The sequence below is a fragment of the Eptesicus fuscus genome, chromosome 6, assembly GCF_027574615.1.
Source record: "Eptesicus fuscus isolate TK198812 chromosome 6, DD_ASM_mEF_20220401, whole genome shotgun sequence".
Taxonomy (NCBI): Eukaryota; Metazoa; Chordata; class Mammalia; order Chiroptera; family Vespertilionidae; genus Eptesicus; species Eptesicus fuscus.
This window is the reverse complement of record NC_072478.1, coordinates 20,644,648-20,923,140: the sequence shown is the minus strand read 5'-3', so window position 1 is coordinate 20,923,140 and position 278,493 is coordinate 20,644,648. Positions and strand designations below refer to the sequence as shown.

General features: G+C 53.6%; 11 protein-coding genes, 1 long non-coding RNA gene and 3 other non-coding genes across 24 annotated transcripts in view; 9 read left to right on the top strand and 6 right to left on the bottom strand.

The window, feature by feature from the left end:
• The window catches only part of DDX39A (DExD-box helicase 39A), a 7,643-nt gene extending 1,406 nt beyond the window's left edge, over positions 1-6,237 (top strand). For 3 of the 5 annotated variants that reach the window (XM_008157969.3, XM_054717369.1, XM_054717370.1), the window contains 10 exons: positions 2,368-2,579; positions 2,677-2,804; positions 3,375-3,467; positions 3,831-4,014; positions 4,686-4,804; positions 5,146-5,277; positions 5,371-5,480; positions 5,583-5,727; positions 5,854-6,001; positions 6,087-6,237. In XM_008157969.3, coding sequence (XP_008156191.1) covers positions 2,372-2,579; positions 2,677-2,804; positions 3,375-3,467; positions 3,831-4,014; positions 4,686-4,804; positions 5,146-5,277; positions 5,371-5,480; positions 5,583-5,727; positions 5,854-6,001; positions 6,087-6,103 — 1,284 coding nt within the window. In that variant the 5' untranslated portion in view covers positions 2,368-2,371 and the 3' untranslated portion in view covers positions 6,104-6,237. Of the gene's footprint in view, positions 1-261; positions 356-570; positions 741-2,367; positions 2,580-2,676; positions 2,805-3,374; positions 3,468-3,830; positions 4,015-4,685; positions 4,805-5,145; positions 5,278-5,370; positions 5,481-5,582; positions 5,728-5,853; positions 6,002-6,086 lie in introns of those variants that run through there. The other 2 variants (XM_028134589.2, XM_054717368.1) reach the window with 2 other exon arrangements.
• A 145-nt stretch (positions 6,238-6,382) lies between these two features.
• On the bottom strand, positions 6,383-26,401 carry ADGRE5 (adhesion G protein-coupled receptor E5). Of its 2 annotated transcripts, XM_054717366.1 has the most exons (23): positions 26,328-26,401; positions 23,090-23,140; positions 22,790-22,915; positions 22,141-22,299; positions 18,178-18,306; positions 17,468-17,614; positions 16,522-16,668; positions 15,570-15,716; positions 14,624-14,770; positions 13,679-13,825; positions 13,102-13,148; positions 12,933-13,010; positions 11,085-11,259; positions 10,897-11,004; positions 10,459-10,682; positions 9,190-9,366; positions 8,269-8,460; positions 7,812-8,038; positions 7,626-7,692; positions 7,407-7,498; positions 7,161-7,329; positions 6,973-7,071; positions 6,383-6,889 (listed from the first exon to the last, which is right to left on the bottom strand). In XM_054717366.1, the coding sequence occupies exons 1-23, from the start codon at positions 26,365-26,367 to the stop codon at positions 6,860-6,862; spliced, it is 2,925 nt and encodes a 974-aa protein (XP_054573341.1). In that variant the 5' UTR covers positions 26,368-26,401; the 3' UTR covers positions 6,383-6,859. The 2 variants fall into 2 exon arrangements, with proteins under 2 accessions (XP_054573341.1, XP_054573342.1); XM_054717367.1 differs by lacking the exon at positions 18,178-18,306.
• Positions 26,402-74,682: 48,281 nt separating this feature from the next.
• LOC114228480 (U6 spliceosomal RNA) lies at positions 74,683-74,789 on the top strand. The gene has a single exon (XR_003614621.2). It is a non-coding gene; the product is annotated as a U6 spliceosomal RNA (small nuclear RNA).
• Positions 74,790-144,382: 69,593 nt separating this feature from the next.
• ADGRL1 (adhesion G protein-coupled receptor L1) lies at positions 144,383-186,295 on the top strand. The gene is made up of 23 exons (XM_008157902.3): positions 144,383-144,753; positions 157,277-157,441; positions 160,818-161,031; positions 165,186-165,295; positions 172,125-172,925; positions 173,774-174,088; positions 174,829-174,932; positions 175,224-175,409; positions 175,705-175,743; positions 175,940-176,123; positions 176,276-176,398; positions 176,837-177,051; positions 177,340-177,510; positions 177,956-178,165; positions 178,254-178,474; positions 178,618-178,684; positions 179,083-179,174; positions 179,715-179,883; positions 181,152-181,280; positions 181,465-181,561; positions 181,653-181,781; positions 181,955-181,972; positions 182,475-186,295. The coding sequence occupies exons 2-23, from the start codon at positions 157,372-157,374 to the stop codon at positions 183,215-183,217; spliced, it is 4,407 nt and encodes a 1,468-aa protein (XP_008156124.1). The 5' UTR covers positions 144,383-144,753; positions 157,277-157,371; the 3' UTR covers positions 183,218-186,295.
• Positions 163,748-163,850, bottom strand: LOC114228478 (U6 spliceosomal RNA). The gene has a single exon (XR_003614619.2). It is a non-coding gene; the product is annotated as a U6 spliceosomal RNA (small nuclear RNA).
• On the bottom strand, positions 172,123-172,196 carry MIR9307 (microRNA mir-9307). The gene has a single exon (NR_129050.2). It is a non-coding gene; the product is annotated as a microRNA mir-9307 (primary transcript).
• Positions 178,068-202,572, bottom strand: LOC129149401 (uncharacterized). The gene is made up of 3 exons (XR_008556302.1): positions 202,013-202,572; positions 179,763-179,870; positions 178,068-178,135 (listed from the first exon to the last, which is right to left on the bottom strand). It is a non-coding gene; the product is annotated as an uncharacterized LOC129149401 (long non-coding RNA).
• Positions 202,573-202,895: 323 nt separating this feature from the next.
• ASF1B (anti-silencing function 1B histone chaperone) lies at positions 202,896-209,827 on the top strand. Its single transcript, XM_008157903.3, has 4 exons — positions 202,896-203,086; positions 208,066-208,181; positions 208,627-208,803; positions 209,152-209,827. Exons 1-4 carry the CDS (start codon positions 202,978-202,980, stop codon positions 209,356-209,358), a joined length of 609 nt encoding a protein of 202 aa, XP_008156125.1. The 5' UTR covers positions 202,896-202,977; the 3' UTR covers positions 209,359-209,827.
• Positions 209,828-212,059: 2,232 nt separating this feature from the next.
• On the top strand, positions 212,060-228,516 carry PRKACA (protein kinase cAMP-activated catalytic subunit alpha). Of its 2 annotated transcripts, none has more exons than XM_054717364.1 (10): positions 212,060-212,306; positions 219,984-220,045; positions 220,498-220,626; positions 222,043-222,141; positions 223,060-223,142; positions 224,190-224,316; positions 224,411-224,506; positions 224,607-224,729; positions 226,700-226,864; positions 227,768-228,516. In XM_054717364.1, exons 1-10 carry the CDS (start codon positions 212,261-212,263, stop codon positions 227,891-227,893), a joined length of 1,056 nt encoding a protein of 351 aa, XP_054573339.1. In that variant the 5' UTR covers positions 212,060-212,260; the 3' UTR covers positions 227,894-228,516. The 2 variants fall into 2 exon arrangements, with proteins under 2 accessions (XP_054573339.1, XP_008156126.1); XM_008157904.3 differs by lacking the exon at positions 212,060-212,306 and adding an exon at positions 215,703-215,727.
• SMIM46 (small integral membrane protein 46) lies at positions 217,376-217,528 on the top strand. Its single transcript, XM_054717365.1, has one exon. The coding sequence runs from the start codon at positions 217,376-217,378 to the stop codon at positions 217,526-217,528; it is 153 nt and encodes a 50-aa protein (XP_054573340.1).
• A 1,429-nt stretch (positions 228,517-229,945) lies between the features above and the next one.
• SAMD1 (sterile alpha motif domain containing 1) lies at positions 229,946-233,641 on the top strand. Of its 4 annotated transcripts, none has more exons than XM_054717361.1 (6): positions 229,946-229,985; positions 230,355-231,460; positions 231,867-232,161; positions 232,252-232,348; positions 232,445-232,556; positions 232,649-233,640. In XM_054717361.1, the coding sequence occupies exons 2-6, from the start codon at positions 230,510-230,512 to the stop codon at positions 232,805-232,807; spliced, it is 1,614 nt and encodes a 537-aa protein (XP_054573336.1). In that variant the 5' UTR covers positions 229,946-229,985; positions 230,355-230,509; the 3' UTR covers positions 232,808-233,640. The 4 variants fall into 4 exon arrangements, with proteins under 4 accessions (XP_054573336.1, XP_054573337.1, XP_054573335.1 ...); XM_054717362.1 differs by lacking the exon at positions 229,946-229,985 and adding an exon at positions 230,099-230,223 and having other exon boundaries at positions 231,867-232,008; positions 232,649-233,641; XM_054717360.1 differs by lacking the exon at positions 229,946-229,985 and adding an exon at positions 230,099-230,223.
• Positions 233,642-235,308: 1,667 nt separating this feature from the next.
• C6H19orf67 (chromosome 6 C19orf67 homolog) lies at positions 235,309-238,213 on the top strand. Its single transcript, XM_008157972.3, has 6 exons — positions 235,309-235,770; positions 236,435-236,579; positions 236,699-236,799; positions 236,884-237,069; positions 237,425-237,559; positions 237,998-238,213. The coding sequence occupies exons 1-6, from the start codon at positions 235,433-235,435 to the stop codon at positions 238,170-238,172; spliced, it is 1,080 nt and encodes a 359-aa protein (XP_008156194.2). The 5' UTR covers positions 235,309-235,432; the 3' UTR covers positions 238,173-238,213.
• A 3,653-nt stretch (positions 238,214-241,866) lies between these two features.
• On the bottom strand, positions 241,867-244,180 carry MISP3 (MISP family member 3). The gene is made up of 3 exons (XM_008157906.3): positions 243,022-244,180; positions 242,456-242,529; positions 241,867-242,240 (listed from the first exon to the last, which is right to left on the bottom strand). The coding sequence occupies exons 1-3, from the start codon at positions 243,587-243,589 to the stop codon at positions 242,223-242,225; spliced, it is 660 nt and encodes a 219-aa protein (XP_008156128.1). The 5' UTR covers positions 243,590-244,180; the 3' UTR covers positions 241,867-242,222.
• Positions 244,181-250,926: 6,746 nt separating this feature from the next.
• On the top strand, positions 250,927-260,819 carry PALM3 (paralemmin 3). Its single transcript, XM_054716852.1, has 9 exons — positions 250,927-250,967; positions 253,440-253,488; positions 254,573-254,653; positions 255,218-255,357; positions 255,511-255,595; positions 258,481-258,526; positions 258,641-259,576; positions 259,676-259,901; positions 260,067-260,819. The coding sequence occupies exons 1-9, from the start codon at positions 250,927-250,929 to the stop codon at positions 260,587-260,589; spliced, it is 2,127 nt and encodes a 708-aa protein (XP_054572827.1). The 3' UTR covers positions 260,590-260,819.
• A 589-nt stretch (positions 260,820-261,408) lies between these two features.
• On the bottom strand, positions 261,409-277,948 carry IL27RA (interleukin 27 receptor subunit alpha). The gene is given in 15 exon segments (XM_054717358.1): positions 261,409-261,520; positions 261,523-261,681; positions 261,805-261,898; positions 262,050-262,143; positions 262,516-262,641; positions 265,233-265,391; positions 265,464-265,565; positions 267,029-267,217; positions 267,314-267,497; positions 269,198-269,271; positions 269,373-269,532; positions 271,596-271,753; positions 271,838-271,995; positions 277,210-277,327; positions 277,784-277,948. Coding segments are annotated over 15 exon segments (1,881 nt in total). The 5' UTR covers positions 277,860-277,948; the 3' UTR covers positions 261,409-261,490.
• Positions 277,949-278,493: the final 545 nt, after the last annotated feature.

The window sequence follows — 278,493 nt, the reverse complement described above, 5'->3', positions numbered from 1 at the left end:
TCCCCTAAAGGCTCTGGTGCTTAGGGGACGGAACATTTCTTCTGTTCTCCCTGCTACCTGGGAAACGACCCCTTCCAGTCCTCAGGGCTGGTATCAGACGACTTTTTTCAAGAGGCATATAAAAATACATGTTCATTTTAGCCTCTAAACTGAGGCCTTGATTTTAGTTCCATCTACTTAGCCATTACTGTTGAGTGCTTACTTGATGTATGCCAAGGCTCTTGGCTGAGGGGCTGGCATGAGTTGAGGGGTGCTTTTTAGATTGGAGCCAGCAGGAAATGCCTTTCTGGAGCAACATGCCTGAGGGAAGTGGAACTCGTGGCCATTCCAGGCAGCAGGACCAACAAGTGCAAAGGTGTGAGGCCCAGCAGCTAAGGCCAGTGAGGGCGGGCAACGGGCAAGATGAGGTCTGACCACAGAGGGGATCAGGTGTAGGGCCTGGTAGGATGGTGAGAACTCCTTTTGAGTCTTACTCTGAACACAGTGGGAGCTTGTGAAGGGTTTTGAGCAGGAGTGACCTTCTCTGACTTCGCTTCTGTAGGCTCCTTTTAGCTGCTGTGGGAGAGTGGACGGAGGATCATGGGGGATGGAAAACAGGGAGACCACTTAGGGGTCTGTTGACATAATTTAGGTACCCAGATTCCCATCAACTGACAGTGGATAAATTGGTACTGGGTTTCTGTACGATGGAATATTCAGACATGAAAAAGAATGCAATACTGATTCATGCTACAACCTGGGTAAGTCTTGAAAACATGCTGCATGAAAGAAGCCAGATAAAAGGACCACATATTATATGGTTCAGTTATGTGAAATGTCCAAAATAGGCATATTCATAGAAGAGAAAGACTAGTGGTTGCCAAAGGGGTTGTGGGCATACGATGATAGCTAAAGTGTTTGTTCTAGGTGGTGAAATATTCTAAAACTGTGGTGGTGATTGTATGTATCTATGATTACACTAAAAACCATTGAATTGTACACTTTAAAGGGTATAGCATGTGGATATCTCAAAGCTGTTCTAATTTTAAAAAGAAAGGTAATGGCAACTTGGGACCTGCAAGGTAGCAGGGGTGAGAACTGGCCTGGTTGTTAGGGATTTGTTACGGATGGGACAAGAATGTGAGAGAGAATGGAATCGCCTTTTCTGAGATGGACACAACCTGTGGGAGAAATGGAGGGTTTTTGCTCTGGGCATTTTGAGTTCAACTTACGAAGGGAAATGTGGAAGAGGTGGCTGGTAACTGAGGTTGGAGTTGAGGAGAGTCATTGCTGTTAGAGACACAAGTTTGAGAGGCCTCGGCACAGAGGTGGTGAAAACCCTGGACCACAGAGTCATGGAGAGGATGAGGACAGGATGGCCATAAACTGGGCCTAGGACCCTCTGCACCCAGCTCAGAGAGAGGGCCTCCTTCAGTACTTCTACTCCTTAGATTGGAGGCTGGGGTGGGGCAGGAGTGACAAGAGACAGTGTTGTCAGGTTTGGGTCCCTGTACCACATCTCAGCACCCAGTGGGTGCTCTGTACGTTTTGGATTAAATAAAGCCAGGATGTGAGCTAGCTTTGATTTAATTCCACTTACCATCTCAGCTTAATTTTTATTGGCCCAGGCCCAATGGGAGGCCTTTTCATGAGAGCACTTAATTATTCCCCAGTGCAGACCACAGAGCAGGAGGAGCTAGGGCTGGAGAGCTGGGGCTGGGCAGATGCTGCTCTCACAAACTCAGGTCTCTGCAGGCTGGGTAGATTCCCTTTGAGTTGATTGCAATTGATAGGGACAGGGTTCCTTTAGGCTGGGTAGGCTCAGGCAGTTCATTAGAACTGAGACCAGAATGCTGAGAAGGAAGCATTGGTGCAAAGATCTGGGAGAAGCTCATTCTGGTGGCATCTGTGGGCTATAAAAGCTTGGGATAGGGACTGCAGTCTGAGCAGCCAAGCAAGGCTGGGTGATTTGAAAGGGTGGCATGGAATGAGGTTGACGGGCCAAGGAGGAGGGTTGTGAGGGTCGTGGGGAGGAATTGGAATACCACTCTGAGCAAGTGAAGCCTTTGTGGAGGTCTATCTGGCAGGGAGAGCTGAGGGTTTGGAGATGGTTAGAGATGTGGCCACAACAGGCTGAAGCTGGGCGATGCTGCACAGATGGAGCTGATGGGTTGTGCTGCTGGAGTCGGTGTGGGGAAATGATGTCCTGTCTCAGCTTCATTAGCCGGTGGCTTTCCAGGCCAGCCCCTAAGATAGGACCCCAATGCATTGTCCTTGCACCTGTGTGAACAGCCTGCAGCTGCTGTGTAGCCTTCTCCCTGTCTGGTGGGTTTTCCTGCATGCATCTCAGTTGCTTCCCTGGGCCCTCCCTCCCTCTTCTGTTTTCAGGATTATGGCGGAACAGGATGTGGAAAATGAGCTTCTGGATTATGAGGAAGATGAAGAGCCCCAGGCTCCTACAGAGAGCACCCCAGTGCCCCCCAAGAAAGATGTCAAGGGGTCCTACGTTTCCATCCACAGCTCTGGCTTCCGGGACTTTCTGCTGAAGCCTGAGCTCCTGAGGGCCATAGTGGACTGTGGCTTTGAGCATCCCTCTGAGGGTACGCCTCCCTGTTCCTCCCCACCACACCCTCTGCTGACAGCCCACACAGAGGGAGAATCCAGTTTCCAATCACTCATGGGCTCTTTTTCCTTCAGTTCAGCACGAGTGTATTCCCCAAGCCATCCTGGGCATGGATGTCCTGTGCCAGGCCAAGTCTGGAATGGGCAAGACTGCAGTCTTCGTGCTGGCCACCCTACAGCAGATCGAGCCCGTCAATGGACAGGTGGGTGGGCGCCCTCCCTCCCAGGCTTAAGTTATGTAAAGTAACGTAGACTACGACTCCTTGTGTTAAGAATTCCTGTTTCCACATTCTTTTTGTGGGCTTTTAAAATGAAGCACAGTACTTAGTTTTACAAAATCCCCCCAAAAATAATAAGCCAAGAAAAAAACTGGGAAGTGCCCACAGTTTTACCATCCAGAGACGTGGTTGTTATTTTGCATGTACTTTCTAAATTGTCCCTATTACACTGCACACAGCTTCGTTGCTGCTGTAGTTGCTGACAGGCCTTAGCTGTCTTCTCATGCCATGAAAATGGTGTTCCACTCTCTTGGGGGCTAATTGAAGTGAATACCAGTGTTCTGTTTTTGTCACGTTGGGGCAACATCCATGTGCTGCTGCATGTGGGTACACGAGCCTTGGTTTCCTTAGGGCACATGGTGAAGGAGGGAGGTTTAGTGGGGGGTCATGATGTGGTTGCAGAAGACCCCAGTGTAGCTAGAGAGCCAGTGTGGGCTCTAGCTGGGGAGCATTTAGGGTGCTGCCTTGAGTGAGTCTCTCTTGCCTTCCCAACAGGTGACCGTCCTGGTCATGTGCCACACTCGGGAGCTGGCCTTTCAGATCAGCAAGGAGTATGAGCGCTTCTCCAAGTACATGCCCAGTGTCAAGGTGAGCCCCCTTGAGCCGGGCCTGGCGCCATATGGGCCTCTACAGCCTGGCTGGCCTCAGCTCTGGCCCAGCCAGCATTTACCAAGCTTGGCTGCAGCAGCTGCCTTTGAGGTTTGCGGTGGTTTATGCTCCTTAAAAGCCTGATGAATTATGCATGGCCCCAGAGGCCTGCGCAGGTCCCAGCCCTGGGCTGCTTTGCAGTGGAGCTGTGCCCAGGCTCTCAGGCTTCCCCAGGCTTGGGGAATTGAGGTCTGCTGCGACCTGCGTTGGCAGAGCCATGGGCTGGGGGGCTGGCAGCTTGGAATAGGGTGCGAGGCTTCAGCCCTTAGATGGGCACAAGTGACATTCTCTCCACCTGCATAGGTGTCCGTGTTCTTCGGGGGTCTTTCCATCAAGAAGGATGAAGAGGTGTTGAAGAAGAACTGTCCCCATGTCGTGGTGGGGACTCCAGGTCGCATCTTGGCACTCGTGCGGAACAGGAGCCTCAACCTGAGAAACGTGAAGCACTTCGTGCTGGATGAGTGTGACAAGATGCTGGAGCAGCTGGGTGAGTGTCCTGCGGGTCTGGGGGGGCTGCCAGCCGCACCTTCGCCCTCACAGCCCTCCAGATTTCAGAGCCAGGTGGACCCTGACAGGCCATGCCCGAGGGATTTCCCAGAGTGGGGTCACGTGGGTGGCCGGCTGGTCTCCTGTAAGCGATTTTAGGGCAAGTTCTTGTTTTGACCTAATGTGACCTGCTCTTCTGACCCCAAGCTGAGTGGGACCACAGGGCCTAATGAACCACTGTCCGACACACATAAATGTTAGCCTTAGGCTTGCCATAGCCTCATCTCCTGCCGGGTTAGCTCTAGACCCCCTGCCTGCCTTCAGTGAGCCCTGACAGGGCCAGTCAGAGATGGGGCTTGTGTCCTGGGAGGCAGCTGCAGCTCTCACCCCAGCAGCTGTCTCTGCCTCAGGCTCCCTTCCCTGAAGCATGGCTGGAGGTGCCCTGGCACGGCTGCTCCGCTCTGGCAGCGTGTAAGTGGACTGCAGCTCCTCTTGGGCCTGCGCTCACCCCAAGACCAGCCCACAGGCATTGGGGTCTCACCCCTCCCTCCACTCCTTGCTCACACCACCCTCATCTTGGTGCCAGGTTGGGAGGGGCAGGGACTGGTCTCGGGTGGAGGTCAAGGTCTGGCAGGCACTCATGCCCACCTGTTTCTTGCCCTCCCCACCCAGACATGCGGCGGGATGTACAGGAGATCTTCCGCCTGACGCCACACGAGAAGCAGTGCATGATGTTCAGTGCCACCCTGAGCAAGGAGATCCGGCCCGTCTGCAGGAAGTTCATGCAAGATGTGAGTAAGCCAAGACCTCGGTGCAGCAGCTTTGGCCCTCCTGGGTCCTGAGGCCCAGGCTGCTGCTGCGGCACGTCACCCATGCTGCCCTCACAGCACAGCAATGCTGGAGGCTTGTGGAGCCCTTCTTCCCTCCTCGCTGTCTTGTCGGATTGGGAGCTGAGCTTGGTCCACACCTGAATCAGACCAGAGCTTAGATCCAGCTGTTGGGAGAGAAAGTTCACTGGGTACAGCAGCCTCTCTGGGAAGCATCGCAGCATGGAGTCGTTCCTGGAAGGTTCTGGGCAAGCGGGTGCCCAGAAGTAAGCCCTGCCCGCCCCTTCCTGCTCCCCTCCCCTCAGCCCATGGAGGTGTTTGTGGACGACGAGACCAAGCTCACGCTGCATGGACTGCAGCAGTACTATGTCAAGCTCAAAGACAGCGAAAAGAACCGTAAACTCTTCGACCTCCTGGACGTGCTAGAGTTTAACCAGGTGACACTGCTGTTGCCCTTTGAGGGGTTCTGGACCTTTGGAAGGACAGTGCATGGGGACTGTGGCCCTGACTCTGCTGCCTTCCTCCGGCAGGTGGTGATCTTCGTGAAGTCGGTGCAGCGCTGCATGGCCCTGGCCCAGCTGCTTGTGGAGCAGAACTTCCCGGCCATCGCCATCCATAGGGGAATGGCCCAGGAGGAGCGGTGAGTGTGTGCCACCATGAAGGCCTGAGGTGGGACCCTCAGAGGGAGTGCTACTCAGGAACCTTGTACCTGATGGCCACCTCTTGCTTCTCCTGCACCCAGCCTATCACGCTATCAGCAGTTCAAGGACTTTCAGCGGCGGATCCTGGTGGCCACCAATCTCTTTGGCCGAGGGATGGACATTGAGCGAGTCAACATCGTCTTCAATTATGACATGCCTGAGGACTCGGATACCTACCTCCACCGGGTGAGTGGCCCCACGGAGGTGTCACCTCCCTGATGGCCCCTTCCTGGAGTGGGGACCTTGCCTGGCTTGTCCTCAGATCCCCAGGTTGTGTCTCTGCCTGACCCGAGTTCCTATATCTCCCTGCAGGTGGCCCGTGCGGGTCGCTTTGGCACCAAAGGCCTGGCTATCACTTTTGTGTCTGATGAGAATGATGCCAAAATCCTCAACGATGTTCAGGATAGGTTTGAAGTAAATGTGGCGGAGCTTCCTGAAGAAATTGACATCTCCACATACAGTAAGTGGCTCGGGCAAGAGGGTTATGCTGGGGTCCCGGGGGCCTCTCCTCCCCTCTCACTGGCCTCCGCACGTTTGTCTTACAGTTGAGCAGAGCCGGTAACCACACACCTGACATCCCGGAGCCACCCTGCTTCCCACGTGCTGCTTCCAGTCCTCTTCCTAGGCGACAGTGGGGCTATCTTTTTACTGTTCAAAAACTGTAGATTTGTGTAAGAATAAATTTTTATTATGGAAGCCTGGCTGCCGCCCATTTGTTTCTTACTGGTCTCTTCACATTTCACAGACGTGGGCCTGGTCAGGGAGCCCCCAGCCAGCAAAGCCACCTCCTGTACTAGCATCTTCAATGTCAACATTGAAAACTTTATACAGACTTTTTAAAAAAAAACATTACACAACATCCACGACCTTCAGAACAGTGAGAACCCTCTGTCCGGGAGGCAGACTGGCCTCTGTACCGTGAGCTGAAGGGGCCCTGCCCTTCTCCCATCCTTGACCTCAGTCTTAGCTTAACAGGAAAATAGAACCCCAGCACGCTGGCCTCTTGTTTTGTAGCAAAGACAGGTGAGTGGGAGGCCAGGAGCCTTGTCTGTCCAGGTGTTGGGTACCAGGGCAAGGGGCTGCCGCCCTGTCCAGCTCCTGCCTACCCTGGGGTGCAGCAGAGGCAGCCAGAAGCAGGTCCATCAGGTCCGACTCCACCCTGTGTTCCTGGGTTTGGCGCCAGAGAACAAGTGTTGAAGCCCCTTCTCTGGGGCAGGAGATGGGAGGGAGCAGGGTGGTAGGAGAGGAGGGACAGTCTTCAGTATGTGCAAAAGCTGCTGAGGCCACAGGAGCTGCTGGCCTGGCCAGAACCTCGTAGTCACATGCCAGACTCGGATGGCCTGAGGACCTGGAGAGAGGAACCCAGTGAGGATTGAATCTGGCCCAAGGCTGCCCTCTGGCCCTGCACCCCACACCAGGGTTGGCCCTTACCCTCGTCTGGTTGTGGCTGGAGCTGGATGTCGACGTGGCAAAGTCCGAGTACTTATTCCCAGTGACCATGCGGGCCCACTTCTGGTACTCCTCCCTCACCTGCAAGGCCCAAGGTGCCAGGTCAGGGGAGGCAGCCCCAGGAAGTAGGGGGAGGGGAGTGGACCCCCACGGCTTGACCCACGGCCCACCTTTTTGTTGAGCAGGCAGTGCAGCAGGAAGAGGAAGAAGCCCTGCAAGCAGTTGAGGATGGTGAAGGCATAGGCCAGCACCTGGCTCCTCGGGTTGAAGAGGAACAGGCCGAAGACCCATGTGCAGCCCAACACCAAGAGCTGTGCGATGGCTGTGATGGTCAGCACCCTGGGGGAGAAGGGAAGCTGCAGCAGGGGACACCCCACACATCCCCTCTCTCCCTGTCGGCCCCTGCCCTCCCTCACCTGGCCTTCTTTAATTTCTTCATGTCTGGGTTGATCTCAGAGAACTTCTGAGTGAGCTTCCAGACAGTTATCATGAAGATGACAGCATTGCACTGGGCGGGGAGCAGAGTTTGGATTAGGGGTGATCCTTGGAGCTCACAGGGAGAGAGCTGGCCTAGTGGGCTCACTGAGGAGCCACGTGACACAGGCCTTAAGGGTGGAGTGTGGGGGGTGAGTTACCAAAATGATGAATGTCACAGGTCCCAGGAAGCTCCAGAGGAAGCCGTGCTCGGGGTTCAGCCAGCAGCTGGATGAGAAGGGAGGGGTCTGGTCAGGAGCCTGAGGGGATTGGGGCACCAGGGCTGTGGCCCCAAACACCCCTGGCCAGCCCCCAGCCCTCCTGTGGCCTTACGACTCCCTACTCACTAGATTTTGCGGCCGTAGCCCTCGGGCTTGGAGGCCGCAGAGATGGCCACGATGAGGAAGGGAACGCCATAGCCGATCAGGTAGAGCCAGGGCTTGCTCAGGCCCTGACCCTGGAAAACACGCACCACGAGGAAGTAGAGCTCCATGCCCTCTAGGCTCATCCAGCAGAAGGCAGCCAGGAAGCAGTAGTGCAGCAGCCCGGCCACCAGGCGGCAGCGCAGCTCCACCTGCGGGGTGGGGGCGGGGCAACTTCAGCGTGGGCTGCGGGACCAGTTCCCCGCCAAAGCCCTCGTGGTGGGCGGGGTCACGGCTAGGGGCGGGGTGGTGGGCGGGATCCGGGCGAGGCCAGGTGGTGCTCAAGCTGGTGCATGGGCTGGGCTATTCCGACCTGGAAGACCTGGAACCGAGCTAGCCTAGCTTCCAGGTGAGTTGGGCACTCTGTGGGGAGGGGCCTCACCTGGTCTCCTTCGTTCTCTATGCCCGCCAGAAATATGGCAGAGCCCAGGAAGAGGCATATGCAGAGGTGCAGGTGCACAGTGGTGCGTGAGCCCTGGATGGGCCGCACTAGCAGGAAGGTGAGGATGCACAGCAGCAGGCAGACCAGCGACAGTGCCAGTCCCACTTTGGTGATCAGAGCCAGTTTCACGTCCTAGATGCAGGATGGAATGGGAGGGGTTTGATCAGCACCCTGAGGCCTTCTGCCCTCCTTGTGGGACCTGCCTGGCCTCAGGACTCAGATCAGGCTGATTACCTCCCCACCTCTTCTGCCTTCAAGATCTGAGCAAGCCTGCTGTGTCTCTGTCATCCTAAATACGCCCCCCAACAAACACACATACACATCCATGGGTGCAGCAAGGATCCCAACTATGCCCCCAGACTGCTCTCTGGGAAAGGTCCCCAGTGAAGCTTTGACTGTCACATCCTTTTCCAACACTGATGGGTCCCCTTCTCTGATCTCATCTCTTGCCCTTTCCACACCTGGACACACCTATCAGCTCACAAATCCTACATTTTAGCACTTTCTGGGCCTTTGCCTGGACCCCCAACCTCCCCTACTCTGCCTGGCCCATTCCGGTTACCCACATGGCCGTTTATCTGTGGATCACCTGAGGCCACATACAGAAAGTTGTGCTCCAGCTTTTAGCGATATTTAACAACTAGGTCAACTGGATCGGGGTGGACAGAGGTAAGCTAGCTGGAGTAGGGCCTCCCGTCAGGCCACATTTAGTGGCTGGGTCATGGGGGCTTGTCTGTGGGACCACCTGGGCTGTGCAACCGTACATAACCTGTTGGGCCACACCATCAACCAGCTGCTCATCTCACCCTAAGCCCACCTTGCCATCTCTGGGCTTTTGAGGGTAGCCCTTGGGCTGCTCACCTCCACGTCATAGTGGGCCATGAGGACGGCAAAACTGCTCAGGTGGCTGCATTCGCAGATGATGCTGTTATTCCTGCTGCCCAGCTTCTTGCAGCCTGTGGTGGACCAGTACCCACCACTGTCGTTACCCTTCCAGAAGGCACAGATTAGCTCCTCCCGTGAGCTGGGCGTCGCCGGCTGTGGGCAGGTGGGGGTGGTCAGAGATGTTAGCCTAGAGTCCACTCTTGGGGTCTGAGCTTGGGTTGGGTCTGAGGAAGCTGCTTTTTGTTGACAAGTATTTACTGAGCACCTACTGTGTGTGCCAGGCCAGGGCACAGCAGTGAACAGGACAAACACAAATCCCTATCCTTGGGGGGTTGATATGCTCATTGGTGAGACAGGCAGTAAGTAATAAACCTAATATATAAGTAATAAACTAGATAGTGTTTTAGAAGGTGGTAGGTGCTATTAAGAAATAAAGAAAGAAACAGGATAGGAGAAAGATAGGGCCTGACTGATTACAGATTGTAGTCTATATATATATAAAAGCCTAAGTGACCATCACAACCAAATGGACAACCAAACAGGCTGCGTGGGGCGACCAAGTCAGCAGGGGGATTAGTGAGGGGCGACCAAACGACTGAGCAGCAGGCTGCGTGGGGCAACCAGGCCAGCAGGGAGGGCAGTAAGGGGTGACCGGCATGGGGGCAGTTAGGGTGATCAGGCTGGCGGGGGGGGGGGGGCAGTTAGGGGCAACCAGGCCAGTTGGGCAGTTGGGGGCAACCAGGCTGGCAGGGGGGGGAGTTGGGGATGAACAGGCCAGCAGTGGGGGGCAGTTAGGGGCAACCAGACAGGCAGGCATGTGAGCAGTTAGGAGCCAGTGGTCCCAGATTGTGAGAGGGATGTCCGACTGCCGGTTTAGGCCCGATCCTCGACATTTGAATATCCCCTGAGGGGTCCCGGATTGGAGAGAGTGCAGGCTGGGCTGAGGGGACACCCCCCTTGCGTGAATTTCGTGCACCGGGCCTCCAGTTTTAAATAAGGAGGTCAGAGAGAGCCTAATAGAGAAGGTGGCATTTGAACCAAGACTAGAAACAGGTAAAGGACTGAGTCATGTGAGGGAAAGGTATTTGAACCCGAGAGGACAGCAAGTGCAAAGGCCCTGAGGTACATTTAAGGAAGTAGCAGAATGGGCAGAGGTGGAGAAATGAAGACTGCAGAAGGGCCACCATGACCTTGGCTATTGGATGAACAGTAGAGCTGATCCCACCACCCCACCCAAGGACTCACATGGTGGGAGAAGGCGAAGGTGACAGGAGGGTCTAGTTTCTCCGTGTTCTTGTTGCTCAGAAAGACCGTGTTGACAGTGGAGAGGATCGTGGAGTGATGAACTTTCACAGAACTTTCATATGCGTCTTCCAGCTTGTCTTTCTTCTCAGTGTCCAGCTCCATGGAGGCATTTTCCAGCAGTTTCTGCATTGCTCGGCTGGAGAATACGCCTGCCACAGTGGGGCCTGGGGAACAGACATGCTGGCCACCTTCTCCTGCCTCCCTCCCTCCGTCCCTCCCAAGACGTCTAAATTAGGCTTGGCCAGTCCGCCATGATGCCTGGAGTCCCTCACGATGGCTTGGTTTCCAATTGTTACGTAATTGGAACCTCACCCCTAGCCATATCCCAGCTCTTTCTTCCCTCTCCCTCAGGTGCCCCCTCCGGCTACCTGCTGTTACCTGAGTCCCCGACTCCAGCTGCCTGAGTCCAGTTCAGCTTCATTCGTGCATGGGTCTGGCCCAGGGTGACGGTTTCATTCAATTGCTCCCCGATCATCAGGGACAGCTCTGAGGGGAAAAGGGCAGTGACTGCGGGATCCAGATGCAGGATGGGGCCAGGGCTGGGGCAGGGCAGGAAGAGGCCTCACCTGTGTCTGAAGAGGGATTGTAGGTGAAGGAGCGTGCAGGCAAGGTCTTGGCCAGGGTCCTCAGGACTTCTTCAAGGTACGAAAGCAGGTGGGTGGCCATGCGGTACCGGTCAGGCAGGGCCAGGTCCTCCAGGTCCCCAGGGGCTTCCAGCTCTTTCAATGAATCGATGAATTTCTGGGGGTGATGGGTGACAGCTGCTGGGTCCCTGCACCACAGGGACCGCCCAAAGGACCCTGATATCACTCCCTCACTAGGGAACACACTGGAGAACCCCCCAGGTTGCCCGGGGGACAGACACAGGGGAATCGTCTAGGTACTGCAGTAGCCAGAAGACAGGGGTGAGTATATGCCTGTATGGCACTTAGCATTTATTAGCCACTGACTTTCTGCCAGGTCCTCTCCTAAGTCTGCACTGTCCAGAACAGTCACCTCGAGTCGCGTGTGACACCACATTGAAATGGCAATATTTTGAATCTATTGGGTTAAATGGGATCTTCACATTAAATTTCACTTGTTTACTTTTACATTTTTAATTCTTTTTAAAAAATCCTCACCCAAGGATGTGTTTTTATTGATTTGAGAGAGAAAGGAAGGGGGAGAGGGAGAGAAACATCTATGTGAGAGAGAAACATCAATTGGTTGCCTCTCGTACACACCCCAACCGGGAATTGAACCCGCAGCCTTTTGGGGTAGAGAACAATGCTGCAACCAATTGAGGCACCTGGCCAAGGCTAGTTTTCATTTTTTTTTAAATATATTTTTATTGATTTCAGAGAGGAAGGGAGAGATAGAAACATCAATGATGAGAGAGAATCACTGGTCGGTTGCCTCCTGCATGCCGCCCCGCCCCCCCCCACCCCCCCCCCACCCCGCCACACACACACACTGGGGATAAGCCCGCAACCTGGGCACGTGCCCTTGATTTGAGTCGAACCCGGGGCCCTTCAGTCCACAGGCTGGTGCTCTATCCTTTGAGCCAAACCAGCTAGGGTTATTTTTACTTTTCTTTTTCTTTTTTTTTTTTTAAATAAAGCTACTGGAAACATTTAAATGACATAAGGGGCTCATATACACTGAGTGGCCACATTATTATGATCTCTGAATGCATAATGATCTGGCCACTCAGTGTATATCCAATATAATAAAAGGCTAATATGCAAATTGTCCCCTCAACCAGGAGTTCGACCCACAGGCAGGCCAGCCAACCGCCCATGTCCCCTCCCCCTGGCCAGGCTGACCGGACCCCACCCATGCACGAATTCATGCACCGGGCCTCTAACACACACACACACACTGAGTGGGCACTGTTCTTTGAGAACTATTCTCTTCGTTCATTTAAACCTTCACAACCACTGTATAAAGCAGGAGACGGGGACCCTGAGGTCATGGCAGTAAGTGTGTGGGGGATTTGAACCTTTGTGACTCTGCTCCAGAGCCAAAATTCCCATTCGCTCCGTTCTGTAGCCATTCTATCACTCTCGAGTGTGAGTGTGTGTGCGAGGGCCCTGCTCCAGGCACCGGGGGACCCAGGAATGGCGGAGTGTATGTACATCCATTTGTGCAAGAGGTGTATACAGGGTGTCCTCAAAAATGTATACACACGTTAACAGCTGGTAGCTCAATTTTGAAAATGAAATATACTTTAATCAACACTGCCTTTATAATTGTTCAGGGTGTGTCCATACACTTTTGGGGGACACGCTCTAGATGGTGTGTGTGTAGTGCACATACAGCCACAGGAGTTTCTCTGATTAGAGGCCCCTGCTTGGGCGCTCTCCACTCACAGTGAAGCATCCTCCAGCCACCCCCACACTCTCCTGGGCTTTCCCCCCGGGTCATGTTCTTACCTTGATGGTATCCTGGGCCGAGGCAGACTTGAAGTCTCTGCTCAGTTCCTGGACTTTTTCAAAGAAGTTGGAGATACTCTGGGGAGAGAGGAGACAAGGGGTCAGAAAGCCTCACGAGGGGAAATTAAGTGGAGGGACCTTGCCTTCTGGTCCCGCTGGAGTCACTCACCTGGCTCTTGATTCCAGGGGGCGGGGTCCATGTGGGGAAGGAGATCTCTGCAGGGGACAGAACAGCAGTCCATTAGGGTGTGTATGTGTGTGTGTGTGTGTGTGTGTGTTTGGTGTGTTGGAGGCAGGGTCTAGGGTCAGGCCCTACTTTCACACTGAGTAGTCCTTTGTTTATTCAGGAGTCTGGGCCCCTCTCCCCTCTGTGCCCACCCCCTTTTCATGTTCAGTCCCCCTCCCCCCATGCCTTGGCTGGAGGTGATGACCCCTGCTGACTGCACATCCCTGAGTGGCAGACGCAGAGGTTACAGGAAGTGGGCAGAGGCCTGACACACAGCAGGTAAGGCCCACACAGAGGTACAGGTTGTGAGCTATTAGGTACCTTTGTCCCAGTTAGTAATTAGCTGCTGCTCAGGGTTCCCCAGAAGCCTTCCCCTTGATACCCCAGCTCCTTCCGCAGGACCCCAGATCTCTTCCCATTTAGTCTCAAAGAATGGAAGCCTGGCCAGCAGGTGCCCCCAGCATTCATTGTGCTGGGTTCGTGCGGCTGCCCGTGAACATGTGGGATCTGAACTCCGAACCTTCACAGACGGTGTTGTTTGGGCCATTGGGGGACCCAGGAACCGGCTTCCAGCCAGGGCGGCAGTGGCACTCATAGCTGCCCACTTTGTTGAGGCATTGGGTGGTTTTGTGGCAGGGGTTTTGCCCCCAGGTGCATTCATTCACATCTGAGGACAAAGCCAGAGCGTCAGACCCTCCCTCCACTCCTTGGTCGCATCCTTCCTGCCCCTTCACTCAAATCCCTTAGCAGTTCACACCGAGGACACCCCACTACACCCCGCTTACCAGGACCTAGCCTGACAGGATACAAACTTGTGGTGACATTTTCCACTGTCAAAGCACCATAAGCTCAGAGCGCCCTGCAAGGTGGACAGGGCAGGGCTGTGTGTGCAAGTGCCATCCCAAAGCTGTGCCCCCACCTGTGGGGCAGGATGGACAGGGGGAGGACCTGTGATGGACTTCTAACTAGGGAGGCTGCCACTCTGAGAGCTCCACGTGCTGACGCTGTGGGCTGTGGGCTGTGGCACCACTGCGCCCAGAGCTGCACTCTTGCCCTTAGTGAACAGAATCTGAGCCCTAGCCGGTTTGGTTCAGTGGATAGAGCATTGGCCTGTGGACTGAAAGGTCCCAGGTTCGATTCTGCTTAAGGACACACATGCCCAGGTTGCGGGTTCTATCCTCAGTAGGGGGTATGCAGGAGGCAGCTGATTAATGATTCTTTCATTGATGTTTCTATCTCTCTCTCTCCCTCTCTCTTTCTAAAAAAAAAAAAAAAGAGAGAGAGAGAACAGAATCTGAGCTCAGCCCTGCCTGGCCCAGGTGCCCTCTCCTCACTGCCTGCCCTGGCACACACCATTGCTGGAAGTGCTGCCCCTTCTCTGCCAAAGCGCCTTATGGCAGCTTCCTTTCAGATGGCTCAGCCTGTAAAGAAGATGTGGTTCATTTATGGGATCTGAACTCCGAACCTTCACAGCCGGTGTTGTCTGGGCCATTGGGGGACGCAGGAACCGGCTTCCAGCCAGACCTGCAGCGGCACTCATAGCTGCCCTCGGTGTTGTGGCATTCGGTCGAATTGTGGCAGGAGTGTTGCCCCGAGGAACATTCATCCACATCTGAGGACAAAGCCAGAGCATCAGGCCCTCCCTCCACTCCTTGGTCGCATCCTTCCTGCCCCTTCACTCAAATCCCTTAGCAGTTCACACCGAGGACACCCCACTACACCCCGCTTACCAGGACCTAGCCTGACAGGATACAAACTTGTGGTGACATTTTCCACTGTCAAAGCACCATAAGCTCAGAGCGCCCTGCAAGGTGGACAGGGCAGGGCTGTGTGTGCAAGTGCCATCCCAAAGCTGTGCCCCCACCTGTGGGGCAGGATGGACAGGGGGAGGACCTGTGATGGACCTCTAACCAGGGAGGCTGCCACTCTGAGGGCTCCACGTGCTGACGCTGTGGGCTGTGGGCTGTGGCACCGCTGCGCCCAGAGCTGCACTCTTGCCCTTAGTGAACAGAATCTGAGCCCTAGCCGGTTTGGTTCAGTGGATAGAGCATTGGCCTGTGGACTGAAAGGTCCCAGGTTCGATTCTGCTTAAGGACACACATGCCCAGGTTGCGGGTTCTATCCTCAGTAGGGGGTATGCAGGAGGCAGCTGATTAATGATTCTTTCATTGATGTTTCTATCTCTCTCTCTCCCTCTCTCTTTCTAAAAAAAAAAAAGAGAGAGAGAGAGAGAACAGAATCTGAGCTCAGCCCTGCCCGGCCCAGGTGCCTCTCCTCACTGCCTGCCCTGGCACACACCATTGCTGGAAGTGCTGCCCCTTCTCTGCCAAAGCGCCTTATGGCAGCTTCCTTTCAGATGGCTCAGCCAAGTAAAGAAGATGTGGTTCATTTATGGGATCTGAACTCCAAACCTTCACAGACGGTGTTGTTTGGGCCATTGGGGGACCCAGGAACCAGCTTCCAGCCAGGGCGGCAGCGGCACTCATAGCTGCCCACTTTGTTGAGGCATTGGGTGGTTTTGTGGCAGGGGTTTTGCTCCCAGGTGCATTCATTCACATCTGAGGACAAAGCCAGAGCGTCAGACCCTCCCTCCACTCCTTGGTCGCATCCTTCCTGCCCCTTCACTCAAATCCCTTAGCAGTTCACACCGAGGACACCCCACTACACCCCGCTTACCAGGACCTAGCCTGACAGGATACAAACTTGTGGTGACATTTTCCACTGTCAAAGCACCATAAGCTCAGAGCGCCCTGCAAGGTGGACAGGGCAGGGCTGTGTGTACAAGTGCCATCCCAAAGCTGTGCCCCCACCTGTGGGGCAGGATGGACAGGGGGAGGACCTGTGATGGACTTCTAACTAGGGAGGCTGCCACTCTGAGGGCTCCACGTGCTGACGCTGTGGGCTGTGGGCTGTGGCACCGCTGCGCCCAGAGCTGCACTCTTGCCCTTAGTGAACAGAATCTGAGCCCTAGCCGGTTTGGTTCAGTGGATAGAGCATTGGCCTGTGGACTGAAAGGTCCCAGGTTCGATTCTGCTTAAGGACACACATGCCCAGGTTGCGGGTTCTATCCTCAGTAGGGGGTATGCAGGAGGCAGCTGATTAATGATTCTTTCATTGATGTTTCTATCTCTCTCTCTCCCTCTCTCTTTCTAAAAAAAAAAAAAAAAGAGAGAGAGAGAGAGAGAACAGAATCTGAGCTCAGCCCTGCCCGGCCCAGGTGCCTCTCCTCACTGCCTGCCCTGGCACACACCATTGCTGGAAGTGCTGCCCCTTCTCTGCCAAAGCGCCTTATGGCAGCTTCCTTTCAGATGGCTCAGCCAAGTAAAGAAGATGTGGATTATTTAAGGGATCTGAACTCCGAACCTTCACAGACGGTGTTGTTTGGGCCATTGGGGGACCCAGGAACCGGCTTCCAGCCAGGGCGGCAGCGGCACTCATAGCTGCCCTTGGTGTTGCGGCATTCGGTCGAATTGTGGCAGGAGTGTTGCCCCGAGGAACATTCATCCACATCTGAGGACAAAGCCAGAGCATCAGGCCCTCCCTCCACTCCTTGGTCGCATCCTTCCTGCCCCTTCACTCAAATCCCTTAGCAGTTCACACCAAGGACACCCCACTACACCCCGCTTACCAGGACCTAGCCTGACAGGATACAAACTTGTGGTGACATTTTCCACTGTCAAAGCACCATAAGCTCAGAGCGCCCTGCAAGGTGGACAGGGCAGGGCTGTGTGTACAAGTGCCATCCCAAAGCTGTGCCCCCACCTGTGGGCAGGATGGACTGGGGAGGACCTGTGATGGACCTCTAACCAGGGAGGCTGCCACTCTGAGAGCTCCACGTGCTGACGCTGTGGGCTGTGGGCTGTGGCACCGCTGCGCCCAGAGCTGCACTCTTGCCCTTAGTGAACAGAATCTGAGCCCTAGCCGGTTTGGTTCAGTGGATAGAGCATTGGCCTGTGGACTGAAAGGTCCCAGGTTCGATTCTGCTTAAGGACACACATGCCCAGGTTGCGGGTTCTATCCTCAGTAGGGGGTATGCAGGAGGCAGCTGATTAATGATTCTTTCATTGATGTTTCTATCTCTCTCTCTCCCTCTCTCTTTCTAAAAAAAAAAAAAAAGAGAGAGAGAGAGAACAGAATCTGAGCTCAGCCCTGCCTGGCCCAGGTGCCCTCTCCTCACTGCCTGCCCTGGCACACACCATTGCTGGAAGTGCTGCCCCTTCTCTGCCAAAGCGCCTTATGGCAGCTTCCTTTCAGATGGCTCAGCCAAGTAAAGAAGATGTGGATTATTTAAGGGATCTGAACTCCGAACCTTCACAGACGGTGTTGTTTGGTCCATTGGGGGACCCAGGAACCGGCTTCCAGCCAGGGCGGCAGTGGCACTCATAGCTGCCCACTTTGTTGAGGCAGTGGGTGGTTTTGTGGCAGGGGTTTTGCCCCCAGGTGCATTCATTCACATCTGAGGACAAAGCCAGAGCGTCAGACCCTCCCTCCACTCCCTGCACCCACTTCTCATTGCCTGAGGATCCCACCGTTAGTACACATGCCACCTCCTGGTGACCTTCAACTTCACCCTCAAAGCACATTACAGTGGTCGCCCTACAAGATGGAAATGACAGGAACTATAGTCTCCAGTTTATAGGTGGCAAATCCAGGAGGGGAACTGAGTCACAGGGACTAGATTTCTTGACCAAGGACTCCTGCCTACTCCCTCCTGGGCCCCGGCCCTGGTTCCCTTCTGGGAACCAGAAGTCACACCTCCCTCTGCTGCATGTGACAGATGAGGAAAGGGAAGGGTCGGGGGTGCTCACAGGGGCTCCACAAGGAAACCCCAGGCCCAGAAGGCCCTGCCACCGCCCTGCTCTGTGGTAGGACTTTGCGGGGAGGCTAATCCTTAGGCGAATCTCAGGCCTTGGCAGGGAACCTGAGGATCTTCTCCTGCCTCCTGGGGCTGCGGACCTGCGTCGCTCCTTCCCCAGCTCCATCCAGTCCAGCCTCACAGCGTCCTCCCGGGGCCTCTACCTTTGCACTGCTTCCGGTCCTCCGGGTTGAGCTCAAATCCTGGTGGGCACGTGCAGATGTAGCTGCCATGGGTGTTGACACATTTGCTGCGGCTTTTACAGATTCCAGGGTTCAGACATTCGTCCATGTCTGCAAGGGGAAGGAGAGGGTGGTGGATGCCTGCAGCCATGAGCAGCCTCAAGCCTGGGAGTCAGCCACGTTTCCTGCCATGGAAGCGTCTGGAAGGCCCCACTGCCTCCTGCCAGGCAAGTGGTGCCTTTTCTAATTCATATGGAGGTGTCCTGTGGGTAAGCATGGTGGCCTGTTATCCAGTAGATGTTCTGTTCTCCAGATGTGGCCAGAAGCGGCCCAAGTCCTCCCTCTGACTCCCAATACCACCACCTCCTCTCCGGGCAGCTCCCAGCTAGGGCAGGGACAGCACGGCCACCTGGGTCCCAGCCTGAGGACTTGGGCAAAGGCCAGGCTGGGCCTCCCTGGAACCAAGTGCGGGAGAAGTGCTGCGGGCCTGAGCAGGCTCGTTTCGGCGGCCTTGGTCCTGGCTCCCCCCGGGGGGCTGTTGGCTGAGCTCTCCTTGAATCCTGGTGACTCTGCTGAGACAGCGCTCTCCCATCCACACGACTCCTGAGACTCCAGCCCATGGAGATGGACCGAGAACCATCCCTGAGCCTGACTCCTCGTGGACAAGGCTTTTAGGCCGGGGCCCAGAATGTGAAAATGATGCCAGACAGGCCAGGGCCACCTGGACAGCGGGTGCCAGGCCATGAGGGCAGTGAGGCTCACAGGGCAGGGTTTTTGCCCCGAGGTGCATTCATTCACATCTGAGGACAAAGCCAGAGCGTCAGGCCCTCCCCAAACCCACTTTTCATCGCCATGCAGCCTTGGGGTGGGAAGGTGCCCCTTCTGATCCCCCTGAAGGCATCCCCTGGACTGGCAGGGAGTGATGAGAGTCCACATGTGAACAAGGCCAGTGTGGGCCAGTGGTGGGTGCCTGGAGCAGGCGCAGGGGCTGATGGGTGAAGAGTGGCAGGTGTATCTGTCATCTGGCTCCTTGTTCTCCCACCAGGGACACAGACTTGTGGGCCTTGCCAAGAGGGGCTCAACCTCCGTCTTCTGTCCCCCAGTGGCACCTGGGTGGACCTCCTTGGGAGAGGACTGAGCCTGGGGCAATGGTCCCCGATGACACCCTCTCTTGTCACCTGGTCCAGGTGGGAGCCTCTTCCTTCACCCAACTCCCAGAGCTTAGGGCCGGGTCGGGAGGTTGACGTCACCCAGCCCACCCCCGACATGTAACCCATCTGGATCCTGGTCATCCAGCTGCCCACAGTCCTGAGAATGGAAGTTACTGGGGAGGGTCAGGGTGGGCGCTTGCTTGGGGGAGTAGATGGAGGCTGAGCGGCTGAGAATTGGGGTCAGGGTCTCAGGAGGCAGCTTCTCCAGCTGGGGCTGTGGGCCAGAGGTGATTTTCTTGAGGGGGGGTCCCTGGGCCATCACGGCCTGGGGAGTCTGGGAGGGCCTGGCATGGCTGCCCCTGTGTGGGCTCCGGTGGCATCAGGTTCCATCCCAGCAGGCACTGGCGGTGGGGAAGAGGGCGATATTGCTCTGGAATGCACTGCGCATTGAGCTCTTGTATCTTGACTGCCACGCTCATTTGCTTTATGCAATAAGACGCCAGGTGAGCAGGCTCCGAACTTCTGGAATGGCCTCTGCAGAGGGTTCTGAGCCTTGCGGTCCAGAGAGGGTTGGGAGACCAGGTAGGTGCCTGGGATGGCCCTTTGATGTCCGGAGAAAGAGGGGTGAGCAGCCGAGGAAGGGGCCCAGGTCTCCTGCTCCAAGCTGACCCCGTGGGCCATGACGCGGGCAGACAGGTCCTCAGGTGCGGCAAAGGCTGGAAGGCTGCGGCGGGCAGGTGCGCAGACGGCCCGGCGGAACCCATCACAAAGGTAGGACCTCAGGCGGCGGGTGCTGATCCAAACTCCACAGGCAGCTCTCTCCCTGAGGCGCCTCCTCTGCCACCTCACTCTTGTTCGGCCACGTCTCTGCCCAGCAGCTCTGGCCCTGCCTCTCAGCCTGGCCTGTTCCTGGCACAGCCACACCCCTCAGGGCCCACAAGCACCACCCGTGTGCAGGGCTTGGCGTCGAGCAGGCACGCTGAGTGGGGCCCGTGACCACCGCTGCGGTTGTGCAGGCGGCTCACTGCACAAGGGGGTCCAGCCACGGAGGCAACTGGGGCTAAACACCAGCTCACTCTCCTTCCCCAAACACACTTGTTCCCCTTGTTGGAGAGTGGGAATTTTTGAGCATTCCAGAGAGGCCATGGACTATGCCCCAGATAGAGTTGTCAGTGCTGACACCAGGCCAGGCCTTGAGATAGGGTCTCATGGCCCCTTCCCAGCACGTAGCCTTCTTTCACAGAACACTGTCAGCTTTCTGAAGAACAGGATGACCCTGTGAATAACATGGTCGTCATTGGCATGATCCTGACGTTGCTTGGGAAAAACTGTTTTGTCTTGGGTTACTTGTTCTGCAAAAACCGGATGTGGTTAATGTGCTTAAAAGCGGTCCTACACAAAGGGTCGCTGCTGCTCTCTGGTCTCCCTGTGTGGAGAATGGCAGAGCAGTCGCCGGGTCGCCTGGCCGCCCGGCTAATAAAGGCTCCCTAAATTTTAATTTGGTCTGGGCTCCAGTGGTCATTCACTCGCATCCGCTCCACAACACCCCTGGAGACAAGGGACATGTTTCCAATTCACATGCAGGCTGCGCCGAGGCCCCCGTGGGCCCGCAGTGCCGTGGATGGAGCCCACCCGCTGGGCTCCAGGCAGGTGCAGGTGCCCCTCCCCTCCCACCAGGAGGCTCTGCCACCTCCCTCCTCGCGCAGGGCGGGCCTGCGGACGCAGCTCAGAGCCCCCAGGATCCCCAGCTCGGCCTCCTCCTCCCCTCTCTGTATTCTCACTAACCCCCTCTCTCTGGGTGAGTCCTGGCTTCTGCCTGAACATCGCTGGCTCCATCTGCCCCTGCGGATGCCCGAAGCCCCTTCCCTGCCCAGCGGCTCTCCCTGGAAAGGGGGCAGAGCCTGGCGATGCATGGAGGCCTGGCTCCTCCTGGGTCCCTGGTGAGGGGATGGGCCGGGCCAGCTGTTCTGAGTAGCCACCCGGGGTACCTCCCCTGGGATGTCCAACCCGGAGAGGGTGTGTGAGATCAGAATGAGTGTAGTCTAAAAACCCAACAGCCACCACTGTGTGTGCTCTATGATCTCATGTACTTTCCCAGCAATTCTGCGAGGTAAGCACCATTGTCACTCCCTTTTACAGATGGGTAAACCGAGGCACAGAGAGGCGAAGAATGTGTCCAAGGTCATACAATTAACAAAAGGAAAAGCTTCTTTTGTTTTTATCTGTAAAAGATAAGCGCTAGCCGAAACCGGTTTGGCTCAGTGGATGGAGCGTCGGCCTGCAGACTGAAAGGTCCCAGGTTCGATTCCGGTCAAGGGCATGTACCTTGGTTGCGGGCACATCCCCAGTAGGAGGTGTGCAGGTGGCAGCTGATTGATGTTTCTCTCTCATCGATGTTTCTAACTATCTCTCTCCCTTCCTCTCTGTAAAAAATCAATAAAATATATTTTTTAAAAAAGATAATCTCTCTCTCTCTCTCTCTCTCTCTCTCTCTATCTCTTACACAAAACCACAATAATATTATCACATCTTGCACATTATCAATGATTTCTGAATAAGTGTCCTGGCTGGTGCTGCATACACAGCTGTCAAAGTGCAAAACCAGGACTTGGGTCCTGGCTCTCATGCCACCCCGCCTCTCTGTGCTAGTGGGACAGGCACAGGCACACTTGTCCCCACTCAGACCTGGGGCTGCACCCATATCCAGGGCCCGGCACCCTGTATGCTGCAGGAATGGCTCTGGTGACTCCAAACCTCATGGTCAAGGAGATGGAAAATGCAGGGTCATTCTTACCTTTACACGTGTTCTCACTCGCATTACTGAACTTTGTTGCCCCAGAACCAGGACTATATCCTGGGCTGCATGTGCAGTAGTAGCCCCCCTTCGTGTTGTGGCAGTCTGCGCTTCTTCCACAGGCAGTCCCTGGCCTGCCTTGTTCACATTCGTTAATGTCTGCAACAAAACCGGATAAAGGGTCACCTCCCAAAGCCATGAGTGCCCTCAGGGCAGAGAGCCTGGTCCCATACCCAGCATGGAGCCTGATGCTCAATCAGTGTCTTTTAGGAAATATTTAGACTCAGGCAACACTGCTGTGGCTGGAGCAAGCCATTCCTGAAACCCACTAAGTCTGCTCTGCTCTGCTCAGCTTTCTGTCTGTCACCTGGATTTGGATCCAGGAGCAAGTGCTGAAGTGGTGGGTGGGTGGAAGCTCCGCATCCCCCTCCCCAGTCCTGGAAGGGTAAACTGAGGCACAGATTCCAGGCTCCTAGAGACCCAGCTCCTCCCTCTGTATGAAGCCATGTTTATTCACTTCTCATTTTCCACCTTCATATCTTTTTCTTTCTCTTTTCTCTGTCCTTCATGATGGTCTGAGAACAAAGGCTGAGGCCACCAACCACCATTCCCTCTCCATGTAGCCCTCCACCACCCCAAGCCTCTGTACCTTCACAAGTCTCCCCGGGGTTGACGTTGATCTCCCCAGATGAAGATTGGAATCCTGGGTTACAGCGACAGGCAGTGCCACCGACACATGAGGAGTCTGGAGGGCACTTCGGGGGACAGGCAGAGGCTGTGGGACAGAGACCATGGTCAGAAGATGAGGCTGAGCCAGAGGCTGGGGAGGAGTGTTGGGAGGGGCAACCCTGAGCTTCCCCTGCAACAGGCCTTTCTCCTGCCTGGGCTGAGAGGTGCAGGTGGGGGATGGGACTCTGGCTGTGGACGGAGTTACTCCCAGCAGACTCACCCCTGGTGCTCTGGGGTCCATCTTCCAACAGAATCAGCAAGACACACAGCGCTGGAACAGAGAGATGGGGGTCAGGGGGGCACAGGACAGGGAAGGGGGACACATCTGAGGGAAGGGGCTGCTCACCCCTCCCAGGCTCGGGCTCTGTCCATTACTCAAGGAGAGAGTGGCAGGTGGCACCTCCCTGGCCTCCAATGCCCCTGGCCAGAGGGTCTGCACCCATCCCCTGAGGGGGGCTTTCAGGAACTGAAGGATGGGGAGGGGCCTAGCCTGGCAGGGGTCTTGGCTTCTGCTGACCTGTGGGCAACAGTTCAGGAGACATACTGGAGCCAGGTGGCCTTGGTTCTACTCCCAGACCTTGGTCAGGTGCCTCAGTGCCTCAGTTTCCCCTTCTGTAGAATGGGGATGAAGAGGGGGCCCTTTCCTAGAGTGTGAGAGTTAAGCACACAGTACTGCCTGGTGTGTCAGAGTGCTTACTGCCGTCATTTCTTTATGTAACAATGAAGGGGTTGGGCCAGGTGTCCTCTCAGATCTCCCAAATCCAAGGTGCTCCGGCCCACACCCTTCCTCAGGGACACAGGTGCAAGCACACTGCACCCACATCTGTCAGCCACAACGACCAGCTTGGGACCCAGTGGTGACATTTCACCCCCTGGCTCCCTGCACACAGGACGATGCTGGGGGCTCATGTTAGGGGTTCCCCAATCCTGCTCTTCCTGCTGCTCAGAGGCACCCTATCCCAGGGCATGTCCTGGGGGTTCTCTCTAAGGCAGCAGAGATGAGGACCCATACATCAGAGAGACAGACAAGGAGACAGAGATAGTAGAAAATAAAGAGGAGGGGGGGAGAGAGAGAGAGAGAGAGAGAGAGAGAGAGAGAGAAGGTACTAGAGACTTAGAGGAGAAAGAGGTGGAGAAAAAAATGAAGAGATGAGAGAGAGAGAGAAACAGAAAACACAGGACTGGAGAGAGAAGCAGAGAGGCAGAGTTAAGAAGACAGTGATCTAGAGAGATGGACAGAGAAATAGGGAATTCCTAGAAAGGGAGACGCGGATGCCAGAGATTAGACAGAGAGACACAGAGAGATAGGGAGATTGAGAATCAGATAGAGAAACAGAAGGGGAAGGGAGGGAGGGAAGGAGAGATGGAGGGCGGGCAGGGCCTGGGCTGCAGGTGGGGTGTGGGGAGGGCTTGAGGGATCCATCCAGTCCCTGCTGGTCTAGAGATGCTGGGGAGGCAGCCCAGACCCAGATAATCCAGGGAGACCAGATGGGGGCAGCGGGTGGAGGGATGGGGGCCAGGGAGACAGGGCAGAAGTGAGTCACTTCCTGGACCAAAAAAAGGGATAACTCATGGCTCCTAGTCCCCCATGGAGGGGCTCCCAGGGGAATTTTGGGGTCTGTCAGTGTGAGCACAACTTGAGGAGCTGTGGAGGGTGCAGACTGGAGGGTCCCCTGAGCACTCAGTCCCAATGTCCAATCTTGATACCCCTCAGGCCAGCAGAGGGCAAAGACCCCCACACCCTCCTAGAGGCCCGCGCAGATGCGGTAAACTCAGGCTGGACTTCCTGTCTTCCTCCTCTGTGGCCACAGGGTTTGGTTAGTTCTCCCTTTGGTGGAAACCCACTTCCTCTTTGTAGGACAGACCACAAAATGACCGTCCCTGCCAGGGCAGGTCCTGGGCCGATTCGTCCCCAGCTCCCAAAGCCCCAGTAGCAATTTCCATGCTCACAACTGCCCTAGCAGACAGAGGCTCTGTTTATGTCCACTCTGCAGATGGACAAACTGAGGCTCAGAGCCCAGGAAAGGCTTATGGAGAATCTGGTGAAGAGGGGGCTGGGGAAGATGGAAGTGAGGGGTCAAGTTCCCCAGACCCTGCAGGGAGGGGGTTCTTTGTGCTGAGCTGGGCTTTCCTGCCCCACCACAGAGGCTGCTGGGCCAGACCCCCACCTGGGGCCCAGGAAGTCCCCCAAACAGGAGCCTGGAGAGGGGTGGCTGGTCGCCTGCTCCCAGTCCCATCTGGGTTGCATTCCCCTAGCTGAGCCCTGGGCAGTCAGATTCCTGCCTGGGGCCCCTGTGGCAGGGGTGGGGCAGTCATTCTGTCCTGGCTCCTCCTGCTAAGGATCCCCCCCCCACAGCCCATCACCCAGACCCTCCAGTGAAATAATAATAATAGTAACATTAACAACAACAACAACAATAATGTTTACTTAATTCTTACTGTGAACCAGGACTCACTCAACCCTTAACACAAGCCTGTAAAGTGGAGACCAGTCTTGCTCTGCCCCATTTCACAGACCTGGAAAGTGAGGATCAGGGGCTCTGTGACTTGGCCCCCTGACACATCGCCCCCTGCAGGTGAGCTCCACAGGGACTGGGCAAATTTACTAAAAATCATCTAATTGTAATCATGCAACAGGCCAATTACATGCTGTGTAAATTACACCTCACCTTGATAAAAACAACAACAACAACAACAAAAAACCAGCTCACGCCTGGCACCCTGGGCCTGCACAGGGAGCCCCATCCCTGTGGCCCGGGGAAGTTCTGAGTGGCACCCCAAATGTCATTTCTTAACTCTCTTTGTTGCCCGGTTGCCCAGGCAACGAGCTGCCCTGATAACCTGATAACCCTTAGAGCCACCCTGGGTGGGGCGGGAAGGGAGGCCAGGGGGAAGTCACAGCAGAGCTCAGGTTCAACCCACAGCAGCAAAGCCTTCAACGCACAGCTGAGTCCCAGCTGGGTCTGGGGGAGCATAAGAGGGGGGTCTCTGGGCTTCCCCTGCCACACGATGGAGATGTGTGGGCGTCACCCCATTGTGGAAGGGTCCCCCCTTAGCTCCCTAGCCCCCTCTCTGCCCTCTGTTAAGAGTGACTTCCTGAGGGGGTCACAGCACTCACTCGCCCCCTCTCTTCCACCGGCTCCAGTTTCCCCTCTTAGGGAGCAGCTTCCCAAGTGGAAGGAGCTCGGAGATCCCTCCGGGGGTGGGAACAGACCCTTAGAGCACCCGGGGGGTTCCTGCCCGGGCGTGGGGGTACCCGGGCACTGCCAGCTGCTCTCTCATGTGCTGTGGCTCCCGCCTAACCATGTGGCTTCCTCCATGTCAGGCCCCAGAGCTGCCAGCGGTGCCTCCTATTTCTCCTCGGTGGGGGTGGTGTGGGGAGACTGGGAAATGGAGGCACCAAAGGGGTGCTACCAGGGGCTCCCTAACCCCTCCCAGAGGGGTCCCCAAATTCTTACCGTGTAGGACGTGAAGGGCGCTGAGGCGGGGGCCTCCCATGGTGACCTGAGCTGCCAGCAGGGGAAGTGGAGGTTGGGGCAGTCCCGAGTCCCCGGGCCGGGCAGCGGCGCCTTTATAAAGTGTGTGGGCGGGACCCACTGCCCAGGCCCCGCCCTGCAACTGGCGGGGCAGCTGGAAGCCAACGGGAAAGTGCAGTGAAAACCCAGACCCGGGGCAAAAGCTCCCCCCCCCCCCCCCCCGCCCCCCACTCTGAGGTGTCACCTGCTCTCAGATCCTTTGCCTGCAGCTCCACCGTTTGAATTTCTGTCAAACACCCTGAGCCCTGGGGCTCTCGGCACTCATCCCAGGCAAATGGGGCCGTGCGGGCTGGGTGGGGGAGTCTTGCCCAGAGGACTGTTTAGCTTCGGGAGGGGCCATCGCCATGTCAGAAACCCCTCGGCGCTTTATGTTGGGGACTCCCCTGTGCTCATGGCCTTGGCATGTCCTAGTCTCCAAAGCCAGCCCCTGAGCTAACAGTGCCCCCCCCCCCCCCCATTTTTCAGAGGAGGAAACTGAGGCACAGAGAGTTCAGAGTCCATTAGGAGCTGTAGGCGTGTGAAGTGCCCTCATGGATGCCAGGCGGACACCAAGAAAAGCCAGTCAGACACCGGGGCCACCATGCTGGAGACAGCCTTTCCGGGCGAGGTTCCCCCTGGTGGGAAACTTGCATTTGAGGGGAGTGTGGGCATCACGTTAACCCACAGAGAATCACATGATAGGAAAGCTGTTTCCTTTTTGAATAAGTCACATGACTGGCTTGTCTCTGGGGCCATCTAGCAGTTTTTAAAATATGCTTTTATTTATAAAGCGCTTACTCCAGGCCGGGCCTGACTGCAGGTGCCGTGTCCATTTCAACCCGGTGACTCTGTGAGGCAGGTGCGGCTCTGCTCCCCATTTACAGGTGAGGGGGAGCTGAGGCACAGCTAACTAGTAGCTCAGCAGAGACCCAGGGCAGGAGAATGGGTATTAATGTGTCTTTAACACCACAGTGGCCCTGAGGTTTATCCAGCTAGCGACCGCGGTGTTACGTTCCTTGTGTTATTATTATTTTTTAAATATATTTTATTGATTTTTGACAGAGAGGAAGGGAGAGGGGAGAGAGTTAGAAACATCGATGAGAGAGAAATATCAATCAGCTGCCTCTTGCACACCTCCTATTGGGGATGTGCCCGCAACCAAGGTACATGCCCTTGACCGGAATCGAACCTGAACCTGGGACCCTTTAGTCTGCAGGCCGACGCTCTATCCACTGAGCCAAACCGGTTAGGGCCCTTGTGTTATTATTTTAAGTTTAGGGAGTCCCAGAGCAACCAAAAGGGTTTGCCAGTGATAACATCAATATGCTGTTTCCTTTTTAAATGAACAATTCAAGGATGCAAAAGTGTAGAAAAAATAAAGAAAATATGAAGTCCATCATAGTTTGAAAGGGGAAGATTGTGGTCCTGGAAAAATAAGGTCACCCATGGCTGAGGGCAGAGAGGCGACATCCCAGGGACAGGAGCACCCCCATCCCTAGAACTAACCCTTCCTACCCACTGCCATTCCTTTGACCTGAACGGGGTCCCACCAGGGAGTCTGAGGGGCCTGGGGGAGGGAAGTGAACACTGGAGGAGGCTGAGAGGGGAGAGGGCCAGCCTTGGGGGCGGGGGCCGCGGAGCCTGGGCCCCAGGGCAGTCCCCCACACTGTCCACAGGATCATTCATTGCTTCGCCTGCTCCTCCCCTGGGATGTGCCTTGGGCCCTTGGAGCAGGTCTAACCTGTCTGGAACTCAGTCTTCCTGTCTGATGAATGGGAATACAATGCCTGCCACTGGCCTCACGCAGCAGGGTGGGGAAGAACTGGGGTAACCTACTGGAAATGCATTGAGATGTTTGCTGCAAGCTTGGGGGAGGCCCGAAGAGGAACATCCCCGCCACCACCACTATAACTGGGCCTGTCAGCAAGCCCGATGGCTCTGACTTCAACTAGACCCCAAATCCTCCCACTTCTCCTCATTGGCCCCACCCCGGTGTAGCCCCATCATTTCCCACGTTGGTGCCCTGGCTGCTGTCCCCACACTTGTCCCCCTCTCTGTGGACCAAGGGTGCCTAGGACCGCCTGAGTCAGGCACCTCCCTCCTCTGCTCAAGAACCCTCTATGGCTCCCACTTCACTCGGCATAAACTTCTAATGGTGCAGAAGGCCCCGCAAGCTCTGCCCTGTCACCTCACCTCCCTGCCCTCAGCTCCCTCCTCAGCCCCCTTAGTCACTCAGATACCGGTTTTTCCTGGTAGAAAACCCCAGGCACATCCGACCTCTGTGTCTGACCTTTGCAAGGGCAGTTATCTCTGCCTGAAGCACCTGGCCCTGATAACTTCCTGTCCTTCATGTCTTTGCTCAAACATTCCCTGACCTACCTCCCAAGTCTGGTACGTAATCCTCCCCCATTCCTCAGCAACCCCGATTGCTCCCTACTTTCCCCATTGTCTGTAGCACCTCATCAGACCCCATCATGGAACTTACCTGCTTCCCTGTTTACTGTCTGCCCTCCCCGCCCCCCCATAGACCATGAACCCCGAGGGCAGGACTTTGACCCCTTTGTGTCTCTGCACTGTGCAGGTTCCAGTGACTGATCCCACCCCTGCTGCTGCCCCCCATGAAGGAAACCCCCTCGGGCTTCCTGATCTGGCCCCACTGGAGTGTCCACGTTACTCCCCCTCCTTCCTTGAAGTTCCAGCCCCGCTGACCTATCTGGCAGCCCCTCGGACAACCTGTGACCTCTGTTCCACAAGGTGTGAGGCAGGGACACGGGTCCCCATTTGTCAGACGTGAAATGGGCACCTGGGGGCTTGGGCCACTGGCCCGAGATTCCTCAGCTGGGAAGTGGCTGAGCGGGATTATCTAACCAATAACGATAAGAGTATTATTCTATTCTATTATTATTTTCATTATCACAGCTGCAACAGGAGCAATTGTCATGGTGGGTGACAGCAGTCACCCGGCACCTCCTACATGCCTGGCCCTCTTCTAAGCACTTCACAGGGATTGAACTCACCTATCTTCCCAGGAGCCCTAGGAGGCAGGTGCTGTGCTTTGCATTAGACAGATGGGGAAACCGAGGCACAAAGTGGTGAAATGACTTGCACAGTCACAGGGCACTCCCCCTCCCCACGTCCCATCTCACATCAGAGGTCCTGGGCAAACCTGTCTCTTCCACTTTTGGACCATGTGGCCTCAGGCTGGTTAAGTGTCCTCTCTGGGCCTCAGTTTCTCCGTCTGTGAAATGGTCGGAACCTCGGCGAGCACGGGTGAGGGTCCTGGGGGAGTGAACAAGTTGCAGGGGCTCAGGGTGGATGTGCTGTCAACCCCAGCACATCCAGCAGTTAGGATGGCCGTCTTCTCTGCAATGCCCTCCGCTGTGCGGAAGACGAGGGCACCTCAATGCCCTGCCCCCCTTCTTGTGCCACCAGCTCATGCCCAGCACCCTTCCAAGCCCCAGGAGAGGCGGGGGTCAGATGGGGTCCGGATAGAGGGGGGCATAACAGGAAGCCCCCTGCCTGGGACACAATGGCAGAGGAAGGGGCCGGCCAGCCCCACACGGATGAGCCCAGCTGCTGGCTCCAGGAGGGCGGCACAGCTATTGTGAGGCCAGACAGCTGTCCCCAAGCAGGAAGCCCAGAGAGTGAGGAAAGAGGGTGGGGGGCTGCGGGCCAGCCCTGACCCCAGACCCAGGGTCAGGCGGGACCATGGACCCTTTGTCTCCTCCTACGGGCTGGACACCTAGGTTCCCCCCAGGCCAGGCTTTCAGAGGCCATTTGACCAGATTGGTGGCACCCTGCCCAGCCCCAGCGGGCATTCTCCTGAGCCCTGACCCCCACCCAGCCCAGCCCAGCCCAGCCCAGGGAGTATGGAGGCAGCGCTGAGCAGGCCATACTTATAGTTCCCTGGCACTGCTGAGTGAACTCCTAAATATAGAAGCTGAGCTATTTGGGGCCTTGGCCTGGGGCAGCGTGGAGGCGGGGGCACCGCACGTGTGCGTCCCTGGCCTGGGTCCCCAAGATTTGCCTGGGCCTCTCAGTTCCTGGGGCTGGGGCTGGGGGAACCAGGGGGGCAGGGTGGACAGTATGTCTGCTTGAATGGGGATACAGACCTGGTGGCGGAGCCCAAAGCGATGAGGGAAGAAGCAAGAGGCTGTGATGCCTTAGAGCAGCGATTTTCAACCCTTTTCTTTCTTTTTTGTTTTTCCCACGCCCCTCAACCTTTTTCATCTCATGGCACACTTAAACTAATTACTAAAATCCTTCAGCACACCAAAACTATATGTTATATATTTTTTGCTGATCTGACCAAAAAAAAAAAAGTATAATTTTGATTCATTCACACCGGATGGCTATTGTGTTGGCTGTTGTCATTTTTTATTTGACAGTCTAAGGGAAAAGAGGTCGGTGCTCCTGACTAAATAGTCAGGTAGCGCGTGTTTTAAAAATCCTTGCAGCACACCCGTTAAAAATCTTGAAAATCGCTGCCTTAGCGGGACGCGGTTCTGAGGGCCAGAGGAAGAGAGTGAATTTGTGGCTGGGGTCCCAGCACCCACTTCCTTGGCCCCCTTCACCCCAAGCTCCTACTGTGGAAGGAAATGGGGGTTGAGCTTTCACACCTGAGTGTTCTCTGCTTCTAGGAAATGAAGGCCTCAGGAAGCTGCAGGGACACCCCCAAACCCCAAACAAACCCCAGCTCCTAGCAACCCACTTCCCCATCAACACTGAGCTCACTGGGGGCTGGGCTGGGGGCTGTGACATGGGCAGGGGGTGGGGTTTGGTTATAAATAGCAGGTTTATAAGCAGCTGCCAAGACAGCCAGGCAGGGCTCCCCCGGGTGAAGCGCAGAGGGCGCCGCATGGGGCATCTGGACCTCAGAGTGTCCCTAGCTTCACCCCGGCCCAGCGACCGCCAAGATTTGGGGAAGTAAGAGCCCACTGAAGGGCGAGTTATCTAAAAGAGGCAACACCAATGATCCTTAAGGCAGCCCTGGAACACGATGGCCATTCAGACTTTGATGGAGCCTTAATGCTCCCTCAGCCACTGGGTAGAGTGGATTGGAATATTACACAACAGTGAAAAAGAACCCCAGGCAGGCATCGAGCTGGCTGGGTCTCAGCAACATACTCCTTTCTCGGTTCTAAACACTGAGTGACCTGCAGACATCTTAATTTGCTTGATGGATTTTGTAGTTGAATCTTTTTTTTTTTTCAGCTTTCCTGAGGTACAATGGACAAAATTGAAATATATTTAAAAGATATGACCTATGATTTGGTTGTAGTAGAATCTTGAGTAAAAATAGAAGTCCCCAGAGCCCCATACAAAAGCCACCTTTGCCATACAGCTCAGTCACGGAGAAAATGAAACAAGATGAGGTGTAAAAAAACAGAGAAATGAAAAATGAGCGAGAGAATACGAAACAGAATTTGGGGTGGTGGAGGGAGACAGCTGGGACGTCTCCCAGTTCTTGGTGGGGGGCTGATGGGAGGGCCTTATAGGGTTAAACAAACAAAGTAAAATTAATAAAGCAGATCACGGGTGGACTGACAGTCGCGGGGAATTATGTCTAGTTGATTCTGTGAATCTAAGACCCTGTAAAACTCTCTTTGGAGCTTTTAAAATCTTTTAAGTCTCTAATGAGAAGTGGTTAGAGGAAGAAGAGGAAAGAGAGATGGAAAGAGGTGGCCAGGGTGTGGGTGGCCAGAGGGGGTGGCCCAGCTGGGGAAGGGGACCAGCTGGGGGAGGGTGTGAGGGAGGGGAGCAGTGGAGGAACTGCCAGCGGCCAACAGGAAGCTGTGCAGTGCTGGGAACACTCAGTGCTGTTTTGGTGTCTTTCTCGAAGCTCGCAGCCTCTTCCCCATTCTGCAAGGGCTCCTGGGAGTGGCGGGCTGGGGGCCCACAGTGCCCCGTGACGATGGGCTCCTGCTTCCCAGGGACCCCGCAGGGGGGTCCCAGAATGTGGGCCGGGGGCGGGGGGAAGGAAGGGGTTTAGGCTGAGTGCCCAGGTCAACCTCTCTCCATGCCTCAGTTTCCCCAGCTGGACCCCCCATCACTCGTTTTAGGGGTCTTGGGCAATGGTGCTGATGGTCATGACCAGTCTCAGAAAGAAGGGGTGTATTCTGAGAGCCAGGGGCTTCACTAAGAGTAAACCCATCCCCAGCACTCTGTCCGATCGGGGTCTCCCTTCACCAGCTGTGGAAAAACAGTTTGGCACTTCCTCAAAAGTTAAACAGAGGCCCTGGCTGGTGTGGCTCAGTTTGTTGAGTGACATCCCATGTACCAAGAGGTCGATGGTTCTATCCTGGTCACGGCATATGTGAGGGTTGTGGGCTTAATCCCTGAAGGAGGGATTAAGCAATCCCATGCAGAAGGCAACCGATGGATGTTTCTTTCTCCCGCTCCCTCTCTTCTAAACTCAATTTTAAAAACATTAACAATGTTGCTATCTTGCCCCTTGCCGGTGTGACTCAGCAGTTGAGCGTCCTTCGACCTATGAACCAGGAGGTCATGGTTCGATTCCTGGTCAGGGCACATGCCCAGGTTGTGGGCTCAATCCCCAGTGTGGGGAGGGCAGGAGGCAGCCAATCAAGGATTCTCTCGTATCATTGATGTTTCTCTCTCTCTCTCTCTCTCTCTCTCTCTCTCTCTCTCTCTCTCTCGGTCCTTTCCTCTCTGAAATCAATAAAAATATATTTTTTAAAAAAGTTAAACAGAGTTCCCCTATGACCTAGTAACTCCACTCTTAGGTAAATACCTGACAGAATTGAGAGCAAGGACTCCAACCTGTACACCCACGTTCATTGCAGCGAGATTCCCAATCGCCAAAAGATGGAAACAAACCAGAGTCCATTGACACATGAGTGGATGAACAAAATGTGATCCATCCACACAAAGGAATAGTATTCAGCCACAAAAAGGAATGAAGTTCTGATAGAGGTGGTGGGCACCCAGCATGTAAATGTGTTGAATGCCACTGGATTGTTCACTTTTATTTTTATTTATTTTTTTAAAATATATTTTATTGATTTTTTACAGAGAGAAAGGGAGAGGGAGAGAGAGTTAGAAACATCAATGAGAGAGACATCGATCAGCTACCTCCTGCACACCCCCCTACTGGCGATGTGCCTGCAACCAAGATACATGCCCTTGACCGGAATCGAACCTGGGACCCTTCAGTCTGCAGGCCGATGCTCTATCCACTGAGCCAAACTGGTTAGGGCTGGATTGTTCACTTTTAAATGGCCCATTTCACCCGGCTGGTGTGGCCCAGTGGCTGAGTGTCGACCTATGAACCAGGAGGTCACGTTTAAGTCCCAGTCAGGGCACATGCCCGGGTTGCTGGCATGATCCCCAGTGGGGGGCGTGTAGTAGGCAACCAACTGATGATTCTCTCTCATCATTGATGTTTCTGTCTCTCTCTTCCTCTCCCTTCCTCTCTGAAATCAATAAAAATAGCCTATATAATAAAAGCCTAATATGCAAATTGTCCCTTGTTCTTTCCTCCTCCTCCTCCTCCTCCTCCTCCTCCTCCTCCTCTCTCCTCCTCTTCTCCTTCTTCTTCTTCTTCTTCTTCAAAATATATTTTTATTGATTTCAGAGAGGAAGGGAGAAAGAGATAGAAACATCAATGATGAGAGAGAATCATTGATCAGCTATCTCCTGCACGTTCCCGCTAGGGATCAAGCCTGCAACCTGAGCATATGCTCTTGATCAGAATCGAACCCGGGACCCTTCAGTTTGCAGGCCAACGCACTAGCCACTGAGCCAAACTGGCTAGGGCTCTTTGTGTGTTTTTTTTTTTTTGTTTTTTTTTTTTACACAAAGAGCAGGCTCTTTGAGCCATGGCTGGAATGGAGGCTCAGGCTTGGGCTCCCAGGGACCTAGGGGTGCAGGCACAGCCCTGAGACTAGCGATCCTCTACATTTTGCTCCTGGGTGCCTCACTCTCCTCACCCTGGTCCCAACTCCGAGCCTTCAGCAGGCAGTAACATTAACCAAATTTCATATCACCCTCACCTGCCCCCACCAATGTTGGGTGGTTGTTGTTTTTTCTTTCTTTTGCTGCTTTCCACTTATGGAGATGGCCCTGGGCTCCTTTTATGACCGTGGAATAAGATTCCTTTCACATTAATTCATTTAAGAATAGGAAAAAACGGGAAAGCAAGTTGATTGAAGGAGCAATCTGTGTTTGGTGGGGAGAGGGATGCGCGATGTTTGCGAGCTGCCAATCAACTGCAGGAGGCAAGGTCAGGGCGCACCGGGTTGCGTGTGCAGGCGTGACCCCCTCGGGAGCGGGGAGGGAAGAGGGCGCCTCTGGAAAGGCCGCGGAGGGGCTTTTTCCGAGGTCATTTCCTGTTGGCACCTCCGTATCTGGGGGGCGGGGGAGGGCGGGGGTGTCACGGGATTTTCGTGGCCGCTGATGTGGGTCTTGGCGCCCAGAGACGAAGTTCCGTGGCGATGCCTCTGTGGAGGTGCCTGCGCCACGCTTGCCTCTTCCCCGCACGCAGCGCCGTCTGACTCCGGAACCTCCAGCCCGCCCGGGGCCCACGAGGCCCCGGCATTGGCAGAGACAGTACCCACTGGTGCCCACGCCGAGCTTTCCCTGAAACAGAGTTTGTTCAGATCCCTAGACAGATGGCCAAGAAGCACGTGAAAACGTGCTCTGTGTCACTAATCACCAGTGAAAGGCAGATCCAAACCACAATGAGATACTGTCACCGGAACCCACGCTGGGCCGCTTGCCCCCACGAAAACCAAACTGGTTAGACAGATGCTGGTGAAAAAGAAAAGAGTTTTATCATTATTTTTTAAAATATGTTTTTACTGATTTCAGAGAGGAAGGGGGAGGGAGACAGAGATAGAAACATCAATGATGAGAGAGAATCATGATTGGGCTGCCTCCTGCGTGCCCCACACTGGGGATCAAGCCCACAACCCGGGCCTGTGCCCTTGACCGGAATCGAACCTGGGACCCTTCAGTCTACAAGCCAACGCTCTATCCACTGAGCCAAACCGACTAGGGTAGAAAAGAGTTTTATTCAAGTGCTGGTCACCTGAGGAGATGGAAGGACTCTGGTCACAAAGCCGAGCTCCTCATTTCAGTGCCTACAGAGGTTTTTATGAGGAGGGAGAGGCCAGGCGGAGCAGAGGAATCAGGGGGAGGGGTGGGAAAGGTCTCTACTGCCCTGCCAGCGAGGTCCATTCCAATGAGGACCCTGAAACCCGCCAAGTGGTGGGCTGGTGTGCACCACCCTGGTCCCTGTCATCCTGGCTCTGCGTCATCCTGGTTCTAGGGTTGAAGGTCAGCAAGTCTCCTGGAACTGGGATGACTGAAGGTGGGAGTCTGTATCTTCTGAAGTTAGTTCCTAGGATTCTTTTTTAAAAAATATTTTTTATTTACCTCAGAGAGGAATGGAGAGGGAGAGACAGAAACATCAAATGATGAGAGAAAATCATTGATAGGCTGCCCCCTGCACGCCCCCTACTGGGGATCGAGCCCACAACCCGGGCATGTGCCCCTGACCGGAATCGAACCCAGGACCTTTCAGTCCGCAGACTGACGCTCTATCCACTGAGCCAAACTGGCTAGGGCAGTTCCTAGGATTCTTATACAAACATGCTGTTTATTTACAAGCTACATATTAATTAGAGTCAGTATTTCCAGAAACAACGTCAAAACCATGGTGAGGTAGGTCACAATTCCCACTGTTACCACATCACCTCACTTTTATGAGGACGGCTGCTATAAACAATCAGACAGAAAATCACAAGTGCTGGCGAGGATGTGAAGAAACGGGAGCCCTTGTGCACCGTTGCTGGGAAAGTAAAATGGGACCTCTGCTGTAGAAACTGCATGGTAGTTCCTTAAAAACGTAAACTTAGAATTCGCATGTGATCCAGCAACTCCACTTTTGGGTGTACACCCGAAAGAATTGAAAGCGGGGACTCAAAGAGATACTTGAACACCCCTGTCCATAGCAGCATTACTCACACTAGCTAAAAAGTGGAAGCAGCCCAACTTTCCACTGATGGGTGAATGAATAAACAAAATGTGGTGTATGTGTACAACGGAATGTTATTCTGCCTTAAAAGGGAAGGAAAGTCTGACACGTGCCCCAACGTGGATAAACCCCGAGGACATTATGCTGAGTGAAAGAAGTCAGTCACAAAAGGACAAATACTGCATGATTTCACTCAAAGGACAAACGTGAAGTAATCAGACGCATAGAAACAGAAAACGAAATGGTGGTTGCCAGGCGTGGGAGGGGGGCACGGGGCGTTAGTGGTTCGTGGGTGTAGAGTTTCAGTTTTGCAAGATGAAACATTCTGGAGGTTGGTTGCACAACAATGGAAAGGTACTTAACACTATTGTACTGCACACTTAAAGATGTTTTAAATGTGTTTTTTACCCCTTAAAGTTTTTTTTTTTAAAGGAAGGAAATTCCGACACATGCTACGACATGGATGACCTTTGAGGACTTTATGCTGGGTGAAAGAAACCGGTCATAGAGGGACAAATACTGTATGACTCCACTTTTATGAGGTCCCTAGAGGAGTCAGACTCATTGAGACCGGAAGTAGAATGGTGAGTGCCAGGGATTGGGGGAGGAGGAGGAGAAGTTAGTATTTAATGGGGACAGAGTTCTGGTTTGTGAAGATGAGCAAGTTCTGGAAATGGATGGTGGTGATGGTTGCACGACAATGCTACTGAACTGTCCACTTCAAAAAGGGTTAAGAGGCCTGGCCGGCATGGCTCAGTGGTTGAGCGTTGACTTATGAACCAGGAGGTCACAGTTCGATTCCCGGTTGCTGTCTGGATCCCCAGTGTGGGTCCTGCAGGAGGCAGCCGATGAATGATTCTCTCTCATCATTGATGTTTCTCTTTCTCCCTTTCCCTTCCTCTCTGAAATCAATAAAAAAATTTTTTAAAAAATGGTTAAGCCAAAACCGGCTTGGCTCAGTGGATAGAGCGTCGGTCTGCGGACTGAAAGGTCCCAGGTTTGATTCCGGTCAAGGGCATGTACATTGGTTGCGGGCACATCCCCGGTAGGGGGTGTGCAGGAGGCAGCTGGTCGATGTTTCTCTCTCATCGATGTTTCTAGCTCTCTATCCCTCTCCCTTCCTCTCTGCAAAAAATCAATAAAATATATTTTTTTAAAAAATGGTTAAGATGGTAAATTTTATGTTACATATATTTCACCATATTAAAAAATAAAATCCAGGTCAGAGGATTAAAAGGGGACACACACTGTTTTCTTTTCCTTTTTGCCTAGACAGTAGCCAGGTGAGAAGGAAAATCTCTGATGCTTTAAAGCCCTAAGATTTGGGGTTTGCTTGTTACTAGAGCAGAACTGAGCCCACCCTGACTCAGATGTTGCAGCTGACACCTGAGTCCTCTTTGTGTGTGCTGATGCCCTCAATTGCGGGAAGCCGCCCATTGTCTTCACTATCAGAGAGGTGTGGACAGGGCTCAAGGAAGGCTGGTGACCCTTAAAGCTCTGGCAAAGGTCAGAGCTATGCACCCACTGTTTAGTCCAGACAATGGTAGCTGAAGCAACTTCCCCCACCCGACAGTCAGGTAAATCCTTACTGATAGGCTATCACCGAGCTATGACTGGAATTGCCTGCCTAAGGGCGATGGGTGTATCCCAGACCTGAATAAAAGGAATGGCAAGTCCAGAGCAAAGCAGAGTCCTTCCTCGGGCTTCCGCCTGGGTCACAATTTGCAAATTGTTATCTTGTCTTGTCTCTTTCATTTGCGCACGGCCTCCTCCAGAGCCCTAACCCAAACCCTGAACCTGAACCCTGAACCACATGGGACGTGGGACACTCCCACTCAGTGGTGAATCCCAGGACTGGGAATATGATGAGAAGTAAGGCACTTGCCTTGGGAGCAAAATTTAAGGGGCACCAAGGAACTCAATAGTCAAGATGACTATTATTCGAGTGCAGTGTTTTAAAAAATCAAAATTAATGCAAAACATGCATGATGATTGAAATAGCAAAATGTTAAATTAAGACAGGATCTGTCAAGCAATGTGCCGAGACATTGTAGAACAGAGGCCCAGGGAACAATCAATCTTTGCTCCTCATTCGTCTCACCGTAGTCCCTGCTCTGGTGAACTCCCATGACGTTCTGCCTGGGGACTTTCTATGGCCCCTGGGGCCCCAGGTCAGAATGGATAGGGAGTTAGCATCCCTGGGAATGACCCTCCATCACTTTTGGTGGATCAGCACCCCAACTTCCTCACTCCTCAACGGTGTGTCCTACGCACTCTCAGAGGTCCCTGGAGGGACGGAGCCCCAGGTGCCCACCACGGAAATGTGCTCATTCAAACTCCGAATTTGCTGCCTACACCTCACTTCCCTTCTCCACTCATGCTTTCTAAGATCCCCTTCTTATAAAGCACCTGCACGCAATCCTTGTCTCAGATTCTGCGGTCGGGGAGGCCAGCCCAAGACAGATGTATTTCAACCCAATCTCTGGCCAAATCAGCTGCATTGGTGATGTATTGTTGTGCAACAAATGGCCCCAAACATAAGTGCTGAAAATAACCGTTATGATCTCAGTTTTTGTGGGTCAGGAGTGAGGTGTGGCTTCTCTGGGTTCTTTGCTTCAGAGTCTCTGATGGGCCGCAGAGTCAGCTGAGGGCTTGATGAGAGAGGGTGCACTCCCAAGCGCATGCAGGTGTTGTTGGCAGGACTCAGTTCCTCAATGGCTGTGGAGGAGGCAGCTCTCAGCTCCTCACCACATGGACCTCTCTCCACAGGCAACCTAATCTTGAAAGTCAGCCCTAGCCGGTTTGGCTCAGTGGCTAGAGCGTCAGCCTGCAGACTGAAGGGTCCCGGGTTCGATTCTGGTCAAGGGCACATGGCCGGGTTGCAGGCTCGATCCTCAGTAGGGGGTGTGTAGGAGGCAGCCGATCAATGATTCTCACTCATCATTGATGTTTCTCTCTCTCCCTCTCCCGTCCTCTCTGAAGTCAATAAAAAAATTATTATTAAAAAAAAAAAGTGACACTCATCACCTTGGTCTTACTCTACTGTTAGAAGTGAGTCATGAGGCCATGCCTGCACTCAAGAGGAGGGCATTACACACAGATACCAGGAGGCAGGGATCCTGAGGGCTGTCTTGGAGTCTGTCCGCTAATTTCCCTTTCTCAGTGCATGGTTCCATTACCAGCCCACGTCCCAAGTGGAGTGTCATTCTTCTGCTTAAGGTATTCTTTTTTTTTTTTTTTAACTTAAAATTTTTTTTATTAATTTTAGAGTGGAAGGGAGGAGAAATAGAAACATCAATGTTGAGAGAGAATCATTGATCGGCTGCCTCTTACACGCCTCCTACTGGAGATCCAGTCCACAACCTGGGCAAGTGTCCTGACTGGGAATCAAACTGTGACCTCCTGGTTCATAGGTTGATGCTCAACCTGGCTGGGCAAGGCATTCTAACCTTGCTCCAAATGGCTCATCTAATCTCACCTCCTTCCTTTATTCTTGTGTTGGCCTTCCTTTTCTTCTTGGAAGCTCAGTCCCACCTCAGGACCTTTGCACTTGCTGTTCCCTCTGCTGAGAACTCTCTTCCCCCAGAGGTCTGCATGGCTCCTCCTTCAGGGTCTTTCACAGGCTGCTGTCCAGGTGTTGGCTGGGGCTGCAGTCTCATCCGAAGGCTGGATCAGGGAAGCATCCCACTTCCTTGCAGTTTTAGCTTTAACATGAACTCCATAGTCCTGTCCAGTGTGGCTCAGTTGGTTGGGCATCAGCTCGATTCCAGGTCAGGGCACGTACCCAGATTTTAGGCTCAATCCCCGGTAGGGGGCGTGTAGGAGGCAGCCGATGGATGTTTCTCTCCCTCTTCTTCCTCTCTCTCTCAAAATCAATAAAAAATCTTAAAAACCAAAACCGAAAAAAACTTTAGCTCCTTAAATATGCATTCCTGTTCCACTATTTAGTCCTGCCTAATAAAAATTTAACTCAGTGCTGGTCAGTGTGGCTCAGTGGTTGAGTGTTGACCCATGAACCAGGAGGTCACCAGTTCAATTCCCAGTCAGGGCACATGTCCGGGTCGTGGGCTTGATCCCTAGTAAGAGGTGTGAGGGGTGGGGGCAGCCAATCCATGTTTCTCTCGCATCAATGTTTTTATCTCTCTATTGCTCTCCTCCCTTCCGCTCTCTCCAAAATCAATAAAGACATATACAAGTATATTAAAAAAAAAAAAAAGTTAACTCAGCGGGTTTGGGGTGCTCCAATCCTGCACCTTCCCAAGGAAGGCCTGTCTGCCTGATGCCCTGGCCTTGCTCCTGGGAGGTCATCTTTAAGGCCCTGGAGTGTCCCGCCTGATAAGAGTGTCTTTGTACCTCAGACCTTAGACCTCGTCAGAGAGTCATGCTCACAATGTGATTCATGGTGGAGGCATTGGGCCACCGATATGATCAGCTTGTCCTCTGAAGGGGCTGAGGTCAGCCACCCGAGTGGTCAGCCAGGCCCACGTGATAAACTCCAGTAAAATCCCTGGACACCAAGGCTCAGGTGAGTCTTTGAAATACTCCATGCAGGTTGTCCCACATCGTGGCTGAGTGAGTTGAGAGCTGGGACTGCACTGCAAGGGGACAGCTGGAAGCTCATGCCTGAGTCCCACCCATGTGCTCTGTCCTTTTCTGATTTTTTAAAAACACATATGTACACTGAGTGGCCAGATTATTATGATCTCTGAACGCATAATAATCTGGCCACTCAGTGTATATCCTATATAATAAAAGGCTAATATGCAAATTGCCCCCTCGACCAGGAGTTCGAACAGCAGGCAGGCCGGCCAACCGCTCATGTCCCCTCCCCCTGGACAGGCTGGCCGGACCCCACCCATGCACGAATTCATGCACCGGGCCTCTAATACACACACACACACACACACACACACACACACACACACACACACTGAGTGGCCAGATTATTATGCGTTCAGAGATCATAATAATCTGGCCACTCAGTGTATTTTATTTCAGAGAGGAAGGGAGAGGGAGAGAGAGATAGAAACATCAGTGATGAGAGAGAATCATCCATCAGCTACCTGTGCACCCCCCCCCCCCCACTGGGGATCGAGCCCACAACCCGGGCATGTGCCCTTGACTGGAATTGAACCCAGGACCCTTTAGTCGGCAGACCGACGCTCTATCTATCCACTGAGCCAGACCAGCGAGGGTGGCCCTTTGCGGATTTTAATCAGTATCCTTTCCCTGTAATAAACTGTGACCTGGAGTATAACGGCTTTTCTAGGTTACGGGAGTCGGAGTGATTCATTCACTCCTGACCCAAGCCCCCATCCCCCAACCACCCTCTTTTGAGATCTTCATCGTCCTGTCACTGAATGTTATGTTCTTGCTCAGTTGCTATTTCCTGTCTCTCTCCTCTGGACTGAACGGAACGGAAGGCTGGAACTCTGTCTGCGGCTCTCCTGAGAGCAGAAGACCAGAGTGGTCAGGGGTCCGGTCTAGCTCTGCCACAGTCTGGCGGTGTGGCCCTGGGTGAGCAACCTCACCTGTCTGTGCTCTAGTTCCCCTGTCTGTAAAACAGGAACGGGAACAGGAGTTCCTCTTTCACAGGCCATCGGGAGAGGGATGGGCTGCTTTGTTAAGGCCCAGAAAGGCCTCTATAAGCACTAGCCTCCAAGCGCTGCTCACTCTCCAGTAGCTGGAGCTCAGCTGAGGACAAATGAGTTAAGACAGCCCCTCTGAGGCCTTTGACATGGAGAGACAGGAAGCAACCAGAGAAGCCCAGATGGTGGAGAGGAGAAGTGCCAGAGACGGTTGGACATCCGCCCTGTGGCTCTGGCCCCACACAGGCCGGCCAGGGCTATTTGGGACTGCCCGGGAGCCAGGCCCGGGAGCCACTGGGAAGGAGGTCCCGGGGAGTGGCAGAGCTGGATAGCCAGGGAGAGGGTGGCGAAAACCTAAATCCCACGGTCAGGGCTCCTAGGAGGAAATGTGTGGGAAGGCTGGGGATAAGGGGGGTCAGAGCAGCTGGAGCCCTGGCTGTGGGCGAGCACTGGAGGGCCCCAAAGAAAGGCTGTGCTGGTGGCCGTCTGTCTGGCCTGGCCTGGCCTGGGAGGATGCCGCCCTCCTGCTGGGTGCCCTGGAGATGCTGCTGGGCTTCTGGATACAGCCCTACCCACCCCCGAGGGAGGAATGTCCCCCTCCCCACCCCTGCTTCCAGCCTCTTCCACATAAGGCTTTCGTGGGTGCTCATGCCACATGAGTTCAGGACAAAGGAATCAGAAGCACATGGTCTGAGTCTCCAGGGAGCAGTCGTTCCAGAAACAAGACTGGAAGGAAGAGAACAGAGCCAGAGGGGAGTACTGGGGTGTGGACTTGAGAGGCAACGGGAGGAGGTGCCTGGCTCTGAGCAGGCTCCGCCCCTCAGGATACCCACACCGCCAGAGCTCTCACATCAGGACCACACCTTGGCTGGGGATGAGGCCAGGGTGGACCCTCTGCCTCTCTGGGCCTCAGTGTCCTTCCTAGTGGCCCCAGCGCTCAGGTCAAAATACTAGAGGCATCCATGTCTCTCTCTGTCTTTGTCCCTCTCCACCCCCTACCCCCACATCAGCAAACTCTGAGGGCTCTACTTTGAAAATTCATCCTAGCCCTAGCCTGTTTTGCTCAGTGGATAGAGCGTCAGCCTGCAGACTGAAGGGTCCCAGGTTCGATTCTGGCCAAGGGCACATGCCCAGGTTGTGGGCTCAATCCCCAGTAGGGGGCATGCAGGAGGAAGCTGATCAATGATTCTCTCTCATCATTGATGTTTCTATCTCTCTCCCTACCTCTCTGAAATCAATAAATATAAATATATATATATATATTTAAAAATCCATCCTAAACATATTTCAAAAAATATGTTTTATTGATTTTAGAACAAGCATGTCAAACCCGTGGCCCACAATGAATATTTTTGTGGCCCAGCAATAAAACGCTATGTAAGAAATGTTTCAATAAAAATTTTGTAACTTAATTTTTACAGTATTCTGTTACACATAATTATTAATAACGAACTACAACGTTCACTAATGACTGATCACTATAATCGTGTTGCATTCATTTCCCTTATGCGCCTTATGCGCAGGCGCACCATTTCTCTCCACTAATACCAGCAGCGAATATTTTAGCAGCCGATTGCCACATCATTAGTCTCGTAGTGACTTGTTTGATGTGCACAACAGGAAATATTTCGCTTTTGGAGAAGGAGAAAAATAGGTTTACTTGCATTACGCTTACTAATTTGTGCAGTTTTTCGGTGTCTGGTATGCTAATGTTCAAGAAAAAATATTAATTTTTATTAAAATGTTCTATTACTTTGTGTTAACGATTACTCATTTATTTCAGCCCTTTGTATTCAGCATGTCTCTATCGAAAGAAACCTATGTTTCTATGAAAATTGAAGCTTTTGTGTGTTTTTTTCGGCCCACAGAAACTTAAACCTTGTTTATCTGGCCTGTGTTAGCCTTCGAGTTTGACAAACTTGTCTTAGAGGAACGGAGAGGGAGATAGAAACATCAATGATGAGAGAGAATCACCGATTGGCTGTCTCCTGCACGCCCCCTACTGGAGATCGAGCCCGAAACCCAGGCATGTGCCCTGACTGGGAATCGAACCGTAACCTCCTGGTTCATGGGTCAACACTCAACCACTGAGCCACATCTTTTCACCTCCTCCATGACCCCACCCTGGACCAGCCCCGTTATCCCCCACTTGGACCAGTGTAGTCACCTCTGCCTTGATCTCTCAGCCCCCAGTCCACCTCCCCTAGAGGCTGTTCCCCAACAGTGGCCAGAGGACAACCTCTGCTCAAGAACGCTTCTCCCACCTCACTCAAAACTAAAGTTGAAGTCCTCCTCGGGACCCACAAGGCTCTGCGTGTCCTGCCCTGGCCCTCCCTGCCTTATCTCCATCTACTGTCCCCTCGCTATTTCCTCCAGCCCGCTGGCTTCCTACTGATCCTGGCATACCCCCCCCCCCCCCCCGCCCCCGCCCCGCCTCTGCACTTGTGGTTTCCTTTGCCGGGTTCCCTCCTCCCCTAGATCTCTACAGGGCTCTCTGCTCGCCTCCCTCAGGTCTTTACTCAAATGTCACCTCCTCAGACAGCCTTCCCTCCTCCCCTGACTCCTGACTAAAAACTGCACCCTCCTGGGCCTACTTTCTTTTTCTTTTCTTTTTTTTAAATATACTGTATTTTTGTATTGCTTTCAGAGAGGAAGGGAGAGATAGAAGTTGAAGTGATAGCAGTCGTCCTTTCCTTGTTCTAATCTCAGTGGGGAAATCTTCCGTTATTTCACAATGAAGTTGGATATTCGCTGCGGGTTTTTTGGTACCTACCTCCTATCAGAGTTTAGAAGTTCCCGTCTACCTTACTTGAAGAGTTTTAAACACGAATGGACGTGGCACTGCATTACTGAATTGTGGGAGCTCTTTATATGTGGTGGATACAAGACCTTTATCAGATTTGTGATTTGCACAAATTCCCCCCTGGTCTGTGGCTTGTCTTTCTGTTTTCCTGATGTCTTTCCAAGAGCACAAGTTTTCATTTTGATTGTGCTTTGGTGACAAACCTAGGAAATCCTCGCCTAAGTCCAGGTTACAAAGATCTCCTTGTATGTTTTCTCCTCGGAGTTTTATAGTTTTAGGTTTTACATTTAGTTACTTTTTGTGTAGGATGTGAAGTAAGGTCTATGTTCTTTTTTCTTTCTCTCTCTCTCTCTCTCTCTCTCTCTCTCTCTCTCTCTTTCTTTCTTTCTTCTTTCGCATGCGTCCTGTCCGTAGGGAAATTTGGAGGGAGGTTATTACTGTTTCTGGTAGAGGTAACAGTTGGCTCCCGGCTGTAGTTCTCCCGCCGTGGCCAGGGCAGGGCTGCAGGAGAGAAAACCATAGGAGCCTGTCCAAACAGGACGTTGCCCAACCCTCGGGGCTGAAATCCAACCTCCAGGGTCCTTATCAGCACTTCCATCATCGCAGCTCTGGCCTCAGGGCCCCCACCCCAACCCTTCCCCTTCCTATGCTCAGCAGGACGGAGCTGGGTGCCAGCCAGGCCCCAGCCCACTCTGTTCCTTCTCCAAGGGGCAGCCCCTGCCTCTGCAGCCTTTCCCGCCGGGGTTTGGGGTCTGGGCTCTGGGTGACCCAGCTTCTCATTTTTGCTCCATCCCCCACTAGATCAGGCCTCCCCCTGTGCCCTGAGCCACACCTGTTCCCACCAACTTAGAAAGGAAGTGCAGAGAGCAAACATTCGCAGCCGCCCTGCCCAAGTGTGTCCTGGATTGGAGTAGGGCTGGGGGCTCCTTGTCTCCTGGGGTGGCAGGGGGGGGGGGGGGGGGGGAAGGTGCAACCCAGGTGGCCTGTCCTCCCAGCCCCTCACCCCACCTGCTTCTCTTCCCATGGATGGTAGGAAAAGGCAACAAACCAAACCACAGATGGCAGAGCTGCGGAGACCACAGGGACTAGAGGCCCAGCCTGTGGCTAAGGACAGCTCGCTTGGAGGCCACATCTAGTGGTTTATATGTAAAATTTCTCTCTGTGTAGATGTTTTGTTGTCTGACCATCAGTCTGACCTTCTATTCTTCCTGTGAACACCTGAATCGGGTCAGACCCCATCTCTCCTCTGCTCAGAACCCTCTGTGACCCCCACCTCACCCGGGGAAGACCCAAAGTCCTCCCCAAGGCCCATAGGCCCTGCACAATTTGCCCCGTCACCTCTGTGCCTCACCTCCCCCTCTCCCCCTCATTCCCTGCCCCCAGCCACCAGCCTCCTCACCGCTCCCCAAACACACCAGCCACAGCCTAGCCTCAGAGCCTTTGCACTGACTGTTCCCTGTGCTTAGAATGCCCTTTCCCAGATATTTTCATTCTTTTGGCTTCGAGTCTTGGCTCAGATACCACCTCCTATTTAAAATCTCAGCTCCTGCCCTGGCTGGTTTTGCTCAGTGGTTACAGCGTCGGCATGTGGAGAGAAGAGTTGTGGGTACAATTCCAGGTCAAGGAATTCCCCAGCCCATGTAGGGATGCATGTGGGAGGCAACCAATCGATGTTTCTCTCTCTTTCTCCCCCCCCCCCCGCCCCCTTGTCCACTCTTTCTAGAAATCAATGGAAAAAATATCCTCGAGTGAGGATTAAAATAATAATAATAATTAATAATAATAATAAATTAAAAAATAAAATCTCTGCTCCCTTCCCCAGCCATCCCTATCCTTCCCCCTGCTTTAATCTTCCGTACAGCGTGTCACCTTCTAATATCACTGTAATTCACATCATTATCTAGAGTGTCAGCCCCACAGGAACTACTGTATCCCCAGCACCCAGACCAGGGCCAGCCACACAGTGGAGCTTACTAAACATTGGTTGAATGAATTGACTCCCCTCCCTTCCACCCTTTGTCCTTTAGGTGGCTGCTGCGACCTCCAGCACCAGGAGTGGTCACATGACCCAGGCCTGGCCAATGGGCACATTCCGTCCTTTCTGGCCACAGTGACTGGTTCCTAAATGACATGGGACGCCAGTGTGTCCAATGAGAGGTAGCCCCGATGTTTTTGCCAGAATTGTTGGCCAAGTGGCTTTCTTGTTTTCCTCTGGAGTTTCTGACAAAACAGAAGCCAGGGATTGCTAAAGTCTTTTCATCCCCGTGGGAGGTGGCTGCCTGGGCATGAGGCTCCCCCACGGGGAGGGGAGAGGTTACTGTGTTCGACCCCTGCATCCAGCGATGTGGAGAGTCCACATGAAACAATACATTCTTTTTTCCTTTCTTAGTCAGTTTGGGTTTGGATTTTTAACTGCAGCTAAAATAGACCTGACCAATTCCCCCCTCCTTCCTTCTCTCCCTCTCCCTTCTTCCTTTCCTCCTTCCTCTCTTCCCTTCCAACACTAACTTAATCCTATCCCATCCTGGCCTGAACCATCATCCCCTGACACACAGCCAAACCAAAACTGTACTGTTTACCTTCCTGCCAAACAGCCCTCCTCCCATCACCCCTCCAGGGTCTCTTCAGGCCTACCCCCCCTCTCCCCAGGCCTACCTCCCCCATGCCTGGCCTGTGGGAAGCTTCCAAATGTGAGTGTGAATCCCAGCTCTCCCACTAGAGGGCTCTGAGCCCGCCATATGTGACTCCACCTCTCTGGGACCCTGTTGTTTTTTTCTTTCTTTCTCTTTTAAATATATTTTTATTGATTTCAGAGAGGAAGGGAGAGGGAGAGAGAGATAGAAACATGAGGACAGAGAATCATTCATCGGCTGCCTCCTACACACCCCCTGCTGGGGATCAAGCCTACAACTTGGGCTTGTGCTTTGACCTGGAATCATCGAACCTGTGACCTCCTGGTTCATAGGTCAATGCTCAACCACTGGGCTGGGCCCCAGTTTCTCCATCTGTAAAATGGGAGCATAAGATCCTGACCCCCAGTTCCCAGGTCTGCCTCCTCTCTACCTCTTCTGACAGTAGCCCCCTGAGCTTCACGCTTGCCTGCCCTGCCTGCTCACTGTCATCAAGCTCTGCTCATGACCCCTGAGTCCATCATGTGACCTACAGAAGCAGGTCTCACTACATCTCGGCCTCCGGGACTACCTCAGTTAGGGTGCAGGACCCCGAGGGCACTGTTGACTTCACCCCCATTTCACAGATGAGGAAAGGAGCACCGGGTCACTCCGCCAGGATCTAAACGAGGCTGTGTTTCCTCAGAGGGCTAATGCATGATAGGGTGGAGAACTCCCAGGGAGGACTGGTTCCTGGGGAGACACTATAGTCAGAGCTTTGTGGAGGTGACCTTTTAGGGCCAGAGCTCCCCAGACTCCGCACCATTTAGGGGAAGAAAGCCAGGCAGGGGGAACTGCAAGGGTAAAGGGCCTGAGGTGGGAACCAGAAAAGGGGTGAGGAGTGCCCCGGCCAGCGGGGTCTTCTAACGGGGGTACCGAGGCGGCGCACCTAAGAGAATGAGAGACAGACAAGGGACGCAAAGAATGGAGGCAAGACAAAGGGGTTTCTGATCAAGCCTCGAAACTTTATTTTTACAGCGTTCCTTATATGTGATTTCTAGAAGGGTGGATGCCTAGGAGGGGTGGGGGCTGACCTAGATAATCGGACTATAGATAAAGGGTGTGGCAGTTGAAGGACGGCTACAGAAGGAATGCTTTGTCCTCAGGCAAGAGGAAGTGGGCCTAGTTTCAGTAACTTACTGAAGTAAGGTCAGAGTTAATCCTTCGACCAACTCTTGGCTCCTGACAGAGGAGGACAGCAGGGGCGAGATCAGGACCCAATACTGGCATTGTTATGTCGGGCAGAGGGCACCAGGAGGACCTGGGTGGCTGGAGGGGCTGCGTGAGCTCCCACTGAGGGCTGTCACCTTGGAACTCAACAGGGCCTCCTCTCTGTGAAGACAGCTATTCTTGGCTTGCCTGATTCATTTCGGCTTTGGCCCCATTTAACAGATGGGGAAACGGAGGCTCCATACAGCCCCTCCTAGGTCAGAATCATCAGCTTTTCTAGGACTTGCTGCTCCCTCCACCACCACCCCCCCCCCCCGCCGCCCCAAGTAAAACGGGATCTTAGGAGCCCTGGGCCCAACTGGGGGGTCACTTTGAAACCGGACAACAAATGGGTCCCGGCTGCCTGTCACTACTTGAGCCAAGTAAGCAGAGACAGGGGTGAATCACGTATGAGCGTCTATCCAATAATGCCGGCGGTTTGGGAGAGCAGCAGGTCAGCCACACCCTCCCCGCCTAAGCCAGCTGCTTATATGGGGCAGGACGAAGATTCCATGGGGAAGGACGAAGATTCCCTGGGGAAGGATGAAGATTCCATGGGGCAGGACGAAGATTCCATGGGGAAGGACGAAGATTCCCTGGGGAAGGATGAAGATTCCATGGGGCAGGACGAAGATTCCATGGGGAAGGACGAAGATTCCATGGGGAAGGACGAAGATTCCATGGGGCAGGACGAAGATTCCATGGGGAAGGACGAAGATTCCCTGGGGAAGGATGAAGATTCCATGGGGCAGGACGAAGATTCCATGGGGCAGGACGAAGATTCCATGGGGAAGGACGAAGATTCCCTGGGGAAGGATGAAGATTCCATGGGGAAGGACGAAGATTCCATGGGGAAGCAGGCAAAAAGAATAAGAAAGGGCCCTGACCGGTTTGGCTCAGTGGATAGAGCGTCGGCCTGCGGACTGAAAGGTCCCAGGTTCGATTCCAATCAAGGGCACGTACCTGGGTTGCGGACACATCCCCAGTAGGAGGTGTGCAGGAGGAGGCAGCTGATTGATGTTTTTCTCTCATCGATGTTTCTAACTCTCTCTCTCTCTCCCTTCCTCTCTGTAAAAAATCAATAAAATATATTTAAAAAAAAAAAAAAAAGAGAGAGAGAGAATAAGAAAGGATATGCAGCCCTGGCTGGTTTGGCTCAGTGGATAGAGCGTGGGCCTTCGGACTGAAAGATCCCAGGTTCGATTCCAGTCAAGGGCACATGCCTGGGATGCGGGCTCGATTCCCAGTAAGGGACATGTAGAAGACAGCCGACCAATGATTCTCTGTCATCATTGATGTTTCTATCTCTCTCTCCCTTTCCCTTCCTCTCTGAAATCAATAAAAATATTTAAAAGGAAAGGATATGCAAAATGAAATAAAAGCAGATATTACAAGAAGGGAAAGTAGGCAAAAGGAATCCAAATGGGTATAATGGTTACAGATTACAGGCAATGCATGCTGGGGGCTTGCAGAGAGCGGGTGCCTCCGAGACGCCATTGTTTCGGCTTCGAGGCGGTTAATCTTTCCATGATATGAGGCAGTTCTCAGGTAAGGAAGATGGAGGAGCATTTCCAGGTTAACTCCCAGGTCCCGGGGGTACAACTCCCAGCCAGGTTAGAAAGTGCTTTCTTTCATCAGAGCAAAGCAATAACAGTTAACAGAGCATGATTAATGGTTTTTATAACTATTCCATTTCTCCTTCCCTCCCCTAACTACTCGGGGTCCTTAAAGCCAGCCCTGAGCCGCCTCATCCTGGAAGTCTTGCTGCCCCCCAAGTGAAACAGGATCTTAGGAGCCCTGGCCAGAGATCTCCCTCCTCTGAATTCAGCCCTTGCCTGTGTTAGGCCCAGAAAGTGGGGTTTTTGCAGGCAGACCGGTGGTTCGGGGTCTTCTTGACTCTGCCTGGCCTACCCCACACCTCCGTGCCGGGAAACTGAGAAGATGGGGATGGGAGACTTTTAGGAGGGGAAATATTTTGGTTCTCAGAAGGCTCAAGAATTGCCTGATTCCCAGCAGATTAGGAGTAATTAACCCTTCGAGAGGCAGTAATTAAGTCTGTGCCTCTAAAACCATAATTAGAAGCTCCAGGAGGCCCCACACCCTCCCCGAGAGCCAGGCAGTCCCCAAAGCTGAGGCCGCAGGGACTGGGGACAGGGCTCCGTTCCCGCTCAGGGCTGAGGCAGATCCACAGGTCCCTCAGGTCCCCTCCCTGAAGGCAGGGTCCCAGGGAACAGCATTCCTGGGGCCTGAGCACATCGCCCCACAGTCCCCTTTGGGGTTGCCAGACCACACCAGGGGACTTGGCTCTTGTGGGGATGAGGGCGGCGGGGACTGGGCTGGGTTGGGGTCTGGGACGTGGGGCTGGTAACAACCCTTGAGGGCTTCTCTCTCTGGCCAGAGGCAGCTGAAGCAGAGACCCAGCCTCGAATGAGGTGAGGACACCAGGGACACAGGGTGCCCTGGGAGAGGCCCCCCACTCACCTTATCCAGAGCAGGTGCCCCTGCCACACCCCTCTGTTTATGGTCTCCTTTGAAACACTTGTCTCTCCCTCCTCCCCTCCCTTCCCCCCCCCCGCCCCGCCCCCAGCAGTGGCTCCTCCTCGCCTGTCTTCCCCAGACTGTGAACTCCAGAAGGGCAGGGAGGTTTCCCTGCTGTGTTCCTCTTGTGTCTTCTGAACCCAGAACAGAGCCTGGTACACAGTAGGTGTTCAGTTAAATGTTTGCTGGAAGTGGTGGGGGATACACGGACCAGGTTATCACGAAAAGAGCGGCTGGGAAAAGGGCAAGGGAATTATTTCGTAGGTGTGGGCTGTATGGTATACTGATGCGTCCCCCCACCTCCGCCCCCAGGCCCCCCAGGAGAAGTGAAATGCCCTCAGCGACCGACTTTCTCAGGAATCGCACGCACCTCCCGCCAGTGGCCCACAGGTGGCGCTCGTTCCTCGCGCTGCAGCGGCGGGAAGCAGAGGTGGAAAAACCCAAGCGTTGGGAGGTGGGGGTTCCCAGGTTCCCCACTCCAGATTTAGCTCCCTCCCCTTTCTGCCTCTGGGGGTCAGCCCCGAATGTGGACGCCAGACCCTGGAACCCTGCCTCGGATCCCAGCTCCTGAGGTCTGAGAGGCACAGGGATGGAAGCTGAGGATGGAGGGGAGCTGAGGGTTCCGCCGCTCTGCCCCACACAAGCCCCTGCTCCTCACAAAACTAGTGAAGTGGCTGGAGCCTGAGGAAGGGGCGGGGGAGGGAGGAAAGCTCCTACTATGCGCATGTCCCGCCTTTATAGCTAGGCAGGGTGCAGGGTCCTTATGTCCCCTCTCTGAGTCTGTTTTCCTCCTCTGTAAAGTGGGTTTAGTGGTCATACTTGTGGAATAGTGAATAGGTAAATCCCCATTTTACAGATGGGGAAACTGAGGCTCAGGGAGGCTACATGGTGAGCCCAGCTTCACAGACCCAAAATAATGCTAAGACTGGGGTTGGAGCCCCAGATTGTCCACCTCCAGGGACAGCCAGTTTAAAAACATTTAAAGGTGGATCTTTTAGTTACCCACATCCCTCTGGAGAGCTAGACTTCTGTGCCTCCTTACTCAGCCCCCAGACGGCATGCGTGCCCTTCGTCCCACTGCCTCTGCGTCCGCGCACTTGCTTGGGGGTGGGTGGCATCTGGGTTTCTGGCTGGGTCCTGGCACACACGTCCCCTCTCTGAGCCCGTTTCCTCCTCTGTAAAGTGGGTTTGGTGGTCGTTAAGGATCTCCCCAGCGGGCTGTGAGGACTGAAGGAGTTAGAGCCTGGCACCCACGGGCGGCAGCCAGATGGGTGGGTCCCCTCCGGTGGCCTGCACATCCTGGCGGGAAACACGCAGGGCTTGAGTGTCTCCGCTCCCTTCCCTGTGCGAGGGCCTGGCGCCGCGTGTACCTGAGGTCTGAGGCCACCTGGGAACCCCACTGTGCGTCTGTGTTCGAGGGGCTGCCCTCAGCTGCTTCCCCGTGGAGGTCAGCGCGTGTGCCAGGGTGTCCCGGCAGCCGGTTCCCGTAGACCAGGGCTCACCGCCTCGGCACTGCACGGGTACCCGGTCGCTCTCTGCTGCGGGGGCTGTGCTGGGCCCTGTAGGGTGTTGAGCAGCATCCCCGGCCTCCGCACACTGGATGCGAGGAACACCCCCGTGGCTCAGCTGCGACAGCCCCACAGTCTGCAGACTTTGCCCAGCGCAGTCCGAGGGGCCAGATCGCCCGCGTTGAAACCCGCTGCCGAACACCCTTCGGTTTGGCACGCACTGGCCAGGGCACGCTGGCGAGCTTCTGCCCTGGGTGCCTGGGCGTGCATTCCTCCAGCAGCCGAGCCAGACACGAGGCGCGCAGGGCACCTGGCTCATCTGGGAGGCGGGCGGTCGGGATGTGAATGTGCGTGTCCCCCTCAAATTCTTACGCTGAATCCCTACCCCCAACGTAACAGTGTGAGGAAGCGGGGCCTCTGGGAGCTGGTGAGGTCATGAGGGATCAGTCCCCCATCAAAGGGAACCCAGAGGGCTCCCGAGTCCCTTCCGCCTGTGAGGACACGGCAAGCAGGCGGCCATCTACGAACTTGGAAGTGGGCCCGCACCACAAACCTGCCGTGACCTTGGACTTCCAGCCCCCACATCTTTCAGAAATAAATGTCTGTTGTTCATAAGCCACCCAGTCTATGGTATTTTTGCTGTAGCAGCCAAAGCTGACGAAGACAGGAGATGTTCGCGGGGAACCCGGGGAGGGGGCGGGCAGGGAGACAGGCTGGGTCCCTGGGGGCCCCCTGGGAGTCCGTGTGGCCCCTGCACCGGCCAGGAGAGGAGGCCAGGTACTTACCCACTGCGGCCCTCCCACCTCCGGCCAAGGGCTGCTCCTGGTTCGTTCCTGACCCCTGACTCCTGGCCGTGTGCACTGCTGTGCTGGGGGCCCAGAGGGCTGGCTTTGCAGCGTCTGTGCCAGAGGAGGTGTGGGGGTGGGGGGGTGGCCGTTCCTGGGTGTCTCCGGGCTGTCTGAACACGACTGTCGGAGCCCACCCCGGGTTCTGCAGCCGGCTGTGTGTGCACGGAGTGTGCCAGTGTGTGTTTATCTGCCATGCGTGTGTTTGCGTCTGTATTTATCTGGCGCGAGTGTGCTGTCTTTGTTTTCCCTTCTGCTCCGTCTCCGAGAATGTGGGGGAAACTTCTGTTTTTAATCAGGGGCCGGGGAACTGTCTCGTCTTCGTCGCCACGGTAGCAACGGTGCTAATAGGCTGGTGGGGAATGACCTTTCTGGGCCTTCCATGACCTTGGGCTGGAGGCGCCTTGTCCTGGGAAGTAGGTGCCCTGAATGCAAAGAGGGAAACTGAGGCACATGGCTGCAGGAGGCCCCTTGGTCGGCAGCCAGGGAAAGGGAGTTAACGTCTCCTGGAAAATAATGCTGTGTAAAGCATTTTACATGCATAAAAGCTTGGTGAAGCGTCTTACACATAGAAGACAATAAATTCTCACCCCCGTTTACAGATGAGAAAACTGAGTCTGGAGCGAGTTGCAGGGGGGACCCAGAGCTCCTGTGAGGCTGGAAGCTGTCAGGTCTCCAAGGCTTGACTCCTTGTTCCTTCAAATGTCAACCACTCGGAGGCTACTTGGTCCTCCTCTGTGCCTCAGTTTCCCCTTCTGGTCATCGTGAGTCCTTCCCTGCTAGCCAGCCTGAGGGAGGCTGAATAATCCATGGTGCCTGGCAAGGTGCCAGCTTTCTCACACTTCCCTTCCTCCCTTGCTCCAGGCCCAGGGGCCTGGCTGGCTCTGTGATCACAGATGTTAATTAGTGTTAATTAATAACTCCTGTGGGGGTGGGGGCGTGGCCTGTGGATCCCCAAGCTCTGAAAGACCAAGAGGCTGGCTTGGGTCCCTGGTGTGTGGTGGCTGGAGCCTGGGGACGGGCAGGGGCAGGCACCGAGATCAGGGCCCATGGATGGCACCACCTGGAAGGCCTTCACGGTCAGGGTGGCTCCCGGGCCCAAACCCGGAAGGCCGAGACCCAGGCCTGTGTCTTCCTGTGGCTTCAGAACCTCATCTGGGCTGGAGGGAACCCTCACCCCATTATCTGGGAGATGGAGCCTGCGACCCCCGAAAGGTCACATGTCCGGCTCAGATCCCCATCCTGCCACCTCTGTGACCTGAGCTATGTTGCGTGCCCTCTCCTGGCCTCGGTCTCTCCATCTATGACGTGAGGGTAATGTCCATCTTGCAGGGTTGTCGTAAAATATTAACAGTCTGTGCATTTCATGGGACGTACACCCTGTCCCCAGGGAAGTCAGTAACCAGTAGCCACAGCCGTGACGAAAGGCCGCTGCGGCCAGCTCTGCTGCTTGCCAACCGAGTGACCTGGAAATAAGCATTCAGTGTCCTGGGTATCAGTTTTCTCATCTGTAAAATGGGGCTAACCCAGTATGAACTTCATGGGGTTGTTGTAAAAATTAAATAAAACATACCCCTAAAATGCGTAGGACAGCGCTGGGCATGTTGTATGTGCACATATAACACTAAACCCAGGGCGGAAAGAAACGGCTGTGATTGGGCTAAAGCTTAGAGGTGTGGGAGTCCCGGTAGGAGAATGCCCCATCCTAACAGAAACGCCCCAAGAGTTTATCTCAACCGTGGGCTGGAGCTGCCCAATGAGGCTGCAGGCTAGCAGCGTCTGTTCCAGGGAGACCTGCAGAAGCTTTCTTAGCCCATCCCGAACCCCGAAGCCTGAGGGGCTGGGAGATCCAGGATGCAGCTGATCCGGGAGGTGAGCCCCGGAAACATGGGCAGGGGAGCGAGGAGGGGAAGGGAGGGTGTTGGGTGGAGGAGAGCTCATGAGTGAGTCTCCACAGCGGGCTCAGTGCTGCTGGCGAATGCTGAGACAGAACAGAACACACCTCCCGAGTTTTCCCAGGGGGCGAGGGAGCTGGGGTACTTATCCACCGCCCCCCCCCCGTGTGCCCACCCCCACCCCATCAGTCACCGGGCCAGGGCTGCTCCCGCAGTGGGTTTGCTCTCCGGCACTTCCTGTCCACCCTGGGGCTGGTCCCAGCGGCGAGGGGCCGGTTGCTGGAAGCCATGGGGTCATGGTGCCCAGGAGTGCCATGAGGATATGGGTGGGCACTGACGTTCTGGGGACGACGATAAACAGAATAAGGAAGTCCCAGGGCATGTTTGAAGGGGCGCCTGTCGGAGAAAAATAGGGAGATTAGAATAGGGCAGAGCTAAGGCGCCGGGGCTGTGGGTGAAGGTTGCTAACACCTCTCAGCACCCAGTAGGCAACTAATAAATGTTCTGTGCTTCTCTCTAATCCTCGGAGACAGCGAGAGAGGGAAGCCAGTGTGAAATAGATGCCTGGGCCGGGCGGGAGGGAGGGAGGGAGGGAGGGAGGGAGGGAGGGAGAGGCGGTAATGATGTGAAAAGTAATCGGCCCTTCTCTCTGGGAGGCGGTGAAACTCTAATTAGAATGAAAATGTGGTTTAATGAGGATGAAAACGGTAATTGTGCCGGGCAGCTCAGTCCCTGCTGCCGCTTTCCCAGGGGGCCCCTTCTGGGTCTCTGAGGGGTTGGGGCAGAGGCATGGGTAAGAAGGACTTGGGGCTGGGGAGGGTACTGTTGGGCCTCAGTTTCCCTCCAGAGGGTCCTCCCAGATGCCCTGAGAGCCCCACAAGCGCCCCTGGGCTGGTTCCAGGTGCCCAGGGCCCTGCTTTTCCATCCCAATACCTTGTCCTCAACAATAATACAGCAAGCAGTGGAATCGAAACAGTGATGTTGTTTATTGAACACCTACTATGTACCAGGCACTGTTTCAGCCCCTTTACAGATGCTAAATCATGCGATTGTTAAAATCATCTCCATTTTACAGATGGCAAAACTGAGGTACAAAGAAACCATGGGCCCTGATAGGAATATATTAAAGAGTGAATGAGAGAAAGGTAGGCTCAAGTAGCCAGGTGCCTCCCTCTTTCCTTAACCAGGTGGGTGCTGGGGCACTAAGGGGTTGCCAGCCATCAAGGCCAGGGGACCCCTCCTGCCTGTCTCCATGCGCACAGAGGAGGGGGGCGTGGCTTTTAGGTATGGATAGGTGTGGCTGCTTTTACCAGCCCCTCTGAACCCAAAGAAAGCAGAGGCTGAGCCTTTGCAATGGGCTGCAAACTGGAACACAGAGCTGGGGCTGCTGACTCCCAGGCCTGGGCTTCCTTGCCATGGGCGGCTGAAGGGTTTTTCAGTGTTGGTCTGGATAAGGCTGAGGTTTATAAAATCTCAGTCTCCACTTTTCCTTATGGAAGCACCACCAATAAACTGCAGCCTACAGTGAAGACTCACCAGAACAGACACATTCGCAGATGGGCAATAAAAGCAGGCCTTTCTGGCCTTTCAAAGTGGTCCCTGATAGAGAAAGATTAGATTCTTTGCCACATCTATGGCAGACAAAACAGTGAGTCTTAATATACAAAGAGCACTTACAAATCAATAAGAAAAAGACGTGACAAGTGTGAAATTGGCACAGGGCATGAATAGGAGGTTTACACAAGAATGATAAGAAGTCCACAAACTTCTGCAAAGATGCTCAATCCTGCCGTTCATCAGCTAAAGAATCTCTTTGGCTTGTCAAGCTCACCACTAGCATGTGTGAAGTCCTGGGGATGCACAAGCACACCCGTGCTCTCTTATGGGCGTGCAAACTGATACAACCTTCCTGGGGGGCAGTCTAGATATCTGTGTTAAACATTTAAGTGAGTGGCCCTGACCCGTTTGGCTCAGTGGATAGAGCGTCGGCCTGCGTACTGAAGGGTTCCAGGTTCGATTCCGGTCAAGGGCATGTACCTTGGTTGCGGGCACATCCCCAGTAGGGGGCGTGCAGGAGGCAGCTGATCAATGTTTCTAACTCTCCCTCTCCCTTCCTCTCTGTAAAAAATCAATAAAATATGTATTTAAAAAAACATTTAAGTGTGTGTACTTAAATCCGTCTTTAGGAATATGCGAAGATCTATTAAAGAGTAATTCAGGGTGGCTAAGAGCCCCGAAATCAGACAGCTGGGGTTCAAATCTTGGCTCTACCACCTGCAAGCTGTGACGTGACTTGATGTCAGGAGCCTCCATTTTCTTGCCCATACAATGGGTGTGTCCATGGGACTCCACCAGGCAATGTGTGTGAAATGCGTAGCTAGCCTCTTGCCAAGCACGTCATAGCTGCTGTCATCATCGTTACGAGAGCCTTTAAGGAAAGCTGGAGAACGGTGGAAGAGTCTGAGTCTAGGGTTGACACAGTGGAAAATGAAAATGATAAAACCTATATTTACTGACACTGTGTAACCTCTGTGACATTTCAATTAAGGAACAAAAAGAAAACAGATTTCAAACATCACAGGTAGCCACATACGTCAAGCATTTTGATCAAGAATCAAAGAAGCAATGTTTTACCGTGCCATGTAGTTGGCCCAGATTCGGAGCAGAAACAAAAGTTTCATGAAATGATATTTACCCTTTGTCTGTGCAGTGGGTTCTGATGTTTTCTGTTTGCTTTTGTTCCGTGTTTGAAAAGCAGACCGTTCTCACAAGGACAGTATTTTTTCTCTCTTTGAGGTTCTGGTTGATGTCACCTGGACCCCTACGAAAAGCTGGTGTCTAGACAGTGACTAAGAAAAGGGTGGGGGCACAGGGGAAAGTGATCCTTCCAACCCACTGGCTTCATTGCACCCCTATTAGTGGGTATGTATGTGTGAACTCATGTGTACACGTGTGCACGTGTGCTTGTATGTGTGTATGCATGTGTATGCCAGGGCTGGGACAAGGATAAGGTGAGTGAACAAAATGTAAGGGGTGTTATCAACATGGATTAAATCATCAAGATACATATTTTAATGCATTTTTTTTAAAAAAATGAAGATATGGAAAATCCCATTTTCTGCCCCTCGTATGTGTCATCTTACGACCAGAGTAAAACCCAGAAAGCCACTTTCATTACGGAAAGAAGGACACAGGGCAGTGGTGCCTCCTCCGGGAAGCCCACCAGGAAGGGCGGAAGGGGAGAATCCTTGAATTTACTGACCATGAAGAATCGCTGACATTCACCGAGCATTTCACGTGGGCCGGGGACGCTGCCCAATGTTTTCAACGTGTCGTGTCCTGTTCTTGGTCCACGGCCGCACTCAGGGCAGGTGAACGGTGCTAACCCAGTGGTCGGCAAACTCATCAGTCAACAGAGCCAAATATCAACAGTACAACGATTGAAATTTCTTTTGAGAGCCAAATTTTTTAAACTTCTTCTAATGCCACTTCTTCAAAATAGACTATCCCAGGCCGTGGTATTTTGTGGAAGAGCCACACTCAAGGGGCCAAAGAGCCCCATGTGGCTCGCGAGCCACGGTTTGCCGACCACTGTGCTAAACAAATAGCTGTTGAATGAACGAGTGAATAAAGGAATGGCCCCTTGCCTGACCCAGGGCGTCAGGACCACTGTGGCCCTCCTTTGCCTCTCCCTCTACCTACCGCACCCTTCTTGGTAGCCCCCACGTGGCCAGCTCCTTCTCATCACCCAGACTCCAGTTCAAGTCACCTCCTCCAAGGAGCCCTCTCTACCGTCCTGTCTACACCAACCCATCCGCCCATTTTAATTCTCGAAATAGCACGCTTCTTGTTTTTATTGTTCATCTCCCTGCTGAGGACAGACCTCCCTTCTTTTATTCGTCGCTGTATCCCCACTCCTTGCACTCAGCACCTGGCCCATCGTAAGTGTTCACTAAATAGTTGCTGAATAAGTGAATGACTCTCCTCCCGTTACAAATGAGGAGGTTGAAGCACAGAGGGTGAACGTGACCCACCTGCCAGGGTCACTGCGATGTTTAGGTGGTGGGACCAGGGTTTGGAGCCTTGTCCTTCTGATGCCATCTAACCTGTGTCATCAACCAGACAGCTGTCCTCTCCCCCGGATGGCACCAGGCCCCGTGCCTGATGCTCTCACGTGCCCTCTGGGTCCCCGAGGCCATTGCAATGGGACCGGCTGCCAGAAGAGGCCCTGGGGGTTAGGGAAACAATGCATTCAGGTTGTTGAGCACCTCCTATATGGCACTAAGAGGACCTCAGAGAGGCTGTGCCCTGTGCTAGCATTCCACAGCTGACACACAGGACATGGCCTATACTGGGGGTCAAATTACTGCCCCAAATGATATGACCAAGTCCTAACCCCTAGAACATGTGAGTGTGCAGTTATTTGGAAATAGGTATTTGCAGATGTAAGTAAGTTAAGAACCTCCACATAAAAGCATCTTGGATTATACAAGGGGGACCCCAATGCACCGACTAGTGTCGTTAAAAGAGACAGAAAAGCCCGGCCAGCGTGGCTCAGTGGTTGAGCGTCGACCTATGAACCAGGAGGTCACGGTTCGATTCCCGGTCAGGGCACATGCCCGGGTTGCAGGTTCGAACCCCAGTGTGGGGCGTGCAGGAGGCATGATCAATGATTCTCTCTCTTCATTGATGTTTCTATCTCTCTCTCCCTCTCCCTCAAATAAAAATATATTTAAAGAGAGAGAGAGAGAGGGGAGGGAGGAGGAGAAGACACAAGAAGAGAAAGGTGCCATGTGAAGATGAAGGCAGAGATTGGGGTGGTTCAGCCCCAGCTAAGGAATGACAGGAGCCCCCAGAAGCTGGAAGAGGAGGGAAGGATCCGCCCCTGGAGCCTTTGGAAGGAGCCGGCCCTGCACACACCTTGATCTCAGACTGCTGGCCTCCAGCGCGGTGAGGATACATTCCTGTTGTGCTAAGCCCCCCAGTTTGTGGTCATTTGTTAGAGCAGCCACAAGAGACAAATAAATCCATTCTCCCACATTTCCGCACAAATGTTGCCAAATGTGCAGAAAAGTTGAAAAAAGTTGTCCAGTGAACACCCACTCTTACACCTACCACCTAGAGTCTAGTTGACATTTGGCTCCATTTGTCACTATCTATCTTTTTATCCATCTATCCACCCACCTGATTAAGACATTAAAAAAAAAATTAAGAACTTTTTAGAGCAGTGTTAGGTTCACAGCAAAATTGAGTGTAAGGTACCGAGATTTCCCATCGACCCCCTGCCCCCACACGGCAGGCCTCCTCCATTATCAACATTCCCACTAGACTGTGGCACTTGTTAGAATGGAGGAACCTGCACTGACACATCATCACCCCCAAAGCCCATGGTTTACATGACAGTTCACGCTGGCATGGCACGTTCTAGGGGCTTCGACAAATATAGGATGACATGCATCCGCCGTCACAGCCTCATGCAGAGTATTTTCACTGCCCTGAACATTTTCTGTGCCCTACTTATTCCTCCCTTGCTTCTCCCAACCCCTGATCTTTTTTACTGTCTTTTTAGGTTTGCCTTTTCCAGAATGTCATCGAGTTGGAAACATCCAGTATGTAGGTAGTCTTTTCCCATCGGCTTCTTTCACTTGGTAACACGCATTTAGGTTTCTCCCGAGTGTCTGTCTCTTCATGGCTTGACAGCTCATTTCTTTATGTGTATAATTTTTATATATCTTTATTGATTTTAGAGAGAGAGGAAGGGAGAGGGAGAGAGAGAGAGAAACATCCACGAGAAAAAAAAACACCACATCATCAATTGGCTGCCTCCCGCACGCCCCGCACTGGGGATCGAGCTCTCAATCCAAGTATGTGTGCTGACTGGGGAATTGAACCAGTGACTTCCTGGTTCGTGGGTGGACGCTCAACCACTGAGCCACACCAGCTGGGCAATAGTTCATTTCTTTTTAGCACTGAATGATACTCCATTGTCTGGATTTTTCGCAGTTTATTTATTCACCCGCGGAAGAAACATCCACCTAATTTTTTAATGTATTTCAAGGTAAGACCCTGTGTCCTCTCCATTTATTTAATCACAGTAGCCAAATGGATCTTTTAATGGTCAGAACACGCTCCTGCCCTACTCAAAACCTTTATGGATTCCCCATCGCACCCCAGTGACAATCACACTGCACCCCTGGCACCCCCCTGACCCCCCACCATCCTCCGGACCGACGTTGGTCTGCACTGTCAGTATTGGTTACATGTGCCTACTGAGCCCCTGAAAATGACGGGTACAAATTGAGATATGCTCCAAGTGAAAACACCAGATTTCGAAGACTCAGTTCTGATAAAAAGAAGGTAAAAATCTCATTTATCATAGTATTTTGGCTATATTGGGTTAAATGAAATACACGGTTACAATTCATTACATCTACTCCTTTTCTACCTTTTTAATGCTGCTACTGGAAATTTTAAATTACACACGTGTCCACATTTGTGGCTTCATCATATTTTTGTTGATCAGCGCTCGCCTAGGATGTTCACTCTAAGTGAACGGATGTCTTAGTCATTCAATAAGTATTTGTAGAATGAATGAATGAATGAATGAATGAACGAACGAACCCAAGCTGAATGGCACCAAAGAGGTGCCTCTTGAATGGGGGGAAAGTGGACGCAGACAGGCCCCCATCACAGTGCAGACCCCAGGCATAGCTGGCTGGTTCCCCCCGCCCCCCTAAGCCCCCCAGCCCCTGGGACAAGTTCAAGTCTCAGTGGCTGGGACTTCCGGGGATGGAGAAGGAGGGACGCGTGGGGAGGGGGACCAGAGCTAGGAGGGAAGCTGCGTGGGAGCAGGCTCCACCCACCCGGCCCGGGTCCCCTCCGGGGCTGGGCTGGCGGGAAGGGGCCGGGCTGCCGGGCAGGCGGGACGGAGTCGGGGTGTCTGCTATCGACCAGCCCGGGCGGCGGCAGAGAAGCTTTCAGACCCACCAGCGCGTCCCCGCGGGGGGACAGAGGTCGGGCTTCCCCCGCCCCTACATGGGGGAGGACACGGGACTTCCTCTCAGCCCCGTATCCCGCCAGCAGCAAGGCCTGCGGCCTCTGATCTGGAACAGAGTCCTGCAGGCCCCTCAAACCACGGTCATCAGGTGGGGGGTGGGGGTGCGGGACCACTTTCCGGGGAGCCCGCTTGAGATCCTTTACCCCCAGCGAGGTCCAGGCCTGAGCGCCTTCTATGCGCGCGCAGCCCTGGGCCCCGCCCCATCAGAGGGGGGAACAGGTCCACCGGAGGCCCCAGACGAGTCCCACCCCTTTGGTCCCCACCCCCAGCTACTATCACCTGATGTCCATCACCGGGGAGACTTTCCTGCGAACAGAATCACAAGGGCGCCCTCTTTTGTCTGGGTCTTCTCAGCACCGAGCTCCCTGAATGTATCAGGGGGTTCCTGTGTCAGCATGTCTCCCTTTTTTTTTTTTTTTTTTTAATATATTTTATTGATTTTTCACAGAGAGGAAGGGAGAGGGATAGAGAGCTAGAAACATCGATGAGAGAGAGACATCGACCAGCTGCCTCCTGCACACCCCCTCACCGGGGGATGTGCCCGCAACCAATGTACATGCCCTTGACCGGAATCGAAACCGGGACCCTCCAGTCCGCAGACCGACGCTCTATCCACTGAGCCAAACCGGTTTCGGCGCATGTCTCCCTTTTGATTGCTGCAGAGTACTCCATGGCCGGAACGGACCTCCGTTTGTTCCTCCCGTCTCCTGTGGGGAGACACTTGGGCTGCTTCCAGTGTTTGGGCGATAACAAATCAAGCCGCGATGGACATTTTCCAAAGGATCTTTACGCCAACATGTTTTCATTTCTCTTGGGTACAGTACCCACGAATGGAATTGCTGGGCTGTGTGATAAACGTGTAACTGCACAAAACAAACAAACAAACCTGGCAAACTGTTTGATGCTCCAACCTGCCGCGGAGGAGAGTGGCAGTGTCTGCACATCCCACCAGCACTCGGTGCGGTGCGGTCAGCCTCTGCTTTGGCCATGGTGGTGGCCTATAGCCTGGGCCACCTGCCTGCCATCACCGCCCGCGTGAACCCCACCTCTGTCTGCCTTCCCCACAGTTCGTTCTCCCCTCAGGAACCAGAAACATGCTTTGTCTTTACTGTTTCCGTGCTTATTGTAGGAAAATCTCATACAGGTGCAAAAGCAGAGAGAAGAACGTGAAGTCCACACGGTGCCGTCACCCAACTCTGAGGACAATCCACATTTTACCCATCTTGTTTCATCTCTCACCTCCCAGGTTTTTATGAATGGACTGTTCAAAGGCAAATCCCAGGTGCCATTTTACTTCTGTTAGCATCATAGGGATCTTCTCAAAACGTAAATCAGATGACATCATGCCTGCCTTGAAATTAACCAGTGGTTTCTCACTGATCTTAGAAAAAAAATTCAGCCCGGCTGGTGTGGCTCAATGGTTGAGTGTCATCCCATGACCCAGGAGGTCACGGTTCGATTCCTGGTTCAGGCACATGCCTGGGTTGCTGGCTGCAGGCATGGTTCCCGGTAGGGGGCGCACAGGAGGCAGCCAATCAATGATTCTCTCTCATCATTGATGTTTCTATCTCTCTCTCTCTCTCTCCTTCCTCTCTGAAATTAATAATATATCTATATATATAGAATCCTAATATGCAAATAGACCAAACGGCAGAACAACCGGTCGCTATGACGTGCACTGACCACCAGGGGGTGGGGGTGGAACATGGCAGTGTCACCGCAGTGTGATGCTGGAGCAGGTGAGTGGGGGTGCCAGACCAAGATGGCGTGCCGGTTGCTGCCATGGGCTGAGCCTCTGGTGGTTATTGAAAATTCTTTGCTCCGGCTCTGCAGTCCCATCCAGCACTCACACCTGCTGCCAGTGCCAGCCCCACTCGCACCCACTGCCGGCACTGGAGCCGCTGCTCACACCCGCTGCTGGTGCCCTGTGCCAGCCCCAATTGCTCGTGCTGTCAGTGGGTGCCAGTGGCAGCTGCTGGTCCTGATCGCCCCTCAGGGTTTCTCCACCTCCCCCTGCTCCTGAGGGGCAACTGGGGCAGCAACTACCACTTGCACCTGGCCCCAATGGCACCGCGCTGTCAGTGGGTGCAAGGGGGGGCCGGTGCCATCAGCACGTAGGAGTGGCAGTGGTGGGAGCGGGGCTGCCAGCAGACAGGCAGACAGGGGGCCGTGGAAAGAGGGACTGGGCGGTGGGCACGAAGGATGGGCCGAGACCCACCCCTCTGCCCGTCGCAGCTTCACGGCCCACAGTTCCTTTCAAGGTGTACAAATTTGTGCACTGGGCCCCTAGAGTGTGTGTGTGTGTGTGTGTGTGTGTGTGTGTGTGTGTGTGTATAAAATCCCTGGCCAAGTAGCTCAGTTGGTAAAAGCATTGTCCATGGTAAAAGATAGTGTTGTGGGTTCAATCCCCAGTCAGGGCACATATGAGAAGCAACCAAGAAATCATTAAATATACTAAGAAAAAACAATTTCTTCCCATGGCCCTCAGGACTGGCTGCTGGCCTCTCTGCCATGTCTACTGCTTCCCCATCTTCAGTCCCTGCTTCAATCACATTGTTCTGACCACACGCCAAGCTTGTTCCTGCCTCAGGACCTTTGCACATGCTGTTTCCTCTGCCTGGGATGCTCTTCCTCCAGATAGCTGCACGGTTCCTCCAGTAGGTAGCATCTAAGATGCTTTTAACGGTCCATGCCTCTTGATCCTCATGCCCTGTATAATTGCCTCCCTTCGAGTGTGGGCTGGACCACTCACTTCTAACCAATAAGTCATGGCAAAAGCGATGGGATGTCATTTCCAAGATTAGGTTCTAAGACCGTGACTTCTGCGCTGCTGACCTCTCCCTCTTGCTAGCACTCGCTCCTATCCTCCTGCTTGCTCACTCGAATGAAGCCAGTGGCCATCACATAAGCTGTCCTTTGGAGAGATCTACGTGGCAAAGAACTAAGAGTGGCCTTCAGTCCACAGCCAGCAAGGAACTGACTTCTGCCAGCAGTCGCGTGTGTGAGCTTGAAAGTGGCTCCTCTCGCCCTAACCTGTTTGGCTCAGTGGATAGAGCGTCGGCCTGGGGACTAAAGGGTCCCAGGTTCGATTCCGGTCAAGGGCATGTACCTTGGTTGCGGGCACATCCCCAGCAGGGGGTGTGCAGGAGGCAGCTGATCGATGTTTCTAACTCTCTATCCCTCTCCTTTGCTCTCTGTAAAAAAAAAAAAAAAAAAAAAAAAAATCAATAAAATATATATTAAAAAAGAAAAGAAAGAAAAGAAAAGAAAAGAAAGTGGCTCCTCTCCAGCTGAGCCTTTCGGTGACCCCAGGGGCAGCCTCGGGTGCAGCCTCATGAGACACGCTGAGCCAGAGGACCAGCTCAGCCGCACCCAGATTCCTGACCCACAGACACGTGAGACCCTCCGTGTTGCTGTTTTAAGCCACGAGATGTGGGAGTCATTTGTTATGCAGCAACAGAAAACAAATACAGCTCCCTCACCTCCTTCAGCTCTTCGCTCAAAAGTCACCTTCTCTAAGAAGCCTTCCCTGGCCACCAATTAAAACTGCGCCTCCATCATCAGCCATCCCGTTCTCTTTCCCAGCTTTATTTTCCTGGCAGGACTTAGACTCTACCTTATTGAATGACTTCAATGCCTGCTTCTCCTCACTGGAACAGGGAGGGCAGGGGCCTCTGTTTTGTTCATTGCTGGATCCTTAGTCTTTTATTTATTTATTTTTAAATTATTATTTTCAAATATATATTTTTATGTATTTCAGAAAGGAAGGGAGAGGGAGAGAGGGATAGGACAATCAATGATGAGAGAGAATAATTGATCGGCTGCCTCCTGCACCCGCCCTACTGGGGATCGAGCCCGAAACCCAGGCATGTGCCCTGACCAGGAATCGAATCGGGGATCCTTCAGTCCACAGGCCGATGCTCTATCCACTGAGCCAAACCAGCTAGGGCTGGATCCTTAGTCTTTTAGAACACTGGAAGGCACATATTCACTGGATTTAAAGCAACATACAATACTAGAGGCCCAGTGCACAAAATTCGAGCACTGGTAGGGTCCCTAGCGTCTGGTGGCAGCCCGCCAGGTACTCCCTGCCTTCCCCGGCTGGCCCAGCCTCCTGCTCAAACTCCCGGAAGAATTCCCAGTCGAGGGGACAATTTGCATACTACGCTTTTATTATATCGGATTGAACCAGTAATCCTACACACATACTTCTGGGTGTATACCCCCAAAATTGAAAACATGGTCTCAAAGAGATATTTGTACACCCATGCTCAGAGTAGCATTATTCACAAAAGCTAAAACGTGGAAGCAGCCCAGTGTCCATCTACCGATGACTGGATAAACCGAATGTGGTGTATATGTACAATGGAATATTCTTCAGCCTAAAAAGGAAGGAAATTCTGTAATCTGCTGCAACATGGATGAACCTTGAGGACATTATACTGAGTGAAATAAGCCAGTCACCAAGTACTGTGGGATCCCACTTACTTGAGGTCCCTAGAGGAGTCAAATTCATAGAGACAGAAAGGAGAATGGAAAAAGAAAAAAAAAAAAGAAAGTAGAATGGTGGTTGTCAGAGGCTGAGGGCGGGGAGGGGGACTTAATGTTTAATGGGGACAGAGTTTCAGATGTACAAGATGGAAAGAGGTCTGGGGATGGATGGTGGTGGCGGCTGCACAACAATGTGAGTGTATTTAATACCACTGAGCTGCGCACTTAAAAAATGGCTAAGGGGATGGGAGTGGCCGGGGAGAGGTCAATGGGGAAAAGGGAGACATATGTAATACTTTCAACAATAAATAATTTAAATTAAAAAATAAAAAATAAAACACCAAAAAAAAAAAAAAAAAAAAAAGGTTAAGTTGGGCCCTGATCAGTGTGGCTCAGCAGTTGGAGCGTCGACCCGAACACGGAAGGGTCCCGGGTTCTATTGCCTATCCAGGGTTCATGCCTGGGTTGCAGGTTCGATCCCAGCCCCCTCGGGGCATGTGTGGGAGGCAACCAATTGATGTGTCTCTCTCATATTGATGTTTCTCTCTCCCTCTCTCTCTCTCTCTCTCTCTCTCTCTCTCTATCTCTCTCTCTCTCTCTCTCTCTCCCCTTCCACTCTCTAAAGGATAAAAAAAAATCAATGGAAAAATATTCTTGGGTGAGGATCAATAAAAAGGAAGGGTTAAGATGGTCAACGTGCCCTAACCGGTTTGGCTCAGTGGATAGAGCATCAGCCTTCGGACTCAAGGGTCCCAGGTTCAATTCCGGTCAAGGGCATGTACCTTGGTTGTGGGCACATTCCCAGTGGGGGGTGTGCAGGAGGCAGCTGATCGATGTTTCTCTCTCATCGATGTTTCTAACTTTCTATCCCTCTCCCTTCCTCTCTGTAAAAAATCAATAAAATATGTTTTTTTAAAAAAAGATGGTCAACGTTATGGTATGTGTATTTTAACACAATAAAAAAAATAGATGCACTTACTGTGTGATCCTGTACCCCAGGGGAGGAACTTGGCTGCCAGCTTCAGGTTTTGCAGTCAGATATCTGAGTGCCCTCCCCCGCCCCCCAACCATTGAGCTGAGCTGTGTGGATTCCATTCCTACCCACCCATCCCCTTCAGATGTTTTTCACATCTTCTGTCATCGTGGGAATTTCTCAGAGACGGGAAGAAGCCTTCCTGCCCAAATATGGAACCAGAAAGCACTCATTTATGTCCTAGTGAGGGTGGAGGACTTGGCTTGGGCCCATCCACTGGGGCTCCCTTTCCCTTCGGCAGCTGCCTCTGGCCAGCCTTGATGGGCCGGGATCCACGAACCCCTGTTAGGAGGGTTATTAGCCCTGGGGACCCTGTTCTGGGAGAATCACACCCTGGAGGGGCCTTTGACAGACCTCTTCCCACTCCCCATCCCTGCATGTATCAGACACGCAGGGCTCACCAGACCTCTCACCCTTTATTTACAGGCAAATAGGAGACCCAGCCCAGGCTCACGGAGGGTCTGGGTGCCCATCCACCACTGAGTACCTCGAAGTCTGACTGTTGCTGGGTGTTCTTCTATTCACCCTGTTATGGACTGAGTTGTGTCCCTGCAAAATTCCTATGTTGAAGCCCTGACCCCCAATGTGATGATATTTGAAGCCTTTAGGGAGGTAATTAAGGTTAAATGAGGTTATAGGGTGGGTCCCTGACCCCATAGAATTGGTGTCCTTGTAAGAAGAGGAAGAGACACCAGAGATCTCTCTCTCCCTGCACAGAGAGAAGGTAGCCGTTTGCAAGGCAGGTGAAGAGCCCTCACCAGGAGCCCAAACTGCCAGCACCTTGATGTTGAACTTCCAGCCTCCAGAACTGAGGAATAAATGTCTGTTGTTTATTAGCCATTTGGTCTATGATATTCTGTGATGGCTGCCGAATTAACTGACAGAGAAGTAACAGCTTCTTGCTCCTGGCAGCCCTCGGGTACATTTCCCCCCTTTACCCCCACTGATTTTTTTTGATGAAGCCCACACGGTCATTTAGGCTTCCTCCATTACCCATTTTGGGTACATCACCCGCCTCCCATCACTGGTCTCAACCTTAGCCTCACCCTGGGATGACCTGGGGAGCTTTCACAGTGCTGACCCCTGACCTCACCGCCAAGGAGTCTGGGTTGTAATTGGGTGGGGCTGGCTTTGGGGAGTTTCCAACCGCTGCCAGGTGATTCTAACATGCAGACAGGGTGAGGAACCACTCGCCTGGAGCAGTGTTTCTCAGGGGGGCGATGCTGCCCCTCCACCCAGGGACACGTGGCAATGTCTGGAGACACGCTTGCTTGTCTCAACTTGGGCCAAGGATGCGACCAACATCTAAACATCCTACAGTGCCCAGGACAGGAGCCTGCCACCAAGAATGAATCCTCACCCAAGAATGGCCCGGCCTCACATGGAAGGACAGTAAGTCCCCACTTAACATCATCGGTAGGTTCTTGGAACTTTGGTGAAACGACATATAATAAAACCAATTTTACCAGAGACGAATTGATATAAACAAGAGTTGAGTTCCTGTGACAGCTCATCAATGTTATAATGGAACTAGAGGCCCGGTGCACGAAATTCATGCACTAGAGGGTCCCTCAGCCTGGCCTGCGCCCTCTTGCAGTCCGGGAGCCCTCGGGAGATGTCTGACTGAGGACATCCTTAGCGCTGCTGCAGAGGCGGGAGAGGCTCCTGCCACCACCGCTGTGCTTGCCAACTGTGAGCCCAGCTTCTGGCTGAGCAGCACTCCCCCTGTGGGAGCGCACTGACCACCAGGTGACAGAGCCTACATTGAGCGTCTGCCCCCTGGTGGTCAGTGCGTGTCATAGCAACTGGTCATTCCACCGTTCAGTCAATTTGCATATTAGCCTTTTATTATATAGGATTATATAGGATGATGTTGAATGAAATGATGTTATCAGAGGCCCTACTATATCACCCAAGTCAAAAACCCCTCTGTAGAGGCCCACGTACCAAGTATATCCTCCGTGAAGGTGCACAGCACCCTGTCCAGGGTCGGGCCTATTCTGTGCCCATTTTGCAGGGGGGAAAACTAAGGCTCCGAGGGGGAAGTGACTCTCCACGCTCAGATGGCACAGCTGGGTGCTCACACTGCTCTTTAGCATGCAAAGCAGGAAAAAGGGCCCCCCATTTACTGGGGAGAAGAAGCCATGTGGGAGGAGTAAAGCCCATTGGTGAAGCAAGCAGAGCCGGCAGCCAGTCCCAGGCTCTCTGGCTCTGTGCCTTCAGGCACGTCACCTCCCCTGGCCTCAGTGTCCCCATTCATAAAACGGGGATATGGCAGTCATACCTGTCTGGGTGGCCACTGCACGGGGCTCATAGAGAGCGGGCAGCTTAGGGAGCAAGGTCCACAGGAGGGTGGGATGGGATCCCTCAGAACAGGTGGGAAAGACTCAGTAATTACCTGGGGGAAGAGCATGGCGGACAGAGGGAACAGAGTGCAACAGCCCTGGAATGGAAGGACCGAAGAGAGCGGGCTCCACCTTCCTTCTTCCCCTCCCTTTGGCCTGAGCCAAAAATTGGGAGAGCCAATTGCAGTCCCGGAGATGACACCCAGTGGTGTACTTGAGCCAGATCAAACTGGCTCACAAGAACCAATTATGCCTATCTCTTCCTAGCTCAGGGCTCAGCGACATTCACTTTCCCTGCTTGAAATTGGCCACAGTGGGAGAATTTACACCACGGAAATTGGAAACCACTACCAATCAGGTCCCTCGCCCCAGTTGGTTAACCAGCACGCTGTAGCTCACACCCATCTGGACACCCCCTCACAGTCCATCTTAGTCCGTTTGGGCTGCTCTAACGAAACGTCATACACTGGGGCTTTTTAACAATAAACATTTACTTCTCACAGTTCTGGTGGTCTGGTGAGAGCTCCCTTCCTAGTTTATAAATAGCCATCTTCTCTCTGTGTCCTCACCTGGTAAGGGCACTAATGCCCTTGATGAGGGCTTCATCCTCATGACCTACTCACACCCCGAAGGCCCCATATCCTAACACCATCAACTTGGGGGGTAGGATTTCAACCTATAAAACTTGGGGAAACACATTCCGTGTGCAGCACCCTCTCACCTCCTCGGTGACATCACTTTCACAGCTTGAAATTGATCAAGGCAGGAGAATTTACATTACAAACCTCAGTTGGTTTATACCATTGCTTGCACCCTGAGGGTGGCCTCTCGCAGCTGATATCTTCCCACCCATCTTTCGGGACAGACCAAACCCCCTGCCCTCAGGAGGGGCAAGGCAAGAGGCCAGTCTGGAGGAGGAGGCAGATGAGAAGCAAACTTCACGACAGGGGCTGACAGCAGGGTCGGGAGAAAGTGAGGGCCAGGGGCTGCTATTTTATTTTATTTTATATTACTATTTTTTAATCCTCACCTGAGAATATTTTTCCACTGATTTTTAGAGAGAGTGGAAGAGAGAGAAAGACAGAGAGAAATATCGTTGTGAGAGAAACACATCAATTGGTTGCCTCCCACACGCCCCGCCACCAGGGCCCAAGCTGGGGAGGAGCCTGCAACCAAGGTACATGCCCTTGACCGGAATTGAACCCGGGACCCTTCGGTCCGCAGGCCGATGCCCTATCCACTGAGCCACGCCTCCTAGGGTGAGGGGGCTGCTATTTAGACTGAGGGGGAGAGAAAGCCCCTCTCTGCCCTCTGTGCAGACCTGAGTATCTTCGTACCCCCACCCCTTCCCCACAGCCACTTGAGTGCCATTCTGTCTTTTCAAGCCCCAACCATTCCTGCCACCCCTTCCCTCTCCTCCCGCCCCCTGAGTCCTTCAGGCCCTTGCTCAGCGGCCCCGAGTCTGTCCTGCCCCCTGGAATTTTCCCTGCGCAGGAATTTCTTCGCTCCTGCTCATTTCTGCCCTTTGAACTCCCTTTCACCCGAGCTCGGCCTCGTGGCCTGCTCGGCAAGCCTCTGGGCTCTTGTTCAAATGGACGCACATGGGGTGACCCGGAGGTCACCCCGTCCCTTTGGGAGCTCATGGTCTACAGCTCACTCTGTCCACACCCAACCTCACCGCCACTAAGGGGGCTCCTTAGGCTGGTGGCAGCCCCCACCCCACCACTGGGCAGACCCAAGGCGTGTGTGCCCGGCATGAGGATGGGCTGGGGAGGGCACCAAGTGCACATCCTACGGTCCAGCTTCCTCGCTCCGCCCTGCCTCAGTTTCCCCATCTGCTCACCAAACCTCTCCCGGAGGAGGTTCTGGAGAAGAATTTCCAGACACGCAAGGTTAAGGCAAAGCCACCTCTCCTGTGCGCCTTCCCATGCCAGCACGTGCCTAGGCCAGTGGTCGGCAAACTCATTAGTCAACAGAGCCAAATATCAACAGTACTACGATTGAAATTTCTTCTGAGAGCCAAATTTTTTTAAACTTAAACTTCTTCTAACGCCACTTCTTCAAAATAGACTCGCCCAGGCCGTGGTATTTTGTGGAAGAGCCACACTCAAGGGGCCAAAGAGCCGCATGTGGCTCGCGAGCCGCAGTTTGCCGACCACGGGCCTAGGTGATCAGGAAATTCTAGATCTTTCTCAGACCAACACTCGGCGCAAACTGGGCCCCCAAATGATGGCGATTCCTGCTGAGCCTGAAATGGGACAGTTTTCATCCTTCTAGCACGTGGGGACCCCCCCCCCCAAATCGAGACACCCAGCTGAGCACCATCCCCTGCCAGGCCCTCCCTGCCCCCCCACCCCAAATCCAGAAGCTGGAGTCAGAAGCCACGTCCTCTGACTATAGATCCTGGCGGGGAGGGGGGCTGGCACATTTTAAAAGCTCATTAAGGCCTGACTTCTTTTTATAGATGAGGTTTTCTGCGTCTTTCCTTTCCTCCACCCCCTCCGCCCCTCCCTGCTTTCCCAACGCGTATTTATTTGAGTTAGAAAAATAATGAGGTCCCCGAGGTCGTACACAACACATCGGATCTCTAATCAAAGTATTGCTGTGGAATTAAACGTGGATAGAAACCTGTGTGTGCCGGCGCAGGAGCCGCGGCCGTGGGCACAGGGCACGCTCGCCCGTTGCCACCCAGCCCCACCACACTGGCTGCTGGGGAGCGATGTAATTAGCTATTTTCCAGAAAAGTCTCTGGGGTGGAGAACAGAATGGAAATGCCCACGGTCCTCCCCAGCGGGGGGCTGCGGGATGGGGTGCAGCCCACTCAGCAGGCATCCTGGGGTGGTGAGGGCTGGATCCCACCCGGCTGGATCGACCAGGGTGGGGCTCGGGAGCACCTGGTGGGGAGGCCAGATTGGGTATAAAGGACAAAAAAAACCAGCAGAGAAGAGACCCCCCCCAGGGTGTACCCAGCCTGAGGGGCCAATGGACCCCACTATTTAAACCCCAGTGTGTCCCCCCCCCGTACCCCGGAATTCCTGTCCCCCGAGAACCTCAGCAATAAGGTCTTTGCAGATGAAATCAGGTAAGGATCTCCGAAGCTCTGAGCACTGGGCCCTTCATCCAACCATCGGTGTCTTTATAAGAGAAATGAGATTTGGACACGGAGAGACACAGGGAGGGGGAGGCCCATGAGGACGGAGGCAGAGACTGCAGGGAGGTGGCCATGAGCCGAGGAACATCTCCGGCCACCAGCAGCTGAAAGAGACCCAGAAGGATCCGCAGGAGCAAGATACAGAAGACACCTTGATCTTGGACTTCCGACCCCCAGACCCATGAGAGGATATATTTCCGTTATTTTAAGGCCCCCAGTTTGTGGCCGCCTGTTACAGCAGCCTCAGGAAGCCCCTGTCTCTACCACCCTCTGGGCACCTGCCTCACCTGGAATTAAATGCAGACTCCTGGCTGTGGCCCTGCCTCCCTAGGCCTTCTTGTCCACGGTTCTCCCTCTTGACCGGTGGTCAGATGAACACCTGCCTCTCGGCCTTTGCCTGTGCTGTTCCACCTGCCTGCAGCTCTTCCCAGCATCCACTCCCTGGAACCTCAGCCTACAGACCAGGCCTTCCCTCTGTCCTGCCCCACCCGGCGTGATTTTTCTGTATATCCCTATCACAGCGCCACACCCAGGCCCCAGTTCGTTTAGTGTCTGTCTCTCCAGGACATCCGCCCCAGGAGGGCAAGGATTTTTTCCTCAGCCACCCTGGTGCCCAGAACAGGGTCACACTTATGGGAGGCGCTCGATCAAAAGTGCAAAACGAATCAGTGAATGAACAACGACAAAGTCCGCCACTCTCATCCCTCCCGGCCTCTCCCGGCTCTCGCCTTGCCCTGGAGCGCTGGGGTTGGGGGGTTCTGGTTTCAGAAGGGTGGCGGTTCCTCTAAATTTGGCCAGTCCTAAGGCAGAGGGATTGCAGGGCCTTCCGGTCGGTGAAGAGCAGAGGGCCCCGGGCCTGCCCCGCCCCCTCCCCTCCCACCCGGCCTCCCTGGCCTGCCTGGGCCAGAGCAGTGCAGCTGTTGACATTTACAGAGTTTTGGGGGGTTGGGGGGACCACAGGAGTCTGCAGAGCTGGTGTGTGTGTGTGTGTGTGCATGTGTGCGAGAATGTGTAACTGTGTGAGAGTTTGTATAAATGTGTGTGTGTGATTGTGTGAGAACTGGGATGTGTGAGTTTTTGCACATTTGACCTAGTGCCTGCTGCGTGTCAGACCCTGTGCTGGGCACCCGGGGCACGGGGGTGAAAGAGATGAAAATCCCTGCCTGGTGCTCGCTTAGGCAGCACAGACACTGAAATTGGACCGACGCAGAGAAAGATTAGCATGGCCCTGCACAAGGATGACACGCAGGTTTGTGAAGCGGTCCGTGTAAAACAAAACCCTGCCTGCGTGGGGCTGGCGTCACGGAGAGACAGACACTGAACAAGCCCGTGTGCGTGCGTGTGTGTGTGTGTGTGTGTGTGTGTGTGTATGTGTGTGCACCTGTGCGTGTGAAGTAGCAATAAGTGTGAAGGGGTGGGAGTGAGTGGTGGTGTGAGAACCTGAGGTTGTGCGAGTGTGTGGATGTGTGAGTGTGTGAGAATTGGAGGGGGTTGTGCATGACTGCGTGAGGGTGAGATTGATTGTGTGAAGGTGAGAGTGTGTGGATGTGTAGGAGTGTGTGAGGATGCCAGAGTACCTGATTGTGTGAGAATTTGGGAATGTGAGTGGATGAGAATTGAGGGTGTGTGACTGTGAGGATGTGTGACTGTGTGAGAATTTGAGGATGTGAGTGTATGGGTGTGAGAATGTGTAGCTGTATGAGAATTTGTGTGAATGGGTGTGACTGGGAATTTGAGGGGGGAGGAGGAGTGTGAGGATATGCCTGTGTGTGAGTGCATGCTGGGGGCCCGGCGACCTGTTTGCTCAGGGCATACAGGGACCCTGGGCCTCCCTCCCTCAATGGTGCACATCACTCCATCCCTGCCCCCTCCTTCCCTCATTTACCCTTCTCCTCGGGGTTCCTTCTTTCCTCCTCTCTTCAATTTTTTTTTTTTTTTGGACTTTGACTTCTCATTTGAGGTTCTGGGCCCTGTCTCCCCATCCCCTGTCTTTCTCCCCCCGAACCCCTAAGGAGGGTCAGAAGGGCGGGGAGGCAGGGCCACCACCTCCGAGTCTTCTGCACCCAGGAGGTCTCGGACCCCCCAGTTGTGCAGGGGAGGCCCAGGGCGGCCCTGGGACCAAGGAGGTGGGAGGAGGGAGACGGGAAGGACGGGGCGGGGGAGGCGGGGGAGGCGGGGAGGCTGTGCAGCTGGGGCCTGGCCAGGCTGCCCCGCCCAGAGGAAAGGGAAGGGGCACTGGAAACTGACCCTCTGCCTGGCGGTTGCTGTCACCTGGGGGAGCTACAGAACGTCTCCTGTCCTGGCGAGCCCCGTTCCCCCCCCCCCCCCCCCCCCCCCCGCCCTGCACCACCAGCTGGAAGTACAGGGTGGGAGGCAGAGATGGGCAGGGTTCCCAGCCTCCACACCATTGACATTGGGGACCCGATCATCCTCTGGGCGGGGCCCCTGTGTGCACTGTGGTGTGTGGAGCAGCAGCCCTGAACTCCACCCACCAGATGCCAGGAGCTCCCTCTCTCCCAAATGCCTTCCAGACATGGCCAGTGTGCCCAGGGTGGGCAGGATCGCCCCTGTGACAGCACGTGGGCTTGGGGGACCATAATGCAAACCCTGTACTGTCTCCCGGGGCCCCCCAAAGCTCTGGGTTTGGGCGGGGGGAAGCTTTCTGTTTGCTTCATGCTCCTCAAAAGCCCCCAGGGCAACAGAAGGAACGTGGGCCAGGCTCGGAGGGGAGAGAGCCCAGGTTGACAAGAAACGGGGGTGGGAGCCCCCTCAGCTGCGCTCAGCCCCGGCTGGCTCCGGAGGCAGCGGTTTCCACCTGCCTTCTCAGCAGCTCTGCCCCAAGGCGGCAGATTAAGAATCAATTAAGAGCGGGAAGGAGGATTTGCCAGGCGGAGGCGGGAGAGCTGGGGGCACTGGGCCGCAGGATGGATGGGGTGACTGGCAGGGGCTGGGGGCTCAGTCGGCACAGCCCCCCACCCCCGGGCAGTGAGGGGGCTGGGGGCTCCCTGAGACTGCAGTCTGGAGAGCGGGTGAAACAAGGCCCGTTTGATGGGTTGTTGTGAAGACTTAAATGTGTACAGATCTTAGGTGAACAAAAATTCATCTTATTTGATTCAGCAAACACTTATCTGTCACCTGGCGCTAGGTAAGTCTGTGCTAAATAAACACAAAATGAGCGTTGGAGCTAAGCTCCACCTCCAGCGAAATGTGGCAGATGGCCACGTGGAGACACTGCTGGGCCCACCCAGATCCGGGTCTTCCACCTGCTCCAGGTATTGGCTGCCCAGGGCTCCCACCTACCTTTTCTCTGGAGAATGTCGTCTGCTCACCGGAGTCCCCTTCTCTAGAGATGCGCGGGGGGGGGGGGCGGTCCCCTCCCCCAGGTGCAGCCCACAGCCAATGGCTGTCTGATACCAGGGTGAGGAAGGCCAGCCCCCAGGCCTCTAGTTGGGACAACTGTCTGATGCAATGCACCCTCCAGGGCTCCCCAGGGATCAGGCTGAACGCTCACCTGGCCGAGCCCCTCCCTCTGCCCATTCTGCTTCCCTTTCTCTCTGTGTCAAGAGTCCTGGCCCCCAAATCACAGGCCTCTGAGTCCCTGTTGTGCTTCTAGGTAGGTGCTATGGACTGAATGTTTGTGGTCCCTCCAAGTTTATATACAGATGCCCATCGACTTACCCCGGGGTTAGGTCCTAATTAAACCCAGCGTAAGCTGAAAATACCCTAAGTCAAAAGTGCATTTAAGCCCTAGCCGGTTTGGCTCAGTGGATAGAGGGTCAGCCTGCGGACTGAAGGGTCCCAGGTTCGATTCTGGTGAAGGTCATGTACCTTGGTTGCGGGCACATGCCCAGTAGGGGGTGTGCAGCAGGCAGCTGATTGATGTTTCTCTCTCATGGATGTTTCTAACTCTCTATCCTTCTCCCTTCCTCTCTGTAAAAAATCAATAAAAAATATATATTTTTTAAAATGCATTTAATACACCTAAACCTACCAAGATCATAACTTAGCCAGCCTTAAAGGTGTTCAGGACACTTACACTGAGTTTCATCTCAAGGCGTTTTGCGGAAATGATGGAAAATGAAAACACAAAACACGGGGACCAAAAGATCCTGGCCACGCAGTACACGGCAGAGGATCGGTTGTTCACCCTCGTGATGGCGTGGCGGGCTGGGTGCGGCAGTTCTGCCAGCCTGGGGGAAGATCACCATTCAAAATTCGAAGTACAGTGTCTATCGAATACGGTATCACTTTCGCACTATCCTAAAGTTGAAAAATCCAAAGTCAACCCACTGAAGTCAGAAACATCTGTATTAAAGTCCTAATGCCCAGTGTGATGGCATGAGGAGATGGGGTCTTTTTGGGGGGTGATTAGGTTTATATGAGGCCATAAAGGGGGAGGTCCATATGGGATTAGTGTCCTTATCTTAGTGTTCCTATTGGAAGAGGAAGAGACCAGCTCTCTCTCCTTCTCCCTTTCTTTCTCCTTCCCCCTCCCCCCCCTCCCCCTCTCCCTCCTCCCTCTCCCCCTCTCCCTCTCCCTCCCTCTCTCCCTCTCCCTCCCTCTCCCCCTCTCCTTCCCCCTCTCCCTCTCTCCTTATCCCTCTCCCTTTCCCTCTCCCTTTTCTCTCTCCCTCCTCCTCTCCATCTCCCTTTCCCTCCTCCTCCCCCTCTCCCTTCCACTCATCCTATCCCTCTCCCTCCCTCCTCATCCCTCTCCCTCTTCCTCCACTTCTCCCCCCTTCCCTTCCCCTCTCTTTCCCTGCCCCTCTTTCCCTCTCTCTGCCAAGTGAGGACACAGTGAGAAAACAGCCATCTGCAAGCCAGGAAGAGAGCCCTCACCGGCAACTGAACGTGCCAGCACCTCGATCTTGGACTTCCAGCCTCTGGAATTGTGAGAAATAAGTGTCAGGTGTTTAAGCCGCTCAGCCTGCAGTATTTTGTTATAGCAGCCCCATCGGACTTAGACGGAAGGGAACCTAACCTAAGACAGTCGCCTTAGTAAAGCCCGCTATGCACACCAGTTCGAATGTGGTGTCAAAAACTGAATCCCATCCCCTACAAGCTCCAAGCTGACTTCCTTCTGCCCTCACAATTCCAAATCTTACTTCAATTTTTAAAAATCATTTTTCCATTGATTTTTAGAGAGAGTGGAAGGAAGGGAGACAGGGAGAGAAACATCGATGTGAGAGAAACACATCGATTGGTTGCCTCCTGAGCATGCCCTGACCAGGGCTCGGGCCGGGGAGGAGCCTGCCACCGAGGTACCTGCCCTTGACCGGAATCGAACCCGGGACCCTTAGGTCCGCAGGCCGACGCTCTATTCACTGAGCCAAACCGGCTAGGGGCCAACTCCTATTTCGGTCTAATCACATCATGTTTCTGTTCCCTAACTCTTATCTCTCCGAATTCCCCTTGCCCTCTTCAGCCAAGATGATCCTTTTCGATTTGTAGTTATTTGCCTGATCAATAATATATTCACATGTTCAAAAAGCATTAAGTACACCAAGAGGTGTTCTCTGAAAGCTCTCCCTTCTTGCCCTAGTCCCCCAGTTTGCAAACCCCCAGCAGACGCCCGCCATTTTCACAATCAGGTGGATCTTGTCACATTGTCTTTATGCAAATACTGGCAAAATGTGAATTTATGTTCCTACTTTTCTGCCCCCTTTTTACAGGAAAAAATAGTGGATGTTACATTCCATTCTACCCAGAAAAATCTCTTTAAAGAATAAATAAGGTCACGGGTCTCCTGCCCAAAATCCTCCTACGCTTTGACCTGGGCATGTTGGGCGGGGCCGTTCTTGAGGACGTGTGCCCTGTTGTCCTAGTGCAGGGGGTTGTGTGTCCTGCTCCCACATCCTAGTGCCATTAGCAGCCCCAGCCATTGTGACAACACCAAACTCTTTTTATTTTATTTATTTATTTATTTATTTTTTTAAAAATATTTTTATTGATTTCAGAGAGGAAGGGAGAGGGAGAGGGAGAGATAGAAACACCAATGATGAGAGAGAACCATTGATAGGCAGCTTCCTGCACGCCCCACACTGGGGATCGAGCCTGTAACCCAGGCACGTGCCCTTCACCGGAATCGAACCCAGGGCTCTTCAGTCTGCAGGCCGACGCTCTATCCACTGAGCCAAACCAGCTAGGGCACCAAACTCTTTTAAAAATATATATATATTTTTTATTAATTTCAGAGAGAGGGGGAGAGAGAGATAGAAACATCAATGATGAGAGAGAACCATTGATCAGCTGCCTCTTGCACTCACCCCACTGAAGATCAAGCCTGCCACCCAGCCATGTGCCCTGACCAGGAATCAAACCATGATCTCCTGGTTCATAGGTTGATGCTCAACCCCTGAGCCACACCGGCCGGGCTGCCCCAAACTGTTGCACAATCCCACCCCTTGCCCAGAGGGGGTGTCTCTCCCCTTGAGACCCACTCAGCCCTTTCCAACCTCTCTCTGGCCCCACCTCCCTCGTGCTCCCTCCACTCTGGCCACACCAGCTTCCTCACTGTTTTCTGAACAGCCGGCCCTGCTCCCACCCAGAGCCTTTTCCCAGGCCACTCCCTCTCCTTGGAATTCTCTTCCCCAAGACTCATTGGCTCGCTGCTTTCCAGTCTTTGCTCCAATGTCACCGCTTGAGAGAGGGCTTCTCTCACTATACATTTAAATAAGTTCCCTCACCTGTCCTTACCTATTGCTACTTTGATGAATTACAGCAAATGCAGTGGCTTCAAACGACATTTATTACCTCACAGGCAGGTCCTGTGGGCCAGGAATAGGAGAGCGGCTTAACGGAGTGGTTCTGGCTGGGGTTCTGTCATGCTGGTGGGGACGGCAGTCGCCTGAAGGCTGGACTGGGGCTGGAGGAGCCTCTCTCACATGGCTGTAGGCGGGAGGCCTCGTTCCTTTCTGTGTGCGCCTCTTAAAAGGGCTGCTTGCGTGTCCTCACAACATGGCGGCTGGCTTCCCCAGACAAGTGATCTGAGAGCGAGAGAGAGAGAGAGAGAGAGAGAGAGAGAGAGAGAGAGAGGCTGAAGCTCTGCCACATCCAGTCACGTGTGTCACATGCGACTCATTAGACGATGGTCCCTCAGCCAGCCCACACTCAAAAGGGGGGTGGATGGGGCTCCATCTCTTGAAAGAAACAATATCAAAGAATTTGAATATATTTTAAATTTTATTTTATTAAAATGTTTATTGAGCCCAGCCGGTGTGGCTCAGTGGTTGAGAGTCAACCTATGAACCAGGAGGTCATGGCTTGATTCCCGGTCAGGGCACATGCCTGGGTTGCTGGCTCCATCCCCAGTGAGGTTTGTGCAGGAGGCAGCCGATCAATGATTCTCTCTCATCATTGATGTTTCTATCTCTCTCTCCCTCTCCCTTCCTCTCTGAAATCAATAAAATTTTTAAGTGTTTAATGAGATATAATTGACATATAACACTGCATTACTTTTAGGTGTACAGCGTAATGATTTTATATACAGACTGTTCCCAACTACAAGGGTTCAACTTATAATTTTTCTATAATGTGATGGTGTGAAAGTGATATGTATTCAATAGAAACCAGCTAGGCTAAGCTATGATGTTTGCTAGGCTAAATGCATTTCCAACTAAAGATATTTTCAACTTATGAGTTTATCAGGATGTAACTCCATCCTAAGCCAAGGATCATCTGTGTGTGTATCTACATATATAAAGGCCTAAGTGACCGTCCAACTGTCCAACTGGTAGCTATGACGTGCAATGACCACCAGGGGCAGATGCTCAATGCAGGAGCTGCCGAGCTGCGGTGACTCGGCAGCTGTGGTTCTCGGGTGACGCACCCGGAACCAGAGAGGAGGGAGCCTGATTCTGGGGTGCGTCACCCGAGAACCACCCTCTAGTAACCTGGTACCCCTCGGGGGATGTCGGAGAGCTGGTTTCAGCCCAATCCCCGAAGGCCAGGCCGAGGGACCCCACCTGTGCACAAATCCATGCACCGGGCCTCTAGTCTACACTAATAAAAGAGAAAGATGCAAATTGACCATATCTTCATGACACCCACCAGCCAATTAGGAGTGAATATGCAAATTAACCCAACAAAGATGGTGGGTTAATTGGAATATGTAGGCGTTCCACAGTGCCTCAGCTGCTCTGGGCTTCTGGGCAGTGTGGGAAGGCAGACAGGTGGCTCCGGGCTGGAGCAAAGGCGGTGCCAGCAGCTAGGGGAAGGAAAGCCCATTCTTGCATGGATCTTCATGCATCGGGCCTCTAGTATATATATAATGAAAATGAGAACCACAGTAAGTCTAGTTAACATCCATCACCACACAGAGTTATAATTCTTTTCCTTGCGGTGAGAACTGTTAAGGTCTACTCTCTTAGCAACTTTCAAATATCCAATGCAGCATCATTAACTACAGTCACCATGCTGTACATCCCATCCCCAGGACTTATTTCTCTTCTATCTGGAAGCTTGTACCTTTTGACCGCCTTCACTCATGAGCAAAATGGGTGTGGGTGGGCATATTGTAAAGCCACCACACCCTGCTGTGTTTTCCTTCTCTTTTCCTATGGCCACCTGAAATGATGAATCACTCATTTCCTCATTTGTGGGCTCCCTCCTTCACTGCTAGAATGTAAGGTCCCCACGAGCAGAACGTCTCTCTGTCCCCAGCACAGAGCAGCTGCTTAATAACTAGGTTTTACTTTGAGTTCCTCCGAAGCAGAGCCTGAGATGAGGATTCGAAAGCAAGTCGTTTATCTAGGAGGTGACCCCAGGAAACACCAGTCGGGCACAGGGACAGATGGAAGACAGCTGACAATGTGTCATCAAGCCAGTGGCCACTGTGGGCCACTGTAGCTCAGTCACACTGGGGGCCTCTGGGGGGGCAGTGTAGGACACTGTCGAGGGGTGAGGGAGGTGGCCCACGTGTCCACCAACTCCTGTCAGGTTGAGAGGTGCTCCCCAGGGATGGGGGTCATTCCCTGGCGCTTCCAGCTGCCGCGTTGGGCAGAGAAGCCATCAGACGCTTTGGAGAAAGGCCTCCGGCCAGGACAGCAGCAGCTGATGGCAGCAGGAGCTGCTGAAACGGGTGAGGCCAGAAGGATATGAATTGGGCATCAAGACCTTTTTGCTACAAACCATTAGTCGCATCACTGAATTAAAATGTTTCCATGTTGCCCACAGCCTCAAGGACAGAATTCACTTCTGAGCTGGCACATAAGACCACTGCGACCCAGCCTGACGTCCTCGCGACATCAGGGGTGACAAACTGGACCGTCTACCGAAGTCCCTGGGCAGGAAAGGGGAAAGCCAGCCAAGGGTGAGGAAGATGTGGCTCCTGGACTTACTTCGTTTTCCTTTTTTAAAGTGAGATGTGAGTGTGACTAGGTCTTGCCCTGTCACCGGGAAAGATGGCAAAATGGTGACAGGCCTTGCCCATAGTGTTGGGAGACAACAGGCAGTGGTGGGCGGAGAACTGGAAAGCAGGCTCCGTGACGCTCTGGTCCGTTACTGCCTGTGCGAATGCAGGCCCAGGCTTACCAGGTTTTCTGGTGTTTCTTGTTTGTTTGTTTTTTTCTAGAAAAGCCTAGATTTTAATGCAAAATCCTTAACTATATCTCAATCCAGATATTTCTTAAAACAAATCACCCGTGGGCTGATTTTAATCAGTTCTCACCCTCCTTGTTACCCTTAAAGCACGTTACAGCTTCAAGAAACTGATACAGCCTTTAAAAACCCACAGCCGTGCCCAGCTGGGTGTGGCTCAGCGATTGAGCGTCGACCCAGGAACCAAGAGGTCACCGATTCCATTCCAGATCAGGGCATGTGCCCAGGTTGCGGGCTCGATCCCCAGTGAGAGGTGTGCAGGAAGCAGCCAATCAATGATTCTCTCTCATCATTGATGTTTCTATCTCTCTCCCTCTCCCTTCATCCCTGAAATTGATAAAAAAAAAAATATTTTTAAAAGATCCCAAGCATTGCCCTGGCTGGTTTGCTCAGTAGTTAGAGCATCAGTCGGCCAACTGAAGGATCCTGGGTTTGATTCCGGTCAAGGGCTCAATCCCTGGCCCAGTCGGGGCATGTGCAGGAGGCAACCAATTGATGTGTCTCTCTTATATCGGTGTTTCTCTCTCTCTGTCTCTCTCCCTCCCTTTCACACTCTTTCTCAAAAAAAAAAAAAAAAAAAAGTCAATGGAAAAAAATATCCTTGGGTGAGGATTAACAACAACAAAATCCCAAGCCTTTGCAATGGTTTTCTTTCTGCCTGGCCCGCTTTCCCACTCTTTTGGAAAACTCCTATCCATCCTGCAAAACTCTAATCAGACATTACCCAAAAACAGACTCCCCTGGAACTCCCATTGGGCATTTTCTTCGTTTGTTGAGCAGATTTATTTGTTTCTCCCCACTACCCCCAATCTGTGAGCACTGTGGGTACCATCTGTGCGGGTCTTGTTCAGCTCTGTGTCCTCAAGGTTCAGAGATTAGCAAGACACAGCACAAATAGAGCTGTTTGAAAGATGCCATTGCTTTATCTATATCCAATGGTATAGAGAGTGGTGTGTAAACTGGCTCTTAATTAAAAATAAAAAAGGCCCTGATTTGTAGCATCTGCCAATTTCCATAGTGTAAATACTCCCACCATGGTGGAGTTCAAGATAGCAATATTACCTCACAGGCTACCAATGTGACGTCACTGAGCTGGGAAGAGATGTGTCCAGCGGGAGCCAGCTCCAGCGCAGCACTGCCTGCATCTCCACCTCCCTCCTAGCGACCACGTCCCCTCTTGCCTCAGTGACAAAATAGAAGCCCCTTCCCATCTTTCTCCTCAAAACAGCCATACCCATCTTTGGTGTTTTTTAAATCTTTTTTACTGGAACATAACATACCGCAAGGTGTGTATATCATAAGCATACAACTCCATGAATTGAGAGAACCATGGATACTCCCCTGGCACCGGCAACAGGTAAAAAATAGAAGATTACCAGCCCCTACTCCCCCCCAGCCAGAAATCCCTTTCCCATCCTACCCCCTTGACCAATTTCTTTAAAAAAAAAAATGTTTTTATTGATTTTTTTTCACAGAGAGGAAGGGAGAAAGGAATAGAAACATCAGCCGGTGTGGCTCAGTGATTAGTGTCGACCTATGACCAGGAGGTCAGGGTTTGATTCCCAGTCAAGGGCACATACCTGGGTTGCAGGTTCATTCCCTGGCCCTGGTTGGGGTTGGGTGTGTGCAGGAGGCAACCAAACGATGAGTCTCTCCTGCATGGACCTCTCTCTCTCTCTCTCTCTCTCTCGCGCGCTCTCTCTCTCTCTCTCCCCCCCTTCCCCCTTCCTTCACACTTTCTCTAAAAATCAATAGAAAAAAATACCCTTCAATGAAGATTAACAGCAACAACAACAAACAGCAGCAACATCAATGATGAGAGAGAACCATTGATTGGCTGCCTCTGGGACGCCCCCTACTGGGAATGGAGCCTGCAACCCGGGCATGTGCCCTTGGCCAGGAAGTAGGTTCCATTGTGACCCCTAATGTATAGATGAGAAACTGAGGTACAGAAAGCGTCAGCCACCTATCCACAGTCACACAGGAACTGAGGAAGCTAGAATTCTAACCCAGCCCAGCTGCTGTCAGAACCCACCCTGACCTTCCACAGTAACCTCCCAGAAGGTGCAACTCAAGGCAAAGACTCTTCCCACTTCCCCATCCTGGCCCTGAGGTCCCTCGCCTACAGTGAATTTCCTGGTCTTATGCAGGGTGCGGCCGCACCCCCAGCCTTGTCCTCCCTGTTGCCTCAGAGAATACTCAGATGTGGGTTGACCTGCTACTCTTCTTCTAAGAGGAGCCCACCCTGAGAGGATACAGGAGGGGCTTGGTGCATAATAAACTCTCAATAATGTCTGACCTTATTATTATCACTGATGGTGCTAGGGCACTGGTTGAGCCAGACGGGCTGGGTTGAAAGCCCATCACCACTATTTATTTATTTATTTATTTATTTATTTATTTATTTATTTAAAATATCTTTTTATTGATTTCAGAGAGGAAGGGAGAGGGATAGAGAGATAGAAACATCAATGATGAGAGAGAACCATCGATTGGCTGCCTCCGGCACGCCCCCTACTGGGGATCGAGCCCACAACCCGGGCATGTGCCTTTGGCCAGAATTGAACCCAAGATCCTTCAGTCCACAGGCCGACGCTCTATCCACTGAGCCAAACGATCTAGGGCTCCACCACTTACTAGCAGTGTGACCTTGGGTAAGTTCCTTCACCTCTCTGTGCTGTAGTTTCCCCATCCATAAAATGGGGATAACCATGCTATCTGTTCCATAGGGTTATTGCAAGAATTAAGATATAAAATGCTCCACAGTGCCTGCCACTAATGTTAGGGGTTTTTTGTTTTTGTTTTTGTGTTAATCCTCACTGAGGATGTTTTTCCATTGATGTTTAGAGAGAGAGACAGAGAGAACCATCCATGTGAGAGAAACACATTGATTGGTTGCCTCCTGCATGCGCCCCAACCAGGGCCGGGGCCGGGGAGGAACCTGAAACCCAGGTATGTGCCCTTGACCGGAATCAAACCCGGGACCCTTCAGTCTGCAGGCCGACGCTCTATCCACTGAGCAACACCAGCCAGGGCTAATGTTAGGTTTTACAATTGTCCTAACCCTGTCTCCTATTCAATCTCATCTCCTAGGTCCCCAGGCCCGGCAACAGCTGGTTCTGACTGGGGCCTCGCCAGGCTGCCCATTACCTGGGAGACTCCCCTGCCTTCCCCCTCCCTGGCTCCCAGCCACCCCTACCCTGAGCCTGGGTTCCAGCGCCGTCTCCTTTCTTCTGCTTTGCCCCTGAGCCCCAGGGTGACCAGAACCCCAGCCTCGTGGGACAAGTTTCTAGCACTTTCCCCTTTTTAAGAGATTGACTGCAATTTCTATAATAACATCACATTAGCTAGAAATTAATGTCCTCATTAAGACAGCAATTAGGCACATTAGTGCCGCAATAAAAGAGAAGCTTATGAAATAATTGCTGGTTCCAAAATGCCTTTAATTTAGTATTTTATATTGCACCGTGTTATTAATTTTTTCCCTCGGCAGAAGATAATAAGAGAAACGTTTGAATTGTGGGGAGGTTTAGAATAAAGGATTTTTTAAGGAAAGCCATGTTGATACCTAGAGACAGGCGATCTCTCTTCTCCCCAAAGCTGCAACCATTCCCGGGTCCATCGGATGACGGGGGCGATGGAGGTGGGCAGGGGCCGAGCTGCGTCCTGGGACTTGCCGACAAAACTGGAATCTTTGATTTCAGAAGCACGAGGTTCATGAAACAGGTTCCATGTCTCTTTGCCCTGAACGACAAATACCTGTTCAGTTCATATTTTTTCCAATGGCTCCACCTCCTGAATTCAAATTTATGTATGTATGTGTGTATGTATGTATGTATTTTGTTAGTACTCACCTGAGGATATTTTTTCCATTGATTTTTAGTGAGAGTGGAAGGCAGGGAGGGAGGAAAGGAGCGAGAGAGAGAGAGAGAGAAATATTCATGTAAGAGAGATTCATCGATTGGTTGCCTCCTGCACACGCCTGATCATGGCTGGGGTATGAACCAACAACCCAGGTATGTGCCCTTGACCGAGAATCAAACCCACGACCCTTCCACCCTTCTAATGTGCAGGTTGATGCTCTATCCACTGAGCCACACCAGCCAGGGCCTGAATTAAAATTTTTTTAATATATTTTTATTGATTTCAGACAGGAAGGGAAAGGAAGATCGAGATAGAAACATCAATGTTGAGAGGGAATCACTGTTTGGCTGCCTCCTGCACGCCCCCAACTGGGGACCGAGCCTGCAACCCGGGCATGTGCCCTTGACCGGAATCAAACCTGGGACCCTTGAGTCCGCAGGCCAACGCTCTATCCACTGAGCTAAATCGGCCAGGGCATTAATTAAAATTTATTTAGCAAATGTTCCCTTGGGACCTGGTGATTCCGTCATGAGGGTCACAGGCTGGTGGAAAATGCAGGTGTATAGATGTGAAAATGCACTGCTAGATCGGAAATAGCGCTATTTTGCAGCTGGTAATGAAGTCATGGATTTGAGACATCATCACCATGGATGGGGAAGTCATTAGGGGAAAGGCAGATGAGGAGTGTATCTGTGGAGGGTTCTTCTGACCCCTTCTGAAGCCCTGGGTCGCCCTTAACACCCCTCAATGTGGCCCAGTTGGACAGCAGGTGGGAGCATCAGATGGTACCCAGCACAACCAGGTCTCCTAACCCCACATCTAGAACCTTCTCTAGCTTTTAGAGCTGTCTTAGAATGGGTTCCCCTGAGACAGGAATTTGAGGGCAAGTAGTTTATGTGGGCGGGGCCCCAGGAAGCACCTGGGAAGGGAGACCTGGAAGGAAAAGAGACCATTTCAGGAAGTGGTAACTGACATACCAACAATAATCAGAGGAAGAGGCTGAGGAGGGGGCTGGCGGGTGGCATCGCTGTGTGAGCGAGGGAGGGCCTCTCAGAGGATCGGACACATGAACAGAGACCTCAGGAGGCCAGGGGGACCCATGCGAAGGTCTCGGGAAGAGGGTTCCCGGCAGGGGAAAAAGCAGGTACAAAGGCCCAGAGGTGGGAACAGGCTTGGAAAGGATGAGGATCAGCCAGGAGGCTGGTGAGGCTGAGCGGAGGTGAGAGAGGGAGAGAGCGGAGGGGATGCACTCAGAGAAATATCAGGAAGGAAGGAACGAGGAAGGGTGCATAAGGAAGTGAAGGAGATGGTAACCAGACCAGTTATCAGTTACTGATTGCCCATGATGCTGCATAACAAACAGCCCCAAATGCAGTGGCTTACACCATCACCAGTAACAATGGCTCTGCCAGCTGTGAGCCAAAGGCAGTTCTTGTGGTCTTGGTTGGGCTCATTCCTGAGTCTGTGGTCAGCTGTGGGTCCAGGAAACACACTCTGTTCACCCAGGTTGGACTCTCCACATGTGTGGGGCTCGGCTGGCTGCCGGCTGATCTAGGATGGCCTCAGCTGGGCGGACAGGGTTCTCCTCCATGACCCTGGCTAGCCCGGGATTTGGTCACTTGAACAGAGGCAAGGTTTCCAGACAGCGAACAGAACCGTGGAGCACCACCTCCGGAGGCCCAGATTCGGAACCGCCCTGGCAATTCCGCTGCACCCAAATGGCCAAAATGGGTCCAACAAATCCAGTCCAGACCTGGCCCGTTTTGCTCAGTGGTTGGAGCGCTGGCCCTCGGACTGAAGGATCCTGGGTTTGATTTTGGTCGGAGGCGCATACCTCGGTTGCAGGCTCCATCCCCAGCCCCTGTGCAGGAGGCAACCATTGATGTGTCTCTCTCACATTGAAGTTTCTCTCTCTCTGTCTCTTCCCCTCCCCTCCTTTCCACTCTCTCTAAAAAATAAATCAATGGAAAAATATCCTCGGGTGAGGATTAACAACAACAAAAAAAATCCAGCCCAGCCGAAACCGGTTTGGCTCAGTGGATAGAGCATCGGCCTGTGGACTGAAAGGTCCCAGGTTCGATTCTGGTCAAGGACATGTACCTTGGTTGTGGGCACATCCCCAGTAGGAGGTGTGCAGGAGGCAGCTGATTGATGTTTCTCTATCACCAATGTTTCTAACTCTCTATCCCTCTCCCTTCCTCTCTGTAAAAAATCAATAAAATAAAATAAAATAAAATAAAATAAAATAAAATCCAGCCCAGATTCCTTCACAGGGGAAGGGGAAACAGGCCCCACCCCCAGTGGGAGGAGCTACCCAGTCCTGCTCCCAGCCCAGGCCCCTCGAGAAGTTCTTCCTGCCCATGTTTGCTCTCTCTAAGGTATAAGCTTGTGTTGCTCAAAACCCCAAATTCCTGACAAGACTCCCCTTTCTCCTCTGCTTTGGGGTGTGACCAGAACTTACCTTTTTGTTGAAGTCAGTGGCTCTCCTAGTGGTGACCGGAGAGCTGGTGTCAGCTTGGCAGGGCAGAGATTAATGGTGGGGTGCACCTGAGCAGAGGAGAAATGGGCACTCTTTTTTTAAAAAAAAAAATATATTTTTATTGATTTCAGAGAGGGAAGGAGAGAGAGAGATAGAAACATCAATGATGAAAGAGAATCCTTGATCAGTTGCCTTCTGCACGCCCCACACTGGGGATCGAGCCTGCAACTCGGGCATGTGCTCTGACCGGAACCGAACCGTGACCTCCTGGTTCATAGGTGGATGCTCAACCACTGAGCCATGCCGGCCTGGCTGAAACGGACACTCTTGCACTCACTCAGTGCCTCTTGCACAGTGTCCAACCTGCCCAACCATACCAGCCCCACCTGATTAGGGGACTGCAGAGGAAAAGAAGGGGAAAGGGGTTCCATCAGGAACCAGGGTCCATGCCTGCGGAAGGACCTAGGAGGGGGCCATGGGCCAGCCAGGTACCCAGACAGCCCACCGGACCTGGGAACTGAGGCAGGACCAAGCCCTGTGGGGGAAGGGGGGGTCAGGAGAGGAGGAGAAAGGTCCCAGCAGAACTGACCCAGTTGCCTTCCCCATCCCCTCACACACACACACACCCCCATCCTGTATCCCAAGAAAATAAAGTGCAGCTGGGTTCTTGGTTACCATGGCAACTGCCACAAAAAATTGGGGGGAACACCCTGGGGACATGAAGAAGCAATTTGCTCTCAGCTCTGGGAGGCGGGGGGGCGAGGGGAGAATGGGGGATCAGAATCTCCTGGGGAGGAAAAAGCAAGAGAGCTGGGCCAGGGTGGGTGATGTCCCCGCCTGGAGCCGTCCATGGCCTCAGCAGCCATCTGAAGGGAGAGAGGGAGGCAACTCTGGCTTTGGATTGGGGTGGGGGGGGAGGGGAAGGGGAGGGCTGTTCCCAATCTAAGCCCCCACTTCCAAGGCCCACCAGGCAGCCACCGGCTCCCCACCCAGGGTCTGGGGTGGGGGCTTCGTCTTCTTCCTTCCTTCCTTCCTTCCTTCCTTCCTTCCTTCCTTCCTTCCTTCCTTCCTTCCTTCCTTCCTTCCTTCCTTCCTTCCTTCCTTCCTTCCTTTCTTTCTTTCTTTCTTTCTTTCTTTCTTTCTTTCTTTCTTTCTTTCTTTCTGTGTTAATTTCAAGTTCCACCTAGGGGACAGCACAGGCCTGACACTCATCAAATTCCCCAAACCCAGGAAGGGGTCCAACCTCACTGCCCAGCCCCTCCCCACCCCCTTCAGGCTGTGGTGGAAAGTGTGGGGAGGAGGGCAAATTTAACCCCCAAAGGGACCTGCAGCCTTTCCACACGCCCGTCCATCTAGTTTCCCTGAACCCCCAGGAAAGCAGAGAGAGCACCGTGCGGTGGCAGCTGGTTTTTTTTTTTTTTTTAATCTGTTAATAAAACGCAAGTGAATCAAATCCGCTCTGAGGGAAAAGGGGGGAGGGGGCGGCGAGGCAGGGGCCGTGGTGTTTGCAGAAGTTGGAAATTTAATAAGAAGGAAAAATAAAAATAGCCACTGTGCTGGAGAGGCAGAGAGAGGGTTGAGAGAAGCAGGGTGTGTGGGACTCCAGGCTGGGAAAAGGCTGGTGCACAGGGGGGCCAGGGTGAGGGGCTGGGAAGGCGAGGGCCTCCAGAATCTGGGGGGGCGGGGGGCAAGGGAGGCACAGCCGAGGCAACAGGAAGGGGGGGGCTTGGGGCACCACCCGGAGTGGCCCAATGCCCTGACCAATTTTCCGCAGGGTGAGCAGGGCACAGAGGTGAGGGGCTGGCCGACTGAACGCCGGAGTGCGAGGTGCACAGCGCCCCCCACCCCCGCCGCCTGAGCTACTCAGGGGACACGTCCAGGCAGGGCTGCCAGGAACAGGCTGCTCACTGCGCAGGAGAGCTGGACGGGAGCCAGAGCAAGAGCTGGTGTCATCCCGCCCCTCACCACCCCTGCATCTGCCCGGAGGAAGGGGTGCCTTTTAAAGAGCCTCACAAAAGAGGGGAACCTGGCCCAGCCTTCCGGCCCCGTGGTTGAGCGTCCACCTATGAACCAGGAGGTCACGGCTTGATTCCCAGTCAGGGCACAGGCCTGGGTTGTGGGCTCGATCCCCAGGGCGGGGCGTGCAGGAGGCAGCTGATCAATGATTCTCCCTCATCATGGATGTTTCTCTCTCTCTCTCCCTTCCTCTCTGAAACCAATAAAAATATATTAAAAAGAAAAAGCGGACCTAACCCGAATGTCTGCCAACAGATGAACAGATAAAGGCAGTCCGTCTGTCCAGTGGAATATCCTTCAGGCATAAAAAGGAACAATGTCTGCACACGCTGTGATGCGGATGAAACTAGAGAGCGTGCTGAGTGAAGGGAGCCAGAAACAAAAGGACAGACTTCGTGCGATTCCACTTACAGGGAGTGTCCGGAACTGGTAAACCCGCAGAGAAAAGAGATTGGTGGTGCCAGCGGCTAGGAGGAAGGTGAGAATTGGGGGGTACAGGTAGTTTCCTTTGGAAAATTCTGGAACTTCAGAGAGAGATGGTGGTTGTACAACATTGACTAAGATACTAAATGTCACTGGATCGTATGCTTTTAAATGGTTGATTTGACATGAGGTGAATTTTACTTCAATCAGGAAGAGAAAGGGCCACAGGAAGATGGTGGAGAAGCAGCTAGGACCCTGCCCACGGCCAATGACACCCCCCGCAGCCCCAGAAAACCCAGGATTGTGCAGGCTCAGGCCAGGGCCTGCCTTGGGGGCCCTCTGGGAGTGGCTGAATGGAATTCATTCATTCACTCACTCAACAAATATTTACTGAGTGTCCATTTCATGGGACAGGAAACAAATAAACCCCTGCCACTGGGGCTGGCACTCGGTAGGGAGACAGACAGTACAGGAGGTGATGGTGCATGCTACAGGGAGAAATAAAACCGGGGTGCGTGGGGGTAGGCAGGGGGACTGCATGTACCTTTAACAAGTGACCTCACCGAGGAGGGGACATTTGAGCACAGCCCTGAAGCAGGCAAAGAGGAGTCAGTCACACGGGTGTCTGCGGGAAGCTCATTCCAGGCAGCGGGAACAGCCAGTGCAAAGTGCTAAGCCTTGTTACCTGGAAGTAACACAGGAGAGGGGCATGAGAACGCTATACATTAGCTAAAGCCCAACAGGGAGAAGTCAGGGGCCTGCTCCGTGCTGTCGGACTCGGAACTTGGCCGCCCGGAGATGCAGGCCGACCCCGAGGAGCCTCCAAAGAAAATTCCTGCAAAGACTGGGGAATCGCGACTCACCCGGACCTTAGCGCTTACCCACACCATAACGGGAAACACACCACAGAATGTACCTGGTGAACGGTGACGTGAATCCCAACATGACTTTCCACTCTCCGCTTCCCCCATACCAGCAGAGTGCCATAGAAACCACAAACAGAATAAGCTTAACCTCTGGAGGTGGCTGGGGTCTCTCTTCCTTCTCTTGTTAGGAGAGTCCCGCACGCTGTCTGTGGAGTGGCTTTCCTGGCTTACCCTCTCTGCTCAATAAACTTTCTTCCACTTTATTCATTCATTCATTCATTCGTTTGTTTATTTGTTAGTCCTCACCCGAGGACATTTTTCCATTGATTTTTAGAGAGAGTGGAAGGGAGGGGGAGAGACAGGGAGAGAGAAACATCGATGAGAGACACACATGAATTGGTTGCCTCCCGCATGCGTCCCAACCAGGGCAGGGGATTGAGCCTGCAACTGAGGAACATGTCCTTGACCAGAATCGATCCCACGACCCTTTAGTCTGCGCCCGAAGCTCTATCCACTGAGCAAACCCGGCTAGGGCTATTTATTTTTAAAAAACATATTTTTTATTGATTTTAGGAAGGAAGGGAGAGGTGAGAGAGAGATAGAAATATCAATGATGAGAGGGAATCATTGATCGGCTGCCTTCTGCATGCCCCACACTGGGAATCGAGCCCGCAACCCGGGCCTGTGCCCTGACCCTGAATCGAACCGTGATCTCCGTTTCATAGGTCAGTGCTCAACCACGGAGCCATGCCGGCCGGGCATTGCTTCCACTTTAAACTCTACGCTGGCTCATATATGAATTCCTTCCTGTGCGAAGCCAAGAGCCCTCTTGGCTCAGGACTCCAGTCCCCACTAGGAACTCACCCCGCCGGCATCAAAAGGAGCCTGCTGCCCTAACCGGTTAGGCTCAGTGGATAGAGCATCCGCCTGCGGACTGAAGGGTCCCAGGTTCGATTCCGGTCAAGGGCATGTACCTTGGTTGCAGGCACATCCCCAGTAGGGGGTGTGCAGGAGGCAGCTGATCGATGTTCTAACTCTCTATCCCTCTCCCTTCCTCTCTGTAAAAAATCAATAAAATATATTAAAAAAAAAAAAAAGGAGCCCGCTGAGATGACCCCCAATCTGTGCCAAGACAAGGACAGCAGTGACAGCAGCAAACATAGACAGGACTGTGTGCCAGATACAGCCACCCCAGTCACTCCTGTAAGCCTCACAAAGAACTGCAGTGACGTCGAAAATGTAATTAACTCCATTTTACAGAGGGGGAAACTGAGACCCGGCGTGCTGGACTCTCTTGGATTTGAACAGAGCACAGCAGTCTGCGGTCCAGGCAGGTGAAGTCTGTGAACTTCTTCCAAAGCCCCCCCCTTGACAGGGCCCCCAGGCCTCCCGGCCTGCGCCGGAGCTGCCTCTGGTCCAGGGGCTCCCGGAGGGGAGGAGCTTGGCCAAGGGTCCCCAGCTCCAGGGAGTCAGCATTGGCAGATGATTGATGGTTTAATATCTTGCGCTGCAACCCGGGCCCCTCCTCCCCCACAGCCCAGCGGGCAGCCCCCAAGGAGAGGAGAGGTGGGGTAATTCAGTTAACAGAAAGAGAAGAAAAATTCCAGAGAAGCGCAGACCAGGGAGCTGGTTTTCCTGGACTCAGGTGGGAAGGAGGAGGTAGACCCCCAATTCCGTTGGGGGTCAGGGGGCTAGCAGCCCTCAGCCCCTCTCCAGTTCCACCTGACATTCTGTCTTGAAAATGGAAATGTGATGAGTGAAAGGTCACAAGCAGGATCAAGGCCTCCGAGGAGACGGCAGCATGTGGCCTGCACAGGTCGGATGGAGGCTGGAGGGACATGGAGGGAGGTGGGAGCTGGGGGATATTTGTACCCAGGTGAGAAATCTTGGGTCATCCTTGTCTCTCGCTCCCTCCTGTTAGGGTCGCCAAAGGAGGAATGCACGAGGCCAAAGGGGTAAAGAATTATGAATTTACTAGAGGCCCGATGCACGAAATTCGTGTAAGAGTAGGCCTTTCTTCCCCCGGCTGCTGGCACCAAGCTTCCCTCTGGCACCTGGGACCCAGGCTTCCCTCATAGCCCCAGCTTCATCCGGAAGGTCGTCCGGAAGGATGTCCGGTCTAATTAGCATATTACCCTTTTATTATTATAGATTAGGTCATCTGGATACCCAGATGGGCTGAGCTCCAACATGGTGCCAGCACCCAAAGACAGGGAGTCAGAGGTTTTTAAAGGACTCTAGGTGGGCTTTTTCTGGGAGGAGAATTCTCTGTGCAGGTGCAGATTCTGGGAAACTCCACAGGGGAGAGATATGGTCTAAGCAAGTGGAATGTCCACTGTGAAATGGCCTAAAGGTCAGTAACCAGGGGAGAGGGTATCGATTCAATTATTTGATCAGAACTAACACCCTATCTCTTCAAGTCTCTCCCTTCCCTCTAACCCCCCCCCTTGTTCTCTCTCTCTCTCTCTTTCCCAAACCTCCCAAACCTCAGACTTCCTTTCTCCAGGCCTTTATGGACCCCCACCTAGTCCAGTGCAGTAGCCTCACCTAGTCCAGTGCAGTAGGTCCCCAGCTCCACCCTTGCCTCCCTAAAGTATATTCCCTCCATAGCCCTCAGATGGCGCCAGTGAGCACCACAGCCTGGTCTCCCAAGCCTCTCTACTCAGAACACCCAAGGCTTCCACCTTGGATTAGTTTTCTGTTGCTGCCATCACTAATTCCCACAAATTTAGCAGCTTAAACAACATGCATGTGTCACCTCAGGTTCTGGTTTGGATCTCACTAAGATCCAGGTGTCAGCAGAATGCGAGGCTCTAGGGAAGGATGGTCACCTGCTCATTCAGGTGTTGGCGGAATTCAACTCCTGTCTTCAGCTCTTCCCGCGGTGCCCCTCCCTCATCTCCCTCCAGCCTCCTCAAAGTTTCTCAGGCACAGCCAGCGAGTTCCAGCTCCTGGGCCTTTGCATATGCTTTTCCGTCGCCAGGAAATATCTGCCTCAGGCATTTGCATGACTTGCTGTCCCCCCCACCCCCCTCCTTTTTTGTTTAATTCCAGGTTGTCAATGTCTCTTTTTTTTTTTTAATGTTTTTTTTTAAAATTGATTTCAGGGAGAAAGGGAGAGGGAAAGAGAGACAGAAACATCAATGATGAGAGAGAATCATTGATTGGCTGCCTCCTGCACGGCCCCCACTGGGGATTGAGCCCACAACCTGGGCATGTGCCCTTGACTGAAATCGAACCCAGGACCCTTCAGTCCACAGGCCAATGCTCTAGCCACTGAGCCAAACCAGCTAGGGCTTGCTGTCCCTCTTCACCCAGGTTTCTGCTTGGGGTATGGACTGTCTCCCAATATCCCCTTTCCTTATCTTTTGTTGCAAGTAAATTATTTTTTTTTGTGGTAAGATACACATAACCTAAAATTTACCATGGTAACAATTTTACAGTCTGCAACTCAGTAGCACTCATCACGATATTGTGCAACTATCACCGCTCTCTAGTTCCAGAACTTTTCCATCACTGTCAATGGAAACCCCATATTGGTTTAGCAGTCACTCCCCATTTTCCCCCACTCCCTGCTTTCCTCCTCTTTTGTATTAATAGAACACCTCCATTTTAAAGCTGGACACAAGGTCATCCAGGAAGAAGACTACATTTCCCAGCCTTCCTTGAAGGCTATGCCATGTGACTACATTTTGACCAATAGCATGTGAGCAGCAGTGAAGAGGCGGAGCAGAGCCTCCCCTACTTCCCTTCCCACTGGCCAGAGGGTGGACCTGATGGGGAGTCCACTCTAAAGATGGTAGAACTGAAGACAGAAAGAGCCTGTGCCCCCACCACAGTGTAGCCAACCATCCCAGCCCTGGACCATTTACACCCAGACGATGGAGTGAGCGCTCAATAAAGTTATCTCTTGTTTGAGCCACTGTCATGTTGGGTTTCTATTCCAGCAGCCAAAGTGATATTGTAACTAGCACACCACATGGTAATGGAATCTAAATTACGTGGCATTTACCTTAGCAGGTAGGCAGCTGGCGAGGGCTCCGATAGGACAGTCTGGGAAGCTGGTGGCCCCTATTATGCAAGGACAGAGGATTGATGGTTTAGTACCTTGTGCTGCAACCCGGGCCCCTCCTCCCCCACAACATTGACGAAGCCCGATGCTATGGACTGAATGTGTGTGTCCCGCAAATTCACACGTTGAAACCCAATCCTCAATGGGATGGTATTAGGAGGTGGGGCCTTTGGTGGGGTCATTAGGTCATGAGGGTGACGCCTTCAGGAAGGGGATCAGTGCCCTTATAAAAGAGACGACAGAGAGCTCCCTGGCGCCTTCCAACGCATGAGGCCACCATGAGGAGACGGCTGTCTCTGAACCAGGAAGTGGGTTCTCACCAGACACTGAATCTGCCTGCATCTTGATCTTGGACTTGCAGCCTCCTGAACTGAGAAATACATGCCTGTCGTTCATGAGCCACCCAGTCTGTGGTATTCTGTTACAGCAGCCTGAACAGACTCAGCTGCCATCTGTGAGATCCCTGAAGACAGCCTGCCACTCCTGGGTGGATGGCTTTGTGCAATGCAGGCCGGGGCTGTTTATGTGAGTCAGGAATGACCTCCTGTGTCTCTTAAGCCACTGTAATGTTTCCCTCAATAGCCACACCCGTTCCGTTTTCAAGTTCAGCTTGCGAGCCCCGGTGACAAGTTCAAACTGCCTTTTCCAAATAGCAAATGTTTGGACAGTGAGGGATATCTGCATTTGGGGAGTCTTGTGGTCACAGCAGCCTGACGTTTGTCTGAACGAATATCCACAAAAGAAAAACCCATCTTTCATCGACTACTGTGGGGATTTAGTGAGGGACATAGGAAGCACCTAGCCTGTGCCTGGCGCATAGTAGGTGCTCAATAAATGCTCATTGTTTCCATCACCATCTCTGGTTCGGGAAAGTGACGTCCCTTCCCAGACTGTGGGGGAGCTTCTTTCACATCTTTTGTTTCCAGACAAGAAGCAGCTCCCGTGGGGCAGGCCCTTTCCCGACTGCTGGCTCACTGTCTCCCCCGCCCCTGTCCCCCCCCCACCACCCCCCCGCGCCCGCCTTCCTGCCTCCCTGCTTCATTCATTCCCTACAACTTGCCCAGGTCCCTCCCTTCCTTAAACACCCCCTCCACTGACCCCACACACACTGCCCGCAGCAGGGCTGGGACCAAGTTCCTCACAAAACTCTTTTATGACCGTTTTCTGACTGCTAAGTGGTTAAAAATATCCACTCCGCCCAGACAATTTTGCTAAGCTGGTGTCAGGGGGAGAAAGGGAGACACGGGAGAGCTCGCAAATGAAGCAAATTGCTGAAAATCGGATTTTTACTGTCTTATCTGGGAGCCACACGAGAGGAGATGAGATTGCAGTGCTGCTGGAACTTTCTCACATCCCTGAGTCGGGGCAAGACAGTGGGGGAGGCATGTGGAGAGAAGACAGGGAAGGAGAACAGAAGGGAAGACAGGCTCACGAGGGAGGGAGCTGGAAGCGACAGGGAGGGGGGAAATGAACAGGAAGAAAGGGCCACGGCCACGTGAGCAATTAGGGGCTTGGATTTGAACGTCATGACCCCGGCCAGGGGCACCCACGAGGGCTGTACCTCTGTCAAAGCCCCGTTACCCGTGGCGTCCAATTTTAATTGCCCAGCAAGCTCATGGAAGAGGTAGGAGACACTCACCCATTTTACTGTTGAGAAAACGGAAGCTTCGAGGAAGGAAGCCTTTGCTGGAGATAACGCTAACCTCCCAGCCATGGGAATGACCAAATGAGCGTCTGGAACGGGGGTGGTACCTTTTTCTGTACGGGATCAGAGAGCAAATATTTTCGGCTTCTCAGGCCACATGTTCTCTGTTGCAATGACCCAAGTCTGCCATTGCACGGTGAAAGCAGCCAGAGGCAATATGTAAAGGAATGGGTGTCTGTGTGCCAATAAAACTACACTGAGTGGCCAGATTATTATGATCTCTGAACATATAATAACCTGCCCACTCAGTGTGTGTGTGTGTGCGCGCGCGCGCACGCGTGTATCCTACCTTATAAAAGAGAAATATGCAAATTGACCGCACCTTCGCTATGCCCACAGCCAATCAGAGCGAACAAGATGGCGGTTAATTTGCATATGCAGGCGCTGAGTGGCCTGGGTCCAGGAAACATCCTCCGGACCCAGGCCGCTCCTAACCTGTAGGCCCGTGCTTAGGTCCTGAGTGGCAGGGCTCCCAGAACGCCCCCTGGCCACTCAAAGCCTATGGGTGTAGGCGTCAAGCCACCTGGCTGGGCGGGAACATCCCCGCGTTGCTATAGTGATGCGGGGATGTTCCCACCCTGCCCCCAGCAGCTTGCAAAGGCTCCCGCCCGAAGCGGCGGTTTGGGGCCATGCCCCCAGCCAGGCGCCCTCCACAGGGGGATGGCTGCTGGCCTCAGGGGTGTGCAGAGACCCCGGCGGCCACCACCGGGTGGCAGGGACATGCCCCTAGCCCAGTGGACACAACCCAGGGGCTGCATGAGCTGTAGAGGATACACCTTTTTAAAAAATTTTTTTACTGATTTTTTTACAGAGAAGAGGGGAGAGGGATAGACAGTTGGAAATATCAATGAGAGAGAAACATCCATTAGCTGCCTCCTGCACACTCCCCACTGGAGATGTGCCTCCAACCAAGGTACATGCCCTTAACAGGAATCACACCTGGGACCCTTCAGTTTGCAGGCGCAAGGTCTATCCACTGAGCCAAACCAGTTTGAGAGTAAATACCTTTTCTGACAACTCATTGGCTAAGCTCCCTGTAGGCCACCACTAGCAGTGTTCTTGGTAATTTGGGTTATAAGAATCCAAGAAGGTGATCTAGGGTTTTTCCACCACACTCTTTTTTTTTTTTTTTAATATATTTTTATTTATTTCAGAGAGGAATGGAGAGGGAGAGAGAGAGATAGAAACATCAATGATGAGAGAGAATCATTATAGGCTGCCTCCTGCACTCCCCCTACTGGGGATCGAGCCCACAACTGGGGCATGTGCCCTTGACTAGAATCGAACCTGGGACCCTTCAGGTCCCTTGAGGGGTCCCAGATTGGAAAGACTGCAGGCTGGGCTGAGGGCCCGGTGCATGAATTCGTGCATGGGTCTGGCCAGCCTGGCCAGGGGGAGGGGACATGGGCGATTGGCCGGCCTGCCTGCTGGTTAAACTCCTGGTTGAGGGGACAATTTGCATATTAGCCTTTTATTATATAGGCTATACACTGAGTGGCCAGATTATTATGCGTTCAGAGAGCATAATAATCTGGCCTCTGAGTGTATTTACAAAACCAAAGTGGCTCCCAGGATTTGGCCCCAGGGGCCTTAGTTTGCCAGCCTCTGGTCTAGAACTAACTATATTGCCCAATATGGTAGCCACTAGCCACACGTGGCTATTTACATTTAAATTCATTGGAAGTAAACAAAATTAAACACCCAGGCGCTCAGTGGCACTAGCCACATTTCAAGAGCTCAGTGGCTGCCTGGTGGCCGTGCACTGGGGCTACTCTGTTAGACGGCCCAGAACGTGACCATTGCCCTCATCACAGAAAGTCCTGTTGTCCTGCTGCTCTAAATTGTTTGTCTCTAGTTCGTGCTTTCTAGGGGTCAAAGTTAAAGGGGTGATTTGTGGGGGGGGGGCTTTCATTTATTCGGTCAACAAACATTGGTCCGTACTGTCTGGGTGCCAGACCCTGGTGTTGGTGCTCAGGGCGGAAAGGAGCCTGAGAAAGACTCATTCCTGGCCTATTCATGGCCGTACTGTCTCTCTGCGATGCTCCTCCACCCACATCTGTTTGTCTTGCTCCGATTTCCTTTCAGGTTTCTGCTCCTGTGCTTCCTCCTCCAGGAAGCTTTCCTGGACCACCCCAACAGGAGAGCGCCCCTTCCTGGTGCTCCTTACCCTGCCTGATTCTTCATCACAGCTCTCCCCGGCCCTCTGATGTACATCCATTATTTGCTTACGCGTTTCCACCTCCTCCACCAGAATTCAAAGTCCGTTAGGACAGGGATTTGTTCTGCTTTCTCTTGGACAGAGAAGGTGGCTGTGAGCCCAGGCTTTGAAGCAGATTTGCATACTGCCCTTCCCTCTTGGAGGCTGGGTGATGCTCCACAAGATGCGTGGGCTTTCTGTACCTCTGTTTCTTCACCTGTAAAATGGGACTAATTATGGTATACTGAATGGTGGCCCCCCAAATACATGTTCATGTCCCAATACTTGCACCCTGTGAATGTGGCCATTTTTAGAAAAGGGGTCTTTGCGGATGTAATGAGGTTAAGGATGAGGTCATTGTGGGTGACCTCAGTGGGCTCCAAATCCGATGACAAGTATCCTTTTTAAAAAAATGTTTTACTGAGCCAAAACCGGTTTGGCTCAGTGGATAGAGCGTCAGCCTGCGGACTCAAGGGTCCCAGGTTCGATTCCGGTCAAGGGTATGTACCTTGGTTGCGGGCACATCCCCAGTAGGGGGTGTGCAAGAGGCAGCTGATCGATGTTTCTAACTCTATTCCTCTCTGTAAAAAATCAATAAAATATATTTTAAAAAAAATGTTTTACTGGGAGGTTGGATAGGGGCTGGGAGGAGGGGGGAAGGGGGAAAACATGAGAGATATCTGTAAAACTATCAACAATAAAAATATATTTAAAATAAAATAAAGTGTTCAATAAAAAATTTTACATTGGTTTTTGAAGAGAAAGGTAGGGAGCGATAGGGAGAGATATTTATTGTTCCACTTATTTATTTTTTTAAAAATATATTTTTATTGAGTTTATTTATTTCAGACAGGAAGGGAGAGGGAGAGAGAGATAGAAACATCAATGATGAGAGAGAATCATTGATTGGCTGCCTCCTGCACGCCCCACACTGGGGATCGAGCCCACAACCCGGGCATATGCCCTGACCAGAAATCGAACCCGTGACCTCCAGGTTCATAGATCGACACTCAACCACTGAGCCACACCGGCCGGGCTGTTCCACTTATGTATGCACTCATTGGTTAATTCTTTTTTTTTAAAGGATCAGTAAGGTGTGTGTGTGTTTTTAAAAATATGTTTTTATTGATTTGAGAGAGAGAGGAGAAGAGAGGGAGAGAGAGATAGAAACATCAACATTGACTGGGGACCTCTTGGTGCATGGGACGACGCTCAATCCACTGAGCAACACAGCTGGGCTGGTTAATCCTTGCACGTGCCCTGATGGGGAATCAAACTCGCAACCTTGGTGCAACCTTGCTGTATCGGAACGACGCTCTAACCATCTCAGCTACCCAGCCAGGGTAACATGTACCCTTTTGAGAGTAAAGCAATGACACGATCCAGCCCAGAAGTGACACATTAGTTCTGCCCCACATTCCTTTGCCAGAACACATCACGTGGCCCCACTTAATTACAAGGGGGCAGGAATATGATTCTGCCCAGAAAGGGGAGACACAGAGGTATTTGGAAAACAGTGGTCATCACTCGACCATGTGGCCATGAAGGGGTGGTCTGGAGGGAGGAGCAGAGCTCCAGGTCTAACATTTAGGGACTGGGTAGAGAATGAACCTATAAAGGAAGCTGTAAGGTTATGGCTGGGGGAGCTCAAATACTGTTTTATGCATCAGGCTGGTGGCTGCTACAGGCAGAGGACAGGCTATCCTAGACAAGGGCAGGAACTGAGAGATGAGAGCAGTCACACGACTAAGCTGGATCATCCCTCTAGGAGCCCGATATTCCTTCCTCCCTGGAATCCCATCTCATTAGTTAGGCTCAGCCGAGGACAGAAGCCACTCTAGGTATTTCAATAGGAGGGGATTGAATGCAGGCAACCAGTGCCTGCAAACCGATTGAGGGGCCTGGAGGGAGGCCTACCAGCATCCAAAAAGGTAGCGCGGGCTGGAACCTTGGAGAATAACTGCCGATGATCTCACTGATTGCTCTCAACAGCAGAGTGGGAGATTTGCAGGGTGATGGCCGGAGGGTGTCAGTTGCCAGGGCGGGCCTGAGTTCCTGCTTGCCACTGAGAGGAGGGGTGAAGCTCGTTTCTCTTCCACCTGACCAGTCCCTCCTGAATGTCTCCCAGTTGTGAACTCCACCCTGCAGCCCTGCTGACAGGTGCTCCTCAGACATGCAGTTGTCAGACTTCCAGGCCCCGAGACAGAGTGGAGAGAGAGAAGTGCAGCGTTGCTAGCAGATAATCCCGCGCACCCGAAAAGGTGAATCACGGAGGTGGTGGCCAGAGGGTTTGGGGCCTGGTGACCTGCTGGCCAGGAGGAGTTGGAAGTGATCCTGGTCCATGGTGGATCCCCACTCCAGAGTCCAAGGCAGTTCCCTGTTTCATGAAGTCATTGCTTCCCAGGCAGCTCTGGGATGGTGTTCCTCCCTACAAAGCAACAGAAGTTAGGTGACAAAGTTGAGCCTTGGTGACGAAAGAGATGTTTAAAAGTAAGAATGGAGCCCTAGCCGATTTGGCTCAGTGGATAGAGCATTGACCTGCGGACTCAAGGGTCCCAGGTTCGATTCTGGTCAAGGGCATGTACCTTGGTTGTGGGCACATACCCAGTAGGGAGTATGCAGAAGGCAGCTGATCGATGTTTCTCTCTCATCGATGTTTCTAACTCTATCCCTCTCCCTTCCTCTCTGTAAAAAATTAATTATATATATTAGTTGCGAACTGAAAGGTCCCAGGTTTGATTCCGGTCAAAGGCACATGCCCCGGGTTGTGGGCTCAATCCCCATTGAGGGGCTTGCAGGAGGCAGTTGATCAATGATTCTCTCTCATCATTAATGTTTCTATCTCTCTCTTCCTTCCTCTCTAAAATCAATAAAAAATAAAAAAAGTAAGAATGGAGTATGATGCAATGGTCAAAAGAAATGAACTATCAAGCTGCGAGAAGACACAGAGGAACCGTAAATGCATGAGTGAAAGACGCCAAGTCTGAAAAAGCTGCAGACTGCACGATTCCCGCTCTATGGGAAAAGCAAAAACCACCGAGAACTGTTGCCAGGGGGTCTCTCGGAGGTACGGAAAGGTGGAGCACAGGGATGTTAGGGCGGTGAGAATATTCTGTAGGATCCTGTGATGGTGGGTCAGTGAAATCTTGCAATTGTCAAAACCCATGGGTCATGCAACACCATGAGCCAGCTCTAATGTCAACTGCAGACTTTAGTTAGTAGTACGGTGTCGATATTGGTTCATCTGGTTTAACAAATGTACCACACTAATGCAAGATATTAATAACAGGAGAAATGGGGGATACATGGAAGCTGTCTGTACAATTTTTCTGTAAATATAAAACTGCTCGAAAATGTAAAATCCATCGATTAGAAAGAAAAAAAACACCCTAGATGGTTTGGCTCAGTGGATAGAACGTCGGCCTGAAGGGCTCTGGGTTCGATTCTAATCAAGGGCACATACCTTGGTTGCAGGCTCCTCCCCTGCCTGGGTCCTGGTCAGGGCTCATGCAGGAGGCAACCAATCGATGTGTTTCTCTCACATCGATATTTCTCTCTGTCTTTCCCTCTTTCTTCCACTCTCTCTAAAAGTCAATGGAGCCAAAACCGGTTTGACTCAGTGGATAGAGCGTCAGCCTGAGGACTGAAAGGTCCCAGGTTCGATTCTGGTCAAGGGCACGTACCTTGGTTGTGGGCACATCCCCAGTGGGGGTCGTGCAGGAGGCAGCTGAGCGATGTTTCTAACTCTCTATCCCTCTCCCTTCCTCTCTGTAAAAAATCAATAAAATATATATATTTTAAAAAGTCAATGGAAAAATATCATCGGGTGAGGATTTTTTTAAAAGGAAATAAAAGAAAGAAAGAAAAAAACAACAACAAGTAAAGAGTGGCTTTTGGGGGCTGGATCATGCTCCAATCTGCAGGTTCTCTGCTAAACAGAGAGAGCTGATTGAGCTGCCATGGACGCACTAAGCACTGAGCGTACAGTCCCTATGCTGGCAGCCGTGAACGTCTCCCTTTGGGCAGACCTGGAAACTAGCCTGGCCTGCTTGCCCTGTCAACCTCGGGGGTCTCTCTCCAGGATCCGGGCTCCCTTGCCAAGGATTCTCTTGGTCTTTCTTAGATTAGTAAGAAAACTGGGTCTCAGTTTTACTATTTGTAAGTGGGGATATAATACGTCGTAGTCAGGATAGCCTAGGTTATGCTACATAACAAATAAGCCCAGATTGTAGAGCTAGAGGATTTTGTGTTTCTAGATTCCAGACATGCTGCTTGTCAGCAATCTGGAAGATGAGACTTTCAAAAGGCAGTTATGACACAGCAAGCCCAAGTTTGCAGCTGGCCACTGTGGTGAGGATGAATCTCTGAGTGTCCACCACAGAAGCAGCAAACACGTGTTTGCAAAAAACAGCCCCCTGCCCCTTGCCCGAAGCCAAAAAGGAGACAGGACAGTTCCAAACCCAGCCTCTCCCAGCATCCACTCTCCCAATCCCAGAGCCAAGCCCTTCTTTTCTCTCCTCCCTGCAACACATTCCTTCAGAGCTGGAAGTTAATAAACTCATCACTGAAGAGCAGCGAACAAGTCTGCAGAGGTTTTAATTACAGCAGAAAATTGGCCCAATTGGTATTTAATGTCGACTAAGTGTCGAGTTAACTGGTCAGGGCAGGAGGAGCTGAGGTTTGCATGGAGGTGTCCTGAGCCTTGCCTGCCTGCTTTTCCCTGGGAGCCTCTGAGAGCCTGTGAGGGGGCCGGGGTGTGTGGGGGGGTGGGCAGGGGGTGAGGGGAGTGTGGTTCTGGCTCTCTGGGGCCTGCAGAGGAACCTCAGAGACCCCGGAAGAGGAAAGGAAGCGACCTGAGGTGAAGAGGAGAAAAGGTATTTCTGACACCTCAGCTCAGGGCTCTGCTCTCCGGCCTCAGGCTTTTTCCTCCTTGTGACAAACAGTTGGTATCTCGTAGGCAGCAGTGGAGGAAGGGGTTCAGGTAAGGAGGGTTCAGGTAAGGAGAGTGTGGGAGGAGCTGCGAATGGGGTGGAGATCCGCTACAGTGGGAAGGAAGGATTGAGCCCTCCAGAGAGGCTGGGGGAGGAGGAAGCTCCCTGGTCCTCTGTCCAGCCTCAGGGCTCTCTCCCCAGGGAGCTGGAGGAGGGGAATTTCCCTGGAGAGCCGGTGCCTAGGAGAGAAAGAAAGGAAAAGCCCCTAACAATTGGAGACAGGATAGCAGAAGCCAACCCCACCCAGAATCCACTGCTGTTTATTATTTTCCATACATTCCAGGCCCGCCAGGGCGACCACGTCCTGCCCAGAGGACAGTTCGTTATGTATTTATTTACTTTTGTTAGGACAACTCAGCAAAAGAACATTCCCGTTTATTGTTGGACAACATTGTTTCAGACACACATCAAACAGGCCAAAAAATAAAATAAACACCAACCTCATAGACAAAAAAAAGGGGGGGTGGAGGAAGAAATCTTTTTGACTTGTTCAAATCCGGATTAAAACTTTGAACTGTTTAAAAAAAAAAGAAAGAAACCTTTTTATCTTTGGCCTTTTTAACCATCTCATACAAACCAACTACTTATAGCACAGCTAAGTACATACACAAAAAGTTACTGGAATGCTCGGAATAAAATTGTTTTCTTGTTGGTTGTTTTTGCTTTTTTACACAGTTTTTTTTTTTTTTTTTCTCCTTTGAGAGTATAATGGACATGGTCTCACCACAAGTAAAGTCAGAAGTGGATGCTCCAAAGGCTGGTTTGGTCACCCCAAGATCATTAAAAATGGCTGACCCCTAACAATATGTACAAAAAACATAACATGTAAATAAAAAATACAAATATTCCCTTTTGAAGTGCTTTTAAGAGAAAAAGCAGGGCCTTGGAAGTTTGGATTCTTTTTCCCTCCCCTGTTGCAAATTCACGTTGTGGTTTTGGTTGGGTGGTGGCGAGTGCGTGTCACCTGCAGGTGGCGCTGCCGAGGTGGGCGGGAGGGCAGGCGGGAGGGAAAGGTAACGACGTTCAGATTGTGAGACGGGAAGTGGAGGGTGAATAGGTCACGGAGGCCTTTTTTTAAAAACAAAGTTTAACTTTTCCTTTTTTGCTGTCTGGTCATCCCCAGAGGACAGTTTAGAAATAAGAGCAGAGACTCCTCCGTCGGACTGCCTGGATTCTAACTCTGCCGTCACTTACTAGCTGCGTGACCGAAGGTAAGCGACTTGCGCTGTCTGTCTCAGTTTTGTCATCTGTAAAATGGGGGTGTAATTTCCAATGGTTAGACTAGGCTAGGCGAGGCAGCAGAAAAAGGAAACCCAACATCTCAGCAGCTTAAAATCGTAGGTTTACTTCTCACTCATGCTTCGTGTCTGTTTTGGGTCATTGGAGGGAGCTCTCCTCAGCCACTGCTGGAGCAATCACATTCTGGAACATTCTGGAACATGGCTGATTGTCGTGGCAGGAAGAAGGAAGGGCTTTGGAAGGTCTCACACAGGCAATTAAATGCTCTAACGTGGGGGGCGGGGGCGACACGTGTCCGTTCCACTGACAGCTCATTGGTTAGAACTGGTCACAGGACCTCACTTAGAACATGGGGGCAGGAGGCACAGTCCTTGGCCACCAGAGCGGATGGCCTCCAACTGAGTGAGTTACTGAGTGTGAAGTGCTCAGGACTGTACCTGGCACATCAGGAGTGCTCTGTACCCATCCCCGAATCCGTGCCTCCTCGGGAAGAGTGATCTCCCCAGGTGCCTGATGTGTCTCTGCTACTGGCTGAGCAGGACCAAGGTGGACCAGGGGCCGGGGGCCTGGAAAGTGAGCGCCAGGTGGGAGGCACAGTGGAGTCACACTTCTGTCAGACCCTGACCTCCGACAGGACCACACTGCTCCAGCGTGCATTCTGGAGAGGGAGATTGTGAGGGCTGATCAAACCCTTGAATCCATACCCCCTCCCTGGGAACTGACCTTTAGGCCACTTCACAGTGGACATTCCACTTGCTTAGACCACATTCCACTTGCCAAGACCATTATCTCCCCCCTCCGGAGTTTCCCAGAACCCGGACCTGCACAGAGAATTCTCCGCCCAGAAAAAGCCCGCCCAGAGTCCTTTAAAAACCTCTGACTCCCCGTCTTTGGGGGGCTGGCACCATGCTGGGGCTCAGCCCATCTGGGTTTCCATATGATCTAATAAATTCATCATTCTCCACCCCTTTTGGCCTCGTGTGTTCCTCCTTCGGCGACCCTAACAGAGATGTGAGCTAGAGCCTGCCCAGATCCTACATCCCTGGACCAACAGGCACCCTGCCCCACAGAGACCCACCCCACACCCAGGCTGCCCAGGCCACATGGGCCAGAGCAAGTGCTCATGTCAGCTCCAGCCTGAAGCCCCAGACCTCCTGAGGGCAGGAGCCCAACACCCCCCCTCAATGTCTCTCCTGTGTCTCCTGGTTGACGTCCTTTTCTCTTGGCTGTGAGGAGCGCTCACCCAAAGCCAGACTCTGTTCTTGACCCAAACAGAGGAGGTAACAGGTAAGGAAACAGGATCTGAGAGGCAGTCACAGGCTCAGGGTCTCCCAGACTTACAGCCAGGCTGCTCTGTCTTCAGAACTTTCAAAAATGTCACCCAGCTGCGTCTATGAGGCCTCTGCACCGCCCCTGTTAGCTCCCCACGTGTTCCACCAGCCTCCGGCAGCCTCCCTCCTCTACCCTGCTGAGCCTCCCTCCTCCACCCAGCCCGCAGGAGCACAGCAACCCTGCTGAGCCTGGTTTCACCTTCACCCAAACGGAGCTCACTTCAAAGGAGGGCGCAGAGGCCTGGCAGACACCAAGGGAACCCCTGAAAGATCCACATCGCTAGGCAAAAAAAAAAAAAAAAGGCCCCAAAGCACTGGTAACTCCAGTTAAAGCCCCCGTGGCCGCAGCCTGTAATTGCCCCAGCAGAGCCCAGTCGGGCGCAGGCCAGGCGGCTCCTCCGGCAGCTCTGGCTTCTTTAAGGAGAACAGGAAAGCAACGCAAGCTTGCCGCCCCCCAAATCCTCTCCAGCGGTGGGGCCACGGCTGGCCTGGAGGGGCCGTTCATGGGGTCCGGAGCCACAGTGGTGGATTCTCAGGCAGGGGAGAGAAATGGGTGGTGTCCTGGTGCCCTGGCAGGCAGAGGGGAAGCAGTGCCAACTGCCCTTCCCAGGGGGACGTCCCCCATGTACCTCTGTTCAGGAGTGTGTGTAGGGGGGGCGGGGGGGGGTTGAGAAGTCCCCAGAGCACCCCAGCTTCCCAGCCTCTTTCCCTGAGAGCTAAGCCCAGCCGGAGGCCTTCCAGCCCTTAAAGGGCAGGAAATGGGAGTTAAGGAGGATTTAGAGACCCGCCCACCTGCTGAGAGATTAGCTGAGATCAATAGACGGAGGGCTGGCGAAGATCCTCTCTGAGGGGCTCGTTAACCGTGACCCGGAGAGGTGATTAACAGGCTTGTTGGGGTTGTGCCAGGCCCCCTACCCCCGTCGAATACGAGGCAGCCCCTCGAAAGCTGGGACTGGGGTCCTGGCTCCGGTCTTACTCCTCCTGCGGGTCCAAAATCTGGGTCCTTTTTCCAGCTACTCCTGGGGGAGCATTATAATAGCCATTATCATGTATTGAGTGCTTGCTGTGTGCCTGTGATAGTACAACGCTTTAAATAGTTTGTGAGCCCTGGCCCCTTAGCTCGCTCAGTTGGTCGGAGCCTCATCATCCCCCATACCTCCCCTCATCATCCCCCATACCTCCCCTCATCATCCCCCATACCTCCCCTCATCATCCCCCATACCTCCCCTCATCATCCCCCATACCTCCCCTCATCATCCCCCATACCTCCCCTCATCATCCCCCATACCTCCCTCATCATCCCCCATACCTCCCTCATCATCCCCCATACCTCCCCTCATCATCCCCCATACCTCCCCTCATCATCCCCCATCCCTCCCCTCATCATCCCCCATACCTCCCCTCATCATCCCCCATACCTCCCCTCATCATCCCCCATACCCCCCTAAGGAAGCATGGGTTGGTTGTCCTCCCTGCTTGCCTGATCACCCACAACTGCCCTCCTCTGCCAGCCCCCTCTCAAAAAAAATGTCCTCCACTGCAGGCTTGGTCCCCTCAACTGCCCTCCTCTCCCTCCCCCTCTCAAAAAAAATTGTTAAGTAGTTCCATGAGCTATCATCCCAATTCCAGAAGGCAGGTTGCTATCAAGTCACTTTGCAGATGAAGAAACTGAGGCACGGGGAAATGAGATTGTGCAAGTTCATTCCATTAGTAAAATGATGATTCTGGGATTCAAAGCCAGGCATTTGCCCTAACTGGTTTGGCTCAGTGGATAGAGCGTCGACTTGCGGACTGAAGGGTCCCAGGTTCGATTCCGGTCAAGGGCATGTACCTTGGTTGCGGGCACATCCCCAGTAGGAAGTGTGCAGGAGGCAGCTGATCGATGTTTCTCTCTCATCGATGTTTCTAACTCTCTATCCCTCTCCCTTCCTCTCTGTAAAAAATCAATAAAATATATATTAAAAAAAAAAAAAAAAGCCAGGCATTTGGGTTCAGAGCTTGGGCCCCTAACAGTTTCTTTTCCCTGCCAACCTTCCACCTAACGCCACTGTATTGTTCCCCATTTTTCTGGCACCTCGAACCATCTGGAACCATCTGAGCATCCAAACGCAGGGAAAACTCTATGCACCAAACACAAAGTCCCAGCAGGTGTGGAAGCTCCAGGAAGGTGGGGATCCCAGGGGATCCCATTTGTCTTGAGAAGCAAGCATTAGGTCTGGCAGGTGGTGGGTGGCCAAAATATTTGTGCGGAGCCCTGGCCTGTGTGGCGCCCTTGGCTGAGTGTCCTACCATGCACCGAGAGGTCACCAGTTCAACTCCTGGTCAGGGCACATGCCCAGGTTGCGGCTTGATCTCCAGTAGAGGGCGTGCAGGAGGCAGCCAATCGATGTATCTCTCTCACATGGATGTTTTTCTCTGTCTCTCTCCCCTTTCCTCTCTCTCTAAAAATCAATAAAAGCATATCCTTGAGTGAGGATTAAAAAAAGAGAGAAAAAAAAAGGGGGGGGTGTTAACCTAGATGCACAGAAACAACGGACAGGGTGGACAGGGCTTGCTTACAGCAAAGATAAACCTTTTACTAAAAAGTTATATGCCTGCGTGTGACTACCCACTGTGACCTGCCCAGTTAGGAATTTATGATCAAATCGCCCTGTGAGGTTACTTTCCATAGAATGCCTTTTTTCTGTGTCCACAGTATAAACACCTATAAAGATCAATAGTGATTTTCTTAAGGCTGGCAACGTGGGAGAACGCTACGGCCTCCTGGTACACACTGAGCGTGTTTCCTGCCGGTAATAAGAAACAAAAAGCTCAATATTTATTTATTTTAAGTGTTATTTATTGATTTGAGAGAAGAGAGAGAGAGAGAGAGAGAAACATCGATTTGTTGTTCCACCTATTTATGCACTAACTGGTTGATTCTTGTATGTGCCCTGACCGAGGATCAAACCTGCAACCTTGGTGCATCAGGATGACCCTCTAACTGAGCTACCTGGCCAGGATCAAAAAGCTAAATATTTAAAACGTCTCCCTAAACGGAGGTAAGAGTAAACGCTCAAGAGGAAGAACCCCTTTGGGTCAGGGTCCCCCTGGGAAGCAGACGGCGATGTAAGTCGGTGACCTGAGGTCTGTTACAAAGATGAGGGAGGCTTCGGGAATGGCTTCGCATGGGGCCCCGCGAGGGTGGGAGCTGAGCCACCCGTGGGAGCTGTGGCCCTGGTCAGGCACAAGTGACCAGCTTGCAGGACGGGTTTGGAGCCGACCCCACTCCCTCTCGTCTTTCATCTCGTACCAGCGCCTCCTGCCAGCTGAACCCACTGGAAGCCAGAGGAGCAGGGAGCGCCCGTCCGTCCAGCACCCTGAGCCAGGTGGGCGAGGGTGAAAGTGGATCGTGAAGGCCACATAGCAGCGATCGTGTCCTACCATCCTTACCTTAGCATTCAGATCCAGCCAGCTCTTCCACGGGCGGGGCGTATCCCACCTTCTGGAGAAGTTTTTGTTCTGCACAAGGTGGTACAGACGAGGACTTTAGCAACAATGAAATATTGGCCCTAATCGAAGGTTTAGCCACAGGGAACAAGTCAAATGAATTATGCCTCATACCATGGAAAACGAGACTTCCCTCCCCTGCCCCCCCCCCAAAAAAAAGGAAGAAAAAATGGTAAAGTGGAAAAAGCACCAAAATCTAGTGTGATTGTAGTAGGTTGAATTGTATCCCCGCAAAAGGTATGTCCAAGCCCTAACCCCCGGAACCTGTAAATGTGATGTTATTTGGAAATAGGTCTTTGTGATATAATTAGTTAAGGAATCAAGACAAGATCATCCTGGATTTTAAGGTGGGCCCTGAATCCAATGACTGGCATCCTTATAAGAGAAAGGAGAATACGATTTGGATACACAAGGAAGAAGGTCAAATGCCAGGAGCCACCAGACGCTGGGAGAGGCAGGAAGGACCCTCCCCTGGAGCCTTTGGAAGGAGTGTGGCCCTGCTGACGCCTGGATCTCGGACGTCTGGCCTCCAGAACGGTGAGAGAACACGTTTCTGTTGTTTAAGACATCCAGCTTGTGGTCATTTGTTACAGCAGCCACAGGAAACTAATCCTATCTAATACAAGAGTAATATGCAAATTAACCATCACTCTGCGACAAAAACGGGGCGCCCATAGCCACAAGATGGCGGCGCCCAGTCCTCTCAGGCCTGCTGGAGTCCCCCAGTCCCAGGGAGGGCTGCCACTGAGAGTTGGCAGCATAAACGGCCTGGAGGAATGCTGCCCAGAGGCCCTCCTGACCCTTTATAAAAAACAAAAATACACTCCCCACGGAGCGATCCCCTCCCAGCGGCAGCCTGGGGTGTCAGCCTGGGAGGCTCCCGCACCCCCACAGAGCGATTCCCTCCCAGCGGCAACCACAGGTGTCAGCCTGGGAGGTGCCTGCACCCCCACGGAGCGATCCTCTCCCAGCGGCATCATGGGGTGTCAGCCTCGAAAGCGCCTACGCCCCCATGGAGTGATCTCCCCCCACACACACCTATAGCCTCAGGGTCTCAGCCTCAGAAGCGCCTGCGACCGGGTGAGTGATCCTGCCCCACTGGCAGCCTAGGGGAGTCCACCTTGGAACTTCCCTTGCCCCCAGCCAAGTGATTAGAGATGGGGGGGGGGTGTAATCTCGGCGACGTTGCCCAGCAAACCTCTCCCATTGGGATTGGGCCTAAACAGGCAGTCGGACATCCCCCAAGGGGTCCCAGATTGGAGCAGGTGCAGGTTGGGCTGAGGGACACCCCCCAGTGCACGAATTTCATGCACTGGACACTGGACCTCTAGTCTATATATATAAAAGCCTAAGCAACTGACTGACCCACCGACTGGTTGCTATGATGCGCACAGACCACCAGGGGACAGGCGCTCAATGCACAGGATCAGGCTCCCTCCTGTCTGGATCGGGCCAGCAGGGATAGGGCCGAAATGGCTATCTGACATCCCTCGAGGGGTCCCGGATTGCGAGGGGGCACAGGCCAGGCCGAGGGACCCCACTAGTACATGAATTCGTGCACTGGGCCTCTAGTACAGTGATAAAAGCACTGGGCGCTGGTGGATATACCTCAACTCTCTAACCTGGTGGGGACAAGTCAGGTGCACAATCCATACCCAGAGTCCCCCAGAGGTCTTCAGCCGGACTGAGCCCACAGGAGTCACCTGCTCATTGTTTCCACCCCCACCCCCCGTCGGCTTCCTCCCTTCCCTGGTGTATTAATTATACAATCCTGCTCAACAAATTACCCCAGACACAGTGGCTTAAAACAGTGATCACATATTATCTCTCATGTTTCTGTGATCAGGAGTGCTGACAGGGCACAGGGAAACCGCTGGTTCATGCCCCCCAGTGTCTGAGACCTCAGCTGGGAGACTTGAAGGCTGGGGCTGGAGTCACTCCTTGCGTGACTGAGGACCTCGCTGGGACTGTGGGCTGGGAAACCCACATGCAGCTCCGTTGATGGTCTGGGTGTCCTTGACTGGGTTTCAAGTGCAAGAATTAAGAGAAAGTGAGAAGGAGGGACGGAGGGAGGGAGGGCGGGACCAGGTGGGAGGTATCTCATTCTTTAGGACCCGGTGTCTAGAAATCTCAGAATCACTGCCTTTGTACTCCATTGGTTGGGACAGTCCAGGCCCCGCCTGGACTGGAGGGGCAGAGAGCGCAGACCCCGCCTCTCCTGGGAGGTCATTAGCATACTGTAAGAAGAGCCTGTGGGGGGGGATAAATTTGAGGGGTGGCATCTTTGAAAATCACAACCTGCGGTTCCTCCTTCACTTCCTTGCTCCCCACAGCTGTTTCCTGGGACCACCTCCCACACCAGGGTCTTTGCAGAAACCCAAACTATCACACAAAGCAATACTATATTTATATGGGCGGGTATAGGTGTCTGTAAGTTCAGAAAAAGATCTTAAAGATAAACCCCAGACAGACAACAGTGCATCCGTTCTCTAGCAAGAGAGCTAGAATGGGGGGGGGGGGGGGAGGAGGTTTGTCTGTAATATCTGGATTTTTATTTTTGGCCCCAAGGAGGGATTTCCTGCATCCCCTGTGGAAAATAAAAGAGGCAGGATAAGGAAGCCATTGGACTTTTGGGGACACTAGCCCCAAAGCATCTGTGACTCTCTTAACACACACAGGAAGCAGGAAGAGAGGAGGCAGAGGGCGGCCCCAGGCAGCCCATCTGCACGCAGGGAAAGCCGCCAGCCCATTTTACAGCTGAGCTGAGGGCTTGGGTCGTTCTGGGTGACTGCAGAACACCCTCACTTAGGCGGGCACTCGAGTCTCACTTACATAACCTACGAAATGGGTATGATCATGACTATCCCACAAAGCTGTGAGGGTAACATCCATTCTTCCACATAACGTATGGGTGATTGTCAGGGGACCTGGCACATAACAACAAGAATAGATGTACTGTGCATGCGGCGACTATATGCCAGAAATGGTTGTAAGAGCTTTGTGTGTGTTAACCCACCTACCTCCTCACTGTAACACTGTGAAGGGGAGACTGTCGTTGCCCCGGTTTTGTAAACGAGGAAGCAAAGGTTGGGCAGTAAGCCAAGGCCACACCGTGAGGCTGCCAGGCTTCTCCCTTTCCTTCCGACTCCGAAAGCAGTGCTCTCTCTACCCGGCTCCCATACCTCCCGTGGGGAAAACGAATGAATAAATGAGACACGTCGGAGCTGGAGAAAGACTGTTTTCTGGGTCTTTTCTGGGACCTAGAAAGGCTGGTACAACCCTGGAAGCCGGTACCCTCCCCGCCCCTTCCCTCTCCTTAACCACCTTCAGGGTTCCACTTTGACCCTCCTCTCTAAACCCAAGGGTTCGGAGCAAAGCTGGGGAAGGGGGTTCCCATTTCCCTTGTACGGGGGGAAAGCTCCCCCCCACCCCCACCTGCAGAGAGCAGCAGCTTCCTGGGGGCCTTGCAGCCCTGTTGCTATGGCAACCAGACTCAGGAGCAGTTTCTGGTGAAGAAGTTGGCTCTGCCCACAGCTTGGAGGGGAGGAACACTGGGGTAGGAAGGAGACGTCAAGAACACACCTTTGCCCTCAAACTAGACTGCCCACACTCCGAGGCCTGGGAGATGGGAGGCCCAAGTCACCCCAAGGACAGGGGGAGGACTCTTCCCACCTGGGGACCTCCCTTCTGAATCTGGGGCAGCTTTTCACATTTTCCAACTTGTGTCCACCCTGAAAGACTGCCTAGAAACCTCTGAGGAGGGAGGTGTCAGGATTCTCAGAGTAGGGTCACACACAGCTCTAGGGGACATGTCCTTTTCTCTGCCTTTTCTTTCTTTGAATGAGATATAATTTGCATACGATAAAGCACACAGTCTTAAGTTTTAGCTCGATGACTTTTTACATATGTATATGCCTGCGTATCGATCACCCAGGTTGAGAGAATTTATCCATCCCTCCAGAAAGTTCCTTCGTGCCCTTTCCTAGAAGACAATAGCCCCCAATCTGGCTTTGTCTTCATAGATTAGTTTTGCCTGTCCTTGAACTTCCTGTAAAAGGAACCGTATCTCATTTCCTCTTCTGTATCTGGTGTCTCCCACAGTACAGTAAACCTGTGGGCATACTTGAAGTTGCAAGTATCATTAGCCTGTCCTTTTTCTTTGTTATGTAATATTCCTGGAATATTTTGCTGTGGGGATATTTTGCTTTATTCTATCGTTGATGGATATTTGAATTGCTTGCAGTGATTGGTTTTTGTGAATAAAGCTGCTCTGAACATTCTTGTGTCTTTGGGAGCATAAGTTCACGTATCTGTTGGGTGAATACTCAGGAGTAGAATTGCTTGGTCACAGGGCAGGCATGTGTGTAGTTTTAGGAGATAGCTCAGGTTTTCCAAAGCAGCTGTATCATTTTACATCCCCACCAGCTGTATATGAACGTTCCAGTTGCCCCACATCCTTGCCAACACTTGAACCCTAGGTCTTTTTCATTTTAATTATTCTGGGGGATGTGTGGTGGTAGCTCCTTGTGGCTGTATTTGCATTTCTCTGATGACTGATGATGTTGAGCATCTTCTTGCGTGCTCATTGGTCACTTTGATATTTCTGTTGTTGTTAACAGTTCCAGTCACCTATCATTTTATGAATCTGGTTATATGTCTTTTCCTTACTGACTGTAGGAGCTCTTTCTATGGTCTGGATATGAGTCCTTTGTCAAGTGGACATCTTGCAAATATCTTCCTTTTTGCGGAATATTTCTTACTCCACGTTCTCTCTCCAGGTCCTGGTCTGGGAGAGGCCACAAAAGCAAATCGCCACGGATGATGCTTTTCCAGTTCCATCTTCATGAAGAAGGCGGATGCCCTGGTTTATTGAATCCTGTGACATGCCAAGACTTTATATCATTATATCCTTAGATAGTTACAACATTTTTATGTATTTAATTCACTTATTCAACACACATTTGAAAATCTAATAGAAGACAGATATTCTGGGACACACTGAGAACAAGAGTCAAGGTCTAAAAATAGATTGTAGCCTTCGCCTGTTTGGCTCAGTGGATAGAGCATCAGCCTGCGGACTGAAGGGTCCCAGGTTTGATTCTGGTCAAGGGCACATGCCTGGGTTGTGGGTTTGATCCCCAGTAGGGGGCGTGCAGGAGGCAGCCCATCAATGATTCTCTCTCAGCTTTGATGGTTCTATCTCTTTCTCCCTCTCCTTTCCTCTCTGAAATAAATAAAAGTGTTTTTAAAAATAGATTGTAACCTGGCCCTGTTGCTCAGTGGTTAGAGCATCGGCCTGTGCACCGAAGGGGTTTGATTCCCTGTCAAGGCCATGTCCCTGCGTTGCAGGTTCCTTCTCTGCGAAGGAGGCAACCAACCAATGTGTCTCTTTCACATGGAGGTTTCTCTCTCTCCCTCCTGCCTTGCCTCCCTTCTACTCTCTAAAAAAAAAAAAAGCAATGGAAAGAGTACCCTTGGTTGAGGATTAACAAAATAAATAAAATTAAAATATAAAGATTGTATTCCGGTTGAAAGGTGGTGGATGGAGAGCAACTGGTCAGGAGGGCCCCTTGGAGGAGGTGACGTGGAACTGGGGCTGAAGGAGGAGCTGGAGCCAGCCGTGTGCGGTCTTAGGGGAGGGTGTTCTGGGGGGTGGCAACAGCTAGTGCAAAGGCTCCATGTAGCTGGAGTGGAGTAAGTATGGGGAGAGGGATCCAGAAGAATCTGAGGGAGTCATTTGGATTGACTCTAAAGTCATGTGGATGTATTGCAGCATTCTGAATAGAAGGACAACATAAATGCATGATGCGCCATGATGCCATGAGAGGGGCAGGTTTGGGGGGAGGGCAGCGCAGGGGGGGGTACCCAGAAGTGAGAAGAAGTAAGCAAATTCAGGTTCTATCTGAAGAGCTATCTTCAGTAGAGGGAACTGAGTCTCAGAGAGGTCAAGTGACTTGCCCAAGGTCACACAGCTAGAAAATGGGGAAAAGGCCAGAAAACCCAATTCTGACCTTTCAAATACACAGACAGTGTCAGGCTGTGGGTGGCGTGACCTCGGAAAACCTAGAGATGTGGGAATCCAGGGTGTGGGGGGGGAGTGATAGGAGGAGGGGGCCCCCCCGCAGACCCAGAAAATCCATCTGTCCTTCTGGGGGTCATTAGTGGTGGGCCACAGGGCCGGCAAGTAGCAAGCTGCAAACTGAACCGAGTCCCGGCAGGATGTACGGGCGATGTCCCCAACCGGCCTGGGCCCCTCCACCCAGCAGGACCCATTCAGAGAGGGCAGCGGCCTTGGGCCCTCAGGGGAGGCCAGCAGCCCTGGCTGGTCCCGGAACATGGGCGCGGGGTGGAGGGTGCCGGGGAGCGCTGCCAGCCCCATTAGCACCACCTTCATTATCCCAGATTTATGTGTGTGCGATTCGCACCCCCCTCTCGGAATCGCTCCAGCATCTCCCCTGGCTGCGAACTCGACTTCGCCGGAAACAGCCGCGGAGCCGCCTGCCGCCGGGCCATTAGCACGCGGGGAGGAGGGTGTGGGAGGAGGGAGCAGTCGGCAGGGAAGAGTGGGGGGCGGGGGTGGGGAGAGAAGGGGGGCGGGGAGGGCGGGAGCTGGGAAGGATGGAAGTGGGTTGGGAGGAAAGGGAGAGACTAGGCGGGGGCGGGAGGGGGGGGGGGCGCGGCGACGGGACGGACTGGAACCCCAGAAGGCTTGGCCGCGGGGAGCGGACGAGGGGCTGCCCGGGGTCTCCGGTCTCCTGCGCCCTTGCAGGCCGTTGCCCAGGCGGATGGGGAACTCCGCCGGGCGCCTTCGGTCCAGGAGTTACTAGAAAGCCCGGCGCGCGAACCCCTCCTTCTGGGAACCGGCGCCCAGGCCCGGAGCCCGGCCCACCTGCGGGGCTGCCCCCGCCCAGGGATGCGGCGGGGGGACCTGGGGGTGTCGGCGGGGACGGGTCCGGTCCTGGAGCCAGGACAACCCTCCCCCGGGTACCTCCCTTCCCCACCCCCCAGCCTGGCCCACCCTGCTGCTCCTGGGGGCGGGGGGCGCGAGAGAGGCCCCTGCGTCGCGAGGGAAATCAATGCAGCGTTAATGTTCGACTTGTAGGCGAGGGCGGGGACGCTTCATAAAAAATGCATTGTTTCGGGGCGCTCGCAGCTCCCTCCCCGGCATCCTGCAAGATGGCAGCCCCGGCGAGGGCGGGAGCCCAGCCCGCGGCCGGGAGAGGGTGCACGGGGAAGGGCCCCCCCCTCTCCAGCTGGGGAAGGTGGGGAGAGAGGCCAGGAGGGAGGGAGGAAGGAAGGGGAGAGGGAGGGCGGGCGGAGGGGGCTGGGAGGGTGATGGGGAGGCGGGATCCAGTCAGAGGGAGGAGGGCTGGCTGGAGGGGGAGGCGGAGAGGGGGTGACTGGCTGGGAGCCGGGAGGAGGTGGCACCGAGGAGGGAGGAGAGAGGAGAGCAGGCCGGGTGCTGGGGAGGGGGGGCTGGGAGAGGTGAGGAGGAGGGAAGGCAGGGGGCCAGGAGGGGAAGCAGTCTGGGGTGAGATGGGAAAGGGAAGGAGTGGGGAAAGGAGAAGGGGGAGAAAAAGGCAGAGAGGGCAGCCTGGACAGGAGGGAAGGGAAGCCTATCCCCCTCCCCCCCCCTCAGGTGGCCGCAGGCTCCACCCGCTTCCAGCGGGGCTCCCCGGCTGCCTCTCAGTTGCTTGCACCCTCCCCGGTGGAGAGGAAACAAGGAGCCCCAGCCCCTGACATAGAGTCGGCTGCACCCCAATGGCCTGGCTCCCGACCTTCTTTCCCAACCCGGCACCAACCGCCCCCCCCCCCCCCCCCAAGTCTGTTGGGCAGAGTGACAGCCTCCTCCTTCCTTCCCTTCGCTTCTGTCAGCCCTTCCCCCCCCCCCCACCACCACCCCAGGCCCGCCAGCCACCACCTGGTGGCCCAGCTGCCCTGCCCAGGGCCTGGCAGGGGACAAGCCCCTCACCCCAGGCCTCCAGGGTTGACCCCGAAGAGCCCCCTTTCCTTAGCACGGACAACGCTTGGCTACATCTGCATCCTGTCCTACCTTCTGGAGAGGAATATTGAGGCTCCTGTGCGGGGAAACTGAGGCAGAGGAGAGCTGAGAACGCAATATGGGTCTCCTTACCCCACCGGTTTCCCACCCTTGGGCCCCCCTCCGCCTTGCCTACTCCCTCATCCTCTCTCCTGATAAAAGTTTCAAGACACACTCCCCCCAACTCCCAACCTTTCTGCTTCTCCACAGGGGAGCTCCCAAAAGCCTGAAATATCTTTAAATTAGGAAAAAGAGCTAAGCCGCCAGGGCCCTTTGGTCTGTGAAAGGAGGAGCAGAGGCCACCGGGCCCCCACCCGCCTTTACTCTGGTTTTGCATTTGAAGTCCAGACATCCGAGGCTCCCGCTGGACCGCTGCCGGGCCTGCCCCGCCAGCCCCCGCTGCTTCCCTTTCAGTGGCCCCGTGCCCCCTGCCAGGTGTGCCAAAATTAGGAAGGCTCCCTTCCCCGACTCTTTTCATCCCCCCGGGGCCGCTGGGGGCTCCGAGGCGCTAATGAAGCTCCTGCTGCGGCCTTCCCTGTGGGCAGAGCCGGCCTGGGAAGCCAGGCTGCAGAGGCGGGACCAGGCCTGGAAATCTGCCCTCGAAGAACCGTCCCGGGAAACGTGCTCACGGGCCGTGCTCAGTGAGGGTCTGCTTGCAGCACCGGCCTGCTCTCCTCCGGTCTCCTCCAATCCCGCAGGGCTCTGGTGACATAACCGCCTCCAGGCAGCCCTCCCAGCTTGCCCGCACTTGCTCCCTATTGTTTCCCTTGGGTTTGGGCAATGAGGTCAGGCTGCTAGGGTTCACATCCTGGAATCACCCGTTTCTGGTTGTGCCTCCGGGGTAGTTCAGGTAACCTCTCAGAGCCTCAGTTTCCCTACCTATCAATTATGAAAACCTGTCATAAGACTTCTTTAAAAAATATATTTTATTGATTTTTTTTTTTTTTTTTGAAGAGAGGAAGGGAGAGTGATAGAGAGTTAGAAACATTGATTCAGCTGCCTCCTGCACACCCCCTACTGGGGATGTGCCTGCAACCAAGGTACATGCCCTTGACCGCAATCGAACCTGGGACCTTTTAGTCCGCAGGCTGACGGCTCTATCCACTGAGCCAAACCGGTTAGGGCAGTCATAAGACTTTAATGACACACAAAGGAGGTCGTACGTGCTAAGTGGGTCCAACCACACCAGCCCCTCACTGAGCCCCAAACACACCAGGCATGCTCCCACCTCCAGGCTGCCTGTTCCTCCTAGATATCCTCAAAGCTCCAGCCTCCCTCCCTGCTCATAGGTCGCCTCCTCAGAAGGGACTTCCCTGGTCACTTCGCCATCACCACGTTGTTTACCCATCACCTGTTTCATCACCACCTGACATTGGATTGCTTACCTGAGTTCCTGCTCCGGAACCTGAGGGCCTAGGTCCAAATTCTGACTTCTCAGCTATTGGCTGTGTGACCATGGGCATGTTCTTAAATTCTCTGAGCCTCAGTTCCCTCATTTGTAAAATGGGGCTTGTAATATCTACCTCACAGCTGTTGGGATGAATAAGTGACTTAGTGACTGAAAAGCCCTCAGAATGGTGCCTGGACCACACCAGGTGCTATTCCCAGAACTAATATTGTTGGTATTATTTTGGGCACCCTCTCTGCTCCTCCCCCTTAATTAGAATGAATGCCCTCCTGAGGGCTAATACTTCAGGGTCAGCATTCACTTTATTCACTGCTGCATCTTCCATGCTCAAATGGGCTGGCACACAGTAGATGCTCAATAAATATTTGATAAACGAATGACTACATGAGGCTCTACTGGGCCTGTCTGAGCCTCAGTTTTCTCACCTGTAAAATGGGATAATAGCCTGTGCTGCACAGATGCGGAGGATTCCACGAGATAAAAGCGTCTAGGGATGGCTGCGTGTCACACTTCTGACCAGAGCAGAAGTCAGCTGGGGGAGCTCAGGGGAGGGTGGGCACCAAGCCTCCGTTGCTTCGTCTATAAAGTGGTAGTAAGAACAGCGACATGCTGTGGTGAGGATCACAGAAGTGACCTAGAGGGAAATTGAGGTAACCAGGGTGTTAGGGTGGCCGAAGGAGGAATGCATGAGACCAAAAGGGGTGAAAAATTATAAATTTATTAGATCATATGGAAACCCAGATGGGCTGAGCCCCAATATGGCGCCAGCCCCCAAAGACAGGGAGTCAGAGGTTTTTAAAGGACTCTGGGCGGAGAATTCTCTGTGCAGGTGCAGATTCCCGGAAACTCCCGAGGGGAGAGATAATGGTCTTAGCAAGTGGAATGTGGTCTAAGCAAGTGGAATGTCCACTGTGAAGTGGCCTAAAGGTCAGTTCCCAGGGGAGGGGGTATGGATTCGATTCTTTGATCAGACCTAACACAGGGGAATCTGGCTGGTGCTGGCCCTGCTGCCATCAAGCTCCTGACCTCCAGCAACCCCTGGTGCTGAACTCCTCATACTTGCAGCCCAGTGCAGTCCCAAATGGTGACATTACATTTCCCGGAATCGCTAAAAGCGAGCAGGACAGAGTGGCTGTTCATTGATTTTTTAAAAAAAATTATTATTATTATTATTATTATTATTATTATTATTTAGTTTACAGAATATGGATTGAGGCTCAGGCACTGCAACATAAAACACTGGGAGAATCACCCTGGTCCATTAGCTCAGTTGGTTAGACTCAGTGGTCGGCAAACTCATTAGTCAACAGAGCCAAATATCAACAGTACAACGATTGAAATTTCTTTTGAGACCCAAATTTTTTAAACTTAAACTTCTAACGCCACTTCTTCAAAATAGACTCGCCCAGGCCACGGTATTTTATGGAAGAGCCACACTCAAGGGGCCAAAGAGCCGCATGTGGCTCGCGAGCCGCAGTTTGCCGACCCGGGTTAGAGCATAGTCCCAATACCCCAAGGTTGTGGGTTCTATTCCCCAGTTAGGGTACACACAAAAAGCAACCGATGAATGCATAAACAAGTGGATGTTTCTCTCTTCCTCCCTCTTTCTCGCTCTCTTAAAAAAAAAAAAAATCAATGTAAAAATTTGAGAGGAAACAAAGGCGGGGGGTGGGGGGGAGTGTTGGAGTGTTGATGCATTTGACCGGCCCCCCGCATAGCCCAGGAAGTGGCAACGTAAGACTGTCCATCAGGGAGAAAGAGCGTTAAGGGTGAATTGTGTCCCTCTGAAAAAGGTGTTGCGATCCTAACCCCCAATACCCCAGAATGTGACCTTATTTGGAAATAGGATCGTTGCCTGTGTGTTTAGTTAGGATGAGATCACGTCAGAGTAGGCTGAGGCCCTCATCCAGCATGACTGGATTATGCATTTATTCTAAGAAAAGGGGCACAGATGCAGACACACGAGGGGAGGACGCCACGTGACAAGGGAGACAGGTCGGAGTGATGCGACTACAGGTCCAGGGACAGCAAGGATGGCAGGCAGCCTCCAGACACTGGGAGGAAGTGTGACCCCGCTGACCCCTCGATTTCAGAATTCTGGCCTCCGGCCCTGGCCGGTGTGGCTCAGTGGATAGAGCGTCAGCCTGCGGCGGACTGAAGGGTCCCGGGTTCCATTCTGGTCAAGGGCACATGCCCAGGTTGTGGGCTCGATCCCCAGTAGGGGGCGTGCAGGAGGCAGCCCATCAATTCTTCTCTCTCATCATTGATGTTTCTATCTCTCTCTCCCCCTCCCTTTCTCTCTGAAATCAATAATATATATATATATTATTGATATATATATATATATCAATATATATATATATTAAAGAGAGAATTCTGGCCTCCAGACTTGTGAGAGAGTACGTTTCTGTTGTTTGAAGCCCCCCAGTTTGTGGGACTTTGTTACAGCAGCCACAGGAAACTCATACAGGAGGTTCAGAGGCAGGGAGACACAGAGCAAATGACTCACACAGGCTTTGCCTTCGGCTGCACGGCTCCAGGACTTCATATGGGTAGCACCCTCGGCAGGCCCAGGGCACAGAGGTGAGCAAGGAGGGTCCTGTTTTTGCGAGTCCCCTTTTCCACCTGCGGAAGCCTCCCAAGCCTGCCAGAATCTCCCCAGGTGGAATGAATGCATCGCAGGTGCCCACAGCGCAGGTTTAGGTGGCTGCTGTCACGAATGTAGATTTAAGGTTCTGGATGCCCTTGTCTTCCCAGGTAGACTGGCACCTCCCCGAAGGCAGGGAATAGCCCTTTCATTGGTGCCAGACAGAACTACCTTATGGACAAAGCCAAGGGGTGTAAATCCACTTAGGTCTCTGAAATGCCCAGCCGGTCCAAAGCGAGAGAATTCACACATGGGAGACACGAGCTGAATCTCAATGAAAGGCCTGGCGCTGGGGTTGAAACTGCCTGGGTTGAAATTCCAGCCCCACTTGGGACTGTCTGAGTCATCCTCAGGCAAGCAGCTTTATTGCTCTGTGCCTCGGTTTCCCTGATTGTAAAATGGGGACAATGGCAGTACTGCCTGATAAGATCATTTCAAGTATTAAGTCTTTAATCCATTTCGAGTTCATTTTTGTTGAGTGGTATAAGGCGGAGGTCTAGTTTTATTCTTTTGCATGTGAATATCCAATTTCCCCAACACTATTTATTTATTTATTTATTTATTTATTTATTGTATTAATTCCCTCTCCCCCCCCTTTTTTAATTGATTTCAGAGTGAGGGAGGGAGAGGAAGAGAGAGAAACATCCATGAGAGAGCTGCCTCCTGCACACCCCTTACTGGGGATCGAGCCTGCAAACTGGGCATGGTGCCCTGACCAGGAATCGAACCGTGACCTCCTGGTTCATAGGTCAACGCTTAACCAATGAGCCAGGCAATTTTTTTCCCTTTTAATCCTCACCCAAGTATATGTTTTTATTGATTTTTAGAGAGAGAGGAAGGGAGAGTGAGAGAGAGAAATACCAATCGACCTCCTTCCCCACATGCCCCAAGCAGGGATTGAACCTGCAATCTAGCTATGTGCCCTGACTAGGAATCAAACCTAAACTTCTGGTGAATGGAATGACGCTCCAACCAGCTGAGCCAGCCTGCCCCAATACCATTTATTGGAGAGATTGCGTTCTCTCCATTGAATCTTCTTGGCTTCCTTGTCAAATATTAGTTGACCAGCTATGCATGGGTTTATCACTGGGCTCTCTTTGGTCTATATGTCTGTTTTAATGCCAGTACCATACTGTTTTGGTTACTATAGCTTTGTAATATAGTTTGAAATCAGAGAATTTGTTCTTCTTTCTCAGGATTGCTCTGTCATTTTAAAGATTAAATGAGATCATGTCTGTCAGGTACTCAGAAGTCAGCAGCATACAGTAAATGCTTAATAGGTGTTGGCTCCACGCATGGCGGGCAGCGCTGGCTGAGTATGAAGGAAGACACGAGGCCAGGGAGCTGCCTCCAGAGGCCCAACCACCTTCTGTTATATCATTCCTCTCCTTAAGCAGGTGCTGGAGGGAAAGTTAGGAGAGAGACCCCATCTAGCCTACCTTGACACCTGAATTCGCTCTACCATTATTGAGCACCTACTGTGTGCCAGGGTCTGTTTTATGATTTGAAAGCCCTCCCTGGCTGTGGAGAACCATCTTGATGGAGTCTAGCAGGGAGGAGAGACCCTGGCTTTAATGAAAGTGAGAGACCAGGCTAGCTGGGCTGTGGCATTGCAGGTGGGGAAAGGCGTGTGGATTCAGGATAGATTTGGAATTGGAGTTGACAGGTTTAATAACGGACTGGATGTGAGGAGTGAGAGAAAGAGGGAGTCTAGAGTGACTGAGTAGATGGTTTACCCATCACTGTCTGTGTGCCTTCCCTGCTACGTCTCACGGCACTCAGCGTTTCCAGGTATCTATTGCCCCGTAGCAAAGTACCCCAAAACCCATTGGCTTAAAGCAATACACATTTATTATTTCACAGTTTCTGTGGGTCAGGAATCCAGGTGTGGCCTCAGCTGGGTGCCTCTGGCTCCGGGTCTCTCACAGGCTGCAACCAGGATGGTGGCTGGGGCCCTGGTCATCATGCTTCCAGTCTCCAGCTGTGGCAGGATTCAGCTGTTGGTCCGAGGCTTCCTTCACTCTTTGCCACATGGGACTCTCCCCAGGGCAGCTCCCAACACAACACAGCAGCTGGCTTCCCTCAGAGTGAGCGAGAGGCGGAGCGAGAGGGCGAGAGGGCGAGAGGGCGATCAAGGTGGAAGCCGGTCTTTTGTAACCTAATCTCGGAGGTGCCATCCCATCACCTTTGCCACATCCTGTTGGCGAGAAGAAAGTCGTGGCGTCCCACCCAAGCCCAATGGGGAGGGGATCACACAAGGGTGGGGTCATTTGGGGCCATTTAGAGGCTGCCACCTCACCATGCACATCAACCCACTGCCAGTACCTGCCACGCTTTGCCTGGTGGGTCTCTGGTTACAGAGGCAGCTCAGGCCGGTGCGGGGCCAGCCAGGTGTTCCGGAGAATCCACTCCCCCTGCTAGCACACCTCAACCAATGCAGGCTGGGAGTTGGTGGACAAATACCCCAGCACTCTCACTCCTGGCACGCGATGACTCTGAGGTTCGTGTCCCAGTGGTCTCCACGAGGATGAACCCTAGATGTCCCAGGATAACCTCTCAAGATGAACGCGCTCTTTACTGAGCGCCCTGCCTCCCCTCCCCTCTTCCCTGCCAGTGCTTCCCGTAACTGTCTCCCAGGTAAACCATGCGTACTCCAATCAGAGTGTCTTCTGCAACTGTGTTGGTTTCTTAGGGCTGCTACAATGAACGACCACAGACTGGGTGGCTTAAAACGACAGGAGTGTAGTGTCTCAGTCTGGAGGTTACAAGTCCAAAATCAAGGTGTTTGCAGGGCCTGCTCCCCCTGAGGGCTCCAGGGGAGAATCCTTCCTTGAGGCAGTTCTTGGCATTCCTTGGCTTGTAGCTGCATTGCTCCCGTCTCTGCCTCCATCTTCTTTTGTGCGTGTCCTCCTCCTCTTAGAAGGTCACATGTCATTGAATTTAGGGCCCACCCTAGAGCCCGCATGCCAGCATCTCAAGATCCTTAGCTAATGACCTCCACAAAGACCCTATCTATATATGTAAAAGCCAAGCAACCAGAACGATGGAACAACCAGAATGACCAGTCACTATGACACGCACTGCGGCAGCCAACCAGCCTGATCGGAGCCCGATCAGCCCCCACATCCGCCTGTGGCCCCTCCCCCCACCAGTTTGGCCCAATGGGCCCCCATCAGGGCAGGCCGGCCAGACCCCACCTTGTGTATGAATCCATGCACCAGGCCTCTAGTTTCCTAATAAGGTTGCGTCTGAGATTCCAAGTGAACATGAATTTGCATGAGCATCTTCCCACCCACTATACCAATGGGTCTTGGAGGCTGAGAAATGACCATGGGATTTGGCCGGATGGAGCCCTCTCCCTGGCTGGGCAGGGACAAGAGAGGAGGGACAACTCAGGATGGTTTTGCTGGGAAAGGAAGTGTATTTGCTTCCTGCTGCTGCTGTAACAGCCACAAACTGAGTGGCTTAAAATAAACAGAAAACAAAATCAAAGCAAGACAAAAAGCCACACGGAAATGTATTCTCTCACAGTTCTGGAAGCCGGAAGTCCGAAATCAGCGTCGCTGGGCCAAAGTCAATGTGGCCACCTGGACACTCGGGGAGGATCCTTCTCGCCTCTTCCAGCTTTCGGTGGTTCTTGGCTTTCTACATCCCTCCGATCTCTGCCTCCATCTTCACGTGGCCTTCCCCCCATGTCTCTCTGTGTCTCCCTTTCTCTTCTAAGGACGCTTGTCCATGGACTTAGAGCTCATCCTAATCCGAGATGATCTCAAGATTTTTAATTTACAGCCCTGGCTGGTATGGCTCAGTTGGCTGAGCGTCGTCCGTGTGCTGAGAGATCACTGGTTTGATTCCAGGGCAGGGCACATACCCAGGTTATGAGTTTGATGCCCAGTTGAGGTGCGTGTGGGAGGCAGCCATCTCACATCCATGTTTCTCTCTCTCTCCCTCTCACTTCCACTCTCTAAAATCAATAAAAACATATTTAACAAAAAAAGATTTTAAATGTACTAACACCTACAATGACCCTTTTTTTCAAATAAAGTAATATTCACAGGTTCCAGCAGTTAGGATGTAGATATATCTTTTATTTTTTTTGGGGGGTGTCACTATTCAGCCCTCTATAGGGAGGATAGGAACAAGGTTGAGTCTGGGGAGAGAGGGGGGAGGTGACCTTGACAAACCACATGACCTCCTGGAGCTGCTGTTTCTGAATCACTGGCCTTGAGACTAAAGGGCTGAATGTGCAGGGACAGTCATGGCCATGTCCCAATAGGGGAGACGCAGGGTGAAAGCTGCCTCCTGACCCCCATGTCTGGCCGCTGACCAAGGTGCAAAACGTACGCCATTCCTCGTCACTCTAACTGGCCTCATCTACATTGCACACATGACCTTTCTTTCTTTTTTTTAAAAAAAATATTTTTTATTGATTTCAGAGAAGGGAAAGGGAGAGAGAGATAGAAACATCAATGATGAGAGAGAATCACTGATTGGTTGCCTCCTGCATGCCCCACACTGGGGATCAAGCCCTCAATCCAGGCATGTGCCCTGACCAAGGATCGAACCCGTGACCTCCTGGTTCATAGATCGATGTTCAACCACTGAGCCACACCGGCCGGGTGAACACATGATGCTTCTTCAAGGTCTGAGGCTGTAGCAAATCCTTTCAAGCCTCCACACGTTACCTAGGAAGTTCCCTCCTCCAAATGGCCTTCCCTCCCGCCACTCTGTCCACCTGTCACTTAAGTTTCAGCTTGAGGGTCTCTTCCAGGGAGGGGGGCTCTATTATACCAAGACCCCTGTTATCTGTTCCCTGCACCCCCCACCCTCTTCTGAACAGTTGCCATGATTGTAATTACATAGTTTTGCACAATTATTTTGTAATGTCACTCTCCCCCCCTTCTGGAATGTGGCCTGTGAGGCCACTGTGTCCCCTTGCACCTAGCTCAGGGATGGCACATAGTAGGTCCTCAATAAACGTATCCAGGAGCTACCTGAATGAATCCCTTTGTCCAGGTGAGGGGGTGCACTCGGCGTCTGAACAGCATCACCCAGCCAGACAGATCACTTGGTGTCTCAGCAGGATGTTCCAGAATCTTCTCTGAGGTGAAAGGGGGATAGCGCGCGCGCACACACACACACACACACACACACTCACACACTCACATACACACACACTCACACACACTCACATACACACACACTCACATACACACACTCACACACACTCACACACACACACTCACATACACACACACTCACATACACACACACTCACATACACACTCACACACTCACACACACACACACACTCACATACACACACACTCACATACACACTCACATACACACACACACACATATACACACACTCACACACACATACACAAACTCACATACACACACACTCACATACACACACACACTCACACACACACACACACAATCACACTCACACACACTCACACACACTCACATACACACACACTCACATACATACACACTCACATACACACACTCACACACACATACACACACACTCACATACACACACACTCACATACACACACACTCACATACACACACACTCACATACACACACACTCACACACACACACAAACACACACTCACATACACACACTCACATACACACACACGCACACACACACACACGCGCGCGCGCGCGCACACACACACACACACACACACTCACACACAGCAAGCCCCATGTCCCTGATTTCTTGACAGACTATTTTCCTCCCCGGGCAGAAAACGAGCCATTATTAAAACAACACACTGCCCGGCGGGGAAAGCCCATTTGCAGCAGTTCATATCCTGTCACTGAGGAGATGGAGGAGAAGGTGGGGTGTGAGCACGGGGGAAGAATCACGATCATCCATCGGAGGGAGAACAGATGGGTGCGTTTTCTTCCCGCCCCTCCCTGTGCAGGCTCTGAGTCAGGAATCCATGTCAGCCGTGGGCTTGTTCTGGATGGTGTGATGGGGGTGAGTCTGGGAGAAGGAGGCCGAGCCAAGAGGCTGGGTCCCAGGGGAGGAGGGGCAGTCTGGGCCCACCTCGGACCGCGATCCCACTGCCCACCTGCTCTGCCTCCTGGGCTGGGGGGCTGCCTGCCTTGAGCCCATTCACCTTGTTTTCGGTTTTACATTTCTAAAAATCACCACCTGGGTTTTCCTCTCCCTTTATTTTCTCCCTCATCCATTGTCCCCTTCCCTGAAGGCAGGACTGTGTGCTGTCCCGGACCCTCTGCGTGGAACACACAGCAGTTGCTCAAATATTCACAAACGTGGGCTGACCACACTGCCCCGAGCATCACGCCCTGACTTTACAAGCACCGCCCACCCTCCCTTCCAGGCTGTGGGCACCCTGACAGGGGCTGTTTCGGCCCTCCCGCCCCCAGCGAAAGCCTGATCCACAGCCAGCTTGGGGCGGGGGAGAGACGAGCCCGACTGAGTCATCCGGCTGTTTCAAAGCCATCCCTGGCTTCTCTCCGTCAAGGCTGAAACCTATTAGCGTAGCTCCAATGGCCCTTCCCCATCTAGGCTCAAAGCTGTCCAGTTTCACCCCCTGAATCCCCCCCACCACACACACCTGCCCTGGCCCCAGGCACCTCCCAGTCAGACCCACTGACCCACTAGGTGAGTGGTCCCCTCTCACCCATGATGCTTTTCTCTGAACATCCCTGTTCCCGCACCTGGATGCCCTGCCCCCTCCACGTCCACCTTCTGAGCCTGGAGACTCCACACCTTTGCCCCGTTCCCTGCATCCGTCAGAGGTCACAGGTCCCGCCACCCACACAGCCTGTATGTCTCCAGGTTCTGACAACTGCTTCCTCCCCTTGCCCCTCAGACCTGGGGGTGCTGACGGCTCCGCATTTCCACCAGCCCCCCGCGTGGCGTTATTCCCTACATGTGTCTACACTTTGAAAACGCGTCCCCTCACCGACCTGCTCAGTTGACCCATTTTGTTTTTTTGTTGTTGTTTTTTTAAAATATATATTTTATTGATTTTTTACAGAGAGGGAGGGAGAGAGATAGTTAGAAACATCGATGAGAGAGAAACATTGATCAGCTGCCTCCTGCATGCCCCCCCAATGGGGATGTGCCTGCAACCAAGGTACCTGCCCTTGACCGGAATCGAACCTGGGACCCTTCAGTCCGCAGGCTGACGCTCTATCCACTGAGCCAAACCGGTTTCGGCGAGTTGACCCATTTTGGTTGTCTGCTTCCTGCTAGGATGCTGACTGACAGCACCTCTGACTCCGGGAGCCCACCTGGAGAGGGGACAATGGTAGGACCTGCCTCTAGGACGGATGTGAGGATTGAAAGAGTTAATTGTGTACCAGGAAAGGGCTGAGTGTAACGATTGCCCCTCCCCACACCTTCTTGTGCCTCTGACACAGGAGCTGAAGGCTCCGTGCGCCGCTGCAGACACAGTTGGCCTTTCTGACTTGGCTGTTCTGTGTCCGTAGGACCTGCTGTGCCCTGTAGGTTGTGGGGGTGCTCAGGGCTCAGCTCTACGCCGTCACCTCCACTGGAGAGTCCCAGGCAGCCTTCCACCCCTGCCTGTCGCCGTCCCCGGAGCGCGCTCCTCCATGAAGGATGCTCCCAGCACACTGAAGTGGTCCATGTGTGTTTCCTTCCCCAACACACGCCGAGCCCCGGCAGGGACCCCATGAGTGTGCGTGGAATTGAATATCAGGGCCCGGGTTGGGCTCCTAGGGCTGCTGGGAAAAGGGACCACAGACCGGGCTGCTTAATACCAGGAGGTGACACTCGTAGCTCTGGAGGCGAGAAGTTGGTATCAAGGTGTCCGCAGGGCTGTGCTCCCTCCAAAGACCCTCGGGAGGGGCCTCCCTGCCTCCCCGGCAGCTGGTGGTCCTTGGCTTGTGGCTGCGTCGCTCCAAGCTCTGCCTCCCTCCTCCCGTGACCCTCCCCTCGGCCTTCTCCCCTTCTTTCCTCTTGTAAGCACACCTGGCATTGGATCTAGGGCCCACCCGAATCCAGGACCATTTCATTGCAAGATCCTTAACTTAATTCCACCCGCCAAGACCCTTTTCCCAAATCAGGTCACAGTCCCAGGTTCTGGGTGGACCTATCTCGTGGGCATCCACCATTCAGCCCCTGCAGGCCCCACAGCTCTCTCTCTCTCTCTCTTTTTTTATTAATATATTTTTTACAGAGAGGAAGGGAGAGGGATAGAGAGCCAGAAACATCGATGAGAGAGAAACATCGACCAGCTGCCTCCTGCACACCCCCTACCGGGGATGTGCCTGCAACCAAGGTACATGCCCTTGACCTGGAATCGAACCTGGGACATTTCAGTCCGCAGGCCGACGCTCTATCCACTGAGCCAAACCGGTTTCGGCCCCACAGCTCTCTTGAGCCTTCGCTTTCTTTCCTTCTCTCTTCATTCGCCCGGTTTTTGAAGCCAGTGGAGCCCAGACCCAGGACACCCACCCCTGCCCCCTTTGCGGGGGAGGTCTCCCTGCCCGGAGCGGAGGCACGGGCCCCGTGCCATCCGATGGTTGTTTCTAACGCAGGCCAAGCCCGCAGGAAGCCTGCTCCTCTGTGGGCTGCCAAGGAGCCGGGGTGAGCCCCCCACCTCCCCCAGGCGCGCAGAGAACACCCGGCAGGCACCACCGGGCCGGCCTCTGTGCCGGGCTGGGCTGAGCGGCTGTCATTTCTCTTCCAGCCGTCAGAGCCCGCAGTCCCTTCCACAGTTCGAAGGCTGGCCTCCGACCTGCCAGGCGATTTCTTTCCGGGGCTGACAGGTTGGGTTAAGAGGGAGCACTCCCCGGAGCCCAGGCATACTTTTCCCGTCTCCACGTGGCTTCAGCCCTTTCCTCACAGAGAAGGCTCACAGCTCCTGCTTCTCTGGAAGGTGGCGCCTCCCCTTCCCATCGTCCCCCTTCCATTGTAAAATGGCCACGCTGGCCCAGGACGTATTTTGTTTCGATCTTTAAAAAAAAAAATTTTTTTTTTTTCTTGAAGAGGTAAAATTCACCTAAAGGACACAATTCGCTGTGTTTTTGCATATTCTAGTGTTGGGCAACTATCACCGTACCTAATTCCAGCACGTTCTCATCACCCCAAAGGAAACCCCGGCCCCATTAGCAGTCACTCTCCATTACCCCCTCCATTACCGCCCCCCTCCCCCCCAGCCCCTGGCAACCACTGATGTGCTTTCTGTCTCTATGGAGTTGCCTGTTCTAGACATTTTGTATAAATGGAGTCATACAATCTGGGCCTTTGTGTCTGGCTTCTTTCACTCAGCATAATGTTGTCGAGGGCCATCCATGTTGCAGGGTTAACCCTTTCGCTGTAAAGCACATCCCTCTCAGGAGCACAGGTCTGTGCGTTTAAAACATATGTTGCACCCTTGTCACCAGCACCTAGCTTACGATACAGAAAATTCTAGTCTTTGGAAGCTCTTAGGGTTCCTTTACACTGAGAGGTATGCCCCCAAAAGTGTCTCGTTCCCAGTGGTCCTCACCTGAAGGTGATAGTGCCACCGCCCCCCCCCCCCCCCACACACACACGGGACATTTGTCACAACCGTAGAGATGCTACTGGCATCTAGTAAGGAGAGTCCAGCCCTGCCTGGTGTGGATCATTGGCTAGAGTGTCAGCCTGCGAACTGAAGGGTCCCAGGTTCGATTCTTCTCAAGAGCTCATGCCCGGGTTGTGGGCTCGATCCACAGAGGGTCGTGCAGGAGGCAGCCCATCAATGATTCTCTCTCATCATTCATGTTTCTAGCTCTCTCTCCCTCTCCCTCTCTGAAATCAATAAACATATATTTAAATATTCATTAAAAAATAAAAAAAGTCCAGGCATGCTGTTCAGCATCTCCAATGCACAGGATGCCCCCCTCCCACCACAAAGAATCATCCAGCCCCAAAGTGAAAAGTGCCACCATTAGGGAACCTCAGGCTCCCCTGATTCACTCCATAGATTACTCCTGCCTGCCCCTGAATGCCATAGAAACATGTCACAGGACCCCGCTGTTCGTTGTTCTCTGTCTTACACTTTTGCTCAACATTGTCTTGAGAGTCACTCACACTGCATGTATGCGTTGTTTATTCCTTTTCATTGCTGCATGGTATTCCACGGTCTGGCTATATCCCAATTTGTTTTCCTTTTGCCAGGTGAGGGCCACAGGGTGGTGACCAACATCTGGCGATGATGAACCAACTGCTGTGAACATTGTGCATGTGTGTTTTGGTGGATAAACGGGAATGGAACTGCTAGGGTGGAGCAATGGAACATTAGTAGATCGATTTTTGTGCTCAAGGAACTTTGCACAAAAACCCCCGACTTCCCTTAAAGAACCATTCTGGCAACTCCGAGCCTGACTTCCCACGCGGTAGCCCTCAGCTGGAGCTGCGTAGTAGCAAGCGGCTGCCAGCTTAAAAGGAGGTTGTGTCTGCAGCTCCCCACAGCTGCCTCCCTCCATTCTCACAGCCTCACACCTGCCTCATTGCTGCATTTTTTAAACTTTTTTTCCATGTATTTTTATTGATTTTTTTAAACATTGATTAAGGTATTACATATGTGTCCATATCCTCCATTGCCCCCCCCACCCTACTCCCGTACATGCCCTCACCCCCCTGTTGTCTGTGTCCATTGGTTAGGCCTATATGCATGCATACAAGTCCTCTGGTTGATCTCTCCCCTTTACACCCACCGTCCCCTACCTTCCCTCTGAGGTTTGAGCATCTGATCGATGCTTCTCTGTCTCTGAATCTGTTTTTGCTCATCAGTTTATGTTGTTCATTATAATCCGCAAATGAGTGAGATCATGTGATATTTATCTTTCTCTTATTTCACTTAGCATAATGCTCTCCAGCTCCATCCATGCTGTTGCAAATGGTAAGAGTTCTTTCTTTTTTTACAGCAGCATAGTATTCCATTGTGTAGATGTACCACAGTTTTCTAATCCACTCATCTGCAGATGGGCACTTAGGCTGTTTCCAAATCTTAGCTATGGTGAATTGTGCTGCTATGAACATCGGGGTGCATATATCCTTTCTGATTGGTGTTTCTAGTTTCTTGGGATATGTTCCTAGAAGTGGGATCACTGGGTCAAATGGGAGTTCCATTTTCAGTTTTTTGAGGGAACTCCATACTGTTCTCCCCAGTGGCTGCACCAGTCTGCATTCCCACCAGCAGTGCATCATTTCTGCATTTTTGTCTCCTAGCTGCCATTCGGCTTTGCAGCCCCAGTCCTGGGCCCATGCCAGGTCAGGAATCACTTTCTACCTTCCTGTGGCCATGGCCTTGGCCTCCATGGACTCTCTCCTTTCTTCTCAACAACCTTCCCAATTCTATTCTATTTCAGAGCCTTTAGGCCTGGCAGGCGTTTTCAGGTTGCTGCAGGCCCTGCCCCTCCCTATTGCCTTGCTGTCTGGACCCTGCTGTCATTTTTCTTGGCGAAAGACATCCTCAGAACTTCCTCTCTGCCCAGACCACCAAGGCCTCCTATCTTCGGCGTCCTGCTCTCTCTTACAGGTCACTTCCTCAGGGCAGGCTTCTCTGAGCCCCCTGGCCAGGAAAGGGCCCCCAGCTATACTCCCCCACAGGCCCCCCCCCCCCCCCGTCGGCCAACCCTCATATTGTGTTGAGGAGTCCTTGACCACGTCCCTTTGCCCGCCACCTAACTCAATGTACAGCGAATACTGGCCCTGGGGTATAGCATGAAGGAGAGAGAGGGAGAGACCTCATGTCAGGCTGAATAAACCACTTACCTGGCCATCCCTTCTGCAGAAGCAAACTGGGCTCCTAGGATGAGCTTGGCCTGCACACCACACTCCTCGGAAACTGGCCCAACGGGGAAGGCCAGAGAGGTCCGAGTGTGTCCCCCGCACCCTTACTGCCAAAGTCCATACCAGCCAAGGCTGGCAAAGTGCAGGGCCCTTTCCCTAGGGTCCTTAACTCCCCCAGGCCAGGCCTACCCCCCAACATCCCAGCTATGCCCATGCTCTGTCCAAGTGTCTCCCAGTCAAGGCCCCTTCCCCTCAGGGACTCCCCCAGACTCCTCACCTGCGCACCTGTCTTACCTCCCCCAGCTTTGCCCCGGGTGTTTTCCTCTGAATCCGGCTCCCTGCCAACCTCCTCAGATCTCCCCTCCTCACCCCTCCTTCTCTCCCAATCACTCAGCTGACCTTCTCCTCACCTTCTCAGACCTCTAACGTCTCCAGGGCTTTCTCTCTCCTCCCTTTCAGCAGCTCCCACTTCAGACGCGCTCAGCCCTCTCCCTTCACCCCCACTTCTCTCCCTCACCCTACAACGTCTCCATCTCTGTGCTCTTCACCCTGCTTCCCCGGTCCCACGGCCGGCCGCGCCTCCGCGCACCTGGGGGGAAGGGACAGGGCCTCCTCACCTGGCGGCCGCAGAGCAGCGGGGCAGCGGCCCCTAGCGGCCTGGGGGAGAAGCGCAGCCTGAATGCGCTCCCCTCTCAGTGCCGAACTGGGAACAGCCCGCCATGCCTGCCTGCTGCTCAGGCTGGACCAGGACTGCTTCCAGGATTCTCGCTTTCTTCCACTCGCCTGCATTGTCCTGAGCACCTACTAGGTGCCAGGAGCAGTTCTAGGTGCTGAGAATACAGCAGTGAACAAGAAACAAAAAATCCTGGCCTGGGGGAGTTGATGTTCCAGTGAGAGAGACAAACGAAACAAAAATAGGTAAGGTGGAAAAATGCTACAGGAGGGAATAAAGGGGAGAGGAGAGCCAAGGAGTGAGCTGGTGGTGTGTTTGCAGTTTTTCCCCCAGGTCTTTTAATTTTTATTTATTTATTTTTATAATATATTTTTATTGATTTCAGTGAGGAAGGGAGAGGGGGAGAGATAGAAACATCAATGATGAGAGAGAATCATTGATTGGCTGCGTCCTTCACGTCCCCGACTAGGGATTGAGCCCACAATCTGGGCATGTGCCCTTGCCCGGAATTGAACCCGGGACCCTTCAGTCCGCAAACAGGCCGATGCTCTATCCATTGAGCCAAACCAGCTAGGGCTATTTGCAGTTTTTAATAGAGAGGTGAGGTTTGAGCAGTCCTGGTGAAGGGGGCGGGGCGGGGAGATGCAAAGCTTAAGGGATCCTGTTGGTTCTGCCTCTAGTAAATGCTTTAAATCTGGAGCCTCCTGCTCCAGACCTCCATCACCTCTCACCTGAATTGGCCATGGCGGCCACCTCCCCAGTCTCCTGTATCCCTCTCAAATTCCTTGTAATTTGGATTCAGTTGAGGTAAAATTCCCATAACATAAAACTAACCACTCACCATTTTAAAGTGAACAATTCAGTGGCATTTAATACAATCACAGTGTTGGGTAACCACCACCTCTATTTAGCCCGAAGGCAGTTTCATCATCTCAAAGGGAAACTCCATCCGTAGCGCGGTCACTCCCCATCCTTCCCCTGGCAACCAGCACTCTGCTTTCCTCCTCGGTGGATTCCAGACATTTCACAGAAATGGAATCATACAATATCTAGCCTTTTATGTCTGACTTTTTCCACTCAGCTTCATGTTTTCAAGGATCATCATGTTTTGTGTGTCAGAACTTCCTTCCCTTTTATGGCCGGATAATATTCCCTTGCATGGACATACAGCTTTTCGTTTATCTGTTCATCCATTGATGGACATTGGGTTGTTCCCATCTCCTAGCTTTTGTAAATAACAAAATGTTGCTGGGAACATTAGTGGGCAAGTATCTATTGGAGTACCTGTTTTCAATCCTTTTGGGCATATAACTAAGAGTGGAATTGCTAGGTCCTATGGTAATTCTGTGTTGTACTTACTGAGGAGCCTCTCCTATAACCTTTTCAACATGTAAATAAGATCATGTCACCTCCCACCCGCTCAAACCTCCCCCTGGGGTCCCTCATCACTGAAAATCTAACCCAGACCCTCTCCATGACATCTGAGGCTGTGCGTGGTGGCCCCACCTCAAATAGTTCTGCCTGTTCTGACCTCAGGGACTTTGCACTTACTGTTCCCTCTTCTTGTATCACACATGATGGTCCTCTCCGCTCAAATGCCTCCTCCTCAGAGAGGTCCCCCTCCAATCCTATCCCCCCCCCCCCCCATCACCTTAGCCCAGCGATGGGCAACCTTTGGAGCTTGGTGTGTCAAACTTCGCCAAAAAACTGAGCATAACTCGGGTAGTGTGTCACTTTGAGGAAAAAAATTATTTCGCAAATGTTTCATCCTCAGGAGCAGCAAATGTTTCACCCTCGGCATGCGGCCGCCTTAGCGGCCGCGTGTCATCAGAAATGGCTACGCGTGTCAGTGCTGACACGCGTGTCATAGGTTCGCCATCACTGCCTTAGCCTAAATCATACTCATCCACATCCCGCCTCATGACTCTTCATGGTTTTTTCCTTCATAACATCGATCACATTCTGAGATGTTCTTCTTGTCACTAAGAAATCATATGTTTCCCAAATGAAGTGTGAGCTGCAGGACAGTGACTTTGTGTCTCTTGTTCACTGTCACACCTGTGGCCTGGAACCAGGGTCAGGATCAGGGTGAGGCCCAAAACTCAACCATTAAGATAAATCATGTTTTAATGCAAGATTTTTGAAAAATAAAAATCCATGCCAAAAAAAAAAAAAAATCCACGATGAACAAAATGTCAAAGTCTTCAATAAAAAGACAGCATCAGTATTCCCGGCTTTTCCTTCCCAACATGGTTGCGCACGGCACTCTTACTGATCCTGTGTTTATTTTAAAAGTTGGTTATTTTGGTCACCATGGATTTTTGGCATGGTTTTGGATTTTTTAAAATATTGCATTGCAATACTATTTCTCTTAATTACTGAAAATTGTTGGCATCCTCTTACGTTTGTAGCCCAGAAAGTGCCTCACTCCCCTCACTCTAACGCCAGCCCTGGCTAGGGCCTGGCACCCAGAGGTGTTTGAGGGTGAATCGATGAGTAGGGGGGAAGCTGGGGGCCAGACAACCGCCAATCCCATGGCCCCTCTTGCTCCCTGCGTGGCCAGCAGTGGCTCCAAGTGGCCAAGTCCCCGGGTCGCACAGGCTTGGCTCAGAACCTGGCTGTATTTTAACTGCTGGGGAGAGTTAGGAAGCCTCCGTTTCTTCTCCTGTAACCTGGGGAGAAAGTACCCGCCTCGTAGGGTCAGCATAAAGAGTAAATGAGACTGACAGTGTTAACTCAGCTACCTGGGCCTCTCCTAGTCACCGCAGCCACCTCCACTTGAACATCTACCGAACCAACGGAACTCCTGGATCTGACTAACCTCCAACCCCCTTCCTCCCCCCACCCCCCCACACACTCCATGGTCTCCATCCTTCCAGGTGCTCCGGCCCCAGCTTTGCCTCTTCCCCTTATATCCGACTTCCAATCTATCTGCTCCACCTTCAGAATACACCCGGGACCCACCCCCTGCTCGCCTGCCTTGTCTCTGCCCTGGTCTCCCAGCCTCTGCCCTTGACCTCCACACTCTGTTCCCCCGCAGTGGCCAGAGGGTGCCTGTGAACACCCGAGTTGGGACAGAATACTCCTTGGCTCAAGAGCCCTCCATGGTCCCCACCTCACTCAGAGCAAAAGCCCAAGTCCTCCCCTAGCACACCGGCCCCACCCCCTCCCTATGCGCACCCTCTCCAGCTGCACAGGCCCTCATGGCACCTTGGAACACCCAGTGCGTCTCTGCCTCAGGACCTTTGCAGGCGATGTTCCCTCTGCCTGGAACGCCCTTCCTCCAGGCACCCCCCCCCCCCACACACACACACTCCTTTCTCATCATCACCTCAGGCCTTTATCCAAGTACTACCTTCTCAGAGAGGCCTTCCCGGACCTCCCCTATCTAAAGTGCAGCCATCACCATGCCCTCCTGTCTTCCTTCTTTCATTTTCTCCCGTGGTACTTATCATCTGACATTCTGTATCTTTCATTTGTCTGGTTTCGTACCTGCCTTCCTGATTAGGATGTCAGTCCCATGAACAGAGAATCTTTGTCCGCCGTGTTCACCTCTGTGTTCCTATACCCGGAACAGCGCTTGGCGCACAGTAGGTGCTCACTCAACGTTTGTTGACTGACTGGTCTCCCCGCTTCCCAAAGACGGCAGTTGGAATGAATCCTTCCCCCCTATCCTCCCAGCCCAATGCTGAGACCTCTTGATCTTGCTTTTCATTCAGATGAGGGTGTAGAGCAGGATGGGGCTCAGGCATTGCCTAAGGTGGGGGTACAGGGAGCCTCCAAGAGAGCCAGTGACACACAGAACCACACTGGCCCACCCCTCAAGATTCGGACAGGTCTGCCATCCATTCCCTAGCTCCCTACGCACTTTCCAGAGCGAATTGCACCGTGCCTTCTGTGTCTACCTCACCCGCTAGGAGAGTGCCCTTGAGAGGGCTCCCAGTCTTGTTTGTGGGGCCCTAGGTCATCAACACTCAGCACTGCCCCATGTAAGGTGCACTCTGTGAGGAAGAAACGTAAGGAGTGAACACTTGAACTGGATGATGAAATGACTGGGCGATGCATCGTGTGTGTGTGTGTGTGTGTGTGTGTGTGTGTGTGTGTACACGCGCGCTTGTTCTGAGGAAAAAAAACCCCACACAACCGGCTGAGATGGTGGAGGCCTGGGCGTTGTACTGGTTCCCCTGAGTCCAAAGCGTGTTTCTTCTATTCCCCCCACCCTCCCACCGCCCCCAGGGCACCCTCACCCCCCACCCCTTGCAGAACATTAAGAGCCTGAGGTAACCTGGACCGTGGGAACCAGGGAGCTCCGCCTGAGGCAAAGGATTGGGAGCAATGGGGAGGGGGAGGGTGGAGCCCAGCACCCGGGAGGGTCCGTGAAGGGGACGGGATGGTCAGTGCCGGGGACCAGGCAGTGGGGTGAACACTTGGAGGGCACAGCGAGAGCCAGAGGCACAGGTGAGCAGAGTGGTGTCTGAGGTCGGGGTATCAGAGGTGCTAGGTGCACAGCATATAGGGGCCCCAAGACACGGGGGATTGGATCGTGGGATGTCCTAGGAGCGGAACATCCTGGTTGTGGGGACACGGGGTGCACAGAAGGTGGACGGGACATGGGTATCCAAAGGCTCATGGGTATCGAGGCACTCTAGCCGCGAGAGTCCGGAGACACAAGGTAGGGTGCGCCCTGGAACATAGGGAACAGGGCGCCGGGGGCACGGGTACCAACCCGCGCGGTGAGGGGCACGGGGCGCCCGGGCGACTGCGCGCGCAAGGACGCGCTAGTTCCAGGAGCCCAGCTGCTGGCGAGGCTTCCACTGCGGCTGCGCAGCCAAGGGTCTGGGCGCAGGGGTGCCGGCTCTTTCGCACCCCAGCTTCTCCCCATCCTTCGGCTCCTGTGCCCCTGGCCCACGAAGTCAGAGACCGTGATGGAATGGAGGCTGGCGCACCGATCCCAGTCGCGACCAGGGGTGCTAGGAGAAAGAGGAGGGGCTGGGAGGGGGTCCTGGCCGGGATTTTTCCAAATTGAGCCAGGGGTTCCTTAAAGCATGCCACCTCTTTCCCTCACATAAATAACGGCCACCCCTTCTCGCAGCCTTCTAGGCAAGCTCATAGGTTCCTGGGGTCCGCATGGGGAGGTGGATGGGCTAAGTAGGGACGGAAGGTGGGAGGATGGGATGGTGGGGGGAGGCTTGGAGCCAGAGGAAGCTGGAGGCGCCCAGTCCCCCACCCCGCCCCCTTTCAATCCTGCTGGGTTTATGGGAAGCTGGCTGTCTGGATGTGGGTGGGTGTCCTGGTTGCCCCTGAAGCACTGTCTCACTCCCCAGCATCCTGAGGCCTTTCATGGGTCCTTACCAGGTGCTGTTGATAGATCTCCAAGTGGGAAATTGAGGCGCCCCAACCTACCCCCATAATCGATAGATTTGCTGCCAAACACAGACGGATGGGATCATTTCCGCACGCATCAACCTCTGCTTCATTCCCATTTGGTCCCTCAGATTCAGCTGTCTGGCCTGGCCACCCAGAATCAAGGCCAGAGCTTTGGAGCCAAGGAGGGGGGGATGGGGTGGCCCATCTACACCCTCCACCTCGAAGTTTGGGGCACAATTGTGACCCAGGTTCCAGGCTGTTCCTAAAAGAGGGTGGAGGGTGGGCGTTTGCCACAGGGGTTACCCCTGGTCACCCAGCCAGCCTGCGAGTCTAGTGGCTCTGCCTTTCCCTCCGTTCAGCTACCAGGGCATGTTTCTCGGAAGGGATTCTTACAGGCCAGGTTAATACACTTAGGCTTCCTTAGATACTCATAGTTCCCAAGCAATTCTGCCCCAAATGGTGTGTATTTGCTACCCAACCCCTCCCACTGCCTTTTCCACACTCTCCCTATTCCTCACCTATTATGCAGAACCAAGCTTGGCTGACAATGCATTCTCTTCTCCGGAGACAGACCGGGTTTGTCCCCCTCCCCATCCTTAGCGCACCCCCTTCCTCTATAATTCAAATCTGGATTTGTCTGCGGGACTCCTCACACCCCATTAATGGACACTCTGTGTCCGCCAAGATTCAGCCCTTACTTTGGACTTTACTATTTAGGCTTCACTTGGATGGACTCCCTTCCCCAAGGATCAAAGCCAGGTATTTGCTCCTCCCCATCCATCAGTCTTCAGAGTTGCACCCATCTTTCATAAAATGGAGCCAGCAGCCAGACTTCCAGGTCTGTCTCCCCAGATCCTCACCGGATCTTATTGCTCAGGACTTTTGGCTACTCCCCTCTCCAGGACTCTTCTCCCTTCTACTTTCCTCCCAGCCCCCACCGTGCACTGAGTTGTCTATTCTGCTGAAGTGTCTATTTTTGGCCTGGGTCCCGGTTTTATAGCCCCCACTCTGAGTCTTGGCAGTCACTGCTATGGCTCCGGGGATCCAAGCCAGATCGGACTGGAAAGGGGGTGCGGGGCTCCCTCTGCAGCCTCAGCCTGAAACCTGCCCCTCGCCTCACTCAGCCAGATGCCTAGGACCCCGCCAGTTCCTCGCCTTACTTCTACAAGTCCAGTAGCTGCAGTGTAGTTGCTAGGCTGTGTAAATCCGTACCGGGTTTTTGCTCTTGCCAAGAACCTAAAATTCACTTTTTTTTCTCTCGTCATTAGGCTCCCTACCCCCAAAATCAGACGTTTGAGGCGTTTCTAGATACTAACCTCCCCGCAACACTTCCCTCTGCTCCAGGTGCTCGGTCAGCTCCAAGCCCTTGTCCCGTTGCCCGGGATCTTCTGCTGGGGGTCTTGTCCCGTCCCGGTGACTCCAGTCCTGGCTTTGCGGGCTTTCCTCGCCTTTCATTGTAGGTCTGTAGTCCCAGAGTGGCAGCCTCCTCAACGCACGCCGGCGCATTGCCCCTGGGTCCTGAAACCGCTTTTACCTTCCCGCTCCGGTGCAGCCAGCGCTCCAGGTCCCTTCTTGCCAGGGTCCAGACTTCCTTTTGCCCCTCCCCCTTGCACGTCTCAGCCCAAAAGATGGGGATAGCTTATGCCTCCTCAGCAACCGAGAGGCCCCCACCTGGAGCCCCCTGCAAGTACAGGTCCGGGAACACAACACCAGGTCTTACTTGTTTCCACTGCATTAGGCATGACGCATTACTCCGTCTCCCGAGGAAGGATCTGGCCCAAAATTTGCGTGCCCCGCGTGCATTTGGCCGTGTCGCAGCTCCCCATCTCCCCGCTCCTCCTGTCTCTGCCTAGTCCAACCCGGGTTTTGCATACCCATTCCAGATCGCCTCAACCCTCCCCTCTCTGGGCTCTTCGCCTCTCCTTCCCTGCCGGCATAATCCGCTCCGGGTTGTACTTGCGCCTTTCTCACCCCCACCCCCGAGTCTACCCCCCCCCGCCCCCCACACTCCCCGTTCCAACGCTGGGATCCAGCACCTCGCCTTTCCTCTCACCGCTTTCCCAGGGGGGCCGGAGAAGGCGAAGGGGAGAAAAATCCAGTCCGGGTTTTCCGGCCGGCCCTCGGTGTGTCCGGGGAGGTTGCAGTGGCCGGTCCCGGGCGGTGGCTCCGGGCCGGGTTTTGCTTGCTCCCGCCGTCCCCCTCCCGGAGCTGGTGCGCCGGGGAGCGGGGCGAACAGGCGGCTTGTCATTGCTGGTGCCCGGCGCCGGCTCGGTCCGCGCGTCCTGCGGTGCCCACGGGCCCGGCCCGGCGCCCCCCTTCCGGCCGCCCCGGGGGCGCGACGCCGCCGCTCCCGCTTTCAGCCGCGCCCCCGCCAGGCTCCGCGCCGCCCGCCTCCCACCTGAGCCCCCCACGGCCACTGCGGGGAGCCCGAGCCGTCGGCGCGGGAGCTGTTGGCGCTGCGGCGCCCCCGCCCCGCTGTCTGCCGAGGAGGCCCCGGCGGATGGGGCAGCGCGGGTCCCGGAGCTGCGCCGCCGGGCGGCGGGGGGCTGCAGGGGCGCCCCTGCTGCCCCGTTAATCCCGCGGCGGCGGCCGCCTCCGCCCCCGTCCGGGGGGGCTGGGAAGTCTCCTGGGCGCACACGTGCCACCTCCATCGGAGCCGCGAAGCTGCGGGGGAGATGCAGGCCGCGGCCGGCACCGCCTCGGGGGGCTCCGCCTCGCCCCAGCCCCTGGAGCTCTGACGCCGCCCCCGCCCCGCCGCCTCCCTCCCCTGGAGGGGCGCGGACCCGTTCGCCCCCTACCTAGAGCCGCCACCACCGCGAGGGGGCCGCCTTTAGAGCTCTGTGATCCTCATTTTTTAATTTTGTTATTTGGTTGGTGGCGGCGGTGCTGGGCCAGAGGAAGGAGGGGACACGGAGGCCGCCCTCGCCCAGCCACCCCTCATCCGTTTCCCCCCCGCCCCGATTCCGGGAGATGTGCCGGGCGGGGGGTCCGGGTTCGCGGAGCCGCAGGAGAGACGCGCAGGGCCCAGCTCAGAGCGGCGCTGGACAGGTGAGTGTTTGCGGGCCCCAGGCCAGAGAGACGCCGCACCTGGGCCAGGTGTGCGGGCCCAGAGGGAGAGGATGGAAACCCGGGTCTGTCTGGGCCGCGAAGGGGGAGGGGATTCTGGAGCCGCCGGTCACCACACCGGAGCCGGAGGGGCGTCAGAAGCGGCCCGCACCTCACCCCCACCGGCGATGGGCCGGGAGGAGCGGCCCCCACGGAGCGCCGGGCGCTCCGGGGTGCAGATGGGCGGCCGCAGGGACCCGGCGGGGGGAGGGGACAGCAAGTGTGCCCGCGCGTGGCTGCGTGTGCCCGCGCGCGCACCAGCCTTTGTGGGGAAGCGGCGCGGCGGTGCCTGCGTGTCCCCGGTGCGTGTGCGCGCGGGTGCTTGGCGCCCTGTTTGTGTAGGTGTCTGGGTGGGAGCCGGGAGGGTGCGTGTGCGCGCCGCGCGCGGGCCCGGGCCCCGGAGGAGCCTGGCGGAGGGCTGGCACCGCAGGATTCGGGGCTGGGGGTTGTTTTTCTCTGGGAAGCAGAGGCGCGGGGTGCAGGGAGGGGTCTGTCTGGGCGCCGCTGTCGGGAGGAGTGGTGCAGCCGGCCGCGTCTTCTCTCCGTGGCGCTCCGTTAAGCGTGGGAAGCTGTCAGAGTGGACCCACTGGGATTCGGGCTTTGAGGACGAGCCCACTCCCTACACCAGGTGTTGGGGGTTTTCATCGCCGTCCTCCCACCTGAGAGTCCTGGGACTGGAGTGTGAGCCAGAAGAGGGTGGGGAGCGCTGTGTGTGCCCCAGCCGGGGCCAGCAAATGCCTTCCAGTGCCCCCCCCCCCCGGCCCCCACTTACAGGCAGCACCCCGCCTGTACGTGGCCTCGGCCAGCATCCCTGTCCCACTCTCCAGGCTCGGTCAGCACCCGGCCGCATCCTGCCCAGGCCTCACTGCACCTCACTGTCCGCCTCTCCCCCCCAAGCCCTGGCCGCCGCCTGGGTGGCCTTCCATCCCGGCCCTGAGGCAGGGACCCCCTGTCTTCCCGGGTTCTGCAGGACCCTGAGCCTGGGCTCCTCTGCCCACATCCAAACATGTGGTGCGAGGGGAGCGGGGGAGGGGCTCAAAATGGCTGCCAAGATGGCTGGTCGCCTCTGCCCGCCCCCCTCCCTCTCCCCCTCTCCCTCTCCCCCTCTCCCTCCATCTCTCTCCCGCTCTCGCTACCTCTTGGCTTGCTCTCTCTCCTCAGCTGCTGCGGAGTCACCGTCCAGAGGGGGTTGGACGATGCGGGTGCAGGTGTGGGCACCTGAGTGGGTGTCTGCTCTGGGCCCGCTGACCTCAGATGCTGCTTGGAGGGGCCTCTGGTCTCCCCTCCTCGGCACCTCGGGGGCTGGCGGAGCCTGTAACCTGACCCCAGACCCGACTCCTCCCCCCGGGCTGACAGCGCGACTGGCTCCCTGCCCTTCGCGGGTCTCCCAGGCTGGCACCCTGCATTGATCACTGGGTGTCAGGGCACCCCACAGAGGGTCCGGCTGCCATCCTCGCCTGCCCAGGGCCAGGGGCTAAGGACTCCCTCTGGGTGGGCCTGGATCAGGCCCCGGCGGTGCGGCCAGTTGACTGCTCCTTCCTCCCTGCTCCCTGCCTCCTAATGTTGAATTTATTACTTAAAAGTGGGATGAAAAGGGGGAGAATAAGAGAAGGAATACAACCTTCATTATCATATCGAGAAAATTATCCGTGATTTTCCTAACTAGCAATTTGCCTGCCATGCTGTTCAGAACTGACTTGCCCATTAATTACAGAGATGAAAAATCATCTGGAAAGAGGAAAAGGGAACTAATTCGATCCCTGGCTGGCGATAATCTCACCCATGCACTGAGCCACATGCGTGCCTGTGCGCATGGCGGTGCCAGCCTTCTTGCTGGCATCCCCACCTTCCTCTTCCTCCATCTCAGTGACCTCCTGCAGGGCCTCAGCCCACCCCATGCTCGTCACTCCTGCTCTCCAGTGCCCTGCTAGGCCTGCCCTCCCTCCACTGGGCGCTGGTCCCGAACCCCACTCGTGGCGTGGGGAGTTGGCTTGGGGCTTGGTCACTGACTGGCGCACTGGTGTCTGCCCTTGGGTGTGGAGATGGTGCCCAGGGTGGGGAGCTGGGGACCAGCGCATCTGGGCTGTGGGCCCTGCAGGGAGGAGGTGGAAAGCCCAGTTCTATTCTCAGCCTGCCCTGGGGAACCCCTTCTCCTAGGGGGACTCCAAGGAGGACCCTGTGAGTATGCTGGGGAGGGGCTGGCAGGCGCCTGGGCTGCTCCTGAGACTGGTTGCATCAAGGCCTGGGCTTCAGGATGGAAGACCTGTGTGCAGGGCGGTGTGTCAGCTGCGTCTTCTGTGTCTGTCCTCCCTGCACGCCCCCCGCTGATGGGAGATGGTGTGGCGCTTCAGCCCCAGTGTGGGCATCTGGAGTTGGGTTTCGCATCCCAGGAAGTTGCACTGCTCTGCCCTCGAGTGGGTGTCCTTAATGGGGAATAGGAGTGGGATCCCTGTCTCTCCCCACCCCGCCCCCCCCATTTGCTGGCCACTGGGAGCTCCATCATGGTCTCTGCCCCCCCCCCCTCCTACCTCTCCCGTCAGACGGGTGGCCAAGGACACGGAAGGCTCTGGTTTCTGTGTGGGCTTCTCTCGAGGATCCGATTTCCAGACTTTCCAGACGCCAGACACTGCCCCTCCTCCAGGCCCCTCCGTGGGGAGGTAGGAGGAGGGGCTCCCGAGATGGGGGTTCCCTGGGTCTGGAGCCAGACCTGACCGCAGTGACCCTGGAGGTGCATGCTTGAGCCAGCATCCCTCCTGGGCTGGGTCTTGGCCACCCTAATGAAAGAGAAAAGTGGGGTCCCGGGGTGGGAGAAATCCAGTCCCGTCCGCCGTCTGTCTGTCTGCGCCTGTGTGTACCTGTTCTGTGAGGGACTGGGTGGTGACCTGGCTGAGCCAGCGTGTGGCCACGTGCCATCAAGCCGGTCCTGTGTTCACAGGGGTCTCCTGTGTGCTGGTGTTTGTGGGCTTTGCAGAGGGGCTGTTTGTGTGTGTGGCTCCACGTGTGAGCAGCATTGCAGGTGTGTACCCAGGTGTGTGTATCCCGGACTCCCTGGAATTAGGCCGGGCCACCTCTTTAGGCAATCTGTGACCGTGTGCCAAGTGCCTCTCCACCAGGTGCCATGCTGGGAAGGCCATGGGGACAGTGCCCTGGTCCTCCCTCATGGAGCTCACAGTCTAGTGACACATTTCCTAGGAGGTGGGGAGAAAGCTTGTGTCTCCCCCTTCAGAGCAACCAGGCTCCCAGCTGGGGAGGAACAGCCCCAGACTTGGGCGGCAGCCCCTGCATTCGAGCACTACAGCAATCCCAGGCCTGGGGCGTCCTGGGGTCCAACTCCGCAAAATCTTCCCCATCGCCCCTTCCCATTTGCCCCCCCTCTCCTTGCTGCTCCTCCAACATGCAAAGTGTGGTTCTACTCCAGGACCTTTGCAGTGGCTGTCCTTCCATCTGGGACCTCACCCAGATCCCTGGGAGGCTTTTGCTCCCTCACCTGCTCCAACTGTCACCTCCCCAGTAAGTCTTACCCCCTGCAGCCTTTCGCTCACCTCCTGACTTTCCATAGCACGATGGCTTTTCCCACACTCTGTAGTTTCCTGATTTATCCCACCTGTTTGTTTATTGCTTGTCTCCCTGACCAGGATCCGAATGCTCAGGGAGTTTGTTACTTGTTTTGTTTCTGGATCCCAGGTGCCTAGACTCCTACCTGGCCCACAGTAGGTGTTGGAGAAATCTCGCCCTGGCCGGTTTGTCTCAGTGGATGGAGCGTCGGCCTGCGGACTAAAAGGTCCCGGGTTCGATTCCAGTCAAGGGCATGTACCTTGGTTGCGGGCATATCCCTGGTGGGGTGTGTGCGGGAGGCAGCTGATGTTTCTCTCTCATCGATGTTTCTAACTCTCTATCCCTCTTCCTTCCTCTCTGTAAAAAATCAATAAAATATATTTTAAAAAAAAGAAAGAAATCTCACCTGAGTGAGTGGGAGGCCTCATAATGGACCAGAGACCTCTGGGCAGCTCCCTTAGTTGTGCATGGCTAGGGTTTCCCATTGCCCTGGACCCTCGGCCATTGAAGGCTGCCTGCCAGAGGCCAGGCCAGACCAGCTCTGCACCTGCCCCCGGGCACACCTGAGCAGACTGTCTCCGAGGGGGCTTCATGGTACATGCGGGCGAGGCTGTCTGAGTGGGCAGTGGCTTCCCGGTGGGGCTGTGTGCTATTAGAGCCCAGAGGAGGAATGTGGGGGCCCCCTGCCCTTGCCAGGGGTAGGAGTCCCAAGGTCAAAGCCTGAGCAGCCCCTCCCCCACCCCCTGGGGCAGGGGGGTGGTACTGAGCCAGCCTCTCATGAAGTGGGACCTGTTTTTTGGGTCTGCTCTGGCTCTGGGGACCTAGCCAAGTTAGAGCCCCTTCCCATCCCCCCCAACTCCAAAATTTGGGGGAAATAAAAATTTTAATAAATAGATATTGAGGCTAAAAATAACGCTGCCCCCCCCAAAGCTAAAAATACCATAGCCCCTCCCTGAGAAGCTAAAGATGCCCGGGCTCCTTGTCTGCTGATGGGGAGGTGGTCCAGGCAGGTGAGGGGCCCAGGGCAGAGTCTCTCAGCCATGGCAGTCCTGACATTGGGGTCACATCATTCTTTGTTGGGGGCTGTCCTGTGCATCATAGGACTTTTAACAGTTTCCCTGGCCTCCTCCCATTAAATACCAATAGCACCCCCCTCCTCCCACACACATACACGCCCACACCTAACACCCTAGTGGTGACACCTAAAAATGTCTCCAGACATTGCCAAGTGGCTGAGGGTGAGGGCAAAATTGGTCGCCCTTACCCCATCACCTCTGCCCCCCACCCCGGGTTGAGAGGCACTGCCCTAGATCAGGGGTAGTAAGTATTGGAGACTTTTGTGGGACACTTACCAATTCTTGCATGTTCTCCTTCTGCCTCTTCTCAACCCTTTAAAAGTGGCAAAACCACTCTTAATTCTCTGGCTGTTCAAAAACAGGTTGTGACCGAGCCATAGGTAGTCAACTCCTGCCACAGAGCACCCCCAAATGGCCCTTGGTAATGGAGGTTGGGGCCCCCATGGATGCATCCTTATCAGCAGAGGGGCAACCTCATTTGGGGTGAGTGCAGTGCAGCCTCCCCGCCCTCCCCTCCTTCTCCTCTCCTGTGCCCACTTCCCACTGGTTCCCTCACCAGGCCTCACACGTGCACGGGCTGCTGGCACCGGGGTGCCACCCTTCGTGGTGGGGCACAGAGGAGCCTCGCCTGGCCAGCCTGCAAGTCAGGAAGGGTTTCCGGAGGACTGAGGAGGACAGGAGGACGGTGCTTGCTTATCAGCTGTGGCCTGGAGGGAGGAGGAGGGATAAAGTGGAGGGGAAGGAGAGTGGGAGGGAGGGGCCCACCTTGAGGTCAGAAAGAAGGGGGTGGCTCAAAGGGGAAAAGGAAAGATGTTGTTTCAAGGCCGGGCATGCAAAGAGGAGGCTGAGGCTGGAGGCTGGTCTAAGGGGCCAGAGGACCGAATTTGTCAGTTTACTGGTACGTCTGTTTGTTCCTGGGGGAGACCTGTGGAAGGGTGAAGGCCCGCAGGACAGGGTCTGAATGTCCAGCGTAAGCTACCTTTGGCTGCTGTGTGGGAGCACTGCAGAGGGCAGGAAGGGAGGCCAGGAGGCCAGGAGGCCAGCAGGGAGAGGAGGCAGCTGTCAAGGCAAGGGCTCCAGTGAGGGCCTTGAGACATTAGAGACGGCTGGTATGAGGTTTTGAAATCTGAGTTGACGGATGGTTGGCCGGAGGGCAGACAAAAGGGGGGATGGGAGAAACTGCAGGTTTCTGGTTTTGACAGTGGGTAGACAGGAAAGAAGAGGGTGGGTGTGGGGAGGCCTCCCACTAGCACCCGCCCCCGCCCCTCACCCCCCTCCCCCCCCCCCCCCCCCCGCCACACACACACACACAATATAATCACCTCTCACTATGAGGAGTCTGTGAACACCTGAGTCAGGTACCATCTCTCTCCACTCAGAACCTCCCTGGCTCCATCTCACTCAGAAAAAAAAAACCAAAACCAAGTCTTTCCCCGAGGCCCACAGGCCCTGCATGGTCTGCCCTGTAACCTCCCACCCCCTTTCTTTCCACTCTTCCCCTCTCACCAGGCCGAAGCTACATTCCACACCCTGCCTCAGGGCCTTTGCACACACCAGTTCCTGCTACTTGGGATGGCTCACCTCCCTGAGACCTCTGCCAAAATGTCACCACCTCAGTGAGGCATTTCCTGTCTATAACCTCCACCCCCATCTCTCCCCTTCAGGCTTCTTTTCCCCAAAAACAATTGTGGATGACCTGTTCTCTGGGTTTGTTTTGTCTTAGTTCATTAAACAGGTACACCCTCCCAGCCCAGGGCTAGGGATGCCACAGAGCACCAAGCCACCGGGATGGCAGTTTCCCTGTGGAATCCTCAGTGGTGAGAAAGACAGCTGATCAACAGCAGAGTCCAGATTCGATTAGGAGCCGAAGGTGGAGGCCCAGTGTGCTGCACATGTGGGTGTGGGCAGAGACCGATGCAGACCCGGTAGGCAGAGCCTTTGGGAGGAAAGAGGGTGGGAGGCCCAGCAGTGAGTGTGTGTGTGTGTGTGTGTGTGTGTGTGTGTGTGAGAGAGAGAGAGAGAGAGAGAGATGGGGGTGGGGGTGGGGGACTGAGAACAGGCACCTTGGGAGGACAGAGTAGAGTAGGTGATGACAAAGTGGCAGGAGATGGGGGCCTGAGACTCTACATCAGGACTGCGAGGCAATGGGGAGCCATGGAGGACTGCAGGCAGGAAGGGACATGATTGGGCTTTCACTTTGCAATAGGGTGGGGACTGGGTAGAATGGGAGTGGCCAATAGAGGGGGGAGCCCAGAGAGGAGGCCCTGGGGGAGGGGGACACTGGACAGTCCCCACTCCTTTGCAGCGCAGTGCCACTCAGCAGCCAACATTGTCTTTTAAAACTCACCAGACAGCCAGACCCCACCCGGTGGTGTTTGCAAATAGGTAAGATGCATGGCTGGAGTGCGGTGGGATTTTAAAAAGCCAGAACGGGCCCTGGCTGGTTTGGCTCAGTGGATAGAGTATCAGCCTGCAGACTGAAGGGTCCCAGGTTCCATTCCGGTCAAAGGCACATGCCCAGGTTGCGGGCTCGATCCCCAGTAGGGGGCGTGCTGGAGGCAGCCGATCAATGATTCTTCTCATAATTGATGTTTCTCTTTTCCTCTCCTTTCCTCTCTGAAATCAATAAAATGAATGAATGAATGAATGAATGAATGAATAAAAATTTTTAAAAAGCCAGAACAGGATGTAGGAGTGCTGGGGCCCGCAGGGCCTCCCTGACCTGGGAGAGGGCCACCAGACGGGTGCCGGGGGAGAAATGAGGGGACTGGACCGGGGAGGTGGCGAAGGGGTGGGGAGAAGTGAACAGATTCTGAAGGGGAGGCCACAGGAGCTGCTGGGGTTGATGTAGGGGTGAGAGAAGAGGGGTCCAGGATGACTGTACAGTTGCTGAGCGCCTGGGGGGACCAGCTGCCCGCTGCTGAAATGTGGGAAGATGGGAAGATGAATGTTCAGCAGGGATCCTGCCTTCCCCGAGCCCACAGTTCCCTTCCTGAAGGAGGGCATGCTGTGGGCACTGAGCAGTTCTGTCTGTGCGAGGTAGGTCTGTGAGCCTGGAATAGGAATGGGGAAATGGTCTCAAGAGAGGCCAAGAGCCCTGCCCAAGGCAGCACAGCAGATTCAGACCCAGGGCCTGCCCCTTCCCCCTCGATCATGCCTGAAGACTTCCTGGAGGAGGAGAGCCTGTGAGCTGGGCTCTCAGGCGGCTGAGTTTGGGGAGGGCTTAATCTGCTGAGGAGGGAACAGGAGATGCTGTGTGGAGGGAGGTACTAAGGGCTCAACGCCCCATTGTCATACCCCGCCCCAGGCACTCAGACTCCCACCCACTGGAGCACAGAGGGTTGCTATGGCAACTGCACTCTAGGGCAAGCTGGAGGCGCCCCCTCTGCTCCAGCATCCCGTTCTCCTCCTGTCACCTGACTACCCCATCCCAGGGCACCCGAGGACAGAGCCTGGGCTGCAACACCCACCACTGGGTAGCCCGCTCTACCCCCACCCCTTGATTTGAGACCGACGGGATCAGGTGCTCAGGCACCAACACCGAGGCAGGTGGGCCACCTGCCTGACCTGGCAGCCGGACACGCCTGAGGCCCATTCCCTCTCGGCATGAGAGCAGTGAGCCCCTCTTCACTGGGTTCAGCTGGGGCCACTCAAGTCACGGAGGTTCAGATTGGCGGCAGAGGCAGATGCAGGCTCACCTGGCCCTGAAGAGTGTGGAACCGCCAGGAGTGTCCAGCTCTGAGGACCCTCAATCACACAAATGCAGAGGGGGCCTGGAGGGGGACGCTCCTGGCTCCCAGGGTCTCCCCAGGTCTCAGCGCCCAGCCTGCCTGCGTTCAAAGCCCCCTTACCAGCTGGGTCTCCCTGGGACCTCACTTTCCTCATCTATAAAATGCGGGTTACTCCCCTTTACGCAGTCCTTACGACGATTCGGTGAGGTACGTGTGCGCAGTGCTCAGCTGCTAAGCCTGGCACCTCGGGTGGCTCAGGCACTGGAGACCCAGCAGCCCCACCGCCCTGCAGTTCGTGAAAGGCTCCCCGAAGTTGTGCAGCCCCGGGTCCTGCCCCTGCCCGCCTCCCCGCTCCATGTGTCCTGACCCCTGTGTGACTTTCCTAGGGCCGACAGGACAGAGTACCTAGACCCGGCGGCGTTAATAGCAGCCATGTGCGGTCTGGCAGTTCTGGAGGCTGGAAGTCCAAGACCAGGGTGTTGTCAGAGATGGTTCCTTCTGGGGCTCTGAGGCCAGAATCTCTCCCAGGCCCGTCCCCGGCTTCTGGGGGCTGCCGCAGTCCTTGGTGCCCCTTAGCTTGTAGAACCATCGCCCCAACTCTGCCTCCTCACCTGGGCTTCTCCCCAGGGGCATGTCTGTGTCCTCACCAGCCCTACTGGCTAGGCCAACCTTAATGACCTCATTGTAACTTGATTACTTTTTTTAAAAAATTGATTTCACAGAGGAAGGGAGAAGGAGAGAAACATCAGTGATGAGAATCATTGATCGGCTGCCTCCTGCACACCCCCTAATGGGGATGGAGCCAGCAACCAGGCATGTGCCCTGACTGGGAATCTGAACCGTGACCTCCTGGTTCCCAGGTCGATGCTCAACCACTGAGCCACACCGGCCAGGCTTGATTACTTCTTTTAAATACGGGCCCATTCTGAGTCCTGGGGGATGGGACCTGAGCATATCTTTTTGGGGGGGAGGATAAAATTCAATGCAAAACAACCCCCTCTGAAGGTCCCAGGATGGTCAGGCCTGGGTCTCCAAGGTGGCTCCCACATACCCACGCCTGGCCTCCCCGCCTAGGTGGGCACAAGGTGGCAAGTGAAACGTGTAAGGTGGGCAGGAAGTCAGGCCAGGAAGGGAGGGAACGGGAGCCGCAGGGCCCAGCTCCTGAGCTGGGGCCGGTTCTGGGTGTGCATGGGGCTCCCTGGGGGAGCTGCTCCAGGGAGGGGACCTCAGGAACACTCTGTGCCCCTGAGGCATTGGTGCCGAGCCAGTGTGGGCCAGGCTAGGCCCCAGGATGCAGGGCAGATGCCCCGTCTCCAGCTGTCCCCACTATTATCCTTCGTCACTCATCTTGGTTCATTTGGTAAATATTTGTTTGAGCACCTACTGCCTGTCTAGGCGCCAGGAGACTTCCATTCTCCTGGGGGTACAGGAGCAAAATCCAGGACGGCACAGTCAAGTCACCCGGGAGAGACGTGATTGGTGGGGACGATGCTGCAGGGGACACGGCACTCACTATGTGCCAGGCGCGGCCCTCAGTGTTTCACATGGATGAATTCCTCTTATCGCTCGGCTATCCTGTGAGGTGTCCCCCTTCTACCGAGAGAGAATCAGGACCTAGGAGGTTACAGGATGGCGGGGACCGGATGGGCAGGCACGGACTGCAGGGTGCCGTGATGCAGGGTGTTGGAGGCCCGTCCGCACCTCTGAGGGGTGCTCCCTGGGCCTGACTCTGCCACACTGTGGACAGCACCCTCTCCTGGGTCCCAGCTGAATAAAAATAAACAAAATAAATAAATATTCTGTCAACATTTATTTGCTCTCCCGCCCCCTCACCCCACCCCCACCCCTGCTCAATCGCCAGTCCCTTGTCTTCAATCGCTCATCTCCACAGACAACTGGTCAACCCGATCACTCTGACCCGCCGCCGGAGACAAAGTCCGGGCTTGTTTATGCAGACTGTTGTCCTTGCCAGAACCCTGCAGATACAGACTATTTAGGGGACTGGGGTCGGGAGGGGAAAGGTCAAGGTCAAGGTCACACAGCACATAAATGGCCGTCAGGATCCAGACTCACATGGGTTAGCTGTCCTCAGCCCGGCCTCCCAGCCTCCCCAGCATTAACCAGCCGCTAACCATTTTAACTGCGTCAGGGAGGGAGTGTCCGTCTGCCTGGGGTCAGTGCCTCTCCCGAAGCTGGGAGGGGGGTGGGGGTGAGAAATGAGGGGGTTAGGCATGCCCTTCCCCCAAGGTAACATTGTGAAATGAACGGAAAGTGTCACAGGCCAAGTCTGGTCAGGGTTGTGGGAGGAGACAGTTTTGGACAGTAGAGGGGAGATTTCCTGCGACGGGCAGGGAAGGGGCAGGGAAAGCTGCTGCAGGCACGGGCACGGGGTCAGGGCTGTACTGTGAGGTGCTGTCCCGTTTCACGTGAGAGGAGACTGAGGCCTTCGGGTGAAAAGCTGAGCAGGTATGCGGGACCCTGGGCAGCGTTTCAGGCAGAGGAAACGGCCCGGCAACGGCGGGGAGCGTTGGGGGAAGAAGCGGCTGGAGCTTTGTAGGAACGGAAGGCTGGAGAACCCGCTAGCCCCAGATCACCCCCAGCCTCCACCCTGGTGAGGAACGGAGGCCCCAGTGGGCAGCAGAGGGATCTACGTTGTTAACCGATCCCTCAGCACTGAGTGGAGGGCCGGGGAGGCGGGGAGGAGGCCAGGACAAGGCCCGGGGCCGCAGGACGGCGGCTTGGTCCTGGCGGTGCCCTCGAGGGCCCGCAGTGGGCAGATTGGCGAGATCCTTTGGAGGCAGAGCCCACAGGATTGCGGACAGAGTTCACGAAGGGGAGGGAAGAGGCAGATTCTTAGTTGGGTCTGAGATTCAAACAAATACTTGCCACTGTGTGCCGGGCCTGTGCCGGAAGCTGGGGATGGGCCCATGAGCAAAACAGCCCACCGATCCCTTCCGTACGAGCTCGGAGATCGTTACGTTTGAGCAGAGCCCACAGGAGGTGAGGGAGCAGAGGGAGAGGCCAGTGGGTAACTGGCGGCCAGAAGGTAAAGGCAGAGGACGGGAGACCCTGGGGCAGGGCTTGGTGTGGAGGAATCGGGGGTGGCGGGCGGCACAGAGAAGGGGTCAGAGACCTAACTGGGTCAGTCAGTAGGCTTTCGTTTTGGGGGGACAAACAGGAGCTGGGCTCTGTTGAGAGATTCCAGACTGGAAATAAGAGAGTGGGAAAGTATTGGGTGGTTGATGGTGTTGAGACTGGGGGGTAGACTGGGATGACAGCGGGAGAGGACCGAGCGGGGTTCATACGTTATAGGGCTGGCCCTCCCCGGAGAATGTGTTTCTGGCAAGTTCCTGGCCAGGCTGGTGCTGCTGGCCTGGGCCGCACGTGGCAAACGGGGTGTAGATACAGCAAAGGGCCGAGGGAGGTGTGGGCAGGCAGCCTGAAGAGCATCCACGGGAAACCGAGGCAGCGAGACGTGGGAAGGAGTGACTGTGAGGGAGGAAATAAAGGGTCAGAACCTAACTCTGTGGTGGGGACGGCTACAGGGCAGGGCACACGACCCTCACCCCTTCCTTACCCTCCCTGGCCCTCGGGGGGCTGCACTCGCTCCTCCCCACCTGCCTGTCTCCAACTTACCCCCGGAGTCCCCTGGAAACAGTTGTCCCTGGCCCCCCGTTTGTGGCCCCAGCCAGCTACCAGCGTGAGAGAGACAGGAAGTAGGGGGCTGGGGGTGGGCCGGGATGCCGGGTCCCCCACTTTGGATGCTCTTTGCTGGCTGAGGAAGCTCGGCTGGAGGACCGATGGGCAGGGTCGGGATTTCAGGATGGGGAGGAGGCTTCCCAAGGGTCCCTTTCCCCAGGATGCAGGGTCTGAGGCTGTCTGGTGCCACCCTAACACCTGTCACCAGAGGGGGCTGTTCCATCTGCTGGGGTCGGGGTGGAAGGAGTGTGAGCCCCAGGCCCTGGAGCCGGGCGGCCTCTGGCCAGAGGATGTGGCTGCTGTGGGTGGACGTGCTGGCTGTGGACGGGTCCCTCTCGGGCCCGCAAGCCCCTTCTCCACGGCCTGCTGAGGGAGGGCCCCTCTCACTCTCCCTGTCCTCCCCAGGCTGGTGGGCCAGGCTGTGGTGCCCACCTGGTGATGCGGGGCAAGGATCCCTGCACCCGCCACTGAGAGCTCCGAAGACGTCCCCGGCCGTTGCCATGGCCCGCCTGGCCGCCGTGCTGTGGAGTCTCTGCATCACCGCCGTCCTGGTCACCTCGGCCACCCAAGGTAGGTGCTGCCGGGGCCGTGGGTGGAACGTTGAAATGCCTCTGAACGACTTGTTAAAGCCCCTACCGCACCCACACCTCAGAGGAACCGGGCCAGGGCAGGGCTTGGTGGTTACACACCGCCAACGACACGGAGGGCCCACAGCCTGGCATCAGCCTGTGGCACCCTGGGACGGTGCAGGCCTTCCTGGTGACGGAGGCTCGTGTGTGTGGTACCGGAGTTAACATCTTCCCGGCTCTCACTGGAAGAGGCTTAATTAAAGCATGCCCATTGACGTTTATTTAAAAACAACTAATTACTCAGCTCGGCCCCGTGCCGGCCCCGGGATCCTGGGCATGCCACAGTGAGTGCCCCGAGCCTGCCCGTCCACCTCACCAGTTACTCAGGATGGGAGAAGGCGCCTGCTGGCCTTGGCCTTGGCCTTGGCCTTGCCCTTGCCTGGGGCGCGGCCCCTGCCCACCCCTCCCAGTCCCGTCTGGAGGGCCCTGGCAGTGGACACTGCTTCCCAGGGCCCCTTCCTATAGCCCCACCTTTGGAGAGCCACACGGGGCGGGCGCTTCATTCAGCCATGCCCGGGCCTTGGCATTGCTCTGGCCAGCTGGTAGCTTCTGCTTCCCCAGCGCCCGAGTTCTCTGCCCACCTGGGTCCTGCCCCATGGTCCCACCCCCGGGACCCATCTGAGCCAACCCTCCACCCCCGGCCCGCCTCCCAGACCCAAGACGGGCTAAAATTAGCCGTGGAAGCAGATGGCGCTAGAGCAGCACATGTAAGACTTTCCCCCAAGGGGAACGACTCCCCCCAGAAAACCCCGGGGGCCTGGCCGCCATTCTCCACGGGTCCCCCGCCAACAGCGGCGGGACCCGGTCTTAGGAAAGAGGCCGGCTTAGCTCTGCTGCCGTTAGGCACTGGTACCGTCTCTTCGTCTGCAAATGGCAGTTCTCCCCGCATTGCAGCCTCTGGGCCACTCTGTGCCTCCCCACGTCCCTCTGGCACCAGCGAGGCCGGGCTGGGACCAGTGTCCGGGAAGGTGGCCGCCTCAGCAGGCGTGGCCCTGCCAAGCCCACTCTGCCCTGCAGAGAGGGCTGCACCCTGTGCCTCGCTGTGCGCCGCTGCCTCCACTGCCTGGTTCTGTGAGGCGGGAGCGGTCAGCTCCTGAGGGAGGGCAGCAGGCACAGAGGTGGTCAGTGACTGGACGAAGCCACCGGCCAGGGAGTGGTGGAGCTGGGATTTAAACCCGTCAGCCCAAGCTCTCAGTCCCCACACGGCACGTGATGGGACGGACGTGTGACGGTGCTGGGCCTGCCCAGGGTGTGCCCTTCCATTTTCACACAACTCGGGAGGGTTTCCCAGGTGATAATGAGGAGGGAGGACCCTTCTAGTGTGGCCTCGCCATTGACAGCACCATGCTCAGCACTTCCTTCACAGACATTCCTAGCACAGAGTCCTCACAGCACAGCCCTGGGCTATGGTGCCCATTTTACAGATTGGGAAACTGAGGCCTGGGGAGGCTATAGGGGTGGCTGTCCAAAGGAGTGTGCATCAGAATTGCTGGTGGTTGCATAGCTCCAAAGGCTCCTGGCTTTCCCCCGAGATCCTGATTCAGCAGGCCTGGGGGCCGGGGGGGCGGCCATAGTTTGCATCCTAAACCAGCTGCCCTGTGATTCTGTGCTGCTGATCCCTGGGCCGCACCACGAGAAGGCCTGGGCCAAGGGACCTGGCCTGTCCTCTGGGAAGTGACGAAGTCAGACTCTATGGTTTCTTCCAGAATATGAGTTCATACCCCACCCCCATGCCTCTTCTCCTTGTGTGGGGTGGTGTGAATTTAGGGCAGCACCCAAGATCACCCTCACTTTGGGCACTCACTGCAGTCAGGGGCCCCTCACACCAGCGGTCGCCAACCGGTGGTGGTCAGTGAGGTCCGAAAGGTTGGCGACCGCTGCCTGAGACCATCCTCCAGTTTGATGGTTTGCTAGGAGAGCTCGTAGAATTCAGAAATGCTGTGAAACGTGCAGTTACAGTTTGTTACGGCGGACTGATGCAGATTAAAGTCATCCAAGAGCAGGTGCGTGGGGCGGCAGCGTCCGGGCAGTTTCACGCGCGGAGCTTGCCGGTGCCCCTCTCGGAGTCGTGGGCGGTGTTAACCCTCCTGGCAGTGCTGGGCGACAGCACCCATGTGCACTGCCAGCCGGGAAGTCCCGGAGCCTTGGTACTCACCATCTTTACTGGGGCTCCGACCACCCACCTGGCTGACCTTGATCTCCAGTCCCTCCAGAGGTCAACTGATACTTCATGACCCAAACCTCCCACCCAAAACCACATGGTTAGTGTATAGGTTGTTAGTGCTGCTGTAACAAAGTACCACAGATCAGGGGCGCTTAAACACAGGACTAGGGGCTGGAAGTCCAAAATCAAGGCGTTGGCAGGGTTAGTCATTCTAAGGGCTGCAAGGCAAGGATTTGTTCCAGGCCCCTGCCCTTGGCTTGTAGATGGCCATCTCCTCCCTCTGTCCCCACATGGTCTTCCCTCTGGTATGTCTGTGTCCAAATTCCCTCTATTTATATTGGACGAAATTCGTGCACAGGTAGGGTCCCCTAGGCCTGGCCAGTGATCAGGGCCCATCAGGACCTTCCTTCGTTCCAGCGCCACCCCCTGGTGGTCAGCGCTCATCATAGCGAGCAGTCAAATTCCCCAGGGCCGTGGTCGGCAAACTGCAGCTCAAGGAGCCACATGTGGCTCTTTGGCCCCTTGAGTGTGGCTCTTCCACAAAATACCACGGCCTGGGTGAGTCTATTTTGAAGAAGTGGCGTTAGAAGAAGTTCAAGTTTAAAAAATTTGGTTCGCAAAAGAAATTTCAATCGTTGTACTGTTGATATTTGGCTCTGTTGACTAACGAGTTTGCCGACCACTGCCCCAGGGGACACTTTGCATAGTGGGCTTTTACATATATAGATGAGTGCCCATCTTAATTGCCTCCTTTTAACTTGATTATCTCTGTAAAGACCCTGTCTCCAAATTCGGTTACATTCTGAGGTCCAATGGGTTAGGACTTCAGCATAGGAATTTGGGGGAGGGGGCACAATTCAACCCCTAACAGTTGGCACAGACTATCTGGCATGGCATGGCCCAAGGCCCCCAGGTAAGCAGACACTGTTATCAAGCTGAACATTCCAAAGGCTTGGAGGGCCCTCCCAGGCCCCGAGGCAAAGGCCGAATTCTTTTTGAGCAGGTTAATGACTTGAGAAGCCCATTTACAGATGAATAAAGCTCTGCCTGTGTCCCAGGTACAGCTAAGCTGGAGATGGCACCTCCTCTCCAGGGTCTTCACTCCCTTCCTGTGCCCTGAGCATGATGCGCCCCCTCCTCCCCTCCCCCACAGGCCTGAGCCGGGCCGGACTCCCATTCGGGCTGATGCGCCGGGAGCTGGCTTGCGAAGGCTACCCCATCGAGCTGCGGTGCCCAGGCAGTGATGTCATCATGGTGGAAAACGCCAATTACGGACGCACAGATGACAAGATCTGCGACGCTGACCCTTTCCAGATGGAGAATGTGCAGTGCTACCTGCCCGATGCCTTCAAGATCATGTCGCAGAGGTGAGGGGCCCCCGGCTCTCAGGCAGGGTGGCGGCAGTTCCTGGAGTCCCTGAATCCAGTGCCTGTCCTCCCTGCACCCCCTGGACAGTGCACCCTGTTCACCCTCCGTCTTCCTTTTATGATTTTCACACGCCTTCCAGGTGCCTGAACAGCTGCCCCCCGCCCAGCTTATCTCCCCACCAGTCTGTACCCCTTCCCACACACACACACTCATGAGCCGGATGCCTCCAGAAGCTCATGCCAAGATTACAGGGAGGCGGCGAGGGCTTGCAATGTAAAAGCAATGGCAGGACAGGGTGAAGGTGTCCTGGGAGCTGAGGCAGGACCCAGAGTCTGGTCAGGCTTCCCGGAGGAGGTGACATCGGAATGCAGACGACAAGTGCGTGTGAGAGAGGGAATGTGAGTGCCTGTGTGCGGCTGGGAGTGAGGGGCTATGCCAGGCAGAGCCCTGAGTGTTCAAAGCTGCAGAAACCTCTCTCACACCCACAGCCGGTGCACCTCGAGCTGCTCACTTTTCTTCAAATTACACTGATTCCACCACTGTTTCCTCCAAGTCCATGCCCCACCCCTTACCTGCTCCCTCCTGCCTGTTCCCTCCACAGCCGCCAGAGGGCGTTTGTGAGCACCTGAATCTGGAAACAGCCCTGTTCTGCTCATAATCCTACCTCACTCAGCTCACAAAAGCCCCAGCCTTCCCTCTGCCTGCAAGGCCCTGCACGCTCTGCCCTTTCCCCTCCAGCCCTCACCTCCTCCACGCTCCCCCTCTCACCCACCCGCTCCTCACACACATCAGGCATCTTCCCCGGAGGGCCTCCTGAGGGCCTTTTCATTGGCTGTTCCCCAGCAGCCACTGGGCTCCTCCTCCCTCCTCCCGCTCACTCAGGGAATTTCCACCTAACATCCTCCTCCAGGGCTGCCCACTTCCTCACCCCTTCTCTGCTTCCTGACTTCCATCTACAGTTCCATCAGATATTTTGCCTCTTTATGTGGTTTATGTCTTCCCTCCCTGGGCTGTCAGCCCCATGGGGGGGGGGGGGGCGGAAGCTGTCACTGCTGTGTCCGCAGCAGCAGGCACTCACTGCATTTTTGCCAAATACCTCTGAGAATGCAGGGTTCACTCCGGAGCCCAGGGCATAGGACTGGAAAAGGGAAGGGGGGCTTAGGGCCAGCAGCTCCTTGAAGTTCTAGAATAGGCCACTGGGCAGGGGCCCTGAGAGTTTTGGGCACAGGACAGGTGTGGGCAGATGGCCCAGCCTGGTTGGCCAGGCTGGAGCTGCCTCATCCCCTCCCTCCCCCTTTTCTATCTCCAGCATCCACCCCCTCCAATAATCTTGCCCCTTTTCCCCTCCCAGTCTCCCCTGCACGGGTGCTGACAGTCCAGCCTCCCAGTCTTTGCTTGGGCCGTGCCCCCTTCTCCTTGGAACCCTTTCTTCCTCCCTCCTGCCTCTCCAGATTCTCCCTCAGGGTTCATTCAGCACCGGCACCGGGTCGGTGGTGTCTCCCAGCACCCAGCACTCGACTGGCCCGGTTCCGATGGGTTGTCAGGTCCAGAGTGGGGAACGCTGAGCAGGATGGCCACGGGGCTGGGAGTGTCCTGAGGCCGCTGCTCCACTGTCCTAGAACCTGGAGGTGCTTTTTTAAAAATCTTTTTATTTTATTTTAATCCTCTCCGAAGGATGTTTTTCCATTGATTTTTAGAGAGAATGGGAAAGAGAGGCAAAGACCGAGAGAAATATCGATGTGAGAGAAACACATCGATTGGTTGCCTCCTGCACACGCCCCGACCTGGGCTCAGGCTGGGGAGGAGCCTGCAACCTAGGTGCATGCCCTTGACCGAAATCGAACCTGGGACCCTTCAGTCCGCAGCCCGATGCTCTATCCACTGACCCAAACCGGCTGGGGCAACCTGGAGGTGCTTTGTATCAGTTAGGGTACAGCTCACTGCTCTGACGGAGACACCCCAGAATAAATACAGTGAGGAGCTGCGGAGACATCAGCACCCGCTTCCCTGGGTGGTGCTCCCGCACCCATCACATCCCCCCTCCCGCTGGAAGGCCAGCGGCCTTCCCTTTTCTTCTCTGTATGGCAGTGAAATTCACATAACAAAAACCACTACTGAAGTGAAATACTTAGTATGTTTACAAGTTGTGCAACCACCATCCCTGCCTAGTTCCAGGACATTTTCATCACCCCAGGAGGAAACCCTGTACCCAGTAGCAGCCACTCTCCGTGCCCCTCCTCCTGGCAGCTGATCTCCTGTCTGTCGCTGGATTTGCCAATTCTGGACATTTTGTGCAAGTGGAGTCGTGAGACGTGGCCTTTGTGCCGGCTTCTGCACGCGGCATGCTTTTGAAGTTCATCCACGTTGTGGGCTGTCGGCGCGTCAGCCCTTTTATGGCTGAGGACTGTTTTGTTGTGAGGATGGGCCATTTTGTTCGGCCCTTCGGTATGAGATTTGGGTTGTCCCCACCTTTTGACACTTCGTGAATGACCAGCTGTGAATATTCACAAACAAGTGGTGGTTTAAGCACTTGCTTTCGGTTCTTTTGGAATGTAACAAGGGATGGAGTTTCTGGGCCATAGGCAACTCTGCTTAACCTTCTGAGGCCAATGTGCTGTTTTTATTTATTGTTGAAAGTATTTCAGATGACCCCCTTTTTTCCATTGACCCTCTACTCCGAACCCCTTCCCCCAGGCCTTCACCACACTATTGTCTAAAAATATGGAACGCTTCATGAATTTGCATGTCAGCCTTGCACAGGGCCGTGCTAATCTCTGTATCGTTCCAATTTTAGTATCTGAGCTGCCGAAGCGAGCACCAGTGTTCTGTTTTTGTTTTGTTTTGTTTTGTTTTGAATGTATTTTTATTGATTTCAGAGAGGAAGGGAGAGGGAGGGAGAAAGATAGAAATATCGATGAGAATTATGGATCGGCCTCTTCCTGCACGCCCCCTAGTGGGGATCGAGCTGCAACCCCGGCATGTGACCTCGACCAGAATAGAACCCAGGACCTCTCGGTCCACAGGCCGACGCTCTATCCACTGAGCCAGACCGGCCGGGGCACCAGTGTTCTGATTTTTTTAAAATATATTTTTATTGATTTCAGAGAGGAAGGGAGAGGGAGAGAGAGACAGAGACAGAAACATCAATGATGAGAGAGAATGATTGATTGGCTGCCTCCTGCATGCCCCACACTAGGGACCGAGCCCCCACAAAATACCACGGCCTGGGTGAGTCTATTTTGAAGAAGTGGCGTTAGAAGAAGTTTAAGTTTAAAAAATTTGGCTCTCAAAAGAAATTTCAATCGTTGTACTGCTGATATTTGACTCTGTTGACTAATGAGTTTGCCGACCACTGTCCTAGTTTATAGGTCGATGCTCAACCACTGAGCCACACTGGCCAGGACAATGTTCTGGCTTTTGTTTTTTCCTTCTTTTACCCCCCCCCCACCCCCACCCCCTGCCACTCAAGGCCCGGTAGGTACCAATGTGCTGTTTTTACAGAAGGGTTTTGAGGTGGGTGGGTAGAGCAGATCCTCATTAGGTAAGGGCAGGACTGAAGAGAGAAGACACAGGCGCCCCCCTGCCCTGTATCTGCCAGGGAGTCCCCCACAACTGCTTCCTGCATACCCGCGATCAGGTCGCTGGCCCGCCGGCTGAGACCTGGGCTGCTCCAGGAAACAGAGACCCTGACTGTGGGGACAGACAGCAGAGGAGAAACATCTTTTATTATTTTCTTTTAAATATATTTTTATTAATTTCAGAGAGGAAGGTGAGAGGGAGAGAGACACATCAATGATGAGAGAGAATCATTGAACACTCCTCCGTGAACAAAGGCGGGGCTCTACACTCAATTGAGGGAAAATGCCAAGGATGCGCCAGCACCAGTGCTGGGTGGGAGCCAGGAAGGGCTGGGCAAGCAGGTGACGGGGCCCTGCTCGGTCCCAGCCCCGAGCTTCATGCCATGCTGGGCCGGAGAGGAGAGGAAGCCTGTCTAGTGGAAGAGAGAGAGCAGGCAGGAAGCGGAAGACAATATCCACGAAAGGCCCCTGGCTTTGGTCTCCATGGTTCCTTCCGAATTTGGGGGTACCCATTCTGCTCCTCACCCTGGAGCCAGTTCTAGGCCTGTCTTCCCATCTCCGTCTTTCCTCCACAGGTGTAACAACCGCACCCAGTGCGTGGTGGTGGCCGGCTCCGACGCCTTTCCGGACCCCTGTCCCGGGACCTACAAGTACCTGGAGGTGCAGTACGACTGTGTCCCCTACAGTGAGTCCTCTTGTTCCTCACGCGAACCCGGGCCCTTCCCCTACCCAGAGTGAGCGAGGAGGAGACACCTTGACCCGCCACACACACGCACGCACACGCGCACACGCACACACGCACAAGGGGCCAGGTTGGGCCAAGTGCGTGGGGGACAGCTGGGTCTGTTCCCTCCCTATCCCCCCGCCCCCCGCCCTTCCCAGCCACCACCAAACTGTCCTTTCCCCAGGCACCTTCTCCAGCCCTTGTCACCCTGGCCCCCTTGGCCTGCTTCTCCATGTGCCCCAGCTTCTTTACACATCCCCAGGCCACACCCCACTCTGCTGGGCACACTTACATCTCTCCCTCAGCCCCACCGCCCTGTAATCCCTCCGCCTCCCTCTTCTCTCATCCCTTCCCTTCCTGGCACCTTCCCCCCCGCCCCGCCCCCCGCCACACACACACCTGTCCGTTCCTCTCACCCCACTTCTCTCTGAACGCCCTCTCCTTCCTCTTGTCCTCTTCACCCCTCACCCGCCCCTCCTGCCCTTTCCCAGTCCTGGAAGCTGGACTTTATGTCCACAGAGAGGCTGACCACCGCTGAGGCCTCATGGTGGATTCGGTGTGAAGGGCTGGGGAAGTCTTGTCTTCCACAGAGTCCCATCTCCTGGTCAGTGTGCCCATCACCATAATAGCACTTCCTGTTTGCCAGGGAAGTGCCGCCATGGTGGATGGAGGGAGGCTCCCAGGTGGACCTGGGGAGCCAGAGGCCTGGCTTTCTTATACCTGGTGAAGGGGAGCTGACAAAGACAGGGTCTCTCCTCCTCAGCACCCACCTGAACATCATCATCCTCCTCACTCTCCCTCCGCCTCCCCTCTCCTTCCCCAACCCCCAGCTTCACTGAGCCAGGAGGTAGGCTCCAGGCAGAGGGGGGCGGAGGCAGGGCCACCAGAGTGTGTGCGTGTGGGGGGCAGGGGCGTGTGGGGGGCAGAGGTGGGGAACAGGGGCCCTATGTCTCTCCCTCCTCTCCCCTCCCACTCCAGCCTTCTCCCCCCTCCCACTTCAGCCTTCTCCCCGAACCTTTGATTTCTCCTCGCAGGTGATGATCTACACTGGGAACAGGATCGCTGTGTGTTTCCATCACTTTCTGCTTTTACTCCTCAACCTTTCCTTTCAGCGACCAGGCCGCCAGCCACCGCCTGAGGGGGACGCCCGTCTGATCCTTGAAGCCTTCCCACAGCACTGGGGACACTGCCCGCCCCGGGGCTGGGGAGCAGGGAAGGCAGGCAGGAGGTGGGGAGCTTAGCACACAGGAAGTCGGGCTGGTTCGAAGCTCGGCCAGGCTCTTGAATTTTTCTGGCTCTGAAACCTGAGCAGGTGACGTCCTTTCTCTGGGCGCCGTCAGGGGAGGCGAGAGTCAGGGAGCTCGTGTGTGAAGCAGCGGCCCAGGGCCAGCCTCAGCGCCTGCTCCCGGGGCAGCGGCGAATCCTCACCCCCTGCCCCCCGCGCCCAGACCCACGCCTGGCTCAGGATGTGCTCAGCAGCGGTCCGAGTGCCCTTCCAGCCGACTGGCCCTGTAGACTCATCTGTGATGGGGGAAGGGACCAAACACCTTCCCTGGGACACTGCCAGGAAGCGAGACCATGGGTAAAGCGCATGTACCTGAGTCACCGTGTGAAGGAAGTGGTACCCACTTTTGCCAGCGTGGGGCCTCAGCCTTGTTGCTTCACCTCACTGAGCCTCAGTTTCCCCATCTGTAGACAGGGTTCTCTAAAGACTGCCCAGGAAGTGCCTAGCACGGTCCCTGGCACCAAGTGAGTGCTGGGCACTTGGTAGTCATTGTTTCCGCTGTAACCACCAATTACTGTCATGGCTGTTGGTAATCAAAATAACACTAACAACTGGTGATGAACGCAGTTCCTCCTGAGGCAGATGGGGTAAAGGGCAGGGAAAATCCCTCGGTCCAAGTGGAGTCCGAAGTGGATGCCACACAGTTAAAGAAGCAGGAGGAAAGTTTAGAGGGCCTTGGGAGGAAAGGGGTGGGGAGGCCTCCTGGAGCCGACCCCCCAGGGTGGGCAGGAGCATGACCCACAAAGGCCAGGAGGTAGGCAGGTCAGCCCAGGGGATGGGCGGCCCCCAGTCTGATGGGAGAGAGCTAGCCTGAACTCTGGGGGAGATCACACACACACACAGTGGTTGTGTGTGGGGCCATGTGTGTCCTAAACATGCAGACGTGTTAGCTCCTGGTCCCAGAGGAAGGGGGCTGGGTTAACAGGAGGATTGAAGCCAGACCACAGAACAGGGAGGCCGGACACTCGTCCCCCAAACGTTTGCTGAGCACCTCCTGTGTTCCAGGCCCCGGATGAGGCGCTGGGGATGCAGCCAAACCCTCCCCCGTGGAACTCCCTGCTTCTGCCTCCAGAGAGGTGCTCGGAGAGCCAGGCCCTGGCAGAGGCTCCTGAGGGGCCAGGGCACAGAGCCTGAGGCTTCAGAGGCTGGGGTGATCCAGTGCTGGTGCCGGCCAGGGGCGGGGGGGAGTGTGGGGGCTTCCGTGGGGCTGGGCCGTGGGTGTGTGGGGTCCCCGCCACACACGTTGGACAGGCCCGACTAACACTGGATTTGCCTTGCAGCTGTGCACAGTCTAACCGTTCCCCTTCCTCCCCCAGGTACCGCCGGCCCACCAGGCAGCGGGTGGCGTGGAGCTCCTGGCTCCGGGGCCCCCGGGGGGTTGCTGGGCAGAGAAACTGAGTCTCGGGGGAGCGTGTCTGTGCCACCTGCTGTCCTGCCCTGTGTGATGTCTCCCCACCCCAGCCTCTTCCCTCTCTACCTCTGTCTCCCCACCCACGCTCTCTGAGGCCCAAGGGGGCTCTGCTTGTCTGCCTCTCCGTCATTCTGTGTCCAACTCTGTCACCCTCTCTCTGTGTTGGCTCTTTCTGGGTGGTGAGGGTTGGGGGGACCCAGCTGCTCCCAGGTGGGGCCAGCACAGACTGGAAGGAGTTCAGCCTGTTCTCAGTTCTGGGCACCCAGGCCCCGGGAGGAACTGAGCTTCCTTCCCTGGGCCCCTGGTTCTGGCAGGAGGGCAGCAGACAGGGCGAGAGGGGACCAGCGTGTCCCCCCACTCCCTCCCCGATGCCCCCCTAACCAGAGCCCTGAAGGCATGGTCCTTCTGCCTGCCTGTCGTCCCCTCACCCCGTGTCTCTCTTGGTCTCTGTCCTGCGTGTTTCCCCTCCCTGTGACTGTCTCCCTCACGACCTCTTGCCCCAACCCTACCCCAGAGGAAGGGACTTTGGGGGTGGGGGCTGAGCTGATGCAACATTTGGGGTTGGGGAACCAGGAGTAAGGAAAGAAAGGAAAAGGGGACATGTTGCCAAAAAAGAAACAAAAGCAATTTAATCTCTTTTTTTTTCTCTTTTTTCTTGCACATTTTTTTTTTCAATTTGTTTTCTCTCTCTCTTCCGATGCTTAAAGTAGAAGTGGAGCAGAAAGGTAAACGCACTGTTACCAATGCTAACCCCTAACTCACACTTTGTTTTACCTGTACCATCCTATGTGACCGCCCTCCCCTCTCGGCCCCTTCTTCTCCCACCCCCACCGGGGCCAGTTGATAGCTCCCACCCCAGGTGTCCTCACTGGGGCGAGCCCTGGTCAGCCATGGGGGACTCCACCCTCCAGACACCCGAGGAAGCTCCTCTGAGTACATGGGCAGGACCTTCCTCCTCTCTCTCTCTCTCTTTCTCTCTCTTTCTCCTCTCTCTCTCTCTCTCTCTCTCTCTCCCCCTCCCTCCCTCTCCCTCTCTCTCTCCCCCCTCCCTCCCTCTCTCTCTGTCTTTCCCTGTCCCTCCTTCCTAGTTCCTGGCCCTTGCTAGGGGACCTGGCCTTCTCTCATACTTCTTTTGCTCCTTCAGGAGAAGTTTGTAAGCATCCTGGGTGGGTGGGGACTCCCTTTCCTGGTTCCAGACTGGGGGTGGGGTAGGGGGGCACTGGGTGAACCGTCTCTTTTCTTCTTCCTGCCCCAACGTTGGTAACGTACGTCCCGTTGGGGAGGCGGGATGGAGGGGCCACCGTTGTTTTCCTTTTGGAGAGCAGATTCATCCTATCCCTCAGGCACCTGGTGGCTTAAGTTCCTTCTGGTTTGGTGTTTCCAAGGCCCAGAGCTGTTTTGGAGCACAGAGCACAAGTCTCCCCCACCCCTGTCCCCCAATCTCCACCAGTTGGGGGCCCACCCCTGGGGAGGGGTATGAACTGTCCTCAGCCCTGGGAGGGCAGCCTGTCAAATGGGGGGATAAGGGGGTGGGGGCGGGCCTTGCGGTGGGGGGATCGAGGGATGGGGGAGCATTTTTCTCTGGTTCTGAAACACTTGCGAAGCTGCAGTCAGGGTTTCTTCTGGGCTGTTGTGGTTAGAGGACCAGGGAGAGGGGGCGGGGACAGGATAGGCCAGGTCTGGGGACTTCCAGGAGCACCGTAATTTCTTGCAGGGGTTTAACCTCAGCTGGGGAGCAGGAGAAGTCTGTGGTGGAGATGGCTGTCTGTCATGGAGGGGAGGACAGGAGTTGGGGGATGGTTGCTTTCATCCCCTGAAAGTTTTGGGAAATTGATAGCTCTGAGGCTGGCAGCAGGGGAAGGGCTGGGTGAGACACCTTTTTATATACCTTTTGTCTTGAAATTACGGTGGTCTGTGGAGCATCCCATTCAAGGGGGGTGGAGTGGGTCCCTCCAAGCTGCTCCCCTCCCCGCTGTCCCCCTCCCCCATCTCAGAGAGGCCTGGGCAGCCAGCCCACGGTCTGCCCCAAAACACCCTGCCACTCCGAGTCTCTCTTTCCTGGAGTCTCTCCCACCCAGCACCAGACACTCTTCTTGCAGGTCCGGTGGTGGTTTGGATATGCAGCCCTGGATCTTTTCTCTTCAAGAGGCGGGGAGGGAAAAGGAGGTGTTGGGAGCTTGGTGCTAGGGAGGGGTCCTTGCTGGCAAAGGCCCCAGGCCCTTTCTCATCTTCTCCCCCTTCCCCAGGGTAACCTCTAACCACATTTTCCTCCTCCACACCCTTCTGACCAGGTCATGTTCTGAGACCTCCCACCGCCCCCCTCACACACACAGCAGGCAGGGGCCCGCCTGGCTTGGGGAGAGGGAGACCTTGGCACAGAGGAAACAGGTGGAGGGACAGGCCAACACCTCAGGGCACCAGGAACAGGGAGATGATGAAGCCCCAGGGCCCAAGCCAGGATCCTTCTGGTCCCTGCCCACCTCTGTGCCCTGGGTTCCCCTTCCCCTAAAACAGGGCATGCTCCTGGCTGCTTTTGTGCCTGGGGACCCTTGGGCTGCCTCCCAAGCCAGGACCAGGTCCCAGCCCTTCCTGTCTCCCTTGGGGCCATCTGCTTTGGTGACAGCCAAGCAGAAGCAGAGAATTCACTGCAAGCCCTCACCCTGGCCGGTCTGTGGGTTCTGCTAGCAGGGAGTTGAGAGGGAGGCCCCAGCCATCCTGGATGGAGGGGCCTCTGACTGTCATCACTCTGGGAGGAGGAGGGGAGTCGGCCATGCTGACCATGAGAGTCCAGATCGCCACTGGGTCAGCAGGGGAGCCTAGGAGTAGGTAGCCCTGGGACGTGATGGGGTAAGGGTGGGCAGGCCAGTGGGGGCCAACGAGATGCAGTTGAGGTTTTCCTCCTTTTCAGGGAATGGGGGGGTGGGGCGGGGCCCCCCACCTTTCTGACATCAACGCTGCCTTGGTCCCTCCTCCCGAGCCGGGGATGGTTGCAGGTAAATCCGGGTCCGGGGCAGGGGAGGTGGGGGGCCTGGCTGGGGTGGGCTGGGTCTTTATCCTAGCACTTGGTTCCCTCCCTTGCCCACTCTGAGCTGGACCTGGGAGTGCCCCCCTGAGGGACCCTCAGTCGGGCCTGGGCCTTGGAGTGAATTCTCTGCTCACCCCCTCTCTCCTCTGCCAGCACTAACCTTTCTTCCCAGGTGGTCTCCAGCGTGCCTCCCTTGGAGCCAGGACCTCTGCTGAGGGCCCCGCCTTGTCTCTCTTCCCTCTACACAGCTTTCCTTCCCCCTCCCCAACTCTCCTGGGGAGTCCCCTCCCTCCCCATGTCCCACCCCCATCCCTGTGCACCAGTGTCAGTGTCTGCTGCTGAACAAACCCCCTGAGAGACCCTGCCGGCTGGGGGCAGGGCTGGGCACCATAGGGGCAAGGCTGGAGTTTTCCAAAAACCCTTCCTGATTGTGTGGGTACTGGGGGAGGGCACAGGCTGCATCCCCCACCCTGGAATGGAGAGATGCTCCTGACACCCATAGTGGGTACAGAAACATCGCTGCCTGCAGTTTTTGCAGGAGGAAGAAAGGGGAGTAAAAAAGATCTGTCCTGTGTGGTGGGTGAAGGATGGGACCCTCCACTCTAGCTCTTCCATGGGGGGTGGAGACAATGGCCAAGAGGCAGGGCACTGAGTCCCTGGAACTTCAAAGCTGCCAGGCAGCAGCTGCAGTGAGGTCTTTCCGCCATGCTTAAGGCACACAAGAAAGTCTCTGGGAGGGCTCTTGCCAAACCCCTTATCCCCAGCCTGTGGGGTCTCTAGCAGCCAGAAAAGAAAAGAGGGGTACCACACCTTCTCCCACTAACCCTGCTCTTAATGGCCTCCAGGGTTGACATCTCCAGGGAGAGGGGCAGCTGGGCGGGCAGGGATCCCAGCCCGGAAACCCCCTTCCCATCACCAGCCCTACCAAGCAACCGTGACTGCAGCAGCAGGAGGGGACAGTCTGGCTTCCCCCTGGCCTTGTGACCAACTGCCTCTCTCTCCCCTCTCCTCCCCTCTCTCATCCCTGCACCTCCTCTCCCGTTTCCTCTCCTCCCACCCACCCGCCCAGTCTTCGTGTGCCCAGGGACCCTGCAGAAGGTGCTGGAGCCCACCTCCACGCACGAGTCGGAGCACCAGTCTGGTGCGTGGTGCAAGGATCCGCTGCAGGCGGGAGACCGCATCTACGTCATGCCCTGGATCCCCTACCGCACGGACACGTTGACCGAGTACGCTTCATGGGAGGACTACGTGGCGGCGCGCCACACCACCACCTACCGCCTGCCCAACCGCGTAGATGGCACTGGCTTCGTGGTCTACGACGGCGCTGTCTTCTACAACAAGGAGCGCACACGCAACATTGTCAAGTACGACCTGCGCACACGCATCAAGAGCGGGGAGACGGTCATCAACACTGCCAACTACCATGACACCTCGCCCTACCGCTGGGGGGGCAAGACTGACATCGATCTGGCCGTGGACGAGAATGGGCTGTGGGTCATCTATGCTACTGAGGGCAACAATGGGCGGCTGGTGGTGAGCCAGCTCAACCCCTATACACTGCGCTTCGAGGGCACATGGGAAACGGGATACGACAAGCGCTCAGCGTCCAACGCCTTCATGGTGTGCGGTGTCCTCTACGTGCTGCGCTCCGTCTACGTGGATGACGACAGTGAGGCAGCCGGCAACCGCGTGGACTACGCCTTCAACACCAATGCTAACCGTGAGGAGCCAGTCAGCCTGGCCTTCCCCAATCCCTACCAGTTTGTCTCCTCCGTGGACTATAACCCACGTGACAACCAGCTCTACGTCTGGAACAACTACTTCGTGGTGCGCTACAGCCTGGAGTTTGGACCTCCAGACCCCAGTGCCGGTGAGGACGGCTCCTGTTCACTATCCCAGGCCTCAACCCCAGTCCCGGGGTGGGGGGCACACTTGGAGTTCTTAGGGACCTGGAGGTGGGCTGGGGGAGACCTTGAGTTGGAAAGAGTCACACAGCACATATGTTTTCATCTAACCCTGATAGTCACAGGGATTGTTCCTGCCCCCAGTTTACAGATGAGGAAACTAAGGTTGGGGATTAGTTTATGTATTTTGAGGATTTAGACTCAGAACTCTGTGCACCTAACCCCCGAGTGCACTGCCTCTCCCTGTGGCCTGTGCACTTTTAGCCATGGAACCCTTATCAACCAAAATCTTGAGTGGAAGCCCAAATATCAGGTGAAACAGAACAAGGCTGAGCTGCTGCTGATGGGGTGGAGCCTTTCCGGAGTCTCATATGCCTCCTCAGCTGCCCCTGAGCCATCTCTGAGCAGCCCCAGGGGTCCAGGGAGCCTAATCTAATCCAGCTTCCTTTGCATAATGGGAAACCGAGGGCCTCCCACCCGAGGGAAGGGATCTGGCCAGGTTACAGACCAAAGTGAGAGTAACCGAGGATGGGAGGTGGCCATGTTCACTACCTTCATGGCCTGTCCTCTCCAGTTGTTCTTTCAGACCTCAGGGTGCACATGAATGAATTCTTAACACCTTTTGATGCTTTACATGGTCCTACAGAAGTGAGGGATCTCTGTGGGCAGAGAGAATGTGGGGGGAGATCCCCTTCCAGACCCAGTGGGGACCAGGACACCTTTCTACTTCATTGGCAAGAAAGATGCTAAGATGCTAGGATCCAAGTACCCAGGCATGGGGGTGACTCTGTCTCATGTCTCCTCTCCATTCCAGGCCCAGCCACTTCCCCGCCCCTCAGCACAACCACCACAGTCCGGCCCACACCCCTCACCAGCACGGCCTCACCTGCAGCCACCACCCCACTCCGCCGGGCACCCCTCACCACACACCCGGTGGGTGCCATCAACCAGCTGGGACCTGACCTGCCTCCAGCCACAGCCCCAGCCCCCAGTACCCGGCGGCCCCCAGCCCCTAATCTGCACGTGTCTCCAGAACTCTTCTGTGAACCTCGGGAGGTGCGGCGGGTCCAGTGGCCGGCCACCCAGCAGGGCATGCTGGTGGAGAGGCCCTGCCCCAAGGGGACTCGAGGTGAGTGCAGAGGCCTCGGTCACTTCCACTGTGGCTGGTTTGTGGGGTGGCTACTGCTGGTCTGGGCAGGGAAGAGACAGGGGACATGCCCACCACTCAGCTTAGCACAGGTGCACTGACCTGTCCATCTCCCCTGCCAGAGCATGGGTTTTATATGGCAGGGGTCATACCTGATATCTGCAGCTGTGTCCCCAGATTCCAACAGAGCTCCCAGGACACAGTAGCATCTCAGTACCCTCCCCCGCCCCAAACCCTGTCCCCTCCTGCAGTACTGAGCACCTGCTGCCTGAAAAGCACTAGGTAGACCCTGCAGGGAGCCCACGGAGGTGACGTGGGTGTGTCCCAGTCTCAGGCTAAGATGGACCAGCCCTGGCAGCAGCTGATGGCAGGGTGGGCGGCAGACAAAGTGCCAGAGGGGTGGACCATGACCATGTGCTCCAGGGATCTGAGGGGTCAGAAGAGGCTTCGTGGAGAGGAGGCTTCCAAGATGGGCTTTGCTAAAAGGTTCTATTCCTGTAGGCAAAGATGGAAGGGGAGCCCTGAAGGAGAGCTTGGGAAGTCAGGGGTGACTTATGTCACCTCAGAATGACACCTCTCTTGACTGTCTGGCCTGCTTCATGTCTGGTCTTCCATGTTTCCCTCACCTGCTTGCCCTCTCTGTCATCTCCTTTCCCCCTGCTTTGGCCCCTGTTCTCCTTCCTTGTGGCTCCCTTCTCTGTCCTGTCTGTCTGTCCCTGCAGGAATTGCCTCCTTCCAGTGTCTACCAGCCCTGGGGCTCTGGAACCCCCGGGGCCCTGACCTCAGCAACTGCACCTCCCCCTGGGTCAACCAGGTGGCCCAGAAGGTACCAGTAGCAGCTGCTCCTCTCAGGCACCTGTGCACACTGGGCTCTGGGTGGCTGGGTGCAGGGTGCAGTGGAGCAATGGGACACAGAGGGAGACAAATGGGTGGCAGGTCTGGGAGGCAGGAATGTGGGTGCACTCTCTAGTGTACAGAGTGGGGGAGAGGGCAAACAGGGACAAGGGGCAGCAGAGAGCAATGAGAAGGGCTGAGCAGGCCGGGTATGTGCAAAGGGACCATGGGGAAGCGAGATGGTCCCTGACAGAGCCGGGTCCCCCACTTCTGCCTCCTTCAGATCAAGAGCGGGGAGAATGCAGCCAACATTGCCAGTGAGCTGGCCCGCCACACCCGGGGCTCCATTTACGCGGGAGACGTGTCTTCCTCCGTGAAGCTGATGGAACAGCTGCTGGACATCCTGGATGCCCAGCTGCAGGCTCTGCGGCCCATTGAGCGCGAGTCGGCTGGCAAGAACTACAACAAGGTGGGGCCTGGCAGCAGGGCCAATGGTGGGCTCTGTCCTGGAGGCTCAGGAAGGTTCTGGCCTAGTACCTAAGCTGGGCTGCCACCCATGATGGTCAGAGGAAGGAAGGACGGAATGCAGGCCTGTTGGTCTCCCTCCTGGGATACCTTGGAGGGTCCTGGGGTTGGGGGATCCCTTAGGAACATCTCTTACTCATGGCCCAACGCCAGGTTGGTGGCAGACACAGAAGAGTGAGAGTGTTGGAATGAGTAGGGCAGGAGGCCAGGCCTGACAGTGCCTCCATCCCTTTCCTTAGATGCACAAGCGGGAGAGAACCTGCAAGGACTACATTAAGGTGAGGCCCAGAGGGCTTCTACTGTCTGAGGAGGGTGGAGCAGGCCCCAGGAGGCACTGGGGGGGAGGGGGGCGGGGTGTGGAGATTGAGAGGTGGGGATAAAGAGGCCATCCTGAGGAACTGGAGGATGTGGGGGAATTCGTGGCACCACCCCCAACCTTTCCCCCTCCCCCCACCCCTCTCCCTGCTCATTTAGGCTGTGGTGGAAACGGTGGACAACCTGCTGCGGCCAGAGGCTCTTGAGTCCTGGAAGGACATGAATGCCACAGAGCAGGTGCATACAGCCACCATGCTCCTGGACGTCCTGGAAGAGGGTGCCTTCCTGCTGGCCGACAATGTCAGGGAGCCGGCCCGCTTTTTGGCTGCCAAACAGAATGTGGGTGAGTGCTATAGTCTCACCGGGGCAAGTTCAAGTGCAGATCTTGAACTGTGGGGCCCAACTGTTACAGAGACCACCCTGGCCCTTGACCTTGGGCCCCTGGACTGGGCACAGATTCCAATCCCGTATGCCCTGCCATCCTCTGTCCCACAGTCCTGGAGGTCACGGTTCTGAACACAGAGGGCCAAGTGCAGGAGCTGGTGTTCCCCCAGGAGTACCCGAGTGAAAACTCCATCCAGCTGTCAGCCAACACCATCAAGCAGAACAGCCGCAATGGTCAGTGCCCCTTCTTTTCTCCTTCCGTGTGGCTCCCTGAAATCCTCTGCTCAAGCTGTGGGAATATTTCAGGGTACTCATGGGGTCCTCCCAAAGGCCTGTAGAGCCAGGACACTTCAGTCTGCAGGGCTCACTTTGGTGCAGCAGCAGTTGATCCTCAGAGCTCAGGGAGGACTGTCCCGTTTGAGACTAAGGCACAGAGAGGTTAGGGATTTGCTCGAGATCACACCACAAGTGAGAGGTGCCCAGGGACCCAGCCGCTGTGTGTTCTGGCCTGCTGCCCTGTTGTTTGGCACTGCCTGCAACCGAGCAGTTGTCCCGGGGCAGGGTTTTCTGAGCCCACTCGCGTGGGCTTCGCCTGGTAAAGCCAGGTCCCAGTGGCCAGAGCTGCACCAGCCAAGGGGTATCGGCAAACCCCGCTACACCTGTCCTCCCCAGGGGTGGTCAAAGTCGTCTTCATCCTCTACAACAACCTGGGTCTCTTCCTGTCCACTGAGAACGCCACGGTGAAGCTGGCGAGCGAAACGGGCACAGGCAGCCCAGGGGGCACCTCCCTGGTGGTGAACTCACAGGTCATCGCAGCCTCCATCAATAAGGAGTCCAGTCGTGTCTTCCTCATGGACCCTGTCATCTTTACCGTGGCCCACCTGGAGGTGAGCTGAGGCATCGCCCACCCTCCATGAGGGTCCCAGCATCTTTTGTGTTCCCATGCTGCATATCCCCCTGCTCATCCACCCAGAAGCAAGTTTGCACCCCTCCCTGGGCCATGCACCCCGTCATAGCCCCCACCTCAACTGCTTAGGTCATTTGTCCCCAGAGATATCAGACTGCCACCTGGAGCTCCAAGCACTTCTCCATGCTTGTTGCTATCCCTGTAGCTGGGTGTGAGGGCTGGAGAGGGACTCCCCAGATCTGACTCCCCGGCCACCACCACACAACAGGCCAAGAACCACTTCAATGCTAACTGCTCCTTCTGGAACTACTCGGAGCGCTCCATGCTGGGCTACTGGTCGACCCAGGGCTGCCGCCTGGTGGAGTCCAACAAGACCCACACCACATGTGCCTGCAGCCACCTCACCAACTTTGCCGTGCTCATGGCTCACCGTGAGATCGTAAGCTGGCTGGCGCTCCGCTGCGCTCTCCTGGCGGGCCCACTCTCTGGCCCAGCTTTGCATGGCATCATAGAGTGAAGCATGGGCAGTGCCAGGGAAGACCAGCTTCGTGGGCATGGGGGGCCACCAGTCTTGCCCAGGGCACAAGGCCACACATCTGGTTCTCTCTGGTCACAGTCCCACCTTCTCCCAAGGCCCTCTGGAGAAGCAAGTTGGTGTCACCTTTGTCATCTCTCCACACGCCTTCCAGAGCATGAGGAAGTGAGCGCGCCACCTGCAGAGGGGTGGGGGCCAGCAAGTTGGCCAGGGGCAGTAGGCCAGGGGGTGGGGGCTGCACCAGCAGTACTTGTGGCCTGCAGCCTTGCCCCCAGCTGGCACTTAGCTGAGCCCAGGGTGAGTCCTGCTGTGGGCAGGGGTGTTGAGTGTACCCTCTGCTGTCCCCCAGTACCAGGGCCGCATCAACGAGCTGCTGCTGTCAGTCATCACCTGGGTAGGCATCGTGATCTCCCTGGTCTGCTTGGCCATCTGCATCTCCACCTTCTGCTTCCTGCGGGGACTGCAGACTGACCGCAATACCATCCACAAGAACCTGTGCATCAACCTCTTCCTGGCTGAGCTGCTCTTCCTGGTTGGCATAGACAAGACTCAGTATGAGGTGGGCCAGGCACAAGGTAGGGGGTGGGGGGAGGCCGGAGAGGCCACCTGGCTGGGCAGCCCCTCATCTGTGGTACCCTCGCCCCCAGATTGCCTGCCCCATCTTCGCTGGCCTGCTGCACTACTTTTTCCTGGCTGCCTTCTCCTGGCTGTGCCTGGAGGGTGTGCACCTCTATTTGCTGCTGGTAGAGGTGTTTGAGAGCGAGTACTCCCGCACCAAGTACTACTACCTAGGTGGCTACTGCTTCCCAGCCCTGGTGGTAGGCATCGCAGCTGCCATTGACTACCGCAGCTATGGCACCGAGAAGGCGTGAGTGCCTCCCCCCACCCCCATCTCCTATTGCCTGGTTCCCTGCTCAACAGCAGGACCCTTGGGGCACTGGGCTCCTGGGGTCAGAGGGAGGGACACCCCCCACCCCCGCCTCTATCTACCTGGCCCTGCTTCCTTTATAGTTGCTGGCTCCGAGTGGATAATTATTTCATCTGGAGCTTCATTGGGCCCGTCTCCTTTGTTATTGTGGTAAGCTGGAAGGTGGTACCCCAGTACTGCATCTCCATCCTTTATCCAGGCTAGCCTTGTCCCCAAGCAACCCCAGTCTCCCCAAGCCCTTGAAAACCGTGGGAACTGAACAGCTAACTAAGAGGACGAGAGCACAGTGGGTCTGTAGAGCTCCAGCACAGAGGTTCACCCATCCAGGAATTGGAATTTGAGCCCCTGCTCTATGGCAGGCTGTGGGCCCCATCCTTCCAGTAGCGGGAACCCTGTTAACCAACAGTTATACCAGTCGGTGAGCACCTGGGGCAGGTACAGCTGTAGGAGAGGCCCTGAAGAAGGAGGTCCAGGCTGAGACTTGGCCAGGAACTCACACCGTAGGCAAAGCAACCCCAGCACAGCCCCTCCCCTTGTCCTGCCCCCAGGTGAACCTGGTGTTCCTCATGGTGACCCTGCACAAGATGATCCGGAGCTCATCTGTGCTCAAGCCTGACTCGAGTCGCCTAGACAACATTAAGTGAGCACCCCCTCCCTGCACCCCTGCCACCAAAAACTCCACACTGGCCCGGCCTCTCCCAGGACTTTGTAAAATGTAGTGCTGTCACACAATGTGATTTAAGGACAAAGTGGTGTTTTATTGTGCTTGTTATATATCTACCTAATGTGTATTAAAAAACCTGGCATTAGCATATTCAACCTGTGGTTTGGGGGACATACCTGAATAACTGCTTAGGGCAAGACTGAATTCAAAAGTGAGTCCATTTCAGGGCAAGTTAAAGAGAAATAGGCAGCAAAAGATAGTTTAAAGGCCTAAAAATAGGGCCAAAAGGATGAAGGATGCAGGGAATGACTGACCATTCACAAACCCCGACCCCCGACCTTTGCTTGCCCCTCAGGCCCAGGCTAGGTGGAAGTATCGCTGGGCAGGCCGTTATCCTGAGGCCTACTCACTTAGGTGGGTCTTTGCAGAGAGCGTCCAGGCCCAAGGAGGCCAACAGGGGAAGCATCACCACTAGCGGGTCTTTGATGTCCGGTCTTCTCTCCCCACCCACCCCAGATCCTGGGCCCTGGGGGCCATCGCGCTGCTCTTCCTGCTGGGCCTCACCTGGGCTTTCGGCCTCCTCTTCATCAATAAGGAGTCGGTAGTCATGGCCTATCTCTTCACCACCTTCAACGCCTTCCAGGGGGTCTTCATCTTCGTCTTTCACTGCGCCTTGCAGAAAAAGGTGAGGTCAGGGAGGAGGCCCAGACGCCTGCCTTCTGTAGGGACCTGTGTCTGCTGCGAGGGGAGCGTGGGCTCAGTGCGGGGGAGGGGGGGGATTTAGCCAGGGGTGAAGAAGGATCTGGAGAAGAGCAGGATAGAGGACTAGAGGAGCAAGAAAGCATGGTGGATTTGGGACATGGTGACAGGGCCTCTTCCCAGGGTGTGGGGCACGAAGCAGGCATGCGAAATGGAGATGACCCTGGGCCCCATCCAGACACGTTTTTCCTACTTTAATAGTTATGAGACGAACTATGAGTTTTGTGGTGATAGAAAGTTTCCTTTTTAAATAAAACATGTTTAAACCTTAAGAAAGTAAATGAAGGTGATAACAGAAGCAGAGGAATGTGGAGAGGGCATACAGGGCATACAGGACTCAAGCCATGGAAACTGAGCCAAGGCATTTGTATACTTGGTCCTAAAGGCAGGGGGGAGGGGCCTGTCAGACTGTTAGTCTCGGGGGATAGTGAGGTGGGTAAGGCTAAGGTTGGGGATGGAGACACCAATCAGAGTCCTGCAAGTTTGACTGTATCCTTCCTCTTCTTAAAACTGGTGGTCCCCATTGGACACACAGGGACAGTGACATCCTTATAGGAACCTCTAGGCACACAAGGTCCAACCAGGGCCCCTTCTGTTCCCTCTTCCAGCAGTGCCCTCCTCTGCCCTCTCTCAGACACCTAGACATGGACCCTCCTCATGGCTTGTTCCCTGCTCCTCCCCAGGTAGACACAGGGCCTGCTGTCTATTTCTCTCAAGTCTTTGCCAAAACGTCTGCTTCTCAGTGAGGCTTCTCCTGATCGATTTGAAATCTGCAAACCACCATCACCACCCCACTCCCCACTGCCTAACCCCCTCCTTAGCCATAGGTCCTTCGCAGCACCTAACACGATAGACATCCTACATTATGTACTGATGTTTGCATCTATGTTATGTCTCTGTCTACTAAAATAGCAGCTCTGAAAGGTAGGGCTTTATGTCTGATTTGTTCTGATTATCCCCGGAGCCTAAACCATGCCTGACACATAAAGGATATGCATTAAAGAGCTGTTGAGTCATTGAATGAGTAAGAAACTGGTGGAGGTGAAGAACCGAAGATGGGCCCGAGTGAGGAGAGAGAGAGTCTACCTGGCTGGCTGCTGGGGGGCAGGACAGGTTTCTGATGCCCGCCCGTAGCTTGGTCTCTGGTCTCTGAGTGGGAGCGCCTGCTACCAGCTGCCTGTTCTCGTCTCCCAGGTGCACAAGGAGTACAGCAAGTGCCTGCGACACTCCTACTGCTGCATCCGCTCCCCGCCCGGGGGAGCTCATGGCTCGCTTAAGACCTCAGCCATGCGGAGCAACACCCGCTACTACACAGGGACCCAGGTATCTGAGCTGGGGCCGGGCACCAGGCAGGGCTCCCTGGGACTGAGTGTTAGACCCAGGAGCCCCAGAGGCGGGGCAGTGCTTCGCCCAGGTCCTTGGTGGTGGTCATCAGGAGAGTGGTCTCAGAAAGCTTCTGGAGGGTGGGCAGCTTGAGGGCCCCCTTATGTCTGGGCTGTATCCCCAGAGCCGAATTCGGAGGATGTGGAACGACACCGTGAGGAAACAGACAGAATCTTCCTTCATGGCGGGTGACATCAACAGTACCCCCACTCTGAACCGAGGTGAGACACATCCCTGGCCCCCGGCTCCAGTCCCTTGAGATTCCTGGCCTGTGTCTCCAAGCCGCCCTGTTACTTCTGACCTCCTGGGCAGGTACCATGGGGAACCACCTGCTGACCAACCCCGTGCTGCAGCCCCGTGGGGGCACTAGCCCCTACAACACCCTCATTGCCGAGTCAGTGGGCTTCAATCCCTCCTCACCCCCTGTCTTCAACTCCCCAGGTAAGAGTACTCTAGTGCTGGGAGAGGGCAACAGCCCAGGTCAGGGAGTGTGGGGTCTGCATCCTGAGGGGTTTTCACTTGGGGTGCCCTTGTGCCTCCTGAACTGGAGCCTAGACTCAACACTCCAAGCCTATTCACCTTCTTTCTTTTCCCTCCTGGCCTGGCACCTGCAGGGAGCTACCGGGAACCCAGTAAGTGAGACTCTCCTGGTAACATTTCCGAGGATGGGAGGGGAACGAGACAGTGGCCTCCTTGGGTGGCCTCCCTTATTTAGGGAGGAGAACTCAGTGCGTCTCCCTCTCGCCCCAACACACACCCACAAGCATATGCATGCAGCTGGTTGGTGTTGTATTTGGGCCTCAGATGGGGAATGAAGATGAGGGTCAAGCACAGGTTTCCCTCCCAGGCGGGGGCTCAGAATCTTAGCAGTGTGAGAAGACCTCGACACCCCAGTCTTCTCACACCGCTAAAATCCTGAGCCCCCGGCTGGGAAGGAAACCTGGGGAAACCGGTCTCCACACACACACCCTTCCACCAACCTGCATGATGGGTATCCCCACTGCCAATGAGGAAGAGGGACTGGAAGACCTCAGTCCCCAGGGGCAGGGGTAAACCCAGGCAGCCCCACCCCACATGGCCTGGATCCTTCCCGACGCCTGGCCCTCCTCCTGAGCGGCCCCCTTCTGCCTGCAGAGCACCCCTTGGGAGGCCGGGAAGCCTGTGGCATGGACACACTGCCCCTCAACGGCAACTTCAACAACAGTTACTCCTTGCGAAGTGGGGATTTCCCTCCAGGGGATGGGGCACCTGAGCCACCCCGAGGCCGGAACCTGGCAGATGCTGCCGCCTTTGAGAAGATGATCATCTCAGAGCTGGTGCACAACAACCTGCGGGGCGGCAGCAGCGGGGCCAAAGGCCCTCCACCGCCTGAGCCCCCGGTGCCACCTGTGCCGGGGGGTGGCAGTGAGGAAGAGGCTGGTGGGCCTGGGGGTGCTGACCGGGCGGAGATTGAACTTCTCTACAAGGCCCTGGAGGAGCCACTGCTGCTGCCCCGGGCCCAGTCGGTGCTGTACCAGAGCGATCTGGACGAGTCAGAGAGCTGCACAGCAGAGGACGGGGCCACCAGCCGGCCCCTCTCCTCCCCTCCGGGCCGGGACTCCCTCTATGCCAGTGGGGCCAACCTTCGGGACTCGCCCTCCTACCCGGACAGCAGCCCTGAGGGGCCCAGCGAGGCCCTGCCCCCACCCCCACCTGCACCCCCTGTCCCCCCTGAAATCTACTACACCTCGCGCCCACCAGCCTTGGTGGCCCGAAACCCCCTGCAGGGCTACTACCAGGTGCGGCGGCCCAGCCACGAAGGCTATTTGGCAGCCCCAGGCCTTGAGGGGCCAGGGCCTGATGGGGATGGGCAGATGCAGCTGGTCACCAGCCTCTGAGGGACCTCATGGACCAGGGGCTGGTGGCCCAGGCCAGGGAGGGAACCCTGAGTAGGGCTCTGATGGCATAGGGAGACTGAAGGAGGCAGTGGCTGGAGGGCCACTTTCCAGGCATCCCTTGACTGAGGGCCCTCCAGGCTTCTTGGGGGCTCTGCTGTGGAGACCTGAGGTGCAGGGTTCACAGACAGGGTTTCCCACCAGCCACACGCACCAGCTTACTTTGGGGGAAGTGCCATGAGGAGGAACTCGGAGGTCCCAAGGGGAATAAGGAAGGAGAAATTGGAAGGGTACATCTCACTCTTGACTCCCCCCTCCCTGCTACTCTTCCTGTCTGCTGGAGAGAAATGAGGGCTTTGGTGTCCCTGGACCAAAGGCCCTGCTGGATGGAACCTATCAATCTGCACCTCTTTCTGTAGTCAGAAATGCTAGGCTGCACCAGGAGGGAGCATTGGGGGCAGAAGGACAGATGGACAGGTTCCTCCTGTACTACAGTTCCCTGCTCCCGGAGACTGGGGCCTCTGGCCCAGGAGATAAGCCCCAGGGCAAGAGGAATGGGCATTTGTGGCTGGTGGTGTAAAGGTTGAATTTTCTCTGAAGCTCCTTCCCTCTGCTCTTAGTCCCTGCCTCCCCAGCAAACCTGTCCCCTTTGCCCTCCTCAAGTGCACCCAATGACCCCCTCCCTTGGGGTGACTCCTGATGAAGCACAACTCCCTGAAGGGCCCCCAGCCCACAGGGGTGGCCATATTTGGGCAGTTCCAATCCTGTGGGCTTGGCTATCTGGGGAGCAGATTTTGGGTCTGGATCTCCCTGGGGAGTGGGTCCTGGGTTTGGATCTTTCCCTAGGGGGCCTTCTTTCCTTTCCTCTTTCCTCCTCTCCCGTTGCTGTAAATATTTCAAAGAAATGGAAAAGACAAAAAAAAAAAGAAAGAAAATCTCATCACTTGAAGCCACCAGGAGCCTGCGGCCCAGCCAGCCCGGACTTTCTCCGGAGCAGAGCTATACCGCTGGGCCTTGGCAGCCCGGACTTCTCCGTGTACGTGTGCATCCCCAGCCAGGTGGGCGGCCACCAGAGCAGCTTTTTACAATCCAGAGACAAAAAAATCTAGAAGCAACAGCGAAACAAAGAACCTGTTTCCTTCCAGGCACCTATTTCTGTTGCCTCCTTCCCTGCTCCGCCTGACCCTGGCATCAGTCAGCCCTCCTGGGGCGTGTACCTCACTGCCTGCCCCAGGACCAGGGAGCTGTCTACCCGTTCCCTCCCCACTGGCCCAGGGGAGGCACCCCTCACACCCAAAGATGCTTTTGCCAAGATGGCTGTGCTGTCCCTTTGAGTTCCCGCCTCTTGTATATTGCTTCTGGAACTTGGCTGGGGATGAGGGGGTGATTTCCTGCCTAGAGAGGTTAATGGGGGAGGAAAATGAGGACAGCAGGGTTTGATGTGACTGAGGAGGGAGGACCAGGAATGATGGGTAGGAGTGGGGGTGGTATAGGGTGCAAAGGTGAAATATCACCTTTTCTACCATACACCCTCCAACAGAGGAGGCAAAGGAAGATACCAGGGCCTCCAGTCAGGACACCCATGTTCTGGGGGCTCAACCCTAAACCTGCAGGCCCTAAAGAAGTATCAGGTTTGGAATGTCTCCTGAGTATCGCTTCTGGCCCCCTCTCTAGCCTGTCCCCCTGGCCCTCCAGAACACACACACTCTGGGGGTAGCATAGTCCCATTGCCACAGTAACACAGCCCCATAATTGCCATTTCCTCAGGGGTGGCTCTCCACCTCTGCTCAGACCCCCTCGTCTCTTTTGCCCCTTCCTCTTTTCTCACAAGTGCCATGAGTTTTCAAACATCTTTGGGTCTCAGTCTGCTGCTACCATGAACTTTTTGGGTTAAAGGGGAGGGGCTCTAGGGAGAAACTAGAGAAAAGGAACAGGTAGGTGGCTGGAGGGGCCCTTTTTGCTGCTAGAAAGCCCCTCCCTTCTGGGGAGCTGAGGCTGGCTTGTCCCCGTCAGGGGAGAAGGGGTCAGACCAAAGATGGTGGTTTGTCCTGTGTAGGAGTACTTGTGTGGGGAGAAGGCAGTGTTGGGTTCCATCGCTAGCGTTTTCTGGCAGGGAGGCTTAACCCTGTTCACCAGAAGACCATGGGTGAGTCTGGACCCAGAGAAGTAAGGGTGGGGGTGATCTTGTCCAGGTGGCTCTGTGGGGAGGATGGGAACCCGCTCTGTGGCCTGCCTTGGTTTCAAGAGGGGCAGCTAGAGGTCTGCAAAGAGCTGGCAGGAGACACAGGTAAATGGAGGAGTTGGCCTGGCCCATGTATCAGCCAGCTAGGACCAGAGGCTGCCTCTGACACCAAGAGGACTGGAAAAGTTAGCAGGGTGGGAGAGTTTCCAGGGGAACTGGAGGCATGCAAGGAGTCCCCCATCTCCCTGCCCAGCCCTGCTTTTATCTCTAGACACGGACAATCAACGGGAGAGAGGGTAAGTGGGTCCCTTGGTTCCCATTCCAGCCAGATTCACCAAGGTGAATTCCTAGGCCTCAAAGCTGTGTGGCAGGGCCCCCTGGTGGGGCTGAACACCACTGCAGCACAGTGCAAAACCACCACCCAGAGCCCAGGTGTCCATCCCCGCACCCCAACCAGACCTGGTGCCTTGACACCCCCACCCCAGCTGGGACGGTATAGAGAAGAAAGGGTCTTGGTTTCCTCTCCTATTCCCTTCCTTGGGCTCCTGAATTCATTTGCTTCTCAATCTTAATTTTTATCTGGGGTGGTTTTGTTTTGTGGGTGTGTTTCTTTTTTGTTTCCCTTGCCTTCCTTTCTGTGTCTCCACCTCTTTCCATTTTTCTCACTGTCTCTATGTTCCTCTTCTCTCTCAATTTCTCTGTCTATTCGGGCCTCCCCTCCTCCATGCCCCCAGTCCCTCCTTGGTCTCCTTTTCGATATGCCAAACCAATTTTGGGTCGAGTGCATTTAACGAGAACAAAACAAAAGGCTCATAACAACAAGAACGTTTCAGAAAAAAAGTTTTAAAAAATTGTTGAGTCAAAAAAACAATAAAGAAAATAAGATTTCTTGGAATGACGAGTGGTGTGACTCATTGAGGGGTGAGAAACAGGTGAGTGGATCTGCACTGAGCACCCATATGAGGCTCTGACACAGGAGCCTGAACCCATGGCAGAGGCTTGGAGTCACAGAACCAGAACCTACTCAGAACTTGGTAGGTTCTTGAGCCTGGCTGAGCAGCAATTCAGGTACAGTTTTTCACTGAACACTCTAGGGTGGGTAAAGGTTATTAAAACTCCACTTTAAAGACAGGGAAACTGAGGCTTACAATACCTGGATACATACCCTAGTCCAGTGGTCAGCAAACTCATTAGTCAACAGAGCCAAATATCAACAGTACAACGATTGAAATTTCTTTTGAGAGCCAAATTTTTTAAACTTCAACTTCTTCTAATGCCACTTCAAAATAGACTCGCCCAGGCCGTGGTATTTTGTGGAAGAGCCACATTCAAGGGGCCAAAGAGCCGCATGTGGCTCCGCGGGCCGCAGTTTGCCGACCACGGCTCTAGTCTCTGGGCCAGGCAACTGTGCCATGTGTCTAGAGAAGCCCTCCCTGGCCTGGACATACTAATATGTCCACAGGCTTTATTAGAGCAAAAAAGAATTTTATGCTGCGCCTGTGATTCCTAGATTCCCCTCCCACACACTACTGAAACGGTGCTTTTTCGAAAGTGACAACACAATGGATTTGCAGCATGTGTATTGCGAATTCTCAAATAGAACTGCCAGTGCACAGAGGAATGACCAAACAGTGAAAGTATCTCTCTCCATGCTCCTCTGTCCTCAACACCACACTCCCCCGTTTCTCCTCCCATCTCCCCAGCCTCTCCTTCCCAGTCCTGATGGCTGGTGCCTCCTCATCTCTTGACCTCTTAATGTTGGCAAGGCCAGGAGCTCAGCCTTAGACCTTTTCCCTACCTACTTTGGGAAAGCTTGTCCCATCTCATGGTTTTAAATGCTATCAATATGCTGATGAGTCCTGAACATAAAGCTCCAGTCTAAACTACCTCGAGCTCCAGATTTACATTCATCCAACATCCCACTCCACATCTACCCCTGGGTGTCTATTAGGATCTCAAACTTAATCTGTCCTAAACCAGATTAATTAAGTTCCTGACCACCACACCCCAGCTCCTCCCAAGTGCTCCTCAATGGCAAGTCCATCCCAAGACTCAAGCTAAAACCCTTGCAGCTTCTCTTGAACTCATCTCCTTGTTTCATCTATTCTGACAGTAAATGCATCGGCAGCTCTAACATTAAAATATCCAGCATTAACTAGTTCTTAGTTCTCACCACTTTGGTTCAAGCCAACCCTGTCTTTCACTAGGACTACTGCAGCAGTCTCCTTACTAGCTCCCTTGTCCCCCTTCAGGCTTTTCTCAACACAGAAACCACAGAGATCTTGGTAAGCATATTTTGTCCTTCCTCGGCTCAAAACTATCCAATGGCCTCCTCTCTCACCCAGATGAAAGGCCAACAGCACAATTGCTAACAAGGCCCTACAGAGCTCATTCCCATGGCTCCCCTCCTTCCTTCCACACCAGCCACACTGGGCTCCTCATCTGCAAACATGCAGGCACTCTCCTGCCTGCCTCAGGGCCTTTGCAATGGCTGTTCTAGCAGAGCTTTTGCAAATCAGAGCTTCCCAGCAGGCTACTCCATTTAAACTGCTATTGGCCATTCCAGAACTTCCTAAACCTGGTCTTGCTTTGTCTCTCAGTTCTCCCATCTCACAAAATATCCTTTTTGCTTGTTTACTGTCTGCCTCCCCAATTAGAAGGTAATATAGAATGGTGTTTTTTTCAATGCTGTTCTAGCTTCTAGCATAGCATCTGGCACACAGGTGATCAATACATATTTGTTAAACAATGGAAAGCTGACTTGAACATAAGACCCAGAGTGAACCTGAGATGAGACCTAAGAATGATAGGAGTTGTGAATCTGCTGCTCCCTCGACTGGTCTCAGTTCCCACACCTCTCTCACCATGTGATACTAAGTTTTTAATTCAACATGGCCCTGAAACCTAACTTCAATACTTTAGCAGTGTCCAACCCAAGGAAAGGCAAAATCCCTTCCTATGCTGGAAAAGGACTGATTCTACTGGATCTACTGAGAGATGCCCTGTGAGCCAGTTCAGGAGCTTTATGGGTAATTAACTAACTATATGTGGTTTTGACCTCATGATTTTGAAATAAAATCCTGGCCTAAGATAACAATATGGCCTGTTCTTCTGCTATTGTGTCCTTTACTCTCCCCAGCCCTACACATCCTTACCCACTACACAAACAGTAGAAATCTGCTGGGCTGGACAACTGATGATCCTCAGGTAGTTGTTAGTGGCATGGATTTGCATGTACATAGGAATAACGTTTATACTGAGATTTATCATTTCAAAGCTCTTTCCTACATTTCATCTTACTTAATTATTACAAGGCATATATTATTATCCTTACTGATCAGATGAGAAATCTGAGGTTAAAGTGATTAAATGACTTACTTAAATAAGATTACTAAGCAAGTTTACAGTGCCTACACCCTGTAGATACTTTACATATGCTACCCACTTTAATGCTTTCAATGACCCAGTGAGGCAGGTGTTACTTAGCCCCATTTATAGCTGCAGAAACTGAAGCCCAGAAAAGTTAGAGAATATCCTCACATTCACTCAGCTAATAAGAAAGTGCTGAACCAGGCATCCATCTTGGACTTCAGATCCCAGGGCTGCCTCTAGGGCTATCTGCATGCAGTTACCCACTTGGCACACAATAAAGGAGGCTGACAATCTGGCTCCCAGAGTCAGAGGAAATGCCCACTGACTGCACCTGATGGTCCCTACGTAGCTAGTAGTAGGACTGTCCAGGGTGGACCCATGGGAATCAAGTCAAAGGGAAGGCGCAACAGAAGAGTCTTTTCAGATCCCCAAAGGACTGAGAGCACTAGGGGCCTCTGCGCTTGAGAAAACCTCCTCTCTCCCACAAACGCTTGGGAAAGCCTTGGGGAGCTGGGCTGAGGATACACCTCTATCCCCACAACATTTCAAGCTTAGTCTGCTCCTCTCTTACCCTTTCAAACATGGCAGTCATGGAAACCAGCAGTGATGACAGGCACCTGCTGGCTTTTCCCTTCCTATTTATATCAATCACTTTTCACTTAACCTGGACTCTCCTTGACCAAAACCCTAATAACTGCTACTCTTTTCTATCTGTCCTGTCCTACTGTCTTCCACCAGCCTCTGCCTCTGACCAAACAATCCCAGCTTCTCACATCTGAAGTCCTCACTTTAAGCCAACCAGTCCTCTCCTGGGAATCAATCCTAAGGAATCACACATGGGCATGAAGTCTCAGCAGCAAGAAGATTCACTCAAGTCAGGCTTTTAAGAGTGAAACATAAGAAATAATCTAAAAATATTTAGATAATCTAAAAATATTCAGTATAAAAATAGTTACATAAATGATGTACATCAATACAAACAGAATACCATGCAACAATTAAAAACGATGATGTAGTCCTACCCAGTTTGGCTCAATGGTAAGGCCTGCAGACTGAAGGGTCTCGTCCAGTTCTGGTCAAGGGCATGTAACCTCAGTTGCAGGCTCGATCCCCGGCCCTGGTTGGGGCATGTTCAGGAGGCAGCCAATGTGTCTCTCTCATGTCTCTCCCCTCCTTTCTATTCTCTCTAGAAATCAATGGAAAGATACCCTCGGGTGAAGATTAACAAAATAAAAGATGTAGAAGAACATTAAATGACATGGAAATATATTCATAATACTAAGTATAAAAAGGATATAAAAGACTGCCCCAGTTTAAAAAACATATATGCAAAAAGTGTGTATACATATATAAAACTAGAGGCCTGATGCATGAAGATTCGTGCAAGAATGGGCCTTCCTTCCCCTGGCTGTCGGCACCGCCTTTGCTCCGGCCGGAGCCACCTTTCCACCTTCCCACGCTGCCCAGAGACCCAGAGTGGCTGGGGCAGTGCGGAGCGCCTGCATATGCAAATTAACCCACCATCTTTGTTGGGTTAATTTGCATACTCACTCCTGATGGCTGGTGGGCGTCACAACGGTACTGTCAATTTGCATCTTACTCTTTTATTAGTGTAGATTGTGTGTGTGCACAGTATATGCAGAATATAAAGTTATCAGTAGTGGATAAATTTTTAAAATATATTTTTATCAATTTTTTAAAATGTATTTTTATTGATTTCAGAGAGGAAAGGAGAGGAAGAGGGAGAGGGAGAGAGCAACAGAAACATTAATGATGAGAGAGAATAACTGATCAGCTGCCTGCTGCACTGGGGATGAAGCCGGCAACCAGGACATATGCCCTGACCAGGGATGAAACTGTGACCAGCCAGGCGTGACTTTTAGAGACAGAGAAAAGGAGAGGGAGAGCGAGAGAGACAGAAACATCAATGTGAGCCCAACTGGTTTGGCTCAGCAGTTGAGCACTGACCCAGGAATCAAGAGGTTACCAGTTCGATTTGGGGTCAGCGCACATGTCCAGGTTGCAGACTCAATCCCCAATAGGGGGCGTGCAGGAGGCAGCCCGCCAATCGATGATGCTCCTCTCTCATCAATGTTTATCTCTAACCCTCTCCTTTGCTCTAAAAATCATTTTTAAAAAAAGAGTGGTGAGCCCTAGTCGGTTTGGCTCCATGCATAGAGCATCAGCCTGCGGACCGAAGGGTCCCGGGTTTGATTCCGGTCAAGAGCTTGGTTGCAGGCTCCTCCCTGGCCCAGGCCACAGTTGGGCTCGTGCAGGAGGCAACCAATTGATGTGTTTTTCTCACATCAATGTTTCTCTCTGTCTTTCCCTCTCTCTTCCACTCTCTAAAAATCAATGGAGGGTTAAAAAAAAAAAAAGTGGCCGGGGCCGGTTTGGCTCAGTGGATAGAGCGTCGGCCTTCGGACTGAAGGGTCCCGGGTTCAATTCCGGTCAAGGGCATGTACCTTGGTTGCGGGCGCATCCCCAGTGGGGGGTGTGCAGGAGGCGGCTGATCGATGTTTCTCTATCATCGACGTTTCTGGCTCTCTATCCCTCTCTCTTCCTCTCTGTAATAAAATCAATAAAATGTATTTAAAAAAAAAAAAAAAAAGTGAGTACTTAAAAAAACACCAATGAGAAATATAAATAGGGACCAGCTGCATAGGTTGACCTCCTGCATAGGTCAATGCTCAACCACTAAGCCACACTGGCCACGCAGTAGTGGATAATTTTTACTTTCTTGCAACTCTGTTGTTTTTGCATTAAACATATATTACTTTTGTAATAGGAAAAAGTATTTGTGTGCCCTACTTTCTGTGGAAGAACAAGGATAACCAATATAAATGGAAGAAGAAAAGAACATGATGGGGAACTAGCCCTGCCAAGATTGGTTATGGCGTGATGATATTTAAAATGATGTGTTGGCACAGGAAGAGAAAAACAGGCCAATGAAGAGACCTGTGACTAGATGGGAACTTGCTCTAGACAGAGGTTATAAAGTCATAAGGAAAGAATAGATTAGTCTAGAGGAGCTAAAATTTTGTAGTATTATAGGGATTCCTTTATCCTCTTAAAAATTAATAAGGATAGGGTGGGGGGATGACTAGGCAAAGCCCCAAAGATTTCGGGGCAGTGAAAAAAACTCTGTATGAGACTATATAAATGTCATACATTTGTCCAAACCCATAGAATGTACAACACAAGAGTGAACCTTAGCCGAAACCAGTTTGGCTCAGTGGACAGAGTGTCAGTCTGCGGACTGAAAGGTCCCAGGTTCGATTCTGGTCAAGGGCATGTACATTGGTTGCAAGCACATCCCTGGTGGGGGATGTGCAGGAGGCAGCTGGTCGATGTTTCTCTCTCATCATTGATGTTTCTAGCTCTCTATCCCTCTCCCTTCCTCTCTATAAAAAAATCAATAAAATATATTTTTTTAAAAAAAGAGTGAACCCTAGCCCTAACCGGTTTGGCTCAGTGAATAGAATGTCAACCTGCGGACTGAAGGGTCCCAGGTTCTATTCCGGTCAAGGGCATGTACCTTGGTTGCGGGCACAGGAGGCAGCTGATCGATGTTTCTCTCTCATGGATGTTTCTAACTCTCTAGCCCTCTCCCTTCCTCTCTGTAAAAATCAATAAAATATATTTAAAATTTTTAAAAAAGAGTGAACCCTAATGTAAACTATGGACCTCATGCTCTGATAATGATGTGTCCACATAATTTATCAATTGTAACAAATGTACCACCCTGCTGGGGAAGTTCAAGGTGGAGGAGGCTATGCATGGGTGGTTAGGGGGTGGGCTGTGGGTATATGGGAAATCTCTGTAACTTACTCTTAATTTTGCTGTGAATCTAAAGCTGCTCTTAAAAAACTTAAGTCTTTTTTTAAAAATGAGAAACCTAAAGAGTTATTGTTTATAGGCATAGGGTTTATATCTATTTGTATTGACTGATCTGGAAATTAAAACTGATTTAAAAATTAAATATTTAACTAACTTAAATTAGTTAATAAACTCATTAAATGTTAACACAAATAACCTATAATGAAAATATATTTATTTACTTATAAACAAAGCAGTGAAAAAAATGGCATTATTTTACATTTTTGTAAAGCTCCTACTAGTTTAATGGAAGACAGCTGGATTCTCACATAGGCTACTGCAATCAATCTGTTACAATATGCTGTTTTGGTTGAAGAATACGAAGAAAATCCAGCCTTACATTGATACATAGTTGTAAATGGGAGAAGTATTATAGCATTTTCAGCTAATTGGGGATATTCTACTCTGTTACTACACCAAAACTCAAGTGGTGGTGAATTAAAGTTAGTTACTATGTGGAACAGGAAACTGTATCAATTTACTGCGTTACATTGAAACATATTTCTCATGCAGTTTTAATTGATCTTTTTCCCTATCATGCTTTTGTAACATCATATATTGGTCTCTGGGAAAATACTGATTTTACTGAGTTATTACATTTTACTACACAAAATTTTTAAAGTCATTATTTGTAAATATCACCACTGATTTCATCAAAAAAGCTTTTAAATACTGAAAAGTTGCCAGATTCACGGTAGTGAATAAAATTTTCCCAAATATCTAAGTTTTGCTTGAAAGCTTGAATTTTATCATTGGCAACCATTAGTTGTCCTTGCAGTGACCAGCTCACTTCATTCATTTCTGAGAAAATATCTGCCAAATATCCTAATCTGAGTAACCACAGTCTGTCATTCTTTCAAGTAAAAATGATGCTCCATGAAAAATGTTGCCAGCTTAATCTCAACTCAAACAATTGTACAAGTATATTACCTAAACTGCCATCATTCTTCCATGCACTAGAAGTGCTCTATGCAAACTTCCTATGCCACCATACTGAATATTAAAAAGACCTGCTGCAGCGCTAAAGCTTTAACACAATTACTACTTTTCATTGCTTCTTCAAAGGTATTCTTAAGTGAAAGTATTTTGTTTAACATTGAGTGTGTGGGGGTGAGGAATACAATACCAAGTACTGCTAGCGTTTGGTGACACTGCATTGATTCCTGTTAAGGTGCCAGCAGTTTTACCCACCATTGCTTTTATACCAATAATGCACATGATAACACAGACAAATGACAAAGGCAAATAACTCCTTTAAATTATTATGAAAAGAGTTTTTCTTCTGGAACCCCTAAAAGGTTACATTTTGAGAACCACTGGATTAGTCAATAAATGGAGCTGGGACAACCGATTATCCATGTGAAAAAAATAAAAACAAAGTCCAGGCAGATATTTTTAAAAAGCTAAATATGAAAAGTAAAACTTCCAGAAGAAAACACAGTAGGATACCTTATTAACCTCAAAGTAAGATTTCTTAAGCAAGGCACAAAACCCCCACAAAATATATGTTGATAATTCTGATGACATTAAAATAATAATTCTGAACATCAAAAGTCTCCTGAGATTTGCCTTTTCATAAAAATCTCCATGTGAGAAGAACTCCTGAACTGAGTAAGATGATGACAACCCAGTAGGAAAATGGGCAAAGATATGAATAGGAATTAACAGAAGGCAATCAATAAGCATATGAAAATAGCTCAACCTCACAATAATCAAGGTAATGCAAACTGAAACCACTAATTCACATCCATCAAAAGACAAAAATGTAAAAATCTGATAAAACCAAGTGTTGATGAGGACATTGAGCAATAACACTGCTGATGGGGAGTGAACACTGGGATGATCATTTTAAAGAGCAAATGGACAATATTTAGTAAAGGTGAATACTCCCATAACCCATAAGCAAGAAAATTTCAACTCTTAGGCAAGTATCCTAGAGAAATTCCTGCATGTGTACACAAGGAGACATACATAACAATGAACACTGTAACACTGTTTGTAATAGAAATCTGAAACACCTAAATATCAAGGGGTGACTGTCCAACAAAACTTTCTATGATCACGAAAGTGTTCTCTATCCATGCTGTCCACTAGCCACAGATGCCTATTAAACATATGAAATTTGGCTAGTGTGACTGGGAAAATAAATGTTTCAGCTGCAGGTGGCTAGTGGCTAAATCAGAAAGCACAGATTTCTAGCAGTAAAAATAAATGAATTAGAGCTACATAGTCAACATAGATAAATTTCAAAGCATTATATTGGATGAAAAAAGCAAGTTTCATAAGTTAAGGCAAGGACTAGAATGAAGCAAGTGATGTGTCTAGGATGAAAATTTTAGGAGGCACTCACCCTCAAGATCATGCAAGTACATGTTGGACACTTAAGTGACCCTGGGAGTGAGCAGTCAAATTTGGTACCCTATGCACCTTGCTTGCCTTACCCTAGATCCAGCCCTGTCAGGATATAGTATATCCAGTATAATATTGTGTCAAGGTTCCCCAAGATCACCTCCAGGTTCAATGGTTCTTTAGGAAGACTCACAGAATTTAGCATGAAAAGAATACAAAGCAAAATTCGCCAAGGGAAAAGACACATGGAGTGAAGTCTGGAGGAAACCGGGTGCAAGCTTCCTCGAGTCCTCTCCTGGTGAAGTCACATGGGACACACTTAATTCCTGCAGTAGAGCTGTGGCAACTTGTGTGAAATGTTGTCTACCAGGGAAGCTCATTAGAGACTCAGCGCTAAGATATTTATTGGGGGCTGATCAAGTACCAAAATTTCAAGCTCCAGAAAGAAAGCAGGTGTTTAACATAAACCACAATGTACAAATAGGTTAGGCACCACAAGCCATTCATTATTTAAGGACTAGAGGCCTAGTCCACAGCTTCGTGCACCGGTGGGGTGCCTCAGCTTGGCCTGCACCCTCTCGCAATCTGGGACACCTTAGGGGATGTGGGAGAGCCAGTTTGGGCCCAATCTCCGCAGGCCAGGCATGAATCCATGCACCGGGCCTCTAGCCTATATATATAAAAACCAAAGCGACCATTACAACCAGTCGACCGAATGACCGGTCATATGTTGTGACCCACAGGTTGAGAACCGCTGCTGTAGAGCCTAAGACCCTCGGAAAACACAGATATTTACATTACGATTCATAACAGTAACAAAATTACAGTTATGAAGTAGCAATGAAAATAATTTTATGGTTGGGGGTCACCACAACATGAGGAACTGTATTAAAGGGTCGCGGCATTAGAAAGGTTGAGAACCACTGGACTAGTGGGAATCCTCGTAAAATCCAAGTTCCTAGACACCAGGCAAGGACCAACACTGCCAATAGGCCTTTCCAAGAATAGTAGTCTTAGGCCTGTTAGGTTAACTCTTTTGATTTTTTTTTAATGTATTTTTATTGATTTCAGAGAGGAAGGGAGAGGGTGAGAGAGAGAGAAACATCAATGATGAGAGAGAATCATGGATCGACTGCCTCCTGCACACCCCCTACTGAGGACTGAGTCCACAACCCAGGAATATGCCCCAACAGGGAATCGGATCGTGACCTCCTGGTTCATAGGTCAACCCTCAACCACCAGCCAGACAGGTTAACTCTTTTTTGCATTTATGTCATTTATATAAAATTATAGAACATGATATACAATACTATATATTATTTAAAGACACATGGATATAAAGATATACAACATGCACAGAAAAATAAACACCAAATCCAGGATTGTAGTTACACTGGAGGGAAAGGGAAAAGGAGTAGGTTTGAGGCAGGGGCCTTTCAATTGCATCCCTAATGTTTTACTTCTTAATCTGGGTAATGAGTAAAAGTGTATTTTGTTTCAGCACTTCTTAGAGTTTTCCAAGTGTGTGCACCTGAAATATTACATAAGAATGAAGACTTATCTAATTATTACTAGATAAGTGTTTATTGTTTTTCACATTCCAGGTATTATACTAAGCCCTTTATATGGATTTCTTCTTTTTTTAATCTACTGAAGATTTTGTGTGCGGCCCTATCCTAATCTCCATAAATACATTGAGAGGTCAATGTGAGGCAGGTTAAGATCTCTGTCCACATCCAGCTTTTAATCTATTATGGGATGATGAACAATAACAAGCACAACTCAAAACCAACATTAAGTACAGATTCTGAGTGCTACTAAGATAATAAAGCAGGGTGATGTGATCAAGGAAGGGCTACTTTAACTAGGGTGGTCCAGGAAGGCTTGAGAGGGACATTTGAGTTGAACCATAAATGATGAGAATGAGACAACCATACAATTATCTGAAGGAAGCATATTCCAGAGAGGGAACAGCAAGTGCAAAGTCCTGCAGCAGGAATAAGCTTGTGCTGAAAGACAGGAAATAAAGCCAGCAGGGCTTGAAAGTGGTGACAAGAGGGAGGGAGACTGTTAGATGAGGCCTGCAGAGGTCAACTGAGGCCACCCTGCAGGGCCTCCTAAGCCACAGTAAAGATCTCAGGTTTCATTGTAAGTATGATAAGCCTTTGAAGGTTTTAAGCAGAGTAATGACATGATCTGGTTTACAAATGAGTATTATTCAGCCAGCTATATGGAGCCATTTTCTTTATTAGCACCACCCGGTTGTTGAGCTTTCCCCGGGGGCTATGAAAAGGTTGGGACTGGGGATAAAAGAAAAAGCTTCCACAATGAAAAAGGAAAACTACAAAGTTGGAATGAATAGATGTTTAATTAAATATCTAGAAAATGTAACATTATGGCAACTTCATTCATCATTAAATTTAGTATTCATAAACAATCAAATTACATTTGGAAATAATTTGAAAATTAGATTTTCTTGAGTCACAAAAATTTCCAAGTAGGCTCAATGACTGCCAAGAAATCACAGCCATCACAAATGTGAGCTTCCTTGTAGCCAAGTAATTTCACAGGTGAAAAGAAATTTTTCATTTTTTTTAATGCAAAAAAATATTGTTTTAAATTAATGTGACATGTATGCCATGGCCCATGTGGCTCAATGGTTACAATTTTGGCCCACTCACCAAAGGGTCACAGGTTCCATTCCCATGTACCTGGGTTGCAGGTTCGATCCCTGGTTCCAGTCACCATGCCTGTGGGAAGCAACCAGTCGATGTGTCTCTCTCATATCCATGTTTCTCTCTCCCCTACTTACTCTCTTTCACCCTCTCTAAAAATCAATGGGAAAATATCCTCAGGTGAGGATTAACAAAAAAATAAAAAAATAAAAATTGATGTGACATGTAGATACAAAAATATATGTAGCCTTAAGACTCTAGCGGGGGCACAGAGGTGGCTGGATAAGAAATGCTAGTAAGCTGGATCAGTGCTGTTCAGGCCTGCACTCCGAGTATGAACACTGTCCAGGGCAGCGGCCACCAGTGGTCCAGGGGACCCTTGGAAAGGCTTCTCTGAGGAGCGGGTATTTAAACAGAGAGACATAAATGACAAGAAGGCACCAACCATCCCAAGAACTAGGAGAAGAGAATCTAGTTAGAGGTTCTGAGCTGGGAGTGCCATGTCAGATTTTTAAGGAACAAAGAGAGGGGCAATTTGGCTGGTCTGAAGTTGGGGCTTGTGGGTTGTAAGAAACAAAGCATGTAGAATCTTAAAGAAAATACAGTAGTGCCCCTTTAGCGGAGGAGGACAGTTCCAAGATCCCCAGAGGACGCCTAAAACTATTAGAATATCCTATCTAATAAAGAGGGAATATGCTGACCATCACTCCATCATAAAGATGGCTGCACCCACAGCTGAAGCCAAGTTCCCATAAGGAGCCTTAAGGAGCAATCAGCAGGGACCTGAGGCTACACCCTCCCCCGCCCCCATGGTGCTTGACAGGGGACCTCAGGCTGTGCCCCCCACCAGGTGGAGCTTGACAGGGGACTTCAGGCTGTGCCCCCACGCCAGCACCAGGCCGGGGGACCTCAGACCGCACCCACCCCACCCCCACCCCCGCACCGGGCCAGGGAACCTGAGGCTGTGCCCCCCTGCCTGGCTGGGCTTGACAGGGGACCTCAGACCGCGCCTCCCACCTTGGCACCAGACCAGGGGACCTGAGGCCATGTCCCCCACCCAGCGGGGCTTGATGGGGACCTCAGGCCACAACCCCCGCTCGGTAGGGCTTGATGGGGGACCTCAAGGTGCGCTTCCTGTCCTGGTGCTGGGGTAGGGGACCTAAGGCTGCTCCCCCTGCCCCAGCGCCAGGCTGGGGGGGCCTCAGGCTGTGCCCCCCACCAGGTGAGGCTTGACAGGGGACCTCAAGGTGCACCCCCAGTGCTGGGTTGGGGGAACTCAGGCCGCACCCTCCCATGCAGCGGGGCTTGACGGGGGACCTGAGGCTGCACCCCTCTGCTGGTGGGGCTTGATGGGGGACCTGAGGCTGTGCCCCCTCCTGGTGCCGGGCCGGGGGACCTGAGGCTGCGCGCCCCCCCCGCCCCCCCCCCCCCGCCTGGCAGGGCTTGACAGGGGACCTCAGGCCATGTACCCCACCTAGCGGGGCTTGACAGGGACCTCAAGGCACGCACTCCACCCTGGTCTGGGCTGGGGGACCTCAGGCCACGCCCCCCATCCTGGCACCAGGCCAGGGACCTGAGGCTGCACCCCACCCCTGCCTGGAAGGGCTTGACAGCGGACCTCAGGCCATGTCCCCCACCTGGCGGGGCTTGACAGGGACCTTAAGGCACGCACCCCACCCCAGTCTGGGCTGGGGGACCTCAAGCCACGCCCCCCGTCCTGGCACCGGGCCAGGGGACCTGAGGCTACGTCCCCTGCCCTGCGAGGCTTGACAAGGGTGGGACTGGCCGAGTCTGGATCTAGCCCAATGGGGCTGGGGGCCGGCCGGGTCTGGGTCTCACTCGATTTTGAGGCACATGTGGGTGGGCGGGGACTTGACTCTGGATCCCATGGTGCCCCCCAGACTCTGACAGGAGGAAGGTTTTCATATACATTTTACTAATTTTCTTTCATCTCTGACACTTCTATTATAGAGAAAGGGCAAATAGCAATATTAAATTATTTCCTCTAATTAATCCCCTTTTAATGTGCATGAATTTCATGCACCGGGCCACTAGAGTGTGAGTGTGAGTGTGAGTGTGAGTGTGTGTGTGTGTGTGTATCCCTAAATATACTGTTATTTCCTATACACACATGCCAGTGATAGTTTAATTTCTAAATTAAGCACAGTCAGAAATTAACAATAACTAATAATAAGCAGAACAATTATAACAATTACTGTAATAAATGTTATGTGAATAGGGGGGTCTCTCTGATACACTATATCAGTGATTTTCAACATTTTTCATCTCATGGCACACATAAACTAACTACTAAAATTCTGCGGTACACCAAAAAATATATGTTTTGTTGATCTAACAAAAAATAGGTATAATTTTGATTCATTCATATCAGATGACTATTGTTGTGTTGGCTGTTGTCATTTTTTTATTTGACAATCTAAGGGAAAAGCAGTCAGTGCCCCTGACTAAATAGTCAGGTATTACATGTTTATTTTTTACATTTTTATTGATTTGAGAGAGAAACATTGATCGGTTGCCTTCCGCACACTCTGACCAGGGATTGAATCTGCAACCTGGGTATGTGCCCTGACAGGGAATTGAACCTATGACCCTTCAGTGCATGGGACGATGCCCAACCAACAGAGCCACACCATCCAGGGGGAGATTTCATTTTTCATCATGATATTCAGAACAGTGCACAATTTAAAACATGAATTGCTTATTTCTGGAATTTTCCATTTAATATTTTCGTATCAAGATTGAGGCAGGGCCGAAACCGGTTTGGCTCAGTGGACAGAGCGTCGGCCTGCGGACTCAAGGGTCCCTGGTTCGATTCCGGTCAAGGCATGTACCTTGGTTGCGGGCACATCCCCAGTAGGGGGTGTGCAAGAGGCAGCTGATCGATGTTTCTCTCTCATCGATGTTTCTGGCTCTCTATCCCTCTCTCTTCCTCTCTGTAAAAAATCAATAAAATATATTATAAAAAAAAAAAGATTGAGGCAGGTAACTGAACCGTTGAAAAGCAAAGCTGTGGATGGGGGCAGTGGAGCAAAGGGGTGACTGTGTTCTCATCCTGAGAAAAATAGAAAATCACTCACATTATAAGCAGGAGAGTGACTAATCCAATTTGATCTTCGATGTCCAATAATACAGTAGCCACTTGCCATAAGGGCTCACGAGCAACTGAATATAGCTACTTCCATTGTGAAAAAGAACTTTCCATGTCACTTAATTTTAACTAACTAACATTTCAATTTAAAAACCAATATGCAATTGAGCTCATGGAACACTTTTCTTTTTTTTCTTTTTTTTTTTTATAGATATTTTATTGATTTTATTACAGAGAGGAAGAGAGAGGGATAGAGAGTTAGAAACATTGATGATAGAGAAACATCGATCAGCTGCCTCTTGCACACCCCGCACTGGGGATGTGCCCGCAACCAAGGTACATGCCCTTGACCGGAATCGAACCTGGGACCTTTCAGTCCACAGGCCGACGCTCTATCCACTGAGCCAAACCGGTTTCGGCTCATGGAACACTTTTCATGGGAAGGTTTGGGCATGAGAATTTACATTTTCAATTGTAAATGTTATGAAACTTAAAGCCAGACCAACTCTTTCTGATGTAAAAAGAATGGGATTTCACAGACCTTGTGCAGAGTAAAATAACGTAAGTTACCTCATTTGTATTTTTTATACCCACCACCGTCACCTTCGAAATATTTTGGTTATGCCGGATTAAATACAACATTTTTTTTTAAATCCTCGGGGGCACTGACCTCTTTTCCCTTAGATTGTCAGGATATTTTTTCCATTGATTTTTAGAGAGAGTGGAGGGGAAGAGGGAGTGAGGGAGAAAGAAACATAGATGTGAGAGAGACACATCCATTGATTGGTTGCTTCCCGCACATGCCCCAACCAGGTCGGGGATCCAATCTGCAATCGAGGTACATGCCCTTGACCAGGAATCGAATCCAGGGCCCTTCAGGTGCGCCGACCTACGCTCTAACCACTCGTCCACCCACCCACACGTGTTTTGATGTTGTTTTTTAAACTTTTTTTAAAACTTAGTTACTAAACAAATTAAGAGTAGGTATGTGGCTTGAGTTATTTCCATTGGTCGCGGGTGGGAGCAGAGAGAGTGGGTGCGGAGGCGCCAGGAGTCTTCCTGGCAGGGGCAACCTTCCTGGCAGGTGGCCCGCAAGGCATGTAAATGGAGACAAGTTTCTAGACGTATTATGAAGTCACAAGTCAGTGTATATTCACGGCCCCATTAAATTGAGCGAGTAATCATGGCCTCGGGAGCTGAGTGGCAGAGGCTGGACTCGAACTCCTACTTACAGTGTCGTGCACCTGACACAACTCCCAGCGGCCCACGAGGAGGCGAGGGAGGGATTCGAACTGGGCTGACAGCCAGGTCCCGGGCCCCAGCGCCGCATTACCGCTGCTCCATCTACCTGCAGGGGTGAGTCCAAACGTTCACAACGGACTCCGCCGCCGCTGGGCCTAAGGAGCCAGGAGCCCCTCAGAGAAGTTCCCGGTAACGCTCACCTGTTGACAGGCGCCGAAGCTGCAAACACCCCTTCTTTCTCTTCACACCCACCTCCTCCGCGCCGGCGGCCGACTTCCGCTTCTTTCTCACGAATCCCAAGCCAAGTCTTCCTCTCCTCCCGCCCCCTGAGGCTACTCAGCCAATAATCTCTCAAAGAATCTGCTTTATCAACGCCCATTCTCACCTGCCAATCACCGCGGACTCGAGCACCGCCCTTCCCGCCCTCTTAAGCGAGCGCCGCGCGCCATCGCTCGGCAGTTGGCGGCGCTGCTCCCCTTGAGATGCGTCTCCCGGAAGGGTTAGGCGAAGGGCGGGCCACGCTGGTGTGGGAACCCTCAGGATTGGCCGACAGGAGCCCTGTGCTCTGACTCCGCCTACCCCCGCCTTCGTTCGCTGAGTCTTGAGACGCTGGGGATTGGTTCCCCGCGGATATCCAAAGAAGCCAAGAGGTGGTCCCGCCTCCCTTGCACAGCCCGGAGAGGGAGCTCCGCGGATTGGTCCGGAGAGTCTCGACGCACGCCTCCAGACGCTCCAGGATTGGCTAAGAGGGTACTCACGCTGCCGAGGAGCGTTTACGGTGATTGGTCGGAGGGTGCGGCCAGCTATTTGAAGGAGGCGCGCGGAGAGTATACGCACTTCAGTCTGCGGACAGAGACGGCGGGAGGCTCCGTGGGCAACGCTGTCCCGCTGATCCTACAGGATCCAGACGTGGGCTCGGACACAGCCTCGGCTTCAGTCGCGGCCCGGCGAGGCGATGGCCAAGGTATCGGTGCTGAACGTGGCGGTGCTGGAGAATCCGAGCCCTTTCCACAGCCCTTTCCGGTTCGAGATCAGCTTCGAGTGCAATGAGGCTCTGGCGGACGGTGAGGCTGGGCCTGTGTGGACACTGCCCCCTCCCCCCGGGTCCCGTGGCCAACCCGACTTTCCCGTAGAGACCCTCGCGGCCAACCTCGACCTTCTCTGTGAAATAACCCCCCAAATTACGATCTTATCCCCCTCTCGCCTCTCCCGCTCTAACCTCTGCGTGGAAGCTACCTCTTACCCCCATCCTACGGCCATCCCGATCCCTTCCCCACGGATACGCTAGTTTCCCACGGGGGAGACCTCATCATCCCATCCTCCCAAACCACACTTTTTCCTGTGGAGCTTCTGGGTTCCCGTTTTCTATAAGGAAGCTTCAGCCGCCATTCTTTAACCTGCGGAGACCCTCAACCACCCCAATCTTCTATTTCTGTAGAGGAGATTTTTATATTAACGTTACAGCCACTCAGTCTTCTCCACCTATCTTCTTTGGCGAGACACTCCCTCCTCACTTTTTCCCTACGGAGACTCCAGCCCCCAGCCCCCTCCCATTGCCTATGGAAACCTTCACCTCCCCCCCCCAATTTCCCTGTAAGAGGCCTCTCTCCCAAGCACCTTCCCAATTTTCCCAGTGGAACCCCTCCTATCACCCTTTTTCCCTGTGAAGAAAGACCCTCGCCCTGTGACAAGACCTCACCCCATCTCCCCATTTGTCACTCAATAATCCCCTCCCCAACTTCCTGATATTTAAACAACCCCACCAATTTCTTCTTGTTTTCTATCCCAACACACGTACCCTAGAACCTGGCTTCCCTCCTCCTTAGCCTGGCCCCAATCATCTCCTTGAGCTCCAACTGGCCTAGGTTCCAGCTCCAGTCTTTGAGAATAACTTAGTCTCCCCAGCTCCCCTTCTTCACTCTTCCCTGTCTGTGGGCTTTGAGGAACACACTCAGATTTGAAGAGTGGGCTAGCCAGGAAAGCATCCAAGCATGTCTAACATATAAACGAGGCATGTGGGCCATTGGCCGCGAGTTTGACAGGCTTGCACAGTTCCCACTGTGCGCACCAGGTTCCAGCTGGCCTACAGCCACAATTCTTTTAGCACTTTTGATGGTCTGACCAAATATGGAGGTTAGGTTAGGTGAGGTGGGCTGAACCATGTTGGTATCCAGCTTCAAACAATCAGCTAGGAGGTTACAACCTTTTGGGCATCTTTTCCAAGGTGCCTTCATAGATGTACTTATTCATCTGTGTGACATAAAGGTAGACATGGCTCTCATCTCCCAGATGAGAAGATGGAAGCCACAAAAAATGCAAGACCTTTCAAGGAAAGGCCTATAAAAAATCCCTTTCAGGAGGAAGTACAGGCTTACCTCCGTTTTATTGCACTTCTCAGATGTTGCAATTTTTACAAATTGAAGGTAAGACTCACCAGCAAAAAGATCCCTACTCACTTTATTATAGTGGGGTGGAACTGAACCCATGGTATCTGAGGTACGACTGTACTCCAACCATTTCTCCACTTGGTGGTTAAAAAGAGAAGAGGCAGCAGCTGAAGAGTGGAGACCTGGGAAGTCAGGGTGTACTAATTAGCACCTCTAGGTGATAGTTGGGCAGTTTGCTTGCAAAGCCAGCCACTTGGGTTAGTTTAGGGTTGATATAGTTGGAGATGTTTGTGTGCTGGGCCAATGGATCAGTCTCTCCCTGGTTTCTCTTCTTTTTAAATTATGTCATCTACTTGTGGCTAACTATAGAATAAGTCCATTTAAAACCTTTCTGTAACAAGGCAGGGTGTAAATAAATTAAGTGTAGAATGTCACTATGTAATAAGATTTAGTTTAAAAGCCAAGAGGAGATGTAAGGAGCTAATAGGTTAAGGGATTCACAGTTCCCAAATGGCAGGAGATCAGATTTCAGTTAGCCTGTTTGTACTCCTTGTATTTAAAAGTAATTGTGTGGTCATTATCTAGTACTTGTATTCCTAGGAAGCCCCTGCCTGTTATTTAATAATCTGTTTATAGAATCAGAGTTGAGGTCCAAAGTCAACCTTCTGGTCATTATATTTTACTAGAGAGAAGCAGAATGACTTCTCCAAGGTCACATAGCTGGTTGGTAGAATAATTGACACTAGGGCTTGTTCTGAGTCCAGGGTTCTTTATCTTTACTAAAACCTGGGAGAGAATGAGTCCTCTATTTTAAAAGTGGAGCATAAATAGAACTGATGATAGAATTTATTTCCACCTCAGGACTCTCAAAAGAGAGCAAAGCGGGTACTATTATTAATTACACCAGGACAATAAAGCTTTTGCCCAGAGAAACTCAAGTTGGGAAGTAAACTCTGGCCTGAAAATCCAGGCTGTGGTTCTTACCCTTAAGGCTCTAACCTATCAACTTGCATTCTGCCTCTTCCCACAGAGCAAAAGGAATTTGATTCCTGCCTGCCTCCCAAAAAATAGAGTGAACCTGGCTTTAGAAGCCTCAGATACTGAGGAAATCTCAGTCTCGTTATGTTGACGCTAGCAACTACAGATCTAACAAGACACCTTTTGCTCTCTTTTGTCCTCAGCTTCTGGAAATAGATGCTTCCAAAACATGGGTTCACATTTAACACATTAGGTTTGTCCTTCTGCGACTTTCAATTGAGAAATTCAACAGGCACTGCTTGAATAAGTCATGGGGCCAGATGATCTGACCCACAGCTGTGGTCAGGCCAAGGTTCATTGTATGATTATGAACAAAAATAAAATGACAAACAGAAAAAGACCTACTGGATACATAAAAAAAAAAAAAAAGGCAGAAAACAGTTTCCTCAGCTATTTCAACTACACATGTCTTTTATCATGCCGCTGGCTTTGGTTTTGTTTTTATACATAGTGGAGGAGCATCTTGTGCAGTGGTTAGATCAAAGTTAGGGTATAAAGACAAAATGAAATGCAGTCAAATTATCTTTGAAATTGCCCCGAAGGTGCCTGGCTGGTGTGGCTCAGGTGTTGAGCATCGACCCATGAATCAAGAGGTCACCATTGGATTCCCCATCAGGGCACATGCCCAGGTTTCGTGCTCCATCCCCAGGGCGGGGGCACACAGGAGGTAGCCACTTGATGATGTTTCTCTCTCATTGATGTTTCTAACTATCTTCCCTTCCGCTCTCCCTTAAAGAAAAAAAAAATCATATTTCAAAGTAAAAAAGAAATTGCCCTGAAGGTTAAGTATGCATGTTACATGTATATAATTGTGTCCTGTGTTTTATAGGAGTGAGTTTGTGCTGTATTGGTGACTGATACTCCATATCTAATTCTAAAAAATGGTTATATTAAAAATCGATGCTACTTAAGTATGGCACTTAAGTTAAAACACTTCAACTTTAAGATGATTCCAATTTATAGGTTCTTTCCTTGTCCTGTAGATAATTTTATTAGCTCCTCCAACTTTTGAGTTAATATTTCTCTGATCACCCATTAATTATTTGATTAATTTCTGCAGTATTGAGGGATCCGCTGTGGCCCACTTGCCTGGCCACTCATGCAGTGTGTTTTCTCTTCCAGTCAGCACCCACACAGTCTTTGTTCAGATTTGCCTAACAGTATTGAACATCAAGTGCCTTTGGTGTGCCCCGAGCCTGTTCTCTTTTCAGTCTTCTTTTTATCTCTCCTCCCCAGCACATGAGTTAAATGCACACACATGTGATTCCAAGTGGTGATGGGGGAGAGACCAGGAGGAAAGATACCAAAATCTAGACCTGTGTGAGAAATGTGAGAACAGCTAGCTGGTTTTCTGATGGTTCCAAACATGTTATGTCTAGTTATGTCGCTACTTGTAACAAAAATAAATCAGTAAGCTTAATTCTCCCTGAAAATAATAAAAGATACTAGAGTTTGAACCCCAGTGAGCCTGGAGCGGGTGGGTATCATTGTATCTCAAATCTGATAGAGTCCCTGAGTAGGCCTGGGTGAAACTGCAAAGGGACAGGAAGCCAGTGTATCGAGGAAGAGCTTGGGGCTCAGATGACCAACCTCGGTAGTTGTGGCCCGGCATCAGTGTGCTTCCGAAGTTGGATGCACTTGCAGGACACTGGACCAAGGAACAGGGCAGCTTCCAAGAGCATTTGCTTCCTGTGAAAATCACAGCTTGTGAAACTTCCCCCAGTTGCTGGAGTGATAGGTTGTGTAATTTCAGAGAACCTAAAATAAGTTTCAGGTCTCCTGCCAAGCTTCCCTGTACTAACGTGACCTTGCCCCTGATACACTTGGATCTCTTGCAAGAGGCAGTGGTCACTGGGAATTTCCTGTGATTGATGGGCAAGGTCTCCTTAAGCACTTTTCCTTTAATCTTGCTGGAACCTACTCAGGAATGGGGTCCCCTCTACTGGATCGGATACAAGAGAGTTGGAGTTAAGAGGATCACCTTATGATGCTACATTTGTTGATTGAGTCATGGGTCACCCAATGGCCATAAACAGGCATGACTTGGTGCTGGGTCTAAAAGACCTGGGGCCTGGCCGACTCCCACAGCAGCCTTGTCTTCCCCCTCCTGCCGGCTGGCTGTCCTGCTGTATTGGAATCTGCCGCCCTGCCCCAGTTGTCGAGGGATCTACTCAGTTTTGTGGCACCGGTCCCTGTGTGTGAAAGAGGATGCTGCTTCCTATCCCAGTACCCAGTGGGCAGGGCCCTGAAATGGCCCAGCTCCCTGCTGTTCCCTCCTCAGCACGCCTCACGTGGGTCTTAATTCAGCCTCTGCCATACGGTTTGTCTTCAGGCTCTGAGAGGCCCGAGTTTCCCTGTATGTGCAGAGTCAAGGTCGCCTGGCAAAGCTAGGCCCATAGGAGAAATTTCCCACTCCCACTGGAAGTAAGAGTTTCCTGCCTGCCCAGTGTTCAGGACTGCAGTGCCTGGCACTCAGTGCCCAGGGGATGTCAGGTGTTGTTTAGAATAAGAATCTTTCACCATATTAAGGATCTCTCCAAAACTAACAGGAGAAGACCCTTTCTCTGCCTTCTTGCTGTCACGTTATTTCAGTTCCCTAACACCCTATGTCCTTGCAGACTTAGAGTGGAAGATAATTTATGTTGGCTCAGCTGAGAGTGAGGAGTTTGATCAAATCCTAGACTCAGTGCTGGTCGGCCCTATCCCAGCAGGGAGACACATGTTCGTCTTTCAGGTAAGAAAGGAGGCCTTAGGCTTTGACACCTAGAAACATCCTCTTCTACCCAAAAGCACATAGTGTGGTTTAGTGGTCTAAAGTTCAGATTCAAATTCTCGCTCTGCTCTCAAGAACTCTGACCTCTCAGTGGTACTTCAAACACCTCTCTTTCCTCCATCTCTGTGTCATGACTGTTACCATGAACCACTGATTCATAGTTGATCCTCATTATTCACAGGAGTTACATTCTGTAAAGCTGCTATGAACAGTGAATTAGTGAATTCTGAACCATGGTCCCATAGGGCATACCAGAGCTAGGTTCCTGCATGTCACATTTTTGTCAACCAGTCAACACACAACCTTGTTTTAGGGGTGTTTAAATACCTCAATTGATATTATTGTTGATTCATTAACATTGAATTCAGAGCTGACGGTGCTAAGGCTCAGTATGTGTTTTCCCTAGGCCGATGCTCCCAACCCATCCCTCATCCCTGAGAGCGACGCCATTGGTGTGACCGTGGTCCTCATCACCTGCACCTACCATGGGCAGGAGTTCATCCGTGTGGGCTACTACGTCAACAATGAGTACCCCGACCCAGAGTTGCGGGAGAACCCACCCCCAAAGCCAGACTTCTCTCAGGTGGGGTCGCTCTCCACTCCCTGCCCTAGATCATCTGGCTCCTTTGTATTTGGGGGGAGTTGAGTCATTGGATTGATTCAGGAGCCAAGGTCGCTTAAAGTTTTCAAGTAGTGCTCAGAGAGAGAGGTCTTTGTTTCTCAGAAGCATGCCTTGCAGAATGAAGATTAGATAGGTTCTGGCCCTAAATCATGGTGCACAGGCATTCCCTAGAGTCCCACACATATTGTTGGTGATGGAATAAGCAAGGTCTGCTCTTCATGGGTCTGGGATGGGAGACTAGGGGTGCCCTGACTTTGTGGGAGTAATGATAGGGCATGCTGACAGTTGACATTTCTCTTCCTACCCCAGCTCCAACGTAACATCTTGGCCTCGAATCCCCGAGTGACCCGTTTCCACATCAACTGGGACAACAACACGGACAGGCTGGAGGCCATAGAGAACCAGGACCCTGCCCTAAGCTGCAGCCTCCCCATCAACTGTACCCCTGTCAAGGGCTTGGGTCTCCCTGGCTGCATCCCTGGACTCCTCCCCGAGAACTCCATGGACTGCATCTAACTGAGGTCTTAACTGGGGGACTCCAGGCCCTACCTGGGCCCAGCTAGGACTATGGCCAGTCTCCCAACACATCTGGAGTGGGCAGTTAGGCCTCCCAGAGAGTCCTCTGGGGGCCATCTGGAAGACTTTGGGGCCATCAACTATATTCAGGCCTATCAAACTTATCCCTGAGGAAAGAATGGACCTCGGGTCTCTCCCAACCTCAGCCCAGAAAGATTATCTCTCCTTTACTGCCCATAAAAAGCAGGTACTTGAATTAATTCTCTAACTTGTGTCCTTTCTCTTCCACACATAACCCAATATGTCACCACGCTCCCATATAAGTACCATTGAGCCAGAGCTATTCCCACAGACCTCCCTGGCCTTCCTTGAGGCTTTCTTGGTCAATGGTTCCAGCCCTGTAGAGCTAAAGACTCTGTCATTTCCCTTCCCAAACATTTGAGTAGATCCACCCAGCTTTCTGGAGTCACAAGGAGTTAGAAGGTAGATTCAGTCACAATTTCTGTCCTTTTCCCAGAACAATTTTTAGGTCTTTTCAATCCAGCAGCCCCTGGAAAACTGTTCACAAAAGTGTGATCAGCTGGATGCTGAGGAATAATGGTTGATTCTCCTCTCAGTCACAACCACCTTCTTGTTACTTCCTAACTGGATCTGGATTTCCCTGGAGGCTGCCACTGTTGGAGCAGCCGACCAGGCTCTGTCTGTTTTGGCATCAGGGCCTCTGGCTGCCTTTGCCCTCTGCTAAGACCTTATGTTCTCACAGTCTACAGAGTGATTACAGGCATGGGAAACGGTAGGGACCCTGAAAACCACCTTCCCCTGCCATGTTCCCCATCCCTTCGCTGCTACGTGGATGCTGTTAGTGATTACAGTTTGTATATTAAAAGGTTTTTGTATTAAATATGTTTGGTTGATCTAAAAATGCATTTCATCTAGATTAATTTGATTGTTTCTGCTTTTGTCTTAGATGAACTGAGGCAGCTTTGTCCATCTTTCCTTGGAACATGGGGTGGAGGTCCTCTTGCCCTGGCCAATGGGTTGACTGCCTCTTGTCTCCTTGCTCAACTTCTTGCCCTAGTCCTAATTGGTTGTATATTTGTAATCCAGACTGGGATTTGGAAAGGGGTTTTTATTTGTTTAAGCTTAAGCAATGCAGCTGTTGTAGAGCATAACCAGTGGTGGTTTTTTTCAGACATTGACCTTGACCCACAGGAAGAAATTAACATTGTACTCCAAGGACACAGCAACACTTTTATTAACTTTTACTTAACCTTTCTTTGTAACCCCACAGCCAGACTGGAGTGGTTTGGCTGGTGAGCCATTTCCCCGTAATTCACGTAAGAGCCCAACTCTTCCCTTCCTGAGACTGTAGTTGACTTAGGAACATGGGTGTAGACAGCAGCTGGGTAGAGTGCAGGTTGTACAAACTTATAGGCAGAGCAGTGAGTTGGCTGGCTTGCAGACTTATGACCTCCTAAACCCCTCCAAGTTAGAGCTGGCTCATCCAGTCCCCTGCCCCTCTGACCACTTCCTTTTTGGGCTTTCCTCTGCTTCAGTGGCTCTCAACTGGGGGCAATTTTGCCCCCCAGGGCACATTTAGCAATGTTGAGATGGTTTTGGTTGTCACATCTGGTGGAAGATAAAGAGGTTCTACTGGCAACCAGTGGGTAGAGAAACTGAGAATGCAACTAAACCGGGGTGGGGGTGGGGGGTTTGCTACAGTATACAAGACAATCCTCCCAGCAAAGAGTGATCAGGCCCCATTTGTCAGTAGTGTGGCAGGGGGGAACACTGATGGTATACGTATGAAAAGAGCAGCATCTTGCTAAGTCCTGGAAGGCAGATTCCCTCTGCATTGCCCAGACAGAATCCTTAGGCTGTCGCTGCCCCAGATACCTCATCTGTAAAATGGGCATGATAATACTACCTGCGTGACAGGGCTTGGTGAGAAGTATTTAACGAGTGGCACGAGCCCAGTGTGGGCGCCCAGCAACGGGATGGACACTGAGGGCTCCCTCCCAAATCGCCCCTTGCTCCCCAGGACCAGCATCTTCCAGGAGCCCCAGCCCCACTCCCGGGCCTGCTGCACCTAGCCTTTGCCGGGCCTTATGAATGACGAAGGCCAGAGGCCCGGCGACCTCTGACCCGTGGCGCCACTCCCCTCCCCCGCTGGCAGGTGGACAGTGACTGCGCCGGGGGAGGGGAAGGGACCGTGGAGTCAACCTTGGCTGGCCCGCGGCCGCTGCCGCACTGAGCGGAGGCGGGGGACTGCGGCGTGCACGGGGCCGGACAGGCGCCCGCCTGGACCGCCTCCTGATTTTCCAAGCGCGGATCAGCCATCCGCCAGCCTCGGCCGCCCCGCCCCGCCTCGCCGCCCCGACTGCAAGCTTCGCCTCCGCCCCGCCCTCTCACCCCGGGATTGACACTGAACGTTCTGTGGGGGACGGGCCGAATCGCACGCCTCAGCCAATTGACGGCCTCACTGGGCGAACCAGGGGCCTTGTCGCTAACCGCAGCCAATAGGCGCCTCCCGAGCGCGCCAGTGGCCGGGCATCCGCGGCGCGCGTCACGGGGCTGGAACCTATAGTGGCGCTGGTGGGTCGCAGAGAGCCAATAGGCGGCAGCATGGCGCCGTCAGTCAGGGCAGCCTGGACCAATGAGCGTAGGCTGCGGGAGCGTCACAGACAGACAGTAGCAGCGGACTTGGGCTGAGGTTCCCGGGCGGGCGGGCGCGGGGAGACGCGGGAATCAGGGGCTTGGCGGGGGTCGCGGCGCCGCAGCCAGCGCAGCAACCCAAGGGGCCGCTGCCGCCGCCGCTGCCCAGCGCGCTCCGGGGCCGCCGGCCGCCGCCAGCACCCGCCGCGCCGCAGCTCCGGGACCGGCCCCGGCCGCCGCCGCCGCGATGGGCAACGCCGCCGCCGCCAAGAAGGGCAGCGAGCAGGAGAGTGGTGAGTGCTCAGGCCATGACCTCAATACCGGACCCACGCTGTCAGCCCCCGCCCTGTGCATCACCGCCTGGCCCCTCCTCCCCCCCCCCCATTTCTTTTTGCTTACTCCCAGCGCCCCCTCCCCCTGCCTGTCCAAGGTTAGGGCCCAGGGCCCGCAGAAGACCTCTCGTAGGGGCCCCCTTGCCAAAGGCCGCCCTCCACTGCAAAAACTGTGCCCCCCCACCCAGCTGTCACTGCCAACCATGGCACGTATGACCGCTGGGGCCCCACATGGGGCCCTGTCGCTACCCCATTCCCTATTTTCCTGGACCCTCTCCCCATATTCTAATACCCTCACTTCCTCACTCACCTCTTCCATTGATGGGCCTCACCGCCAGACCCTAACCCAGGCTTCTGCCAGTCTTGGGAGTGCTGTGGGGTCTGCCTCCATCCCATAGGGACTTTGGCCACTTGGTGACCACACCCCTCCCTCCTCCAGCCCCCGCCATCTTTCTCTTGCCCTTTCCTTCTTCACCTTACCAGAGCCCCCCTCCAAACACACTGTGCCCACTTGAGCTTTCCCCAGAGCCACCTCCAGCATTGTTTTTCCCTTCTGTGTCACTTGGCATGGGGGACAGGATCATTCTGGGTCCCTCTGCCCCTCTCTCATCCTGTCACTCTGCTTCTCTGCTTGTGTTCTCTCCTCCCAAGTGTCTGTCCCTGGCTGGGGTAGCGGACTGTTTATGAACCTAGAGAACTGCTTCAGTGTGTTCAAAGCCAAGTTTGAGTCGGTCTTGCTGGGTTTGTTTCTTCCTCCTCCTTCCCGGGTTGGGGTTAGATGGCAGCAGGGCCTTTTTCCATCTCCTGCTGTGCAGTGAGCTCTAGGCTCCTTAGAGGGCCCCTCAATAATAAATGGTCGTTTCACAACTGAGGTTCCGTCATTCACCCAGTCCCCTGGGCTTCTTCACCCGCTCCTGGCTCAGGATGAAAAGTGGGGGGTGAAGAGTGCCTGAGTTTAACAAGGCTCATTCAGCTTGAGCTGGAATGGTGAGAAAGGGGACTCAGGGGATGGCAGGCAGAGAGAGGAATGGGTGACATCTAATGACTTGCTTTGCCAAGGTACAGGTTCTGGTCATTGCCAGGGCTCAGCCAGAAAGAGGCTGGTTTCCCCCTCACCCTACAAAATGTGTTGGCCTTTTATAGCCAACCAGAGAAAGAGATTCTGTATCTGCTTTCAGAAATGGGTCTCAGTCCCCTTCCTCAGTTCCTCCAGTTCTTAGATTGTCATCCCTCCAGGCCTAAACCTGGACCTCAGCTAGGATCCACGTCCCATCACCCAGAAATAGTCAGAGCTGAAAAGGGAGGCCACGTCCAAATATGCCTTTCCCAGTTACTGGTCTCAAACCCCGGTGTCTGTCTACCCTGACTTCCCCTTCCAGAAAGACCCTGATATGAAAACCAAGGAACTTTATTTTCACATGGCAGAACTCAGAGTTGCTGAGCAGCCATGGGGAGGGCTGACATGTCGCCGATGGGCGGGGGATATGGAGGCAAGTGCCTGTAGCTGAGTACTTGATGACAGAGGAGCAGGTGGGTAGTGACCAAAAAAAGTCTGGGCATGAGCTTGGAGGGGACTAGGCACACAGGGAGGGGCTGGCCCCCAGCAGGTGAGGCCTGGGAGGTAGAAGGTAGAAGCAGGCAGCTATATATTGCAGTGGCTCGGTTGAAAGTTGGGGAGATGACCTACTCCTGGAAAACTTTCAAGGGATATCAAACACATGCAGTGTGTGTGTGGGGGGAGGGGGGTGGGAGAGCTGTACAGGGAAAAAGATCAGAGGCTCCGGAAGGAACCACTAATTCTCTTAGAGCGCAGGGCGGACATCCAGGAATGGACCATCACGGTGAAATAGGGCCACTATTTACTGGGTATCTAGGATATGCCCAGCTAAATGGTTTCCATAGATCTGTCCACTCGAGTGATTTTCATAACGGGCTATTTTCCGAATTTTCTAAATGACTCTGAGTTTGACATAGATGATGCCACAGAGGCAGGATTCACATTTAGATCTGTCTACCAGCCAACTTCCTGGACCCCAGAATTTCCTAACCTGGACATTCTCAAGTTACCTCCCGGATTTTTACTCTATTCACTTACATTTTCTTAATTTAAAGTAATAAAAATTTTGACTTACTTTTAAGTTCAGACATAAACTTTGATCCGTCCTAAGCAGTAATATAAATGAAATCATGGGATTACTGTGCCGGTTATATTCTTTCCTGCTACACATTGAAATACAATGTGACTAGAATAGTGAAACACCCCTAAAATCATGTCATGCCCTGCCAGTGGGACCCATGTCATACATTGGAAAATACTATAAGCTGTACTTCCTTCCAGAGACTTGCAGGGATTCTCAGAGAAAGAAATAGGATAAGGAAAGAAGCCCCGCTTTGCTTGGAACTCTGATTCTGAAAGGATGGAGTTAGTCAAAATTTGCCCTCTTGTAACTAGGATGGGGTAGGGTGGGAGTTAGGGGCAGTAGCCAGGCCAGCCTGCAGGGGGCACCTGGATTTCATCTGCCAGACGTGTCTACCAGTCATACTGGGGTAAGGAGAATGCCCAAGCCTTAGTAGGCACTAGTTAGGCAACCTGCAGCCCCCTGTGCTACCGTCTGGTGCCAGGGCATGGTAATGTCAGCCTGCTCCCAAGAGAGCAGGGATCTACCTAGAGCAAGCCCTGGAGTGGGGTGGATGGGGGAGGGGCAATCTGTACCCAAAGATGCCAAAGCCATTGTTAGGGGCCTGGACAAGATGCTTAAGAGGACAGAGGAAAAACCTAGCCCCCGGCTCCGAGCAAGCTGGAGAAATAGAGAGAGCAGTGGCCCCAAGAGGCTCCCAGGATAGGCAGCCAAGTGGGGCTCAGGCCTTGGCTGGCACTGGCCAAAAGCACCCCTGGGAGCTGGCCCATGGGGGAAGGGGTAGGGCTGGTGAGAGGGAGCCCATACCCACACATGCTAGGCCCTGGGGACAAGCAGATCCAGCTCTGAGAGTGAAAAGTGCCCCCAAGAAGTCCCTGAATGGGAAGAATTGGTGCCTTCTAACATCCTACGGAAGTACAAGAGGGTCAAACATCTGTGTATTGGCAGTTGTATGGGTGCCTAAGAAGGTCTTGCCAAAGTAGCTTTTTGCCTTAACCCAATCTGGCCTACAGAAACTTGAGGGTCCTATCTACCCCTCCCCTGTCCCTACTGGCCCAGGTTTGGTTCCTCCTCCTGCCCTCCCGCCCCCCAACACACACACACAACTCCCTGGCTCCCCCTATAGGCAGGTATCTGGGGATGGGCAGCCAAGCTGGTGCAGTAGGTCTCTTGAGCCTTCTCAGCCACCATAGTTCTGATGCCCTGAGAGGAAGACTGAGTGATGGCTTCCAACTCCAACGATGGTGAGACTAAACCCTGTTGCTATAGCAACTCTCCGGGCACTCTGCCCCTGGAGTCAGAGAGGGGCTGCTGTAGGGTTTGGGGAGCAGGCAGAGAGGAGAAGGCTGTGGACGTCTGGTTGGCCCTGGGAACCACTCCCTAACAACCCTGGGCTGGGGGCCTGGAGAATAGCAGAGGGGATTGGTAGCCCTGTTAGACAAAGGAGTATGGTCCACCCAGAGCAGGGGTCCAGCTCAGAGCAGGGGAATGGGATAGACTCGCCCAGTATTGGGGTTCAACTCAGAATGGCGGTTGGTCCAGCTCAGTGATGGAGTCCAGGTCAGAATGGGGGGATGTTAAGATGGAGTCCAGGTCAGATGGCCCAGTACAGAATGGGGAGCCATCAGACTGTGCAGTGGTCCTGCCTAGTGTTGGGGTCCAGCTCAGACTAGGGGATCACCCAATCTAGAATAGAGGTCCATTTCAGAATGGGGTTGGAGTAGTCAGTGTTGGGGTCCAGCTCAGAGCAGGGGATCCAAGCTAGACTGGAGGAATCAGCCAGCCCAGAGTAGGGGTCCCAGCCCCGACTTGGCATCCCTGCCCCAGAATTCCTGGGGCAACCAGGTTTTGGTGGACAGAGTACAGAGATTTGTCTGGGAAGTCAGACTGGGTTCCTGCTTCCTGCGGTAGTCCTGGATTTTTGAAGGGTGTCTGGGGCTCTCTTTATGAGCCCAAATCGAATCCAGACCAGGATGGAGGCTGGAACACACACCCTACCCCCCTCCACGCCCCTACTCCCGTGGAAGACATGGGCAAGGCGGCGGGTTTCACAGGTCAGCAGCTGGCGGGGTTTCCCTTCTCTGCCACTTCCAGCTGTCTGAAGGGCCACGGGTGCTAGGCACTCTGGAAGAAGCTGCCACTGACCATCCACTTCTTTTGAGATCTGGAAAGGAGGAAGATGGTCAAGGCAGCCTCCCCCTCCCCCACCGCTGGGTTTAGCCTTTGTTTCCGGTTTGGACTTTCATGGCCTAGAGCAGAGCCAAGCACAGGGCAAGGTTTGACAGAGGCCAAGGACATCCCAGGATGCCATTCTACTTTCTGCCCCTGCAGAGGAACAAGAGAAAGCCTGGTGTACCCATTTCTCTTGGGGCTACAGGATTTGGAGAGGTGATAGGGTGGCTCTTACACACCCTCCCCCCCCCCCCCCCCCCTCACACACACACACCCAACCCTTCGGTCTTTATCTCCAGCTGCTCTTCCTGCTAATTAATGGAGCCCTGGGGCCTCTAACCCCCAAGGAGCCCCTGGCTGCTGCCCTTAACTCCTTCTCCTCTGCCCAGTGAGCTCTGCCCTGGCACATCAGTTACCATCCTCTGGGTAGTCCACCCACCTGGGAAGGCAGGGTCTGGCATCCTGGGAGCAGTGAAGTCCCTAGAATGAGAAGTTAGCTTTAGCACCCCACACCCGGGGCAGGAAGGCCAGCCAGAAGGGACATCCATAAAGAATCTTCCCACTGCTTCCCGCCAAGGAGGGCCTTAGCCAGGAGCAGGTACCTTTAAATGCTTCCCTAGCAACCAACTCCTCCTTCAGGGTTCCCCAAGGCCCTCCCAAGGAAACCAGCTCAGAAGCTCTGTATATTCCTGGTTTCCCTGGTTCCCAGGGTAGCCTAGGATGAATCTGGGTTCAGGCAATGACCAGGGTGGGGACTCAGAGACCACCTTCCAGCTATGGCTACAGCTATTCCTCTGGGCCCACCTGACTATTCGTTTCCTGAGCTACCTGCACCACGCCCTCTGGGCACCTAAGCCACAGCCAGCACCCTGAGTCTCCTTGGTCAGGGGCAGACGGGCCCCAGATCACCCCATCCCACTCCATCCCCATTGTACCCTCTGCTGGAGGAGGCAGGAAGCAGAGGTGAGTATAGGGGCTCCTGGCTGGGGATACCCCCATCATTATTCCTCTTTATCTGCCTGTTCCTCCTGGCACTGCCCCTCCCCCATCCCCAAATCTGCAAGCCAGTGGCACCAGAGGGGACAGAGAAGGGCTGTGCTAGGACCAAGACACCCTGTGGAGCCTCTCAGTGGGGTACCCAAGTCAGAAAAGCAGGACTTGGCAATTTTAGGGATGGCTGAGAGCGAAAGGAGAAGTGGGACCAGGCATTCTGGATTCCTCACAAGCCCACTTCTCCCTACCCTTCCTGGGTGGGTGAAGGTATAGTTGCAAAAGGGTACCATCTCCCCCACCTTCGTTCAGAAATTAGTGTATACATTGGAGGTGTCCAAGGAGGGTAGTGTGTGTCAGAAAAGATTCTGCTAGTGTAAGCATTGGATGTGGTGCTGTCCCCAGATTCAGAGAGGTCTCTCAGACAGTTGGTGGCCCAGCCAGGCACCAGCCTAGGACTCCTGACCATTCCTTGACTTCCCTCACTCTGCCCGGTCATTCTTTGTAAGGCTTTCCTGACCAGTGATCTCTTCTCCATCTGTTACTCTTGTAGCCCCAATGGAAGGTTCTTTTATCCGAATGCTGAGGGAGAGCCTTGAGGATAATGGGGAGTGGTGGCTACCCAGAGGCTGTGTGGGACTCCTGGTGCATATGGGTGGGACACACAAATGACAGGCAAGGCCAAAGTACAAGTGTGCAGGACCCCTCAGGGTGGCGCCTGTCCAGGAACATCAGAGGGTCGAGGACAGGTCTGTCAGTGGGCCACCCTAGTTCACTACGACCTGTCGGGAGGGAAGCAGTTAATTTCGTGAGCAGTGGGGTCTGGCAGGCAACCTAAGGCCTGGTCAGTCTTTTCTTCTGTACAATGAGGTAATAGCAACCCTGAGCCATCGGGGTAGGACTTAAGTATAGCAAGCATTTAGCTCAGGGCTGGCACAACTGCATGCTTGACCCCGGGGGTTGTCTCTAGGACTGGTCTGTAATGTACAAATCTGTCAGGCCACACATTTAAGATTTGAGTGCTCAATGCATCCCCTGTATTTTATACCTCAATTATAAAAAATACTTGAAAGCAAAATTAATAATCAACAGTTATTTTTAATGAACCTCATACAGGTCACTGTCCAACTCCATTTCCCTAGATCAGGGGTCCTCAAACTTTTTAAACAGGGGGCCAGTTCACTGTTCCTCAGACCGTTGGAGGGCCGGACTATAGTTTTTTAAAAAAACTATGAATAAATTCCTATGCACACTGCTAAGTTGGCTGCTAAGCAGGACAGGCAGCGGCGGCAAAAACACCCGGCGGGCCGGATAAATGTCCTTGGCGGGCCGCATGTGGCCTGCGGGCCGTAGTTTGAGGACCCCTGCCCTAGATTAACTCATTCAGTCCTCACAACTACTTTGCTAGGTCATTACTATTAGTATCCCCATTTTACAGATGAGGAAAACTGAGGCCCAGAGAGGTAAGGCCAGTTGCCTAAGTTCACACAGTTTATCAGAACCAAGCTGGGTTCTGAACTTAATCTCAGTTCCAGAGTCCTGGCCCTTAATGATTTGCTGGGCTGCCTCACCGCGATGGCAAGAATGACTCTTTGGAAGCCTCCGTTTCCTAGTGTTAAATGGGGAGAAGAATAAAAGGAAACCTAGTGAGTTAACCAGATTTGATAGTGGAGACAAAACAGCAGGCCCAGGGTCAGCCCGCTGGGAAGTCTTCAGTATTAGCTGAATGGTGATATTCTTGGGGTACTAAGGGGCCTCTGGGGAGCAGGCATAGAGCGAGGCCTCCCTTGAACCAGCTCTGGAGCCAGGGCCCCTGAATTGGCAAAGGCAGGAACAGGGCAACAGCTGAGCCCCCCAAGGGCGCTTGCTACTCGAGCCCCAGAGGCTTCCACCCCCCCCCCGACCGGCCTCCCCAGAGAAGGGGCCTGAGGAACAGCCAAATCCTGAGGCTATAAATACCTCGGCTGGCGTCCTCCCTGGCCCTCCCTGGAATGCCGGTCAGAACTGGGACAAGTGGGGGTGGGCTGGCCTGGGTACTGCCCTCTGTCCCCCCTGAGAGTGAACCCCGAGTTGCTCTGTACCCCATTTTGGAAGAGCTGAGGCTGGATCCCACCTCTCTGTAGTAAAGGGGACCCAGGCCCTAGCCCAGATCAGGCCCCTCCCAAGCTGCCCTCAGACTCAGCCAGGGCACCCAAAGGCCCTAGTGGGAAAAAAGATCAGGCTCTGGTTAAAACAGCTGCACCCCACTTTCCACAAATGGGCATCTCCCTAGAAACACCCTGGGCCTGCCCCAGTGAGATGGGGGTGTCCAGCTAACTCTTCCTTCTCTTCCTTCCAGTGAAAGAGTTCTTAGCCAAAGCCAAAGAAGATTTTCTTAAAAAATGGGAGAGTCCTGATCAGGTAAGCCCCTCCCCCCCACGCCCACCCTATGTGCAGAACCCTTGAAGGGGTGAGCTAATGGCCTCCGTCTTCCAGCTTAACCCCTGTGTCATGGCTAGGATTTAGAACCCTGTGGAGGATGCCTGGACACCCTTGGAGGCTCCTAGACAGAGGCACCTGATTGCCCACTGCCAGGCTCCCCCATCCTACCACCCCCTACAACTGGTGGCCCCTGCCCCCCACACAGCTGCCAGCAGCTCCTGGGCCCCAGGCCAGGGCCAGATCTGGCCTCTGCCACTCGCCTCAAGGAATGTGCCCTCCGCCATCTTGCTTTTCTGCCCCCTGTTCTCACCCCGGCACTCTCCCTGCTCCCCAGGGCCCCCTCTGCTGGTGGAAGATATGATGCCCCAGACCTTGGCCCAGCAGGCCACAGGGAAGAGGGTCCCTGACTCTCTCAACCTCTCCATCCACAGAATACAGCCAATTTGGATCAGTTTGATCGAATCAAGACCCTCGGCACAGGCTCCTTCGGGCGGGTGATGCTGGTGAAACACAAGGAGACTGGGAACCACTTTGCCATGAAGATCCTGGACAAACAAAAGGTGAGCTCAGCTCTGCCCTGCGGCCAGGTCCCACCTGCTGCCTGGCGTGCTCTTCCCATCCATCCACTCACCAATTGCTTCTTGAGCCCCCATCATGTGCCAGACCTGAAGGCCAGGAGGGCACATGAAGTTCCCCTCCAGGCCAAACACCGAGGGAAAGCAGGCGCTGGAAATGGCGTCAGACACCTAACCTGTGTTCCAGGTAGCTGGAGGTCTTCCCGGGGGAGGTGGCATTTACACAGGCCTGCTTTCTGTGGATAGTTTTGACACCCTACTTATGCCAGACACTACTCTGAAGCATTGCTGCCCAGTAGAAATGTCATATAAGCCACGTGTGATTTTAAGTTTTCTAGAAGCCCCATTAAATAAAAGAAACAGATGGAATGCATTTTAATAATATGTTGTAATTAAACCAGTATATTTACATTATAATTCCAATGTATGTAGCCAATGTAAAATACCATTAATGAGGCATTTTACATTTTTTTCATACCAAGTCTTTGAAATCCAGTCTGCATTTTACACTTACAACATATCTCCGTTCTGATGTTAAATTTTTAAAGGAAAGGGAAGAAAAAGTAGAGAAGTTGAAAAAGCAGATTGGCATAGCCCAAGTTGTTCCAGACAGACTTAAAAGATGTCTAGTAACTGTGTCAAGTGTCAGTTTTTAAATTTTCACTTTAGATATTTATCACTTTAAACTCAGTTCCCCAGTCTCCCGGCCACATTAAAGCGCTCAGCAGCCATATATGGCTTGTGTGGATGGTATTGGGCAGTGTAGGTATAGACTCAAAGGAAACAGCTGTGAGCAAAGCAAAAAGGCCCCAGACAGAGATTCAGAGCTGGCGGAACAGCCATGCTGCCTGCGTGGGACACACCAGCTGGCCTGTGACCTTAGGCAAGTCATTGCCCCTCTCTGGGCTTCCGAGCTTGTGTGTTCACAGTACATCCCCCTCAGGGCTTCAGTCGCTCTGCTCGAAGGGCCTGCTGGAGATAGCTGAGGGCTGAGGAGAAATTGGCTTGGGGTTTGGGCATGTGTGTGTGAGTGCTCTAAATGCAGAGAAGTTTTTTGTAAACCCCCTACTCCCTTGACACTACTCTTTCTTGTCTTTCCGTGGTCAGCGCTGCTGCCCCTTCCTCCAAGAAGCCTTCTCTGACTACCCCTGCCCCAGACTTTACCTTGCGCCTCATCTGGGCATCCACAAGCCCTGAACTTCCCCCATCACAGCTCTGATCCCTCTGCGCTGAAAAGCCTGGTGATTCGTGTTCTTGCCACGTGGGGACAGGCAGCCTCAGCCTTCTTATTGTGTCCTCAGCACCCCAGCTAGGGCTCCACAGGCCACAAACCCTCACAGAAACCAGCCTGGGGGGCGAGGGCCCTCTCATACCTCCTCTCCACACCCCTCCTGCTCCTAGGTGGTGAAGCTGAAACAGATAGAGCACACCCTGAATGAGAAGCGCATCCTGCAGGCTGTCAACTTTCCGTTCCTTGTCAGACTTGAGTTTTCCTTCAAGGTGGGTCCCAACCATCGGGGAATAGAGGGGGCAGAGAGGGAAACCATGCCTGGGGGCTTAGGACAATCACTGATGAGGAAAGGAGGATCAGCCTGGGGTTCTGATACACCCAAGTTCAACTCCTAGGTCTGTCTACTTGATGACCTTGTGTGGTCATGTCACTCAACCTGGATGACATCCCTCAAAATCACTGCTTTGTTTGCAAAAACCTGACACGTGGCCTGAGTTCACATCCCAACTCAGCACCCCCTGCCCGTGTGACCCTGGTGAGGGACTTCACTTGAGGCTCAGTTTCCTCATCTGTAAACTGGGGATCAAAAGGTTACCATGACAGTTCCAAACACATCATGAGCACCCTGTGTGAGCTATTTTGGGTGCCATCCTCAGCTGGACTTTGAGAGTTGGGAAAGTCCACTTGAGGCCTGCCACCCAGGCAGTCATAAGGGCCTGTGCTTGGTGTCATGCTCTCCTGTTGCATCTTGAAATTCATAATCATTGTTTTAGTAAGGAGACACACTTTTTTTGGCAGGGGGTGGGGCACAAATTCTGTAGCCTATCCTGGTTCCATTTTGTGATGAAAAAACTGTGGCCCAAGAGCCTTGCTCAGGACAATCACAGACTGTGAAGTCCCCTCTCCAGCTCAGGCACCTGTAGCCAGCCCTCCCTTTCACCACCCTCCCCGCCCCACCCACCCACCCATAAGCAGGATAATAGTTGTCCCTTTTTCCTCATGCACAGAGGCAAATGAGATAGGTAGCTCAGTGAGTACAGTGCCTGGTGCTTGGCATGTGCCTCATATTGGAGCCTAGATTGGTGTTGTCACCTGTTTCCAAACTCCTGCTGGTCAAGGGCACCAGACCTTCGGGTGGAGCCCAGGGCTTGGGGAACAGGGCCCTGATCAGCTGCTGCTCTCCACAGGATAACTCAAATTTATACATGGTCATGGAGTATGTGCCCGGCGGGGAAATGTTCTCACATCTGCGGCGGATCGGAAGGTTCAGGTGAGCGGACTGTCTCCAGCCCACCAGGCCTGGGGGTGTCCACAGGCAATGTCACAAGACCAAGCCGTCTGGGGACATGGAGGTAGCCTCTCCAGGTCCCTGTGGGTTCTCCTTCCCCCTGAGCTGAGGAATCTGTAATGTCTCAACCAACCACCATGAAATAAAACAAACATAGTAACAGGTATCACCATTTAAGTTGGCGATTTTATGCAGGTTTTTGTTTTTTTAATATGTCTTTATTGACTTTAGAGAGAGGAAGGGAGAGGGATAGAGAGATAGAAACATCAATGAGACAGAAACATCTATCGGCTGCCTCTTGCATGCCCCCCACCTGGGACGGAGCCTGTAACCCAGGCATGTGCCCTGACCAGGAATCGAACTGGTGACCTCTTGGTTCATGGGTTGATTCTCAATCACTGAGCAGTGGGGTGATTTTATGCAGTTTTTAAATGTATGCCATTGTTTTGTTTATTCAGATAGCTATGCACTTTACATACAATAAAATGCACAGGTCAATGTTCTGTTCCATGAGTTTTGACAGTTGCATACATTTGTTTAACCACAACCCAAAACACCATATTGAGTATTTCATCACCCCCAGAAAATTCCCTCTAATGCCTTTCTTGGCAGATCACCACCCTGAAAAAGGCAATTGTCCGTTCTGGCATTAAACACCATAGAATTTGTTTGGTCTAGGTTTGGACTTGATATAAATGGCATCACACAGTTCATATTCTTTTGTCCTTTTCTTCTCTTCACATAATTGTTTTGAGATCTAGCCACAGTTTTGAGCATATTCGTGTGTCCCGATGGTGATGTTGGGTAGCATTTTATTGAATCTGTCACAGTCTATGACACCATTGCTCAGTTGACGGACAGCTGGGCTCTTTCCTGTTTGGAGCTCTATATGAATAAGGCTTCTCCTCTTACACATTTTGGATAGCTGGGCTGTAGGCCCACCCGATAGACCATTTGGGGGCGGGTGAGTCCTGCTGGGTGAGTGTGGCCACCACACTCACTCATCCCCTCTCCACTTGTCCCTGCCAGCGAGCCCCATGCCCGCTTCTACGCTGCCCAGATCGTCCTGACCTTCGAGTATCTGCACTCGCTCGATCTCATCTACCGGGACCTGAAGCCAGAGAACCTTCTCATCGACCAGCAGGGCTACATTCAGGTACCCGCTGGGCCAGGCAAGGGACAGCCCCAGGTGTCCATGGCCTGGACCCTCTCTCCCTCGTTCTTGACCAACCCCACTCTTGTGCCCACAGGTGACAGACTTTGGTTTTGCCAAGCGTGTGAAAGGCCGCACCTGGACCTTGTGCGGGACCCCCGAGTACCTGGCCCCTGAGATCATCCTGAGCAAAGTAGGCGTCTCCCCACCCCTCCCACTGTCCCTGAGGCCCACTCCGCCCATGCCCCTTCTTCACCCTTCTTCCCTCACCCTGCACCCCCTTTCCACCCCAGGGCTACAACAAGGCTGTGGACTGGTGGGCCCTTGGGGTTCTCATCTACGAGATGGCTGCTGGCTACCCACCCTTCTTCGCTGACCAGCCCATTCAGATCTACGAGAAGATTGTTTCTGGGAAGGTGAGGCCTGGATATAGGGGTTCTGCCCAGGATACACCCTTCCCCATCCACCATCATTGTAAGAACAATCTAGAAGTTCATTAAGTCAGGCCAGGCAGTAACACTGGGTGTATCAGCCATGCTAACTTGCTAACTGAGGTCAACACCCCACACAACCTCACTGGCTACTCCTGGACCCACAGTGCCAACCTCCCAAGGGCTTCTAAAACCCCAAGCCTCATCTGCACTACCCTATGTGAGGCACTACTTGTTCCTAATTATCCCCCTTCTGTGATTTTTCACAAGTTCCACAGCAGGAAAGCTAATGTATTTGGTTCCCAGACCCCACTGGGCAGTCATTTGGGGTGTATGGCCCATACCTCCCTTCTCAAATGCAGAATTCCTAACTCAGAGGGTTCAGGTAAGAGGACTGTTAGAGTTAACATCTACAGAGTGCATGAAGCACCGACTGCCCCCACTGCACCCACTCCATCCTACCCAGCGCTCCGAGGGACTGAGGCATGGAGAGGAGGGGATATGTCTGGCCCGAGGTCCAAGGGCTCGAGAGAGGCTGGGAACCCCACCTTTGTCTTTAGCTCACTCACCTTTCTGGGAGGACCAGCCATCCCTCCACCCAGACCAGGAATTGGTGGAAGCAACTCCCAGCTCAGCCCGGGTGGGTTGGCCCGTCTCCAGGTCCCAGTTCTTCCCCCCTGCCCTTGGCTTTGAAACCTTAGGCAAGTGGCTTTCCCACTCTGAGCCTCATCTTACCCACCTGAGAACTGAGGAACCAGCCAGCTGCTTCTCAGGGAGGTTGAGAGAAATCACCAGCTGCAAAGTGGGTTCCCAACATAGGGAAAGATGAGGTGTCTGCCACCAGGCACAATGGACATTGCCAAGAGAATGACCCAAAGTGGGAAACAAAGAAGAAGCCATAGAAGGTGCCAAGGGGGAAGAGGAGAAGAGCATAACTCCCTTTTTTTGTAGCATTTCATAGTTCCCACGCACCCTCAGCAGTATTATCTCCCTCATGCAACCCTGGGATATCTGCCCCGTGCCGGAAAGGCAGGCACAGGCCCAGAGAGGTTAAAGGCCATGGCCAAGGTCACAGCCTGTAAGAGGGAGAGCAGTGCTGGAAATCTGTTCTTGTAGCTATAAATCCAATGAATAGTTGCATACGAGGCCGTGGGTTCTGAGCATTTAGGAAAAGTTTCTTGAAGATTTGAACTGAGCCTTAAAGAATAGAAGAGCCTTAGCTATGCAGAGAAAGAAATAGAAAAACAATTGTTTCTCTCAAACGTGGATATTTCTGAAGTCCCAAGACGTAAGCAGAGCCACCTTAGGAAATTATGGCTAAAATTGCAAGTTCTGGAGTCTAACAGCCCCAAGATGGAACCAACCTGTCCCACTCTTCTGTGTGACCTTGGGCAAACTGTTTAACCCTTCCAAGCCTGTTTCTTCTTCTCTAACATGGGACCATCATAACACTTAACTTGGAGCACCAGATCTCAAAGTGGTCCCCTCTCCAGCACCCTCAGCATGACCAGGGAACTAGCTGGAAATGCAGACTCTCATGCCCCAACCCAGACCTTCTGAATCAGAAACTCCAACAGGCCTGATTAACTGTTGTTGTTTGTTGTTGTTTTTTTTTTAAAATATATTTTATTGATTTTTTACAGAGAGGAAGGAAGAGGGATAGGGAGCTAGAAACATCGATCAGCTGCCTCCTGCACACCCCCACTGGGGATGTGCCTGCAACCAAGGCACATGCCCTTGACCGGAATCGAACCTGGGACCCCTCAGTCCGCAGGCCGACGCTCTATCCACTGAGCCAAACCGGTTTTGGCCTGATTAACTGTTTTAAGGGAATTCCGACACACACTCAAGTGCCCCAAAGGACTGTTGGATGGTGAAGGCAGAGTTTTGGGGTCCCCAAGCTCCAGGCCGGTTTCCCACCCTGTGTATATCCCCCCCCCCCACTCCTACCCCAGGTGCGGTTCCCATCCCACTTCAGCTCTGACCTGAAGGATCTGCTGCGGAACCTCCTTCAGGTAGACCTTACCAAGCGCTTTGGGAACCTCAAGAATGGGGTCAATGACATCAAGAACCACAAGTGGTTTGCCACGACTGACTGGATTGCCATCTACCAGAGGAAGGTGGGTGTCCCCCCCTCTCCCCGAGTATGCTGAGGGCTTTGGGGGCAGGCCAAGAGCCAGAGCGGGCTGCCAAGGGAGAGATGGAAAGGGAAGAAGAATTTGAAAATAGGCCATGGCCCTAGGTCATTCTGGCTGGGGCCATTGAGAGCAGTGGAGGCCTTAAAATGGGATTATAGGGTCGCTTGGCCACTCTGACCTTGAGCAAGAGACACCCCTGTCTGGAAAGTCACTTCCCCATTGGTGAGTTGGCTATACAGTGGAACCTCATTTCTCGAACTTCATCCGTTCTGGAAGGCTGTTGGAAAACTGAATAATTTTTTCCCATTAGAAATAATGTAACTTGAATTAATCCATCCAGACCCCAAATGATTCCTTGTTTTAACTTTTCTTATATACAGTACATATCTATTTTACTGTTTAACCTATAAACAGACACTTTAAGAATAAAAATGACATGAAATGTAAATGAAAATTTAACAAAAAGGAAGTGTACAATAAAAAGATGAAAATTTAACAATCATTATAAGCAGCAACAAAAGCAAAAAAACCCACGAAAATGTTCACAGCACAATATCCTGAGATTTTAACAGTAGTAAACTGACTCATATTCGCGCATTCTCTCCTTTGTCACCTGAGAGATGCGTGACTGATCATACAGGTAACAGCATGAAAGGGTTGTCAGGTTGAGGAGTGAATTGTTCGTTCGTTTGAGATGGGAGACTTTGGAGAAACTGAGGGTCCACTGTAATAAGATTCTTGGGTTGTTAAGGTGAGTTCACACCCTAATGCTAAGCTCTGGCCTGAGTCTCAGTAAGTTGTCTCATGAATGTTAGGCCATTCGTATTTGTTTTAACAAGGATTATGTTGACTGCTGAGGTCTGGGTAATTCTTGACCCTTTCCAGGTGGAAGCTCCCTTCATACCAAAGTTTAAAGGCCCTGGGGACACGAGTAATTTTGATGACTATGAAGAGGAAGAGATCCGAGTCTCCATCAATGAGAAGTGTGGCAAGGAGTTTTCTGAGTTTTAGGGGTGTGCCTGTGCCCCCAAGGGTTTTCTTTCTTTTTTTGTGGGGGGTGGGTGGGAGGGTTGGATTGAACAGCCAGAGGGCCCCAGAGTTCCTTACATCTAATTTCACCCCCACCCCACCCTCCAGGGTCGGGGAGCAGGAAGCCCAGATATTCAGAGGGACAGGAATACCAGCTGCTCTCCCTCATCCCCTTCACCCTCCTGCCCTCCCTAATGCTTTTGCCTTCTTCCACCCCAGCCCACTTCTGCTTGTTTTAAACGAGTATCTCAGTTCTAGTCAGACCAGGTCTTACTAGTGTATCCAGGGACAGGGTGTGGAAAGAGGGGCCCAAACTTAACTCCAACCCCCTTCCTTCCCCACCTCCCTCACCAGACCACCAGCAAACTTGCTACGGGAGAATAAAAGAATGGCCAGCCTTCCCTTCAAAGCAATCTTGCCTGGGAAGGAGAGATTTTAGTGACATGCAGTGGGCTCCTTGCTAGAATTTTTTAAAAAACAATTTACAAACTTATTTAAGTTCCACCAGTGCCTCCCATCCCCCCCTCTCCAAATCCATTTTAACAAGGCTGGGAAGCAGACTGACTTGTAAAGGAAAGGGCTGGGGTTCCACCCTCTCCCCCAAGCTGCTAATCCCCTCCTACCCTGCCAAGCCTGGAAAGGTCTCAGCCCCTTTAGGAAGCCCCTAAAGCCGCTACCCCTTCTGCCCCAACAGACCTTTCTTCACCCTTGGGCTTTGGGACCCAGACAAAGCAGCTGCCCCTCTCCCTGCCAAAGAGGAGTTGTCCCCCCAAAAGATAGAGGGGGAGCCCCAAGCCCAGGGTCTTTCCTCCCCACAGCACTCCCCCAAACTCCTAAATTTTATTCTTAGGTAGATTTTAATGCCCAGCCTCTTCTCAGCTCAGTTGGGAAGGCAACCCTGGCAGAAGGAGGCAGAGCCCCCCTTTCCCCTCTGTGGATCCCCGTTCAAGCCCAGAGTTGCTAGGGAGGGGCTCTGTTTTATTCACCCAACAGCCCCGCCCCCTCCAATCCTGGGCGCTCCTCTGCTTAGCTGTCAGCTATCACCTCTTACCCATTTGTGCTTTTTTTCTCTCTTAATAGAAAAGTTGGGAGCCCCTATTCAACCTCAAATCTGCCCCTCTCAGAACTTCTCCCCATCCCAGGAGGAGCTCTCAGGCTTGGGATGGGGCCACGGGTGGGCGCAGGGGTGATTCAATCTGTGTGCTGGGAAGGATGAGACTTCCTCTTGAACAGTGTGCTGTTGTAAACATATTTGAAAACTATTACCAATAAAGTTTTGTTTAAAAAAAAGTGTCCCTGGTATTCCCGAATTTGGTCAACCGCCCCCCGCCCCCCCATACACACACACACACCCCGGGAGGATGGGAAGGGAATTTTGCACCCCTAGGGTCCAGGCTGATTAGGACCTGGCCTGGAGTCCTGGTAAACCTGGGTTTAGCTGACTTCCGCCACTCTCCCCCAGGCCCCGCAGGAAAAGGGGGTGGCAAGTTGCGCTATAACCCTGAATTCAGGGTTCCCCAAGTCTGCGTCGCGCCCCCCTCGGCATACAGCCCTGGGCCGCGAGGGAGTTCCAAGGAGACTCTGGGGCCGGCGCGCTGGGAAGCCGAGCTATGGGGTGGGGAAGAGTCGTGGGGGCCTGGTTGGGGGCGGTCAAGGGTAGGGGTGACGGAGCGCGTCCCCCTCCCCGCCTTCTCAGCGCGAGGCCAAGCGCGCCCTAGGGCCCCTGGAGTGGCGGCGGCTCAAAGGTTTCTGCGCGCCCAGCAAGCGCGGCAGCCCGGCCCGCGAGCGGCGAGTTCCCGGTAAGTGCGGTCCCGAGAGCGGAGCGCGCCTCGGAGGCGTGGAGATGGGGGCTGGGCGCCGGGGACGTCTGGGTCCTGCGCCCAATGGCTGGAGGGCGGCCGAGCGCCGCCCGTCCGCCCCGCCCGCCCCCTCTCCCCTCCCCCAGGCCCTCCCCTCCCCCCCCCCGCCCGCCCGCCGCTTTCCCCCGCCCCCGCCCCGGCGCCAACTCCGCGGCGCCTCCTTAAAAAGCGCGCGGGAGTTGTAAGGGGGGGGTCGGAGTGAGCAAGAGCGCAGGGTAAAGGGGGCGGGCGGGGGGCCCGGGCTCCACCTTAAAAGCGGGCGCGTGGGGGTGGGAGGGAGGAAGGCGGGCGGCGGGGTGGAGGGAGGGAGGGAAGGAAGGGGGGCCGGAGTGTCCCGGGCGCAGGGCGCGCGTGCGGCGGCGGCGGCGGCGGCGGCGGCAGCGGCGGGGAGGGGCCGGCTGCGCTCCCCTCCTCCCTCGCATCCCCGGCCCCGCGCGCGCCCAGCAGAAGCGGGTCTGTGTGTGTGTGTGCGTGCGTGCGAGTGTGTGCATATATTTTTTTCTCTCTTTTCTTTCTCTCTCACTGTTTTCTCTCTCTCTCTTTCTCGCTCTCTCTCTCTCTCTCTTTTTTTTTTTTTTGCAAAGAAACAGCAGCGCCGCCGCCGCTCCGCCGAGGCGCTGCGCCCCCCCGAGGGGGGGGAGGAGGAGGCGGGCAGCGGCAGAGGGAGGGGAGCCCGGGAGGGGGGCGCCGCGCTGGGAGGGAGGCAGCGCGCACGGTGCAGCCGGGCCGGGCGGGAGGTATGGCGGGGCCCCCGGCCCTACCCCCGCCGGAGACGGCGGCGGCCGCCACCACAGCGGCCGCTACCTCGTCGTCCGCTGCTTCCCCGCACTACCAAGAGTGGATCCTGGACACCATCGACTCGCTGCGCTCGCGCAAGGCGCGGCCGGACCTGGAGCGCATCTGCCGGATGGTGCGGCGGCGGCACGGCCCGGAGCCGGAGCGCACGCGCGCCGAGCTCGAGAAACTGATCCAGCAGCGCGCCGTTCTCCGGGTCAGCTACAAGGGGAGCATTTCGTACCGCAACGCGGCGCGCGTCCAGCCACCCCGGCGCGGAGCTACCCCGCCGGCCCCGCCGCGCGCCCCTCGCGGGGGCCCGGCCGCCGCGCCGCCGCCCACGCCCGCCCCGCCGCCGCCGCCCGCGCCCGTCGCTGCCGCCGCCCCAGCCCGGGCGCCCCGCGCGGCTGCCGCGGCCGCCGCCACTACAGCGCCCCCCTCGCCCGGCCCCGTGCAGCCGGGCCCCCGCGCGCAGCGGGCCGCGCCCCTGGCCGCGCCGCCGCCCGCGACCGCCGCTCCTCTGGCAGTGGCGCCTCCGACCGGCCCGCGTCGCGCCCCCCCGCCCGCCGTCGCCGCCCGGGAGCCGCCACTGCCGCCACCGCCACAGCCGCCGGCGCCGCCACAGCAGCAGCAGCAGCCGCCGCCGCCGCAGCCACAGCAGCCGCCTGAGGGGGGCGCGGCGCGGGCCAGCGGCCCTGCGCGGCCCGTGAGCCTGCGGGAAGTCGTGCGCTACCTCGGGGGCAGCGGCGGTGCCGGTGGCCGCCTGACCCGTGGCCGTGTGCAGGGGCTACTGGAGGAGGAGGCGGCGGCGCGAGGCCGCCTAGAGCGCACCCGTCTCGGAGCGCTCGCGCTGCCCCGCGGGGATAGGCCTGGACGAGCGCCGACGGCTGCCAGCGCCCGCGCGTCTCGGAGCAAGGTGAGCGCGCTGGGTAGGGAAGGCGCCGCGCGGTGGGCAGGTGCTGGTGAACTTGATGTTGGGGGTGCAAGTCCCGGGAGGAACCGGGCAGCTTGGGCTTTGTGCGGCTTCCCTACAGATTCAGCGTGTAGCAACCTTGGTAAGTGACTTAATCTTTCCGAGCCTCAGTTTCCTCCCGTGTAAAACTTAACAACAGTAGCGACCTCTTGGGGTTGAGCGAGTTTAATGAGATTTGGTTGCTGGGGGCTTTATTAACACAGAGCTTGGCACGGAGCAAATGTGTAGAAGTTAGTCCGTGTTGATATTAAAAGCGGCCGTTAGGTACACCGCTCAGTCCTGGATCCCAGGGACTGGGCCCATGGCCAGAACAGCTGCTAACTTTGCATGCCTCTCTCCTTGGCACCAGAGAGGTGGAGAAGAGCGACTGCTCGAGAAGGAAGAGGAGGAAGATGATGATGAAGATGAAGATGATGAAGACAATGTGTCTGAAGGCTCTGAGGTACCCGAGGGCGACCGTCCTGCAGGTGCCCAGCATCACCAGCTTAATGGTGAGAGGGGCCCTCAGAGTGCCAAGGAGAGGGTCAAGGAGTGGACACCTTGTGGACCTCACCAGGGCCAGGATGAAGGGCGGGGGCCAGCACCAGGCAGTGGCACCCGCCAGGTGTTCTCTATGGCAGCCATGAATAAGGAAGGGGGATCAGGTAAGGAACCCTCTGGGTGGGGGAGGGAGCCTGGCGGGGAAGAACTAAGCCCCAAGACAAAGTCACAGGCAGATGCTTTTTCTTTTCCAGCCTCTGCTGCCACTGGGCCAGACTCCCCATCCCCCGTGCCTTTGCCCCCAGGAAAACCAGCCCTGCCTGGGGCCGATGGAACCCCCTTTGGCTGTCCGTAAGTTGGGATGTTTGAGACAAGAGGGTGGTGCCCAGGGGTGTGTAACAGCCGGAGTAACATCACTGTTCGCTGGTTCCCTCTTGTCCATTGCAGTTCTGGGCGCAAAGAGAAGCCAGCTGACCCTGTGGAATGGACAGTGATGGACGTGGTAGAATATTTCACAGAGGCTGGCTTCCCGGAGCAGGCCACAGCTTTCCAAGAACAGGTGAGTTCTCAAACCTCAGTTTCCCTCCTCTGTCCCAGGGCGGCAGTGGGGGTCTGCTCTGACCCTCATCTCTCTCTCTCTGTCCCACCTAGGAAATAGATGGCAAGTCTCTCCTGCTCATGCAGCGGACAGATGTGCTAACCGGCCTGTCCATCCGCCTTGGCCCAGCCCTGAAAATCTACGAGCACCACATCAAGGTGCTCCAGCAAGGCCACTTTGAGGATGATGACCCTGATGGCCTCCTAGGCTGAATGTCCGGTCTCACCCCTGCCCCTACCCTTTCTAGCCCCATCTTACCCAAGTCCCCTGGAGTCCAGGGGTTGGACTAGGGACACTCTCGGCCCTCATAACAGATTCCAGTGCGGGGCACCCTTCCCTACTCATCTCTTCCCAGAGTCTCCCCAACACACACATCTGGCATCGAGCACATCCCAGACTTCCTGATGGAGGAGTGTGGGGTGGGACAGGGCCTGCTCATTTCATCCCAGGAGGCCCATCCCCACCGCCACCCCCAACCTAGGACATTTAAAAAGAAAAAAGAAATGGGGGCTTCCTATCTCCCATAGATCTTTAGTTCAGCCAGATGTTTCCTATATAAATGATTTGTTCTGCCTGTTCATTTTGATGGGTGGCCTTTCTTCCCTCCCCCACCAACCAGGCCCCTCCTTGGTCTACCCTCAGCCTCCATCCCCTGGGTGGGGTGAGATCAGTGGGTCTTCCCTACTCTTTCTGTTGGTTGTCGCTCCAGCTGGCTGTATTGCTTTTTAATATTGCACCGAAGATTTTTTAAATAAAGTTTTAAAAAAAAAGAAAAGAAAAGAAAAGAAAAAAAAGGCCAGGAGTCCCATTTTGTCAATGGAGTTGGGGAAGCAGGTATTGGAAGAGCTGTACCAGCCTCCTGGGAGAGCCGGGTTAGTACTGAATTGCTCTTGAAGGGAGCCAGGTAGTGAATGGGCTGCCTTGCAGCGGCTGTAATAGTGATTGCTCCAGAAGGACAGGAATGTTAGCTTAGTTCTATCATCTCCCCATGCCCAGAACAGTGCCTGTAACAGTAGGTGCTTAAATGTTTGTTGAGTGACTAGCGGTTAACAAGGCTTTTGTGGGTTTTTTTAAGGAATTTTTTATTTAAAAAAAAATATTTTTCAAAATATATTTTATTGACTTTTTACAGAGGAAGAGAGAGGGATAGAGAGTTAGAAACATGGATGAGAGAGCAACACGATCAGCTGTTTCCTGCACACACCCCCGAATGGGGATGCGCCGGCAACCAAGGCACATGCCCTTGACCGGAATCGAACCCGGGACCCTTCAGTCCGCAGGCCGACATTCTATTCACTGAGCCAAACCAGTTAGGGCGGAATTTATTTTTTTAAATAGGTTTTTATTGATTTAGAGAGAGGAAGAGAGAAGGAGAGATAGAAACATCAATGATGAGAATCACCTATTGGCTGCCTCTTGCATGCCCCCTACTGAGGATCAGTTGTAACCCAGGCATGTGCCCTGACTGGGAATCCAACCATGACCTGGTTCATGGGTTGAAGCTCAGCCACTGAGCTACACCAGCTGACAGCTTTACAGTTCCTTGGTGGTTCTCTCCGAAGCCCCATGAAGCAGAGCTTGTAAAAATCACTTTACAGATAGGCAACTGGCTCCCTACAGCAAAGACACTTGCTCAGGGTCACACAGGGTGGGACCCAACACCTGTGAGCACTTCACCCAGCGTTTAAGTATAATTAAAGTATTTGGCTTCATATGTATACACCTGGCAGCCTTGCAAGCTACAAAAAACGGTTGGAGCAGGGGTCTGTTCAGGGTCCATGGCAGGACCTCCAAGCTACAAGGTTCTCTCTCCATAAAAGGAACAAGGGATTGGCTTATCAAATGAGATAGTCCCTCTAAGTTCTAATGCAGTTGCTCTCAACTACATTAGTTTTTTAATTTATTATGTTAACCCTCACAGGTGGATTTTTTCCCATCGTTTTTTGTTGTTTTTTTGAGAGTGGAAAGGAGGGAGGTGGGGCAGAAAGAGATTGAGAAACATAGATGTGAGAGAAATTGATTGGTTGCCTCCCCCCAGGTGTCCCTGTCAGGGCTGGATGGAACCTGCAACACAGGTACATGCCCTTGACTTGGAATCGAACCTAGACCCTTTCGAGGGCTGAGGCTCTAACCATTAAGCAACCGGTCAGGACAACTCCCATTAGTAGTTTTTTTTTTTTTTAATATGCTTTTACTGATTTTGGAGAGAAGAAGGGAGAGGGATAGTAGAAACATGGATGAGAGAGAAACATGCATCAGCTGCCTCCTGCACACGCCTCCTGGCCATCAAATGGGAAACCCGGGCATGTCCCCTGAATCGGTGACCTTTTGGTTCAGAGGTCCAGGCTCAACCACCCGCCTGGCACTCCGTTAGCTTTTAAAATACCGATTCCGGCCTGAAGTCGGAGGCTCTGCGGGTGGGAGCAGGTGTCTTCCTTTATATTCCTGCGCCCCAGGGCTTGAATGCGCTGCGGAGACCCCCTCCTCCCTAGGAAACTGCCTCCTCCAAGAGAAAGGCGGTGGCCCTCAGACCGCACCCCAAAGACATAATCTCCCCAGTGCCGGCCCAGGTCGCCCCCACCCCACCTCCGTTGGCGGATTGCTGGAGCGCGCGCTCAAGCGGACCCCAGCGGCGCGCCCCTCCTACGTGTTGAAATTCAAACGAGGTGAACTCCGCGCGGTGCTCCGCCGCTGGCAGAGCGGTCGAGGCTGGAGTGCGGTGGACGGTGCTGCGCTCTGACCCAGGGCGAATCAGAGGTTCCCAGGCGGGGTCGAACCCGTGGCCCACCGGGGTGGTGTAGACTTAAAGGTCTCAGATCCCTTCCTCCAGCCCCACAATGGCTACGGAGCAGTGGTTCGTGGGCCCGATCCTCCCCGGCGGCACTGGGGAAACGCTGCCCCAGGACGACTTGGAACCTGAGGCTCAACCCTGCGGAGACCCCGCGTGGTCGGCGTCCTCTGGCCGACCTGGGGACCCAGCCCAAGTGGAACCGGAGGATGTCCAGGGGCAACTGCCCAAGGCCTCCCCTTCCACGCCTTCCCCAGAGCCTCTGGCCCCGGGACCGGGGCCCACACCTCCTCGCCTACCCTTGGACACCTTGTTCAGCCCCATCACGGAACAACTCCGCTACCTGCTCAAGAAGGCGGATGATTTCCAAAGCTACTTGCTCTACAGGTAGTGCTGGACGGAGTCCCAGGGTCCCCGCACATAAGGAAACAGGAGAGAGGTGACTGGGTAGGCAGGTGGAACACACCAGAGTTGCAAACGTAAAAGCGTTAGGAGCTAGAGGCAATGAATGAAGTTAGCTGATGAGGAATCTAATTTGGAAGAGTGATGAGGGCTGTGTGCTATTTGGGGTTAGGGAGTACCTGCTATTATGTGGGCACCAGTTTGCCAAATCTCTAGGACTTTTTTCGGTTTTTAACTGAAGGCTTACTTAGGTTTTGGACCCTGGGCAGCCTAAACAAAACCCATCTGAGCCAGATTTGGCCCGCTGGCTACCAGTTTGAGACCAAAAGGGAGAATGTGATTCCAGCCCAAGGAAAAAGGGACTGATTCTGGGAGGCTGTTTAAACCCTAGGTTTCTGGGTTCCACCCTGCAAAAAAAAAAAGTCATGGGACTCGGGTGTCAGCATTTTACCAGGTGTTCCAAATAGTTGTGAGGCAGGGTTGTCCTGGAAGATGCTCTGACAAAGAAAGACCTGGAGTGGGGGTGGGGGGTGGGGGTGGAGAGGGTGTACCGGAGGTCCAGACCAGGGATAAAAGTGGGGGGTTGGGTAGAATGGGAGAAATGAGGGGTGATAAGAGATTCTAAGCAAAGGTCTTCTTCTCCCTTCAGCAGGGACCGAGTTCAAAAGGAACAGCTGGCAAAGGCCATGCCCACCTTCTTAAAGATGTGTGAACCCTACTTCCTGTACCTGGAGGCAGCTGCAAGGAGTGTGCCTCCCATCTATGGAGCCCTGCAGGAGCTGGTTCGAAAGGGGGTGTGTGGGGGCAGTTCCCTAGACCCCTTTCCTCATCCCTCAGGCCTGGCGGAGGGTGGGGGAAGGGCAGGTGCTCCTGGCAGGCCAGCTAATCTTAGGCTGCCTCCTCTTCCATGCAGCTGCTGGAGATCTCCCAACAGCTGACCCTGCGACTGGAACAGCTGGTGCTCATGTATGCATCGTTTGGGTTTGTGGAACTGGAAGAGACAGACCCCCTAAGGTAATAGGGTGGGAGACTGGGATTGGCAGAGGGTAGAAGGGTCTGGGGCACAACCGCCTTCCCCACTCTCCCATCTCTTCCCAGCATCTCCTGCTTCTTCTGTGGGAAGTTCTCCATCAGCCCTTCCCACGAGGTGTCCATCTTCAGATACTGTGCCCCTGCTGCCTACACCACCAGCCGCTTCCCCCGGTACCTCTATAAGAAGATGCGCTGGAACCTGGAAACTACCCCAGACCCCAGCAGCCGGGGGCAAGATTCCCATGTGGATTAGTGAGTCCCCTTACCAGAATCAAAGTCCCTACCCCCTCTATGGAGAATGACAGTATGGGCCTCTGAACCACCACCACCACCACCACCACTGAGGTGTGGAAAGTCAAACAGGAAACCAAGGACCTTTGAAAGGCCATCCTTGCCTTTTAAAAAAGTCATCCCCCAATCAAAATAAAAGTCCTCATCTTAAAAGTAGTCTGGCAGAGAGAAAAGGCCTCAGTATTATGTCACATCCCTATCTGAGAACTTGAAGGCAACTTCTGATGAGTTTCTACCTCACCTCCAAAATTAAAGCCCTCAACTGAAGAAGCTAGGAAACTGCTCACTCGTTAATTGCTGCCTCTTCCCCTCCCAGCTACTTCCTGTGCTATCGAGACACATGGGAAGACACAGGCAAGAGTCCGGCCAATTCTTGTCCCCAGATTCAGAAGCTGTGGTCCATCGGCCGATGGGTGCCCCTAGGACCAGCCGAGGATGATCTTTATTCCTGGTAGGAGCTAGGGCCATGGCAAGGTGGGCGTGGGCTCTGGAGGGAGGGGCAGAACCCTACCAAAGACCGTCTACCTCCCCCAACATTGTTTCCCTTGGTAATAACGATAGCATTTTATTATGTTCTGAAAACTGCTTTATGTAAAACCCAGTTAGGTCTATACGACTAGCCCGCTTTTACAAAGAAGGAAACAGGTGCCCAGAGAGATTACCTGCCCAAGGGCACACAGCAGCTAGATGATTGGTCAAATGAGGGATGCGTAGTTCAGCCTCCCAGAACAAGTACCCTCTAGGTTTCTCATCAACAAGGAAACCACTTTCCCCCACCAGCTGAAACAAAGCCTCTTTCAGTCCAGCCTCTTTCAGTCCCACCCAAGGGGAGAGGCTCCCGAGAAGCAGAGGGCGCTCACGTCCAGCCCTGTCTGTCCTGGGCCCCCAGGATTTTGTGCCCGCAGCCGTCCGGAGATTACCAGCAGCTGCTGACCATCGGCTTCGAGGAGCCATCTCACATGCTAGCCACCGACCTGCTGGTGCAAATCCTCACAGGCCAGGCAGGCCCGGCCCGGCCCCCGAGCGCGGCCGGGCCCACAGCGTGGGACACACAGGGGTCCTGAACCTGGGAAAGGGTAGGAGCTGAAGCCTGACAGTTCCAAACTCCAGGAGAGGGGCAGGGCAAGGGAGGGGCTCACTCGTTCTCCAAGGGCAGCTCGGCCTCACCTTCTAAGGGGCCAGGCCGCGCTGGTCCATCCGCACTGGGTCTGCCCCGGCCGCGGGGCCCTGCTTGCGGATACACCATTTTTGTGTTAAATAAAAGAAAGAGGTCACAAACTCAGAGTCCACTCGAGCGCCGCTCCCCTCCTCTCGGGCGATGAAGCCCCGCCTACTCGCGCCGTCTTCTGGGAAATGTAGTTTTTTGTAATAAAACCGTGTTCCGTGGATCGGCGGACCAGAGCTCTGGGCATGTGCAAAGGCGTACGTGCAGCAAAAAGGGAAGTAGCGGTGCTTGTCAACAACCGGAACCCAGAAAACCGCAACTTTCGGGTAGCCGGGAAACTCTACGCCCGTTGGGGGGGAGGGGGGATATGTATGTGTGAGAAGGGACCCCCAGGGTCACGCCCACTTGCCTATTTTGACCCGGAAGTGATTTCTTTGAAACGTAAAACACCTTATTTCCAGACGTGCCCCAGGATAAGAGCTCTTGATTAGTTTCCTAAGAGCCAAGATTAGATCTTGTAGCTTTTGGGTCCCGGACCGGGTAGGTCGCTGTACCCCTCGGTATGTCATGGGCGCAGGTGAGGTGGGAGAGCTGCAAAGAACTACAACTTTGGATCTCCAAAGCCTCACCCAACCTTGGACTGGAGGGGAACCCCAGGTTGAGACAGTTGGACTCACCTGTTCAAAGCTACAGCGAGCAAGTAGCGGAGCCTGGACCGGAGCTGGGTTCTTGTCATCGCAACTGGTCCCTGGTGAGGTGAGGAGTGCCATTCCTGACCATGTGTTGCTCAGCTGCAAGTTACGCCCTTTAAACTAAGAAATGCCTTTTGGTCCCCTCCACCCCCGCCTTTTCAGAGGAGAGACCTGCTCTGATGCTTTGAGCAAGGCACTCGCTTACCTAATAGTCCCTGGAACATTGTATTTATAAGCCCCACTGTACAGATGACACAAACGGATATGAGGCGTTAACTGACTCAGGATTGGACACCAAAACCCTTGTTTTTGGGGGAATGGGGCTTTTTTTGGTGACAATTTCTGATTGTATCAAGGATTTTTTAATCCACAGCCCAGGTGCCGAATGAATTCAAAGGGGTTCTGAAGCTCCCTAATACTAAAAGCTCCTGTGAGATTTCTCCCAATTGTAGACTAGCCTGGTTCAGTAGAAATATAAGGTGTGAGTCGTGTGTAATTTCAAATTTTATAGTAGCCACATTTTTTTAAAAGGCCAGACTAATTTTAGTGAAATTTTAAATTAACTCAATATCTCCAAAATATTATTTCAACATATAATTAATGTAAGAAAATATTAATGATCCCGGCCGGCTTGGCTTGGTGTTTCAGTTTCGACCTATGAACCAGGAAGTCACTGTTTGATTCCCGGTCAGGGCACATACCCGTGTTGTGGGTCAGTCTCTCTCTCTCCCCTTCCTCTCTGAAATCAATAAAAATATAATTTTTTAAAAATAAAGTATTAATGAGATATCCCCCCCCCTTTTTTTGGTACTAAGCCTTTGAAATCTGGTATTTTACACTTACAGTACATCTCAATTCTGATTAGCCACATGCAGCTTTAGACTGTCTCCCATAAGGCAAGTACACAGGCCACGGAAGACTAATGGTTTCCAGTGGGTGATGGCAGTACTGGGAGAGGAAGGAAACAGGCTTGATTTCCTGGGTCCTGTTCCTGGAGAACTGTCTACACCAGTGATGGCGAACCCATGACACGCATGTCAGCACTGACACGCGTAGCCATTTCTGATGACACGTGGCCGCTGAGGCGGCCGCATGCCGAGGATGAAACATTTGCGAAATAATGTTTTTTTTTTTTCCTCAAAGTGACACACTACCCGAGTTATGCTCAGTTTTTTGGGGAAGTTTGACACACCGAGCTCAAAAGGTTGCCCATCACTGGTCTACACTCATGATTCTCCAACTTTAGCATCCCTGAGAATTACATGGAAGTTGTTTTTTTAAAAACATATTTTATTGATTTTTTACAGAGAGGAAGGGAGAGGGATAGAGAGTTAGATACATCGATCAGCCACCTCCTGCACACCCCCTGCTGGGGATGTGCCCGCAACCAAGGTACATGCCCTTGACTGGAATCGAACCTGGGACCCTTCAGTCCGCAGGCCAGCGCTCTATCCACTGAGCCAAATCAGTTAAGGCTACATGGAAGTTTTGATCCAGTTTGGGATGGGGCCCAAGCACGTGTATTTTTAACAAGTTCCCAAGCAGTGCCAGCCTGCTTTGAGAACTTCTGGCCTATATCTACATCATGGCTCTCAAACTTGGCTCCATGTTGAAAGCACCTGGGGAGCTTTACTGATGCCGAGGCCTTCCTCAGAGTCTGATTTGCTTGGCATAAGGGTGCCTCTGGTGATTTTAACTTGCAGGAACGTTTAAGAAACACGGTCCATACTTAAGCCACCCTGTCAATACTTTACATGCTTAGTCCTTAGCTGCCCTTCTGGGAATTAACTGGCTCTGGGTGTTTCCATTTCCACCTCGGCACTGCTGACCTTCCTGCCTTTCTCTCTCGACCTCCCATAGTCACTGTCAGGTACGAGGTCATTGTGCTGATAATGGGGTCAGGTGGTGGGCTGAGCTGCGGTTGGCGTGCAATGCTGTATGAGCAAGCATTCTTCCATCCTTCATTAACCATTTGTTGTCCCTATGCAGGTTCCAGCCTGTTGCTAGACTCAGGGTGTACAGACTTGGACAAATCCAGGGGTTTAAACAATTATTCTAAAAACGTTCCCCGAGTCTCAAGCGTTTCTGAGTCTCACTGCACCCTAAGAAGCTGGTCCACTAAAACCACAGAATATAACTGCAGAGACTTGGGGTGTTCACAGAATTTCAAGTCCATTCAAGGGGAACAGAGAGAATGAACCACAAGCCCTACTGCAGACAGGTGTTGCTTGCTGTCTCCTCCTGCACACACACACTCACCCTGTTTTAAAAGTTTTCTAAATAGTCACAGTTATTTAAAGTTTAGTAGATTCTCTTTTAAAGCCCCGGTTTCCATTGCTTTTGAGAAGCAGAAGCTCTGGCACCACTTAACCCACTCATTGGTAGCGCTGCTGTGTTGGAGGAACACTTACTTACCAGCCCGTTCAACCTAGGCATTTTGTTTTCAAGCACCCCTCATCTCTCTCCTTAATATTTGCCTGGGGCCACAGGCATGTGAGGTTTGCGATCACTGGCCTTATGTGCCCTGCTAAGGAGACTGTACCCTCATTTTTTTCTTTTTCTTCTTCTTTTGTGGTTATTGTTTACATCCCAAGGGCAGGAACAACCTCTTATCACTTCTGTCTAGCCAGCGCCCAGCGCAGAGCATGCTGCTGGCACCCATAAATGTTGACGAAGTCTGGAAAGGAGGGCGTGAGGTCATTGATCCGAATGCCGCAGTCTGCGCCCGCGCCGCCAGGGGGCATAAGGACCCGGGCAGGGCCGTGGGAGACCAGCAGCCCAGGAACCGCGCGTTGAGAGCACACTCCGCCTTACCGTCGGCGCCTCCTGCTGCTTTCTGCTCCGCTCGCCACGCTCCCGCCTCACCCAGACCAAGAGGACCCAGAATAAAATAGCCTGCACTACCCAGAAAGAAGGGACTTTATTGGGGGATGGGGAAGCCGAGGCGGTGACCCCAGTCAAGGCCGGAGGGAGAGGCTAGCTCGGTTTTCAGTTAGGTGGAGAAGGGCTGGGCAGCTCCATTGGCTAGGTGGTTGTAGTGGTATTTGCCAATGGAAAATTACAGTTTGGTAGCAGAAACTAATCAATTTCACAAAATGAAGTTCAAGGATGGGCTGGTAGATTTCATCTTCCCTGGCGCAGACCGCTGGTCCTTCTTCAGGACTTCTGCTTATCCGGAGAGCACTCTTGGGCTCCTCTGGTCCCGGTCCTCTGACGGGCAGGTCACGTTCGGCCGGGGATCCCAGCCTGCTCTAACCTCAAGGCTTCCGCTCCTCCTGGGAAGAAGGGCCAGTCAGAACACCCAGGAGTAGGGTGGGGCGGTGTGGGCCCCAGGACCACCTCCTCCTCGTCAGCCCGGAGCCGCTCCGGGAACTTTGTGTCCTAGCCCAGAGGGACTTCCCAGGGGGCGCGGGGATGCGCTTTCCTCGGCCCAGCGTCCTGGTGCCGCGGGGGCGTGTGGTGGGGGAAAGAGTGATAAAGGGGAACCCACCTGTTCCAGGCCGTTCTCCGAAGCCTTTCTGCGGGGAGGCCAGATCACCGCCAGTTTTCCATCGCCCCTGATCGCTGCGGGGAAAGGGGCACTCAGCCGGGGTCGCCCCTCCTCTCACCAGCCGGAGGCGGCCGGGACAAAGGAGGCAGGCCGCACCCCTTAAACACACACAGGTGTTCACACACACACACACACACCACCGTCCCCTGGAAGCTTCTATTCTGAGGGAGGAGGGACGCGAAAATTCAGGACGATCCGGGAGTGGCAGAACCCAGGCAGGGTTTCCTGGGACCCCCAAAACAGGAAGACATCTGAGTCTTCCCTTCCCCCACCGCGATCCTAGGCGAGGTGTATCTGGGATGACCACTCCAAGTAGGGAGTGAAGCACAGAGAGGGGGCAGCCCGGAAGGGGTGAACAGGGAACGGAAAGTTGAGAGGGGGCCCCAGGTATCTGGGAACCAGGGGGAAACCCCCAGAGAGCCAGAAAAGGGGCCACTGGAGTTGGGCGGTCAGTGAGAGCGGTTGGAGCCCCGGGGAGCCCCGGCGTCCCGGTGCGGGCGGCTTACCCATTAGGCTCGGCGCGGGCTCCTTGACCTCGGCGGTGCCATAGACGCTAAGCCTCTGGCGCTGCAGCTCCCGCTCGCGCTCCTGCGCCTCGCGCACCTCCTGCTCCAGCAGTGACGGCGCGACGGGCGGCGGTGCGCGCGCCAGCACCGGGCACCGGCTCTGCACGGCCAAATGCGACAGGCTTACCGGCTCCCGCAGCCGTTGCGGGCCAGCGCCGTCCTCCGCTGCGGGCGAGGAGCCGCCCCCACCCGCGGCCTCGAAGAAGCGTTTGAGCTCGCCCAGCGGCTGCGGAGGCGGCCGGGGGCGCGGTTCCGGGGGCGCGGGGCGCGCTAGCGCCGCCTGCCGGTGAGCCTCCCGCTCGATGTCTCGCTGCATCTGCGCGCCCGCTCGCGCGCGCTCCACCGCCCGCGGGAGCGCGGGGCCCGGGCCCGGCAGGTTGAGCACCGGCCGCAGGCGCAGCTCGACGAGTTCGCGGCCCGTGCGGCCCGGGCTCAGGCCCCGGCTCCGGCGCAGGCTTTCCTCACGTTCGCAGCTGCGGCGGATTTCGCGCTCGATGGGCGTCTCCATGAGCGGCTCTTCTGCGGGCTGTTAGGGGGAGTATCCGGGCGCAGTAGAAAACGCTGCTGGGGAGCTTCCGAGTCTAACCCGGAGGGACAGGTCTCGGGACCCCGACTTGTACACTGCCCCGGGACCCGCGGCGCTTCGCGCTTCGGCTGGCTCCGAGTCGTCGCTGCCTGGCCCAGGAGTCTCACAGCTCCCAGGTGGGCATGGCCCGGGAGCTCCGCGCCCTGCCCCGCTGATGGCTGGAGGACTTCGCTAGCTTGCTCGGGGGTCTCCGCGTCCTGCTCTGCAGAGGGCACGGGTTCCTCGCCGCCTGGCCTGGGCACCGCGGTGACCTGTCCAGGCCCAGGGACTTCGCTGTCTGACCCCGGGGGCTCTCGGCCCCGCTCTTCCGGCGACCCCAGGGCGCCACTCTCCGGCCTGGGAGCCTTGGTGTCGGGAATTGAGAGTTGCGAGCAGCCCAGAAGCCTGAGTTTTCAGCGCCGGAGTTTTGATGCCCACAGCTGGGACACAGTGCCCTGCGCGGCACCTGTGACCGGAGTCTCCGCCCGCGGATTCCAGGGCGTCGCCCGCACCGGCGGTTTCTCTGACCCGCCTCTGGCCTCCCAGAACGGCCCCTCGGGGCAGGGCAGGGCCGGGCACCTCCCCCTGCACCTGCCCAGAGGGCTCCGGCCCCGCCCTGGCCCCGCCCTCGGGGCCAGAGCGCCGCGGCGGGGCACCGGATTTTGTCCACTGGCGCGTTTCTTCGGGTCAGCTCAGGGCACTGGACTTCCCTAGACTCCGTCCACTACCTGGGGGAGGGGGACAGTTTGGGTGCCGTTTCACACACTGGGCGCCACCCTGGCACCTTTTCATCCCCATGGAGGCGTGGCCCCAGCCATACACCGAGCTGGGCCTCTGAGCCACTGGCCCGCTGGTAGGGGTATCCCCGGAAGACATCTTTCTGGGGCCTTGCCAGCCCCCGCCCAGCCGGTGCCAGAGAGCAGCGACGCCCTGGCCTCTGGGCTGTCCATCACGTTCCACCCCTGCGGCGCACAGCTCAGGCTGGAGGGGGCGCCAGGAGCATGGGCGACAAGTTCCTGGGCTCAGCTAGGCTCCCAGCGGTGGCCACTCGCGCCAAGCTCAGATGCTTCTTTCCTTCACCTTCTCCCGGAAAAGTCCTCAAAGTATCCTTGGCCAACTGCATTCCCAGAAGGAAGGGAGAAGGAGGGACAGACCCGGTGCGCCAGTTATCTTGGGCTCAGGCAGCTGGGAAGGCCCAGAGAGGAATCCAGGTTCGCAGGAGGTAGCAGCTCCCTGAAGCTAGGGCCAGATCCTGGCCCTCTCCCTGGGAGATCCACGCCCAGGGACATTGACAATTCTTTTCCCCAGGCTCTCTCCAAATCCGCCCTCCTGCCCTGACCATTCTAGGGTGACCAGGAAGAAAGCTGTAATTACCTAGAGAAAGTGGTGGGGACACCCAGCCTCAGAAACCCCCAATAATCTGTCCAACTCTGACCCTTCCTTCCCCCAACCCTGCCTTCCTTGGCCACTCCTTTCTCTTTCCACTCTCTCATTCAGCTGTCACCTGGGTTGCAATCTCAAACTGCTGCTCTCCTCCCTCTGACCATCTGACCTCCTTCTTCCCTCTGACCCCATTGGCCTAATTGGAATCGGGCTCACCTGCGTTCCATCCCACTGATAACCTGAGCAAGGTACCAGCCTTCTCCAAAGCTCAGTTTTCTTGAGAGGTGATGAGGATTAAAGCTGTGCTTCTGGGAAGAGATGTCTCTACAGTGGCCTCTCCATTTTATCACCCCTGGCCCTCCTCCAGCCATGCTCATTCTGCTCTTGGTCCCCCATCCCACTGAGCTTTCTCCATCCAAGGACACTGATGACATTCATTTGTCAGACCCAGCCACTGGCTCCCCTCTGACTTCCTCTCTAGCTCCTTGATCTCCAGGAATACCACCTCTCCTGGTTTTCCTCCTATCTCCAGAGCACCCCCTTTCAGCCTTCTGTTCATCTACATCCACAGCTTCTTTCCCCTCTGGCTTCCATTGGGGTTGGCTAATGGGGAGAGGAGAGTGAGGCCAGCATGTTAATCCCCGGTGCCCTCAGATGGACAAAGTTGGCTGTGTCCCTCCACTGTAGGCAGCAGCTCAGCACAGCTTGATATCTCTCTCTCTCTCTCTCTCTCTCTCTCTCTCTCTCTCTCTCTCTCTCTCTCTCTTTTCTTTCTCCCTCTCTCTAAGGCCAAGGCGTGGTATGAGCTCCTGGCTTCTAACCCAGGGTGTGAACAATGCTTTGATTGTCTCCCTCCACCTCTGTAAACCGACTCTATTAATTTCTCATCCATTACTCAGTTTGAGCGCACAATCTCTTTCCTGCTAGCACTAGGACCCTCACAAATCCCAGTCTCATGCTTTAAACACCATCTCTCTGCTGTTGTATCCCAAATTTACAACTCTAGCTTTGATGTTTCCCCAGGGTTTGGGACTTATAGCCAACAGTGTCCAGTCTGATAGCTATGTCAAACCGAACACTTTCAAAACTGAACTCTTGGTTTCTTCCAACTCTACTCCTTATGTAAGGTAACTCACCCATTCTGATTTTCATGCCCCAAACCTAGGTCTCGGCCTCAATTTCTCTCTTTCCCTCAGCCACCCTTCACCCTTCAATTCATCTGGATTGGATTGCTGTTGGCTCTGCCTTCAAAACATTCTGAATTTGTCCACTTCACCCTCATCCCAGCCACTTCACCCTCTTCCAATGGCTCTCCACCAAACTTAGAAGAAAAATTCAAGCTCCCTGCCCCAGGCCAAAGGTTCTTCCCACTTCTTAGATCTCATAACATTCTCTCCCTCGATCATTCATTTGTTCTAGCCTTGTGTGTCCCTGTATCCCCACCTCAGGGCCTTTGCACTTGTCTTTCCTTCTTCCTGGAATGACTCATTACATGGCTGGCTTCTACTATTTAAGTCTGGACTCAAATGTCACTTCTTCAGACAAGTGGTTCCTGGTCATCTAGCCTACATCACAAAGAGCCCTTCTCCATAACTCTACCCCTGTTGTTTTCTGTAACTCACCCTATATTGCATTTATCAGCAATCACCTTTATTTATTTGTTAATTGTATATTATCTATCTCCCCCCAATAGAAGGTGAGCCACATTACTTTTTGGGTTGTCTTGCTCACCTCTATACCAACACCCCATGCCTAGAACAGTGCTTAACACACAGCAGTTACTTAAGAATTATTATTGCATGATACTTACTAGGCCTACATCAATGTTGGGAATAAGGAAATAAATCAGACTTGCACATCGCTGTTGAGTTTGAAATTGAGAGACAGACACAATTATAAACAGTCTTGCCTCAATGTGGAATCCAGGACAAGAGTACAAAGGAAAGCCTATATACTATACATCTGAATTGTTAACAGTTATAACACTGTTAACCTGAAAATAAAGGCCAAAGTGAGAGGCAACAAGCATTTATTTGAGATCCAAAAGAATAGCTATTTGCCGAAACCGGTTTGGCTCAGTGGATAGAGTATCGGCCTGCGGACTCAAGGGTCCCAGGTTCGATTCCGGTCAAGGGCATGTACCTTGGTTTCGGGCACATCCCCAGTAGGGGGTGTGCAAGAGGCAGCTGATCGATGTTTCTCTCTCATCGATGTTTCTAACTCTCTATCCCTCTCTCTTCCTCTCTGTAAAAAATCAATAAAATATATTAAAAAAAAAAAAAAGAATAGCTATTTGGGAAGCACTGATTCAGACAGAAACCCAACCAGTGTTCCGATTAGGAGACAAAGGCAAGGGATATTTATGAGAAAGGGAAGGTGAACAATTCTAGCAATAAAAGGAATGCTTTTCTGTTGGTGCAGATGAGCTAACATAGTGATACTAATTCTAAACTATGTTTTAAATTTTCAGTCCTGTAGTCATATATCTGCTTTTTTGTTATCTTTGCAAACAGTTCTTTGGGGCACAATGTTGCTTTAGGCCCAGTCTTAAGGTTATTTTGTCCTGTGGTTTTTTTCTCCTTTTAATATATTTTTATTGATTTCAGAGAGGAAGAGAGAGATAGAGATAGAAACATCAATGATGAGAGAGGGTCATTGATCGGCTGCCTCTTGCTCACCCCTACTGGGGATGAAGCCGGCAACCAGAATTGAACCTGGGACCCTTCAGACCACAGGCCAACACTCCATCCACTGAACCAAACCAGTTAGGGCTTTTGCTCTGTTTTATTTTTATTTATTTTTAAAAATATATATTTTATTGATTTTTTTATAGAGAGGAAGGGAGAGGGGTAAAGAGTTAGAAACATTGATCAGCTGCCTCCTGCATGCCCCCTACTGGGGATGTGCCGGCAACCAAGGTACATGCCCTTGTCCGGAATCAAACCTGGGACCCTTGAGTCCGCAGGCCGATGATCTATCCACTGAGCCAAACCGATTAGGGCACTTTTGCTCTGTTTTAACATTCTAAAGGTTTGAGAGGGAAAGACATGAAAGGTAACTCCTTTAGGGTGACAGCTCTGGCTCCATTTTTAAGTGGCTCCATTTATATAATTATTATTGTTGTTATTACATTTATAAAATCAAACTACAGCCCTTGCTGGTTTGGCTCAGCGGATAGAGCGTTGGCCTGCGGACTGAAGGGTCCCAGGTTCGATTCCAGGCAAGGACACATACCTGGGTTGCAGGCTCGATCCCTAATAGGGGGTATGCAGGAGGCAGCTGATCAATGATTCTCTTTCATCATTGATGTTTCTATCTCTCCCTTCTCCCTTCCTCTCTGAAATCAATAAAAATATTTTTTAAAAATCAAACTACAAGCACTTAAATGAAATATATTCTTGCCTCTGAAAGGTGAGAACAACCCATATATCCATTAATACTGAATTGATAAATAAAACATGGTCCATCCATAGAGTGGAATATTATTCAGCCATAAAAAGGAATAAAGCACTTATTTATACTACAACATTGTGCTGAGTGAAAGAAGCCAGACACAAAAGGCCACATGTTATATGATTCCATTGATATAAAATTTCAAGAACAGGCAAATCCATAGAAACAGAAAGCAGATTGGTGGTTGCCAGAGGCTAGGGGAGAGAGAATGGGGAGTGACTGCTCAGGGGGGCAGGATTTCCTTTAGGGGTGATGAAAAAGTCCTGGAATTGAGATAGGGGTAAAAGTTGCACAATATTGTGAATGGACTAAATGTCACTAACAAGAAATTTCATGTGTATTTTACCGCAATTAAAAACCAATTTTAAAAATATGTTCTCTCTTCATATCATGGCAAATATACTTTTAGAATGACCTAGAAGGCCAGGTTTAATGGACATTTTGAATCCCTCGGAGTTTTGTACTGGAATATGGGGTACAGGGAAACCCCAGTCTTCAGTCTGGCCCCACCTCCAACTCTGCCCTGCAGACAAGGAACCTTGTGCATGTGCCTCGGGACCCTGTTCTACATGTCCAAGCTCTTTCCTCACCCTTCTCCCTGCAGCTGCTCTCGGCCACTTCCGGGTCAGGGTACGGGAAGTGGCAGGGTGAGGCACACCCTGGCTGCATGGTCGGCCTTCAGGAAACTGAAAGCTTTCTCAGTGAGCTCAAGACCACTGGGCAGCCCTGGCTGGGCGGCTCGGTTGGTCGGAGTGTTGTCCCATACACCAAAAGGTTTTGCATCTGATTCCCAGTCAGGGAACATACCTGAGTGTGGGTTCAATCCCCAATTGGGGCGCATATGGGAGGCAACCAATCGATGTGTCTCCTCTTCTCCCTTCCTCTCTCTAAAAATCAATAAAAGAATATCCTCACTCTAGCTGGTTTGTCTCAGTGGATAGAGCGTCGGCCTGTGGACTGAAGGGTCCCGGGTTCAATTCCTGTCAGGGGCATTTGCCCACATTGCGGGCTCAATCCCCAGTAGGGGGTGTGCAGGACGCAGCCAATCAATGATTCTCTCTTATCATTGATTTTTCTCTCTCTCTTCCTCTCTAAAATCAATAAAGATATATTATTTTTTTAAAAAATCCTCGGGTGAGGATTAAAAAAACACACCAAAAAACAAAAAGCCCAGCCAGCATGGCTCAGTGGTTGAGCATCTACCTGTGAACCAGAAGGTCGTGGGTTCGATACCCATCGGGGCACATGCCTGGGTTGCGGGCTCAATCCCCAGTAGGGGATGTGCAGGAGGCAGCTGATCAGTGGTTCCCTCTCATTATTTATGTTTCTGTCTCTCCCTCTTCCTTCCTCTCTGAAATCAATAATTTGTTTTCGTTTTTGTTTTCAAAACCTTCCTTCTTATTTAAAAAGAACAATAACATTGGGACGAGGAATTTGGAGGTGCCAAGTACCCCAAATAGGAACTAGAAGAGGGAAGTGCAGGATGTAGGACACCTTCTCTTTGCTCCTTGGGAGGGTCTTAGCTGAAGTGTGCTCTCCGTAGCAGGGAGGTCAGGGCAAGGACCTTTCTCCTTGAGGTTCATGTCTTTCAATTGCACAGTGTGACCAAGGCTGTGCAATTAGGGGAAGCACTGGAGACTATGGGAGACCAGGCAGGAGAGTAGAAAGGGGCTGCTGGCACTTTAAGAATGGCATGGGGGTGCAAAATAGAGACCCTCAAGAATTGGGTGGAAAGCTCTCTGGACCTTCCTCATCACTGCTATAGCATCTAAGGGTCCAGTGCCCTGGAGGCCACTTAATTGAATTCTCACATTTCATAAAAAGGGAAACTGAGGCCTAGAAACCTGAGGCGAGTTGCCTATAGTTACCCAGAGCCCAGGTCTTCTGATTCCCAGAGAGCTCAGAATCCTCTAGCTGGATTAGTCCCTCCCTCCCCACCCCAGAGCCAGGGTCCAAGAAGGGAGGGCAGTAAGTAGTGTGCAAGAATAGTCAGCATGTATGGTGTGCAATGATGCTCACATGTGAGGGACCCATAATGGGCAGACTGGGGTTGAGTTGTCTGGCATGCCAAGTGGAGGCACCATTCTCCAAGGAGGGTCTGAGACTCCCCACTCTGGCCCACATGCCCCACCAGGCATGTGAGAGCATATTTGCCGGGAGGCAGCCCAGTGCAGCAAGGAGGCCAGTAGCTGGTAAATAATTTATCAGGACAGCTGATAGTACCTCCCCAGAACTGCCCGCCAGCCCCCAGCCCCCCTCACCCCATGCACCTCCCGCCTCCCAGCCCAAACCAGCTGGACTAGCTCTCCCGGTGCCTGACCGCAGCCCCCCCCACTCCTGCCAGCCAAGTCACAGCCTCCATCCAGGGCACCTTCAGGCAGGCAAGCAGGTAGTGAGTCCTGATCTTGGACATCTGAGACCAGAACGTGGGCTTCTGGGCAGAGATGGCCCTGCAGAGCCAGGTGTGGTCTCCGGCCACACCCATGTAAGTGTCCAGGGTCAGGGGGGCAGGTGGGCAGGGCCTGGGAGGGGCTCATGGGGGACGCTGACCTTTCCATTGGGGTGAGAGCCCCAGATGGCCTCTCCTGAGAAGTCCAGGGGAAGTGGAGGGATGCCAGCAGCCAACCTCAAAGGCTCTCCGATGACCCCCTCCCCAGAGAGTTGGGTGGGAGAAGTGAACCTCCACCCCCATTTTTTGGGGGATTTTCTGCTTGTAGGCTTCAAGCCCAAAGTCCAGCCTGGGGGTGGGGCTATGACTGGGATGGGGGCGGGGTGGGAATGACCGGGCTCCTACTGCCCCCTTTTGCCTCTAGGAACACCCCTCAGTGTCTATGGTGGGAGGAAATGTTTGAAATCCAACAGAAAAAGTTAATAGCTCCTAAACTGGGAAAGATGATGGCAAAATTGACATGATCACCTGCTTTATGAAATGGCCACCAACTGTTCCTGGTGGCAACAGGCCACAGCTATGAACGCTGTTCTTGTAGAGTTAGAGATAAACAATATCAAATGCACGTACACAGTATTTTAATATTTGAAGTGCGAGGGCCTTTTAAAGGAGGAGGGTGAAGGGGCTCCAGAGGTTTGTAAAAAATTCTGGAAAATGGGCTCCCCCCAGGGACCCCAATTTGGTTTCCTCACTCTTTTGGGTCCCCCATTGCATTATTCACCAACTACAAACCTGGTTGCCTAGCAACGGGAACCCGATCCCCCCCAGCAAGGAAGAGGCCAAGCGATTACATCTTGGGGGTGGGACAGCAGAGGGGGGACTTCAGCCCTTCCCTAGGGGCAAACCTATTTAGTAGAGGGTCTGGCCTTCCTGCAAACCATGACTTCAACCCCCTGCCCCAACTGAAATCACAGGCCCCCAGGCTGATCTCTGGCCTCCTGGCTGCTAAGACAGGGTGCCTGGACCCTCCTCTCTCCCCCAGGGTTCCTAGTGCTTGGGGCCTGAGAGCTTCCAGTTCCAATCCTGACGCAGTGACCTTGGGCAAGTCTTGTTGCCACTTCTTAGAGCCTCAGTTTCCCCATCCATAAAATGGGGACAAGAATACTACTTACCTCCTAGGATCTTTGGGAGGATCCAAGGAATTATATAGGTAAAGCATTTCACGGCACCTGGCACGTGGTATGCACTAGGTAATGGTTGAGTGATTTTATTCTCAGTTGGAATGTCAACTCAGCAAAGAGTCAACTACAGTGTCTCAAGCTCAGGGCAGAGGGGGGAGGGAGAGGTGGCCGTGACAGCCTATTGGAAGCACAGAGCACTTAGAGCACTATATACAGTCAGTGCTAGATATGTGCTGAGATGATAGCTGCATGGTGTGACCAGAGAGGATCTGGAAGGCCTTGAGTTTGGGCAAGGAGGCTAACACTCACCCAGTAGTGTTAGTGCTCAAATCAATCCATGTTGGAGGGCTTGCCCTGTGAGTGCCCTGGGCTAAGTGTCCAGAACAACGGGCGGATGTATCCTTCTAGAGACTGGCCTGCGAAGCACCTGCACATCGTTAGCGCTCAATGTATGTCCATGATGGTAGGCTGGCTCAGCGGTGACTGTCTCCTAAGGGCCCTGCAGCACCACAGTCAGTTTCCAGTTTCCAGACGGGGCCAGGGGCGGCCCGGGAGGCTGCGAATCGGGACCCTGGGATGCTGCAAGGAGGACACCGATGACAGTATCTCAGGTTAAACCGTAAATAGCATATCCTCCTCCCCTCCTTTCAGCTCAGAGTCCAGGGCTAAGCAGCATGACTCGATGACCCTTGCCCCCTGGGGGTGGGGGTTGGCAGGTGGAGAAGGCAGCTCTGGAGTTACCATGGCAATGGTGAGTGTCCACAGTGGTGGGATGGACACTTCTCTCCCCAGACTCCCTCCCCCCCCGCCGCCTTTCCCCCCAGAGCTTAAGGGATCCTGGGTAGGAGCCAAAGTCCAGAGAGGGTGTGGAATCTGAAAGAGACACAGCACTTTGGAGGTCTGGAGGGATTCGAGAGTTTCTGTAGGATGGACTGGAAATGGTTATTATAATTCAGCATAAGCATTATCAGTTGTGGGAATTATTAAAGGTGTTATGAATAATAAACTATGCTACTGTTTTTGGAGCACTATGTTTTCCCCTGCATGGATACTTCCTTGTTAGGGTATCTCTCTGCAAGGTCAGGGTCAAGCTATCCAGGTCCATGTTACAGATGAGGAAACTGAGGCTCAGAGAGGTGATGTCAGACCTAGGAAGGGCTTTAGCTCAACCTGTCATGGTCTCTGCTGCTGCCTCCTCACAGGACTCCTACCGCTCCTTTGCCCCAACTCCTCCCACGTGCAAAGGGGAAGGAGAAGAAATGCTGGGCTCTGGTTGTTTTCCAAGCAGCTCAGGGATCCTGGGTTAGAGAGGGTCATTCAAGAGGTCAGCCTGCTGAAGGTGGGGCCCTGGGAGACCCCCTCCGACGCCCCTGCCCCCTCCCCACAGACCCATGGCCGAGAGCTCCCTCTACCGGCAGCGACTAGAGGTCATCGCGGTAAGTGACGCCCTCGGGAGAGCCCGGCCCAGCGCCCTGGACAACCCCAATCTCAGGCTTCTTTCTCGCCTCCCTTCTACCCCCCGGGAGCTGGCCTAGCGCTGTGAAGTTGGGGAGCAGCACCCTCAGCTCCAGCCCCCCTGCCTGGGACGCCCCATCTAAATCCTCAGGTCTCCACTCCCTAGTTCCCCTGTCTGGTCACCTCCACCCTCAAATTGGTGAGGCTACAACCCTGCACTTCCAGAGTCTGCATCATCCGATGCTCCATTTTTGAACCCCGATATCCCAAACATCCCATGTGTAAACCCCATTTCTCAGACCCGCATCTCACTAACTGCCATCTCTCTCATCCCTCATCTCTGGATCCTCATCTCTCTGCACCCCCATATCTAAAGGTTCATTTCTTTGGACCCCAACCCTCTAGCCCCACATATGTAACCTCATCTTTCTGAACCCCCACCTCACTAACTCCCATCTCTTTGTCCTTCACCTCTGCATCCCATCTCTCTGTCCACTTCTGTACCTCCATCTCTCTGGACCCCATCTCCACAGCCCAGTCTCACTGAACCCCCATGACTATGCCTCCCTCCCATCCCGGGGAGCTGGACTAGCGCGGTGAAGTGGGGAAGCAGCTTCTGCCCTGCCTGGGGTGCCCCACCTAGATCCTCAGGCCCCTCCGCTCCCCACTCCTCCGAACCCTCATCTCATTAGCCCCCTTCCTTTGATCCCCTTATCTGGACCTCCATCCCTGAACCCCGTCTCTCAGTCCCACATCTCGGAACCCCACAGCTCAGTCTCCCCTCCAGATTTCCATTCCAAGGTTCGCCCCGCCCCCTATCACAGACCCCGATTCCTGGAGGGCCAGGCTTCCGCAGAATCCGGGCGCGGCAGGCCACGCCCCTCCCGCCCCGCCCTCGCCGCTGCTGAGTCAGCGCCTCCGCAGCCCCCTCCCCGCCCCGGCCCGACGGCCGCCCCGCCGCCCCGCAGCCCCGGGAGCCCCCGCTGAGTCCCGCGGAGGAGGGAGGGCAGAAGGGGAGGAGGTGGTCCCACCCGGCCGGCGGGCAGCTCCATCCTCTGTGCGCAGGAGAAGCGGCGGCTGCAGGAAGAGATCCGTGCGGCGCGCGGGGAGCTGGAGGAGGAGAAACTCCGCGTGGAGCGGCTCAAGGTTGGTGGGTGGCGAGTGGGGACGCCTGCCCAGCCTGGGCCAGGAAGTGTATGTGTGGGTGCCTGTGAGAGTCGGTGCGCGGGACCATAGGAGCCTCTGTCTAATTTTGGGGGTGCAGTTGGGGCACAGGTTCCAGCTTTGGGGGCGGCTGTCTTGTCCTGTGTGTGAGAATAGGTGATAGTGGTGATGGGGACATTCGTGACACCTTTGGGAAGAGTATGGGGACAGTGAAAGTGTCCAACTTTGCGGTAGGGAGGAGCCAGAAGAGACTTTGATTTCACCTTTGGGGATATTTGTCCCATTCTGGAAGGGTTCGGGAGGATGATGGGTGCTTTTTCCAGCCTGGGGAAGCTATGGGCTGGTAATGGGGTGTCTCACCCATTAGTAGTGTTGAGGGGGCAATGAGGGCATGTATCCAGTGTGAGGAGAAATGTCTGTCCCATCTGAGTCATTGTGGGGCTATGAGAAATCTGCCCAGCCTGGGGTTGGGAGGGGGGGGCGGGGAGGACCCTACACAGGGGAGGGAAGTCCATATGGCCAGCTGGAGCCCCTTTCCATGCCCAGAGAAAGTCTCTTCGGGAGCGGTGGCTCATGGACGGGGCCGAGGGACCCGAGGGACCGGAGGAAGCTACCTTGCAGGACCCCGAGACCCCCGAGGGCCAAGCGCAGGACCGCATCCGGAACCTGGAAGACAGCTTGTTCACGTGAGTGGGGTCCCTCCCTGCCTGCCGCCTTGGCCCCAGACTGGCTAGGCCAGGACCCTGGGTCCACTCCCAGGAGGTGGCAAATTGAGACTGGGGGTGGGAGGGACCCATTGAACCCGGAGACTTGGCTCCCAGCAACCCCCTTTCTTCCAGACTCCAGTCTCAGCTGCAGCTGTTGCAAAGTGCATCCACAGGTGCCCAGCACAAGCCCTCTGGCAGGCCCACCTGGCGCAGACAGGTGAGGAAGAGCAGATGGTTGGGGCGGGGGTGTGGCCACAGGGCTCCAAGCAGAACCTCTGCAAGTACAGTTTAGAAGCTTGGTCCTCTACTGCTTTGTTCTTGGGCAAGCCGTTTTCCTTATCCAGGCCTCCGTTTCCCTGCCTCCGAAAAGGGAACATCAGCACACACTGGAAGAGGTATGAGGGAGGGTCCACAAGGTCTCAGCTTAGCACTGGGAACAGGCCCCACAGAATGTTTTGATGTGTAGTTTCTCTTATGGTCCGAATGAGCAAGGCGGGCAGAACATGTGGAGGAGTGCTCATGGAATCCAGTCTCAGAGGGGGGAACAGGTCACCATGAGATGCGCTTAGGATGTGAGGCATCTACACAGGTTTGGGGTGTTTTGTTTGTTTTCATTGTGGTAATGCCTTCATTAAGACAGCATCCGCATGCTCTGCACAGGATTTTGAAAGCCAGGATACTTTACAGGAACACCTGGCGGTCTGGGTTATCCTCAAGTCCAAAGGTCCTGCCACATTGGTGCCTGTGGCCACAGTGAGGTGTGGGCTTTCCATAGTGTCCACCTCTCCCTCATGTCTTCCCTTAGCTCCCAAGTGCCTGTCATAAGACAGAGGAGAAGATCTGTTAATCAGCATGGGGAGCACTTGTTAGATTTTTGTGTGTGGTTATACACACACACACACACACACACACACACACACATACATTAGAGGCCCAGTGCACGAAATTTGTGCACAGGTGGGGTCTCTAGCCCTGGCCGGCCATCAGGGCCGATCGGGGCCAGGTGGATCAGGGCCGGGCCGGAGAGGAGGCAACAGTTGCCAGGCCAGGTGTGGAAGGAACGGACGCTGGACACCACCACCGCCATCGTCTGCATCCCGCCACTGCGCGGTTCCCCACCTCCCCCCTTCCTCCTTCCCTTGCTGCCACACCACGACTGTGGCAGGTGGGCTGCGGGCAGATTGGCGCCTGCCAGCCAGAGGGAGGCATGGGGCATGGGAGGTTGGCCACTGGCCCCGAGGAGGGAGCTGGCCCTCGGCCCCCCTAGGAAGGGGGCCCCGAGGAGGGACCACAGGAGGTTGGCTGGCCTGCGGGGATGGGGAGGGAGGGACTGCAGGAGGTTGGCCAGCCAGGGGAGGTTGGCTGTGGGAGTGCACTGACCACCAGGGGGCAGCTCCTGCATTGAGCATCTTCCCCCTGGTGGTCAGTGCGCATCATAGCGACCTGTCGTTCCAGTCATTCTGGTCGCTTAGGCTTTTATATATATATAGAGAGAGATAAGCCAGAACTTTCTTGCCAGAGATGCAAAAGGCATGTGTCCTCGCTGAAGGGAGCTCACAGTCCAGATGAGGACATGGGGTGCAAAGAGTCTGTGAGTGGGGAGCCCTGGGCACAAAGGAGCTCAGAGGACGCACCTTAGTGAGGTTGAAGATTCAGGGAAGGCTTCCCGGAGGCAATTACATTTATGCTGAATGTGGGTGAGGGCCAGGCAGGAGGGGAGAGGGAGTTCCAGGCAGAGGACAGACGGCGTGGAGGCAGGGAAGAGACTGGGGTCAGAGAACGGTGAGGAGATCCACGGAGCTTGGCCTAGGCTTTTTGCATGGCTGCCGCAGCTCTCCTCCCTGAGCCCATCTTCCTCTCTCCTCCTTCTCCACTCCATTCCAGCCGTGCCGACCCTCTGTTCTGTTCCTCGAACGTGCCTACCTTATTGCCGCTCAGGGCCTTTGCATTTGCTGTTCCCTCCGCCTGGAATGCCCTTCCCCACCTCTTGACTCAAGGCTGGCTCTTCTCATCTTTCAAGTCTCTGTTTAATGTCATGTCTTCCCAGAAGCCCTCCTGCATCTTATACCTACAGAAAAGGAGGCCCCCATCCCCTCCCAGGCACTCCTTAACCTCTCATCCTGCTTTTCTTTTTCCTGCCAAAGTCCTCACTCCCTGGCATTATATGTTTATTTATTTGTATTTATGACCTGCCTGCTCCCGTGGGAATGTATTTTTATTGATTTCAGAGAGGAAGGGAGAGGGAAATAGAGATAGAAACATCAATGATGAGAGAGAATCATGGATTGGCTGCCTTATGCATGCCTCCACTGGGGATCCAGCCTGCAATCCAGGCGTGTGCCCTGACCGGGAATTGGACCGTGACCTCCTGGTTCATAGGTCGATGCTCAACCACTGAGTTACGCTGGCCGGGCTGGAATGTATTTTTTTTTTCCTCCTGAAGTCACTGTCTCCCCAACAGTGACATCACTGGCGAGCCAGACTGCTCCGGGCCACACAGTGAAGGAACAGGCATGCTGGGGCAGGGCCATGTGGGCAGCTGGAAATTTGTCACCAGCCCTGGGGCCAACCCCTATCAGCAGCCAAAGCTTCTGGAAGATGACTGGCTCCCTCAGGTGCCTTGGAAACCAGAGGAAAGGTCATCAAAGTGCCCATCATCTCTTATTTTACGGATAGGAAAACAGAGGCCCAGAGGTGACCGTGCCTCTTCCAAGGTTATAGCAAGTGAGGGGCAGATTCAGGGAGGGACTCAGCCCTCCAGTGTCCCAGCACAGTGCTCTGCCCTCCAAACGTGTTTGGAATGTATGTTCTAATAGCAAATGGCTTAAGTGTCCCTTATGGCAATCTCAGTAGCGGCCAATACAGTAGGTGCCCAGTGTAGAGTATTAGCTGCGTGACACAGTATTAAGCACCTACTGTGTACAAGGCACTGGAGCAGAGGGCAATAAGACGGATGAGGAAGGCTGAGATGCAGTAGACCGTTTGGTACTGAAGGTAATGGGGAGCCATTGAGGCTGTTTGAGCAGGGAAGGGGTACTGGCATGCAGGAGGCCAGAAGTGAAGGCATGGGATGGCCTGACCTTGTCTCTGTTATCCCTGCAGGGTCATCGTCCACTCTCCCAGCCCACTGTGGAGGCAGGTACTGAAGGTGGGTATTTTTGCCCCTAGGTCTGGGGGTCCCAAGAGGAGGGACCTGCATCTGGGTGGCCTGAATCTCACCCTGTCACCTTCCCTCTCTTCTATCTTCCCCTGACTTCCTCAGGTCAGACTGATCTGAACAAGAGAGCCTCTTTGCCAGCAGAACCAGTGGGCACATCCCTGGAGTCCCTGGCTGAGCCCAGAGATGAGGCTGTTGGGGTTCTGCCAGCCCTGAGGCAGGTCCCTGGGGCAGCAGGGGTCGCCTCAGAAGCCAATGGCCCCTGCCCCAGACCCAGCCCCCCTCTGGAACAGGCGCACAATCAGGGGGTGACAGCAGCGTATGGGGGGGTGGGTGAGGCCAAAGGAGGGGGTGTGGTAAAGGTGGTATGGGAAGGGCTGAGGGCTACAGAGGACTGTGCCAGGCGGGCCACGGGCCCAGAGCTGGAGGCTAAGGTCGAGGAGATGGTGCTGGAGGCCATTGGGGACAGGCTGGAAGCCAGCCGTCCAGAGCTCCCGTCCTGGGTGAAGGAGGACAGGGGTGTCGTGGAGGTGGTCTGGGAAGGGGTGGGCGGCACAGAGGGCAGTGACTCTGAGGCTTCAGGGGAGGCTGGCAGGGGCCCACAGACTGTGCAGACCAGCTCCCCGAGGCTCCAGGAGGAACTAGAGGGAGCAGCTTCTGGAAAAGGGGAAGGGCCCCCCAGGGGCAGCCCTGATGGCTTTAGGCAGGGGGGTTCGGGGGGAGAGGAGGGATCCTTTATTTGGGTGGAGAGAGTGACCCTCAGCGAGGAATGGGAGGAACTTCTGGTGGAAGGCTTGGAAGGGCCAAGGACACTAGGGAAGGAGGGAGGAGATGAGAGTCCTTTGGGGGTGGGGAGGTTGGGAGGCGAGGAAACCTGGGAAGTGGAGAGGAGACAAGCAGAGGAATCACTGGGCACATGGAAGAAAGGAAGTGAGGAAAAGGCAGAGGAAAAGGCAGGGGCAGAGTGGGAAGGAATAGAGATGTCGCTGGTGGTGGAGAAGAAGGGACGGGAGGAACCCTTGAAGCCAGAGAGGAGAGGAGGTGAGGGAACGGTGGAGACAGAGAGGGGAGGCGATGAGGAAGCTTTGTCAGCAGAAAGTGAGGGAACTAAGGGACCTTTGAGGGCAGAGAGGGAAAGAGGTGAGGAGCCATTGGGAACAGGACAGAGTGGAGGTGAGGAAAAGCTGGAGGCAGAGAAGGAAGTTGAGGAGCCATTGGGAGTAGAAAGCAAGGCAGTTGAGGGATCATTGAGGCCTGAGAAGGAAAGAGGTGAGGAAAAGCTCGGGGCGGAGGAGAAGGAGGTTGAGGAAGCACTGGTTGTAGAGGAGAAAGGAGATGAAGGAAAGCTAGAGGCGACTGAAGAACCATTGACGACAGAGAGGAAGGAGGGTGAGGGATCACCAACAGTAGAGAGAACAGGAGATGAGGAGCCACGGGATGAAGAGAAAGAAGGAGATGAGGAATCACTGAAGGCAGAGAGAACAGGAGGTGAGGAGACACTGGAGTCAGAGAGAACAGGAGGTGAGGAGACACTGGAGGCAGAGAGAACAGGAGGTGAGGAGACACTGGAGGCAGAGAGAACAGGAGGTGAGGAGACACTGGAGGCAGATAAGAGCCAAGAGGTCAAGGAAGATGCGAGTCCAGAAGCGCAGAGAAAGTCTGGAATTGGAGGAGAATGTCAGGCAGAGGCGGTGAGTGAGGCAGGGGCTTCCCTGGGGGCCAAGGAAGAGCTAAGGCCAGAGGAGGAAGGACCACAGCAGTCCCAGGAGAAGCAGGAAGGCTCGCTGGAGGAGGAAGCAGTGAAGCCTCAAACCCCTGCTGAGGGCCAGGAACCCGCAGGGGATGCCACACCCCTCCTGGCAGAGACCCCAGCTCCTGAGCAGCCCACCGAGTGCCAGCCACTGCTTCCGGTGGAGGAGCCGAAGGCCAACCCCAGTGCCCACCCCGTGCCCACCTATGCACCTGCCCAGCAGCCCGAGCCATCTGCTCCTCCTGAGGGTGAAGAGGCAAGTGGCCCTAAGCAAAAGACGTGCCAGTGTTGTGCGGTGATGTGAGTCCATGCCCTCCACCCCACGCCTCGCTCTTCTCACAGCTACCTCGGCCTCTTGGCATCCAGCAGAGGGTTCCCAGGCACAGACAGGGCATATGGGACTGGCCATGGCATCTGGGAGCCTGCTGGCCCACACCTAAACCTCCACCTGGGCTTCTGGACCCCTTGCCCACTGCCTGTGACCCTGGCTCCCTTCTCTGACTAAACCTTTATACTTGAAAATAAAATATTAAAGCATTGGGACAGCTTGAATGTGTGTGTTTTTGGCACAGAACCACCTTACCATCTCCTGGTGGGAAATTGAGGGCTTCATTTGGCTAGAATCAACTGATTGTGAGTCAGTGAATGTACAGGTGCAGCTGCTGTGACAAAAGACCTCAAGCTACAGTAACTATAAAAACGTAAGTTTATTTCTGATCCATGCAGTCACTTGGGGACTCAAGTTCCTTCCATTTTCTTGTCCTCACCCTTCTCTTGGGTCTGGCTGAAGCTAAATTATGGGCATGTTGATGTTTTTCCAGCTCATGGAAAAGGAAAGAGAATTTGGAGGAGCTCCATCGAGTCCCAGCTTTGGCACAAGTCATTTCTGCTCACCTTCCATTGGTGAGAACTCCGTGCACGGCCACACCTAGCAGCAAGGGAGGCTGTGAGTGCACTTGGTTACAGTTCTGTTACAGCAGCAGGACAGATTTGGGGAGGTGGCTGCCACTCTGGATTTCGTATCTCCTCCTTTGTTCCCTCAGCCATCGGTACATTCCCTCCAGGGCCGGGCCTTCTCTGTAGGAGTCCTTCGATCTCACTCAGCTCTTTCTGCCTGGGTATCCTTAGGCAAGTGGCTCAGCCTCTCTGAGCCTCAGTGTCTTCAGCTGTCAAATGAGCACCCCGTCTCCTGGCCTGGGGTCAGTTCAGGCCAGAACCTGGGGCCTGGGCGCCGTGAGCCCAGAAGGCCCAGCTCCTCAGGTGTGGGCAGGAAGTGTTTCTCATACCCAGAATCAAGCCGGGAGGAGGTCTGGGGGCGCTCTATAACTGGTAGCGGCTCCATCTCTTCCACTTCCAGGATGGGCAAGTCTCCAGGGGGCTGGGCCTGGGGTACCTCCTGGGAAGAGAGGAGGCTGAGATTATGGGCCCCATTTTCCCTCAATGCTCCCACCCGCTCCCCACTGTCCCAGCATCCCCCAACCTTCTGGAGGTTCCTGACAAGCCAGTCTTTTTTGCTCACCTCTACGTGGGGCTGGCTGAAATTGCTATTGGCAGGATCGGGGATGTCCTCCCAGACCCAACGGGGGAGTATCTTGTGCCACAGGTGGAGGCACCTGGCAAGCAGGTAAGAGTCAGGGAAGGGAATCCAGAGAATACCCATGCCCAGGTTGCAGGGTCTAGGAATAACTTCCTCACCCTGGAAGGTCAGCTATTGCCCAGCTGCCCTTCCCACTTGGCAGAGACCCACATGTCTGACTGCCTCACCTTTCAGGGATGGCTAGCCTCATGCCACAGCCCATCAGGAGCAAGCCCCACAGGAGAAGGACACCTGGCAGAATTTTCAGCTTTAGGGTGTTATCTGGGGGAGAGGGGCAGAAGAACAGTTAGATACCAGGAGCAGGGAGAGGTCAGTGAAGGCTCATTGATGTGCAGGCTTGCGTGAGGGAGGCAGAAAATGAGTAGGGGTAAGGGGGGAGGAAAATCTTGGGGTGGGAGTGGGCTTGTGAAACAGAGCAATCATCGGTAAGAGGTCCAGGTTAGGGGTGGGTGACATGGTTAGACACACATTGCCTGATAACCCACAGCAGTATTTAGCAGAATCAAAATGCATCATCAATAGCGACCCCCCTAAGTCAAAAGGTTGCCCAGTCCTTAAAGCCCAGAGAATCATTCCATATCCCCTTCAAATGAGGCAGGCCCCCTCCTACAGCAGTGCCACCCCAGCCCGTACCTGGCAGGTGAAGCCGGAGGCTGGGACCAGGTGGGCCCTGTCCTGCGATGGTGGATGCCGTCATCCACAGCTCACAGGGACCCGAGGGGAGGTTGGGCAGGGTGGTTTTCTGGGTGCTGCCACTCACTGAAGGACAAACCCAGAAAAGGTGGGAAGTCAGTCAAGTCCTGCCTCAGGACCTTTGTATGTGCTTTTTCTCTTTCTGCAACATTCTCCCTCCATCCCCCCCCAACACAGCTCCCACCTTCAGGTCTTTGCACAAATGTTGCCTCCTCAGGGAAGGCCTTCCCTGACTCCATCGCATATAAAATTGCACCTCCTTCATACTGTACCCAGCACATCTCACCATCTGACACACTGGTTAGATACTATTTACTTTGCCTATGCCTGTGTGTCCTCCATTAGAAAGTTAGAGTCCAACAAGAGCCATAATCCCAGTACATGGATCAGCCTGACACACAGCAAGCACTAAGAAAATAATATAGATTTGAATAAACGAGTATCATATCTCTTACCTACACAGAACCCAGTGGAGGAAGGCTCCTTAGACCCAGGGTAGACATTTAGAACTCCCTAAGCTATTTTTGTTTACTTTTTTACTGAATTGCTCTTTTTTGTTTTTAAGCCAAAAGAGGAAGTAGCTTTTTGGTTTGTTATAGAATTATAGGAGACATGAACAGGGATCAAGTTATACTGCCAAAGAAAGATGTCCAAACAAAGTCATCAGGTGAAAAAAAGAAAGTTGCAAAACATCACAGTCATAAGATTCATGGGCCAAACTATAACTAATAAAAGGGTAATATGCTAATTAGACCAGACATCCTTCTGGACAAAGCCATGGTGGCAGGGGCCGAGGCAGAGGCAGTTAGGGGTGATCAGGCCAGCAGGGAAGAGCAATTAGGGGTAGTCAGGCCAGCAGGGGAGAGCAGTTAGGGGTGATCAGGCCAGCAGGCAGGGGCGGTTAGGGGTGATCAGGCGACCAGGCAGGCAGGCAGTTGGACATCCCCTGAGGGGTCCCGGGTTGGAGAGGGTGCAGGCCTGGCTGAGGGAACCCCCCATGCACAAATTTCATGCACCGGGCCTCTAGTCCTATATAATAAAAGCCTAATATGCAAATCAACTGAACGGCAGAATGACTGGTAGAACAACTGGTCACTATGATGTGCACTGATCACCAGGGGGCAGATGCTCAATGCAGGAGCTGCCCCCAGCCCACAGGCTCCAGGCCAGCCAAGGAAGGTGCCAGCGGGGGTCCCTGATCGCCCCACCAGTTGCCCCACAGAGGAAGGCGACCAGCAGCGGCAGTGGGGGGCGGGGCTGGTGAGCGGGCAGTGCTAGGCTGGCCAAGGTGGGTGCCAGCGGGGGCCCCTCTGATTGCCCCGCTGGTCACCCCATAGATCGGCCCTGATTGCCAGCCAGGCCTAGGGACCCTATCCATGCACAAATTTCGTGCACCAGGCCTCTAGTAGCCCTATAACATGGTCCTCTTTTAATAATAATGACAATATACATGTATGTATATTTAATAATATATATATAATTTTTAACCTAATGACCTATATATATATATATATATATATATATATGTTTGCAAGATACAATCGTGGCAAAGTAATTATGTTAAAAAATAGGCATTATCAATTAGGAACAAATGTGAAGTACTAATGTGTTTAGGGGTGAAATGATACCAAAGACTCTAGAAAAAAAAGTGTGTGTGTGTGTGGGGGGGTGGCGGTTAATTGAAACAAGATTGGCAAAATGGAGGTAATTACTAAAGCTGGGTGGTGGATACACGAGGGTTTGTTATCTTCTCCCTACTTTTCTTTTTTTGATATTTTTAAATTGATTTTCAGAGAGGAAGGGAGAGGGAGAGATAGAAACATCCATGATACAAGAGAACCATGGATCAACTGCCTCCTGTACGCCCCCTAAGGGGGATCGAGCCCACAACCTGGGCATGTGCCCTGACCGGGAATCGAACCTGTGACCTCCTGGTTCATAGGTCAATGCTCAACCACTGAGCCACGCCAGCCGGGCCCTACTTTTGTATGTGCTTGAAATTTTCTATAATAAAAATGTTAAAAATCTTCAAAACACCAACTCCTATGTATGTTAACATACACATGAAAAAACCTGGAAGCTGTGTTGTCATATCAGTGAAATGATGAAAATGCTGATATTCTTGATGATGTGTGTCAGCTTTTGTAACAAGCACAGATAGTTTTTGTAATTAGAAAAAAAGTGTAATATATTTTTTAAGAAGGAATTTGTGTCCAGAGTAAAAATGTAGCCTATACCCAAAAGTATGAAAAAGCAATAAAAATCATATGTAATCCTACAATCCCGTTGACACTGAGGGAAATTTATCTTCACATTTCTGCCTCAGCTTTGCTCAATGCTGGTTTATTTTACAAAAATGGAACCCTCCCAGAGTTTTGAACCCTTTTATCTTTTTCACTTAATAAAATATGACAGGCATCTTTCAATGTCAATAAATATAGATTGGAGTCTTTATTTTTAATGGCCAAATGACAGTCCATTACTTTGAGAGCCACCAGGGTTATTGTCCACTAGGGAACAGATGACATCATGTGTTCTCTCAGGGACTGAGAGGGAACCACAGGGGCCCATCTGAGGACAAGGGGTGAGGTAAACTGATGGGTGGGCCTTGTGGGGTCTGGGAGCAGGGGCAGGAGGCAGGAGGCAGGAAAGCTCACCATTCATGCAGACAGAAGGCCTGGTCCCACTCTGCGCACACAAGGTGTAGTGGGTGAGATGGCCCCGAAGTTGGTGCCTTGGGACCTCTCCCCACGCTATGGCGGGGGTCCCTGGGGGAGCATCCTGGAGTCTCCAAAGCGCTGGTCCCACTAACGGTGCTGGGGACAAAGCCAGTGGGTCAAGGTTTGCCAGGGTTCCAGGACCCTCCATCTCCCAGCCCCATTGCTTACCTAGTTCCTCTCGGAACGTCCAGACTGAGGGGGCAGGGTACAAGCCCCCAGGAGAGACCGCTGTCACTGTGATTCGGTAGGGGACCCCTTTTTCGAAATTCTCTGTGGGAAAGTGGGGAGGGGCAAAGTCCAGTTTGAATTGGCTCCTCCTCCCCCACATATGTCCTTCCTGTGGGTCTCCAGAAGGACACGCAGAGAACAAGATCCGAGTGTAAGTCATTTGTCTGGGAAGTATTCCCAGAAAACACCCAGAGGGCCAGCGGGGAAGAGAAATAGGGAAAAAAAAGCAGCTAGTCAACTGTGCGCCTGAAAACAAGTTCCTGATGTGGGTCACGGAGGTTCACTCCCGCTGGTGACCTCTGGGAGGCAGCAGAGAGCACGCGCCTGAGACCCATCTCGTTGGAGGAGGGAGCTGGGTATTTATCCACCAACCCTTTATTTGTCAATGGTCAGGGCTGCACCTGAAGCCGCTTAACTCCCTGCCCTTCCAGCCTTCCACCCAGCAGGTTTCAGGGACCAGAAACTGGCCTCAGGCCAGGAAATGCTGGAGGCTGGAGGTGGTCAAACACTGGGCTAGGATGGGGGCCCTGACACCGCCCATCACCGGTAAGTGAGGTTCCTAAAGTCCCTCCTCAAAACTACTGCTGCTGCATGGCCTTCCCAAACTGGGAATTTTCCAGAATTGAGGCTCCTCTTCTTTTGGCCATATATACTTATGGGCCTCAGGACTCTCCTACATTTCTCACTCAACACCTTCTCATGCTCTTCCAAGTTCTTAACCTGAAGGAAGGCCTCCCCAGTATCAAGCCCCGGCTCAGAACTCATTGCTGGCCCAAGACCCGAGCATTTGACAGTCTCCTGGACAACTCCACTTGGATGAGCCTCAGATGCAAACATGTCAAATGGGTCCCCAAAATTCTGCTCTAAGACTTCTCCAACCAGAACCTGCCTGCTTCTCTGTGCTCCTCAGTCCCCACCTGGTCCAGCCATCATCATCTCTGGCCTGGACTAGTACAGTTCCTTCTCTCAGCTTCCCCCTTCCCCCCACCCCCAACCCAGTATGTTCCTCCCACCACATCAGCCAGAGGGTGCCTGTGAGCACCTGAGTCAGGGCACCTCCCTCCTCTGTTCAAAATCCTCTGTGGCTCTCCCCTCACTCAGACAAAAAAGGCAAAATTCTCCCTGTGGTCCATATGGCCCTGCACCCTCGGCCCATTACCTCCCACTATCTCCTATTACCTCCCTGCCTTCACCTCCTCCCACTCTCCCCCTCACTCATTCCACTCCTGCCACACCGCCCTCCTTACTGACTCTAACACGTCAGATAGATCCCTACCTCATGGCCTTTACACGGTCTATTCCCTCTTGCCTTTTCCTCAGCCATCCTCATGGCTCCCTTTCTCACCTCCTTTAGGCCTTAGCTCAAGTATCTAGAATAGATGCTGGCACACAGTGGGTGGTCAATGAATTAATGATACTTAAGCATAACACTCTTTCCTGCATCCCCATCCATCAGTCTGCTCTCCGACAGCTGGGAAGGGAGGCCAGGTGTAGCGGGGCCTCACCTGGCAACAGAGCACTGAGGTTCCCAGGGGGAAGCCGGACCCAGTTGAGGTTCTCCAGGGGTTCCCCGTCTCGAGCCCAGTCCACCACATGCTCCTGTGGCTCCCCGGACCCTTGCTGCCAAGTCACCAGCAGCTCTGTGCTCCCAGCAATGCTGCTGACCACCACATCACGAGGGGCAGAGTCAGAACCTAAAGGGTAGGGAAAAGAAGTCTCAGCTGCCCATTCAGGAGGCCCCCTCCTGGCACTTCCAGGGCACTGAGCGGAGGAAATTCACAGCCTCTTACCCAAGCAGACCAGAGAAAGGTTGGTGCGGTGCTCCCAGCTTGTGGCATTGATGGCGGACACTGCAACCCACTCCGCTTGGGTTGGGATGGAGGAGCTACAGCAGGGAATCTCCTGGGGGATCGGGTCCTGACCTTTAGCCTGGAACCAGACTCTATAGCTCGCCTGCACACAGTGCCCGGGGGGCTGGGGGATAGGGGAAAGAAGGGGTTAATATCTCCCATTTAGCAGACACCTGTTGGGTGTCTCAGTGAGGTCACCTGACAAGCCAATTAGTGAAAGATTTTTGTTTGCTCCACTTTACAGATGAGGAAACTGAGTCTCAGCGGGGCTTAACAGTAGAGGTGGGATTAGAATACAGTTCCAGCCCGGCTGGTGTGGCTCAGTAGTTGAGTGTTGACCTATGAACCAGGAGGTCAGGGTTAGATTTCCAGTCAGGGCACATGCCTGGGTTGCGGGCTCAATCCCCACTAGGGTGCATGCAGGAGGCAGCTAATCAATGATTCTCTCTCATCATTGATGTTTCTATCTCTCTATCCCTTTCACTTCCTCTCGCTCTAAAAAAATCAATAAAAACATATTTTGGGGGAAAAGAAGAGTAAATGCTCAATAAATTTTTGTTGTTGTTAATCCTCTCCTAAGGACATTTTTTCCATTGATATTTTTCAGAGAGAGTAGAAGGGAGGGGGAAGGGAAGGAGAAAGAAACATCTATGTGAGAGAGACACATCCATTGATTGCTTCTGGCACATGCTGACACTCTAACCACTGAGCACCGCTGGCCAGAATTCAATAAATATTTGTTTAAAAGAAGATAGGGCCTTGTTGTTTTGTACTTTGCTATGTTTGCTGTGAGCCAGGGCCTACCAATACCTGGAAAATAGTAGGTACTCAACAGATTTGGATCAATGAGGACTGTTGTACCCATGTCTGTTACCTCATATTGTCCTTTTGATATTAGCATCCGAGCCCTTAGCACACTGCTATATTTTGTGGAGCTAAGCCTCGTCTTGCTTCCAAACCTTCGTACTGTCTCCCCTGTCTAGAACACATGCTCCCATTTTCTTTTCTTTTTTAAAAAAATATATTTTTATTGATTTTTTACAGAGAGGAAGGGAGAGGGACAGAGAGCCAGAAACATCGATGAGAGAGAAACATCGACCAGCTGCCTCCTGCACACCTCCCACTGGGGATGTGCCCGCAACCAAGGCACATGCCCTGACCAGAATCGAACCCGGGACCCCGCAGTCCACAGGCCGACGCTCTATCCACTGAGCCAAACCAGTTTCGGCCCATTTTCTTTCTTTCTTTCTTTTTTTTTTTAAATATATTTTTATTGATTTCAGAGAGGAAGGGAGAGATAGAAACATCAATGATGAGAGGGAATCATTGATTGGCTGCCTCCTGCACGCCCCCTACTGGGGACCGAGCCCACAACCCAGGCATGTGCTCTTTTTTTTTTTTAATATATTTTATTGATTTTTTACAGAGAGAAAGGGAGAGGGAGAGAGAGTTAGAAACATCAATGAGAGAGAAACATCGATCAGCTGCCTCCTGCACACCTCCTACTGGGGATGTGCCCGCAACCAAGGTACATGCCCTTGACCGGAATCGAACCTGGGACCTTTCAGTCCGCAGGTCGACACTCTATACACTGAGCCAAACTGGCTAGGGCGCATGCTCCCATTTTCATGTCTCAGCTCAGAGGTCCCAGATGATGCAGGCATGCTCTGGGCCCTGCCCTGGGGCAGGACTTCCCTGATCATTACCCTTCTTGAAGCCTTGAAGCAAACTCGTGAGGGCAGTGACCTCTGTCTTGTTTACATCACTGTTATTTGGGGGTTTCCTGACACATGCTGAGAACTATAACTGGTCCCCACAACTCACCTTCCACAGAAGCAGGGATTTCTGTCCATCTTGTGTCCCACAGAGGTCCCCCGATATCCAAACATCTTTTGGAGCTGACAAGGATGAGGAAGGGGCACAAATGAAAGGGGCATGAATAGACAGACTTCCAGGACGGGGGACAAAGGTCCTGGGGGGTGAGCCAGGAGACCCTTACCAGAGGGCAGTGTCTGGAAGGGCAGAATGGGGCTCCACTCGCCCCACAGGTCCTCTTCTTTCTCCATTCGGCAGCGGCCAGACACCTCGTAGCCAGTGGCTAGTTCTAGGTCCTGGATCTCAATGGGGGTCAGGGGTATGGATTTCAGTTCTGGTTCCAGCTGGGGAGAGAAGGACAGAGCAACCAGGCCGAGGGCTGAGTAGACAGTAATTGATCTTATATATGATCAGGGTGGCAACTATCCTGCTTTGCCTGGGACCGAGAGGGTTCCCAAGACATTGGACTTTTGTTTTTAAAATTGGCTCCTGCGCTGGCTGGTGTGGCTCAGTTGGCTGGGCCTTGTCCTGTGTACGGAAAGGTTGCAGGTTTGATTCTGGGCAGGGCACAGGCCCGGGTTGCAGCAGGGCTCGAAGCCCCATAGGGGCCATGCAGGAGGTAACTAACTGATCGATGTTACACTCTCACACCTCTCTCTCTCTCTCTCTCTCTCTCTCTCTCTCTCTCTCTCTCTCTCTCTCTCCCCCTTCATCTCTCTCTCCAAATCAATAAACTATTCTTTAAAAAAAAGTGTCAAAAAAAAAAAGAAAAAGAAAAAAAAAAAATAAAAAAAAGTGTCAGGTATAGCAATAGATGGTAAATTTTATTGTTATCCCCATCTTACAGGTTAGGAATAGTGAGGTTCAGAGAGAGAGGAAGTGACTTGCCCAAGGTCACAGAGCTGGTGAGTGCTGGAGCTGACTCGTACCCAGGCAGTCAGACTCCAAAGTCTGCATTGCTCTGAATCGTATGAATAATCAAAGTGACAGCTCTGCTCGACACTGTGTTTCGCATCAAAAGCTGAGGCTGAGATAGTTGTTTACCCCTAAGATCCATTCTCCCGCTCTTCCTTTGGAAATACAACCTCCTAGTAGTAGCTGGGAGCATGGCTATGAAGAATAAATACTACATATCCCAGCCTCCTTTTCAGTGAGGTGAGACCACGTGACTATTTCTGGCCAATGAGATAGGCACAAAAACGACAAGCATCTTCTGGGGTGTGCTCTTATAGTGCATGGATGGGTCCCCCGACTTCTTCTGGGCTCCATTGTCCTGGAGCTGTTTTCCACTTTCTTCCCATGTGAGCTTGGGAAAATTGCTTAGCTCCTCTGAGGTTCAGCTTTCCCAATTATAAACTAGAGATCTTAAAAGTATCTGCTATGTGGGAAGATTGGAAGGTATTATCAATATAATCCATGCTGGTCCAGCTGGTGTGGCAGTGTGGCTCAGTGGTTGAGTGTCAAACTATGAACCAGGAGGTCACAGTTCAATAAAAATATTTTTAAAATAAAAAAAAAAATAACGCATGCTACTTGCTTAGCCTAGGAACTGATGCTCGGCATGTCAGCTGCTTTTATTCCTTTTTTAAAAATATATTTTTTTTCTTATTTCAGAGAGGAAGGGAGAGGGAGAGAGATATAGAAACATCAATGATGAGAGAGAATCATTGATCGGCTGCCTCCTGCACGCCCCCTACTGGGGATCAAGTCCACAACCCAGGCATGTGCCCTGATTGGGAATCGAACCGGGACCTCCTGGTTCACAGGTCGACGCTCAACCACTGAGCCATGCCGGCTGGGCTATTAATTCTTTTTTTTTTTTTTTATATATATTTTATTGATTTTTTACAGAGAGGAAGAGAGAGGGATAGAGAGTTAGAAACATCGATGAGAGAGAAACATCAATCAGCTGCCTCTTGCACACCCCCCACCGGGGATGTGCCCGCAACCAAAGCACATGCCCTCGACCGGAATCGAACCTGGGACCTTTCAGTCCGCAGGCCGACGCTCTATCCACTGAGCCAAACCGGTTTCGGCTATTAATTCTTTCTGAGTGTTGACTGAGAACCAGGCACTGCTCTTCATCTGTACAATGATGCTAAGTGCTCTTGTTCTTATTTTAAGGTTAACATAGGCTACTTGAGTACTTTTATTCATTCATAAAAATGCTACAAGACGTTTATTTTTTCTCAGAAATTCCAAGTGGAATTTGGATTGAGACTGCATGGAATTTATAGATTTTTTTTGGAGGGGGTGTATTCTTTTAGTTGAAGAATAGACATGTACAGGTCTTTGGTGTGGGGTGCAGACAGACTGCAGGCGCGGGTGAGGAATGCGCTCTGGGCTTGGTCTCTGATTTGGGGCTAATGCCCTGAATAGGGTTGGGGGAAAGCACTTGGACACTCACCAGGGTCCAGGCTGTCTGCTGGCATCGTCGGTAGTGGAACTGGCAGACCAGGACCTTATGGGGTGGCCACGGAGGTGGGGCCCATCGGACAGTGGCCTCCAGGGGGTCATCCTCTGACAAGTCCACGTCAGGGTCCAGTTGGGGGGCTTCTGGCTTCACTGAGGAGGGGGAGACAGGGTGCACTGAGTCGGGCTTCAGGACCACCCACCCCTCAGATAGCAACCTGCCCTCCTGCCCGTTACTTTGTGTCTCCAGGTTCACGAAGACTGGGGGCCAGAGAGGCTGGCCCGCCACGGCCGCCCAGACAAGGAGTTCGTCAGATGTGGTGAGCTGTTCCCGGGGGATGGTCACCCAGCTCTGCCCGGTAGGCACTGCCACAGTCCAGGTTCTGTTGGAATGACTGTGAGAAGAGATGGGGGAGAATGGGGGGCGGGTGTACATAGGGCTGGGCCCGAGCCATAACAACAACTGCTCTGTTTGGGTTCAAAATCCCAACCCTCCTGTTTTAGAGTTGTGTGACCTAGATAAGCAACTTAACTTCTCTGTGCCTCAGTTTCCTTATCTATAAAACGAGGGCACCTGCTGAAAGGGCTGAATAGAGAAGGGGAACCAATGTGATAATAAGTGGAATGCGTTTAGAACACCATTTGGGTGCATAATACATGTTTGTTTGTTGTTGTTTTTAAATATATTTTACTGATTTTTTACAGAGAGGAAGAGAGAGGGATAGAGAGTTAGAAACATCGATGAGAGAGAAACATCAATCAGCTGCCTCTTGCACACCCCCTACTGGGGATGTGCCTGCAACCAAGGTACATGCCCTTGACCAGAATCGAACCTGGGACCTTTCAGTCTGAAGGCCGACGTTCTATCCACTGAGCCAAACTGGTTTCGGCATGCATAATACATGTTATGTGAACATTGGTTATTGTATTTATTGAGCACCTAATACACACACACACACACACACACACACACACACACACACATTAGAGGCCTGGTGCACAATATTCGTGCACTCGGGGAGGGGAGTCCCTCAGGCCGGCCTGCGCCCTCTCACAGTCTGGGAGCCCTTGGGGGATGTCCCTCAGTCGGACATCCTTAGCACTGCCTCTGCCGCTGCACTCACCAGCCGTGAGCCTGGCTTCTGGCGCACTGACCACCAGGGGGCAGCTCCTGCATTGAGCATCTTCCCCCTGGTGGTCAGTGTGCATCATAGCAACCAGTTGTTCCCCTGTTCGGTCAGTTTGCATATTAGCATTTATTATATAGGATATGCACACTTAAGTCTATGCAACTATTCAGTCAGCAAATAAATATTGTGCCAAGCCCTGTTGTAGAAACAGGATAGGACTATGATCAAAGCAGGCAAGAACTTGCTTTTGGAGCTGGTGTCCAGTGGGGTTGGCAGATGAGAAACAAATATATAATTGATGGTGGTATCCTATCTAATAATAGACAAATATGCAAATTGACCATACCTCCGACACACCCACAAGCCACGCCCATCATCCAATCAGAGCAAGTATGCAAATTAACCCAAACCAAGATGGCTACAGCCACAGAGAGCAAGGTTTCCTAGGTAACAGAGGAAGCCAAGCTTTCCACCTGCCCTGGCCAGGCCTAAGCCTCCACTCAAGCTACAAAGTTTCAATTACAGAAGGTAAACAAATTCAAACAAATGGCGGCAGAATGGAGCTTGAGAGAGCAGGCCAGGGTTGCCGCCGGCAACAGGGGAAGCAAAGCTTTCCGCACACCCTGGCTGGGCCCACCCGCTTAAGGCAACAAAGTTTCAATTATAACCCCAACAGAAATGGCTACCGGCCTCGGAGGGAGCCCCAGGCTTGGCTCCGCTCCAGGCTACAAAGTTTCAATTGTAGAAGGAAAATAAATTCCAGATACCAGGGCCTCCACTTGCATTGCCAGGGGGCGTGGCCTGCCTGCAAACCACCATAGGCCCCTAGCTCAGGCCGCCCCACACCCCAAGGGAACCCCCACCTGATCCGGGACACCCTTCAGGGCAAACCAGCTGGCCCCCACCCCTGTACCAGGTCTCTATCCTATCTAATAAAAGAGTAATATGCAAATTGATCATCACTGCAACACACAATATGTCTGCCCCCCATGTGGTCAAAGATCCTGCCCCCATGTGGACACAAGATGGCCACCACAAGATGGCCAGCAGGAGAGGGCAGTTGGGAGGCACCCGGCCTGCAAGGGAGGGCAGTTGAGAAGGACCAGGCCTGCAAGGGATGGCAGTTGGAGGTGATCAACCCTGCAGGAGAGGGCAGTTAGGGGTGACCAGGCCGGCAGAGGAGGGAAGTTGGGGGCAAACAGGCTGGCAGCAGAGTGGTTAGGGGTGATCAGGCTGGCAGGCAGAAGCGGTTAGGGGCAATCAGGAAGGCAGGCAGGCAAGCAGTTGGGAGCCAGCAGTCCTGGATTGTGAGAGGGATGTCTGACTGCCCGTTTAGGCCAATCCCGGGATCGGGCCTAAACGGGCAGTCAGACATCCCTCGAGGGGTCCCAGATTGGAGAGGGTACAGGGTGGGCTGAGGGACAACCCCCCTCCATGCACGAATTTCATGCACCGGGCCTCTAGTGAACAATATAAAGAATAATCCAGAAGGGTGAAGAGGATGCACTGTGTTGACTGGGTGAGGACTGACTGCTATATTAGGGAGGTAGTAGGGAAGATCTCTCAGACAAGGAAACATTTGAATAAGTGCCTGAAGGATGGGGTGGAGCTATGCAGTACCTGTGGAAGAATATTTTAGGAAGAGAGAACGGCTAGTGCAAAGGCCCTGGGGTCAACGGCATGGTGTGTTTGAGGGAGAGTAAGGAGGAGGCCCATGTGGCTGGAGTGGAGTGACTCAGAGGGTGGGGCGGTGAGGACAGGAAGGTGACAAGGTGATTGTGCAGGTCCTGGTAGGCCACAAGGACTGGTTTGTATCCTGAGTGAGGTAGGAGCCCTGAAAGGCTGTGAGCAGAGGAGGAAGATGCCCTGATTGCAATGTTCACAGGTGTCCTCTGGAGCAGCGGTCGCCAACCGGTGGTCTGTGGACCACTGGTCGTCTGTGAGGTCCGAAAGGTTGGTGACTGCTGCTCTGGAGGCTATGGCAGAGAAGAGACTGTAGGGTTGAGGGTGGAAACCAGAGCACGGGGAGGAGGTGACTGCACTGTCTAAGCCAGCAATGATGGGAGCTGAGGCTGAGTGGGTGCTGGAGTGGGGAAAGCCAGATTCTGAATAACATTGAAGGTGGGGTGGGCAAGGCTTGCTCATAGGTCAGATGTGGGTGAGAAAGAGGAGCTGAGGAAGTTCCCAAGCACTGGATTTCAAAGGCTCAAAACAAGGCCTGCATAAACAACAACAACAAAAACACAAGTGCTGGGGAAGATGTGGAGAAACTGGGGTCCTCCTACTTCACTGGTGGGAACATGAAAGGTTGCAGCTGCCCTGGCCAGTGATCTCAGTGGTTAGAGCATTGGCCCAAGCACTAAAGGGTCTCGGGTTTGATTGAACCTGAGTTGCAGGTTCAATCCCCGACCTCGGATGGGGTGTGTTAGGGAGGCAACCAATCGATATATCTCTCTCACATTAATGTTTCTCTCTCTCTCTCTCCCTCCCTCCCTTCCAGTCTCTCTAAAACCAATGGAAAAAATATCCACAGGTGAGGATTAACAACAACAACAAAAAGTTAAACAGAGAATTGCCATATGGCTCAGCAACTCCACTCCTATACATACACCCCCGAGAATGGAAAACAGGGACTCAATAACTTGTACACACATGTTCATAGTAGCACTAGTCACAGTCACCAAAAGGTGGAAGCAACCCAAATGTCCATCAACAGAGGGATGGATGAACCAAACGTGGCCCATCCATGCAACGGAATATGACTCAGCCATAAAGAGGAAGGAAGCTACCAGGCGACGGGCCCTGAAAACATTATGCTCAGAGAAAGAAGCCAGACACGGAAGACACATTGTGTACGAGTCCACTGATATGAAATGTCCAGAACCCGCAAACCCATAGAGACAGAAGGCAGACTGGTGGCTGCCAGGGCCTGGAGGGGGAATGGGGAGTGACGGCTATTGGAAATGGAACTTCCTTTGGGGGTGATGGCAATGTTTTGGAACTAGATAAAATGGTGGGAGCACAACATTGTGAACATACCAAAGCCACCGAATTGTTCACTTTAAAATGGTAAATATTATATTATTTTAATTTCACCTCATTACAAAAAGGGAAGGACTTGCTCTGACTCCCCCAAGCTCTACCACTGAAAATTAGGCCCCACTTCTGGAGATGGGTGGTGGTGATGTTTGCATAGCAAGGTGCACTTACTTAATGCCACTGACCTGTACACTTTAAAATGGTTGAGGCCTAGCCGGTTTGGCTCAGTGGATAGAGCGTCGGCCTGCGGACCAAAGGGTCCCAGGTTCGATTCTGGTCAAGGGCACATGCCTGGGTAGTGGGCTCGATCCCCAGTAGGGGTGTGCAGGAGGCAGCCAATCAATGATTCTCTCTCACCTTTGATGTTTCCATCTCTCTCTTCCTCTCCCTTCCTCTCTGAAATCAATAAAAATATATTTTAAAAAATAGTTGAGACGCCCAGACGGTGTGGCTCAGTGGTTGAGCATTGGCCTATGAACTAGGAGATCAGGATTAGATTCCCAGTTGGGGCACATGCCCAGGTTGGGAATTGTGGGTTTGATCCCCAGCAGGGGGCCTTCAGGAGGCAGCCAGTAGGTGATTCTCTCACCACATTGATGTTTCTATCTCTCCCTCTCCCTTCCTCTTTGAAATCAATTAAAATATATATATTTGAAAAAATGGTAAGTTTTATATGTGTCGTTTACCTCCATTAAAAAACACTCATAGTGGCCTTGTGAGTCTCAGCTGGCTCATCCCATGCACCAAAAAGTTGCGGGTTGGATTCCTGGTGAAGGCACATACCCAGGTTTCAGGCTTGATCCCCAGTTGGGGGCGGGGGTGTAGGAGGTAGCCTATTGGTGTTCTGCTCTCACATTGATTTTTTTTCCCTCTCTCTCCTTCTTCCTCTCTCTCTCAAAATCAATTTTAAAAGACTTAAAAAAAAAAAAAAAAGCAGCAGCTCCTTTTGCCCTTTGTGCACTTAGCCAACCCTGAAATGACTGCGTTTCCAGGTGCGAGTCATCTTGAAGGCAGGGAGTCGCCCCTGGGCCTGGGAGGACCAGGCTTGCTGTTTGTCTCTCACTGCTGCAGCCCCAGCTCCCGGCCCAGTGGTCTCTGCATATGCTCAGAGGCGGTAAGTGGCCACACAGCAGCTGGAACAGCTTATAACCACTCAGCATCTTCTCTCTGCCAGGTGTCTCCCTCATGGGATCCTCAGAGCCAGCCCTGGGCGGCCGGGGTCATTCATGAGGGCCATTGGATAGAGGAGCACAGGGCTCTCAGAGAGGGAAAGGGACGGGTTCGGGGTCCTGCAGCACGGAGAGGAGGGAACCTGGATTTACTGAGAGCTGGGGAGGACTGGGGGCAGGACTCCTGGGTCCTCTCAGCTGGAGAATGCGGGCACCTGGGCGGCCACCCCTCCAAAGTCTCAGTTTCCCCAAGCCACCCCACTGTACTCACTACTTCTGGCTCTGGAGGTGCAGCGTGGAGGGTGCTCCCAGGTCCCCAAGAGGCTCCCAGGAGCAGTTCAAGTCGCCTAAGGGCCCAACACCATAGCACCGCAGGGGCCCAGGGCTGCCTGCAAGAGGGCGAGGGTCCCAGGGAATGGGGGTCAATGCCCCCAGCCTCCTCACTGCCCAGAACCCGACTTCCCCCAGTTCTGACCATCCTGGAGGGTTGTGGGGTCCCTTTCGGAAGTGAGCAGCAGGAAGGGGGCGCTGGGCACCTCCACCCAGGCTTTGGGCATAACTCCTCCCCTCCCTCTACCAGCCACATCCTGTTACCACCCCAAGAGCTCCCACTCCCACCCCCACCCCACCCCCACCCCCACCCCCACCCCCACCCTGGCGCTGACTTCCATCCCCTGCCTCGTGTTCCCCACTCCTTTCTGCGCCCCGTCCCTGCCCAGGGGCGAGCAGAGTGGGGTCCGGACCTCTGTCATTCATTCCACGAACTTGGGGTTCGCCCTGGAGAGTTGGTGCTTTAAGGCTGAGCGCGCGGTGGAGCGCCCACACGAGCTCGGCCCAGAACTCACCCTGGGGACTTGTCCGCGGGAACAGCAGCCACAGCAGAGGCAGCAGCCGGCAGGGCGCGGCCCAGGCCCCCCTCATGGCGTCCCCTGGCCTCCCGGTCCCGCCGGGCCCGACGGGGCCCCGGGCAGCCGCGTTGCTCTGCGGGCCCAGAGCCCCAGCGGCGACGGGAAGCGGGGCCACCCCTCCCAGCCGCCTCCGCACCTTGCGCTCTGGTCCCCGCCCCTTCCCCAAGGCGGAAAGTCCCCGGGGGAGGGAGAGTGGGGAGGCGACCTGGGGCGTCCGGGGGAGAGGGCTGAGGACTCGGCCTAACTCCCCTGAAAATGAGCGCCCCTCCCCCCAACCCCCACCACCACAACAAACACACACACACACACACACACACACACACACACACACACACGCTGCGGAGTCCTTTGCAACTTTTATTATTGCGGTTGGAGAAGGTTCTGATCTGTCCGCTGTGAATGTATGAGGTTTGCCTACACAGGTACTCAGCATTGGCCCTGGTCCCCGCAGCTGCCCAGTCCCCCGGCCTAGTAGCAGAATATGGTGAGGTCTCTCAAGGTGCAACCCGTTTCGCAGCACCTGCCAAGGAGGCTACCCCCACTTGGGTTTTCTCGGGTGCCCCGCAGAGATCCATAGAGAGCCTGGGGGGGCTTGGTCAGGACCAGCCAGTCGCTGGAGCCTACTGCCTCTTCCAGCTGGCTGTCTG

What these genes read in the sequence shown, in the direction of transcription:
- ADGRE5 (XM_054717366.1), bottom strand. Translation starts at nt 26,367, where the DNA reads ATGGGAGGCCCCCGCCTCAGCGCCCTTCACGTCCTACACG. An exon ending in TGGACCCCAGAGCACCAGGG is followed by an intron (nt 22,916 to 23,089) that starts GTGAGTCTGCTG and finishes TCTGTCCCACAG; the next exon opens with CCTCTGCCTGTCCCCCGAAG. An exon ending in AAACAACACCGTCTGTGAAG is followed by an intron (nt 13,149 to 13,678) that starts GTTCGGAGTTCA and finishes TGTCCCCTGCAG; the next exon opens with AGATCTCCTTCCCCACATGG.
- ADGRL1 (XM_008157902.3), top strand. Translation starts at nt 157,372, where the DNA reads ATGGCCCGCCTGGCCGCCGTGCTGTGGAGTCTCTGCATCACCGCCGTC. An exon ending in CCGTCTCCTTTGTTATTGTG is followed by an intron (nt 178,685 to 179,082) that starts GTAAGCTGGAAG and finishes TCCTGCCCCCAG; the next exon opens with GTGAACCTGGTGTTCCTCAT. An exon ending in ACTGCGCCTTGCAGAAAAAG is followed by an intron (nt 179,884 to 181,151) that starts GTGAGGTCAGGG and finishes CTCGTCTCCCAG; the next exon opens with GTGCACAAGGAGTACAGCAA.
- ASF1B (XM_008157903.3), top strand. Translation starts at nt 202,978, where the DNA reads ATGGCCAAGGTATCGGTGCTGAACGTGGCGGTGCTGGAGAATCCGAGC. An exon ending in CAATGAGGCTCTGGCGGACG is followed by an intron (nt 203,087 to 208,065) that starts GTGAGGCTGGGC and finishes ATGTCCTTGCAG; the next exon opens with ACTTAGAGTGGAAGATAATT. An exon ending in CAAAGCCAGACTTCTCTCAG is followed by an intron (nt 208,804 to 209,151) that starts GTGGGGTCGCTC and finishes TTCCTACCCCAG; the next exon opens with CTCCAACGTAACATCTTGGC.
- PRKACA (XM_054717364.1), top strand. Translation starts at nt 212,261, where the DNA reads ATGGGCAACGCCGCCGCCGCCAAGAAGGGCAGCGAGCAGGAGAGTG. An exon ending in CGGCGGATCGGAAGGTTCAG is followed by an intron (nt 223,143 to 224,189) that starts GTGAGCGGACTG and finishes TGTCCCTGCCAG; the next exon opens with CGAGCCCCATGCCCGCTTCT. An exon ending in ACCAGCAGGGCTACATTCAG is followed by an intron (nt 224,317 to 224,410) that starts GTACCCGCTGGG and finishes TTGTGCCCACAG; the next exon opens with GTGACAGACTTTGGTTTTGC.
- SMIM46 (XM_054717365.1), top strand. Translation starts at nt 217,376, where the DNA reads ATGAATCTGGGTTCAGGCAATGACCAGGGTGGGGACTCAGAGACCACC.
- SAMD1 (XM_054717361.1), top strand. Translation starts at nt 230,510, where the DNA reads ATGGCGGGGCCCCCGGCCCTACCCCCGCCGGAGACGGCGGCGGCCGCC. An exon ending in CCCGCGCGTCTCGGAGCAAG is followed by an intron (nt 231,461 to 231,866) that starts GTGAGCGCGCTG and finishes CCTTGGCACCAG; the next exon opens with AGAGGTGGAGAAGAGCGACT. An exon ending in CCACAGCTTTCCAAGAACAG is followed by an intron (nt 232,557 to 232,648) that starts GTGAGTTCTCAA and finishes TGTCCCACCTAG; the next exon opens with GAAATAGATGGCAAGTCTCT.
- C6H19orf67 (XM_008157972.3), top strand. Translation starts at nt 235,433, where the DNA reads ATGGCTACGGAGCAGTGGTTCGTGGGCCCGATCCTCCCCGGCGGCACT. An exon ending in CAAAGCTACTTGCTCTACAG is followed by an intron (nt 235,771 to 236,434) that starts GTAGTGCTGGAC and finishes TTCTCCCTTCAG; the next exon opens with CAGGGACCGAGTTCAAAAGG. An exon ending in GAAGAGACAGACCCCCTAAG is followed by an intron (nt 236,800 to 236,883) that starts GTAATAGGGTGG and finishes ATCTCTTCCCAG; the next exon opens with CATCTCCTGCTTCTTCTGTG.
- MISP3 (XM_008157906.3), bottom strand. Translation starts at nt 243,589, where the DNA reads ATGGAGACGCCCATCGAGCGCGAAATCCGCCGCAGCTGCGAACGTGAG. An exon ending in GCCCGCGCCGAGCCTAATGG is followed by an intron (nt 242,530 to 243,021) that starts GTAAGCCGCCCG and finishes CTTTCCCCGCAG; the next exon opens with CGATCAGGGGCGATGGAAAA.
- PALM3 (XM_054716852.1), top strand. Translation starts at nt 250,927, where the DNA reads ATGGCCCTGCAGAGCCAGGTGTGGTCTCCGGCCACACCCAT. An exon ending in TGGTCTCCGGCCACACCCAT is followed by an intron (nt 250,968 to 253,439) that starts GTAAGTGTCCAG and finishes CCCTCCCCACAG; the next exon opens with ACCCATGGCCGAGAGCTCCC. An exon ending in CTAGAGGCGACTGAAGAACC is followed by an intron (nt 259,902 to 260,066) that starts ATTGACGACAGA and finishes AGGTGAGGAGAC; the next exon opens with ACTGGAGGCAGAGAGAACAG.